The 264046-nt window shown below is 41.8% G+C and overlaps 8 protein-coding genes across 12 annotated transcripts; 2 read left to right on the forward strand and 6 right to left on the reverse strand.

The window, feature by feature from the left end:
- Positions 1-2896: 2896 nt before the first annotated feature.
- LOC137297026 (uncharacterized) lies at positions 2897-8822 on the reverse strand. The gene is made up of 4 exons (XM_067828972.1): positions 8759-8822; positions 8205-8334; positions 7320-7448; positions 2897-6143 (listed from the first exon to the last, which is right to left on the reverse strand). Exons 1-4 carry the CDS (start codon positions 8763-8765, stop codon positions 4334-4336), a joined length of 2076 nt encoding a protein of 691 aa, XP_067685073.1. The 5' UTR covers positions 8766-8822; the 3' UTR covers positions 2897-4333.
- A 42903-nt stretch (positions 8823-51725) lies between these two features.
- On the reverse strand, positions 51726-111471 carry LOC137296049 (F-box DNA helicase 1-like). 3 transcript variants are annotated; one of them, XM_067827695.1, is made up of 19 exons: positions 109879-111471; positions 107867-107994; positions 106894-107017; positions 105869-106062; positions 104662-104784; positions 104253-104350; positions 102830-102908; positions 98282-98371; positions 96993-97215; positions 93672-93837; positions 93322-93458; positions 92642-92741; positions 92085-92209; positions 86926-87001; positions 84505-84693; positions 84030-84146; positions 82113-82228; positions 79107-79232; positions 51726-54309 (listed from the first exon to the last, which is right to left on the reverse strand). In XM_067827695.1, the coding sequence occupies exons 1-19, from the start codon at positions 111433-111435 to the stop codon at positions 54082-54084; spliced, it is 3996 nt and encodes a 1331-aa protein (XP_067683796.1). In that variant the 5' UTR covers positions 111436-111471; the 3' UTR covers positions 51726-54081. The 3 variants fall into 3 exon arrangements, with proteins under 3 accessions (XP_067683796.1, XP_067683798.1, XP_067683797.1); XM_067827697.1 differs by lacking the exons at positions 105869-106062; positions 109879-111471 and having other exon boundaries at positions 107867-107955; XM_067827696.1 differs by lacking the exons at positions 105869-106062; positions 106894-107017; positions 107867-107994; positions 109879-111471 and adding an exon at positions 105553-105688.
- Positions 111472-111628: 157 nt separating this feature from the next.
- Positions 111629-119443, forward strand: LOC137295541 (ankyrin repeat domain-containing protein 16-like). Its single transcript, XM_067826926.1, has 7 exons — positions 111629-111967; positions 114421-114543; positions 115302-115399; positions 115507-115658; positions 116218-116379; positions 117339-117417; positions 117824-119443. The coding sequence occupies exons 1-7, from the start codon at positions 111666-111668 to the stop codon at positions 117985-117987; spliced, it is 1080 nt and encodes a 359-aa protein (XP_067683027.1). The 5' UTR covers positions 111629-111665; the 3' UTR covers positions 117988-119443.
- A 1196-nt stretch (positions 119444-120639) lies between these two features.
- On the reverse strand, positions 120640-135123 carry LOC137295540 (suppressor of tumorigenicity 14 protein homolog). Its single transcript, XM_067826925.1, has 16 exons — positions 134676-135123; positions 133454-133625; positions 132774-132940; positions 131755-131867; positions 131368-131470; positions 130473-130670; positions 130164-130364; positions 129150-129320; positions 128206-128287; positions 127774-127945; positions 127099-127208; positions 126062-126249; positions 125045-125178; positions 124394-124535; positions 123528-123643; positions 120640-122060 (listed from the first exon to the last, which is right to left on the reverse strand). Exons 1-16 carry the CDS (start codon positions 134800-134802, stop codon positions 121356-121358), a joined length of 2901 nt encoding a protein of 966 aa, XP_067683026.1. The 5' UTR covers positions 134803-135123; the 3' UTR covers positions 120640-121355.
- A 4838-nt stretch (positions 135124-139961) lies between these two features.
- LOC137296469 (uncharacterized) lies at positions 139962-142666 on the reverse strand. Its single transcript, XM_067828258.1, has 4 exons — positions 142582-142666; positions 141273-141381; positions 140571-140716; positions 139962-140083 (listed from the first exon to the last, which is right to left on the reverse strand). Exons 1-4 carry the CDS (start codon positions 142664-142666, stop codon positions 139962-139964), a joined length of 462 nt encoding a protein of 153 aa, XP_067684359.1.
- Positions 142667-143343: 677 nt separating this feature from the next.
- On the reverse strand, positions 143344-151795 carry LOC137296368 (uncharacterized). Its single transcript, XM_067828152.1, has 10 exons — positions 151503-151795; positions 150875-151105; positions 150098-150319; positions 149419-149574; positions 148586-148726; positions 147431-147649; positions 147090-147317; positions 146105-146251; positions 144414-144555; positions 143344-143972 (listed from the first exon to the last, which is right to left on the reverse strand). Exons 1-10 carry the CDS (start codon positions 151546-151548, stop codon positions 143702-143704), a joined length of 1803 nt encoding a protein of 600 aa, XP_067684253.1. The 5' UTR covers positions 151549-151795; the 3' UTR covers positions 143344-143701.
- Positions 151796-153239: 1444 nt separating this feature from the next.
- Positions 153240-181124, forward strand: LOC137295601 (mannan-binding lectin serine protease 1-like). The gene is made up of 18 exons (XM_067827033.1): positions 153240-153487; positions 159157-159352; positions 160426-160604; positions 161365-161474; positions 161955-162057; positions 162293-162487; positions 162896-163102; positions 164269-164433; positions 165155-165270; positions 169216-169313; positions 170153-170322; positions 172118-172257; positions 172506-173148; positions 173835-174021; positions 175456-175562; positions 175799-175951; positions 178238-178411; positions 179993-181124. Exons 1-18 carry the CDS (start codon positions 153340-153342, stop codon positions 180115-180117), a joined length of 3216 nt encoding a protein of 1071 aa, XP_067683134.1. The 5' UTR covers positions 153240-153339; the 3' UTR covers positions 180118-181124.
- A 1229-nt stretch (positions 181125-182353) lies between these two features.
- LOC137296933 (CD151 antigen-like) lies at positions 182354-250377 on the reverse strand. Of its 3 annotated transcripts, none has more exons than XM_067828842.1 (10): positions 250167-250377; positions 199030-199068; positions 194639-194713; positions 190980-191180; positions 190543-190617; positions 188831-188935; positions 187576-187666; positions 185817-185965; positions 185229-185312; positions 182355-184833 (listed from the first exon to the last, which is right to left on the reverse strand). In XM_067828842.1, exons 1-10 carry the CDS (start codon positions 250218-250220, stop codon positions 184768-184770), a joined length of 939 nt encoding a protein of 312 aa, XP_067684943.1. In that variant the 5' UTR covers positions 250221-250377; the 3' UTR covers positions 182355-184767. The 3 variants fall into 3 exon arrangements, with proteins under 3 accessions (XP_067684945.1, XP_067684943.1, XP_067684944.1); XM_067828843.1 differs by lacking the exon at positions 250167-250377 and adding an exon at positions 246929-247036; XM_067828844.1 differs by lacking the exons at positions 199030-199068; positions 250167-250377 and adding an exon at positions 246929-247186 and having other exon boundaries at positions 182354-184833.
- Positions 250378-264046: the final 13669 nt, after the last annotated feature.

The following is a 264046-nucleotide window of genomic DNA, read 5'->3' on the forward strand; positions in this document are numbered from 1 at the left end:
GGAACACAGACATAAGGCCGTCCTAGCGCTGAGATCGTTCCCTATATTGGAACATAGACTTAAGGCTGTCCTAGCGCTAAGATCGTCCCCTATATTGGAACATAGACATAAGGCCGTCCTAGCGCTAAGATCGTTCCCTATATTGGAACATAGACATAAGGCCGTCCTAGCGCTAAGATCGTTCCCTATATTGGAACATAGACTTAAGACCGTCCTAGCGCTAAGATCGTTCCCTATATTGGAACATAGACATAAGGCCGTCCTAGCGCTAAGATCGTTCCCTATATTGGAACATAGACTTAAGACCGTCCTAGCGCTAAGATCGTCCCCTATATTGGAACATAGACATAAGGCCGTCCTAGCGCTAAGATCGTCCCCTATATTGGAACATAGACATAAGGCCGTCCTAGCGCTAAGATCGTTCCCTATATTGGAACATAGACTTAAGACCGTCCTAGCGCTAAGATCGTCCCCTATATTGGAACATAGACATAAGGCCGTCCTAGCGCTAAGATCGTTCCCTATATTGGAACATAGACTTAAGGCCGTCCTAGCGCTAAGATCTTCCCCTATATTGGAACATAGACACAGGGCCGTCCTAGCGCTAAGATAGAGCCTTACTGGAACATAGACTTAAGGCTGTCCTAGCGCTAAGATCGTCTCCTACATTGGAACATAGATATAAGACCGTCCTAGCGCTAAGATCGTCTCCTATATTGGAACATAGACATAAGGCCGTCCTAGCGCTAAGATCGTTCCCTATATTGGAACATAGACATAAGGCCGTCCTAGCGCTGAGATCGTTCCCTATATTGGAACATAGACTTAAGGCTGTCCTAGCGCTAAGATCGTCCCCTATATTGGAACATAGACATAAGGCCGTCCTAGCGCTAAGATCGTTCCCTATATTGGAACATAGACATAAGGCCGTCCTAGCGCTGAGATCGTTCCCTATATTGGAACATAGACATAAGGCCGTCCTAGCGCTAAGATCGTCTCCTATATTGGAACACAGACATAAGGCCGTCCTAGCGCTGAGATCGTTCCCTATATTGGAACATAGACTTAAGGCTGTCCTAGCGCTAAGATCGTCCCCTATATTGGAACATAGACATAAGGCCGTCCTAGCGCTATGATTGTTCCCTATATTGGAACATAGACATAAGGCCGTCCTAGCGCTAAGATCGTCCCCTATATTGGAACATAGACTTAAGGCTGTCCTAGCGCTAAGATCGTCCCCTATATTGGAACATAGACATAAGGCCGTCCTAGCGCTATGATTGTTCCCTATATTGGAACATAGACTTAAGACCGTCCTAGCGCTAAGATCGTCCCCTATATTGGAACATAGACATAAGGCCGTCCTAGCGCTAAGATCGTTCCCTATATTGGAACATAGACATAAGGCCGTCCTAGCGCTAAGATCGTTCCCTATATTGGAACATAGACTTAAGACCGTCCTAGCGCTAAGATCGTCCCCTATATTGGAACATAGACATAAGGCCGTCCTAGCGCTAAGATCGTCCCCTATATTGGAACATAGACATAAGGCCGTCCTAGCGCTAAGATCGTTCCCTATATTGGAACATAGACTTAAGACCGTCCTAGCGCTAAGATCGTCCCCTATATTGGAACATAGACATAAGGCCGTCCTAGCGCTAAGATCGTTCCCTATATTGGAACATAGACTTAAGGCCGTCCTAGCGCTAAGATCTTCCCCTATATTGGAACATAGACACAGGGCCGTCCTAGCGCTAAGATAGAGCCTTACTGGAACATAGACTTAAGGCTGTCCTAGCGCTAAGATCGTCTCCTACATTGGAACATAGATATAAGACCGTCCTAGCGCTAAGATCGTCTCCTATATTGGAACATAGACATAAGGCCGTCCTAGCGCTAAGATCGTTCCCTATATTGGAACATAGACATAAGGCCGTCCTAGCGCTGAGATCGTTCCCTATATTGGAACATAGACTTAAGGCTGTCCTAGCGCTTAGATCGTCCCCTATATTGGAACATAGACTTAAGACCGTCCTAGCGCTAAGATCGTCCCCTATATTGGAACATAGACATAAGGCCGTCCTAGCGCTAAGATTGTTCCCTATATTGGAACATAGACATAAGGTCGTCCTAGCGCTGAGATCGTCCCCTATATTGGAACATAGACATAAGGCCGTCCTAGCGCTAAGATCGTCCTCTATATTGGAACATAGACATAAGGCCGTCCGAGCGCTAAGATCGTTTTTCGAACAGAACCCTGCACAATAAAGCAGCCTGTTTACTACCCAAGTGGCCCGAAATGGTACATCGATACCATGGTCGTGAAGTCCGGAAATAATTGCCACATTTGGTTTTCTTTGTGTGCACGATGCCGTTTTATTTGGTTACATAGTCTTAAACATGCCCGATGGGTGATTTTGCTGGTTTGTTGTTGAAACGATTTATTCACCACCGACGTAATAAGAACAGTAGGATATAACTACTCTGTTATTGTTACAACTAATGATTTTTGGGGGTTTTTTTTCGTTTTGGTTTTTTGTCTTTTTATTTTTGATAAAGTGTGAAACTAACATACAACAAGGAATTATGAAAAGTAACGACTGTATTCTGAAATTAACTAAAATTAACGTTAAAAACCAATACAGATCACCACAATTTAACCATAATGGAAATATAAAGCAGAGTGGGCGTACAAATACAATGACAGGACAATATAGAAGCAGATGCAGTCGTTACAAGCATGGATGTGAGTGTTAATATTATTCACCAACCAGCTAATTATCTTCAACTAGTGATCTTCAAACCAAAACTTGAGGTGGGAATGATGGATGAAAAGGGATCTTCATACAACACCTGATCTCCGTGTAATGTGATTTGTAACATGATCACTTTGATATTCTAGATCATTTATTATGTAAATAGTTGACACATGTCTCGGATTTGGATTGGTCATTGAACTTCAGGTAAACAACAGCCTTTCTTAGATGACTGGCCAATGTCCAGTTATGTCATTTGTGAGTGGGTTTAGTTCTACGCCGCACCGCAATATTGCGGCTGTATGGAGGCGGTATGTAATAATCAAGTTAGTGATCAACAGCATGAGCATCGATTTCGGGAATCAATGACAGGTGTCAACCAAGTCAGCCAGCATGACCACCCGATTCCGTTAGAGGACGCAAGCATTGGTTACTGAAGACAAATTTTAATCCGTATCTTCACGGGGGCGGCGTCGGTAACCATGAAAACAGAGAGCAGTAACGCTTGAAACTGCTTCAGTTTTCACAACATTTCCACCGCGTCCGTGGTGTAGTGGTTAGAAGGTCCGCCCCGAGAGGGTAAAGGTCATGAGTTCTATCCCCCGCAGTTTCATACCAAAAGACGAGAAATACACTTTTTCGTCCATGCTTGGCGCTCGGCATTAATGACTGGTCGTCGTGGTGTGTACTGTGTCTGAGTGGGGTATTCATGCTTAACTGTGGCATGGTATCTCATTGAGCTAGAACAATAAAACAGCTTAAGTCTGGGCTACTACAAGCAGCCACACATACCCACTCATACAGGTCGTCATATAAGACAATGCCAGATCCGTCAATGTAATTCATAACGAAATGTCCAAAGACTTGGTTCATCCCATTCAGCTCTTTAGCAGTTCAGAGCAATGTTCGTTGAGAGATATCGGTGTATGCTGACAGCGACGTACGACGATGTCGTTTGCCTGTGTCGTCTGCACAACGACGTCTTGCAATAATCCCACAGTCCGTCAGTGATGGAATAACACGTTGACATCGGATATGTAGTTTTCATCTGCTTAGCCAAGCATGCCCAAGTGAGAGGAACCTTGATCATGGTTTCTTCACACAGTCGTTCTGATGAAAATGTCTTTTGTATCACTTGTCGTCCATGTCATCAACGTTAATTGTCTGTCGATAGTGTGACTGTTAACTGTTGATTGCTGACTGCGATCCCGCCTTATTCCTGATGTCTCAGCATATGAACCAATACTTAATACTAACGAAGGGAATCATATTCACGCATAAAGGAAATTAAATAGCGGCCAACAAACCTGTTGCTGATAATTTTGTATCATAGTCAACTTCATACAGCTTTACTCTAGATGACACGCCCGACAACCCTTGTCGGACTAAAAGAGTTGTGTCCAAATGTCGCTGTTTTTTAACGTGTACAGAAAGTTAATACATTCGTTCCATACGTCGTCTTTGTTACTGGAATTTGGGCATGTTGTTGTTTGACAGAAGAAGAATTCTAATGATCCATGACGTAGTGATACCAGCCTCGAACACGGACAATTTACCTTTATGTTTCAAAACTGTTATTACAATCCGATTATGTGTCTCAAATGGGCTTCACTCTCATTAAAATATTTGTTGCAGAAAAAATGACTCGTGAAATGTGATTCAAGCGTTCCTAGTTTAAATGGATGAAGAAAAATATTTGTTTTGTTAAAGAAAAAGATAGAGAATGTTCTTTGGTCAGACATCCACAAACTGCCATCTTCGACCTTCAGGATCTCCTCAGACGGCTGGAGTCCCATGACAATATTAACATGAGCCAACTCGACCATAACTTCGTGCTTCAAGAACACGGAAGCAACATGTAGATACTGCTTTCTGAAAATCATTGGCAGGTAAATGAAGTCACAGCCTTGACGAAATACGTACGTATAGTTTTCTGAGTTTCTTTCAAATGTCTGTAAGTAAGAACGAAAAATGTCGTCTGTAATACCGGAAACGGTCATGTTATTGATTTCATCGAATGTTTCTAAGATGGCAGATTTGCCGTATTCATAGCTCCACCATACCCACTCCGGTTCAATCTCGTCATGCGACAAGTTCAGCTTGTCCATTCCCTTATGAAGCCATATGACATTCCGTGGAAGATCAACAACATTCCATGGGTTCAGTAATGTATCATCACCAATCTGTATGTATCCATTCACATCTAAATTGAGTTGCATCGTCAGCATTAAACATTCATAATAGAAATACCATCCCTTGCTGTAAGCCTCAATAAACGTAAGATGAAGGACATCTGGTACCCGACTCACGTGATATGTAAATGAACCAATCTCAGGACCACAGTATACAATATGTTTGAAATAACCTCTATACATTGATTCAAGAAGAGGTATATTTGTGTAAAAATCCGCCTCGTTGAAAGCTATAATAAGACATATGTCTGTGATTATCGGATCTGCATTTGTAAGAACAACATCGGGGCACTGTTCAGAAAACGATTGGTGTCCTGGTCTTGGCCCAGGGTGTGTTTCCTGTGTCAGAATGGACACTGTGTTAATCCTGTCTACTGGCAGGTTCCTGGTAGGCTCAATGTATCCAACACTCTGCAAGTCATTCAGCCATGCATATACAAGTTTCATATCAGACACGGTCCACAACGTGCCCTGTATCAGTGTTCTGGCAATGTCTCTCACACAGCCGAAGAAAGATATTGTATTATGGCATTTCCACTTCAATAGCGTATCTCGTAAATGCCTTAGATCTTCCGACGAATAATTTCGTGCCTTCCTGTTTTCTTCGTGTTTCCATGGGACTTCTGTGAACAATACATCTGTGTAGTCTCTCGGAATATTTTCTGCGCCCGTAATTTCAGATAAAAGTCTTTGTATTAATACCTTGCCCAAGGCACCATATAGATTGTGGAAAAGTAGTCCCCAGAACATCGTGTATTTGAAGGAAGCAACAGACGAGTAGAGCAAGGTGAACACAGGAGTCTGCCTGCCACCGGTGTCAAGGGAGGATGTCGTTGCGTACACATCGTCATCTCGGACACAAGAGTTCGGGCACAGTAGAGTGTACTTGTAGTACAAGGACCATGGAACGAGGTCTGATCGTCCTTTGGTCCAAGCCTGCTTCATCTCGCTTGTAATTTGTCTATCGAGGAACATCTCCATGACCGTGTAAGTGTTTTGTGTGGTCAGAGTGCGGAGCTGGTTGTGTTCCTTCTGATTGTAGATGTACTTTGTATATATAACATTTGCTCCTTTAGATATTGCATAAAGATAGCCAGTTAGTCTCTTTGAATAGGTGCTGGGTGGTAGGTGACTCGCTATCGCGTAAGTTAATCTGTCTTGATTCGTTACGTCAAGGTAAATGCATCGCGGTGCTCTGAAACCATAATATGTACAGTTAGATTCGCAGACTGGAGGAATTCTAAACGATTTATGTCTCTCAGTCAATATTTCAGCCACATTTTGGCAGTGGACACCGAGGAGCTGGTAACACATAAAGTACGCATGCAGAACATGAACTGGACCTTTACCTGGGTGTGACACGAGGACGTTTGACCAGTCTTTCACAGCAACAATAATACCTTGTTTTCAAACTTTGTGCATGCACTACGGAGAGACAACGCCTCGTCTTCTATAAAGACGTACCTGATATTCATACATTGGAGTAAAGACATGCTTTAAAACATGAGGTTTGGGTGGGAAATAACACACGAGAGCGGGGGAAAACAACACAAATGCTCAAATCCTACAGGCTGTCTCCGACACAAAGCGACACAAAGAAGAGTTTTACATGGAGTATACACCTACAACAAGCAAGAGTTAAACTATTCTTGCTCAAAGGAAATATTGGACTCAAATCTATCACAGCTTCTTTTGGCTCAGAGGTTTTCTTTACAACATGTATGACTGGTTAGATCAAATGTGTCATATATGTTTGAGATGAGGATCCCTGAACTGAAATCAACAGCGTCAGCAAGATCCAGATAAACAAAACGATGCTTTATGTTCCTCAATATGTTTGAAACTAACAGACTGGAAATGAAGTGTAGGTTACTGGTCTTGAAGTGGCGTAAGTGTGTGTGCCTTGAAGAGAGTTCATGTATGTCACGACCTGTCAGTGAAATATAGGAGATAAATGGCACTTCTAAAATCCAACACGGGACAACCTATGCGCTTGTAGCTCTGAAATCAAGATGTATTGAGAAGTCGTCCAAAAGCATCTCTCTCTGATGCTAACGATGGGGTCACATTGTGGTGTGTAGGAAGGGGCCACTGTGTAGTGTGTAGGAAGGGTCACATTGTGGTGTGTAGGCAGGGGTCATATTATGTTGGGAAGGAGGGGTCACATTGTGGTAAACAGGAAGGGTCACATTGTGGTGGGATGGAAAGGGTCACTTTGTAGTGGGTAGGCAGGGGTGACATTGTAGTGAGTACAAAGTTTCTACACCGTTGACGGTACGACGGGGTTACATCGTTATCGGTACAAATGGGTCACACAGTCACGGGCACGAAGGGGCAAAAGGGGTCACATCGTACTTTGACTTTCACTCACCGACACCAAGGTATTTCTCCGGAAAGGTCCCCACTGCCGACAAAGACGATGTTTACACCATGTTGTGTCAATGGCCTGCTTGTGTTTCCTGCACGACCTACCAATACCAACCAGGTATTGGCGAGGTTCCTGTGGAGAGGCGTGGCAACATAGGACTAGACATTCAAACTAAACAAAAAATGAACATGAAAGCATGGTATCTCCAGGACTCGTCAAACATTCCTTTTAAAGAGGAAATAAATAGAATAATTCAGTACTTGAAAATTGTGTGGGGAAACGTTATAAGCCAGATAAAATGCTAGAGGGGTTTGGCTGAAAATGTTGTCAGCCTGGACTGTTTATTTCCTTTTTAACTCGCTTTCGAGTTTACACCTTTCAACCAAAACGTATTTGTCCTAACCACAGAGGTGCTGTATATCAACACATTATATCCTGTAAGAACATATAATGGCATTGTCCCTGTGTGGAAGGGATTATATGATAAATGAGTACGGTTATGATAGTAAAGAGTAATGGATCATGCTTGTCAAATCAGGATCAAACCATCGACCAGTAGATCTTAGCATGTCTAAGGCACTCAGTGAACATCCACATGACCGCTAGAGCCTCCTTGTCATTTAAACCTTTCATAGTGAATATAGTGGGTGTGTAAGATGTTACATATATGTATATGTTACAATATTATTATCACGTCGAGGGGGGAAATAGGCGCCAAGCACCTTCCGTATTGTAGGAAATCGAACACGGATGTTCTAACCACTAGGCTACCCGATCGCCAAAGTGAATACAAAAGATGAATACCAGAGCTTTCAACATATGAGAGAGTCAGTGATAAAGGTCAAAATGACACGAGAAAGATAACTTCGTGATATGTGACTTTGATACCTTTCAAACAGTTGGTCCCAGCCATTATCAGTGATGTCACTTCGCTTTGAGGTGTTCGTTAGATAGTGCAGGACAGCTGTGGACACAACGCTCACAAGTGTCAACGCTAGGAAACGTCGCCTCACCGGGTCTGAAATTCACAGAGAGGGAGTATATGAAAAATATGTCCGTTGTCAGACAGGACAATCGTATAATATATTTTAGGGCACTGACCGTTACACAGGAGGCGTGAAGATGTCCAGAGGCGTGAATATTGCATAACGGGCATAACGTTCAACGTTGCAAGTCATTATGCAGAGTTCGTACTGCAGATTATTTCCATGTCTTTAAGTGGACGAAATTTTACGGCCGATATCGGCGACAACCTTGCCATATCACACATCGAGGCACAAACAGGTTAAACCTAAAATAGTCTGGACTCGACTCCTGTCGTTAAAGGCGGCGAGGATGTAGCTGCAAGGAAGTCTGTTGATGGGATTTCATTATAACACAAAGGAAGAAACTGGACAGCGCTGGTTGAAAGGCTCAGCTAATGTGGCCGTGCATTTACTTACTCGACATGTTGATGAATATCCGTGAGAGCAAAGCACGTGTTATCTTGCATGTCAAGACCCAGAGATAAGTAATACAAAAGACTACACAGTACACAGTTCAGATCGCATTGACATACTGTGCGTTGTGGTGTTGTCATTAGTGCAGTACTGGCAGAGCCAGGTGTATTTATAAGTGCAGCGTTGGCAGAGCCAGGTGTATTAATCAGTGCAGGGTCGGCAGAGGCAGATATCTTAATCAGTGCAGCGTTGGCAGAGCCAGGTGTATTAATCAGTGCGGCGTTGGCAGGACCAGGTGTAATAATCAGTGCAGCGTTTGCAGAGCCAGGTATTGTAATCAGTGCAGTACTGGCAGAGCCAGGTGTATTAATCAGTGCAGTGTTGTTGGTACTAAATGTTGTAATCAGTGAGCCACTGGTAGATGCAGGTGTTGTCATCAGTGCAGTATTGGTAGAATCAGGTGATGTTATCATTGTGGTATTGGTAGAGCCGGGTGTTGTAATCAGTGCGGGGTTGGCAGAGCCAGATGTCGTAATCAGTACAGCACTGATTGAACCAGGTGTTGTAATCAGTGCAGCTTTAGTAGAGCCAGGTGTAATAATCAGTGCAGTATTGGTAGAACCAGAAGTTGTAATCGGCCTAGCATAGATGGGATGAGGGCATAAAATAAAGCAAAACGTTGTTGGGATCATATAATCGGTGTAGCATTCTTGGGGTTGGGTCATATAATCGGTATTGCATTATTGGGATCAGGTCACATAATCGGTGTAGCATTCTTGGGGTTTGGTCATATAATCGGTGTAGCATTGTTGGGATCAGGTCATATAATCGGTGCAGCATTGTTGGGATCGGGTCATATAAACGGTGTAACATTGTTAGGATCAGGGCCCTTATTCTCGAAGCGTTCGTAGCCCTAAGAATTCTTAAACTTTGACCGTAGGCAATGTGTAAAGAATGGGTTTCAGAAGTCCGTAGCGCTACGAACGTTTCGAGAATAGCTAGCCTGGTCACATGATCGGCGTAGCATTGTTAGGATCAGTTCATGTGATCGGTATAGCATAAACTTCTGAAGTGGCATTTTAGAAGTTGGTATGATGAGGATGAGGACTTGTATGGATATCCAACTTCTTTCTTGCAATATATGCGACGTTTCGATGTAGATTCTAACACCGTTATCAAGCATCGCACTTAGTCTCCATTACAGAATCTGTGTACCCGTCACTTTTTTATTCCGTTTACAAGCTAATAAGCGGTTAGTTCTACCGTAGACTCTACACAGAAGTATATTCATGTCGATGGGAGGCACCGAGAGAACCTGTTTTGTCTTGCACTTGCCGCAAAATAAACGTGATTACACTCGACACTTAATTTTGTCCCAGACAGTCGGATTCAGACTGACCTTTACATCAGAAAGTCAAGTGGGGGTTGAATATTATCCAACAACTTGAAACAACAGTTATTTTTGTAGAACCGTACAAGAAACTCCTTTTTAAAATCTCTCTTGCGGTAAAGGAAGCCATGGTTTTTTTTCTGTTGTCAACTAACCTAAAACCGTAGTTATATGTACTATAAATATCTGCCATCATGTTTTCACTAACCAGATTCCTCAACGAGGAATTATTATGTAAAAAAAATCAATTCTTTTCTTATGTCATCATCGGGTTTCCTTCGCCCGGACGCTTGCTTATTAATTATAGTGGATGCATTAAAGGCCAAATATAATGAAACTATGAGGCTGATACAGCGACGAAACCTAAGCAGAGAGTCTCTGTCGCCTACAGATGGAACAAATGCGTCGTCGTGTCCGTCCATTTCTCGTACTCGGTTTACCTCAAACGCCATCATTTCACCTGACAAATATTTCGTATAATATTTTGATACTCAGCTGGCCATCGTAAATTTTGGAAATGTATGGATATATGTTAGACAGGCATGCTTCATATCCGAACAGATATACTTGTGATATAGAAATGTAATGTCAAGTAGTGGGATATGGATTGCTTGTATTCTTAAACTTCTGAATTGATTTTGATATATATTCAGCTATTTATATACATTCATCTTACTCACTTTGGTCAGGTAATCTTTTCTTGAAGTTCGCTGGTTGTTCTCCACATGTCTATTCATACATCCGCTTTAGTTTGCAAAACCGTATTTCTAAATGTTACTTATCAAGGAATAGTAATTCTGGATATACAATTCAAGATTGCTGATACATGTATTTATACCAAGATTTGAAAATTGAACTGCTTGAGGAAATTGTTCTTTGAAACTGAAAGTCACTTGCGGTGGCTTAAAACTCAAACAGCTCGTTAACCACACACTCACGTGAATGACAAATTACCTAACACAACATTAGCACATACTCACTCATTGTGGAAACTGGTTATATCGTTATTGCCTCATAACAAGAGTTGGCTAGACTAATCGATCCCGTTTCTGTATATGTGGTTAGAACCTGCACAGCGAATTTATTGGCACAGTTTGACATATTTCGAATACGCTTTCGATTGAATATGTGAAGATATCTGGTCGAAGGTTTAATTGTCCAGAACAAAAGATATATATTCAGGCTACGGAATCGTACAATTTGGGATCATGTAATTGGTAATAAGACCCACGGGAAACTCACGGAGACGCATTGGCTATCACACTGAGACAAGGGTTCTATGTGTCCAGCTCGCGGAAAACTGCTACTAACATAGAGCTAGGGTTAGTGTCCGTTATTAAGTCCCCTCGTATTGCAGCAAGTACAATGATTAACCCCAGCAACTGTCAATAAAAGAGGTACATGTTCCTTGACGTAGAATAAACAAATTGGACATCAACCCTTAATTAAAGATAACTAATTGTCTTATCTTCTTTCTGCCGTGAGCTTTATTATCAAGAATGGATCTAATCTGACGGAAGCGTTGTGCGGGGGCATAAACTCAAGTATTATAAGGTTGATTATTCGGGATCAGTCACCAATATCCGAACGTCATTTACTCGGTTAGTGTCTATTATATTGGACCCAATCCCGATATGATAAGATTCTGACTGTATAAAATGTCAGTTGTATTTTGTCATTTGTAATCACAAAGCCTTCTAATTAATATTACCCATCACGTTGACCGTAGCTCAAACAACGCGTCAGATCTGATTACATAGATGAGGAAATCATCTTCTTATGCTCCGTATACAATCGCTGGTCCTACAACTGTCGTATTCAAGCAAAAGATCTCGTAACATTGTACCCATACAGTCGGGTAATTAAAGTCACCCAACACGGTAACATTGTACTCATACAACCGGGTAATTAAAGTCACCCAACACGGTAACATTGTACCCATACAGCCAGGTAATTAAAGTCACCCAACACGGTAACATTGTACCCATACAGCCAGGTAATTAAAGTCACCCAACACGGTAACATTGTACCCATACAGCCAGGTAATTAAAGTCACCCAACACGGTAACATTGTACCCATACAGCCAGGTAATTAAAGTCACCCAACACGGTAACATTGTACCCATACAGCCAGGTAATTAAAGTCACCCAACACGGTAACATTGTACCCATACAGCCAGGTAATTAAAGTCACCCAACACGGTAGCAATTTGCTTATATAATGTGTCCAGGTGAGGGAGTACTTCCTCCATCCTCCATTTAAAAAAACAAACAAAAAAAACCCAAAAAAAACCCAAACAAACAAACAAACAAAAAAAAAAAAAAAAAAGAAAAAAAACCCCAAAAAAACACAAACAACTATTTACACTCGAGTTAATGCTTGATTTATAAAGCAAAATCACAACAAAATCACAATGCTTGATTAAACTTTAAGGTAATTATATATAACTTTTAAGCATAACTCTGGTAGATAGTTCCATTTTTCATCCCCAAGTGCTGCCATACTCAAGCCCTTGCTCTAGTATCTGGCACCCCAATAAATTGTTCGTTCTTGGGGTCACCATTTTACAACATTTCTATGTCTTTTACATTCGTAACAACTCGTCTCTTTCCGTGACCTACAAAAAGACTCGTACCCCTTATTGCCAAGAATTGTGGCAAACCAATCAAATCGCGAGTAGTGAAACGCATTTCAAACCATGAAAATGGCGTGACCGTTGAACTGTGAAACTTCGCTAAACTATACCAGGCACAATTTAAACATAAACTTTGAACTTAAGGATGAACAACTTTCAAAACTAAAACATATACATGTATGCAAAAGTAATGGCCCGATTGTTTTGTCCACGGGATGTTGGACATTCTTAGAGCCCTGTTTGGAAATTCAGAGTTATCTTTCCTTGATAATAATACTAGACAATTTTTATCTCCATGCCCGTTTGCGCTTAGACAGGACCCTGTCGTAAACATGGTCACGAGATGGGTACGAGATGCCATCCGACCTGCCGGAATGACACTAGTAGTTACGAATGTTGTCAATTGGTGTTGAGATTTCCGGGTGTTAAGAAATTTTCTGAATGTCAAAATACCGGTTTTCGATCAGCACAATAGTGTCGTTTTCATACCTGAACCTGTAAATACCAGTGAATGGGTAATGTTGCGAAACGTTATTCTTCAAGATTGCAGAGAACCTACAAACATAAGATTCTTGATCAAAACAAACAAGTAAAACATTTTACGACATCTGTCATTCTCGGCCAACATTACCACGACTAGAAACACATATTTGTTCGTTTGGGTGTTGCTGGAGATGTTGCATCATGGGTTTTGTGTGTGTGGAGATCAAACATGGTCATTGACGTGGCGAACCAATACTATTAAGGTTTGTCTATCCGACCTTGGTTTGATTAACAATAGATCTAGAGTCTCTGTTGTCAATGTGCCATACAGTCTTTAAATGGAAGTAAAAACTGGCCTCAACTACACAACACTACTAAACACTGATTGTATAGAGACAAGCCTCTGATCGCTAGGTTCGAAGCAACCGAATCAGAGTTATAGTGGATACACTAAGTTTCTTCACACTTTTATATTCTTCCAAATCAGACACCTCATATTTACTTCAAATGTGAAAAATGACCGAGAATAAGAAAGGCATATAATCATCAGACGCAGACTAGTTTATTGTCCTGGAGCTGTGCAGGTAACACGCCGATTTGCAAACAATACGACGTAAAGGTGCAAACAACTGTCCGAGATTGACTTGTTTCGTGTGTTTCCTGGCTCTGTTAGGAAAACAGTTGACTGCCCTTTCTTTGCACCATTAAAATTCGTAAATCTCGTTCCAGAGCGGTAAAAGTAGAGCTTAAACCTCGCCTGGAATATTTTGCGATAGAAATAAGACAATAAAGAACGGAATAATTTATATTTCTCAAACATTTCTGTCTACACCATTTGGAAAGCTAAGCTTTCCCGGAAAGGTTCTCGGCCAGTTCAGCTATCGCAAAACCTAAATCAAAGTAGAAAAATCTGAAACAACTTCAATCTTTGATTAACCATTAACATTAAATGAAGCCGATTTCTTTTTTAATCTTTGCATGTATTTTCTTTGCCTTACGATGTCTATCTGGTACATTAATCGCTTTTGAAGATGTTCAACACCAAATATCAAGACATACGCAAATGTGAAGTTCAATTTGTAAGTGGTATCTGAGTTTTGCAGATCAAATCAATCAAACACCGCTATGACGAACTTTGATGTTTAGAGGTCCTGACGAAAACAGCTTTGTCCTCATGCATTTCTTCTGAAGTTATCATTGTATCGAGCCTATCTTCCTATATTTCGACAGCTCCAAGACATTGTTTTTTTTATATAAAATGCCAACGCCAGTATATAGTGTGAATTATCTGCTGATACAGATGCTATCGGGGTTAACGACGAAACAGTGAAAGAAATGATATGAATAGATTACTTAAAACAGCGATGCCTGCAGATGCTTGCGAAAACGGAAGACATGTCCTGTTCTGCCGGTAGCAACTGTCACTCACACACTCTGCAATAAAAAGTAAGTGACTGTCCGGTTTTGTACGTCGCACAGCAATACGTCGGCCGTGCTATCATGGCCTGCAAACAACCACGTGTCTAAGCATTCAAGTGTCGCGATAGCGCATTTACTGATTTTAATGAAACCAAAAACGATATGTTGTCTTTGAATTACGTCTCATTCATAGAAATGCAGAGATTCTGGAATGTGTTCATTTGGCAACACGGTAGGGGGCAAGTTTAATGTCTCGGCACTAACATTTCTTTTGTAGTTGACTCAGCGCAATTGGTAGATGCTACATGAGGTTGCGCTGTAACTCGGGGACTTCAGTCAACCTGCAGAAACATCGACCCAGTTAGAATAGATACAACGTGGACACATAAGAAAATGTAATTAAACAGATTCTATTGGACGAAGAAGTATATTGCGTACACTATGTTCCTGTATGCCACAGCATATACAGATGCGTGTATGTTTTAACCGATCATCACTTTCCTCTTATGAACAGTGGATCTCCATTTAAACGCCTCGGTACCCGGATCACTACACTGATATCAATATAGTTGTGGAATGGACACTACATGAAGGAGTTGATGGTTTTGTAGCTTTGATTGTAAGAAGTAGCATAGATAACCTTCCTAAAATGGCATAGCCGTAACCCATAGTAGAATGATTTAGAAAGTACGTAACTTAACACGCATGCTTATACGTATACGCATGGCTCTGGGGTGGCACAGCTGATCCGTCCTGCAGAAGAAGCGTCTCAACCCAGGTCTACACAACTTGATGTCAATAGAAATGTCCAGTGATATTTGGGTCCGACAGAGCTGTCGATTCAAACCTGTTATAGTACTGTCGTATGCATCATGTTATCCTATCCCAGATAGGTTCAATAGCCATACATTACAGCAATCGTTAATGAAAGCGACAAATCCCTTTCCAGTTCCACTGGTAATCTCTGCAACACTTCGATGAGGACATTCTGATTTCATGTTTTCACTTGGTAACAATATTTTCTCGGTAGCCTAGCCTTTCAAATTATCATAATAAGATGTGTCCTTCCTTCGGGTGTGCTGAAATACCAATGATAATGTTTCCTCCCAAACCATCTCCTACATGCATGTATGGGCTGCAGCAGCAACAGCTTGGATTCATGTGTGAACAGCATGGTGTCCCAGTCTGGTTAACAGATGCTGTCTACACAACGGAAGTTTGCTTCCTAAAACCGTTGTGCTAAACCGGTGGATCAGCCACAAACTGGTCTCACCTCAGAAATTTACTCCTTTTCCAGAAGGCAGTTTGGTATCCTTCTTGTCACTGCACCGCCTGTTGTCTTGTTGACGAGACGTCAGACATGGAGGACCACTCCGTAAATGTCACGTGTGTTCCCTGCTGTAGATAACGTCTTTGTCAAAAGGTAATGTGTTTCTGTAAACATTAGAATTTCTTACAACCTCGCTATTGCACTATCGCAGTCTGTAGAACACCAAAAAAACGCAATGGCAATGATTTCCAGCAAGTCGTGTCATATTATCAGCGATATTTACGACCACGCTGTCATTTCATCCTATCTGGTAAATAAGGCACAATTATCTCAATTGCACCAGAGTCAAATCTAACATATGCCAATATATGCCCACCCTCTAAAACTTGTTCTAGATGTTTTAGTCCAAAGCAGTTACGGATTGCTCATATAGTCATACTTCACAAAAAAGAAAACCGTTCACTTTAAAGAAGCAATTAGATATATCGATCAGTTTCAGATTTGTGTATCAACTGTCATTAACTGATAAACCGTACCCCATGTAATTTACGTAGATAATTGGATGTCTTTTCAAGGACAATCTTAAATGATGAAACATCACGATGTGATTTGCTTTTATGATATACTGAAATCTGTTGAGAAGCTCAGAACCCAACCAAACATACGTGCTCGAGTCCGTCATTACGTGACACTAACATGGCAATATTATGAGCGTTTGCGTGCTGTAGGCACACATTATGTCGGGTCTCCTTTCACCGTTTACTGTTGCATGTCATGTTTGTTGTTCATCAGTCCACAGTTCATCTGGAGGAGTTGATTAGTTGAATTTTACAAACTAGATAAATCCAGGTTGAATAAAAGGTTGGGCGGGTTGACGGTTCACCTGTCGCAGTGCACTTGCTTTTGTCACAATATAGCTGAAATATTGCCCACGTACTTGTACTATTTTCCTCATTCACTCCTGCTATAATGTATGAACCTGGCCCAACGTTTTATGATACACTGCAACCTGCTAGTGACACCAAATCGTTACCAAAGTGCACTTGTCGTTCTATTCGCATCATGACGTGGCAGTATTATGAACGCTCCTATGGTGTGAGGACACATTGCCATGTCTCCGTAGCCCTTGTTACTGTCTCATGCTAGTTTTCACGTCCAGTGCCCATGTGCCCACTGTTCAACTGTACCGAATGTGAAGATTAGTTGTCCAGACACGGGATTAATCAACCACACGAATTCAGGTTGGATGAAACGTAGACAGTACACCTGTTGTTCTTGTCACAACAGATAGGAAATATCACCAACGTGGGTGTCAACTTGTACCCACTCACCCACGTAATCATGAATGCAAACAGCCAAATCACAACAACCCCCCTCCTCCCACCCCACTCAACCCCTTCACGCCAAAGAATATGTAGTAAATACAATAAATTCCGATTTATTCTTATTTCCTGAAAATGCGACTGCTTTGCATAGTTATCACAGGTGTCAAACAGAACCAGCAAAAAGTCGAAAATCAAAACCCTCAGCTGTAACAATTTACTGTTTTTCTCGTGGAACACTACTTTTACACACCCGAATAGACACGAAGACCTTCCTGCTTGTTGCTTTAGGCAGGCTGTACTTGTCCCTGAATACTACACTGACGCGCTATCCTAGTGAAAAACATTGTGACTGTTAAAAAGACGGACTTCCTCTCACCACGTAGTTTTCTAGAAATGCATACACGAATCAATAACTGTTCCTTCCTGTTCATAGTGAACTTTTCTAATTCACTGCAGTGTACATTTCACATTAAAGAGCACATTACATACTGCACGATCTTTACGTTCAAGGTAGAACAACATGTTCAGATCACATGAAGTTTATTCAAATCAAAACACCATGATAATTTATCTTTAAACCAGACGAAAACGCTAAGTCGATTGTGCGATTCAGTATTCTCTGTAACTCTGTTTGTGAATCTCTTTACATTAGCTGACACTCAGCAGAAATACACACCGAGGCACCTGCAATGCCTGATGTGTGCTACATAGTGGCCGTAAAACAATATTATCATCAACATACCAGGGATGAAGTCATGCTTCTTAACCAGATTACCTCGTTTTCGTTGTAAACAACAATTAGACGAACATGAAGGACAGCACATTTGATGCCCAAGAACGATGCCTACGTATTGAAGAGTCATCCCTCGGGCTGCGTATGACGTAGATGGCTGCAGTATTTCACATACTGTTTTCACAGCGAATTTCATTTGTTTACATTTTTACCAACTGACTTAACTTGGAAGATCTAAAAAGTCTATGGCCATCAATTTTTTCAGTATTACTTCCATTGATTCAGAAATGAAGCTTACAATTTTGTGGCGTTAAAGCTCGCATATCACAAAGAACTGATTTTTGGTTCAACGTAATTGATTATTTTCAGTGAAGAAGATGAACAGTCTGTAGCCATGCTGTTTCTATCTTGTCATCAGAGTGTCCCTAACCTTTTTTCCTGTTGACAAGCCATTAGCCGTTAGTTCAACGTTTATTACTGCAAACGTGGTAGTGGAAACTTCATGTGTTGTCATGTCCCAAAACCCAGTATAAAACGTACAGAATTTGAGTTTGAACATATTTCAAATTGACGGTAAGAGGCAAATAAAACTTCTTCGGAATTCGCGTCCGAAAGCTGTTTAACTGACACAACATTTTAGTCATTTGCACCATCTGTAATCCAAAATGACAAATACACGTTCAAACCAGGTTTAGTCTCTATCTGCACAATCACACAATTTACTATTTTCTAGCATTGTATTAATTTAACAAACGTATTTACAATGTAGATTCTGAAATAAAAGAGTGACAAACTCCCTTCCTCGTCTAAAGTTTATATATATATTGATCGATGACGTACAGACACTCCCGCTTGTGTAATAAGATCTGACACATTATAAAAGTCAGCCTGAAATGTTAATTAGGGAGCTTTATGGGTACATGTGTTATGCTTGAATACGTGATGGCAGTGTAGAAGAAACTGTTGTTTACTGAGTATAGGCAGTTCACTTTCCTATCTGTGTAATCAGATCTGACACATTGTATGAGCTACGTTCAACGTGATGGTGATATTATTTAGAGGACTATGTGATTACACATAACAATATATGAATGACATTTTATGCAGACAGAATCTTACCATGATGGATCTGGTTCCACTATAACAGTCACTAACCGAGGAAATGACGTTCAGGAACTGATGACTGAACCCGAATAATTAACTTGATAGTATTCTGTTTATGCCCTCGCAACACTTCCGTCAGATTAGATCCATTCGTGGTAATAAAGATCACGGAGGAAAGAAGGAAAAAACTATCAGTATTCTTTAATTAAAGGTTGGTATCCACCTTGTTTTACGACAAGGACCGTGTACCTCTTTTATTGACAGTTGCCTGGTTGATCATGGTACTTGTTCGATTACAGCCATATCTCTTACGCCATCTTGATATTCCCTTGAGCGGCATGTCAGTGCAGATTCTTACACCATTGTCAAGCTTAAAGCAATAAACAAGAAGTTGTGATCCATAAAGGCGTCCTTAACCAACTTATTGAGGGACGATCAAACAGTTGCTCTCTCTCTCTCTCTCTCTCTCTGTGTGTGTGTGTGTGTGTGTGTGTGTGTGTAGGGGGAGGGGGTGTTATGAGGGTGTGACTTCGTGGTATGTGTGGTATGTGTGTGCTACGTTGTGGATTAAAGATTGTTGTCCACGTTGCAGTGTAGATTCTTACTAGTGAGTGAGTTACTCTACTCTAGATCTGATGAGTCAGTGATAACCAGATCAGTGAGTCAGTGAGTGGGTGAAGCGAGTGAACTGAGTGAGTGTGACAGAGTAAGTGTGAGAGAGTGAGAGAGTGTGAGAGAGTGTGAGAGAATGTGAGTGAGGGTGAGAGTGTGAAAGCGTGAGTGAGTGTGAGTGTGAGAGAGCGTGAGTGAGAGTGAGAGAGCGTGAGAGAGTGTGAGAGAGTGTGAGTGAGTGTGAGAGAATGTGAGTGAGTGTGAGAGAGCGTGAGAGAATGTGAGAGAGTGTGAGGGTTTAAACAATTTGCCTATGACACTCAACATTTCTTACGGTCAATTTCCTTAAACAGTTCTACTTTCAACATCTAATTATAAAACCACATATCACGTTCAATGATTTTGCACATCAAAACTTGCTACATCCCGATAAATATACTTCATAATACATTGTGTAACACCTTTTACATCATCGTATACTGCCATGCCTTTCATGCATTGATGTACTTGTATAAATACCTTGAAATCATTGTGTCACTGGATTCGGGGTTTTGAAAAAAAAGAGTCATGGTGACTCACAGTATTTATATTGGGAAGTCATTTTTCATATTTTGGGGTTATTTCAGGTTTAGTATAATAGTTATTTTTTGTTGTTGTTGTTGTTTAAAAAAAAGCAAGAGTTGTGAAAAGACTTTGTTGTTTTGTGCTGCATTGCCATTTAAATGTGACCGGTAGTTTAATAGTATGTTGTCATATTGTATTGTCATAACAAAATCCATCATACTGAACAAATAGCCATGCTTGTATTTTATTCACTGTAGCATACAGTTATTAACATGAATATCTAAAGTAATGAAGACCTCACCAAATCTATCATTGCTGGCGTGACAAATCGATCTTATTGAAATGAATTCTGAGGGTCACTCATAAAACGTGCGTGAAATTTGACTCGTATGACTTCGAGAGTATTTTACGTTTTCAGTCGTTGCGTCGAATACGCCGAAATCACGCGTGATGTTATGTGTATATGTGTGTGTCATCAATATGTGTACTATACAATATAGGACACACTCCATGTCTCACTATATGAGACATTAAGTTCCCACTCAAATATGAACAATGGAATAACTGTTCTGACAGAAACGGGACGCATGTACATATGTGTACATTTCCGTGATTGCCATTGACCAGTTGAGTAACAATCAAAATCTTAAAAACGTTTGTTTGGATGAAATAATGACATTCTCTTTGAGGTCATGTTGAAGAACATGATCTCCTAGGTTGCGACACAGACTCATAGCAAGAGGTTTCATCGCGAATGAGACTAGCAGTTTCATAAAATTTGGCCTTTAATACTTTCACAATGTTTAATAGCATTTGGGTGAAAGGAAAACTATGTTTACATGAGAATAGCAAGGAAGCATGGTTGGAAAAACTACAACACCTTTGTAGGATCAAGATGAAAACACCATGATGATGATGATGATGATGATGTTTTGATGATGATGATGATGATGATGATGATGATGATGATGTTTTTGATGATGATGATGATGATGATGATGATGATGTTTTTGATGATGATGATGATGATGATGATGATGATGATGATGATGTTTTTGATGATGATGATGATGATGATGATGATGATGATGATGTTTTTGATGATGATGATGATGATGATGATGATGATGATGATGATGATGATGATGATGTTTTTGATGATGATGATGATGATGATGATGATGATGATGATGATGATGATGATGATGTTTTTGATGATGATGATGATGATGATGATGATGATGATGATGATGATGATTTTGATGATGATGATGATGATGATGATGTTTTTGATGATGATGATGATGATGATGATGATGATGATGATGATGATGATGATGATGATGATGATGATGTTTTTGATGATGATGATGATGATGATGATGATGATGATGATGATGATGTTTTTGATGATGATGATGATGATGTTTTTGATGATGTTTTTGATGATGATGATGATGATGATGATGATGATGTTTTTGATGATGATGATGATGATGATGATGATGATGTTTTTGATGATGATGATGATGATGATGATGATGATGATGATGATGATGATGATGATGATGATGATGATGATGATGTTTTTGATGATGATGATGATTTGTAAGAAATTGTAAGCAAATAAAATCTGCCGTAAATTTAATGGGAAAACAGTATGTGAAATGCTGAAACCATCTATAGCACATTTAGATTAGGAAATGTAGGCAATACGTAGGTATCTCCATTTATGTTGCCCTTCTTGCTGGTCTGTATGTTTATACACATGGAGCGGCTTTACAGTGAAGGCGAGGTTATCTGGCTAGAAACTATAACCTCAGCTTCAGGTATATCGATTACGTGATGCTAGTTAATTCCACCGTGCAAGAAAAAGTCCCATGCTGTTTTTTCCTACCTGATGCAAACACGTGGAATCACACAGACGGCACCATCCGTTTGTAATGTATACAAGTAAAAAGAATTTACAGTGTTCTGACGTTGCTCAATGCTGAAACAGTCACACTGTGACAACACAAATTTAGGTTACACAATACCAGATATGTTCCCATTGACATCCATAGTAACCTTATATTTGTAAAACATATGTTTGAATGTTTTTTTAATCGTCCAGGCTATTAACAGCCATTCCATATATTCACGGGTACGGTCGGGCCTTTAAACTACAATAGGCAGAATTTCTGGGCAACTTGTTCGGCTAACAAATTGAAGCTAAACACATCAACCCCAGTTTCGCTCCGAGTGTCATTTACTTGAAAATATCTCTGCACTCGTATCTCGTGGTGATAAAATAACGGCACTAAGTACTTGGGCAGTGGTCAGTTTTAATCACTGGCTGGTTGTGCCTATAAAGCATAAACATCTTAGACTAGTTCATCCAATCACAGCTGTCGCATGTCTCTGTCAGTTGTTTACAAAGGAACTCTCTCAGGGAGCATGTGATCTAATTCAGTGTAGTGGAACCTTTAGCATCCGGTACTGGCAATAATAATACATGTACTTAAGACTCTTCTCGGCGGATTAATGACCATCGGCGTTGAATTATTATCATTAAAGGTGGAAGTAACCCGGGTAATGCTGAATATGGTTACCCCTTTGAAAGTAAACATTTTGCAGAATGTAATATGTTTTTTAATGTGCAATTTTACACTGAATCCTCTGGCATGTGTTAAAACAGTTCACTGTGAACAGGAAGGAACAGAATCATTGATTTGTATGCATTTATAGAGATTGAAACCGTGGTGTGAGGAAGTCCATCTTTTTAGCATGGCCAGAAGTTTTTCCAGCACGGTAGAGCGTCACTGTGGCATTCAAGGACAAGTACAGCCGACCTAAAGCAATACGGTTTTCAGGAAGGCCTTTTTTGTCTATTCGGGCATTGTATAAAAGTAGTGTTCCACGGGAGAACCAGTGAAAACAACAATATGGAAACAGTTCAGGGTGTTTACGCTGGATGTTTTCCTTGTTTCATTTGAGATCTGTGATAATTGTGCATTGTGGCTGCACTTGGTGGAAATAAAAATGCATTAATTAGATTTAACATTTTTTTTCTGGTAACGGTTTACCTTGTTTTAATTCCACAGAACCTGACCTGTAACACGTAGTAACGGTTTATATTGTTTTACCACAACAGAACCTGACCTGTAACATGTGGTATCGGTGTACCTTGTTTTACCACCACAGAACCTGATCTGTAACACGTGGTAACAGTTGACATTGCTTTACCCCCACAGAACCTGACCTGTGACACGTGATAACGGTTTACATTGTTTTACCACCACAGAACCGGATCTGTAACACGTGGTGACGGTTGACATTGTTTTACCACAACAGAACCTGACCTGTAACATGTGGTAATGGTTTACCTTGTTTCACCACCACAGAATCTGATCTGTAACACGTGGCAACGGGTTACATTGTTTTACCCCCACAGAACCTGACCTGTGACACGTGGTAACTGTTTACATTGTTTTACCACCACAGAACCGGATCTGTAACACGTGGTGACGGTTGATATTGTTTTACCCCCACAGAACCTGACCTGTAACGTGTTGTAACGGTTTACATTGTTTTACCTCACAGAACCTGACCTGTAACATGTAACGGTTGACATTGTTTTACCCCCACAGAACCTGACCTGTAACATGTGGTAACGGTTTACCTGACCGGTAATACGTGGTAACAGTTTACTTTGTTTTACGCCCATAGAACCTGACCTGTAACCTGTTACCCGAAAACCGTCTCACAGTTTTCACGAGAAACACCAAACTCAAAAATGGGGTCGGTTTCGCTACATTTTGACATCAGTGAATGATATGATTACACGGTGCCATTTAGAAAGTTGTCAAATGCAACATGTCATATTTGGGATTTCACTTTCTCAGTAAAGTACAAATTCTAGTACTTTTTTTGGTTGAGTCCTATCCGGGATTCGAACCCGCACCCTCAGAGTCAGGCCTAAAAAAGTACTAGAATTTGTACTTTACTGAGAAAGTGAAATCCCAAATACGACTTATGTAGCAGTGAATGAGAAAAACATTACAATCCCGTGGGCAGTATATTAATGCAAATATATAGTGAGAACAACAATTACGATGCCAACAGATGCAGTGCGTAAAACTATAACGAAAATAATATTATGATGCTTAATCATTTACGTTTCCCCTTGAAAAGGCGCGACATAGTGTACGTCAGGTACATCGGTTTTATCACTCAATAGGCAAGACTGTGACGTCGATCGTGAGAACTAACGGGTTCTTTAACGTGAATTTACTTACATCGAAGCTCTTCATTCAGTGTTATGCAACGAATTAAACACTTAGTTTATTAGCGAGGTAAAATAAATTAGTCATATAATCCATTTCTTATGTGTTTTGTAAGCCAAAGTAAAAACAATGTAAGAAAAAACAACAGGAACTGGAATCCGATTATGCTCTTACTGCATGATAGCTACTATAGACATATATAATAATGTGTTCTGGATTTGTATCATGTGATAGGTTATGTTTCCATCGATTCACAGCAAGGTCTGCTCAAACGAAGGGAGAAGACACAAGGTATTCTTCAAGGAAGAAAATACACGGTAGACCTTCGTCAGATGTTATTCATTTTCAAAAGTGAATGATGCACCAGGTAGATGTCGTGACACAACTTTTGATATGTCAAAAACACATACGGTTTGAGTTCAGATTGGTTTTTGCTTTTCACGTTCTAAATAAAAGTCAGTCAAAGTCGATACGATTGAGGTTGTTTGGGGATACTTCTACACATATGTAAATTACTTCAGAGACGTATAATTCTGTGAATTAAGAAACCATTAACAGTGTTTACAAATAAGGTATTAACATATTGCTGCTTGCTGTATAGCATGAATCCTTTTGTTAGAATATTCAAAGCACGTGAAACGGCGAGGAATGCACGTGACATGTTATACCAACAACATTGTTGAAATAAATTATTTATTGACAGCATGTCACACTCTCCTTTCAAACTGGATTGAACTGTCAGTGCCATAATTTATCACGGTTTATCATAAATTGTCACAAACTATGTCGTGGCAATTGTTTGTCTTGAGAAATGTTGGAATGTCCCTCAGACAAATTGGATATCAAGTTGAGAGCAATCCTTCTATTATTTCAAGACTCTTTAACAAGAGGTCATTTGTTTAAACCGAAAGAAAATGCACAAGAAATGTGCATGAAAAGAAATCTTTTAAACCATAGTTTCGCAAACTTAACACTTTGCAAGAACAACCAACGAAATTCCACAAGGCAGGATGATCCGATCTGAATGATTCAGATGAATGTATATAAATAACCGATGATTTCCCAAACTGAAAACATGGGTTTAATAATACAGTGTATATATAGACCTGATTTACATACTATACTACATATAGTACCAAGAGTTCCTATGACCAATTGAGTTAATAGCAAAGTCTAAAATGTATTTGTCGGGTGAAATGATGACATGATTCACTGGGTTGCACAGAGGCTTTTTGCAAATGGTTTCGTGGCCGTTTGAGACTACTGGTTTCAGTAGACTATGACTAAGGAAAACTCTGTTTACATGCGATAAGAAAGTAAATATTTGTTTTTAAATAAGAAATCTACTTTGAAGGATACCGTTAAAGGAAACATGATGACAGATATTTATGGTTCATAATCATCTTTTCTATGATTCTGCCAAAATAGCAGATGGTTCCAGTTGTTCCGGTTTCTTGGATTAGATTCACTTACCTGTCTGAAAACGGAATAAACTAGTTAGGGATACTCAAGAACGATAAAGGATAAAATATGGCGACAGTATCAAGTTAAGCTTCTTTATTGACCATATTTACTTACTTTTAATCAAGACATTGTCTCAGTTTTCCATACATACGTGCATTAGTTTAAGTAAGACTGATGGCTTCATTTCTGAATCAACAGGGTTGTTGAAAAACATATTAACAATAGATGATGTTGCATCGAGACAATTTTTCAGAAGATGTAAGCAAGTGAACTATTTTGTAAATCCACTGCGACGCATGCTGATTCCTGTTCCTGTGCTGCGAGCCCTGTCCATTGGTGTACTGTGCATATGGATTTACGGAGGTCAAAATTTGTAAAAAAATGTGCTTATACGAAATCTGTTTTGAAAAGAATATAGGAAGCAATCAATGTAGTATTTGGAAAATATAAATACCTCGAATCAGAGTTCTAACATACGAAGTATAGTGTAACTTCTGCTTCAGGTATATTAATGATCTGATACTATTTACCTCGGGGCTTTCTGTCTGATGCAAAAATAGATAGTCAAGCGACATTCAGATATGCGCATAACAGTAAGAGTAAAAGGAAACTATCCTTAAGGCACTGTGACAAGAACCTTCAACTTCCCGATGGCCAACGGTCTCTTTATGTCAAGCTGTATCTCATCAACTACACACTTTGGTGTCTGAGTGTCACAACATTTGAGGTTTAATGAGAGAAGCTATGACAGGATTTCTCACAGTTTCACAGAACTAGGACTTGTTTGATCTCAGGTACAATATTCAGTGCCTCTTGTTTGATCTCAGGTACATTAGTCAGTGCCTCTTGGAAAACGTCTTATATCATATGGTAATGATGTCAAGGACATTTACAAATTTTGAACAGAAGTAACCAAACTCATGATCGATCTAAGACTTGGATCATATCATCCTGTTGATTTTTTTCAGGTGACCCGTTGACGTGTCTTTGCGTGTACTAATGATTGGTGCTACCGACAGAGCAGGATACCATCACCTTTTTAAGCGCTACTAGTATGATAGTAAGTCATACATGACAGACACGTGAAGCGACAGGTATGACAAGGAGTCAAAGCAGCTTTATTGAAAATAATATTTTCCGGACTTGTGAAACTATTTGAATACCTATTAACAGTATGTGGGATATTTTGGGGGAGATTCTGCACTGATCTGGCATGCGACACAACCCTTTCAACAGAACTCGCTGCGTCTGTATCATGAGTTTAAACCACATGAATCTTACCAGCTCATTGAAGACTTTAGACTTATGAACTGACAATGATTTTGTTTAAGACACTAGCATGTTATACTGAAAGCGCTTTCTGTACTGATAATGTACGTGTTTACAAGCGTTGTATCATGACGTCACTCGATGTTTACAGAACTGAGTATTACCAAATAGCCTGGCCCTAATAATATATGTACCTAACAATACATGTGTTGCGGATATTCGCAATGTGATTTAATGTTAATATATCTTTTGGACACAAGTATTTTAACGTTTTCAGACACGTCGGATATATCTGGAGTAAGTAAGGAAAGTCATTTATTCATTAGTTGAGACATTCATTCATTCGTTCATCCATTCATTCATCTGCTGGTGCTAACAAATTGTTGCAGAAAGAAAACAACAACAATAGCACACTGTACATCATCCATAATGTATTAACACATAGAAAACCGAGTGAAAGGTATACCAACTCAACATTCAACAACAACAACAACTAATACCAGTCTACAGAAGAAAATAATTTATAATAATATTTCCTTGTCGGGGTTCTGAGTATGCTATTCATGAAAGGGATGATACGTGCTGAGTTAAAAGACTGAAATTATATACACATGACAGCTATTACCATAAACGTTTCTAACTGTGATTAATATACATTTCCGCGATTAAACAGATCAGCAGTATACGTTAAGAAACAATATTCTAGAGGCAATAATTGGGTGTGACTAGTAGCCACAACTGCCCGTAGCTTGTGTAGACACTGTGGGTGTAATTACAAAACCCAAGACGTACGCAGCCTCCTGCATGCCAACGGTCTGTATTTTGAGTATTGCTTCCGGAAACCCAAAGCTGCCACCCAAGCAATGGCCGTAAGGAGGACGATGGTCAAATGAGATTCATCCATTAAGAACTACCGGAACTGCAAACATAACGAACAGGACTGTAATTTGTCCTTGAACGAACTCAAACGACTACAGGATATCCAGCTACAACGTACAGCTCACAGATACGACTTATGATAATCTGGCTTGATGTTGCTTTGACACGTTTGGCCAACCAAGAAACAACAGCAGTAAATCTAGGAGACCACTTGATTTTAACTTTCCAAAATTGAGAAATTGAGTATTCAGTATATGGACCACAGTGTTTTAAATTTCAGGAACCACCAACAGTTTTGTTTTACTGTATATCAATACGTCTAAGTTGTTTAAGTACAGGAACATGAGGCAGAAATGGGTAGTTGTTCCCACTGCGTCCGATATGTAGGCATCCTCATATCCTCATCCACGCTGAGTCAAGTATAAAGAATATATGCATGTAATTTTCAATATGAAACACAAGAAATACAAACAGGGTCAGAAGACATTTCGTTGGCTACCAAAGTTGAAGACATTTTTAATTTTTCGAAAGGTAAAAGGCTGACAAGGACGGATCACGCTGGTGTTGACCGGAAATTTGCGGGTCTGGTCGAGGGGTGGCGACTCCTGGACGATCGCTCCGAGGAAGGTCATCTATGGTCGTTGTGGTGTTGCATCGAGCCTGGAGACGGTAAAGTAAGGTCATGTTTAAGGTCATGTAAAGTAATGACATGCAACATATTGGACAGGCACTCCAGCTTCCAATTTCCGAAAGCAAGGTTCCTTTCTGTTTGAGTTAAAAGTACCGTTGTTGAACAAGAAGTGCAGTCTTACACCCACCATTCGTGCATGTTCAATTTCCCGAGAAGTATGTACATGAAACCCGCATGTACATTGGTATGGTGCGTTTTGGTGGCTCGGATCTTCTCAGATCCAGGGTAGAGCGGTGTTGCAGGGTGCCCTTAGGCTACACTTTATGAAAAAATGTAATGGTAGGTGCAACACGGGCCCTCGTGCCCTTACGAGGGTTAGATTGAGTGAGTGAGTTTGGTTTTACCCCGCCTTCAGCTATATTCCAGTAATATCACGGCGGGGAGCACCAATAAAGGGCTTGACACGTTGTACTCATAAAGGGAATCGGTGTGACGCGAACGCTTTAACCACGATGCTAACCCACCGCCACTGGAGGACTAGAGACTAAAACAAGAAAAAACTGTCCAGGGACACGGATGCCCCCGCTGCTGTAGGAAGCGTTCCCTACGCTGAATGTGATATGGTGATTAATTTCTGCTAAATATATATCATGGTTAATTACAAAATAAGTATATCCAAAGGGTCGAATGTAAATACTTATTTGTAAATGTACGTTCATGACGGTTCATGGTACAATAGTAAATAAACCAATATCACTAGGGGGGCAAGTGAAAGCAATAGATTGCTGCAAAAGTTATGTAAGTTCAAACGGCATTAAAATTGGGGGGAAAATTAAAATACAAAATCAGAATAGAGGTGCACACGTTTAGAGTCCCCATAAAGCACATGTGTAATCTAAATGAATTTCATACAGTAGTTTTTGAGAAGTGGCTAACGTACACCCCACCCGCACCCGCACCCCAACCCTGCTGGAACGAACAGCCTGAAACATCTGTAACAGTGACAAAATTAAGAAATTACATAAAATAGATATGAAATGCATACCTTTAGAGTCCCTACGAAAGACACGTAGAAGTTCACTCCATTCAGAATTAACATACCATACCATGATAAGTTATCGCATCAGCCGTCTCATCAAGACAACAACTGGAATAGACGTCACCTTCCGTAGCGACACCAACCTGAAAACGCTACTATCAGCTAATGGACGCGGGCCAGCAACACCTAAATGCAACAAATCAGCAGGATGCATCTACTAGATCCAATGCAGTTGTAAAGAGACATGTATTGGTGAAACTGGTCGACCCCTGGCTGTCAGGTTAAAAGAACACAAAACATCAGTTCAAAATTTGAATCAGAAGTCTGCTGTATGAGAACGCATCATGCACAACCCCAATCACAAGATTGTTTGGGGCAACACCAAGACATTAGTTAGGAACGCCAATGACTTAAAAAAACGGAAGCTCCTAGAAGCCATTGCAATCAAGCGGAACAAGCCTTCAATCAAGAGAGACGGAGGTGTTTACTTACCCAATGCATGGAACCACCTTATCCTCAGTGACTAATCTTTATCCAAACATCTTTACCTGTAACTCGTTAACCTAATCAACACAAGCCTGCACATCAATCAATCGAAGCCTATACATCAATTAATAGAAAGCTGTATATCTTGTTACCCATTGTTATCGACCTACTGTTATGTGTATATATACTACATCCCTTTAGTTTCACCATCACTTCACTTGAAGAAGAGACTAGGAACTGTCTCGAAACGTTGTGACCTTGTATAGTAAAGAAGTTGAACCATAAAGCATTTCTAGTTTCACTCCATTCTGTTGTGGAATTTTTGTGGGAAAATTATTATACAAAAATGTACAGATTCTAGTAACTGCGCGAATGGGCTGCATTTGTTTACATTTGAGATGCAATTCCTTCAAGTTTGCTGTAATTCCTAATTCCTTCAGTTACTTACGGGGGGCTGACTTGGATCTCCTCTGAACACAAGGGCGATCACATTTTCATGTAACCTGCAAGTAACTGTTAAAAGGATAAGGCGAAACATGTATTTATTTGATTAATCCCGCAGTACTAGCCGACATGTAATTAGGATCAGATGACCGTGGTTGTTTGCACATAATATAATTTTGTGTGCAGGGTAAGTAGAGTAGTCTGGTGGTAAATGTGTTAGCTCGTCACTCAGAGGGCCACAGCTAAACTCCACACTAGGACAATACATTGAGTTACTTTCTGCTATATCCAGCCAAGGTTGTGGTGGCCATGACACATTATGGAACCACTCTTGTAGTATTTATATCCGATGTGAATATCAGACACCTAATCGCTGGCACACAAAATGAACTCCCGGTAGCTGAGAAAAGTCGTCTTAACGCTAAGGCAGTCGTAGGTTAATGTTGAGGCATGGCACTTTCCACTACCTTAAAGCTAAGACAGCTTCAAAAATCTAGACCCTGGCGGTTACGTGCCTGACTCTGCGGTTATGGGTTCGAATCCCGGATGGGACTCGCTGGATATAACAGCAAAAGCAAGACATAGCAAAGTTTTAAGATATTAATTGCTTTTCTTTTCTTTTCTTAAGATTGTTAAGTTCAGTACGTCATTACAGGAGAGACTGATGCTATGTACAAAGTGTGTAAGTTTGAGACGTCCCCGCCAGTGTAATAAGATTTGACAGACTTCAGTTCTAACTTCAGACGTGATGGATAATATTAATTAGGAACTTGCACAGTGTTTGAACTTCAATATGTTCAATACGGTGGTTCGGAGAGCCTGTTGCATATTGATGGTAAGAATTAAGCTGCCCTTCTCACTCAAGAGATCTGGCTCGTTGTATAAGATAAGGTCAAATGTGATGGACAATATTAATTAGAAAGCTTTGTGATTACAAATTGCAGAAGACTGCTGATATTCTATCCGGGGAGAACATTATCTCAAGGAATTACATTTGTAGGTTCCACAACATCAAAGTAAATTACATTTCTTGTACTGATGATTGATCCTTAGTAATTCAATGTTTATACAATATGTTAACCAGTGATACATAAAATGCGTGTGTGTGTGTGTGTGTGTGTGTGAGAGAGAGAGAGAGAGAGAGAGGGAGGAGAAAGGGGAGGAGGGAGGGGAGAGAGATTTTGTAAAATTGACTGTTGATGCGCTTATTGCCTTATAGTTTCTTTGCATCTACTGGTGGTGCTGCTTTGCTTATGTCTAAACGCTTCTAGTGCTATTGTCAAGAGGTACAAAGTGACTGTGACCTCTTCGTTGGTGTTGAGATTCACGTTCCTGGATGCAAGGCTTTGTGCCATGTATACCTTCCGGTTGTGACTAGACCTAATCCGTTGTTCTTTACTTGCCTTGGCATTTTCCATATAAATTATATGCTGCCTACTTGGTGAAGTAATTGTCATGGGGGATCTAAACACAAAGGTAAAACGTGCTTATCACAGATTCACAGAAGATATCTGATCAAGGAGAATGAACGGGAGAATTCAAAGGTCAGGCCTTACTTCAGTGAACACTATGGATCTCTGTTCAGGTCCAGTTTGGACCTTCTGCTCTTATCACCACGACCACGAACTATAATATCTTGTTGCCTGAGATGCGCGCATGCGTGCGTTGTGAGTGACCTCGGTAATATGGTACATGGCAGAGTACCAACTTTGTGGGTGCCGCCAGAAACAGTCGTGTTGAATTGCACACAATGAATTACATGAGCGACAAATGGTTTTAGGAAATGGTTTGTTGATACCGATGTGATTAGTGTGTATACATATTCTTCACGGCAAAACCAATACAATGACCATGGTGACCATGTTCTCTCCCGGCACCAAATACCAAATATAACTTTGCCGGTTAACGTCCAGGTTAGGGTTGGTCTGTAGCAACTCATGATTGCATAATACGATACTGAAGGGAACTGGTTTTCAGGGTCGCTATTTTGGCTGCTGAAAGCCCTTGTATCCCAATTCCTTAGACCGATGCTCGTGATATCAGTCACCGGACTGTTAGGCTTGTGATGTTTTCAGGCTACTTTTAATGGATAGTGGTACTAATCATCCTTGGGGCGCACAACAATGATAATCTGTGAACATTGTAAGCACAATTAAAATACTACTTTTATCACATGACCAAAAAAGAGTTATGACTTTTTAGTTTCGCCACATCTTTTCTGGTTCCCTTTTTTGAATTCCTAAGACGACTATTGAGGGGCCTCACAAAGTTTTCTAGCATGTATCTCTTTAAATTACTGATGCGAATTTCAATTCGGTGCTCGTAGATTAAGGAATGCCAGCTTCGAAATACGCCTGTCTGACAATTTATTCTCAGTTCACCACCGTGGTGGGGACTTTTCCAAGTCTCCAACACCTGGTTGTTTGCCTTTATGCGTGGCCATTTCTTGAAAAGGAATGCACGGAGTTTCCTCAAACTCGACACTCGACCATTTCATTGAAAGACACTTAAGCCATACTCTAAGTGGCAATTTCAAGAATCGCAGAGGGACTGGTACCTGTGTGGGCGGTGGGGTAGCAGAGTGGTTAAAGTGTTCGCTCGTCACGCCGAAGGCCCGGGTTCGAATCCCCACATGTGAACAATGTGTGAAGCCCATTTCTGGTGTACCCTGTATTCATTGTTGGAATATTGCTAAAAGCATGTAAAACTTAAGTCACTCACTCATACAACTGCCCCTTAGGACCATGAAGGTTGTTTGGTCAAAAGTGGGTACCTAACCCTGGTCCTGAAGGGGTGGTTATCGGAAACGGGTCCCAAGGTCAAAGAATAAAGTTAGGGTCAAACTGCCCCCAACCTACCACACATCTGACTGATAATATCGAATAGATACGCGTGATTTTGCAATGAACCACAGTGTACAGCCTGGACAATTAGTGTCGTATAAGCTGTGGCCGCTAAACAGCATTGTTGCTAAAGGAAGCATTGTTGCAGTGTTTGGGACCCCATCTTGTTCCTAGCTATAATAAATAATAACTATAGACTGCAACATTGTCTACTGTAGATTTGTGAGTTTAACAACTTCCGGGTGCCACCTTGTAGGCAGGCTCCAATTAACGCTATGCTGCTTTGGACATCAATTTCTGGCTTACTGAATAAAGCGACCTTTCAGTGCAGATTCTCTATCATCTCGCCATTTCCTAGAGTTCCGATCGAACAATTAGGGAACTCATTATTCTAACGTGAATAGTGTAGATTCTAGGGATAACATATATTACATGTGTGTTTCCTTATTTCTTATAAAATTTACTATCAAAAACAACCGTTGAAAAAGTTTTTGTTTCAACAGGTCTCGGTGGGTATACAGTTAAAATACACTGACCAAACATCCATACTGAAAACAACAACCGCAACAGTAGAGTCACCTGTAACAGTAGAGTCACCTGTAACAGTAGCGTCACATGTAACAGTAGCGTCACCTGTAACAGTGGAGTCACCTGTAACGGTAGAGTCACCTGTAACAGTAGCGTCACATGTAACAGTAGAGTCACATGTAACAGTAGAGTCACCTGTAACGGTAGCGTCACATGTAACAGTAGCGTCACCTGTAACGGTAGCGTCACATGTAACAGTAGAGTCACCTGTAACGGTAGCGTCACATGTAACAGTAGCGTCACCTGTAACAGTAGCGTCACATGTAACAGTAGCGTCACATGTAACAGTAGAGTCACATGTAACAGTAGAGTCACCTGCAACGGTAGCGTCACATGTAACAGTAGAGTCACCTGTAACAGTAGCGTCACACGTAACAGTAGCGTCACATGTAACAGTAGCGTCACATGTAACAGTAGAGTCACCTGTAACAGTAGCGTCACATGTAACAGTAGCGTCACATGTAACAGTAGCGTCACATGTAACAGTAGAGTCACCTGTAACGGTAGCGTCACATGTAACAGTAGAGTCACATGCAACAGTGGAGTCACCTGTAACGGTAGCGTCACATGTAACAGTAGCGTCACATGTAACAGTAGCGTCACATGAAACAGTAGCGTCACATGTAACAGTAGCGTCACATGTAACAGTAGAGTCACCTGTAACGGTAGCGTCACATGTAACAGTAGCGTCACATGTAACAGTAACGTCACATGTAACAGTAGCGTCACACGTAACAGTAGAGTCACATGTAACAGTAGCGTCACATGGAACAGTAGCGGCACCTGTAACAGTGGAGTCACCTGTAACGGTAGAGTCACCTGTAACAGTAGCGTCACATGGAACAGTAGAGTCACATGTAACAGTAGAGTCACCTGTAACGGTAGCGTCACATGTAACAGTAGCGTCACCTGTAACAGTGGAGTCACCTGTAACAGTAGAGTCACATGTAACAGTAGCGTCACCTGTAACAGTAGAGTCACCTGTAACGGTAGCGTCACATGTAACAGTAGCGTCACCTGTAACAGTAGCGTCACATGTAACAGTAGCGTCACATGTAACAGTAGAGTCACATGTAACAGTAGAGTCACCTGTAACGGTAGCGTCACATGTAACAGTAGAGTCACCTGTAACAGTAGCGTCACACGTAACAGTAGCGTCACATGTAACAGTAGCGTCACATGTAACAGTAGCGTCACCTGTAACAGTAGCGTCACATGTAACAGTAGCGTCACATGTAACAGTAGAGTCACCTGTAACGGTAGCGTCACATGTAACAGTAGAGTCACATGTAACAGTGGAGTCACCTGTAACGGTAGCGTCACATGTAACAGTAGCGTCACATGTAGCAGTAGAGTCACCTGTAACGGTAGCGTCACATGTAACAGTAGAGTCACCTGTAACAGTAGCGTCACACGTAACAGTAGCGTCACATGTAACAGTAGAGTCACATGTAACAGTAGAGTCACCTGTAACAGTAGCGTCACATGTAACAGTAGCGTCACATGTAACAGTAGCGTCACATGTAACAGTAGAGTCACCTGTAACGGTAGCGTCACATGTAACAGTAGAGTCACATGTAACAGTGGAGTCACCTGTAACGGTAGCGTCACATGTAACAGTAGCGTCACATGTAACAGTAGAGTCACCTGTAACGGTAGCGTCACATGTAACAGTAGCGTCACATGTAACAGTAGAGTCACCTGTAACGGTAGCGTCACATGGAACAGTAGCGTCACATGTAACAGTAACGTCACATGTAACAGTAGCGTCACACGTAACAGTAGAGTCACCTGTAACAGTAGCGTCACATGGAACAGTAGCGGCACCTGTAACAGTGGAGTCACCTGTAACGGTAGAGTCACATGTAACAGTAGCGTCACATGTAACAGTAGAGTCACATGTAACAGTAGAGTCACCTGTAACGGTAGCGTCACATGTATCAGTAGCGTCACCTGTAACAGTGGAGTCACCTGTAACAGTAGAGTCACATGTAACAGTAGCGTCACCTGTAACAGTAGAGTCACATGTAACAGTAGCGTCACATGTAACAGTAGCGTCACCTGTAACAGTGGAGTCACCTGTAACGGTAGAGTCACCTGTAACAGTAGCGTCACATGTAACAGTAGAGTCACATGTAACAGTAGAGTCACATATAACAGTAGAGTCACCTGTAACGGTAGCGTCACATGTAACAGTAGAGTCACCTGTAACAGTAGCGTCACCTGTAACAGTAGCGTCACACGTAACAGTAGCGTCACATGTAACAGTAGAGTCACCTGTAACAGTAGCGTCACATGTAACAGTAGCGTCACCTGTAACAGTGGAGTCACCTGTAACGGTAGAGTCACATGTAACAGTAGACTCACCTGTAACAGTAGCGTCACATGTAACAGTAGCGTCACCTGTAACAGTGGAGTCACCTGTAACGGTAGAGTCACATGTAACAGTAGAGTCACCTGTAACAGTAGAGTCACCTGTAACAGTAGAGTCACATGTAACAGTAGAGTCACCTGTAACAGTAGAGTCAATTGTAACAGTAGTACGAGGTTATAACTGAGATATGCCATGTATCGAAATAGATAGAATAGTCACCCAAGACAAGGCAGATATGACGTTTCTGCGCATGGTTTGCGATTTCACTTCTGAAACTTCGATGCAAAACCAGCGTTACAGACTCGCCTTGTAGGAGGATATTGAGTATATGACAGGGTATTCCTGACATTCGTAATATTCATTGACTGGGATTAACTTAGTAACGCCAGACTTGCCTGTCACCTGTCCCTATTTAATTCCACATGCGAAGTGTGCATTGGACGTTGTAACCCAATACTAGCCCTTAAACCAAACTGGGACTGCTACGTAGTTTGGATGAGTGACTTCACGTGTTCTTAGCGTAATGATATACAGGAAACAACGAAAGGGGATTCGAACTCCGGTCTTCGGCGTGAGGGACGAGCGCATTAACTACTACACTGCCCATTTGACCCGTTCAGAACATTAGTAATTGACTGCACAAATGCTGCCTGGACAATAAGGTTGTTTGTGCTGTGGAATATCAACTATTGTATCTTGTTTCAACACACTGCCTTAGATTACATTCATCTCTCAGTTGTCTCCTTGACTGGAGGTCAATCTGAATCCGTCCGAGACTCAATGACTGTGTAATTTGTGACAAGTGCAAGACAAAACAACACCTACTGCGGCCATCTAACGGTATGATAAACACCGTTTTGAAGAGGCTGTGGCAGAACTAACAGCTTATTAGCCCGAGTGTGAGGGATCCGCAAAGGATGTAATAGTACAGGCATGGCGACAGTGTCAAGTCATTGTTCTCCGCTGTAAATAATTTGGACAAAGACATTCACATATAAATCTCTTTCATTATATACAGACATAGCGTCCAACACAAATGTGTCGTAATCAGCCCTGTAAGTATGCCTGCCTATTTTCGAGGAACATGAAACAGGTGAGACTTTGAAGCACAGGTATCAAATAATCTGGGATCGAAACCGAGCAAAGCGGGTCCGGATACGCGTGGCAGAGAGTAAATTGCCCACCTGATACTTAGATAAATGAAGAACGCCCCACCTCAAATTAACGATGACAAGGATTTTAAAATTTGGCAAATGCTAGAAACTAATGATTTATGTCACAAAGGCATGGCTGTGATAGCTGAATCTGGCCATGCACGTCAGTCACCAGGACTGCAGGACGTGGAAGGTCGAGATTGTTGAATCTATAAACGTACGTACGTTACAAAGACTGCAGTGTGGCCGTGATTGCTGAATCTATAAATCTACGTATGTTACAAAGACTGCAGTATGGCCGTGATTGCTGAATCTATAAATCTACGTATGTTACAAAGACCGCAGTGTGGCCATGATTGCTGAATCTATAAATCTACGTATGTTACAAAGACTGCAGGATGTGGAAGGTCGAGATTGTTGAATCTATAAATCTATGTATGTTACAAAGATTGCAGTGTGGCCGTGATTGCTGAATCTATAAATCTACGTATGTTACAAAGACTGCAGTGTGGCCGTGATTGCTGAATCTATAAATCTAGGTATGTTACAAAAACTGCAGTATGGCCGTGATTGCTGAATCTATAAATCTACGCATGTTACAAAGACTGCAGTATGGCCATGATTGCTGAATCTATAAATCTACGTATGTTACAAAGACTGCAGTATGGCCGTGATTGCTGAATCTATAAATCTACGTATGTTACATAGACTGCAGGATGTGTAAGGTCGAGATTGTTGAATCTATAAATCTACGTATGTTACAAAGACTGCAGTGTGGCCGTGATTGCTGAATCTATAAATCTACGTATGTTACAAAGACCGCAGTGTGGCCATGATTGCTGAATCTATAAATCTACGTATGTTACAAAGACTGCAGGATGTGGAAGGTCGAGATTGTTGAATCTATAAATCTACGTATGTTACAAAGATTGCAGTGTGGCCGTGATTGCTGAATCTATAAATCTACGTATGTTACAAAGACTGCAGTGTGGCCGTGATTGCTGAATCTATAAATCTACGTATGTTACAAAGACTGCAGTATGGCCGTGATTGCTGAATCTATAAATCTACGCATGTTACAAAGACTGCAGTATGGCCATGATTGCTGAATCTATAAATCTACGTATGTTACAAAGACTGCAGTATGGCCGTGATTGCTGAATCTATAAATCTACGTATGTTACAAAGACTGCAGTATGGCCATGATTGCTGAATCTATAAATCTACGTATGTTACAAAGACTGCAGTATGGCCGTGATTGCTGAATCTATAAATCTACGTATGTTACAAAGACTGCAGGATGTGGAAGGTCGAGATTGTTGAATCTATAAATCTACGTATGTTACAAAGACTGCAGTGTGGCCGTGATTGCTGAATCTATAAATCTACGTATGTTACAAAGACTGCAGTGTGGCCGTGATTGCTGAATCTATAAATCTACGTATGTTACAAAGACTGCAGGATGTGGAAGGTCGAGATTGTTGAATCTATAAATCTACGTATGTTACAAAGACTGCAGTATGGCCGTGATTGCTGAATCTATAAATCTATGTATGTTACAAAGACTGCAGTGTGGCCGTGATTGCTGAATCTATAAATCTACGTATGTTACAAAGACTGCAGGATGTGGAAGGTCGAGATTGTTGAATCTATAAATCTACGTATGTTACAAAGACTGCAGTATGGCCGTGATTGCTGAATCTATAAATCTACGTATGTTACAAAGACTGCAGTGTGACCGTGATTGCTGAATCTATAAATCTACGTATGTTACAAAGACTGCAGTGTGGCCGTGATTGCTGAATCTATAAATCTATGTATGTTACAAAGACTGCAGTGTGACCGTGATTGCTGAATCTATAAATCTACGTATGTTACAAAGACTGCAGTGTGGCCGTGATTGCTGAATCTATAAATCTACGTATGTTACAAAGACTGCAGTGTGACCGTGATTGCTGAATCTATAAATCTACGTATGTTACAAAGACTGCAGTGTGGCCGTGATTGCTGAATCTATAAATCTACGTATGTTACAAAGACTGCAGGATGTGGAAGGTCGAGATTGTTGAATCTATAAATCTACGTATGTTACAAAGACTGCAGTATGGCCGTGATTGCTGAATCTATAAATCTACGTATGTTACAAAGACTGCAGGATGTGGAAGGTCGAGATTGTTGAATCTATAAATCTACGTATGTTACAAAGACTGCAGTGTGGCCGTGATTGCTGAATCTATAAATCTACGTATGTTACAAAGACTGCAGTGTGGCCGTGATTGCTGAATCTATAAATCTACGTATGTTACAAAGACTGCAGTATGGCCATGATTGCTGAATCTATAAATCTACGTATGTTACAAAGACTGCAGTATGGCCGTGATTGCTGAATCTATAAATCTACGTATGTTACAAAGACTGCAGGATGTGGAAGGTCGAGATTGTTGAATCTATAAATCTACGTATGTTACAAAGACTGCAGTGTGGCCGTGATTGCTGAATCTATAAATCTACGTATGTTACAAAGACTGCAGTGTGGCCGTGATTGCTGAATCTATAAATCTACGTATGTTACAAAGACTGCAGGATGTGGAAGGTCGAGATTGTTGAATCTATAAATCTACGTATGTTACAAAGACTGCAGTATGGCCGTGATTGCTGAATCTATAAATCTATGTATGTTACAAAGACTGCAGTGTGGCCGTGATTGCTGAATCTATAAATCTACGTATGTTACAAAGACTGCAGGATGTGGAAGGTCGAGATTGTTGAATCTATAAATCTACGTATGTTACATAGACTGCAGGATGTGGAAGGTCGAGATTGTTGAATCTATAAATCTACGTATGTTACAAAGACTGCAGTGTGGCCGTGATTGCTGAATCTATAAATCTACGTATGTTACAAAGACTGCAGTGTGGCCGTGATTGCTGAATCTATAAATCTACGTATGTTACAAAGACCGCAGTGTGGCCGTGATTGCTGAATCTATAAATCTACGTATGTTACAAAGACTGCAGGATGTGGAAGGTCGAGATTGTTGAATCTATAAATCTACGTATGTTACAAAGATTGCAGTGTGGCCGTGATTGCTGAATCTATAAATCTACGTATGTTACAAAGACTGCAGTGTGGCCGTGATTGCTGAATCTATAAATCTACGTATGTTACAAAGACTGCAGTATGGCCGTGATTGCTGAATCTATAAATCTACGCATGTTACAAAGACTGCAGTATGGCCATGATTGCTGAATCTATAAATCTACGTATGTTACAAAGACTGCAGTATGGCCGTGATTGCTGAATCTATAAATCTACGTATGTTACAAAGACTGCAGTATGGCCATGATTGCTGAATCTACAAATCTACGTATGTTACAAAGACTGCAGTATGGCCGTGATTGCTGAATCTATAAATCTACGTATGTTACAAAGACTGCAGGATGTGGAAGGTCGAGATTGTTGAATCTATAAATCTACGTATGTTACAAAGACTGCAGTGTGACCGTGATTGCTGAATCTATAAATCTACGTATGTTACAAAGACTGCAGTGTGGCCGTGATTGCTGAATCTATAAATCTACGTATGTTACAAAGACTGCAGTGTGACCGTGATTGCTGAATCTATAAATCTACGTATGTTACAAAGACTGCAGTGTGGCCGTGATTGCTGAATCTATAAATCTACGTATGTTACAAAGACTGCAGGATGTGGAAGGTCGAGATTGTTGAATCTATAAATCTACGTATGTTACAAAGACTGCAGTGTGACCGTGATTGCTGAATCTATAAATCTATGTATGTTACAAAGACTGCAGTGTGGCCGTGATTGCTGAATCTATAAATCTACGTATGTTACAAAGACTGCAGGATGTGGAAGGTCGAGATTGTTGAATCTATAAATCTACGTATGTTACAAAGACTGCAGTATGGCCGTGATTGCTGAATCTATAAATCTACGTATGTTACAAAGACTGCAGTGTGACCGTGATTGCTGAATCTATAAATCTACGTATGTTACAAAGACTGCAGTGTGGCCGTGATTGCTGAATCTATAAATCTATGTATGTTACAAAGACTGCAGTGTGACCGTGATTGCTGAATCTATAAATCTACGTATGTTACAAAGACTGCAGTGTGGCCGTGATTGCTGAATCTAAAAAATCTACGTATGTTACAAAGACTGCAGTGTGGCCGTGATTGCTGAATCTATAAATCTACGTATGTTACAAAGACTGCAGGATGTGGAAGGTCGAGATTGTTGAATCTATAAATCTACGTATGTTACAAAGACTGCAGTGTGACCGTGATTGCTGAATCTATAAATCTACGTATGTTACAAAGACTGCAGTGTGGCCGTGATTGCTGAATCTATAAATCTACGTATGTTACAAAGACTGCAGTGTGACCGTGATTGCTGAATCTATAAATCTACGTATGTTACAAAGACTGCAGTGTGGCCGTGATTGCTGAATCTATAAATCTACGTATGTTACAAAGACTGCAGGATGTGGAAGGTCGAGATTGTTGAATCTATAAATCTACGTATGTTACAAAGACTGCAGTGTGACCGTGATTGCTGAATCTATAAATCTATGTATGTTACAAAGACTGCAGTGTGGCCGTGATTGCTGAATCTATAAATCTACGTATGTTACAAAGACTGCAGGATGTGGAAGGTCGAGATTGTTGAATCTATAAATCTACGTATGTTACAAAGACTGCAGTATGGCCGTGATTGCTGAATCTATAAATCTACGTATGTTACAAAGACTGCAGTGTGACCGTGATTGCTGAATCTATAAATCTACGTATGTTACAAAGACTGCAGTGTGGCCGTGATTGCTGAATCTATAAATCTATGTATGTTACAAAGACTGCAGTGTGACCGTGATTGCTGAATCTATAAATCTACGTATGTTACAAAGACTGCAGTGTGGCCGTGATTGCTGAATCTAAAAAATCTACGTATGTTACAAAGACTGCAGTGTGGCCGTGATTGCTGAATCTATAAATCTACGTATGTTACAAAGACTGCAGGATGTGGAAGGTCGAGATTGTTGAATCTATAAATCTACGTATGTTACAAAGACTGCAGTGTGGCCGTGATTGCTGAATCTATAAATCTACGTATGTTACAAAGACTGCAGTGTGGCCGTGATTGCTGAATCTATAAATCTACGTATGTTACAAAGACCGCAGTGTGGCCGTGATTGCTGAATCTATAAATCTACGTATGTTACAAAGACTGCAGGATGTGGAAGGTCGAGATTGTTGAATCTATAAATCTACGTATGTTACAAAGACTGCAGTATGGCCGTGATTGCTGAATCTATAAATCTACGTATGTTACAAAGACTGCAGGATGTGGAAGGTCGAGATTGTTGAATCTATAAATCTACGTATGTTACAAAGACTGCAGTGTGGCCGTGATTGCTGAATCTATAAATCTACGTATGTTACAAAGACTGCAGTGTGGCCGTGATTGCTGAATCTATAAATCTACGTATGTTACAAAGACTGCAGGATGTGGAAGGTCGAGATTGTTGAATCTATAAATCTACGTATGTTACAAAGACTGCAGTATGGCCGTGATTGCTGAATCTATAAATCTATGTATGTTACAAAGACTGCAGTGTGGCCGTGATTGCTGAATCTATAAATCTACGTATGTTACAAAGACTGCAGGATGTGGAAGGTCGAGATTGTTGAATCTATAAATCTACGTATGTTACATAGACTGCAGGATGTGGAAGGTCGAGATTGTTGAATCTATAAATCTACGTATGTTACAAAGACTGCAGTGTGGCCGTGATTGCTGAATCTATAAATCTACGTATGTTACAAAGACTGCAGTGTGGCCGTGATTGCTGAATCTATAAATCTACGTATGTTACAAAGACCGCAGTGTGGCCGTGATTGCTGAATCTATAAATCTACGTATGTTACAAAGACTGCAGGATGTGGAAGGTCGAGATTGTTGAATCTATAAATCTACGTATGTTACAAAGATTGCAGTGTGGCCGTGATTGCTGAATCTATAAATCTACGTATGTTACAAAGACTGCAGTGTGGCCGTGATTGCTGAATCTATAAATCTACGTATGTTACAAAGACTGCAGTATGGCCGTGATTGCTGAATCTATAAATCTACGCATGTTACAAAGACTGCAGTATGGCCATGATTGCTGAATCTATAAATCTACGTATGTTACAAAGACTGCAGTATGGCCGTGATTGCTGAATCTATAAATCTACGTATGTTACAAAGACTGCAGTATGGCCATGATTGCTGAATCTACAAATCTACGTATGTTACAAAGACTGCAGTATGGCCGTGATTGCTGAATCTATAAATCTACGTATGTTACAAAGACTGCAGGATGTGGAAGGTCGAGATTGTTGAATCTATAAATCTACGTATGTTACAAAGACTGCAGTGTGACCGTGATTGCTGAATCTATAAATCTACGTATGTTACAAAGACTGCAGTGTGGCCGTGATTGCTGAATCTATAAATCTACGTATGTTACAAAGACTGCAGTGTGACCGTGATTGCTGAATCTATAAATCTACGTATGTTACAAAGACTGCAGTGTGGCCGTGATTGCTGAATCTATAAATCTACGTATGTTACAAAGACTGCAGGATGTGGAAGGTCGAGATTGTTGAATCTATAAATCTACGTATGTTACAAAGACTGCAGTGTGACCGTGATTGCTGAATCTATAAATCTATGTATGTTACAAAGACTGCAGTGTGGCCGTGATTGCTGAATCTATAAATCTACGTATGTTACAAAGACTGCAGGATGTGGAAGGTCGAGATTGTTGAATCTATAAATCTACGTATGTTACAAAGACTGCAGTATGGCCGTGATTGCTGAATCTATAAATCTACGTATGTTACAAAGACTGCAGTGTGACCGTGATTGCTGAATCTATAAATCTACGTATGTTACAAAGACTGCAGTGTGGCCGTGATTGCTGAATCTATAAATCTATGTATGTTACAAAGACTGCAGTGTGACCGTGATTGCTGAATCTATAAATCTACGTATGTTACAAAGACTGCAGTGTGGCCGTGATTGCTGAATCTAAAAAATCTACGTATGTTACAAAGACTGCAGTGTGGCCGTGATTGCTGAATCTATAAATCTACGTATGTTACAAAGACTGCAGGATGTGGAAGGTCGAGATTGTTGAATCTATAAATCTACGTATGTTACAAAGACTGCAGTGTGGCCGTGATTGCTGAATCTATAAATCTACGTATGTTACAAAGACTGCAGTGTGGCCGTGATTGCTGAATCTATAAATCTACGTATGTTACAAAGACCGCAGTGTGGCCGTGATTGCTGAATCTATAAATCTACGTATGTTACAAAGACTGCAGGATGTGGAAGGTCGAGATTGTTGAATCTATAAATCTACGTATGTTACAAAGATTGCAGTGTGGCCGTGATTGCTGAATCTATAAATCTACGTATGTTACAAAGACTGCAGTGTGGCCGTGATTGCTGAATCTATAAATCTACGTATGTTACAAAGACTGCAGTATGGCCGTGATTGCTGAATCTATAAATCTACGCATGTTACAAAGACTGCAGTATGGCCATGATTGCTGAATCTATAAATCTACGTATGTTACAAAGACTGCAGTATGGCCGTGATTGCTGAATCTATAAATCTACGTATGTTACAAAGACTGCAGTATGGCCATGATTGCTGAATCTACAAATCTACGTATGTTACAAAGACTGCAGTATGGCCGTGATTGCTGAATCTATAAATCTACGTATGTTACAAAGACTGCAGGATGTGGAAGGTCGAGATTGTTGAATCTATAAATCTACGTATGTTACAAAGACTGCAGTGTGACCGTGATTGCTGAATCTATAAATCTACGTATGTTACAAAGACTGCAGTGTGGCCGTGATTGCTGAATCTATAAATCTACGTATGTTACAAAGACTGCAGTGTGACCGTGATTGCTGAATCTATAAATCTACGTATGTTACAAAGACTGCAGTGTGGCCGTGATTGCTGAATCTATAAATCTACGTATGTTACAAAGACTGCAGGATGTGGAAGGTCGAGATTGTTGAATCTATAAATCTACGTATGTTACAAAGACTGCAGTATGGCCGTGATTGCTGAATCTATAAATCTATGTATGTTACAAAGACTGCAGTGTGGCCGTGATTGCTGAATCTATAAATCTACGTATGTTACAAAGACTGCAGGATGTGGAAGGTCGAGATTGTTGAATCTATAAATCTACGTATGTTACAAAGACTGCAGTATGGCCGTGATTGCTGAATCTATAAATCTACGTATGTTACAAAGACTGCAGTGTGACCGTGATTGCTGAATCTATAAATCTACGTATGTTACAAAGACTGCAGTGTGGCCGTGATTGCTGAATCTATAAATCTATGTATGTTACAAAGACTGCAGTGTGACCGTGATTGCTGAATCTATAAATCTACGTATGTTACAAAGACTGCAGTGTGGCCGTGATTGCTGAATCTATAAATCTACGTATGTTACAAAGACTGCAGGATGTGGAAGGTCGAGATTGTTGAATCTATAAATCTACGTATGTTACAAAGACTGCAGTATGGCCGTGATTGCTGAATCTATAAATCTACGTATGTTACAAAGACTGCAGTGTGACCGTGATTGCTGAATCTATAAATCTACGTATGTTACAAAGACTGCAGTGTGGCCGTGATTGCTGAATCTATAAATCTATGTATGTTACAAAGACTGCAGTGTGACCGTGATTGCTGAATCTATAAATCTACGTATGTTACAAAGACTGCAGTGTGGCCGTGATTGCTGAATCTAAAAAATCTACGTATGTTACAAAGACTGCAGTGTGGCCGTGATTGCTGAATCTATAAATCTACGTATGTTACAAAGACTGCAGGATGTGGAAGGTCGAGATTGTTGAATCTATAAATCTACGTATGTTACAAAGACTGCAGTGTGGCCGTGATTGCTGAATCTATAAATCTACGTATGTTACAAAGACTGCAGGATGTGGAAGGTCGAGATTGTTGAATCTATAAATCTACGTATGTTACAAAGATTGCAGTGTGGCCGTGATTGCTGAATCTATAAATCTACGTATGTTACAAAGACTGCAGTGTGGCCGTGATTGCTGAATCTATAAATCTACGTATGTTACAAAGACTGCAGGATGTGGAAGGTCGAGATTGTTGAATCTATAAATCTACGTATGTTACAAAGACTGCAGTATGGCCGTGATTGCTGAATCTATAAATCTACGTATGTTACAAAGACTGCAGGATGTGGAAGGTCGAGATTGTTGAATCTATAAATCTACGTATGTTACAAAGACTGCAGTGTGGCCGTGATTGCTGAATCTATAAATCTACGTATGTTACAAAGACTGCAGTGTGGCCGTGATTGCTGAATCTATAAATCTACGTATGTTACAAAGACTGCAGTATGGCCATGATTGCTGAATCTATAAATCTACGTATGTTACAAAGACTGCAGTATGGCCGTGATTGCTGAATCTATAAATCTACGTATGTTACAAAGACTGCAGGATGTGGAAGGTCGAGATTGTTGAATCTATAAATCTACGTATGTTACAAAGACTGCAGTGTGGCCGTGATTGCTGAATCTATAAATCTACGTATGTTACAAAGACTGCAGTGTGGCCGTGATTGCTGAATCTATAAATCTACGTATGTTACAAAGACTGCAGGATGTGGAAGGTCGAGATTGTTGAATCTATAAATCTACGTATGTTACAAAGACTGCAGTATGGCCGTGATTGCTGAATCTATAAATCTATGTATGTTACAAAGACTGCAGTGTGGCCGTGATTGCTGAATCTATAAATCTACGTATGTTACAAAGACTGCAGGATGTGGAAGGTCGAGATTGTTGAATCTATAAATCTACGTATGTTACAAAGACTGCAGTATGGCCGTGATTGCTGAATCTATAAATCTACGTATGTTACAAAGACTGCAGTGTGACCGTGATTGCTGAATCTATAAATCTACGTATGTTACAAAGACTGCAGTGTGGCCGTGATTGCTGAATCTATAAATCTATGTATGTTACAAAGACTGCAGTGTGACCGTGATTGCTGAATCTATAAATCTACGTATGTCACAAAGACTGCAGTGTGGCCGTGATTGCTGAATCTATAAATCTACGTATGTTACAAAGACTGCAGTGTGACCGTGATTGCTGAATCTATAAATCTACGTATGTTACAAAGACTGCAGTGTGGCCGTGATTGCTGAATCTATAAATCTACGTATGTTACAAAGACTGCAGGATGTGGAAGGTCGAGATTGTTGAATCTATAAATCTACGTATGTTACAAAGACTGCAGTATGGCCGTGATTGCTGAATCTATAAATCTATGTATGTTACAAAGACTGCAGTGTGGCCGTGATTGCTGAACCTACAAATCTACGTATGTTGAAAAAAGACTGCAGTGTGGCCGTGATTGCTGAATCTATAAACGTACGTATGTTACAAAGACTGCAGTGTGGCCGTGGTTGCTGAATCTGAAAAAGTGCGTACATTACAAAGACAGCAGTATGCGGGTAGGAGTGACTGCTGAATGTAGTGATGTAAGTATGTCGCAAAGACAGCAGTATGTATGTGATTACTGAATCTTGTGTCACAAAGACTGCAGTATGTGATTACTGGATCTTGTGATGTACGAGGGGATGTCAATAAGTTTTGAGACTTGAGCATTTTTCATACCCAGGTTTCACAGCTTATGGTACGACATTGAACCTGGGGGTGTAACTGATGTGATATATACGTTTTGGTATACTTCTCTCAGCAGTTATTGAACAGCTCATAGTGACAGAAAGAGACCCCCCTCACGGCAGTGAAAATGAATAAAATTGAGTATAGAGCAGTAATTAAGTTTTTAGTTCTTGAAGGAAACTCGGCGAAGAACACTGAAGAAAGGCTTTCAGCAGTTTATGGGAAGTCTTCCCCTTCATCTGCTACCATCAAACGATGGGTCAGTGAATTTAAGCATGGTAGAGACAGTCTTGAAGATGACCCCTGTCCAGGTCGCCAAACAACAAGCACTAGTCAGGAAAGCATTGACTTGTGGTGGAAAATCGTCGAATCACACTCCACGAGTTAGAGATGACCACAGGCATTTCACACGTATCCATTGAGACAATTCTTCATGAACATCCCGTCATGTCTAAGGTGTGCGCAAGATGGGTGCCAAGAATGCTTACAGATGAAATGAAGCAAACAAGGGTCACCATAAGCAACTCAATGCTAACCAGATACAACAAGATTCCAGAAGCTTTTCACTTTAATCTAGTAACCTGTGATGAAACCTGGATCCACCACTATGATCCTGAGAGCAAACAAGAATCCAAGGAATGGAAACATGCCACTTCTCCCAGGACCAAAAAGTTCAAAGCCTCCAGATCAGTGCAGAAGGCAATGGCGACAGTCGTCTGGGATAGCAAAGGCGTCATCCACATAGATTACTTACCAAAAGGAAGAACAAGGAGTGGGGAACATTACGTTAACTTGTTGAGGCAAGTGTGACAGTCAATCTTAAACATCAAGACAATGCTCCAGTACACACCTCTCGCGTTGCAGCCGCTGCTGTCCAGGAATGCGGGTACGAAATCTTGCCGCATCCCCCCTACTCTCCAGACCTGGCACCAAGTGATTACCATCTGTTCCCAAATCTCAAAAACACTTGCGTGGTCGTAGATTTCAGGATGATATTGAGCTTATTGCTGCTACCGAGGCTTGGTTTGAGGACCAAAATGGCGCCTTCTACAGAGAGAGCATCAGCGACTGGCAGAAAAGATGGGACAAGTGTCTTGACTCACAAAGGGACTATGTTGAAAAATAAATGTGGTTCATACCAATATTTTGTGTTTTTCTATGCAAGGCTAAAAACTTATTGACATCCCCTCGTAAGTGTGCCACAAAGACTGCAGTATGTGATTACTGGGGGATGGGGGGAGGGAGTCATTATTGAATCTAGTGATGTACGTATGTAACAGAGACTGCTGTGAGTGGCAGTGATTACTGAATCTAGTGATGTACGTACTTCACAAAGACTGCCGTATGGGGGTGGCAATGAACACAAGTTGTGCCAAGTGATGAAAAGGATACAACCGTTCATTCAATGGTGAAGTCATAAATGGACTCTCAGAACACTATCAACAGAACCATGTCCTTGAGGATAAACCGTACGACGTTACCAGTTCTGTGTTCCTGAATTGCAGTTCTACACATTGCAGTTCTATATATAGAAAGATTGGTCAGAATAGTCAACCAAGATTAAGTGACGACAATACCCTGCTTAGTCTTAGCTAAAGGTTAGATTACTATTGCCGATCACTGCCACTGTATTATGTCGCCTCTTCATATTATTCTGCCATGGTGGTAACATTCTCCTGATTGGTATTAAATTTGTGAACTTCGAATACAGTCGGAAGTTCCATAGCATTTCTTTGTTGCTTGGTGGTTTTACGGTTAACTTTCACATTTTAACACCTCGCCATGACATTGCTGGAATATTGCTAAAAGCGGCGTAACACTCACTCACATAAATATGAATGAACGCGCGGCACTAGTCACTGCTTCGCTGTTACCTTCATTTAATCCTTTCATCAAGGTTCGGCGCTCATAATGTACGTGTCTGTGTTTGTTGCATCTGCAACCTTCATCAGTCATCCAGAACGGACAATTCATTGTTGATATATATGTGTATAAACGCGTGTTCATGCATAATCCACAGATTGTAAATAATGAGGAAATGTTGTCTGATAAAATAAAAAGATGACGAAGGAGCACGTATACTTGTTGGCGTACACTCTGAAACGTCCTGTTTTCATAACTTAAAGTTCACATCTATAAATCTTGCTTTTCTTATGCATTCCACTTCTAAAGGCCCTTCAAAGATTTAGAGGGATTGGGTAGATGCCACTAGAAGGTTTTTGTCCGGAGACATCAGTGGGGAGCTAGTGTTCAGAAGGAGGACGGTCGGTGGAAGTGTTTACTATCAGTATGTCCTTTAAGAATTCTCCGAATTATTCTCCTAGAGACTAATCAACTCTTTTGATTGAATCACTTTCTAAATATCACTTAAATCACCACTAAAATAGTGTCATGTCCTGATAACTGGGAGCACCAATTTAAAGATTTTGCCATCTCATTCATCCTCATGAAAAAATTCAGATCCTCTGTCCAACAGATTTCATATATTTTAGTAGTGATTCATTCAGTATTTTATTTTGGCTGATGTGTACTTACATTTTGAGCTGTGGTGGACACACAGTTAATATCAGGTAGCTAAAGAAACCCTTAAATACTGTGGTCAAATTTGTGCAATTCGAAGTCCACTTCTTTTCTCTACTGTGTTCAATGATAGAAAGGTGGAGGTTAAAGGAGATATTTCCAATCTCTTGTGTCCAGGAGTTCATTTTGTCAGCCCACTGCCAACTTATGTCCTAAATTAATTTCTCTGGCAGTTGGTGGTGGTTGTAAAGTCAAGAACTACCTTTCACATGAAAGACCTAATGAACCTAATCAGTAATCACAGTGACATTTTAGTAGAAAAGCAATCGTTCCTTCTCAGGATCAGTGCAAATAGATCAGTCTGAGTAATGTTATGGTTGACCCTATAACCTGGTGCTAACTCATGGTTGTGTAGACTATTGGTGCATCTAAGTCAGGATCACTATCGTTCTGTGGGAGCAATGGCCATGTTCCAACCTGGACAACTGGCAGTGTGGGTAGAGAACCTGAGTAAGTGAGTGAGTGGGTGGGAGGGGGTGTGAGTTTGTGAAAACGTGAGTTGTTGAGTGAGTGGGTGGGTGGGTGGGTAAGTGAGTTGGTGAGTGAGTGAGGTGTTGAGTGAGTGACTGAATTCTTTAGTTTGATTTCTACAGTAATGAAAAGAACACATAACAAGGACAGAAACAAAGACAACACCATGATATTGTCAACAAATATGTTTACACATAAAAATACTTGTACAATATTTACAGAAGGCCTGCTTACATGAACATGTATACCAACTTAGCCTGAAATATAGTTTTATGTAATATGACTGTCACAAAGGCGTCCATGTCATTGCGAGGATTAAAGATTTTTTTTTTTAAATGTGAAAATTTTGAGATGATCCCCTGACTTTAAACACATCACAGTATATCTCAAAATTTTCAATTTAAAGAATTTAGCACCTGTGGACTGTCATACATATTTTGAGAAGCTCCATACAAAAAATACCTCTAATACATCACATGCAAAACATTCACATCTTGTTGATTAACTCCACATTCCACACACTCTTATCTTCTGGCTATCCCTGCAACACAATTCCCAGTTTACAACTGGCTATCCCTGTAACACAATCCCACCTTATAAAGGCCTATCTATGTAACACAATCCCACCTTATAAAGGCCTATCTATGTAACACAATCCCACCATATAAAGGGCTATCCATGTAACACAATTCTCACCTTATAAAGGGCTATTCCTGTAACACAAAAGGCCTAACCTTTGTTGGGGGAACTTGCACACCAAGTATGGTGTTTTGAGTAATTCAAGTCATTAGTTTGAGAGTTTCTGTAAAAACGTGACTATGAGGAAGGGTTCCTTCTTTAGCAGGACAGATGTAGCTACCTGATCTAACACTCTGCCCCATGGGAGCAAACAGTTTACAGTTTGGAAATATGCCAAGAATATTCTTGTTTGTAGTTGTTTTCAGTACAAGTGAACTAATAATGACTTGATCATGTGACTTTCCATATAAGGATCTATTATGGCAGCTGCAGAGGGTGTTGGAGGTAAAGAAGACCTTACATACAGCAACTTCTAACAATTTCAGAGGAATGAAAGGAAGAATTTACTGCATCAAGTCAGTGGTAATTTCTCCAAATTGTTAAATTGGTGTCAGTTGGAACCTAACAGCTGCATGCTTCTGTACTACTCCGGTCCAGTCAATACCAATCTTGAGCATCCTTACTGAAAACATGAGGGCATGTGTGTGTTCTTAAAGTGTTCTAATCTTCCTAAAAAGATATAAAGTGGCACACATATAATTATCTTGATGAATTGAAAATATTAAAACGCAAGGAATCCTGAATGTAAATATGACAAATGTGGACACAGGGTACATGTCTCCACAAACCTGTCTATCTCATGTTTAGACATAGAGGTCTCGAATATGTCTCCACACAACTGCCAAGTAGCTGTCTTCACACACCTGTCTGTAACATGTCTTTACATAGCTGTCTGAAACATGTCTTCATACAACTGTCTGCAACATGTCTTTACATAGCTGTCTGAAACATGTCATCTCACACCTGTCTGCAACATGTCTTTACAGACCGGTCTGAAACATGTCTTTACATAGCTGTCTGAAACATGTCTTTACATAGCTGTCTATAACATGTCTTCACATACCTGTCTGTAATTTGTCTTCACACACCTGTCTGTAACATGTCTTTACATAGCTGTCTGAAACATGTCTTCACACACCTGTCTGCAACATGTCTTTACAGACCGGTCTGAAACATGTCTTTACATAGCTGTCTGAAACATGTCTTTACATAGCTGTCTATAACATGTCTTCACATACCTGTCTGTAATTTGTCTTCACACACCTGTCTGTAACATGTCTTTACATAGCTGTCTGAAACATGTCTTCACACACCTGTCTGCAACATGTCTTTACATAGCTGTCTGAAACATGTCTTTACATAGCTGTCTGAAACATGTCTTTACATAGCTGTCTATAACATGTCTTCACATACCTGTCTGTAATTTGTCTTCACACACCTGTCTGTAACATGTCTTTACATAGCTGTCTGAAACATGTCTTCACACACCTGTCTGTAACATGTCTTTACATAGCTGTTTGAAACATGTCTTCACACAACTATCTGCAACATGTCTTTACATAGCTGTCTGTAACATGTCTTCACACACCTGTCTGTAACTTGTCTTCACACAACTGTCTGTAACATGTCTTTACATAGATGTCTGAAACATGTCTTTACATAGCTGTCTGAAACATGTCTTCACACCTGTCTGTAACTTGTCTTCACACCTGTCTGTAACATGTCTTTACATAGATGTCTGAGACATGTCTTCACACAACTGTCTGTGACATGTCTTTGCATAGCTGTCTGAAACATGTCTTCACCCAACTGTCTGTAACTTGTCTTCACACCTGTCTGTAACATGTCTTCACAAAGATGTCTATAATACAGCTCCACACAACTGTCCATACACAGCTGTCTGTTGCACAACTTCCCACACCTGTCTGCATCATGTCTTCACAAATCTGTCCCTAAAATGGGTAGGGAAGGTCATCCTCATCACTATCTTCTTCATCACTCTCTCCGCCATTTTGGTAATTGATAATTATTCCGGGATGTACGATATTGTTAACACCATTACCAACCACACTTGTCTGAGGCTTGTGGTTTGGGTCTCCAAGCAGCTCAGCAAACCTGTGAAGATTTTCACTCAGAATCTGCGGCCCATACACACCACCTTTGCGGTTATCTGCCTCACCCTAAATATCACACAAATAGAGTCAGATGTATAGGCCTGTACATAATGGAAAGAAACGAATCAATCATTCAACAGTTGTCCCTAAAAGCAGTGGAACATCCCCTGGAGTACAAGAGCAAATTATCTTTTATCAAATCTGTACTGGTAGAGAATGGGAGCATTTACCTCTGTTTAGTTTTTCATCAGGAACTTACATACCTCAGGTTGAATGATAAGCATGTGAATCATACCAAATGCATCTTGTAGGTGGTACAAGGGGCACTAAATGAAATGTACATATTGTACAATACCTCAGACAGTACGAGCATGAATCCTGAAAATGGTACTCAATAGAAGGCAAGAATATGGACTAATCTGTAGTACTAGTACACTGAAGCTATATCTGGAGCATCAATGTACAATATGTGTGAACTCTGGATGGTATAAAAAACACCCTCTTGACACGACCAAGAACTAATCTACATGACAGTACAGTAACGAGTGGGGGGTTGGGGGTTGTATAAACAGTAATCTACATGACAGTACAGTACGTGGGGTGTATAAGGAGTAATCTACATGACACTACAGTATGGGGGTGTATAAGGAGTAATCTACATGACAGTACAGTACGGGGGGTGTATAAGGAGTAATCTACAGGACAGAACAGTACGGGGGGTGTATAAGGAGTAATCTACAGGACAGTACAGCACGTGGGGTGTATAAGGAGTAATCTACATAACACTACAGTATGGGGGTGTATAAGGAGTAATCTACAGGACAGTACAGTACGTGGGGTGTATAAGGAGTAATCTACATGACACTACAGTATGGGGGTGTACAAGGAGTAATCTACATGACACTACAGTATGGGGGTGTATAAGGAGTAATCTACATGACAGTACAGTACGGGGGGTGTATAAGGAGTAATCCACATAGACAGTACAGAACGGGGGGTGTATAAGGAGTAATCTACAGGACAGTACAGTATGGGGGGTGTATAAGGAGTAAGAAACATGGACAGTACAGTATGGGGGGTGTATAAGGAGTAATCCACATGGACAGTACAGTACGGGGGGCGTATAAGGAGTAATCTACAGGACAGCACAGTACGGGGGGTGTATAAGGAGTAATCCACATGGACAGTACAGTACGGGGGGTGTATAAGGAGTAATCTACATGACAGTACAGAACGGGGGGTGTATAAGGAGTAATCCACATGGACAGTACAGTACGGGGGGTGTATAAGGAGTAATCTACATGACACTACAGTATGGGGGTGTATAAGGAGTAATCCACATGGACAGTACAGTACGGGGGGTGTATAAGGAGTAATCTACAGGATAGTACAGAACGGGGGGTGTATAAGGAGTAATCTACATGACAGTACAGTACGGGGGGTGTATAAGGAGTAATCTACAGGACAGTAAAGTACGGGGGGTGTATAAGGAGTAATCCACATGGACAGTACAGTACTGGGGGTGTATAAGGAGTAATCTACATGACAGTACAGTACGGGGGGTGTATAAGGAGTAATCCACATGGACAGTACAGTATGGGGGTGTATAAGGAGTAATCTACATGACACTACAGTATGGGGGTGTATAAGGAGTAATCTACATGACAGTACAGTACGGGGGGTGTATAAGGAGTAATCCACATGGACAGTACAGTACGGGGGGTGTATAAGGAGTAATCCACATGGACAGTACAGTACGGGGGGTGTATAAGGAGTAATCTACAGGACAGCACATTACGGGGGGTGTATAAGGAGTAATCCACATGGACAGTACAGTACGGGGGGTGTATAAGGAGTAATCTACATGACAGTACAGTACGGGGGGTGTATAAGGAGTAATCTACATGACAGTACAGTACGGGGGGTGTATAAGGAGTAATCTACAGGATAGTACAGAACGGGGGGTGTATAAGGAGTAATCTACAGGACAGTACAGAACGGGGGGTGTATAAGGAGTAATCTACATGACAGTACAGTACGGGGGGTGTATAAGGAGTAATCTACAAGACAGTAAAGTACGGGGGGTGTATAAGGAGTAATCCACATGGACAGTACAGTACAGGGGGTGTATAAGGAGTAATCTACATGACAGTACAGTACGGGGGGTGTATAAGGAGTAATCCACATGGACAGTACAGTATGGGGGTGTATAAGGAGTAATCTACATGACACTACAGTATGGGGGTGTATAAGGAGTAATCTACATGACAGTACAGTACGGGGGGTGTATAAGGAGTAATCCACATGGACAGTACAGTACGGGGGGTGTATAAGGAGTAATCCACATGGACAGTACAGTACGGGGGGTGTATAAGGAGTAATCTACAGGACAGCACACTACGGGGGGTGTATAAGGAGTAATCCACATGGACAGTACAGTACGGGGGGTGTATAAGGAGAAATCTACATGTCAGTACAGTACGGGGGGGTGTATAAGGAGTAATCCACATGGACAGTACAGCACGGGGGGTGTATAAGGAGTAATCTACATGACACTACAGTATGGGGGTGTATAAGGAGTAATCCACATGGACAGTACAGTACGGGGGGTGTATAAGGAGTAATCTACAGGACAGTACAGTACGGGGGGGTGTATAAAGAGTAATCTACATGACAGTACAGTACGGGGGGTCTATAAGGAGTAATCTACAGGACAGTAAAGTACGGGGGGTGTATAAGGAGTAATCCACATGGACAGTACAGTACAGGGGGTGTATAAGGAGTAATCCACATGGACAGTACAGTACGGGGGGTGTATAAGGAGTAATCTACATGACAGCACAGCACGGGGGGTGTATAAGGAGTAATCCACATGGACAGTACAGTACGGGGGGTGTATAAGGAGTAATCTACATGGACAGTAGAGTACGGGGGTGTAAAAGGAGTAATCCACATGGACAGTACAGTACGGGGGGTGTATAAGGAGCAATCTACATGGACAGTAAAGTACAGGGGGTGTATAAGGAGTAATCCACATGGACAGTACAGTACGGGGGTGTATAAGGAGTAATCTACATGGACAGTACAGTACGGGGGGTGTATAAGGACTAATCTACATGACAGTACAGTACGGGGGGTGTATAAGGAGTAATCAACAGGACAGTACAGTATGGGGGGTGTATAAGGAGTAATCCACATGGACAGTACAGTACGGGGGTGTATAAGGAGTAATCCACATGGACAGTACAGTACGGGGGGTGTATAAGGAGTAATCTACATGACACTACAGTATGGGGGTGTATAAGGAGTAATCTATATGACACTACAGTATGGGGGTGTATAAGGAGTAATCCACATGGACAGTACAGTACGGGGGGTGTATAAGGAGTAATCTACAGGACAGTACAGTACGGGGGGTGTATAAGGAGTAATCTACAGGACAGTAAAGTACGGGGGGTGTATAAGGAGTAATCCACATGGACAGTACAGTGAAGGGGGTGTATAAGGAGTAATCCACATGGACAGTACAGTACAGGGGGTGTATAAAGAGTAATCTACATGACAGTACAGTACGGGGGGTGTATAAGGAGTAATCCACATGGACAGTACAGTACGGGGGGTGTATAAGGAGTAATCTACATGGACAGTACAGTACGGGGGGTGTATAAGAAGTAATCTACAGAACAGTACAGTACGGGGGGTGTATAAGGAGTAATCTACAGGACAGTACAGTACGGGGGGTGTATAAGGAGTAATCAACAGGACAGTACAGTATGGGGGGTGTATAAGGAGTAATCTACATGACGCTACAGTATGGGGGTGTATAAGGAGTAATCTACATGGACAGTAGAGTACGGGGGTGTAAAAGGAGTAATCCACATGGACAGTACAGTACGGGGGGTGTATAAGGAGCAATCTACATGGACAGTACAGTACGGGGGGTGTATAAGGAGTAATCTACAGAACAGTACAGTACGGGGGGTGTATAAGGAGTAATCTACAGGACAGTACAGTACGGGGGGTGTATAAGGAGTAATCAACAGGACAGTACAGTATGGGGGGTGTATAAGGAGTAATCTACATGGACAGTACAGTACGGGGGTGTATAAGGAGTAATCCACATGGACAGTACAGTACGGGGGGTGTATAAGGAGTAATCCACATGACACTACAGTATGGGGGTGTATAAGGAGTAATCCACATGGACAGTACAGTACGGGGGGTGTATAAGGAGTAATCTACAGGACAGTACAGTACGGGGGGTGTATAAGGAGTAATCTACAGGACAGTACAGTACGGGGGGTGTATAAGGAGTAATCTACATGACACTACAGTATGGGGGTGTATAAGGAGTAATCCACATGGACAGTACAGTACGGGGGGTGTATAAGGAGTAATCTACAGAACAGTACAGTACGGGGGGTGTATAAGGAGTAATCTACAGGACAGTAAAGTACGGGGGGTGTATAAGGAGTAATCCACATGGACAGTACAGTACGGGGGGTGTATAAGGAGCAATCAACATGGACAGTACAGTACGGGGGTGTATAAGGAGCAATCCACATGGACAGTACAGTATGGGGGGTGTATAAGGAGTAATCCACATGGACAGTACAGTACGGGGGGTGTATAAGGAGTAATCCACATGAACAGTACAGTACGGGGGGTGTATAAGGAGTAATCTACATGACACTACAGTATGGGGGTGTACAAGGAGTAATCCACATGGACAGTACAGTACGGGGGGTGTACAAGGATTAATCTACAGAACAGTACAGTACGGGGGGTGTATAAGGAGTAATCTACAGGACAGTAAAGTACGGGGGGTGTATAAGGAGTAATCCACATGGACAGTACAGTACAGGGGGTGTATAAGCAGTAATCCACATGGACAGTACAGTACGGGTGGTGTATAAGGAGAAATCTACATGACACTACAGTATGGGGGTGTATAAGGAGTAATCCACATGGACAGTACAGTACGGGGGGTGTATAAGGAGTAATCTACAGGACAGTACAGTACAGGGGGTGCATAAGGAGTAATCTACAGGACAGTAAAGTACGGGGGGTGTATAAGGAGTAATCCACATGGACAGTACAGTAGAGGGGGTGTATAAGGAGTAATCCACATGGACAGTACAGTACAGGGGGTGTATAAGGAGTAATCTACATGACAGTACAGTACGGGGGGTGTATAAGGAGTAATCCACATGGACAGTACAGTACGGGGGGTGTATAAGGAGTAATCTACATGGACAGTAGAGTACGGGGGTGTATAAGGAGTAATCCACATGGACAGTACAGTACGGGGGGTGTATAAAGAGCAATCAACATGGACAGTACAGTACGGGGGGTGTATAAGGAGTAATCCACATGGACAGTACAGTACGGGGGGTGTAAAAGGAGCAATCAACATGGACAGTACAGTACGGGGGGTGTATAAGGAGTAATCCACATGGACAGTACAGTACGGGGGGTGTATAAGGAGTAATCTACAGGACAGTACAGTACGGGGGGTGTATAAGGAGTAATCCACATGGACAGTACAGTACGGGGGGTGTATAAGGAGTAATCTACATGACACTACAGTATGGGGGTGTATAAGGAGTAATCCACATGGACAGTACAGTACGGGGGATGTATAAGGAGTAATCTACAGAACAGTACAGTACGGGGGGTGTATAAGGAGTAATCTACAGGACAGTACAGTACGGGGGGTGTATAAGGAGTAAACTACAGGACAGTAAAGTACGGGGGGTGTATAAGGAGTAATCCACATGGACAGTACAGTACAGGGGGTGTATAAGTAGTAATCCACATGGACAGTACAGTACGGGGGGTGTATAAGGAGAAATCTATATGACACTACAGTATGGGGGTGTATAAGGAGTAATCCACATGGACAGTACAGTACGGGGGGTGTATAAGGAGTAATCTACAGGACAGTACAGTACGGGGGGTGTATAAGGAGTAATCTACAGGACAGTAAAGTACGGGGGGTGTATAAGGAGTAATCCACATGGACAGTACAGTGAAGGGGGTGTATAAGGAGTAATCCACATGGACAGTACAGTACAGGGGGTGTATAAAGAGTAATCTACATGACAGTACAGTACGGGGGGTGTATAAGGAGTAATCCACATGGACAGTACAGTACGGGGGGTGTATAAGGAGTAATCTACATGGACAGTAGAGTACGGGGGTGTAAAAGGAGTAATCCACATGGACAGTACAGTACGGGGGGTGTATAAGGAGCAATCAACATGGACAGTACAGTACGGGGGGTGTATAAGGAGTAATCCACATGGACAGTACAGTATGGGGGTGTATAAGGAGTAATCTACATGGACAGTACAGTACAGGGGGTGTTAAAGGACTAATCTACATGAGAGTACAGTACGGGGGGTGTATAAGGAGTAATCCACATGGACAGTACAGTACGGGGGGTGTAAAAGGAGTAATGCACATGGACAGTACAGTACGGGGGGTGTATAAGGAGCAATCTACATGGACAGTACAGTACGGGGGGTGTATAAGGAGTAATCCACATGGACATTACAGTACGGGGGTGTAAATGGAGCAATCTACATGGACAGTACAGTACGGGGGGTGTATAAAGAGTAATCTACATGACAGTAGAGTACAGGGGGTGTACAAGGAGTAATCTACAGGACAGTACAGAATGGGGTGTGTATAAGGCGTAGTCCACATGGACAGAAGAGTACGGGGGGTGTATAAGGAGTAATCCACATGGACAGTACAGTACGGGGGGTGTATAAGGAGTAATCCACATGGACAGTACAGTACGGGGGGTGTATAAGGAGTAATCTACAGGACAGCACAGTACGGGGGGTGTATAAGGAGTAATCCACATGGACAGTACAGTACGGGGGGTGTATAAGGAGAAATCTACATGTCAGGACAGTACGGGGGGTGTATAAGGAGTAATCCACATGGACAGTACAGTACGGGGGGTGTATAAGGAGTAATCTACATGACACTACAGTATGGGGGTGTATAAGGAGTAATGCACATGGACAGTACAGCACGGGGAGTGTAAAAGAGTAATCCACATGGACAGTACAGTATGGGGGGTGTATAAGGAGCAGTCTACATGGACAGTACAGTACGGGGGGTGTATAAGGAGTAATCTACATGGACAGTACAGTACGGGGGTGTAAAAGGAGTAATCCACATGGACAGTACAGTACGGGGGGTGTATAAGGAGAAATCTACATGTCAGTACAGTACGGGGGGGTGTATAAGGAGTAATCCACATGGACAGTACAGCACGGGGGGTGTATAAGGAGTAATCTACATGACACTACAGTATGGGGGTGTATAAGGAGTAATCCACATGGACAGTACAGTACGGGGGGTGTATAAGGAGTAATCTACAGGACAGTACAGTACGGGGGGGTGTATAAAGAGTAATCTACATGACAGTACAGTACGGGGGGTCTATAAGGAGTAATCTACAGGACAGTAAAGTACGGGGGGTGTATAAGGAGTAATCCACATGGACAGTACAGTACAGGGGGTGTATAAGGAGTAATCCACATGGACAGTACAGTACGGGGGGTGTATAAGGAGTAATCTACATGACAGCACAGCACGGGGGGTGTATAAGGAGTAATCCACATGGACAGTACAGTACGGGGGGTGTATAAGGAGTAATCTACATGGACAGTAGAGTACGGGGGTGTAAAAGGAGTAATCCACATGGACAGTACAGTACGGGGGGTGTATAAGGAGCAATCTACATGGACAGTAAAGTACAGGGGGTGTATAAGGAGTAATCCACATGGACAGTACAGTACGGGGGTGTATAAGGAGTAATCTACATGGACAGTACAGTACGGGGGGTGTATAAGGACTAATCTACATGACAGTACAGTACGGGGGGTGTATAAGGAGTAATCAATAGGACAGTACAGTATGGGGGGTGTATAAGGAGTAATCCACATGGACAGTACAGTACGGGGGTGTATAAGGAGTAATCCACATGGACAGTACAGTACGGGGGGTGTATAAGGAGTAATCTACATGACGCTACAGTATGGGGGTGTATAAGGAGTAATCTACATGGACAGTAGAGTACGGGGGTGTAAAAGGAGTAATCCACATGGACAGTACAGTACGGGGGGTGTATAAGGAGCAATCTACATGGACAGTACAGTACGGGGGGTGTATAAGGAGTAATCTACAGAACAGTACAGTACGGGGGGTGTATAAGGAGTAATCTACATGGACAGTACAGTACGGGGGGTGTATAAGGAGTAATCAACAGGACAGTACAGTATGGGGGGTGTATAAGGAGTAATCTACATGGACAGTACAGTACGGGGGTGTATAAGGAGTAATCCACATGGACAGTACAGTACGGGGGGTGTATAAGGAGTAATCCACATGACACTACAGTATGGGGGTGTATAAGGAGTAATCCACATGGACAGTACAGTACGGGGGGTGTATAAGGAGTAATCTACAGGACAGTACAGTACGGGGGGTGTATAAGGAGTAATCTACAGGACAGTACAGTACGGGGGGTGTATAAGGAGTAATCTACATGACACTACAGTATGGGGGTGTATAAGGAGTAATCCACATGGACAGTACAGTACGGGGGGTGTATAAGGAGTAATCTACAGAACAGTACAGTACGGGGGGTGTATAAGGAGTAATCTACAGGACAGTAAAGTACGGGGGGTGTATAAGGAGTAATCCACATGGACAGTACAGTACGGGGGGTGTATAAGGAGCAATCAACATGGACAGTACAGTACGGGGGTGTATAAGGAGCAATCCACATGGACAGTACAGTATGGGGGGTGTATAAGGAGTAATCCACATGGACAGTACAGTACGGGGGGTGTATAAGGAGTAATCCACATGAACAGTACAGTACGGGGGGTGTATAAGGAGTAATCTACATGACACTACAGTATGGGGGTGTACAAGGAGTAATCCACATGGACAGTACAGTACGGGGGGTGTACAAGGATTAATCTACAGAACAGTACAGTACGGGGGGTGTATAAGGAGTAATCTACAGGACAGTAAAGTACGGGGGGTGTATAAGGAGTAATCCACATGGACAGTACAGTACAGGGGGTGTATAAGCAGTAATCCACATGGACAGTACAGTACGGGTGGTGTATAAGGAGAAATGTACATGACACTACAGTATGGGGGTGTATAAGGAGTAATCCACATGGACAGTACAGTACGGGGGGTGTATAAGGAGTAATCCACATGGACAGTACAGTACGGGGGGTGTATAAGGAGTAATCCACATGGACAGTACAGTACAGGGGGTGTATAAGGAGTAATCTACATGACAGTACAGTACGGGGGGTGTATAAGGAGTAATCCACATGGACAGTACAGTACGGGGGGTGTATAAGGAGTAATCTACATGGACAGTAGAGTACGGGGGTGTATAAGGAGTAATCCACATGGACAGTACAGTACGGGGGGTGTAAAAGGAGCAATCAACATGGACAGTACAGTACGGGGGGTGTATAAGGAGTAATCCACATGGACAGTACAGTACGGGGGGTGTATAAGGAGTAATCTACAGGACAGTACAGTACGGGGGGTGTATAAGGAGTAATCCACATGGACAGTACAGTACGGGGGGTGTATAAGGAGTAATCTACATGACACTACAGTATGGGGGTGTATAAGGAGTAATCCACATGGACAGTACAGTACGGGGGATGTATAAGGAGTAATCTACAGAACAGTACAGTACGGGGGGTGTATAAGGAGTAATCTACAGGACAGTACAGTACGGGGGGTGTATAAGGAGTAAACTACAGGACAGTAAAGTACGGGGGGTGTATAAGGAGTAATCCACATGGACAGTACAGTACAGGGGGTGTATAAGTAGTAATCCACATGGACAGTACAGTACGGGGGGTGTATAAGGAGAAATCTATATGACACTACAGTATGGGGGTGTATAAGGAGTAATCCACATGGACAGTACAGTACGGGGGGTGTATAAGGAGTAATCTACAGGACAGTACAGTACGGGGGGTGTATAAGGAGTAATCTACAGGACAGTAAAGTACGGGGGGTGTATAAGGAGTAATCCACATGGACAGTACAGTGAAGGGGGTGTATAAGGAGTAATCCACATGGACAGTACAGTACGGGGGGTGTATAAAGAGTAATCTACATGACAGTACAGTACGGGGGGTGTATAAGGAGTAATCCACATGGACAGTACAGTACGGGGGGTGTATAAGGAGTAATCTACATGGACAGTAGAGTACGGGGGTGTAAAAGGAGTAATCCACATGGACAGTACAGTACGGGGGGTGTATAAGGAGCAATCAACATGGACAGTACAGTACGGGGGGTGTAAAAGGAGTAATCCACATGGACAGTACAGTATGGGGGTGTATAAGGAGTAATCTACATGGACAGTACAGTACAGGGGGTGTTAAAGGACTAATCTACATGAGAGTACAGTACGGGGGGTGTATAAGGAGTAATCCACATGGACAGTACAGTACGGGGGGTGTAAAAGGAGTAATGCACATGGACAGTACAGTACGGGGGGTGTATAAGGAGCAATCTACATGGACAGTACAGTACGGGGGGTGTATAAGGAGTAATCCACATGGACATTACAGTACGGGGGTGTAAATGGAGCAATCTACATGGACAGTACAGTACGGGGGGTGTATAAAGAGTAATCTACATGACAGTAGAGTACAGGGGGTGTACAAGGAGTAATCTACAGGACAGTACAGAATGGGGTGTGTATAAGGCGTAGTCCACATGGACAGAAGAGTACGGGGGGTGTATAAGGAGTAATCCACATGGACAGTACAGTACGGGGGGTGTATAAGGAGTAATCCACATGGACAGTACAGTACGGGGGGTGTATAAGGAGTAATCTACAGGACAGCACAGTACGGGGGGTGTATAAGGAGTAATCCACATGGACAGTACAGTACGGGGGGTGTATAAGGAGAAATCTACATGTCAGGACAGTACGGGGGGTGTATAAGGAGTAATCCACATGGACAGTACAGTACGGGGGGTGTATAAGGAGTAATCTACATGACACTACAGTATGGGGGTGTATAAGGAGTAATGCACATGGACAGTACAGCACGGGGAGTGTAAAAGAGTAATCCACATGGACAGTACAGTATGGGGGGTGTATAAGGAGCAGTCTACATGGACAGTACAGTACGGGGGGTGTATAAGGAGTAATCCACATGGACAGTACAGTACGGGGGTGTATAAGGAGTAATCTACATGGACAGTACAGTACGAGGGGTGTATAAGGACTAATCTACATGACAGTACAGTACGGGGGGTCTATAAGGAGTAATCAACAGGACAGTACAGTATGGGGGGTGTATAAGGAGTAATCCACATGGACAGTACAGTACGGGGGTGTATAAGGAGTAATCCACATGGACAGTACAGTACGGGGGGTGTATAAGGAGTAATCTACATGACACTACAGTATGGGGGTGTATAAGGAGTAATCCACATGGACAGTACAGTACGGGGGGCTGTATAAGGAGTAATCTACAGGACAGTACAGTACGGGGGGTGTGCAAGGAGTAATCTACAGTACAGTAAAGTACGGGGGGTGTATAAGGAGTAATCCACATGGACAGTACAGTACAGGGGGTGTATAAGGAGTAATCCACATGGACAGTACAGTACGGGGGATGTATAAGTAGAAATCTACATGACACTACAGTTTGGGGGTGTATAAGGAGTAATCCACATGGACAGTACAGTACGGGGGTGTATAAGGAGTAATCTACAGGACAGTACACTAAGGGGGGTATATAAGGAGTAATCTACAGGACAGTAAAGTACGGGGGTTGTATAAGGAGTAATCCACATGGACAGTACAGTACAGGGGGTGTATAAGGAGTAATCCACATGGACAGTACAGTACGGGGGGTGTATAAGGAGTAATCTACATGACAGTACAGTACGGGGGGTGTATAAGGAGTAATCCACATGGACAATACAGTACGGGGGGTATAAGGAGTAATCTACATGGACAGTAGATTACGGGGGTGTAAAAGGAGTGTTCCACATGGACAGTACAGTACGGGGGGTGTATAAGGAGCAATCAACATGGACAGTACAGTACGGGGGGTGTATAAGGTGTAATCAACAGGACAGTACAGTATGGGGGGTGTATAAGGAGTAGTCCACATGGACAGTACAGTACGGGGGGTGTATAAGGAGTAATCCACATGGACAGTACAGTACGGGGGGTGTATAAGGAGTAATCTACATGGACAGTACAGTACGGGGGGTGTATAAGGAGTAATCCACATGGACAGTACAGTACGGGGGTGTAAATGGAGTAATCTACATGGACAGTACAGTACGGGGGGTGTATAAAGAGTAATCTACATGACAGTACAGAATGGGGGGTGTATAAGGCGTAGTCCACATGCACAGTAGAGTACGGGGGGTGTATAAGGAGTAATCCACATGGACAGTACAGTACGGGGGGTGTATAAGGAGCAATCTACATGACAGTACAGTACGGGGGGTGTATAAGGAGTAATCCACATGGACAGTACAGTACGGGGGGTGTATAAGGAGTAATCCACATGGACAGTACAGTACGGGGGGTGTATAAGGAGTAATCCACATGGACAGTACAGTATGGGGGGTGTATAAGGAGTAGTGAGTGAGTGAGTGAGTTTAGTTTTACGCCGCACTCAGCAATATTCCAGCTATATGGCGGCGGTCTGTAAATAATCGAGTCTGGACCAGACAATCCAGTGATCAACAACATGAGCATCGATCTGCGCAATTGGGAAGCGATGACACGCGTCAACCAAGTCAGCGAGCGTGACCACCCGATCCCGTCAGTCGCCTCTTACGACAAGCTGAGTCGCCTTTTATGGCAAGCATGGGTTGCTGAAGGCCTATTCTACCCCGGGACCTTCACGGGTCATATAAGGAGTAATCCACATGGACAGTACAGTACGGGGGTGTATAAGGAGTAATCCACATGGACAGTACAGTACGGGGGGTGTATAAGGAGTAATCTACAGGACAGTACAGTACGGGGGGTGTATAAGGAGTAATCCACATGAACAGTACAGTACAGGGGGTGTATAAGGAGTAATCTACATGACACTACAGTATAGGGGTGTATAAGGAGTAATCCACATGGACAGTACAGTACGGGGGGTGTATAAGGAGTAATCTACAGAACAGTACAGTACGGGGGATGTATAAGGAGTAATCTACAGGACAGTAAAGTACGGGGGGTGTATAAGGAGTAATCCACATGGACAGTACAGTACAGGGGGTGTATAAGCAGTAATCCACATGGACAGTACAGTACGGGGGGTGTATAAGGAGAAATCTACATGACACTACAGTATGGGGGTGTACAAGGAGTAATCCACATGGACAGTACAGTACGGGGGGTGTATAAGGAGTAATCTACAGGACAGTACAGTACAGGGGGTGTATAAGGAGTAATCTACAGGACAGTAAAGTACGGGGGGTGTATAAGGAGTAATCCACATGGACAGTACAGTACAGGGGGTGTATAAGGAGTAATCCACATGGACAGTACAGTACAGGGGGTGTGTAAGGAGTAATCTACATGACAGTACAGTACGGGGGGTGTATAAGGAGTAATCCACATGGACAGTACAGTACGGGGGGTGTATAAGGAGTAATCTACATGGACAGTAGAGTACGGGGGTGTAAAAGGAGTAATCCACATGGACAGTACAGTACGGGGGGTGTATAAGGAGCAATCAACATGGACAGTAAAGTACGGGGGGTGTATAAGGAGTAATCCACATGGACAGTACAGTACGGGGGTGTATAAGGAGCAATCAACATGGACAGTACAGTACGGGGGGTGTATAAGGAGTAATCCACATGGACAGTACAGTACGGGGGGTGTATAAGGAGTAATCTACATGACACTACAGTATGGGGGTGTATAAGGAGTAATCCACATGGACAGTACAGTACGGGGGGTGTATAAGGAGTAATCTACAGGACAGTACAGTACGGGGTGTGTATAAGGAGTAATCTACATGACAGTACAGTACGGGGGGTCTATAAGGAGCAATCCACAGGACAGTAAAGTACGGGGGGTGTATAAGGAGTAATCCAAATGGACAGTACAGTACGGGGGGTGTATAAGGAGTAATCTACATGACAGTACAGCACGGGGAGTGTAAAAGAGTAATCCACATGGACAGTACAGTATGGGGGGTGTATAAGGAGCAGTCTACATGGACAGTACAGTACGGGGGGTGTATAAGGAGTAATCCACATGGACAGTACAGTACGGGGGTGTATAAGGAGTAATCTACATGGACAGTACAGTACGAGGGGTGTATAAGGACTAATCTACATGACAGTACAGTACGGGGGGTGTATAAGGAGTAATCCACATGGACAGTACAGTACGGGGGGTGTATAAGGAGTAATCCACATGGACAGTACAGTACGGGGGGTGTATAAGGAGTAATCCACATGGACAGTACAGTACGGGGGGTGTATAAGGAGTAATCTACAGGACAGTACAGTACGGGGGGTGTATAAGGAGTAATCCACATGGACAGTACAGTACGGGGGGTGTATAAGGAGTAATCGACATGACAGTACAGTACGGGGGGTGTATAAGGAGTAATCCACATGGACAGTACAGTACGGGGGGTGTACAAGGAGTAATCTAGAGGATAGTGCATTACGGGGGGTGTATAAGGAGTAATCTACATGAAACTACAGTTTGGGGGAGTATAAGGAGCAATCTACATGACAGTACAGTACGGGGGTGTATAAGGAGTAATCCACATGGACAGTACAGTACGGGGGGTGTATAAGGAGTAATCCACATGGACAGTACAGTACGGGGGGTGTATAAGGAGTAATCCACATGGACAGTACAGTACGGGGGGTGTATAAGGAGTAATCTACATGGACAGTACAGTACGGGGGGTGTATAAGGAGTAATCCACATGGACAGTACAGTACGGGGGTGTAAATGGAGTAATCTACATGGACAGTACAGTACGGGGGGTGTATAAAGAGTAATCTACATGACAGTACAGAATGGGGGGTGTATAAGGCGTAGTCCACATGCACAGTAGAGTACGGGGGGTGTATAAGGAGTAATCCACATGGACAGTACAGTACGGGGGGTGTATAAGGAGCAATCTACATGACAGTACAGTACGGGGGGTGTATAAGGAGTAATCCACATGGACAGTACAGTACGGGGGGTGTATAAGGAGTAATCCACATGGACAGTACAGTACGGGGGGTGTATAAGGAGTAATCCACATGGACAGTACAGTATGGGGGGTGTATAAGGAGTAGTGAGTGAGTGAGTGAGTTTAGTTTTACGCCGCACTCAGCAATATTCCAGCTATATGGCGGCGGTCTGTAAATAATCGAGTCTGGACCAGACAATCCAGTGATCAACAACATGAGCATCGATCTGCGCAATTGGGAAGCGATGACACGCGTCAACCAAGTCAGCGAGCGTGACCACCCGATCCCGTCAGTCGCCTCTTACGACAAGCTGAGTCGCCTTTTATGGCAAGCATGGGTTGCTGAAGGCCTATTCTACCCCGGGACCTTCACGGGTCATATAAGGAGTAATCCACATGGACAGTACAGTACGGGGGGTGTATAAGGAGTAATCCACATGGACAGTACAGTACGGGGGGTGTATAAGGAGTAATCTACAGGACAGTACAGTACGGGGGGTGTATAAGGAGTAATCCACATGAACAGTACAGTACAGGGGGTGTATAAGGAGTAATCTACATGACACTACAGTATAGGGGTGTATAAGGAGTAATCCACATGGACAGTACAGTACGGGGGGTGTATAAGGAGTAATCTACAGAACAGTACAGTACGGGGGATGTATAAGGAGTAATCTACAGGACAGTAAAGTACGGGGGGTGTATAAGGAGTAATCCACATGGACAGTACAGTACAGGGGGTGTATAAGCAGTAATCCACATGGACAGTACAGTACGGGGGGTGTATAAGGAGAAATCTACATGACACTACAGTATGGGGGTGTACAAGGAGTAATCCACATGGACAGTACAGTACGGGGGGTGTATAAGGAGTAATCTACAGGACAGTACAGTACAGGGGGTGTATAAGGAGTAATCTACAGGACAGTAAAGTACGGGGGGTGTATAAGGAGTAATCCACATGGACAGTACAGTACAGGGGGTGTATAAGGAGTAATCCACATGGACAGTACAGTACAGGGGGTGTGTAAGGAGTAATCTACATGACAGTACAGTACGGGGGGTGTATAAGGAGTAATCCACATGGACAGTACAGTACGGGGGGTGTACAAGGAGTAATCTACATGGACAGTAGAGTACGGGGGTGTAAAAGGAGTAATCCACATGGACAGTACAGTACGGGGGGTGTATAAGGAGCAATCAACATGGACAGTAAAGTACGGGGGGTGTATAAGGAGTAATCCACATGGACAGTACAGAACGGGGGGTGTATAAGGAGCAATCAACATGGACAGTACAGTACGGGGGGTGTATAAGGAGTAATCCACATGGACAGTACAGTACGGGGGGTGTATAAGGAGTAATCTACATGACACTACAGTATGGGGGTGTATAAGGAGTAATCCACATGGACAGTACAGTACGGGGGGTGTATAAGGAGTAATCTACAGGACAGTACAGTACGGGGTGTGTATAAGGAGTAATCTACATGACAGTACAGTACGGGGGGTCTATAAGGAGCAATCCACAGGACAGTAAAGTACGGGGGGTGTATAAGGAGTAATCCAAATGGACAGTACAGTACGGGGGGTGTATAAGGAGTAATCTACATGACAGTACAGCACGGGGAGTGTAAAAGAGTAATCCACATGGACAGTACAGTATGGGGGGTGTATAAGGAGCAGTCTACATGGACAGTACAGTACGGGGGGTGTATAAGGAGTAATCCACATGGACAGTACAGTACGGGGGTGTATAAGGAGTAATCTACATGGACAGTACAGTACGAGGGGTGTATAAGGACTAATCTACATGACAGTACAGTACGGGGGGTGTATAAGGAGTAATCCACATGGACAGTACAGTACGGGGGGTGTATAAGGAGTAATCCACATGGACAGTACAGTACGGGGGGTGTATAAGGAGTAATCCACATGGACAGTACAGTACGGGGGGTGTATAAGGAGTAATCTACAGGACAGTACAGTACGGGGGGTGTATAAGGAGTAATCCACATGGACAGTACAGTACGGGGGGTGTATAAGGAGTAATCGACATGACAGTACAGTACGGGGGGTGTATAAGGAGTAATCCACATGGACAGTACAGTACGGGGGGTGTACAAGGAGTAATCTAGAGGATAGTGCATTACGGGGGGTGTATAAGGAGTAATCTACATGAAACTACAGTTTGGGGGAGTATAAGGAGCAATCTACATGACAGTACAGTACGGGGGTGTATAAGGAGTAATCTACATGGACAGTACAGTACGGGGGGTGTATAAGGAGTAATCCACATGGACAGTACAGTACGGGGGGTGTATAAGGAGTAATCCACATGGACAGTACAGTACGGGGGGTGTATAAGGAGTAATCCACATGGACAGTACAGTATGGGGGTGTATAAGGAGTAATCTACATGGACAGTACAGTACGGGGGGTGTATAAGGACTAATCTACATGACAGTACAGTACGGGGGGTGTATAAGGAGTAATCTACAGGATAGTACAGAACGGGGGGTGTATAAGGAGTAATCTACATGACAGTACAGTACGGGGGGTGTATAAGGAGTAATCTACAGGACAGTAAAGTACGGGGGGTGTATAAGGAGTAATCCACATGGACAGTACAGTACTGGGGGTGTATAAGGAGTAATCTACATGACAGTACAGTACAGGGGGTGTATAAGGAGTAATCTACATGACAGTACAGTACGGGGGGTGTATAAGGAGTAATCTACAGGATAGTACAGAACGGGGGGTGTATAAGGAGTAATCTACAGGATAGTACAGAACGGGGGGTGTATAAGGAGTAATCTACATGACAGTACAGTACGGGGGGTGTATAAGGAGCAATCTACAGGACAGTAAAGTACGGGGGGTGTATAAGGAGAAATCCACATGGACAGTACAGTACAGGGGGTGTATAAGGAGTAATCCACATGGACAGTACAGTACGGGGGGTGTATAAGGAGTAATCTACATGACACTACAGTATGGGGGTGTACAAGGAGTAATCTACATGGACAGTAGAGTACGGGGGTGTAAAAGGAGTAATCTACATGACAGTACAGTACGGGGGGTGTATAAGGAGTAATCTAATGGACAGTACAGTACGGGGGGTGTATAAGGAGTAATCCACATGGACAGTACAGTACGGGGGGGTGTATAAGGAGTAATCTACAGGACAGTACAGTACGGGGGGTGTATAAGGAGTAATCTACAGGACACAACAGTATGGGGGTGTATAAGGAGTAATCTACATGACAGTACAGTACGGGGGGTGTATAAGGAGTAATCCACATGGACAGTACAGTACGGGGGGTGTATAAGGAGTAATCTACATGATACTACAGTATGGGGGTGTATAAGGAGTAATCCACATGGACAGTACAGTACGGGGGGTGTATAAGGAGTAATCTACAGGATAGTACAGAACGGGGGGTGTATAAGGAGTAATCTACATGACAGTACAGTACGGGGGGTGTATAAGGAGTAATCTACAGGACAGTAAAGTACGGGGGGTGTATAAGGAGTAATCCACATGGACAGTACAGTACTGGGGGTGTATAAGGAGTAATCTACATGACAGTACAGTACGGGGGGTGTATAAGGAGTAATCTACATGACAGTACAGTACGGGGGGTGTATAAGGAGTAATCTACAGGATAGTACAGAACGGGGGGTGTATAAGGAGTAATCTACAGGATAGTACAGAACGGGGGGTGTATAAGGAGTAATCTACATGACAGTACAGTACGGGGGGTGTATAAGGAGTAATCTACAGGACAGTAAAGTACGGGGGGTGTATAAGAAGTAATCCACATGGACAGTACAGTACAGGTGGTGTATAAGGAGTAATCCACATGGACAGTACAGTACAGGGGGTGTATAAGGAGTAATCTACATGACAGTACAGTACGGGGGGTGTATAAGGAGTAATCTACATGGACAGTAGAGTACGGGGGTGTAAAAGGAGTAATCCACATGGAGAGTACAGTACGGGGGGTGTATAAGGAGCAATCCACATGGACAGTACAGTACGGGGGGTGTATAAGGAGCAATCAACATGGACAGTACAGTACGGGGGGTGTATAAGGAGTAATCCACATGGACAGTACAGTATGGGGGTGTATAAGGAGTAATCTACATGGACAGTACAGTACGGGGGGTGTATAAGGACTAATCTACATGACAGTACAGTACGGGGGGTGTATAAGGAGTAATCTACAGGATAGTACAGAACGGGGGGTGTATAAGGAGTAATCTACATGACAGTACAGTACGGGGGGTGTATAAGGAGTAATCTACAGGACAGTAAAGTACGGGGGGTGTATAAGGAGTAATCCACATGGACAGTACAGTACTGGGGGTGTATAAGGAGTAATCTACATGACAGTACAGTACAGGGGGTGTATAAGGAGTAATCTACATGACAGTACAGTACGGGGGGTGTATAAGGAGTAATCTACAGGATAGTACAGAACGGGGGGTGTATAAGGAGTAATCTACAGGATAGTACAGAACGGGGGGTGTATAAGGAGTAATCTACATGACAGTACAGTACGGGGGGTGTATAAGGAGCAATCTACAGGACAGTAAAGTACGGGGGGTGTATAAGGAGAAATCCACATGGACAGTACAGTACAGGGGGTGTATAAGGAGTAATCTACATGACAGTACAGTACGGGGGGTGTATAAGGAGTAATCCACATGGACAGTACAGTACGGGGGGTGTATAAGGAGTAATCTACATGACACTACAGTATGGGGGTGTACAAGGAGTAATCTACATGGACAGTAGAGTACGGGGGTGTAAAAGGAGTAATCCACATGGACAGTACAGTACGGGGGGTGTATAAGGAGCAATCTACATGGACAGTAAAGTACGGGGGGTGTATAAGGAGAAATCCACATGGACAGTACAGTACGGGGGTGTATAAGGAGTAATCTACATGGACAGTACAGTACGGGGGGTGTATAAGGACTAATCTACATGACAGTACAGTACGGGGGGTGTATAAGGAGTAATCAACAGGACAGTACAGTATGGGGGGTGTATAAGGAGTAATCCACATGGACAGTACAGTACGGGGGTGTATAAGGAGTAATCCACATGGACAGTACAGTACGGGGGGTGTATAAGGAGTAATCTACATGACACTACAGTATGGGGGTGTACAAGGAGTAATCTACATGGACAGAAGAGTACGGGGGTGTAAAAGGAGTAATCCACATGGACAGTAAAGTACGGGGGGTGTATAAGGAGCAATCTACATGGACAGTACAGTACGGGGGGTGTATAAGGAGTAATCTACAGAACAGTACAGTACGGGGGGTGTATAAGGAGTAATCTACAGGACAGTAAAGTACGGGGGGTGTATAAGGAGTAATCCACATGGACAGTACAGTACAGGGGGTGTATAAGCAGTAATCCACATGGACAGTACAGTACGGGGGGTGTATAAGGAGGAATCTACATGACACTACAGTATGGGGGTGTATAAGGAGTAATCCACATGGACAGTACAGTACGGGGGGTGTATAAGGAGCAATCTACAGGACAGTACAGTACGGGGGGTGTATAAGGAGTAATCTACAGGACAGTAAAGTACGGGGGGTGTATAGAAGTAATCCACATGGACAGTACAGTACAGGTGGTGTATAAGGAGTAATCCACATGGACAGTACAGTACAGGGGGTGTATAAGGAGTAATCTACATGACAGTACAGTACGGGGGGTGTATAAGGAGTAATCTACATGGACAGTAGAGTACGGGGGTGTAAAAGGAGTAATCCACATGGAGAGTACAGTACTGGGGGTGTATAAGGAGCAATCCACATGGACAGTACAGTACGGGGGGTGTATAAGGAGCAATCAACATGGACAGTACAGTACGGGGGGTGTATAAGGAGTAATCCACATGGACAGTACAGTATGGGGGTGTATAAGGAGTAATCTACATGGACAGTACAGTACGGGGGGTGTATAAGGACTAATCTACATGACAGTACAGTACGGGGGGTGTATAAGGAGTAATCAACAGGACAGTACAGTATGGGGGGTGTATAAGGAGTAATCCACATGGACAGTACAGTACGGGGGTGTATAAGGAGTAATCCACATGGACAGTACAGTATGGGGGTGTATAAGGAGTAATCTACATGGACAGTACAGTACGGGGGGTGTATAAGGACTAATCTACATGACAGTACAGTACGGGGGGTGTATAAGGAGTAATCTACAGGATAGTACAGAACGGGGGGTGTATAAGGAGTAATCTACATGACAGTACAGTACGGGGGGTGTATAAGGAGTAATCTACAGGACAGTAAAGTACGGGGGGTGTATAAGGAGTAATCCACATGGACAGTACAGTACTGGGGGTGTATAAGGAGTAATCTACCTGACAGTACAGTACGGGGGGTGTATAAGGAGTAATCTACAGGACAGTACAGTACGGGGGGTGTATAAGGAGTAATCTACAGGATAGTACAGAACGGGGGGTGTATAAGGAGTAATCTACAGGATGGTACAGAACGGGGGGTGTATAAGGAGTAATCTACATGACAGTACAGTACGGGGGGTGTATAAGGAGTAATCTACAGGACAGTAAAGTACGGGGGGTGTATAAGGAGAAATCCACATGGACAGTACAGTACAGGGGGTGTATAAGGAGTAATCTACATGACAGTACAGTACGGGGGGTGTATAAGGAGTAATCCACATGGACAGTACAGTACGGGGGGTGTATAAGGAGTAATCTACATGACACTACAGTATGGGGGTGTATAAGGAGTAATCTACATGGACAGTAGAGTACGGGGGTGTAAAAGGAGTAATCCACATGGACAGTACAGTACGGGGGGTGTATAAGGAGCAATCTACATGGACAGTAAAGTACGGGGGGTGTATAAGGAGAAATCCACATGGACAGTACAGTACGGGGGTGTATAAGGAGTAATCTACATGGACAGTACAGTACGGGGGGTGTATAAGGACTAATCTACATGACAGTACAGTACGGGGGGTGTATGAGGAGTAATCAACAGGACAGTACAGTATGGGGGGTGTATAAGGAGTAATCCACATGGACAGTACAGTACGGGGGTGTATAAGGAGTAATCCACATGGACAGTACAGTACGGGGGGTGTATAAGGAGTAATCTACATGACACTACAGTATGGGGGTGTACAAGGAGTAATCTACATGGACAGAAGAGTACGGGGGTGTAAAAGGAGTAATCCACATGGACAGTAAAGTACGGGGGGTGTATAAGGAGCAATCTACATGGACAGTACAGTACGGGGGGTGTATAAGGAGTAATCTACAGAACAGTACAGTACGGGGGGTGTATAAGGAGTAATCTACAGGACAGTAAAGTACGGGGGGTGTATAAGGAGTAATCCACATGGACAGTACAGTACAGGGGGTGTATAAGCAGTAATCCACATGGACAGTACAGTACGGGGGGTGTATAAGGAGAAATCTACATGACACTACAGTATGGGGGTGTATAAGGAGTAATCCACATGGACAGTACAGTACGGGGGGTGTATAAGGAGTAATCTACAGGACAGTACAGTACGGGGGGTGAATAAGGAGTAATCTACAGGACAGTAAAGTACGGGGGGTGTATAAGAAGTAATCCACATGGACAGTACAGTACAGGTGGTGTATAAGGAGTAATCCACATGGACAGTACAGTACAGGGGGTGTATAAGGAGTAATCTACATGACAGTACAGTACGGGGGGTGTATAAGGAGTAATCTACATGGACAGTAGAGTACGGGGGTGTAAAAGGAGTAATCCACATGGAGAGTACAGTACGGGGGGTGTATAAGGAGCAATCCACATGGACAGTACAGTACGGGGGGTGTATAAGGAGCAATCAACATGGACAGTACAGTACGGGGGGTGTATAAGGAGTAATCCACATGGACAGTACAGTATGGGGGTGTATAAGGAGTAATCTACATGGACAGTACAGTACGGGGGGTGTATAAGGACTAATCTACATGACAGTACAGTACGGGGGGTGTATAAGGAGTAATCTACATGACACTACAGTATGGGGGTGTATAAGGAGTAATCCACATGGACAGTACAGTACGGGGGGTGTAAAAGGAGTAATCCACATGGACAGTACAGTACGGGGGGTGTATAAGGAGTAATCGACATGACAGTACAGTACGGGGGGTGTATAAGGAGTAATCCACATGGACAGTACAGTACGGGGGGTGTATAAGGAGTAATCTACAGGACAGTACAGTACAGGGGGTGTATAAGGAGTAATCTACATGACACTACAGTATGGGGGAGTATAAGGAGTAATCTACATGACAGTACAGTACGGGGGTGTATAAGGAGTAATCCACATGGACAGTACAGTACGGGGGGTGTATAAGGAGTAATCCACATGGACAGTACAGTACGGGGGGTGTATAAGGAGTAATCCACATGGACAGTACAGTACGGGGGGTGTATAAGGAGTAATCCACATGGACAGTATAGTGCGGGGGGTGTATAAGGAGTAATCTACATGACAGTACAGTACGGGGGGTGTATAAGGAGTAATCTACATGACAGTACAGTACGGGGGGTGTATAAGGAGTAATCTACAGGACAGTACAGTACGGGGGGTGTATAAGGAGTAATCCACATGGACAGTACAGTACGGGGGGGTGTATAAGGAGTAATCTACAGGACAGTACAGTATGGGGGGTGTATAAGGAGTAATCTACAGGACACTACAGTATGGGGGTGTATAAGGAGTAATCTACAGGACAGTACAGTACGGGGGGTGTATAAGGAGTAATCCACATGGACAGTACAGTACGTGGGGTGTATAAGGAGTAATCTACATGATACTACAGTATGGGGGTGTATAAGGAGTAATCTACAGGACAGAACAGTACGGGGGGTGTATAAGGAGTAATCCACATGGACAGTACAGTACGGGGGGTGTATAAGGAGTAATTTACAGGACAGTACAGTACGGGGGGTGTATAAGGAATAATCTACATGACACTACAGTATGGGGGTGTATAAGGAGTAATCTAGAGGACAGTACAGTACGGGGGGTGTATAAGGAGTAATCCACATGGACAGTAGAGTACGGAGGGTGTATAAGGAGTAATCTACATGGCAGTACAGTACGGGGGGTGTATAAGGAGTAATGTACATGATAGTACAGTATGGGGGGTGTATAAGGAGTAATCTACATGACAGTACAGTATGGGGGGTGTATAAGGAGTAATCTACATGACAGTACAGTACGGAGGGTGTATAAGGAGTAATCTACAGGACAGTATGTGAGAAATACGGGGTTTTATCAGACCCTCGTAAGGTCCTTACTCGGGACTGATAAAACCCTGTATTTCCCACGACACGATGTGATAACTTATAATCTACATGACAATACAGTACGGTGTGTATACATAAGGACTAATCTACACAACCAGTACAATATATTGTTTAAATGGACTAATCTACATGACGGTCCAGTACGAGGTGTAAAAGGACTAACGTACATAATAAATGAGAATCCACAACATCAGAAGAAACCACAATAGTATCAGTGGTGGAAGGAGATTCAACTTACCACAGTTATGTCTTGGCGTCTGAGTGTCAGAGCCTGTGGTTTGAACACTGCATCAGTCTCGCAACACTTGAAAGAAACTCCGATGTTCTGTAGGTGATCGCTGCTCACTGGGTATTCAAACTTTTCCTGTTGATGTGAGAGAAACACTGGGTTATGTAATACAGGTTGCGTAATACATCCATACAAGTCTATAAGTAATAGGCCTAAAATATATGACAAATGTCTTATAATGTCTACTTGGTTCAAAGTTCATCAATATTTGTTGATATGACACATCAGGCCAGGCAAATTCACTAATGGTATCTTTGACTTGTTTTATACTGCCTATTTTGGCTGATTACTTATACCACTGAAAACTGAAAATTTGTTAATCCATAGACATTGGTCAAGATCAGCTGAAATCTACCAATATTCTCATCCTCTAGCCAAATGTGGGCAGGTTAGAACAATGTGCTCTGTAACTAACCGAGTAAAGGGAAACAAACATTAAAATTAACCAAGTTGTTTGTAGCAGGGCACCTCACATCTGTTGTTTTGAGTCTATGTCCACAGGGCCATGACCAATAAGTCAACAAAGGGGGATTAAGGTACAGTCTCTAGCAAAGAAGCTCTGCAGTCTTTGTTATGCGACCTCTGTATCAGGCAATGCTAGAATGCTATCGTGAATGGTAACTGGCTGCGCAGTATTTTTTGCAATATTCACAGTATGTGATAATATTATGTCTAGACTTAACTCTGACTTTGGAACCGTTCGACACTAAATTCTGACCACTATTAGTATTAGTGTATCAAAAGTTGACCATTTGTGATTCAGATGACTTTTTTATGTCGCAACAATAAGATGTGGTTAAATCTCATCAGTTTATTTGTTTTTTGTTTAAAATTAATAATTACATGAATACAATTTATTTACTGAACTGATTTTCCCAACTGGCCTTAGTTCTCTTCTACTGATAGTGAGAAGTGTTCACAGTGACAATAATTAGAACAAACCAGTCCCATCTACAGCAGAGTGACCTGGTAATCCCTTATCCAAATACTCAGATGTGAGGAAAATGAGGTTCAACTAAAAAGACGTTGAATGGGACTAACAACAATCATAACCAAAACAGAAGAATCAACAGCAGCAACCCTGGGAGCAGCACCTTGGTGTGAATATACTAATGAGTCTATTTCATCAAATAACTGCAAACATGTTAGGTGTGAACTGTAGGTATATAGTCCTAGTACTCCCACTATACAGCAACCCTGGGAGCAGCACCTTGGTGTGAATATACTAATGAGTCTATTTCATCAAATAACTGCAAACATGTTAGGTGTGAACTGTAGGTATATAGTCCTAGTACTCCCACTATACAGCAACCCTGGGAGCAGCACCTTGGTGTGAATATACTAATGAGTCTATTTCATCAAATAACTGCAAACATGTTAGGTGTGAACTGTAGGTATATAGTCCTAGTACTCCCACTATACAGCAACCCTGGGAGCAGCACCTTGGTGTGAATATACTAATGAGTCTATTTCATCAAATAACTGCAAACATGTTAGGTGTGAACTGTAGGTATATAGTCCTAGTACTCCCACTATACAGCAACCCTGGGAGCAGCACCTTGGTGTGAATATACTAATGAGTCTATTTCATCAAATAACTGCAAACATGTTAGGTGTGAACTGTAGGTATATAGTCCTAGTACTCCCACTATACAGCAACCCTGGGAGCAGCACCTTGGTGTGAATATACTAATGAGTCTATTTCATCAAATAACTGCAAACATGTTAGGTGTGAACTGTAGGTATATAGTCCTAGTACTCCCACTATACAGCAACCCTGGGAGCAGCACCTTGGTGTGAATATACTAATGAGTCTATTTCATCAAATAACTGCAAACATGTTAGGTGTGAACTGTAGGTATATAGTCCTAGTACTCCCACTATACAGCAACCCTGGGAGCAGCACCTTGGTGTGAATATACTAATGAGTCTATTTCATCAAATAACTGCAAACATGTTAGGTGTGAACTGTAGGTATATAGTCCTAGTACTCCCACTATACAGCAACCCTGGGAGCAGCACCTTGGTGTGAATATACTAATGAGTCTATTTCATCAAATAACTGCAAACATGTTAGGTGTGAACTGTAGGTATATAGTCCTAGTACTCCCACTATACAGCAACCCTGGGAGCAGCACCTTGGTGTGAATATACTAATGAGTCTATTTCATCAAATAACTGCAAACATGTTAGGTGTGAACTGTAGGTATATAGTCCTAGTACTCCCACTATACAGCAACCCTGGGAGCAGCACCTTGGTGTGAATATACTAATGAGTCTATTTCATCAAATAACTGCAAACATGTTAGGTGTGAACTGTAGGTATATAGTCCTAGTACTCCCACTATACAGCAACCCTGGGAGCAGCACCTTGGTGTGAATATACTAATGAGTCTATTTCATCAAATAACTGCAAACATGTTAGGTGTGAACTGTAGGTATATAGTCCTAGTACTCCTACTATACAGCAACCCTGGGAGCAGCACCTTGGTGTGAATATACTAATGAGTCTATTTCATCAAATAACTGCAAACATGTTAGGTGTGAACTGTAGGTATATAGTCCTAGTACTCCTACTATACAGCAACCCTGGGAGCAGCACCTTGGTGTGAATATACTAATGAGTCTATTTCATCAAATAACTGCAAACATGTTAGGTGTGAACTGTAGGTATATAGTCCTAGTACTCCTACTATACAGCAACCCCTCATATACATTCACAATAATGCTCATATAAACAATCACCGACGTAATGTCAATGCCAAACACTAAAATGCATCACCAATATACCTTCACAATGTGGACAGAAATTCTACTTGTATAATGTACAGCTGAAAGTGAGTGAGTGAGTGAGCTCCAGCAACCCTGGAGAAGATGTAAATGAAATAACCAGGGAAGTCAATAGGTCAGAACTCAACCTTGTGCCCAGGGCCTGTGGTGGCATTGTAACCATACCCCATTATTCTGGAGGACTTTCACCAGCATTGGGGACATCACAAGTGCATTCTTGGCACGGGTGACAGCCACATAAAGCAGATTGGCTTCATCTGCAGGTATACATGCTGGGTTCCCTGTCAAAAAGATAACATGGTGTAATCAGGAAACAGCTGGATAACAGACACTGGATTATGTACCTGCCTTAACTTACCTCAACAGCTGTCTGCAAACAACTAAAAACTGACGACAAAAAGTTACCATAATTTGATGACCATAATGCGCTTCATTTATATCAATATAATAATATATACTAGATTTCTTAAGTCAGTTGACAGAAATAATGAAGCATCACAGGACAAGGATGAGAAGAATGTTAAAGGATCTCCAAATAGCTAGAGGTCATTATGACCTGCAAAGGTGGGCATCCAGAATGATCTGCATATTATCGACCAGTAGAACCTCTATGTGATCAACCAGTATGAACTGCATGTGATCAATCAGTATGATCTGCATGTGACCAACCAGTAGGATCTGCATGTGACCAATCAGCCAGTATGACCTGCATGTGACCAACCAGTATGATCTGAATGTAATCAAACAGTAGGATCTGCATGTGATCAACCGGTTTAACCTACATATGTTCAACCAGTATGATCTACATGTGATCAACCAGTATGACCTCCATGTGATCAACCAGTATGACCTTCATGTGATCAATCAGTATGGTGTGCTTGAGTGAGTCTAGTTTTACACTGCAATCAGCGATATTCCAGCTATATGGCAGTGGTAGGTCCCATACTTGTGTCTGGACCAGATAATCCACTGAGCAACAGCATGAGCACAGATCTGCACAACTGGGAACCAATGATGAGTCATTCAAGTCAGTGAGTCTGACCACCCGATCCCATTACTCACCTCTTACGACAAGTATAGCCGCCTTTTATGGCAAGCATGGGTTGCTGAAGGCCTTTTCTACCTTGGATCTTCATGGGTCTCAATCAGTATGATCTGCATGGGATCAACCAGTATGACCTGCATGGGATCAACCAGTATGACCTGCATGGGATCAACCAATGGCATCTAAATGTGACCAACCAGTAGGATATGCATGTGATCAACCAGAATGGTCTGCATGTGATCAAACAGTAAGATGTACATGTGATCAAACAATGTGATCTGCATGTGATCAAACAGTAGGATGTATATGTGACCAATCAGTGTGATCTGAATATGATCGACCACTATGACCTGTCTGACCAACCAATATAAACCCAAGTGTGCTTCTCACTATATATTCATCTCTTGTATTCCCAGAATAACCGCATTTGAGGTTTTTGTTTTGTAAGTAAAACATCTTTCCAGGTTTTACTTTTCTTTAGTAAGACCTCTTCCCAGGTTATCTTTTCCTAACTCTAAATGAACATGAACATTCAAATGATAGATGAGCATTTGAAATCAACTGAAAAATATCGTTCGAAATTACGTTCAAAGTGCAAATGTTTTTCCAAGCCAGATTGGAACAGCAACTCTCAGATTTGTAGGCAGACGTTCTACCACACGGACACCAGGCTTACCATGGAAACATGGTTGAATTATCTATTTATATTTACTGTAATTAAATAGATTTTACATACTTTCAGTTATTGTTATGTAGCCTCATTAAATGATCATCTACATTGTAATTATCCATCACTGACAGTATATATGTTAGAGTAACACTTCTCGTGGCTTTTGGTAGACAATGTAAAACCATCAGGGTCAGGAAATTCCTTGAGGGTCCGCTCCTCTGGATTTCCATCTGCCCTCCGGTTTTACATTGTCTACCAAAACCTCAGAAGTGTGTTTTCTCCTATATGTATAATCTGAACAAGATCCAGAGAGATGTTAGCTATATTTAGAAGGTCCTCCGCTTGAGGATAGATAAAAGGGACTCACTGAGACTTCGGAGGTCCATGCGTGCACCTTGACTTGAGGCAGTGATAAAGTCATCTGTCACCTGGACAGTTGAGAATTCCAGTCCCTTAGCCTTGTGTGCAGTACTGAAGATGATATCTGGAAACATGATATGTTTTAAAATGGAAAGAGTCAACAAATTTCAATGTGAACACTGTCATTCACCTCACAGATTATATTGAACTGTTCCAATACTTAAATGCTTAATTTAACACCATGCTCTTACTGCCATTTCAATTTATTTCAAAAATTAACACAGAAAAAAGATCAGAAGTATAACCTCTAAAAGCAGTACACAAAATACAAAGTTGCATGGCAACCAAGTTAATGAGAGTATGCTGTATGTTTCCTAAGACAGCAAACATTACTTTGTCAGCATGATATAATCAAAACATAGCACATAAATAATGATGATCTCACTGCTGATGGTGCAGCAGTGACTCTGTGTTTGATGTACCTGCTTGTCTGAGGTCGCTGACACACTTGGCTGAAATCTTACTGAGACACATGGGGATGTTGTGGTGAAATGTCCTCACTATACGGATCTTCCCCATCAGCTCCACGTCAGAAACTTTTGTGGCATATTTCTCTAGCTCTGCTAAGCCAGGAAACTTGCTAATAAACACATTCTGTATTGTTCGATTTTCTGTAAAAAAAACAACAAATTAGGACCATTGACTCAACATGCAAAAATGCAACTTTCTCAAATAAGGAGACTTTCTTTGAATCTGTTTAATGTCCCAGTGATATTGTCACATAAACAAGTGCTGAATTTGTTGAATTCGGATTGGTCAAAAGCCAAAGTACACAAAACTATGTAGGTGTCTGTCACATGACACTCTACACAAGTTGTACAAATGACCCTGAGCTTTGAAGAAACTTGGCTGCCAAAAAGCTGATTGTTTTGAAATTCTGGAGTTGTAGCGCACACCAATGCGTATAAACTGAGCAATGAAATTGTTGCCATAATGTATTATTTGTTTGTGCCAACAGAAACATTAAAAAGATAAACTGTTTCTGTATTCCACCTGTTGGTTCAGAGTTGCCTCCCTCTATGAATGTTAAGAACCATGGCAAAATGTATTGTGCCTCATTCTGCCAAAAAGACTGAATATTGTTTTTTAAAGGTAAAATAAAGGTAATAAATTTGTCCAACTAATAATGTCTTCATCATCCTCTGTATCTTAAAGTTCCAACTTGTGAAGATCCAGGGTAGAATAGGTCTTCAGCAACTCGCCACAAAAAAGTGACTATGCTTGTTGCAAGAGGAGACTAATGGGATCTGATGGTCATGAACGCTGACTTGGCTGACAAATGTTATTGGTTCCCTATTGTGGAGATTGATGCCACTTGCTGTTGATCAGTGGATTCTGTGGTCCAGACTCAATTATTTACAGACTGCCGCCATATAGCTAAACTTTTTCATAGTGCTAAAATATTCCCTCTCAAAATATCTCCTCTTGATATTTATTACCACTTTCTGGACCAATCATTTGACCACTGAACAGGGGACATGTTATCGCAGACAGAACATGTGTTACATCTGACCACTTTCTAAATGGCATTGTGTATTCATAGCTTACAGCCCTTGACGCTGTGCCAATTTACCAGTTGTCTGATTTCCACTCTTGTGGAAGGCACAGAGGCTGAATGGGTCAGACTGCAGACATCTGACCACTTTCGAAATGGCATAGTGTTTTCACAATCAATCGTCAGGATAAGGAAAGCAGAAAATGGGTAAGGGATAACTTGTCACCACAGTTTCCATGTACCTAAAATACCATTTGCATACAAAAGATCTTGGAGGGCTTTCTTCTGAATGTCTCTGAGATTTTCACGTTCACTTTCTATCAAATTGCACAATATCATGTGTGATCAGTTTTCAGATTGCAAAACCACATGAATAGATCAAGGGTTTAGTTTAGGTTTATCCACATGCAAGCTCTAGAGATATAATGGATGTCTCCTTTTCTACAAAAACAAGCCTCAGCAGAAAGTAAACACTTATAATAATAAACAATAACATTCATAATGTGCTACATCCTTTTCACAGTTATATTCTGATGGTGCTACACTATCATCATGATCAGAGTAGACAGAGAATTATATTCTCAGCAGTGTGTCACCAACAGTAATATGTCCTGGTGAAATCAGACAGAAATCAACTCTATTTGATCTCTGCTGGGTGGCAGGTGCTGGGCTAGAGGGTACAAATGTTAATACTTTTGGTGTTGTTTCTCTATGCGCAATGGACCTCCATTTATTATTATAATTATTGTACTATATTTGTATAGCACCGATACCCAGCTCAGTTGTTCAAAAGCACTTTGTTTTTCCCATACATCACTGGATGGGAATCTCAAACAGCACACAGTATTATCAATCTCAACTCCGTGGGAATCATACAACTCCTTAAGTCTTGCACATGCTTCAGACCAAGCATCACTTTTCTGCGATAACGTAATACATCGACCACATAAACTCTGAAAACACTATGTTTTGAAGCAATTCTTTCCACTACAAAATATCGTACTCCTTAAGGATTATTTTCCATTTTTTATGTCAATTTTTTTTCAAGTGCTCAGAATGTTAAAGAAATATAGATGCACACCAGCAGCATGAAGCTGCAACTGAAGTGAAAACATCTTCACCAGGGCTCTGGAAATGTTGTGTTTAGGCAGCAGTAAGCATTAACTGACAAGTGAAGTGAACTTGTGTAATTACAGCGAGAATGTCTTTCTGGAAGGAAACCACAGAATCGAGTTGGTTGGCCTATTCTGTTGATTTTGTAAAAGCTGCACAATGGCTGGTTGATCTAGTGCCTATTTCAATAGCATGAATGTTTCATAATCTGTTTTTGTCTAGTTTAGGGGACTACCTTTCTTCCTGTCTTCTGGTGACAACATCAACACGTAGATATCCATGATCATTGGGAACCCGAAGTTGTCAGTGCCCTGAAGAACATAAAGCTGACATTACTTGAGTCGAAGACAGAACAATTACCACTCATTGAGCTTGATCAGATGGGTTATTTGGCCGAATATGCCAAGCAGAGCCAAGAGTAATGTTGGCACTTTAGAGAAGATTAGTCTGGATCCAATCATGATTTTAGTAATCAGTAGTCAATGATAACAGCCGTATCATGCTCACCAGAAGGCACTGATGACCAAGCATCATCATTATCACCATCATTGTTGGAGCTGATGGTAGAACAAGAAGATACCATGACATCCCAGAGATCAATATTCAACCACAACTGTCAGTTAAATTCCCAAATTGCACTGGCCTTCATCTTCCCTTCATGTAATATAGTTCTCACTAACATATTGGTAGAGAACTGTACCTCATATTAAATATTTGTGATTAAAGAAAGGTAACTTATCGCTCATATGTAGACCATTGCTTAGAAATCAGTGCCAAGATTTCAAATACCAATTTACAACAACTTTAGAAAAAGCCTCAAATAAATCCTTGAAGAAATACATCACCATCACTGCATGTTGTCTGTGACATGCTATAATAATTTATCAAAAGGTGGATAATGTAATTTTCTGAATAAAATTGATATTTAATACTTATCCTGACTCATGCTAATTGCTTATCTCCTCTTCCCTGGCAAAGGTAGTCGAACACCTGAGATCCCTTCAAGTTCCCTTCTAAAAAGAAGCGGACGTAAAATACACTCACCCATGTGTAGCCTCCTATCGCCTGCAAATATAGGAATTCAGCATGCCTGTGCTGGCCGGCTGGGAGGGCTTTTGTCATGAGTCAGGATAAGTATAAAATATCAATTTTATTCAGAAAATTAAATATATTTCCTTATCCTGACTCATGCTTATTGCTTACAGAATCCGACGGAAACAGCGGTGGGTCAGGCCACGCTGGATTCTGCTGGCTGTGAAATTACGTTCAATACTTTTTCCCTCCAAAACGGTAACATGTAATGGCAATAATATGGTCTTGCTCTTCTAATATTCACAGTAGATCCCGGGGGATCACATCCAGTTGAACTTATCTTCAGCGGAAAGTTTTGCTGACTAGAATGTGTGACATCGAAAGTAACTAGCATCCTGCTAGTTTCTGATGCAACTAATTGTCGAGATATTGTAATCAAGATTAGCTGCGACCCTTCTTCATGTCCAAGTATCTTCCTTACAAGTACAGGGTCCTAATCACTCATGCTAGTCTGTTTAAGATGTGTGCATGGACTTTCCACCATTATACTCTGCAGAGTGTCTGGCTTCCACAAGTCATGGGATAAAACAGGTGAGCAAACTCAGCACCTTCGTAGAACAGTTAGTTGCTGAGCAACGACAAGAGGCCTAAAGTGATGAATGCCAGAGATGTCCTCCGTGGCTATGTCTCGTAGGTAGTGGTTGGCAAACACCATGTTTGACTTCCAATTCCAAAAGCAGCCCTCCATTATAGTTGACAGTGAGCAATTCCCATGTAGTGGTAGTTTAGAGGCCAAGGCTCTGACTTCATGTGGGTTGGAGGCTCGCAGAGGATTAAAGATAGTGCCGGTATTTGGAATTGTCTTTCCGGCTGACCTGACAGTTGATTTCTCGCAAGAAAATCCCATTGCAGAACCAGATGAGCTGTCTGATGATGAGTTGCATCAAACTCATGCAGTTGAAGTCTAGAGCATGAAGTTCTGACATTCGTGCAGCTGTAGCCAAGGCAAGTAAAAACAGTGTCTTCTGAGCTAGCAGTTCAAATGAGGTCCGATCAAGCGGCTCGTACTTGTGAGATGTTGGAGTACGATGTTTAGATCCCACGCTGGAGCTCTAAATCTACGTTGTTGATCTTCCACTTTGAAGGAGCATAACAAGGCAAGTAGCTCGGGTACTTTAGTCAGCTTCGTCCCCATTTCCATGGTGATGACTGAGCTGAGAGCTGCCAAGTATGTAGATAATGTACAGCCTATCAGACCTCTGGAATATCATAGGTGACCTAGATATTCTGCTATCTGCGGACATGTTGTCTTCATCGCTGTGAAGCCTTTCTTCTTGGTGTATGTCTCAAACCGCTTCCACTTGTCATCATAAAGGGTGCCAGTGAATTTCCGTAAGGCTATGGTAACTGCTTTCGCTGCGTTCGTTGAGTATCCTCTGTATTTTAAACAGATTTTTTATACGTTCCACACGTTAAGTAAGCCAGTAAGGCGTGACCAAAGTCAGTTGTAGCCACCTGGTCTGTTTTATTCTTTCGATGTCTTTTGGTAGCAGCGCTGGAGTTTGAAAACACGAATGTGTGGTGATCTGAATGTCTGGCTGATTAGTTGAAACGCCTCTCGATGCAGGATCCACTCTGTTGGTGAAGGACAAAGAGGACGAGATAAGGCGTCTGCCATGATGTTGCAGACTCTTGGTATGAGACATGCTTTTATTTGGAGAATCAGATTGTCGACCATGTTGAAGAGATGAAACGTCAGGTGTAGTAGAGATGGCAATCTTCCTTCTTTCAGATTCCTGCGCTGTTCAAATGGGCACCTCATTCTTTGAGAGATGTGTCTACAAAGAGATGGTTGTTGAATGCCGACTGTAACTTAGATGTTTCTGCAGAGCGGGTATAATCTCAGATGTCCAGCATCGTAAACCGGTCAAGACTTGAAACCGTGACTCAGGAATCGCTGTCATAGACGTAGCTGTAGGCGTCTTTGTCTGGTCATGTACTGAGCTGACGTGAGCAGACCGAGTAGACATTGTCACTGTCATAGTGTTAACGGAGAGAGAAGAAGTTTCTGACGTTGGTTTGACCTTTGACCCACTGAAACTCTGGGATAGCGATATATTTCAACGTACAAGATGAATCCAATCCCAAGGAATTCAGATTCACAAGTCATCCGAGCTGAGTTAGTAGCCTGATAGTGAAGACTGAGTTGACTTCTCTCACGATGAGCTTGTATGCCGTGAAGATATGTCATTCTTCGTCTTCAGATCCTCAACCCTGCTCATTAGGAGCGAGTTGACAAGCGGAAGAAGTCTATTTATAGATGGTTGCCTGTCCAATCATTCATTGCTGCAGATCTCCTGATAGGCAACGCTGGATCTGCTGTTAGAAGACCTCTATGCCGTCTGGAGAATTAAATGACGCTGTAGACTGCTAATCTAGTGTGTAATTGACATCTTTCCATTGTTGCAAGTCTGAAAGCTTCAAGGAAACAACTTCCAGACACTGGGACAATAACATCACATTCTGTGCAGGGTGTTGTCTCTCGGGGACCAATCAGATTGAAGACATGACGTCAGCAGCAGGGCATTGTCTCTCGGGGACCAATCAGATTGAAGACGTGATGTCACCAGGAGGGTGTTGTTTCTCTGGGACCAATCAGGTTGTAGACATCACTGGTGTTGCAGTCAACTGATCATCGTGACATCTTGTTCAAACAGTGATACCCTTTCTAGCACTCAGGCTTGTCCGTAACCATGCTGTTTGGCGATGAGTGTCTAGATGAGTAAAGCACGTGAAGAAACTTCCACCACTTGAAACTGATGTAGACAGGCTCTCTTCAAGGTAGATGTGTCAGAATTCTTTCCCCTAAAATAATACCATCATCTCTTATGATCGAAGGTGTAGTTTGCAGTTGTATCTTGTAGTGGTCTCGAAGAATCTTCATCATGTATTCGTCGTTGAGAATGGGAATGGCTGAAGGTAGAAGACTTCAGTTGTTCAGACCCTAATCTTCAATGTTTGACCTCCTCTCTCTGCACTCTCTGGACTGGGAAGAGTGACGAAGAACTTCTGCGCTGACAAGTAAACCCGCGAGTACACACATGCGAGTGGGAATCCTCACTGGTGCGAGTGCACTCAAGCAAGCGTGACTCCTCACTACTGTGAATGCACTCACTCGACCTAGGTGGATGTCTCTGTCCAGACTGGATCTGGGGAGACTGATGAAGATCCTCTTCATTGACAAGTAGACCTGTGAGTGCACTCACCCATGTGGGTGCACTCACTCAAAGTAAGTGGATGATAAGGACTGAGCATGTGCGTGCATACGCCTCCTTTTCATCCTCTAGAGAGAGTGCAGATCTAATTGAGTGCTCAGTCGTTGTTGAAGATTGTAGTCTTTGTTGTTCTTCAACATGACCTCCAAGCTCATGTAGGTGTCTGTGTCAAATGGCTGCGTTGAGTGCAGTCACGGTTGACTCGTAGAGATGTCTGTTGTGATGACCAAGGCTGATTGCTGACTATGTCTACGTTGTCTGACGATCCTGATGGGGGCCGATCTAGGAGCAACTGTCTACGCAGTTGAAGCATGTAGATATGATCTAGGCTTCTTAGGCTCCGACGGCCCCGTTCCCAATGAAGTACTCTTCTGGGGACACGCCTGACTCGTAACTGGAATGAAACTCAGCAGTAAATCAAAAACGGTTACCGAAGCTAAATCATCCGATTAGACATGACTAATGAAAGTCGACGTTGCCTGTCCCCCGCATGCCTGTGAAAAGAACGAATTTATACAATAACTTCTGAAACAGATACATTTCTGCAAAATTCACAGCAAATAGTGGAAGAACATAAGGGCTTACATGCCGGCGAAACTAAAAGTGTGTCAACCGCTGACAGGCGTAATTTACACTGTGAACATGATTTCCTTCAACCGAGACTAAGTCTTGGTTGATGAAATACGTGCTATATCAACACACAATAATCGCGAATAAACAAAATGTGATATATATACATAACCAAATACCGCATATGACATAAATATAGTTAAAGGACCGAAATACTTGAAAAACTTATCGCCGTGGTGGAGACTCCAGGTAACTCCCGCCGCCCTCATCGGGTGATAAGGAGAGAGTGACAAGCATGGCTGGTCCCATGACCTTGGCGCGGGAAAAGAGAGGCTACACATGGGTGAGTGTATTTTACGTCAGCTTCTGTTTAGAAGGGAACTTCAAGGGATTTCAGGTGTTCCACTACCTTCGCCAGGGAAGAGGAGATAAACGATTAGCATGAGTTAGGATAAGGTAAAATTTGACATATCCTAAATGAGAGTGGGATGTAAATCTGTACCAGAAATCTGCTCACCCCGACAAATGCCACCTTGTACTGATTTTGTGAGTAGCAGCACTTGGTTACAGCTTCACTGAATACGGTGAAGTTGAGTCGGGAGATGATCGCTATCTGTCCCACCTTCTCCCCATGGATGTGACCTTTGAAACAAGATTAGTTTACCTTGGTTACAGCTGTCTCTAAATTGGCATGGTTGGGTAAAATATACTACAATAATAATGCATATTCTTGGAATATTCTCGAGTCCTGAAAGGATGTACACTGGCAAAAACAGTACAGGAATTAGAGCATTCAATCTATCATATAAGTAGCCCGCCAGCTCTTAACTTTGAAATGCATGTGATAGAGGCCAAGCCGCTCATACATATGTACCATGGAAGTCAGATATCCACTTAGAACTAACTGCCCTTGGAACCCATTGCAATCTTCAGTCTGACTGTAACTATTACATTGAAACATTCTGTAATGTATCCTGTTATAGCTTACTGATACTTTCTGTATGTAATAACTGAAAGGTTGTCTTTCATTTCGGTCTTGTGATGAACTTGTGACAATGTACAGCATAAATGTACCTGGCTTGCCGTGGCCCACAATGGTCTTCTGTCTCACACCCTTGAACACCTCCAGACAGCTAGCAGCAACCTGGGCTATCTCAGGACCAAATCTGAAAGACTAAAAACCGTAATTCACTTAGTGCACTAAACATTAGTTTAAAAAGGTGGAATGTGTCTGATGCTGTTATTAGCAGATTTACCTGAGGAAGGTGGAATGTGTGTGATGCAGCTATCAGCTAATTTACCTGAGTAACGTGGAATGTGTGTGATGCAGTTATCAGCTGATTTAAATGGGTAAGGTGGAATGTGTGTGATGCAGTTATCAGCTGATTTACCTGAGCAAGGTGGAATGTGTGTGATGCACCTGTCAGCTGATTTACTGGAATAAGGTGGAATGTGTGTGATGCAGTTATCAGCTGATTTACCTGAGCATGGTGGAATGTGTGTGATGCAGTTATCAGCTGACTTACCTGAGGAAGGTGGAATGTGTGTGATGCAGCTATCAGCTGATTTACCGGAATAAGCTGGAATGTGTGTGATAACAGTTATCAGCTGATTTACCGGAATAAGCTGGAATGTGTGTGATAACAGTTATCAGCTGATTTACCGGAATAAGCTGGAATGTGTGTGATGCAGCTATCAGCTGATTTACCGGAATAAGCTGGAATGTGTGTGATAACAGATATCAGATGATTTACCTGGGTAAGGTAGAATGTGTGTGATGCAGTGATCTGTTGCATAGCATTGACTGCCCCACGGAAGGAGTATATTTGTTGATGCGGGTCTCCCACCAGAATCTTTGCCTGGTCTTGATTCATCATGATACTAATAACAGCTGTAATCATGACAAAGAGGAGAAATACATTATTCAAATCTAAACATTACATTGATAACACTGAAAAACATTCTACACAAGGGTTTCAGTTACTGTGTCTCTCAAAAAATTACATCTAAATAAGTCAATTAATCTTAAGGCAACTGTATTTCTGTTATGACATCCAAACATAAATAACTGTTGATAACAAAACTGTCAGGGAAAATGTTAAACCTGGTGTCAAATCCTGAGCCTCGTCAATGAGGATCATGTCATACTCAGGGAGTTTGGGTCGATACAGCTGATACAACTTGAGATATCCGTCATGTGTCATCCCCACCCGAGTGTTGTCAAAGTCCTTCATTCTCTTCCACAGATACTCAGCATCTTCCACATATCTCTGTAAACATCAACACTTTCATGATAAACCATGACAGACCATCTCCCACATACCTCTGTAAACATCACAACTTTCATGATAAACCACTACAGACCATCTCCCACATACCTCTGTAAACATCACCACTTTCATAAAAAAACAGGACAGACCATCCTCCATAAATGTCTGATAAATATTCACCATATCCAAGATGACATCTCCAGCTTGGCTCGAAAATTTGCTGCTCGCGGTTTGCTGTCTCCTCATTTTCACAGTAGCCAATCAGCTAAGCCACCAAAACAACCAAGCTTGCCAGTGTCAACAAAGATTGCAGTCGCAGCTGCAAAAGGTTGTTTGTATCCTCAAAACAGTTTCGGCACATAAGTGTTTTCAGGCTGCATGCGACACGGAGATTACATCCTCTACAAACTCGTGTTTGATGGTGTAAACCTACATGTGCTATTTGTCATCATTCTCTTCGTGGTCAGTTAATAAATTCATAACAGGCATAATTAGTGCTAACACTACTCAGGTTACTCAACAAAGGTTCCCATTTGGCATTTCTCCTGTCTGGAGTAAATACTCAACATTATAAATTAAGGTCTGTAGTAGAAAATGTATTGTATGTTATGTAATATGTGCATGCAAGTGACGCAAGAGGGTTTATCAGCTGAGTTACAAAAACAAACATTGATCAAAGGATTAACCGATAACACACTGATTGATTAATTACTTTTATCTTCTACAGCTGATTTGTCAAAAGGCAGTGTTTATGTGTGTAGATTTACGAATCTATACTGACTACACCTTGTCGTAAAGTGCCTATGAAAAAACAACATCTTCCCTTGAAAGAATTAACCACCACTGTGTTAATTGATTGATGGCTCATTATTGGTTAACTAAATTACTTAGAATGGCAGACATCGTACAATTAGTTGCCAGGTGTGCTATCTTGAGTGACCAATGAGAGGTTTATCAGGTTTTCACCAGTGTGAAGGACGTGAAACGATGTGTTACTTTTTTGCAAATTAGACTGTCATAAGAAACATGACACAGAGCAGGATTATTTACCAGCTTGGAATATCATTCTTTTATGTGGATATTGATGGATACATTCCTGAACAAGGTAGTAGCCTGACACTGTTGCTATAAAATTAGTCTGTTTTACAGTCATTATTTGCATTTTGTTTTAATTTATTTGTTGTAGCATTCAGCAGAATCTATATGACAGAAAACACACACTAGATCGTGTGTGTGAAATGGGATCCACACTGGCAGTCTACACAATGTTTAAATATTACAGTCATGTTTGAAATTTACTGTAAGTATAAGCAGACCATGTGTTCTCTTATTAATTTTCAAAATCAGACAAATATGACAATAAACTAATTAGGGTTATGAGACAAAATATAGAGACGTACATTGGCTTCGTTATTTTTCCATCCTAATAGTTTTTTACCATTTCTACCACTGACAGATGATTAACCTTCAAAGTGTTTCATTTGTTTTCATAATACATTTGTAATGAAGTAAAAATGACTTCACCTTAGTTGATCTGTCTATAATTAAACTATCAATTGCGCATACGGACTGCGCAGCAGAGGTCACAAACCAGTCACGAATTCTGGGATATTATCCGGGCACTCACAGGACAAAAACAATAACAAAAGTTCAAACCAGTCCACAGAAATTGCTCCGCATCAGTGCCCCTTTAAACCGTGTCAACTAGCCATGAGAATAAGCGAAGTCTGTGATACCCATGCTACTACCAAAAGTACATGCTTTTTCAAATAACACTCTGTCATCGAAGGGCAAATTGGCACGCCTCAAAAATAACTCAGTGTCATCTTGCTAATTACAGGTAGTTAATCTTCTCAAGACTTCAAAGACTGTTGTCTTCTTTCATGTTAGGAGACACAAGGCCAACTGGTATTTGTGAGTGTAAAAATACTGTCATGTGCTTAGCCATGTGGATATAAGAGACAAAAATACATATAATTTAGCGTTTTGTATGGGAAATTGACTGTCCGGTTACGGAAACCAGATTTCTGAATAAATGAGTAATTTTACAACTATGTTGGGAATAGATTTTTAGGAATTTTCATTTGAAAAGTGAGTTTTCTGGATATCTGAGATTCAGATAAACGGGGCATGACTGTACGTCTGCATCATTTGTGTTGCCAAGCTTAACTGGTTAGATAATTTAAGAAGCAAAGGTGAGTTCTCATTGGTACACACAACTTCCTAGAGTAAGACACCTGATTACATAAAACGTCAGCCGAGTGAGGCAATGAAATCATCTGGCTGAGCTTTAGATGCATCCATTGTAGAGATTCATTGAAATGTATGCCCTGGAGATATCGAGGACAGAAACAGACAGAAGTGACATATTCAAAATGAGCTACAATACACGTGAAAGAATAAGGAAACACTAAATCAAACATTAAATTGAACAATTAATCAATCAATCTAAGTACAGTGGAAGCTGTCTAATCTGGCATTCATTGGGACTGAGGAAATAGTCTGCTTTAGGCAATGTGCCAGATTGCAGAACTGGTGATAAATGTACAAGCCACCAAAGGGACTTGGATTTTATGCCAGTGTTGACAACTTGCTGGATTAGACAAATGCCAGTTTAGACAGCTTTCACTGTAATATAAACCAATATAAGGTGACATCATGTTGTGGGCATTCTGAGGTTGTCAGGTGGTTAAAGTGTTTGCTCAGCACTCAGAAGATCCAGGTTTGATTCCCGACATGGGTACAATGTGTGAAGCCCATTTCTGGTGTCCCCTGCCCTCATGTTGCTGGAATATTGCTAACAGCGGCAAAAAAAGCCGCTCACTCAGGATGCACTCCAGTACAGTTTGCTGATCTGTTGCTTGTAATGCTAACATGCTTGTAATATGGTTTCAGTCTTCTAAAAACTATAGACTTTTCTACATGTATGTAATATGCATCCCTTCTCTACCTTCATTTGCAGTACACTACTAAAAAAGAACTGACAATTCATTGCTATTACAGAAAAGGCTGGTTGTAGTTGGAGGTTGGTTAGGGGCACCTATTAGATCTGAGCTCCTAAAGAAAATAGAGAGTAGAATCTCTTGTAGAACTCAAAAGTGAGAACACTTATCCAGTGTTTAGGGTAACTATGGTACCCACATAATCTCACTCACCATCTTGGTAGCATGGTCTATAGACACTACCCCGCCACTGTCATCAGTCCTCGAGTCAGGAACATGAGCGCTGGTGATGTTGTCATTGTCAGAGCTACAGAAGTTGTTAATTGTCTCCATAACAAACTTTGCTCTAACAAACAGGTTGTCTCCCTTTCTGGAGGGAAGGATCTGGGATATGTCGTACACCTTCAGATTTCTCAGCTTCTTCCGTGCAGCATATCTGTCAATAATGCATAGAAAAAAGGTCACTCTCTTCAAAGAAGACTTTAATCAAAGAACTGTCAAACACTTCAAAGAATGACATGATAAAAGAAATGTCCCAAATTTCAAAGAATGTTTTCATACATCTCACATAATGTCCTTCTGAACTTAACAAATTATACAGAAAGTATATCAAAGAACATGACAGATTGGCTCTTTCGTTATCATCTTGTGATCTCATGTCAGCTCTGGTCTGCTGCTCATGCAATCAGAGCAGGGAAGCAGTCTCATTTGTTTATTATGTTGACAGTTACATAGACAGTTTCTTTCATACACATGCATAAAATGAGTGACTGATTGATTAATGTGATTAATTTGTCTGACTAAACATCCACTTGAAAGTTTGAGATCGATTGGATCATTGGATGAAGAGTTATTTAACCGGGTCCACATGCACTTCATGCCAAACTATAGGATTTGCATATACTGATTTAGTGACACACATTAGACTCATGGGTCAGCACTTATACTGGTTTCGTAACACACATTAGGGTCTTGGGTCAGCACTTATACTGATTTCGTAACACACATTAGGCTCTGAGGCAACACTTATACTGATTTAGTGACACACATTAGGCTCTTGGGTCAGCACTTATACTGGTTTCGTAACACACATTAGGCTCTGAGGCAACACTTATACTGATTTAGTGACACACATTAGGCTCTTGGGTCAGCACTTATACTGGTTTTGTGACACACATTAGGCTCTTGGGTCAGCACTTATACTGGTTTTGTGACACACATTAGGGTCTTGGGTCAGCACTTATACTGATTTCGTAACACACATTAGGCTCTGAGTCAACACTTATACTGATTTCGTAACACACATTAGGCTCTGAGTCAACACTTATACTGATTTCGTGACACACATTAGGTTCTGAGTCAACACTTATACTGATTTCGTGACACACATTAGGCTCTGAGTCAACACTTATACTGCTTCAAGGTCTGCACCTGCTTTAAGTTGTTTATGAGTTTATGAGTTGAAGTATGGCCACTCTCAGCTTCAACAGCAAGAGTCCTACCTGCGTCCAACAGAGGCAAAGGCCAAGGCATGACCTGTTTTACAGGTGACATTGTGAGGGAACGTCTTCTGTGCATGTTCCCGAACTGACCTGAAACATCATTACTTGGAATACATAGCCATACACAGCCATGGAATAAGGCACATAAGCAGCGTTATCAGAAAACACAGCATTCAACACATCAATATTATACACTTCAGACTTTCTTGGTGTATGCTCCTCAGGCAGAGGAATTCACTTACCATAACATCATTTTTCCAAGGAATGGCTATTACTGACAATATGTAACTTTCTGAATAAAACTGATATTTTAAACTTATCCTGACTCATGCTCATTCTGATTATCTCCACTTAAAATCCCTTGAAGTTCCCTTCTAACTGAAGTGGACGTACAATACACTCACCCATCAGGACCCCACTTCCTGCCATTGTGGTCGCATGACCAGCCATGCTTGCCACTCTCTCCGAATCTCATAAGCCCAACATGAGGATTACTGGGAATTCAGTGTGCCTGAGACAGGCAGTTGGGAGGGCTTGATGCCATGCATCATAAGTATAAAATATCAATTTTGTTCAGAAAATTACATGTTTTTCCTTATCCTGACTCATGCTTATTATGCTTACAGAATCTGACAGACCACGGTGGGTCAGGCCTCACTGGATTCTGTTGACTGCCATATATGTACTTCCAATACTTTCCCCCTTTCAGGAAATACAACGGTGATAGTTTGGTATTGTTCTTCCAGTATTCATCTGTGTGATGTTGGGGATCACATCCAGTAGAACTTATCTTCTCTTGAAGCATTGGTTGACTGGAATGTGATTATATACAGATCAGCTAGTGTCCTGCTAGTGTCTAATGTAAGAATATGTCAAGATTTCCAAACAAGGCCAGTCGTGACCCTTCTTCATGTACAAGTATCTTCATTATGAGTACAGGGTCATAATCATTCATGCTCAAGACGTGTGCATGGACTCTCAACCATCATACTCCACAGAGTGTCAAAACTCAGTGCCTTTGTGGAACTGTTGGAACTGAATGCCAGCAATGTCCCGTAAAATACTGAATTCCATTTCCAAGTCCAGAGCACGTATTTCTGACATCTGTGACACTGTAGCTAGGGCGAATGGAAATTGCGTTTTCTGTGTCAATAATTCAAGCAATGTCCAGTCCAATGGCTCGACATCACTAGTTGAGGTAATGTAGTATGACATATAAGTCCAAAGCTGGAGCCTTAAATCTGCGGTGTTGATCTGCCAGCTTGAACGAGCATAGTAAGGCAAGTAGTTCAGGTACTTCAGTCAGCTTGATCCCTGTTTTCATGGTGATCACAGAGCTGAGTGCTGCCAAATATGTCAAGAGTGTAGAACCTTTCAATCCTCTAGTATGAGTAGTCCGCTATTTGAGGATTTATGGCCATCATTGCAGCAAAGTCTTTCTTTTTGGCATATGTTTCAAATCGCATCCATTTATCATCATATAACATGTGGGTAGAGCTACGTAGAGCTAGGGTGACTGCCTTCACCACTCCAGTAGAATATCCTCAATATGTCAAGCAGGCTTTGATATGATCCATACGTGAAGTTGGAGGTGTAGGATTGCCATGTGTTGGCTTCGTATGCAGATGGCCCAGTAGGTTCTCCAACTCTGGTAGTTGCAGTGTTGGTTGTCCTAGTTCCTCGATGACTACTGGGAGACCAATCTCTCGAAGGTCAGTAATGCATGACCAAAGTCAGTTTTATCAGCATCATCTGTTTTATCTTCCCAATGACTTTCGGTAGTAATGGAAGGGGAAACACATAAGCTTTCAGTCCGTCCCACAAGATGCGGAGAGCATCTGTTGCCTATGCTAAGAGAGAGAGGTAATGGAGAGAGTAGAGTTTGTTCTATGATAGCCTGAATTTTGACCCACCGATCCTCTGGGACGATGATGTGGTAACACAGAGTGATGAATAGAATCCTGAGGAATTGAGAATCTTGGCGAGGCTCTAATTCCGATTTCAGTCGATTCACAAGCCATTTGAGTTGAGTTAGCAGCTTAACTGTAGTCTGAGTAGACTTCTCTCCTGATGGGCTTGAATGCTCTCGCTCAGGTAAAAAGCACTGCAAAGTCCCTGCCGATATGGATAGGTGAGTATTGGCTTGGTGACCCGAGTAAATAGCCATGGGGCTGACGGAAGAACCATCCATTGGTAGTGCTGACAGTTGAATAGGAGGTGCAGATATTTCCAGGAATCCAGATGTACCAGAATGTGCAGGTAGGCATCTATGAATACTGGCTAGATAATCCACTGGACGGATGACATGCCGCAGTTGTGGTGGATGGATCATTCTTAACAGTTCTGGCTACGGTAGATAATCCTTGTTGAACTCCTTCATGTTGTATGTAAGTCAAAACTTTTCTGTAGAGTTTTTCTCAGGTACCAGAAATATTGGAGAGTAGAATCCTGGTGTTAGTCAATTCAGGTGTAGTTTTTCCACTGCACCATTCTCTAGAACTCTAGAAGAGATAACATGTCACCAGCTGGTTTGTCTCATTGATCCCTGGAGTACGTGAAGAGTGTGGGTCTCTTGTGAGTGGTGGTATTGCCTGTAGTGGGATCTTGTAGTCGTGTTGTAGGATGCTCATGATGTAATCATCGATCAGATGTCCTTAATTCCTTCAGTAGCATTGTATGCGTCCACCCACATGTGAAGGTTGTATGGGAACAGACGGGGTTGGAAGGCTCCAGTCATTCCGAACCTCATCTTCAGTGATTTCCTCCTTTAGCGCTCCCGGCAGGGTGTTCTGTCCCATGAGCGCACTTGTTTCCTCCAGTTTAGCAACAAAAAGAGCCATCGTGAGCATTGTACTTCTTGTCTGTCGCTCTCTGAACCCCAGAGTACTTTGACTTGTTGAAGTAACACTGAGAAGTCTGCTTGAGGACAGTAGTCAAAGTGTCAATGGACTTTATCATCATTACTTCAATGGAGTCCTAAGTAATGGATTTGGTGACGGATGCTGACCAGGGAGCTCTATACAACGGTTTAGTAAAGCCGTCACCCAAAGATCCATCTGCCTCCTTCCGCAAAGGCGTGATCCATAATGTAAGAAAGTCTAAGAAAGGGGCTTCTTTTGGTGATGGAGATTGGCAGTGTCCATCTCCGTCCTTCCATGAGTGTCTGCATAAGTGAGACACAATGTCCATATAGCAAGTGTCATTGTGGTCCTCATGTCTGTAAGCATACCTGGAATGACAACCTTTCCGTGAGTGCTTCCACACTTTGCTACATGAGTTCGTATCCGATGAAGATGACAAACAATGATGGCGTCTCAAACAAGCGGGGTATGCAGACAGGGAATACTTGCACCTGCAACGTGATCTGTGAGAGAGTACTCAGTGAGTTGATGGAAGGAACATCATCCATACAGCAATGTGAGGATACAGCCGATGGCAATGATTTCCATGAACAGGAGATGCATATAATTGTTTTCTTCATCATCCGACGGACCTACTGCAGGCTTTGAAGGTCGTTGGCTCCCTCCCTCTGCAAGTAGTCTGCGTTCTGTTATTTATGTTTTTGACACTTAGACAGATTCTTTCATACAAATGCATAAAATCAGTGATTTACAACGTGATTAGGTTGTCTGACAAAAACATCCACTTGCAAAAATTTGAGATCGACTGGATCATTGGATAAAGAGTCATTTACACAAAAACAGGTCGACATGCATTTCATGCCAAACCATAAGTCCAAGTTGAAAAAATCATGTAAAAAAACCCAAAAGGATAATAATTAGAATCCAAAAATCAAATAAAACATATATTACATTATAGGACCGAAATTAAAACAAAACAAAAATTATCGCCGTTTTGGAACCCAACTTCCTCGTCAGACGATGACTAAGAGAGTGAAAAGCAGGGTTGGTCATGTGACCATAGTGGTGGGAAGGGGAGGCTCCCAAGAGGTGCGAGTATTGCATGTTCACTTCAATTAGAAGGGAACTTCAAGGGATTTCAATGTTCCACTATCTTCGCATACCGGGAGGAGATAAGCATAATAAGCATGAGTAGGAAAAGGAAAAATAATTATCATCACATGTTATTAAGCTGCATTAATTAATGCACATATCATAAAGGTTTTTATTTTGCTTTCGTTTTTTGTTTGGTGTTAAATGATGTACTGAGCAGTATTCTGTCTATATGTCAGTGGTCTGTAAATGGCATATCAGCAAGTCTGGACCAGACAATCCTGGGATCAACAGAATGAGCATCAATCTATGTGGCTGGGATACAATAATGTGTCAACCTGACCATCCAATCCCAAAACCTCTTGCAACATGTTTGGGTTGCTGAAGGCCAATTCTAAACTTTTCCCGCCAAAATGTTTCTACTGTTCATGGGAAGTACAACACAGATTGTTACCACTATACTTTAAGTTAAGTAAGACAGAAGCACGTGAGTCAGAATAAAGACTAATATGACAAAGTTAGTGGGTATCATTTTTAATAAAGCAGTAAATCTCGCTCTGCTGTACAGGGTGTTTGATTGAACGTATATACTGACTTGTTGTAGACAACCAGAAGGAATTTCTTGTCAGGTCTCAGCTGGGTGAATCGAACAAGAGTTGTTGTCTTGCCAGTACCTTCAATAAAAATATCTCCACAGTGAGTAAGTGATACAGTAATACGTAATGAGGGTGTATGTACAGTTGAACCCCGTTTACTCCGACCCCACATATCCAGAAACCCCACCTTCCAGACGATTTTTATGTGAAACGAAACTTACATTCATTAATTGTATTCCCTTAACCGGACCCTGACCTTCCAGACCCGAATGGCGAATTTTCAAATCTTTCCCATACTTTTCCATTGAAAAATTATCCAGTTATCCGGACGGAGAGATCTGTGCAACGTGCATGTGTATCACGTCAATACCATTTACTGCATGACTATGTGATTTCATTCTTAATCTATCGGAAGGCATTTGGTGTGAATTGATTAATTAGGCATCAAAACACAAGTGACGCATGTCACCATGGTTACTCATTAGGATTTGGCGCGTGTGAGAACATCTCATCAGTTATGAAAACATATGTTACGTTGGATTAAGGTAAACTACACTGTGATTTGTACTCTATATAACACTTATAAACCGACCCTGCCATCTGTCGTGATGCAAGTTAAAAATAGCCTCCCACATGATCTAAGTCATGTGATTCCCATCTGGAAGTTTACTTTCTGTAGATGGCATAAGTTCGACACGATGTCATATGTTTTTAGGGCATTTAAAATTAAAAAAAGAATATGCAACTGGCAAAATGGAAACTTCTTGTCATCGATTTACCTTTTTCTTCTAACTTACTTCTAAACTCCACATGCTACATGATTACGTCCGAGACAACCGGACAAATGGTAACCTGCGTTCCGCCTTCCATGAACATGTATTATCGGTGCACTTATATGTTATGATGATTCACTGATACGTACATGAAAATGTGTTTGCTTTCGCTTAATTTTCACGTTTTGCATGTTTGATCCAGACGATTTTTGAGTCAAACCAAAACGTCTGGATAAACAGGGTTCAACTGTAATTATATTTCTTAGAAGCATCCAAAGAGGTAAACAGCGAAACCTTGTTGACTCTTGGCAAGGAAACGTGTCACACATGAACTGAAGCAATTACCAGTAGAAACGTCAGTGACAAGGCAGGTCTGAAACTAGTAATGTTAGTCCATCTTAACAAAGACTGTATTGTTTTGACAAAACCAATGCTCCTTGAAGTCTGTCAGCCTTCCCATCCAAACTGTAACAGATGGACTCTTGGCTGTCTGCATAGAAGAGACAACCTAACAAACATAAAAGTCAAACATACAACCTGCAAATTGGCATTAATCATCTCCATTTGTTTACATGATGGACTGTTGACACTGTATGTATTGCTTCCCTAGGATAGATCCAGGTTTTCTGTAATGTATGAGAGCACACACCTGCAAAGGCTACAATCTTGACACAGTCGCCATTTTGAGGGGAATGCTTGACAATTCTCAGTTGTTCATGAGTCAGACGCACTTGTGTGTCCCCTCGGCTGGAAAGTTATTGTAGCGACAGTTACACCCATGCAGATACAGGTATATATTCACATGTACACAACTCAGATAACGTCACAAGAAGTAATAAATGGACTGGAGAGTCAATCCCATTTACTTAGGTGATTCAGTAAGTTTATCATGTTGATCATGTTAACATTATTGCTTACAATCTCAACCACCATCATATGTGATGTAACAATACAAAGCATCTTGTGATGATAAACCCAGATTATTTTCCCTTGTACTGGTCAATACTTACTACTGTTAGTCCGCTTTAACTAGAGGTAAACATATAAAGAATGCACACCTATACTTAACGATGGTCTGCTGACCGCTGTTGGCTGATGTCATGGACTCTTGAAGCATGCCATGGCTTGTCACTGAGGCATTCTCGTACAGATACAGGGCATAGAACACTCGATAGTGCATACTGAAAGAGAGCAAGTACCTTCACAACTAAAGAAGAAAAAAAGTCAGTGTTAATATTGGCACTAGTTTGAAAGACAATTCAGAACTATTACTAATACCATAAATTGGTTTAACATATGTTGGTAAAAAATCTTCTTATGACCCATTCCACACATCAACGTTGACTTACTCACCCACTCCACACATCACAACCAGCCTTAACTCACCAACTCCACACATCAGCCCCTTGATTAACTCACCCACTCCACACATCTCAGCCCCTGCCTTGACTGACTCAACCCACTCCACACTTCAGGATCAGCCTTAACTCACCTACTCCACACATCTGCCCCAGCCTTGACTTACTAATCCACTCCACACATCTGAACCAGCCTTGACTTACTAATCCACTCCACACATCAGCCACACCCTTGACTTACTCACCCACTCCACACATCAGAACTAGCCTTAACTCACACACTCCACACGTCAGCCCAAGCCTTGAGCCAGAAGGTATAGAGGAAGGTTGCAATACAGTATAGACACTCGAGGACCTCCATCACAACCAGCCTTAACTCACTCACTCCCCACGTTAGCCCAAGCCTTCACTGACTCACCCACTCCACACATCATCCCCTGCCTTAATTCACCCACTCCACACATCAGCCCCTGCCTTGACTGACTCACCCACTCCACACATCAGCCCCAGCCTTAACTCACCCACTCCACACATCAGGCCCAGGCTTCACTGACTCACCCATTGCACACATGAGCCCTAGCCTTAACTCACCCACTCCACACATCAGCCCCAGCCTTGAGCCAGAAGGTATAGAGGAAGGTTGCAATACAGTATAGACACTCGAGGAACTCCATCACAACCAGCCTTAACTCACTCACTCCCCACGTCAGCCCAAGCCTTCACTGACTCACCCACTCCACACATCATCCCCTGCCTTAATTCACCCACTCCACACATCAGCCCCTGACTTGACTGACTCACCCACTCCACACATCAGCCCCACCTTAACTCACCCACTCCACACATCAGAACCAGCCTTGACATACTCATCCGCTCCACACATCAGCCCCAGCCTTGACTTACTCACCCACTCCACACATCAGCCCCAGCCTTGAGCCGGAAGGTATAGAGGAAGGTTGCAATACAGTATAGACACTCGAGGACCTCCATGGACGTACACTGAGAGAGGCTGACTGTCAGTACTTCTATGATAGCCTGTATATCAGCTAGACTGTCTGAGATAACAACCAACGCAGTAACCACACACCAAGGGTTGGCTTCCTGTAACATACAGACAGACATATCACATACATGGGGCAAAAAACAGTGATAATGAAAAATGCAAGTTCTAGAAAGGCATTTCGAAGTTGGATAAACATGAATGCATAACTCATTTTCTTTTTATTCTTCATCATGTTTATTATAATGTTTTATTCTTTATCATCACTGTCCCACCTTGTGATGTATAAACATATTCTTCAACATATATTCTCTGTGCACTGACTCAACATTCATTCAAAAATTAGCTCTGAAATGTTGTGATAAACAACAAAATGAAGTTGCTATCCATGAAACGTGTCATGTATTCATCATGAACAATGCTGAATCAGGAACAGTACTGAATCATGTACAGTGTAAGTTGTTAATTGGTCATGAAGGGACTATGGGTTGAAGTTCCCCCAATGTCTGTTTATGTTCCCTGAGGCCAAAGGGTGAGTGAACAACGCATTTGTTTTATCGAACACTTCAACATTAATTTTAAAATGGTTTGAGGCATGGGTACAAAACTTTTTTTCAGCTGACGCTAGATTTTGAAGAGGACAAGAAAAATAGAGTTAGAGTTATCTCCCTTCCATTGATTTGCATTTCCAAAACGTAATTTCCACACATCATACATCATTCAATGTTATTTGAGAAAGAGAATTACTACCACAAAATACAAAATGAGTTCAGTATTCCATGCAGGGTACACAGAAATGTTACTTGCTTGTAAGAAATGGAGTACATTGAAAATAACAGGAGTGCTCCAGTTAGAAAACATCATTTGTATGTGAGGCACGACAAGGGGATAATATTGCAGGATGATATATTACACAAGAAGAAGATAGTTACCTCACGTTCCATACATTCAGGAAGTCTTTCCATGATGAGTGCAGTGGCCCAACCATATTTGGGATGTGCCTTGAGGCACTTAGTCATGTTGTTGGCTGTCACAGGCTTGAAGTCCTTCATGTGCCTGAAGAACCAGCATCACATATTTGATGAGCGTATTGAAACCAAACCTAACCTAACCTAAGACCATGGATTGAATGTACTGAGTCAAGCACCACTTACATAACACAATTTACATATGATACTGGCAATAATGCCTTTGTTTCAGCCAATCTAGTACTGTTCATAACTGTATTGTCAGTGATATTTACAGACATCATTGATTACATGCATTATTGATAGTGATGTCTCCCTAATGTTGAAGATTCTGACACACAGATATCTGGGACAGTGTCTGCAATACTTCAGTTTGCCAGTTGGCCATCAGAGCCTGCTGCTGCCTGCAGGCATTAAAATCTACGGGACCATTTAGTCAAACCAATAACAACAAACTTGACTATACTGTACACAGTTTCACACTATTTCTACAAAATCAAATAGCAAATCTAATGGCGCAGAGAGGCATTTGTATAAATTTACTAAAGACGGTTAAAGACATTCCTACGAGCAAAGCTCTTAAACACCTGAAGTGGAAAAGATGGATCATGGATCAGAAAGAAAAAGAAAACATGAGAAAGATTCCAGTTATAAATAAAGACAGATAATTTACTGAATCCCACAAGGGCCTGCACATATTTGAAACTGATTGCCTGATAGAGTAACAACCAACACTGGGCCTCCGGACAGAAACAGAACAGAGACAGAAACTTGCTTTCTTTCCTCTTCATACCATTAATTACATACAGGGAATACATGAATGAAATCCTTTAAAGACTGAAACTGAACTTTGGAATCCTCCATACTACTATAGTCTTGAATCATAAGAAATTAAGATCACAATAGCTCAGACACATCCTATCTTATCAATACCAACCGTATCAATCCTTTAAGATACATTGAAGGCAGAGACATTCCAGCATCGGCCATTATCCCTTTTATTTCAGTCAGAATATTTCCACAGCCCTTCTTCAACATGTGGTATTTCTTCTTCCATGGCACAAACTACAAGTATACATGAGTGAGTGAGTGAGCTTAGTTTTGTGCCACTTTTGGAAATATTCCAGCAATATCATGTCTCATGACATGATCATGATGATGAACGGATGCTTGAACCATTAGGCTACCCCGCCGCCTCAACAAGAATATGTGTAAGAGTTGATGAACATATTGTTTATTTAGAAATTATTCCTAATACATAACATTTACCATCCATACACACACATGTATGACAACTTCTACATATTCTATGCAAGCATATGAACATTATCGTGATGATCAGCCATAGTGATACATTTTTTTCAAATTGTCTTGATTGGTCAAGCAGGTTCAAAGTCAGACATTAAATAAAGAGGAAAGATTTAGTATGATATAGATAAAAAAAATGACAGGTTCCTCAGCCTTATATTCTAATGCATGCTATTGCTAAAGGTTTGTAAATAATACTTAGTATGTTAATCATCATGATTACGTGTTCTTACTCTGAACTACTAGCTAGGTGACCGTTACTGAATGTGATAAAGGCAGTTTCATGTGTTCCTTTGCTGCATAACATGTTCAAACATGATATTTCAGTAATATTACTAATAATTATAATCAGTAAAAATTATCTTGTTTAACTGATGAAAATGTTATAAAACACAGAAAAGATGAGACTGTTTATGAAATTGGTTGACTTTACTGATTCTAACTAACAGGTTCAATGCAAAGAATTTGAACAGGGTGCCATCGTATAAAGCAACCTTGGCATTAGGATTGCTGCAACCATCATCATACATTCTAAGATGCTTCGGTGAAAGATCAAAGGTGCCTATAATACTTTATCAGATGATAATGTGCTCCTTTTGCATTACGTCACAATGTGTTGACGTCACTGCACCATTCCAGTCTGTTGCCTCATAATCGAACTTTTTTGAACTGCGTCACAATGTAACCAACATCAAGATGGATGTCAGTTGCCATCACCTCGTACAGCCTCCCACAGTAAACTGCTTCGTTGCATCCCGTTTCTTGGTTTGCAGTTACATCACATAGCTAATGTCACTGGTGGAAACACTATGTTTGTGTTTTCTGAAGGATTAAATGTCTCATAGTTCGACTCAAAATTTTACAGAGACACTGTAATGTTTGCAATGTTTACATTCCCACAATGCAATCATGGAATGTCGTATGACTAGTCAGCTTCAGATGAATGTACTGATCTATACTTTTGTTGGTAGCAGAAATGAGACGGTCATATTGCCTTGAATGGTTTAAGAGAATCACAGATGTAATTAAAATGATCTAGAGAAGATATTTAACCCAAACATAAACTGTCACAAAACTGTTCATCACTTGTTTTTCTAGTAACGTTTGTCTTAATGTAGGGGGCTGACACGTCAAAAGAACAGCGCGTCAGTTAGCCCTGTGCGAGGATTCTTAATTTAGGTCACAGACGCTGTCGTTTGTTTTCCCCCATAGATTAATCGAAATAAGGCTTAGAAATTATTAAATACGGCATCTTAGAAAAGAAATACAGTTCGTAAGCATCCTTGTGCTTTAACTATAATAGTTCAGGGCGAAAGTGTGCTTTATTACACTATACATGGTGGCAGAGCGAACTGTATTTCTTAATTAATGACTGGTGATCATACATTAACATAATTTTCAACAGTCTCAGCAGTAAGATTGTTAGTACAACAGCACCCAGGTCTTTTTCCAACAAATTACCATGACTACCATAACTTGTTCCATGTTTATTTGTTCATTATGAAGTTGTTTCTGGAAAAATATAAAATAATATATTAATCTTATCCTAACTACTAGTACATACGACATACAGGGCAGGATTGTTTATACCAAGTAAGTGCAGCAAGGAACATCATGTTTGGTTAGCACCAAGTCACATACCTTTCTATCAGAAATAATGTCATTCCACTGTCGGCACACCCTGTTGCTGTTCAGGCACAAATCAAGAATTGGAAGTTGGCAGAATATGTGCTCTATCAAATGAATGGGCAGAAATTCAAAATAGTTAGTTATGTTTTGTAAATTTACATCTGTAAATGCTGATCCAGAACCCACTCCAAGTAGCCCATATGTTTGCTTGTATATTGTCTCTGTTGTTTGCCTACTGGCTTTGCTACTATCAGTTGAAAATGATGTGTTTAGTTTAGCATTTGTCAAACAATCTGATACTGTGGACTGAGAAGTATGAGTCGTATCCATTCTTCTTTTCTTTGGTAATGACTTTCCTGCAGCCAGAGCTTTCTGACCATCGAAAAGTTTTTTCACAAAAGCATTCTCCTGAAACTTATGTTTTGTTGAGTGTCCATGTGTGTCTGTCTGTGAGGACTGTGGACTGCAGCTGTCATCACTGATGTAAATGGCACCTGACATCTGTTTGATTGGAGAATACATCTTTGATGGGCTTCCGTAAGTTATTGGAACAAAGTCTTCATTCTCTTCCTTAATATTGTTAGACGTCTCCATGTTAATCTTTACGGGTGATGTTGAGTGAACTTTTGTCTTGGTGAAGAAACTTGAAATATTCTTCTGATTTGGTCCTGCACTGTCCTTTGCACGTTGCAATTTACTGTTTCTCCTTTTGAATATACTGTTCACCGCACCTTTTGATGACTGAAAGCCCCCAGTCTCCAACTGAGATGCTGTTAATCCAAGTAAACTAGATGCTGCTGTAAAGTTGCTGCTAGGTTGACTTGACGGGAATAAGCCTTGGTGTGTTTTCTGGATTCCTATTGCTTCATTTTTGACTGGCTGACTGGATATTAAACTGGAAGCCTTTGCAAACCCTGTCTGCTGATGGGTGGGTCCTGAAGATGATATGACAGAATTTTCCCCAGAATGTTCAAAGGTACTAGTGACAAACTGGCCTTTCTTCACCAGAGAGTTTACTGATGATTCATTAACATTTTCATTTGGAAAACTGCAACCCCCTTCTGCTACTCGTTTGACGTCATGTTTGATATGTCTTATGTCATTTGAGCGACAGACATTTCTTGATTTCTTCCTAACTCTGGGTTGTAGGCCTCGGTTTGGATCCTTACTACTTTTGGGAATTTCGAATGGTTTAGACAGGGCTTTTGACGATTGTGTAAGTGAAAGACAGTCTGCACTAGACAGGTGGATTTTTCTTTTTCGCGTACTTGCATAAGAGAGGGACCCTACTCTGGTGCTAGGAATATTTTCATCTGTCGCCAGAGCTTCAAAAGATTGATGAGATCCGGAAAGACAGTCCACTGGTTGTCTACTTTCTGTTTCATCTGGCCTTGGGCCTGCACTTTGTTCACTAAAAGTCCAGGTACTGTCCCCTGTCTCCGAGTACGTTTGCCTGAGCCTGTTTTCTTGTGCTTCGGTGTCGGTGACTGATCTTGACTCCTCAATGTTTTCGATGTTATCACCACTGGACTCATTCATACGTTTGCCCTTATTTCTTTTCCGTGCCATTTTCAGCCATCTTTCCTTAGTTGTAACTCCTACACCATCTACAAACACAAACATTCATATTACTTGTGATATTTCTACATATATCCTTAGCAAACAATTTTTAAGATAATTCATAACAACTGCAACATTTTCAAGCGTCACACTTCCTGAGAAACCCTGTCAGTGGCTTCAAAAGAGATTTTTGCATGATATATGCGATAAATAAACCAAGAGAAGATAACTCTAAACAAATGTCTCACATCTACAAAGCTGCACAAACTAACGATGAAAACTTTTTCAGGCTCCGTGATGATGCGGACACTTATTTGGCGTACAAACATGAAAAATCTGGAGATTCCGTTCTGCACATTGCTTCAAGATATGGTCACTTGAATCTGGTTCGTTTACTTCTGGAGAAAGGTGGCAACCCTGAAATTGTTAATTTGGACGGCAAAAGACCACTCCACGAAGCCGCCCAAGCTGGACAAATTGATGTTGTCAGATATTTATTAGATTATGGCGCCACTGTTGATTGTCTTAAAAGAGCTGATTGGTAAGCAGATACCTGAGTAGTGGCTCTTTTCTATCTTTTTCATGGGGCATTTTGAACGATGCCGGCTATAAATTTCACTCATCTGTGTCCTTAGTTCGTACATCAGTTCCAACATCAGATGTTCTGAAGTTGCTAATTAAATATGAGAACTGTCATATTTCCGAGAAATTTCACTGAAACGTAATGACATGTTTTATTTATGAGAAGGAAAATCCATGAAAGATTGTGTTCTAAATAAAACATCTTTTCCTGAACATTATATATATTTTGTCCAAACATATTTTTTTCCAAGTTGAAGAAGTCCATCAGGGACATATACCGATATATGGTCACTGGGTCCATTAAATGTTCATCTCTATGATCAGATATAACTATCTTTTGTGGAAATTGAAAGGTTGTGAAATAATTAGAAACAAGTCCTACTATAGTTTGATTGGCCTGTAACAAAATAGGCAGAACTGCCTATAATATCCCATTTGGCTTATTATAGTCAGATTGGTAGGTTTCCCCAACCTGTACATACAGTGTTCCACACCAGTGTATGCCTTGGCAGGAACAGGACGTTTAGCTGGCTGAACTACTGGGTCCTAGTATGAATTGTCAGGACAGAGTTACGCCTGTTTCCACCATTATACTTCATTCCTGCCAAATAATATATCACAGGAATATATACTCTTAAAAATGTAGGGGAACTTTAATTTTTTTATTAACAATTGAAAATATTTAGGAGTGAGTGAGTGAGTTTAGTTTTACGCCGCACTCAGCAATATTACAGCTATATGGCGGCGGTCTGTAAATAATCGAGTCTGGATCAGACAATCCAGTGATCAACAACATGAGCATCGATCTGCGCAATTGGGAACCGATAACATGCGTCAACCAAGTCAGCGAGCCTGACCACCCGATCCCGTTAGTCGCCTCTTACAACAAGCTGAGTCGCCTTTTATGGCAAGCATGGGTTGCTGAAGGCCTATTCTACCCCGGAACCTTGACGGGTCATTTAGGAGATTTATCGGAGTCAATCAATGTTGATATGATGATATTACATTTTTTTGACAGTGCATCACCATTTGCACTTCCATGCAAATACAGGAATGTAGTCGCTTTTGAAAGATGATTGGTGGATGGCATATAATTTACATGTACATGTATATGATTTTCATTTTAAAACAAACAACTAGAAACAAACACTAACAAATGTGTGATGCAAGGTGTGTGTCAAAATTAATATTCTAAGTGTTTTCTCAACCTTCTTGGAAAAAACGTCAAAATCAAGAAAGGGACACAATGCACGTGTATGGGGCTACTGCGTTGTGCACGTGCATATCATGTGTTGTGTTTAGGGGTGGTAATAGAGGGAAATGGTGGTGTGTTCATAAGATGTCTGTCCTTGAAACCTTTGTTAACATTTACACTTCCTAATCAAATTGAAAGTTCAGGTCCCCCTACTTTTTTTTGAAGAGTATATATTTCTCATCTCATAAGGATTAGTTTTAACAGAGCACCTTCAGAATACAGCACCACAACTTCTTGTGAGGAGGAGAACCCAACCCAACCCAATCCAAATCACCTACAATTACATAAAAGAGTATTATGACATATTTTTAAAGTTTCTGGTGCTGTAGGTCAAAATGTTTCCTCCTCGTTTTAATTGAGGGGAGATACAGGCAGAAGTCTTACCATGATCCAATACATAACTGTCCAACAGGTTGTCAAATTTTTTATTGTTAAGTGCTGGTATAACTGTGGAATCTGGTCTGAGAAGCCATGTTTACTTAAGGCTGAGTTTGAGCCGTTCATGCATTTCAGACCATATCCAGCTTAAAACATTTTCCAAAAATATCCGTTGCTCTACATGGATGAGAATTTTATGTGGATTGGATCGCACTGGGGTCATTATTGTCAGTCTTCTAAAACTGCTTCCCTCAACTGCGTCCACCTGTATTTTCACTCATACCTGTTCTCATCCTTGAATCAACCATACTCACATGCACAGATGATCCTTTAGGGTCACTTTTCAGTTATTATTCAGTCAGAAGGAGTTACAACATCTTGTTTCTATGCTGGTATGTGCATTCAGTGTAACAGATTCACCTACAATCTATACACTGTAGGGTCTCTACCCTAAAAAGACACTATATTCCATACAACTACCAACAATCATTTTAGATGGTGACATAAACATGGTAACATGACAATCTGTAGTAGGACAATCTAACATTTTTAGTATGGGCATGAGTTCAAAATTATTGGAGGGCATCTGATCTACTTGTCACTACGTGGTGATTAATGACATGACTACATCAACTTGTCGAAAACAGTAACACCGTATTTCATGACATGTATGCTCACTTCAGTCTGCATTCTTCATGTTAGTGTGTTTCTTGGACTCAGAACCTAACTGTAATATTGGTTTTTCATGCGTGCTGAAATGTATTTCTTTGCCATGGAAGGACACCAATGATGCTAGCATGCACAAAGACGAACCCTGAAGTTATCCGAGCATTGTTAGAGAAGGGAGCTGATCCTGCACTGAGGAACAAGGATGGATGGAACTGTTTTCACATTGCAGCAAGGTACCATGAGTACAGGGTTTTCAGTAACCATTTTCTGTCACCAGTACCATGATTAATTGGAATATGTGATTTCATTTGAAAATGCATAAAATCTGTACTACCATAGTTTCGACTGAAGACAAAACATGAAACATCAAATATCCTAGTTGGAACAGCCTATTGTTTAAATTGCTCTGTTGTCTTGTGAGCGTTTTCTTGTTTGTAAGTCATTTATACCCAGTGCTGAGAATGTTGTGTGTCATTAAAAGGGATTGTTTGAGATTGAATTGTGTGTCATGTGTTGTAGTCTTCAGGGAAGGGAGTGTGGAGATGGTATGTCATGTGTTGTATTCACCTGGGAAGAGAGCGTGGAGATAATGTATCATGTCTTGTATTCCTCTTGGAAAGGAGTGTGGGAGGGAAGGGAATGTGGAGATGGTATAATCTTGTGTTGTACTCTCCAGGGAAGTGAATGCGGAGATGGTATAATCTTGTGTTGTACTCTCCAGGGAAGGGAGTGTGGAGATTGTATAATCTTATGTTGTATTCTCCAGGGAAGGGAATGCGGAGATGGTATAATCTTGTGTTGTACTCTCCAGTGAAGGGAGTGTGGAGATGGTATAATCTTGTGTTGTACTCTCCAGGGAAGGGAATGTTGAGATGGTATAATCTTGTGTTGTACTCTCCAGGGAAGGCAATGTGGAGATGGTATAATCTTGTGTTGTACTCTCCAGGGAAGGGAATGTGGAGATGGTATAATCTTGTGTTGTACTCTCCAGGGAAGGGAGTGTGGACATCCTTCAACTATTGCTTGATCATGATGCTCAGCTGTGGAACACTGTGAGCAAAAACGGAAGAACGCCTCTCCACACAGCAGGTATACATACAATGCAGTGCTGATAAGTGAGATTATTATTTAAAGACTTTGACTTGTTTCACAGTGTTTCAGTCTTCCTCTGATTTCTGTGACTTTGTGGGTTCCAGCACTCAATGGCTGTACCGATGTTGTACGGTTCCTCGTTGAGTCATGTGACTACCCATGTGACATGGTTGACAGCTGTGGTACAACACCTTTGATGGATGCACTGAGAGCAGGATATGTTGACTCAGCACAAGTTCTGCTCACCTTACACAAGGTAAGGCAAAGTAAGGTTGATACAGGTCATAGAGAGTGATAATTGTTAACTAAATACCGATCGTTTATCAGTAAATATCTGAGATGTAACTTTGACCAAAACTCAAAAGAAATGTCTGAAAGAAATGGATATATTTCATATCACTGTGAGAGGCGACATATTTTTGCATAAGTATCAACAAAACTGCATCCTGAACATAATTTTGACGTAGACTGTAAATAAAATCATAACCTTGTATATTGTGTGCGAAAAGTTAACATAAACCTTTTTCTATCACAAAAAAAATGTATGATGTTACTAAAAACTCAAATTTCATATAAATAATCATACATGATGTTTTCATCAATGATATTCCAATTATCACTTATATTAGCCAGCCATACAGCTAAGTAAATCAGGTAGTGTGTTAAACTTGTGGCTGAGAGAATACAGAAATTGTGATCTGTATGTACTTTGAGAGTTGATGTTATTGTTATTGTTCAATCTGTGCAATGACATTCTTTTGTGTGTGATGGTGTTTCGGTGTATCAAGTTGTATGTGAAGCAGTTGCTTCTGCAGGCTGATGTAGAGAAAGAGGACAAGCTGGGCCGTCAACCTGTACACCTGATGTCTGAGGCAGGGCAGCTGGAGGCCCTTGACTTTCTTCTGGACACCTTCCACATGTCTGTAGACACCAGGACATCCACAACTCAGTGTACTCCCCTCCATGTGGCAGCCAAGGTGAGTTGTGATCACTTCCACCTACCATTGATACACAGACATTTTTGAAGTGGATGATTCTCGTGGATAGTTTTGCAAGGTCTATTGCTATGTTTGTGTTAGTCAACAGAGATTTTGGTTAGTGTAAGGCAAGATACATTTCTTGTGATGTAGCTCATATGATCCCATGCTATCTATATGTCCTTGTAGCTCATTCTTGTTTTCCTGGACACTACGTCCAGTGAAGATCAGTGGTAGAATAGGTCTTCAGCAACACAGGCTTGCCACATAAGGCTACTCTGCTTGTTGTAAGAGATGACCAACGGAATCTGGTGGTCAGGCTCACTGATTTGGTTGACACATGTCATCGGTTCCCAGTTGTGCAGATCGATACTCATGCTGATGATCTCTGGATTGTCTGGTCCAAACTTGATTGTTGACAGACCGCCGCCATATAGCTGGAATATTGCCAAGTGTGGCATAAAACTAAACTCACTCACTCACAACCGGGAAACTACAATGTATAACCTGGCTGATTCTGAGCCACTGGATTAGCCATCAATTATCCACTGACCAATCAAGCATGATTGTTTGATATGATACGTAGGTTGTTTCTGCCTTCTTTTGTGTTTATAATTACCTACCTGTGTCTCATCTCAAGAACTAGACGGTCTGTTGTTATGATTTACAGTGGAAGCTGTCTAATCCGGCACTCATTGGGACTGAGGAAATAATCCGTTTTAGGTAATGTGCCAGATTGCAGAGCTGATGATAAATGTACAAACCATGGAAGGTGTTGACAACTTGCTGGATTAGACAGATGTCGGTTTTGACAGCTTCCACTGTAGTTTTGATTGTAAACTATTCCTGTCCAAAACAATGTGTATGGCTTTGGTTTCTGAAAAAAATTTGTAAAACTTTGAATAAAAGTTGCCAACTTTGTCCATACCAACATTGTGCCTTAATTCCTTTGTTTGTAGGAGGGTCAGGATGCTATCATGAGATGCTTGTTGAGACGTGGTGCTAATGTCCGTCTGCTAGATACATTGCAGAGATCTGGTGAGAGACATTCTGCTTATTGCAAGATGTGTGACTTGCATTTGCACCTCTTGCTTCAATTTCTGATGTCACTGTCCCTTGGACCCCATGCTTGAATTTCTAATGTCACTGTCCCTTAGACCTCATGCTTGAATCTCTGATGTCACTTGCCCTTGGACCTCATGCTTGAATCTCTGATGTCACTGTCCCTTGGACCTCATGCTTGAATCTCTGATGTCACTGTCCCTTGGACCTCATGCTTGAATCTCTGATGTCACTGCCCCTTTGATGTCATGCTTGAATACAGGACACATAATATCATATCCTCTTAGTGATACTCCTTCAGCTTATATTAGATTCAGAGCATATATCTCAACCCTTCATGTTTGTAAGTACAGCATTAAATGCATTTACTCCTTGTCAACAGCTCTACACATTGCCAGTGGTGGGCAGCATGCAGAGTGTGTGGAGCTTCTGCTGCAACATGGCGCTGGTGACAGCCAGGACAAGCAGGGACAGACAGCCAGGCAAATGGCCAAGAAAGATGGTGTGAAACAAGTATTCAAGAAATATCTGGATCAGATCACTTGAAATATCTGCAAAATGTTTTAATATTTTGGGGTTGTTTTCACAATATTATTTACTCTGTGGGTACCAGGTCCATACACTGTGGACATTGCCAGGAATCAAAGCAGTCTTGTTACAAGTGGGCCTGTAATATTAATGGTAAGTCATGGGAGAACAGCCCTTAGCAGTTCCATGATTTTAATGATGCTGAACTGACCAGATAACAACAATCATCTTGTATCTTGTTTGGGTATATTGAAGCTAACATCTGATCTCCTGGTTGACAACAGATGTTGTGTATGATGGACTTTGCTGATGATCTGATGAACAGTCATGGTGTCATAAGCTGTGGACTGTTTATAGGTGGCTGTGATATACCTGCAGGGTTCCTCACGGTGGATTTCCATAACACTCGTTTACATGTTTGCATGATTCAGCCATGTTATTCGTTTTTGCACCTCTGGACAGATTATTCTATCATGCCACATTGACAAGGGCAGTGGGGTAGCCTGTTTGTTAAGTTGTTCACTCATCACCCTGAAGACCTGGGTTCGATTTCCCACATGGGCACAATGTGAGAAGCCCATTTCTGGTGTCCCCGAATGATTTCATTGGTTCATGATGCATTAACAAGTTTCAGTGTCATCCTTGCAGGAGGGTGACAACTGGAAAAATATTACCTGCTGCCATGGTAACCACCAAACTCTCTGCCAAGAAGCTCTATTTTTAACAATTGTATGACACCATAACAGGATGCAGTAGCTGGAGTTAAAAAATGTTCAATTAGCTGTATATTAGTTCACTATGTACATAGTTCATTTTACAGACTTAAACTGCTTTATTTGAACTATTTTATGTGTTGAATCACTTGCACACTGAAACTAAACATAACTAACTATTTTCATAGCAGTTTTAATCTTGTCAAAATATGTTTCACTGATTTTAAAAATCCAGGCGATTTCTGGCATATAATGGGTAGCGATCTTCGAAATAAAATAAATGACATTTTGTACATTTGACATGACGGTAAGATATATATGTTGAATGCGTCTTGGGAGGGCAATACGGTTTGAAGTACGCCTTTGTGTAGCAGGGTAGGAAGAGACTGTGTTACACTTGAGAGAAGCATACAACTCATTATGTCAACTGCAGGAAAGTCATAGACAGACCCAGAATGCATGTAGTAAAACCCTCTGGACTTTCCAGTGTATGCAATGAACAAAATTTGTTTATGATTACCTGTATGTTGAATCCAATAAAAAAGTGTTTAAATAATATTTCTGCAAGCATGTATACAAGGCATAGCCAGCGGTTTTCATGGAGTGCAGACTCTGTTTTCACATTTCAAAAGTAATACCATTTTGACATTAACTGAAGTGCCAGTTCAATTCTAAAGTCACATAATGTGAAAATTCAACTGTTTGCGAGGCATTCTAGAAAAAGGAAACGCCCCAATTTTACAATAAACAAGTTGATCATCCATACAGACTTGTTATTCTTGTTGTGAAAGTTCAGACTGAAACAGAAAATATTCAAAGGAGGCATTCTGAGCAAGAAGAAACAAGTACCGGTATTTCACAATTCCATGTCAAAATGTTCGATGATGTATCGCATCCGATGTCTTTTTTCTGAAATACGGAGCCTTTCGTTCACCAAAGATTACTTCTACTTCAATGACAAAACGTTGTGGAAATTGTACTTTGATGGAGGTGTTACTATATGGCCTGTCATTACATAATGTAGTCAGTGAAAACAGTAATGAAAGCATTTTCTGATGAAACAGCATAATGACCAAACGAAACGGAAAAGGCAGACATGGCAAAAGGTTCTGAATGATATTCGTGGAAATGAAAATGCACGTGCCTTTTGTGACAACCCTACCAATGAAAGCGAGTCCAAAACCGGCCTGAAATCATTTTTGTTTTGACACAGTTACCATGCCACGACTTAACAGAGATCGGAGGAACCAAGTTGTTAGACGATTGCAAGTAGTCCAGACTGCATGGAGGGTAACCAATCATTTTAATGTTCATGTTAGGATAGTCTACAGACAGCAGGAGGGGTATCAAGTCACAGACAGCACACAGACTGCTCACGCAATGTTCGACCTTCAGTGACATCACAACGTCAAGGCCCACACAATGTGCGCAATTATCTGCAGGATCTTTTCCCCAGGGTGACGAAAAAAAAACACGCAAGAAAATAGGGACTCACAACAGACACATCAGTGCTGATGTAGGGCGTCGACGTTTGCGTGGAAGAAACCTCTTCTGGCACAGACCTTATCCTGGTTCTGTCCTCACCGCTCATCACCGCCGAAAACAGACTGCAATGGGCGGCTCTGCATCGAAATTGGTGTTACCGACAATGGGGAGCTGTTTTATGGGGAACTGTTTTCCCAGTGAAAGAGACTCGTGAGCTGGTCCAAGCATCTTGGTGTGGAGTCCAATCGGCTTTGACCATTTAGGTGACACTCTGGTGTTCCAGAATCGTGGTCCAGGATGATGAATGACGCGACAACAGCTCGTTATGCTGACCGAGTCAAAAGGTTCCCAGTGCTGGCTGTACGAGACGATCTACCTTCAGTGACTTCTTGTGTGTGCTGGATTGTGTGGTCCAGACTCGGTAATATATGGTTTGCCGCCCGTTACCTGGACTACATTTGACAACACGGGGGAGTCATATAGCGTTTACTTGCCATGGTAGTACATATACAAAATATAAAGGCCAAATCTGCCATATCAGGAAACCACTATCACATCGATAAATTGTACCGAGTGAAATACTGTACACAACCTCAGATAAGATTTGATAACCATGGAACATATTTACAACTGTCAGACCAGATTCAGACGTACATCATTACTACGGCTATTGATGAACCTGAAACATTGTCTCGAAATACGTCACGCAGGCATAATACTGAGCACAGAATGCTTGTGCTGTCTATTTGACCTAAAGTTCCAATTTTCAAAAGTATGGACCTTCACAAATGTCTTTCTGACACTTTACAAACACAGTTTTATTTCTTTAAACACTGAATACCTGACCTGTATACGAGAGGTTACCAGCTAGCCATTTCCACTGTTACAACTCTTACAATCTTAATTTCGGGCCATAGAATCATTATTGCTCGATACCATGAAACACACAAGAACCCGGATGTTGTGTTTGTTTATCTGGTTTAGAATGTAGCCGCCATCTTGTGAACACTGGGTTTCGTAGCCGCTTGGTCTTGTACAAGTCATTCACAAGTCATTAGGGAGCCCCCCAGGTCGACGACAGAGGTACTGACACAATTGAAAGTAAAATGCTCCCCTAGGGCTGTTTTCATTGTAAGCAGAGACCATACAATAGATCTATTATATGGCCTCTGTTGTTAGCCTCCCACATCAGTTGTCCATGTCGTTGTCTTCTACCTCCTTCTCGATTGAGTTCTCTAGAATCCAGTCATAATACTTGGACACATGTGTATAGTAGCCATATTGGTTTTCCTGGTCGCACCCGACTCCCCATGAAACGATTCCCACCTGAATCCACCGACCGCCGTATTCCATGACATAGGGACCGCCACTGTCGCCATGACAGGCATCACCGCGCATGCGCCGAGAGTACCCAGCACAAATCATTCCAGGGGTGAAAGATGTGTTAACACTTCTGGCGCTTCTTTCACAAACGGGTCGGTTGACATATGGAATGGTAACCTCGCGTAGGAATGTTGGAGACATGCCGTATTCATACAAACTACCGCAACCTGTAATCATCCCGACTCTTCCGCCGCGAAGTAGTTCGTTCACAAGAAGTTCCCTCTCCAGACATATTGGCATTACGAGGTCACTGAACTCTACTGGCTGATCAAGCTGGAACAGCGCAACATCGTTATCAAAGTTATGTCCCTTGAACTCAGGATGAAGAATGTATTGTTTAAGGCGACGCCGTATGCCCTGTTTGCCGTCGCAGCGCACGGTGCCGACGTAAATGTCCACGTCTACTCGAGAGAATGGAGTACCGTAGGATTTCTCGAACTGTTCGACACAGTGGGCTGCGGTCAAGAACCACTGGGTGTTGATCAGTGAACCGCCACAGAATGCAGCAGTCTGAAATAACAACAGGTTGCGTTTAGATGAAATAGATGAAACAGTTCGATGATATTTGTGTGTATTAAAAATATTATTGTAACCGATTGCTCTTCAAAGAGTAGAGACAATATGATAGAATATGTCATCTCTGGAACTAGTAATTTTTAAGAAATCTGAATACTGACTGTTTAAACTAATTGAAATTTCTTCTTTGAGAGGAATTCTAAAGTTGTAAAGATGAAGAAAAACTAAATGTATTGAAAGTCAACTTTTTTGTTGCAGTGAGTATGGCGTTTCAGTGTAGGTACTAACAGTAACACCGATTACATGTTTGATATACCTATACAAAGAAACGCACCTGTTGCAAATAAAGAAGTTGACTATCCATAGTACTAGGCTTTCCTAAACTGCAATACCTTCTGCTGATTTCAGCCCATTACAAGTCGTGTAAATGTCGCTTCGCAAGAAATGTTTTTTTTTGCGTTTGCTTAGCAAACCTAAATCAGTTAGTGAGTTCCTTAAATGCTTAGAGCCAGAGTGTCAGTTTGTATCAGTACACGTCCGACATTGCCATTGATTTAATCTGGATATGGCTCCCCCGCATCGGGGTGAGTGCTATGTGATATGATTCCATGTACTGTCATATATCTACAAACACTGTTACCACTATCGGCCCCTACATGTGTGGAACCAATACTCAGTCCAGTCACAATTAACTTTCTGGGTGCCATGATATAAAGATACTCCAGATATTACAGCTACCTATTCTTTCAGTCCTTCTGAACATTTATCACATCAAGTAGATCTTCTAACCACGAATCTCGTTGGGTTAGCCACATTGAATCAACATAAAACAACTGTGGCCTCTCATATGTGTTACTAATGCCAAGCCTATATGACAGACATTGGTTGGTTAGTTTGATCGACACAATTCTCCCATTGTTTTCAGTCAGGTAATAGTTGTTACTAACAGTTCGAAAGGATTTTGTTTTAAATATTACAAGAAATTACCTAAATTTGAAACTTACCTTTATCTACCAAGATGTATCTCTTATCCCTTACTTAAATTAAGAACTACAAATCATAAACTACCAACAGAAAGAGGTCGCTGGACCAATATACCAATAGAAACAGCCATAGCCACCAATTTCATTACATGTTTCGCTGTACATCACCAAGAATTCCAGTATCCAGTCTTTCAAATTACTCTTTTTATCCAGTAAAATGAAGGAACTGAAATCCCTCGCTAAATTTATCAATATTATTATGTCACGAGTGTCATAGCCTTTCACTGTCATGTTGGTGTACCCAGTACATGTACTGCCGTCTTGCACATCATACTGTATTGTTATACCCTGTAATTCACTCTTATACCACGGTTGCTGGTCCTATGGAGAATAAATGAATCAGAATCAGGAACATGCATCTGAAAACCTATTTTTCCGGAAAGATAAATCGGTTGTGATTGTAAATGGTATGGCTTACATGTCTCTTGTCTCTGATGATGACGTGCCATGGGGATTCCCCTTCCAGGACTTCCTTACCACTGGCAATGCGGCCCGCCCGACCTACTTCCTTCACCATCTTAGGCCGCCCACACGCTGCAACACAAACATTCGAATTAGTAATCGTGGAACTTGACTGATCCTTGGTAGCCACTCTGAAGATGCTTTAGTCGCAGTGTCAGTACAGGAGGGTAAGTGAGTGAGTGAGTTTAGTTTAACGTTGCTTTTTAGCAATATGCCAGCTATATAACGGCGGGGGACATCAGAAAATAGGCTTCACACATAGTACCCATGTGGGGATTCGAACCCGGGTCTTCGACGTGATGGGCGAACGCTCTAACCGCCCCAGTACAGGAGGGAGCTCGATGGAACAGTACATATATATATACCAGACTGAAAACATTCATCTTACATCATCTTACATCAGTTTTCAACAGAATTTAGACACGTTCAAAGCAACCTTAGCATTAGGTCGAGTGTAACGCCTATCAAAGAAGTATTACAGATGCTGCTCTAAGACCGTTTTGGGTACGGAGATGGGGTGTTTATGACAACAAGCCGATTGTACGAAGCATCTTGACCGCAAGAGGCCGTGGGGTAATCTAGTGGTTGAAGCGTTCGCTCGTCTCTGCAAAGTTCGGGTTCGATTCCTCACATGGTTGTACCCACACGTGATATTGCTAGATTGTTCCTGCAAGCGGCGTAAAACCACACTCACTCACCCACTCACTACTCATACGCTTGTGGTTATAAGGAAACAACTGCTTATTGTTTCCACATGGGACGTAGGCAATGGAGTTTTGGTTTGATATCTGTAATCAAAACACTATGTTGATATCAACAAACCTTTCTTGTGGCCAATACCATCTATTGTCAAAATGGCGGATACCCTGGCGGAACAGCCGTTTGAGTCGCGTGCAGCGCACGTGTATTCGCCAGCATCCGTTTCCACAATGTGGTCGAGTACCAGGTAGTTGTTCACCAGAATCTGACAAGGAAGACGTACAGATGAGTTGGTTTGTTGGTTACCGCTTTTAGTTTAGATGAAAACACCTGGAATATGACATTCGTAAGCCTATGTATGATAAACTATAGAGTTTCGCTAGGTCATAACGTTACGAACGCTTTGCTCATCGGGACATGCAAAACCGAGGTGAGGCACTGTACCACGGGACGGACGATAACTGCGTATGTTACTTTATAAACTTGATGGGTGACTATACACGAAGATCAAGTGTTGATGGTTCGTGAGAATGTAATATCAGGTTCGTGACCTCGGAATCTGCAGATCAGTTCAACCATCCAGAAAGTGCCCCGTGTAACACTGTCGCAATCGAATCAAGTCCCCTGCTGACTTCCTTATTCTAATCATGTCCCCTGTGACACCGTCACGTTTCCATTATTCCCTATTTGACGCTGCCCCATCCCATTCATGCCCTGTTCGATTGTGACAAAGACTACCGTTCTCACCAAAACTCACCACACATGTATACATACCTTCTTCCTTCGGTCAAACTTGATGATTTCCCCATTCTTCCTCCACATGGTGTGTTCCGCATCGGGCACAAAGCATTGGAGTATAGCACTGCCACCTTCCTCAACGGTCATGTTCTGGGGCGCCTTCTCTACACCTAATAGCGACACAGATAATTATGTTCACAGATTGTGTCAAACAACATCTGCAGGCATAGCAGAACAAACCAATATCACGCACACGTGTCTTTGCTTAAAACGATAAAAAAGCAAAACAGTAGTCTGTCGTACAGACCCTGAAGTATATATATCCAAGAAAGCCCACGCAAGTCTAGAAAATGTGGCAAGTCTAGATTTCCATAGCTTCTGAAAATGATGAAAGTTTCAGGGTTCCATTTCATTATATTATTTTTTTTCGCAATGAACGTTTTTTTCAGTAAAATATGTTCATTTCAGAGACTAGCTGTTAGTCTAGCAAAACAGGTTTTCATGTGTGCGCCATCTGGTTATCCCAATCCCAACAGCTATCGTTTCTTTTCTTTCGTACGAAAGTAAAAAGATATGAAGATCGTAAATACATACTTGGTGCTGGTCGCCTATCGAATCCATAGAAGTGAATGTCAGTCCTACCTGCACATTGGCAGAATTTCTAAGCAGGGGACGCGTATTGAACGACGAAGGCACGAGTGGATGAGTGAGTGAGTTAAGTTTTACTCCGCACACAGCAATATTCCAGCTATATACCGGCGGTCTGTAAATAATCGAGTCTGGCCCAGATAATCCAGTGATCAACAGTATAACCATCAATCTGTGCAACTTGGAACCGATGACATATGTCAACCAGGTCAGCGAGTCTCACAATCCGGTCCCGCTAGTCGCCTGTTAAAACAAGCATGGGTTACTGAAGACCAATATTCTAACCTGGACCATCACGGGCTATGGAGGGATGAGGACATGCTGTGACAGCAGCTACTGAATCCTACCACTCTCACATATGAAGACACTGTAATCCAAATACCAAACATTAAAACGGTTTCTTACGCAATTTGCATGGCTCTGTAAGGGTGACCCAGGAGGACATCTCAAACAGGTTGCCACCTGACAAAGCAACACACGTGTACTTCCCGTCCTGGTCGTCACTGACTTCCGGCACGTGCAGAACACCGCCCGGATGGACTTCGATCCCCTCAGTGTGGTCGTCTTCACTGAGAATCCGGTCCCGATGCAGCCTGAGTTGGAATATGGATTCTTGTGATCAATATTCGATAAATGGAAGAAGGTTTCCGGACTGCACTTGGGTTGAGACAGAAGAAGCCACAAGATTGATAACTACCAGTGGTGAAAAACAGTACATTGACTACTACCTCAGACTGGTACAAGATATCGATCATTTCTGAAGAAAGTCATCTCATCTATCCTAGCCCTGCCACATACGACATGCAATAGAGTACTGGGCCCCTTTCCTTAAGGCGATTGTAGCCCTTAGATGATCGTGACTCCCATACTTTCGACTGCTTTAAAAACGACTTTAAAAAAACTTACGGTTGTTTTGAGGAAGGCATTTTCTTCCTTTTACTTGTCATATCTTCCTACGAACCTCTGTTCTAATACGGCCATATTTCGCGGTTCTCATAAAATCCCCTAGCGGCAAAAATGGCTTCAGATTTATCTCCCTTTTTTCAGTCCAATCAGAACACGTGCTACATCGGTCTAGATTCAACTTGACAAATGCAAGCAATGTGGAGAAACAAATATGGCGTGTCTGAGTTCTGTCTAGAAGAAACATCTGAGTATCGCGCTCGGGAATAGGTTCTAGTTTTCACGATGCATCCGGAAATTACCGAGATCTTGCGAACGATCACTTTTGAAACAAGGTAGCTGATTGCACTACTAAATCTGATTGCCTACAGTCACGAGTCTTGAACACTCGCACCATGAACTGGTCGTATTAGAACAGTCGCTACGTAGGAAGATATGACAAGTAACCTGTGTGGGAAGAGAATGTGAGGAAAAGGGCCCTGGCGCATATTTATATCCAACAGTTATGACATGTCTTGACACTGTCATGTAGAACTGACCACATAATGCCAACATTTGGCTCCTCCACAGCACACTCCATGAGAACGCTACTACCTCGCGCTATGGTGATGTTGTGAGGCACCTTCGTGAACGTCACTCTGTCCGATTCCTACAACAACACCAACAGAACATTCCACACTTACTCTGCGACATGCTCCTCCCCTCAAAACCTAGATACATCATAGCTGCACAGATCATGCGTAATAGATCTGACAGACGTGATTTTATTGTGTTAGACATGGATTCTGTAGAATTTGGCTCACGTCCCATAGTGGATGGACAACAAGCTGATACACAACACTTCAAAGACGAAGTTTTGCTTGAAGACCACAAGGACGCTGGTCGAGGGGGTTCACTTACCGCCGGACACAGGCAGCCATGGGGCAGTCTGTGTGGTCAATCGTAGTGTGACCAGGATGGATGAGAGAAAACGCAACGGTATGTTGATGTCGTTAGCGGACTGGGTTCACGTTTGGGTTTCACGAGACCGCGACGTGACAGACGTTTTTTAAAGTAACATATTCAACCTCCAGTTGGATGACTGTCATGATTATTCTCCATTGTTTTAACCATCGTTTATATTTCTAAGCAGGAAAAACGTTTGATTTGATCTCAAGAAACGTTACAAAATGTGAAATCCTGTCAAAGGTCAACTGAAGCATGGGGATCCCTACCAACATGAGCTGCGTGGTACAGAGGCTTCCGGTGTACCGCGGCAAACAGTGGCATTTTGGACCGTTGCCCTGAATGTAGCATGTGCCTCCGTTGTGACATGTGTAGTCCTCGCATGTGACGACATCTTCATACTCACATTCTTCACCCGTGATACCGCGAGGACAGTCACACCTCGAAAAACACGCATACGAGATACAAATACATAAACAGAATAGGTCAAGCTTTATTCAGTTGTCTGTTGAAGCGTGAATGAACAAGCTTTGCCTTTATCTTGCGAGTTGGTTGAGGTGCCGTGACGTGCTGGTGTTCACTATATTCCACGTTGTAGAATTATTATCACTAATGTAGTCATTGATATAAAGTTTGCGTTTGTTAAATATCAAAAACAACCTGTGTGCTTTAGATATCACAAAATCGAATATCACAGCTACCTCCATGTGTTCCCGGACCAGTCGTTAGCCTCTTCTTTAACACAGGTTCCCCCGTTATTACACTGCAGTGGACAGGGTGACTCTGCAGAAGAATACAACAAAATGCGTTATGGGCAGATTCCAGCAAAATCGGTTAATTATTTCAGGCCGAGCGTCAACAATTAAAAATGACAGCATCGTTTTAATAGCATAAAATCCCCATTTTAAGCTCTTTTCACATTCACAAGACTTCTATGCTAAACGCAGAGTCAATATCTTTGATCACCAGCAAATTCTGAGTTTACTTCTAAGCAGTACTCAGCAATATGATAGCTATATTACGACGGTCTGTAAATAATCGAGACAAACCAGACAGTCCAGTGATCAACTTGCATGAGCATCGATCTACGCTGTTGGGAACCTGACCACACGATCCCGTTTCGACAAGCACCGGTTACTGAAGATCAATTCTAACATGGATCTTCATGGGTGCCATCAAATACTGATGACACCAGGTGTCCGCAAAACTGTAAACGTATCCTGTCTCCCCGGTGGCATTGACACAGAATATTCTAACCTACCTTCAAAATATAATCATGAGTTTACATTTCGTATCTTCTCCGGAATTGTGATGCTCGAGATCTACTTCCTGTTCCTTCCCACGATACCTATTCCGTGCTGAAGCTGTTTGTATTTAACGATACATGGATCGAGAAAGTATTGTTTCATAATATATTCATATCTAATGCACCCATGTGTGGACACAGAACAAGTATATATGGATGACTACTTCTTTAATACTAGAGCAGGACTTTTCGATACAGGTTCTTGTATCGTTTTCAAGAATAACTCATACAAGAATCTGTATTGAAAGAAGTTGTCATCCATATATACTTGTTCTATCTGACTTCTAACTTTTAAACATGCCACTGAAACAAGTCATGTGTGGAGACATTGCTGTTTACCTTTCTGTAGCGGGGACACGAAGTAGCGTGCGGCGTAGCCACCGGCGTTGACGGAAGTGTCAGAGGTGAAGGTCACCGTCACTGCTGTCGTGTCGAATGTGAATACGCGCTGTTTGGCACTGTCCCCACATATCACGTGACTGATAGTATCATTCGCTTCTCCAAGTGGGGCTTGAATAAACACACACAGAGTTAATTTTGTCAGGGCTACGATGCAAATTCTCCTAACTCGGACTGAGTTCGTAAGTTATACATTTCATACATTTTGACAGTCTTCCTGTGGCGGTTCATATATTGAGTTGTCTTATCGATGAACGTATTAATGATATGCATGGAAGGTGTTCAAAGATGTCGTAAAGCCAATATCCCAAGAATTGCTAAGAATGTAGAGTAGTAGAAACCTATAAAGTTGGGCCAAAGTATAAATCTGAAACAAATCAGTAATTCGGCATATCGATGCTGATCCCTTCGATCTTGAACTCGGGCTAGCGAACTTTGTTTACTTTATTTAATGGTGGAAAAGTTTTATCTGTTCTTTGCATTTGTTTTGAGGGTTTGGGAGTGAAATATTTTTCTATCATTCAATAGGTAAATAAATACAAAGAAAGAAACAAAACAAATCAAAACTGTGAATGGTAACATGGTACAGCTAAGCATGTATAAAGAAGGCGTTAATTGGAGATGTTTGTCAGTCTACAGTATGCGCATACAGTTAAACACTTAAATCTACAAGTAACATAACTCGAAATTGAAAACTCTTAATGTGATTTTATCATTCTTATCGACCCGTTGTACTAATGACAAATTAGGACGATTTAGCTCGTGAAATATTTATCTTAATGCTGAAATATGGACAAGTCACCAATTTTCTGACCATCTAACTCCCAAAAGGATAGTCTCGCTGTCGTCATGGTATTGGTTCCCTGTGACTGTGACAATTAGAACGTTGTGTCATTGTACATATGGATCATATATCATTAGATTATGATAGCCATGGCCAGTGAAGGATCCTACCTGGTGACAAAATCACTCTGTCATATGTGCAGTTCTCACTGTCCTCCAAGTCAAACGTGACGAATTCTATAACAATGGTGCTTGGACTGGACGCCCGGATGTAGGTCACGCACTTGGTGTTGTGGGGGTAAGCATCCGGGTACCTTGGGCTGGTGAAATTACCTTCTCCGCCATTTAAAGTGTCTGTACACGGTTCCATCGCTGCAAAATTGACACAGAATGTTTCCTGGTAATAAGTGTAGGTATAGAAGTGTTTTCAAGTTTCGTTGGATCTATTTTACTCATTAACAAAACGGCTGAATCACACACTTTTTGTAGTCTTTTCTGTGACTGTCGTAGTTGTTGTTGGAGCAGTGGTTGTAGCCAGTAGTATGATGTGGTAGCTGACGTTGAAGCCACGTGTCTCTATGGCCGAGTCCGACGTAAACACGAGGTGAAGATGATGTCCAGACGAGGTCCAGTTGCCATGGGAGGTCGTGCCACACAACAAAGCCAGTCTCGCAGAGTCTGAATAATTGATATGGCGTGATGTTTACGAGTTTAACTATAACTGATCATCTAGGAGCGAGCGAGTATGTACTGTGAGCACAATGGATACCACAATGCCATTTAGAAAATGGCCTAATGCAACATATAATATATGGGATAACATTTACTCAGCAAAGTGCTGATTGTAGTGATTTTAATAGTTTTGGGGATTCCAGCGCCCTCTCTATAAGTCAGGTTCCACATATCACCAATCTCGAAATGTCGCTATGTATAACGTGAGCCTGAGGGAGTCGTGCCAATTTACACTTGTCAGAGGGGTACACAGAGTACGGGATCTAGAGTTTCCATTTTTGTTGATGTCGCCCTGGGTGAGTGGGTTAGATAGCTGCATTTATGTCCTGGTGTTTGGATCCTGACTCTAAGAGGGTGCATTTGAATCCCGGATAAGACCCCACTTAACAAAAGTACAAGAATCTGATTTTTACTGATAAAGTGTTATCCCCAAAATAACATGTTTCGCAGGAAGAACGGTTACAAAATTACAGGTTTTGTGTTTCATCACCGTTTCTTTAAACCTCGATAACATAGACAAAAGCATGCACGATCGACCACCTTGTAATAACATAAGTTCCCTAAGGAATAACGTTAAATAAAAGCCGCCATGACGTAGCTGGTATTTTCCTGATAAAATAATGCTCACACAATTCCAACAAACCTGTATTTGATCCGTCGTATATGGCAACGTTGTCAAAGTCACAGGGCGACGTCTCGACTTCAAAATACATAAGCCGAAGTTCGACAACACTGTGTGAAGGGCCCTGTTTAAACAGCATAGATACCAGCGGAATGACTATTTGATTTATATACAGTTCTCGGGTTATCGAGATATTTCAGTGATTGATTGGTTGGATATTTAATAAATTCATATCCTAGTTACTTTGCATGTTTATTCTTTAGCGTCACAGTCAGCGATATTCTACTTATATCATTGCGGTCAGAGATTCGAGTCAGGTCCAGATGAACTAGTGACTGATAAAATGAGCAACATTCAGAAACCAGTTGGATTGGTAGTTATGATAACTATTTCTGAATTCTGACAAACCTGTATAGTGTAGTGGCACAAAACTCTCGAGGGATAGGACAGTGGGTAGCCAGGGGAGGTGATGAACCCACTTTCTCCCGTCAGCGTCGTGTTGCAGTAGTCCTCAGCAACATCTACAAGATTAGCCCATATTTTTCACTTATCTCCTACACAGTGTTGTAATGTATGTTTGCATGCAGTGTTGTGTCCTTCAGGCATGGTGTTACTATATAGGTAATTTAACATGGCAATTATAGTGTTGTTGGGCTGTCTCGGGCATGGCGTTACTTCATCTGTAATATAGCATGGCCACTACAGCGGTGTTGTGTTGTCTCGGGCATGTCGTTACTTTATCTGTAATTTAACATGACAACTATAGTGGCGTTGTGCCCCTTTGGTCATGGTGTTACTTTATCTGTAATTTAACATGGTAACTACAGTGGTGTTGTGTTGTCTCGGGCATGGCGTTACTTTATCTGTAATTTAACATGACAACTATAGTGGCGTTGTGCCCCTTTGGTCATGGTGTTACTTTATCTGTAATTTAACATGGTAACTACAGTGGTGTTGTGTTGTCTCGGGCATGGCGTTACTTTATCTGTAATACAACATGACAACTATAGCGGCGTTGTGTTGTCTTGGACATGGCGTTACTCTATCTGTAATTTAACATGGCAACGATTTTGGTATTGTGTTGTTGGGCACGTATCGGTACAGTTGAGATTAATTAGATACTAGATATTTTTGTTCAGTTAACGTTCAGAATGTAGTAATTGTATTATAGTTTAGGAAAATCACCAGAAACAGTGTGTGTCTGACAGTGTAGAGTAATGTAGTGTATGCGTGACTAAGAGTGTAGGGTAATGTGTGTGTGTGTGTGTGTGTGTGTGTCTGTCTGTCTGTCTGTCAGTCTGTGTCTGTGTATGTGGTGGGGTGCGATACTCTGTAGTATAGGGTAGATATAGATATAGGGTAGAGTAGTGTTAAGGCGTCGATTGGAGTGTAGTTGAGAGTAAATCAGCGTATAATGGCGTTTATACCTGATCGGACAGGATGGAAGATGAGTCTAAAGCCAATCCCATCGCCTGCTGCGTCTGTCTGGAATCGGAGTGTTATGACGTCAGAAGAGGACACGAAGGAGATGTGTTCGTTCCCACAATACCTTGCTCGTCCATACTCTTTATCCTTTACTTCAAGGAAATCCCATCTGTTGAAATAAATAAGTTAACCTATTTGTTTGGAAAATATTTTTTCAGCCTGTTACATGTTCCTGTGAAGCAGTATTAATGTTGGAACACCCTAAATATGATGTCTCTAAAGTCAAATTGTTACCAGGGACAGTCACGTCTGTATCTCAGTGTGGAGTAAATTGGGATGTAAGTCGCCTTTAGCCATATTCCATCAATGTCACGATGGAGGAAACCAGAAATCGGCTTCACACATTGTGCGCATGTCAGAAAGCGGCCTCACAACCTCACCACCCATCTCAATATGAAAGTTAAGTGAAAAATGTACGTTCGTACGACCATTTTCCTCAAAGCATCAACATTCTAAAAATCGGAAAATAGTTATTAAAAACAAGCAAAACAAACACATCAAATGGTCTGGAAAGAGTAATTCAAAGTAAATTAGTTTCATTTTGGAGGCACGTCACCATATAGTGTGTGTATAATTGAACCAATCATATCAAAGATTTCCAATTGATTTCGTTACTACCTACAAGCACTGTGATTGGTCCTCAAGGTCAAAGTACTGTGACGTCATGTTGATACGCCACCCCGGGGCTGTTTTGACTACCCAGATGCAGTCGAGGTCCGCTGGGTAGTACTCTGGAAAGCCGGGTGACTCCACAACTTCTCTACCCACCATCACTTCACCTCCACACGCGAACACTGGGTGGTAAGATATAAAACACATGTTTTTAAGCAAGGTGCTTCATCACTTCACCCCCACGCGTGGACACTGAGCGGTGAGATATAAAACACATGTTTTTATACAAGGTGCTTCATCACTTCACCCCCAAACGTGACCACTGAGTGGTGAAATAGAAACACATGTTTTTATGCAAGATGCTTCATCACTCCATCCACACACGCGAATACTGCGTGGTGACAACACGTGCTCTAAAGCAAGATGCTTGTGAAAATTCTGTTCAGGCAGCAGGTATTTCCTCACCTAAATGATTCCGGCAATGGCTGTAGAAGGACGTCTGGTATAAGCACGATGGTTGCAAATTAAGATACATGTACAATACTATTTTGTTGCACTACATGCATTCATACATGCATTGATACCTGCATTTGTGCGTGCGCTCGCACACAAGCACGCACGAACACATAGACACACTCATCCATACATACATATACAGGTATCCATTCACAGTTGTGTGGACTGTAACACAAAGTCAAAGTACTTTGTCCAAGTTTACTGCGCGTTGCAGCCAGGTGTTTGCACATATTCATGTTGCCACCATCTGGTCAACTACGGAGTATGCACATGAAGAAATAAACACAAACTTGAATTTGTTTCTGATGAGCACACAAACAATAATATTTGTTCAAATTACTTATTATGAGTTTGTATTATCAGTGTCTCCAAATTAAAAACAAATGGAAAAAGCTGTAAGTGCTGGGTGTAAGAGGCTTCTGAGCATCAAATCAGAATACTTAGTGCTTTTATTTGTATCATAAAGCCGGTCGAGGAGACCGAGTGTGTAACTTCACACACCACTGGGACACCATTCGGCCTTAGTATCACCACAAGCTGATGTGTCCGGTCGTACATACAAGGACATCCTGAGGTACAATGTGTGTCGCACAGAAATATACATTCTACTCATACACGCTTGTCCACAACTTATGTTGGAGTGTACCAGCGTTTGTTTATCGAAAATAGAAGTATGTAACACTTCAGTTCATCACAAACATATCCTTCACACTTACTTTCACTCGTCATCCCAGACGACTCTCCAGTTTCAAACCACGCCCATGTTGAGTTGATCCACAGCGCAAGTGTAAACACTTTTAGCACTGTATGTAGAAACTGCATTTGAATATTTGAAGAATACATTGGTTTTCAAGGGAGATATTTTTCTGAGACTCTGCATCAGCCAAGGGAGAATGAGGGTCCGTCTGTCGTGGCAAACATGTACTGGCGTTTCTAAAGACATGGCTACCAGTGCTCTTTTGTTGCAAGAACCTCGTCTTCCGTCGTTCTTGGTGTGGTCACGTGTCAACACTTAACAAGCGCTACTGACACCATCAACGTCTGGAAGGTCAGCAAGGTCAAAATAAAAACTTAAAGTGTTATGAATATAGTGGTTTTGCTCCGCATAGGACCCCCTGATGGAGCCCCATGTACGTCTGCGCTGGACAAGGACTATAGTATCACTTCCGACACCGAACACCCTACTCGTGTCGTCTGCTTATCTTTCCTGCTAATGAGTCCTGTACCATGAAGCGCATGAACAATGACCTATTTAGAATAACATCGAACTACGGCAACCAGGAACGAGGTAGTGACCTTGATCTGGAGGGCACCAGGCCAGTCGCTACAGCTATATCTTATATACATCTAACTCATTTGAGGGACTTGATTAAGTTGAAAATTGTAGACTTTGACCAATCCGGTTTCCAATGCCTAGGAGAATTTAGATTTTGACATAAACAATCGGACTAAATCGTCCCTGCCCAAATGAAGTGTGGTATCATACACGATTGACCTCCTGGACCTGACAGGTCGTCTTGAGCTTGAGATGTCATGTTTCCTGAATCATTTTAAATGGCTTTCAGACTTAAAATCACCATTGCATCGTGCAGACAGATAAACAAGTACGGGCCTGTGTCCCAAGGTGAACCTCAGTTTTTGAGGGCCATCTGTTATTTATTTAGTTTTAATCCCCTTCATTCGATAACGGATTATATCCTGAAATAGGTGTCTGGGATTTAATTTGTTTTTCTGCCTAAAATGCTAACATATGAGAATTTATACCAGCATTGCCAAGGGATCACATCACTTTTATATACCATTGCCCTGTTACCAAGTGACGTCAAATGACAAAGGTACATCAGATGTGCACATTTATTCCCCAGACTAACCCAGGAAAACACTGAGGTAAATAGACAGTAAACACGGTCATATTGATGTGTTAAATTTAACACTGTGTGTGTGATGTCGCTGCTGCAGGGTTCGACGTGAGCATTTGTTACTACTAGACCAGTAAACCCGTGGGTCTTATGGTCTAATAGACCTGACCTAATGTCAACTACACCATGCTATTGGAGGAAACGAGGTTATTTTGGTCATCAACAGGGTCATAGTGCATTCTCGGAGAACAAAAGATATTACTATGTGATATTTTGTCTTGTTTTGTTCAGTGTAAGCAGTGTAGGCCTTTGGATTTTTCTGAATAGCGTATATCATTAACGTAGCTCTTACAATCATTACATGATTAAATAAGTTTAATAACAGTCACTGTAATACGTGTTGTAATAGACGACTGTGTGCAAGGTTTTTAACATACGAAAATAAACAAATACGGTGATTTGAAACAACTTTATCAAATATCTGCACGATCAGTAATGCAAGCTAGACTAGACCGAATAAACTGTTTGAGAGGCATTCTAGAAGTTGCTGAGATAAAGATGACAAGAATTTTTATGGATGATCAACTTCTTATTGCAGGGTAGCGACGTTTCGGTATAGATTCTTATACCGTTTTCAAGCGTGTGGGGAATGGCAGGGGGAGTACAATATATATACAGCAGAGATGAGCATGTGATGACAATACAACAATAACAGGATTAACAATAACTATTTGAGGTAACAATACATTAGAGAAGTGTTGAGGTAAGCTGATTAAGGACTGAAGCCAGCGGGTGAGTTGACAGAAGCCAGAGTGAGATGAGTGGATTAATTGGTGGAAGCCAGGGTGAGTTGAGTGGATAAATGGAGACTGGGGGCCAGAGTGGGTTGATTAATTAGTGTTAATGATGCAGTTGAATGCCGGAGAGACAAAGACGCCTTGATCCCTGTTGATTGTTGGGTTGTGTCTGCGGATTTGTACTGCTTCAGCAAGTTTGCGTTGTTTGAAGTCATGTTTGTTGCTAGCAAGTGTTGTGACAGTGTCCCAGTTGATGTTGTGGTCAGGAAATTTGGTGATGTGTTCCGAAATGGCTGATTTTGTGTCACCTTTGTTTGTGGAGGTTTTGTGTTCTTTGATGCGTATGTTGAGTGGTCTGGATGTTTCCCCAATGTAGTTGCTGCCGCAGCTGCAGCTGATGTTGTAGATGACGCCTTTAGGGTGTTGTTGTTGTGTACTGTGTTTCCTACCGTTGGCCTTAATGATTGTTTTGAGGGGTGTTCCTGTTGTAAAGTAGGTGTCAATGCCTGCTTGTTGCTTGAGTAGGCGACTGATGTGGTGTGATGTTTTGCCGGTGTATGGTAGTGAGATGCGTATGGGAGCGGGATCAGGCTTGGTAGTAGTGGGTTTGGGAGGTGGGTTGACAGTGGAGTTAATGACACGGTTAACAAGTTGGGGAGGGTAGTTGTTTAGTTGAGTGAAGACATGCTTGAGATGGTTTAGTTCGGGTTGAGGAGAGACAGAGGATAGGTTTAGGGCACGGCGGGTGAGGGTAGAGATGATGCCCGTTTTAGTTCGGAGTGAGTGGTTTGAGTCAAAGTGGAGGTATTGGTCAGTGTGAGTGGGTTTACGATAGACAGAGGTTTGGATGGTGTTGTCAGTAGTGCGGGTGACGAGAACGTCAAGGAAGGGGAGTTGTGAGTTGCTTTCAGTCTCAAACGTGAACTGAATGCGGGGGTGTTGCTGGTTAAGGTGCTGAAGGAGAGCGGAGGGGTCGTTAGCTTGGGGCAGAATGACAAAGGTGTCGTCAACCTTCCTGAACCAGCAGGTTGGTTTAATTAGTGAGGAACTGAGGGCTTGGTGCTCAAAGGAGGTCATGTAGATTTCAGAGACTAAACAATGTCGTTCTGACCACTATGGCTTGACCGGATCAGCTATTGACTAAACAATGTCGTTCTGACCACTATGGCTTGAATACACAATGCTATTGAGGTGAAACTTAACATAGGCTATATTTGGAATTATACTCTCTCAGTAAAGCACAGGTTCTAGCACTCTTTGGGGTGAGTCAGATCGCTAAGTTTGTGTAACGACAATTTAATTACTGCATGTCATTGTGTTACAGCTTCGTATCATCAGACATAATTTTCAATAACGAAAAGTGCTTTATGCCTTTGAAACAACTTATAATTTTCAATAACTTGACTGTCAGGTCTATACAGATAAAAAAGAATACATATCGATAGGCAGCCTTTGTAAATCCAGAATATCGTCTACAAAGGCGTTAAGCCATAACAGAAACATCATCACGCCAAAGAAAGAAGTCGTACTGACGACATGGCTAATTATTATGTTCCTACTGTCCACGATACAAACCGATACACACAGGTTTGTTCTATATACAAATGTAGTCTAGACTACCACATTATAAGCCCAATCAATGAATTTCCATTTCATGGCCGGGATCACACAAAGTATTGTATAGCTATCTCGAAGGGGAACGATAAAGGCACTCGCCCTGACATTTGTTGATCTACCGACAGATATGTGTAGATGCTGTGTGAAGTCTACGGAAGGGTTATTCCGCCGAATGAACGCGTACTGTGAAAACGGAAGTAGTAGCTGACTTGTAGCGATGACAAATGCTCTCGGCGCCTGTTTACAACGTCTAGTATTCTCTGTAAACACTCTCGTCTCTTTGTGTTTACAATATACGTGCTATTCAGTGATACATATTTCATGATCCCACACCCTTGGGTACCTAATAACCTTAACTTTAGAATGGTGGATGTTTATTATTCTGTTTGTCGTAACCTATTTCTCTGACTACTGAGACGTGTACGATGAGGCACTTCTAGAATGTTCATGTAATTTGTAATTATCAATCTGTGTGCCCCGTATTTGTTTTAACCGATGACATGAGTCAAAAACAGGGTTTGGGTGCTGCGGCACAAACATGGTACAAATAATAGGTTAACTGTATTCAAAGTGTATGGAATCCGGGTTAGAACTGTTTTTATCGTATGAGGCGACTAACGGGATCGGGTGGTCAGTCTCGCTGACTTGGTTGACACATGTCATCGGTTCTCAAATCGATGCTCATGTTGTTGATCACTGGATTGTCTGGTCCACACTCGATTATTTACAGACAGCCGCCATATAGTTGGAGTATTGCCGAGTGCGGCGTAAAACTAAACTCACTCATTCACTCACTCCATGTCCTAAACACCGAACATCTCCTATATACACTGCCCAGTTTAATCTCCCGGCAGTACAACTGTATATTGACATGATGTCTGGGTCAATGTCCGTGACTGAAAGTGTGGTGGAAGTAAATTAATCTCTCATATAGATGACACACAGTCTACAAGTGTGTTATTTTGTTGCTGCAAAATGACAGGAATATATGGACTCTGCAGTCTAAGTAAACATAGCTTCAGTACTTATCGTTACACTCAACAACTGAGACTAACAAAACCTTATGGGAGGGGCGTCAGGTAACCTTTGAGATTGACCAATCAGAACACAGCGTACCAAATCGCGAAAGTGGACATTCGCACATATCATGTGGACTTTTTATCTCGAAAAGGTTCGTTCCCGAACAATTCCGAATATTTTGACCTGAATATTTTGTAAGTCCCTCTGATCCCAAAGTAGTCACCGTTGTCTGATTGGTTAAATCTATTTAACCGTCTCGCTATTGATTGAACGGTCATAGGTCGCCCAAAGTTACCTGACGCGACCTTCAACTAAGTTTTGTTAGACCCAGTGGTGGAGTTTAACGAATAACACTGAGACTAAGTTTACTTAGACTGATGGACTCCAGCACGTGATACGCTACTGTCGTAAAGGGAAAACACATACATTTCCTCATCCCTGAATGACTGTGAAGGGCAGTCTTAGAGGTCAGCATCCAATTGAGAGAAGAATCCCATCCGGGTAACAGAATCCGGGTGTGCAGAATATTGCATGTCAACATCTTCCTTTTGTTTCTTTCGGGGCAGTAATGAAAACAAACATGTTAGTAGACTCAGTTTGTGGCGGTTTTATTTCTGTGTCAGTAGTTTAGAAAAAATCTTGTGGTGGGGACTCAACCTCAGATCTTTCCGGTGACGAGAAATCACACCACCAAACACGCAGTTTTTCCCTAGGAAAAGATACTGAATGTGCCTTCTCTGATCATCGCTCCTGAATTCTGTCGAGGAGGTTTGTCACTGTGAAACGATCCCCCGTCAAACGGATTGGTTTTGTCAATGTTGCGGAGTTCACCTGCAACGACGGCATTACAAGAGACAGTTACAAAACCACTGTGATATACATATGAACAGAACTTGTCAACTTGACACTAACAGCTTGGTATTGGTAATCACGGACGTGTTAGGACTGAATCCTTTCACACGCTTTGTAGCTCTGATGCCACTGGTTTTTTGAGCGTTGGAAGTAACATTACTCATACCAAAAGTCTATATTTAGAACTACAAGTTCAGAACATATGCATATCGTCTTCCTTTGTGTTTATCTTCCTGTTATTTCTACATCTCCAACAAAATTCGACATCCCAAATATGAACAGGTTGTATATGCTACTGGTACTGTTATGTAAAAAGGGTTATTCCTTCATTCTTTCATGGTTTTCAAAACAGCTACATATTTTAGGATAAGATCAACACATATTCCAATTTTTCTTCTTTGAGAGTAATGACCTCGGTACAGTTCACTGGTACAGTTCTTGAACACGTCTAGGATAAACATCGTACCTTGTGCAGGGGAAACTGTGAGGGGTTGCTTGTCTCTCCACCAACGAGAACATTGAAGTCTGCCTTTGTAACATGCCACGACAATGACAGCGACGACAACGACCCCAACAGCTGCAGCCAGCACACTCAGAACAACTACAGCTACACTGGTAAACAGAGAAAAAGGAACATTATTTTCTCTAACACAATTAGGTCGACTTTCTCTATCTCGACACTCCAATATTATTAGTTTAAACCTGACACGCGGCCTCTACTTCGTGTCACCTGTTCATATTTAAACCCTTACGAATATTGAACTTGTTAAGTTCACAAACAGTTTCACATTAATTCAACATTAAGTGATTTGCGTTTATTCCGACTTGCGCACTAAAATACAGACATCACACTCTAATAATGAATTAAACGCATTCGGCGATTGACGGGCACTGAACACGTTCAACAATTGGTAACACAGACAGTTGGAGTGTCCTTCTCCTCCTCCACTGTGTGTGTTTCTATGACGACACAGTCAACTGTGGGACACAGCCTCTGTGCAATTAATACAACGTAGTCAACTTGAGGGTTTCTATGACGACACAGTCAACTGGAGATCACAACCTTTGTGCTGCTGGTACAACGTAGTCAAGTTAAGAAAGCCGTCCAAGGGTTAACATGACAACACAGTCAGCTGGTCACACACACATGCATGACAGCATTACGTACCTGCTCTGTCCGTCTGTGTAGGTGCAGCATGTATTGTCACAGCAGTCGGACTCGCAGTAGACCACACTGACGCTGTCGGCGTTGTTGAAGGTGCATGGCTCACTAGCCTCTGTTGGCAGTGAGGACGCAAGACACAGTGGTCAGTAAAAAAACCCGCAACTCTGACTTTTTGTCAAGTTTTTAATTAGAAGACGAGAAATGAAATTATCTCATGCAAGTATCCTTTCATGTTTATGTATTTCATTCATCGAAAATTCCGTTTCTTGTTATGTTCAGCAAAGATAAATTACACGGTCTGGGATGATATTATGAGTTTCGCGGCTCTTCTACAGTTATTCGTTTTTATCACAGCTTGTTAACTGATATTTGTAAAGCAAAATTCAACGTATCCTGTTATGTATTGTTTAGGAATGATATTGGGTACCGACAAATACCGTAACTCAGTCTGGGCAAATCGAACCCGCCATTGTAGGTTTGTGGTGTCCCTACAGATGATATTCGAGGGAATTCTTACCCATCAAATACATCACACAACACCCATGACGAGTCACGTAATACCCTCCGACCCCGGTACTGGCTACCCTCAGCACCTACATCTACAACTAGTACATACCTACACTTGGGAGTAAAGTCCAAATGTGGGAGGTGAGTACATAAAACAGTAGCTGCAGCATCTCGAAGGTTCATGCGTATGTTTACAGATTTTCGTTTTCACATCAGGTCACAGTTATGTTCCACAGAGCAAGTCTCCATAGTAAATACCATTCGTGCTAGAACACTGATAAGTCATTGAATCTGTGGACCTGTTTACAAGCTTGCTATACCTAATCGCCTATATATAGACTTTATGTTTGTCCTGACACGGAATATATACCCAGCATGAATAGAAACAAGTTCTTCTACACGCTCTCTCAGTGCGTGATAAACTTCCAACGACAAAGACACATTTACTACCTACATAGTACATTGGAACAAATGTACAAGAGACTTGAGTTTCTCCATGAATATATTATTTATGGAACCGCATCGCAGTGTCCATCACTTTGAGATGTTGTTATAGGAATGAGTCCCACTGAGGTAATGTTGTCACATGCCACACTAATGAATTATTTTCATAATCTTTGGGTGGGGGGTGGTGGTGTCTGGATAAAACCGAAACTTCAGCAGGATGAAATCATATAAGGACGCTAAAATACTTCCACCGCTTGCTGCAGTTAAACGTATCTGTCGGATCGGTATTCCAGAATTTGGTCAATATATATCGCAACTTGTTTAACAACATCTTGTTCATCTATGTAGATTGTCACACCTGTATCAAGGTAGTCTGGACTGCGTACTTTGTGTACCCCTCTGATAAGTGTAAATTGGCGGTTTACCAGTTGTCCTACTTCCATTTTGTGGACGTCACGTTTGCTAGGCGGCTGACTTTGTGTGCTGGTGATTAGGTGCCTGACTCTGAGGGTGCGCGTTCGAATCCCGAATGGGACTCAACCAAAGGAGTACTAGAATTTGTACTTTACTAAGAAAGCGATAGCCCAGATATGACGTATGTTGCATTTGACCACTTTCTAAATGGTATTGTGTATTCAGAGTGACTGTCAGATCAAATTAAAAAACAAATAGAAACATTTTCGAACATTTTTCGTGACCTTTCACCTCATGAGGTAAACAATTGCAGACGCTTTGTTTCACTCTGTTTGAATCTTGTGGATGGTTTGGACCTAGTTATGATAACTATCCAAATTCGTAGGCAACTAACTCATGGGTTTGATACCAATGCGACTGACAGGTGGTCAACATACATCATAAATTAACATGATTGCACCGATAATTTGCATGGGGCATGATTTAGCTGAGTGGTTAAAGCGTTGGTTCGTCAAGCCGAAAACCCGGATTCGACTCCCCACCTGAGTACAGTGTGTGAAGCCCACTTCTGGTGCCCCTCTCAGTGATATTGTTGGAATATGCTGGGTTGCTAAAAGCAGCGTAAAACCATATTCACTCACTCATGATTTGCATGTGCTTATGACACAGGGGGCATCATTTAACACACAGAAAAAAAACATACTGCTAAGCTGTCACGTCATGTTGACTTCTTTATTTAAAACACAGAGAATATTAGAATAATCTATAATCAAGATTCTACTTAATAAAGGCATATTTAATTAAGAAACACAATCAGAAACAACCAGTAAATGAACATATAGAGAGGACATCACCCAAACACAACGATCTGAGAAAATTCTGAATAGTTACTTTATTAGCAACGTCGTGCTTGCCGACAAAAACACACTGGTGAGAGTTTGAATGTAGGCACAATCCACAGATTTTGCTCATAGATTTAGTTTTAAAGAATATTTACATCTTGGTGATATAACTCAACATATATACAAACCATCAGCGAAGTTGTACAACAGATTCATAACACCCTATGCGTTCTCATATACTTTCGTTTCGAGAACGTCGTAGTTTTGGTTGTCTAACTTGGTTCCATCTAGTCCTGCATAGTCATTTCCACAGACCTTGTCGGTGTCTGGCTGGGCCGAGCCGGCGTTGATGTTTGATGCAGCAGTGATGACGTTGTAATAGACATCCGTGTCCAAGCTGTCATATTTCTTCATTTCATGTTGGTCTCTCGGCTGAAGATCGGAGGCACCCTTGACCTGTTTTTCGTAGATAAACTTCTTCAACATTGGCAACCTGTGAACAATAAACTTACACGTGAGTTCTCGCAGGAACATGGTCAAGGTGCTGACATTGGGTGTCGCCATGGCCTGCACACGATTTTCTTTGTTTTCTGGTGAGTACAAAACCAAATCGCTTGTGCGGCGCTAGAACACACAATATCATCTCATTTTACCGGGTATCCATTCATTGCTGGATTGTCAGAGGCCTGCTGAAACAAAGCCAGGCGCCAGCAACCAGACGTGGCCACCACTCTACTCACCAACAGGGTTCGACGAATATGCTCAGGATCATGTGACAACTAATTCATATGTCTAAAGTAAGTACAAATCTCACCCAATATTTGGTTTACAGTCCACCGTCCCTGTCTCAGTAGACACACGTACATTGCCCCAGTTACAGCTAGTGTTACTAACACGGACATCCTAATGTTACATGACTCGCACAAGTACTCACCTCCCTTGTCTCAGTAGACACACGTACATTGCCCCAGTTGCAGCTAGTGTTACTAACACTCCGGCCACAGCACCCATGAGAGCATATATTCCCGGAGACAGCGCGTGGTCTGCCTGCGTGTCATCCTCAGGTGATTCATTCTCTGGAAAAATTATGTAACAATGTAAGATGTCACATATTGTTGATTTTGTTGTTCTTTCCTGTGTAATTTCCAGTGACCACGTCCTCCGCAATTGCTTCTACTGCAATCAGTTTAGCTTATTAACACTTCAAACTTGGAAAAGAATCAGTGCACGTGGTATTCTTCTGCTTTAGTGATATGGTATTGGCGGACCCGGGTGTTGGGGTAGAGTGCTTGTGGTTCAGAGTTGGACCGCCATTCCCGCGCCCCTCCCCTCCCTTATGAAACCACATTGTAGTTAATGTTTGGCATTGGCTGAGCCAAGGGGGGTTCAGGGGTTCTAATCCCTCCTCCTTGAGAATTCCTCGTTATACCTATGCACGGTGTGGAGGTTTACACCCCTTGGGTGCCCTAAGATCACAGGTAATAATTCGGCGTAATAATAATTTTCGCTTTGTCTGCAACGCTGATGGCCTTGACTTGTCAGACCTGCATCAATTCTGTTACCCAATTATGGCCATACAAATCAACCCCCCTCACGAACTTCCTAATCATGATGAAAATTACTTGTAGTGCAGTCTGTTCCTGTCCACCCTTCCCGACATCCACCAGGCACAAGTGGATAAGGATGGTGTGCAATGTCTTGAGGTGCAGCCTCCGACACAGCCATGGCCGTAAGTTCGGGAGTCGCACACTGAATCACACATCTTGTTAGTGAACACATATAGTGGTTGCTTTGAGCTATTGATAGGGACTGACCATACCCGCAGCTAATCGTCAGTGCAAACAAACTCTGCTACCTTACCTCACACATAAATGTTGTTTTCTAATTGGCTATACGTTGCTCTATTATGTTCAATGAACATTTTGATGTTCCCCGCTGCCAATGGCAACTAATTCGGTACTTCGTGATAGTACTTCTTCATCTCGAATATCATTGAATCATGCATGATGCACGGAAAAGGTCGATGTTTGCGGATACAATTCAATGGAAAGGAGATAACTCTGTTTTCCTTCTGTCGTCTGCAAAATCTACTGATGGCTACGAAAAGATTTGCCTCGTATTCCAATATATAGATTTTGAGAAAACGTTCCTATGTATTCCCTGTGAATATTAAGAAGGGGAATTACATCGCGGCGACTTTAGTAAGGCAATATCCGTGGACAAAAATACCAGCAAGAGGCAAGATTCGAATCGTTTGATTCACACAGGTTGGCTGAAGTGTAAGATCCGATACCCATGCTTCAAACAGTTCAAAATTGACACTGATGTATTCGGTGAGATACATACGTTGTTCACTGGCGCCGCTGGGTCCGTAGTGCATTTGAAAACTGCATCTTATTTGCAGCTAATTTTACCTTCATGGTTCCATGACAGACACGACTGCTTATCGAACTGCACGTTTACTCTAACAAGCAAACTAGAGAGTGAACGTATGAACAACCCCTTCCCCGCAAAACACCAGCCAGGTATATTTTAAGTCGGTTGACTCGAGGCTGACCCCAGGACCAGGAGGTCATTGATGATCTGGCTCCATTCACTTCCCGTATACAGACATGTGTACATTACCCTTGGAACAGTCTGGCCCAGTCCAGCCATCCTTGCAGCCACCCTGGCAAGTTCCACTCACTCGTTCACAACTTGATGAGGATGTCTTACAATGCCTGTCGCTGCAATCTCTGGCACAATTGGGTCCATACTTCCCAGATGTGCACACTGCAAAAAATACAAGGAAACGCAAAATCTCCATTTTATCAAATCCAGTTATTCCGATGTATACTCAATCATACTCACGCCAACTTGTAACAGCAAGAAACACCATTAATATGAATATACACTGAACCGCAAAAGAAACGCCACACAGATAGTGGTTTCTGAAAGTACACACTTTATTTCACTCCAGTTAACAATCCAAACGAAGGATTGAGTTTAAACATCTGATAAAACACCTGATAAAACACACTTTTGTATTTGTTTCGAAAGGTGACGTTTCGTGTGCGGGACTGTACTCAGTGAGTGACTTTATTTGTACGCCGCACTCAGCTATATGGCGGTAGTCTGTAAAGAATCGAGTGTGGACCAGACAATTCAGTGATCAACAGAATGGGTTACTGAAGACCAATTCTAGCTCGGACTTTCATCGGTAGTCAAGATATTAACATTTGTTGTCAATGAAATACTTTTTCATGCCATTTATTAACTATTTCGCCCATTTCTGGTTCTGCCAAGCACATGGCGGTCGAAGAGGTTTACATTCACTGAAGATTTTGACACGTTTGATGAGACAAGGCTATGGCTATAGCTTGTGTCGTTTGTTGATATAAAATACTGGGCAAAATAAGTTAGGGATACTTATATTTATTTATATGATTGATACTTTATCTGCAAGTCAATGAGTAAATAAATCATTGTTCATAATTCCAAAATTTACATATATCCTTAACTGTTTTTGTCCAGTATATATACTTCTTTAGGTACATAGTAGAAGTATCTGAAGGTATAGGTATCTCTGTATATATCTCATACTTGAATGATACATACGGACAACACTTACCTAAGATTTTCACTTCGGCAAAATCTAAAACGGCACCCCATTCATCGTTTCCAGTTTGAGTGTAGACCGTCAAGTAGCGCCATGTATCTGGGCAGGTCACGCCCAGTGCACTTGGGATGTCCTTACCGTCAGGACGCCCTTTGACCGCATGGCACAGCATCCCCTGTGTGGGTTCTGTTGAAGGTTCCGATCCAGTGAACAGTTCCAGCCCATTTCGTCTTGCTGTGTCTGCAGAGTTTGGGATAGTGAAAATGTCACATGGAATCAGCAGCACTTATCAAGTTATACCACGATGACAAATTGAATACTGCAAACTGAGTTCAAATCAAAGGCACACTTACAGTCTGTCCTGAAGTTAATAACAACCAATGCGGACTCTACTTGAGTCTGGAGATCCACCTGCCACCAAGCCGATGTCTCATTTAGCTGGGTGTGCATCATGGTGCCTGCCCTATATACTCCTGTAGTGTCACCATCAACACCAAGTCGTCCCGTCGAGGTTCTAATGAAGAGTGAGCTCATCTTGGTGGGTTTGTTGAGAGCCATGTTCAGCCAGAAATCTGAGGAGACAAGTCTTAGATCACTGTTTCCTCAAGAACAATCAACATACATTAATGTTGCATCATGAACAATCAACATACACCTCTTTTGTTGCATCATGAACAATCAACATGCACCACTTACATTAATGTTGCATCATGAACAATCAACATACACCTCTTACATTAATGTTGCATCATGAACAATCAACATGCACCTCTTACATTAATGTTGCATCATGAACAATCAACATGCACCTCTTACATTAATGTTGCATCAAGAACAATCAACATACACCTCTTACATTAATGTTGCATCATGAACAATCAACATGCACCTCTTACATTAATGTTGCATCATGAACAATCAACATACACCTCTTACATTAATGTTGCATCAAGAACAATCAACATACCTATGTACAGCATTAAGAACAATTAACATAAGCCTCTTTCATAACTGTTTCAAGAACAATCAACATACCATTACCTAAATACACCTCTTAAATCCCTGTTTCATCAGGAACAATCAGCATATCTAAGTACACCTAATGTTTCACTGTTTCATTAAGAACAATCTACATGTACCTCTTACATGGCCATTTCATGAAGAACTATCAATATATTTATATGCACCTGTTACACCACTGTGTCATCAAGAACAGCCTATACACATATGACACCAGTATCACAGCTGGATCATCCGTCACTGTACTGTGTCTTGTGTTACTGAGAGTACAGACAGGAGCCAGTATTGAGTTTCCTTGTGGACACCTGTCCAGTTGCCATCCAGTTTAACAGCTGTTACTGCAGGTACCATGTGTTACAGAGAGTACAGACAAGAGCCAGTATTGACTTACCTTGTGTACAGTGGTCCAGTTCCCATCTTGCTTGACATCAGTTACTGCAGATGCCATGTGTTACTGGGAGTACAGACAGGAGCTAGTATTGACTTACCTTGAGTACAGTTGTCCAGTTGCCATCCTGGTTGACATCCGTTACTGCAGGCGCCGTTTGGTGGACAGATGGAAACCCCTTTGCAATACCGGTCAGCACATCGCAGAGAACAATTCTGCCCGAACATGTCACTTGTACATTCTGAAACCAGTCCAGAAAATTGACATGCGTCACTGGGGAAAACGGATTTTGTACATATGACAAATACCTGGAGACTTGTTGTTGCCAGCTGTAAACATGGTATGATAATGTATATTATTTTGCATACAAACTAACAAGCATGTCTTTGCTCTATCACACTAATCAGAGTTATGTACATAATTACCTTGATTAAACCCTGTCAACCTGTCCTGCTGGTACTCTTGAGATTTGTCAGGTGGACCTGATCTGCTCTGTCTCAACTGTTACGAAGTGAAGCCCCGTCTAACACAAACCGAACATAATACACACCAACCAGAGTCTACTAATTCTTGGAACACAGTGAATGGGCTTATGTATTCCATATATATATAGAGAGAGATTATTACACGAGGAAGTCTGCAATAATTTCTTTATTATCCATTTTGTTCATGTACGTTTGTGCAGTAAAACACGATAAGCAAGTGTGACGGCCCTGTTCACTGACGTCAGCTTAATCGTTATATTTTTCACCACATCTGTAAATAAATGGTTGTATGTAAGCACTGGCCAGACAAAAATAGTGATTGATAACGTGAGCATCACCTCACAAAGAAAGGGTAAGGCGACTCGATCTGAACAAAGTCATCGACCCTGACCAACCAAGTCGCTAAGAAAAACCAACGTTTTCTGTACATAACGTATTTACACTGTACCTTGTAAACAGTCCTGGCCCATCCAGCCCTCCTGGCACCCCCCAGCACACTGGCCTGTGAGAGGGTGACACTGGACCGAAGACGTCACACAGTGTCGAGATTTGCACGAGTTGTTGCAGTCGATGCCATATGTTCCGTTATTGCATTCATGATCCACTGGACAAACAAACAAACAGAAACAAGCTCGGATATTATACATGGCAACAGTTCAAGTTGGGCTGAAATTGGCTAAGTGAGTCAAAAATGATGATAAAGAAAATGCTTATCTATGATAACACTTTCGCAGTAAAGTATAGATTCTTGTAAATGTTCGGGTAGAGTTCCATTTGGGAAAGGTACCGAACCCCCAGCGTACAAAGTCAGCCAACCAGCGCAGATTTCATAAAAAAAGACAACCGGTAGTGTAAATGACGTTATCTGTGTTCTCCTTGGCCATCATTCGAGGACAGCGAGGAGCGGTGGGGTAGCCTAGTGGATAAAGCGTTCGTTCGTCACGTGAAGACCCGGGTTCCATTCCCAACATGGGTATAAAGTGTGAAGTCCTTTTCTGTTCCCCTCTGTGATATTGAAGGAATATAGCTGAAAGCGTACAGTACAGTGACTCACCCACAGACAAAGTTTCAAACACGTAAAAGGGATGTACTTACATTGTGGTTGTGTGTAAGAATGCAGTACTTACGCCATACTTCAACTTCAGCGAAGTCCAAAATAGCTCCGTGAGCGTCATTGCTAGTGTTTGTGTACACCGTCAGGTAGCGCCACTTTCCTGGACATGTGGTATTCAGAACATCCGGGATGTTTGCTCCCTCGTCTCGAACTGTGTGACACAAGGATCCTTCCCAGGGAGTATATGATGGCACCGAAGCTGTGAAGACTTGTACACCATTGCGACGAAGCGTAACTGAGTAACAAGGGGAAATATTAAATGGGTGAGTGAGTGAGTTTAGTTAGTGAGTTTACGCCGCACTCAGCAATATTCCAGCTACCTGTCTGTCTGTAAATAATCGAGTCTGGACCAGACAATCTAATGATCAACGACATGAGCATCGATCTACGTAATTGGTAACCGATGACATGTGACAAATTAGTCAGCGAATCTGACCACTTAGTCGTCTCTCAGGATAAGCATGAGTTACTGAAGGTCAATGGTAACCCGTATGTTCTGGGGTAGAATTGGTAATAAATTACTTCTCTACTAGTATTTTCAGTTTGAAACGTAACTCATTATTTCTATGAAGTGGGGTAATTTATATGCACACGAGGACGGTTGTGTAGCCTAGTGGTTAAATTGTTCGCTCGTCGCGTCGAAGACCCAGGTTCAGTTCACAACATGGGTACAATATGCTGAGTCCATTTGTCTTGTACCCCGCAATGATATTAGTGGAATATTGATAAAAGCGGCATGAAACAGGTCTACTCATTCACTCCCACACTGAAGACATTTAACCATACTTACAGTCTGTTCTGAAGTAAATCACAACAAGCGGGGACTCTATCTGTGTCTGGAGATCAACCCGCCACCATGCAGAGGCTTCGTTGTTTTTTGTGTGCATCAAGGAACCTTTGCCATATACGGAGTTAGTGTTCCCATCAACTGCGTTAGTTGCTGGGGTTTCGTTGGAAAACACAGAGCTCATCGTTGCCGGTTTCTTCCACGCAATATTCACTAACAGAGCGTTTGATGAATCTCCAAAACACAAACAGATACATAAGTGTTAAATACCTATTAGAAAGGTATAGCGTCAGGTAGACAGTCACCCCGTACAGATACACTATAACAACAGATAAAATGAAACTAGTATAGATATTCAAATGATTTGCATCGTAACGTCAACCAAATAGATAGACATTTGCTTGTTGGAATACAATGACATAAGTCAACCAAGTCAGTGGCCCTGACCACCCGATCCCCTTAGTCGCCCCTTAGTACGACAAGCATGGGATGCTGGAGACCAGGTCAAACCCGGATCTTCAAACCCGAGACTTCCTCACAGAGCGGCGCTGTGCAGAATATTTATTCATTGATATTATGCGATTGAAACTTGGCAATGTGGCATAAAGCTCTTCTTATTCATGGGACTTACCTGATGTTAGATGAACAAAGACACCAACGATCAGCACAAAGTACATCTCCGTCCTCACCCTTGACTGTACAGATTAAAACAAGGATGTATAAAGAGAACAATATATTTCATATACTATTTCTTGCTACACGGTCATTACTCAACTTGAGAAACAACTGTCCTCAAACCATCTGAATGTCCATTTCATATATGTGTTCCTGAAGAATATCCATAAATTTTTACGAAATGATCAACCCGCCACATAACAACTAACACGGCAAACACACAACGGATACTGTTTGTCATCGTAATAGGAAGGAAAAACACCACACAACCCATTGATCCACAGCATTAGGAAAATGCTGACTAACAAAGGGTGTACGGACTTGATCAAATCATTAAATGTTGTTTCAAAACTGTTATCGTGTTGTTTATTTGTCAGTAGTAAATGTTTATTATGCAGGCTTAATATATCCTGGACGGTAAATAAATTTATCGTTACAGTCTGTTCGAGTTAGAAACTGTTGACTCACACGGGCTGTGGGGCAGTTGATAGACACCAAATTTTCATTGAGATTTGGGTTTAGCGTCTCTTTTTTATAAAGGGTGTAGTTCCTTAACCGTTTTGGATGGAGTCCGGAAAATGCCCAAATATACGAAAGCTGTATATGATACACATGGGTACTGCGTATATTCATGTGGCAATTTAGTACAGTGATAAAATTTGCAATTCATCTGACTCAAACGGACTGTAAATATGACGTGGAGCTTTATGACAGTATGGTCATAGCAGTTCTCTACGAATGCGAGATATTATGTTTACGTGTTCTGAAGCACACTTCATCGTTTATAAAAAGCACTCCATGATATATGAGGAATTTGGAAGACTCTGACTACGCAGTGTTATTTAGAAGGTGGTCCAATGTAACACATTCTACATTTGCGATTACACAGACTTCCACTAACTGGACTTGTGGTTCCTGTGGAAGTTGCGGTGGCTGAACGGGTTAGGCGGTTGACTCTGTGTGCTGGCATTGACTCCTGACTGTGAGGGTGTAGGCTCGAATCCCGGATGGGACTCAACCCAAAAAAGCATAAGGATATGTACCTTAATTAGTGCAATCCAAAATATATAACGCAGGTTTCTTTGTATAATGATTTTGGACCCTCCGGGCTCATAATACACAGATTTCTAGATATGCACGAGTTAAGAGCAAAGGCGAACATCACGTGCAGTACCTGTATCGTTAATTAAACAATTAATTTCGGTAGAATTTTCTTACAGCACGATAAGTTGGAAAACTGATTTTGTTGTTGGTTGTCAAGTTCGGGGCCTCCGAAATTGTATGGTATTTTAATAAGGCGAACGTTATTCTCTGGGCAATTGTGGCATGTCATCATCTTCACTACCTCCAATGAGCGATTACACGTTTGATCATTTCGAGCAGGTCAGATTATCTACCGCTAGTATCCTCCTCTGTTGCAGAATTACACATGCTCGGCAAGTTAGACTTACGCAAAGAGAACAAGAAGAACAGAGAACGGAGTAAGTGTAGTTTTACTCCACTTTCAGCTATATTCCAGCACCAGAAATGGACTCCACACCCTGGATTCTTGTGGGGATCAGCGGCGTGACCAACGAACGCTTTAAGCCCGAGGCTACCCAATCGCCCGTGTGAGTGAAATGACGAGGAGAGATGGGAAGAATCACTGGACTGCGTTACTGAAGTGTAATGGTGCTTCCTGTCTGAAGTCGCCATAGCGAGTGTGCGGATGTTGTACCGGAAAGTGTCACATTCCCATACTGGCCGTCGTCGCCATCTAAATCCTCCCTCAGAGTTAGGAGGCGGACGATTTGATGACAGCCATGAGTTCGTCGTGGCTGTGGCTGTGGCTGTTAGTCGGAGTCATCGTCGTCGTTGTGTCGGCCCTGTCGGAGGAACCTCAACACCTACGTGTCTGGCGGAAACTGCTTCATCGTCAACGTAGAGCTGTGTTTAAAACATGTATGTATCATTCTGCCATATCTAATGTAGGTTGTATTCCTACGTACACGTGTATGCAACATACGCATTCCAAGAATGTACCACAGCAAAACTGTCCATGATAATTAGCTGTCCATGGGCCTTTACACGCACCATACACTATTACATGTCTGTACCATGCACTGTTGTATGTGTGTACCATACACTGTTATATGTGTGTATCATGCATTGATATATGTGTCTACCATACACTATTATACGTGTGTACCATGTACTATTGTATATGTGTACCATACACCATTATATGCATGTACCGTACATTGTTATACGTGTGTACCATGCATTATCACATGTGTGTACCATAGACTATTACATGTGTGTAGCATACTGTGTTACATGTATGTAACATACACTGGTATATGTGTGTAGCATACGCTATTACATGTGAGTACCATACACTATTATATGCTCATAGAAAAAGTATCTGACCACATCATACTCTTCATATTATCAATATGTTACCATTGACTATAGTAGAGGCCCTTACAAGTCAAAGATGTTTATTGTATTTCAGGCCTCCGACCCATATACATTGGAGTCTCATGCTTTATACAATCACATACAGCTTGAATACACAGATGATGTTGACAGAATATCCCGCTTAGACACTGCATTGTGAATGTATTGTGATGTTTTAAGATGACAAAGTTATCATAAGTAGACAGGATTTGTCTAAATGCTACAGTCGGTGGCTTGGAAGGTAACATTCGGGAATATACTCTTTACGTAAATCTATGTAAAATGGACAGAAAAAGATAAAATGGAATTCGTTTTCAATAGATACTCTATATAAAGGCCAAATTCTTTTATATCTGTTCATGGGCACTCATCTTCCTATATTAATAATTAAGTTTGATAGTCCTAATCTAAATCGTATTAATGCAAGCTTCAGCTTTTTGGATGTTAAATGTGATAGGTACTTTTAGGGTTGGAGTAGGGTTTAAGACATTCTATAGGAATCATAGCGTGAGTTACTATCTACAACCGAATGCCAGTCTTGATTAAACACTATAAGAGCTGTTACCAAATACAATCATATTGGCAACGGACTGATTTAGCCACACACGATCATAACCATGAGAAAAAAAAGAGATTTCTGATATGAGATCCCCATGTTACCTTACCCAACTCATCCAGATAAACAAGAATGTTGTAAGCCTTCTTAGGTAGCCTATTTTCATGCATACATATAATGTTCAGACAGTATTTCATGCATCTGATGCAGGCATTGATATACAAAGGATATCTCCCACATTCGCCACATACCATATGTATTTTTTGGGATACTTTCAATACGCTGGAATCCCCATATGTCAGATCCGTAGAGTAAGATAGGCTGTATTTGTGCATCAAATAGCTTATAAAATATTTTGGGTGTCAATGCGCCAAAGTTATGCATACTTGACAACAAACTAGTAAATGATAACTTTGCCCTCAAGGCTAGTTCAGCACCCGATTTTCTTTTTCAAAATAATGGTTGTATTAAACACAAAACCAATATATGTGCACTGATTTCTTACAGTTACAAGTTGATTATCAAAATTTTTCTCTTGCCTCAACTGGATCACCTTTTATGAAAATGGCTATATGTGTCTTTTCAAGGTTCACGTAGGTTCCATTTTTTTGTGTAACGTTCTAAAATATTTAATGGCGTCTGAAGCCCAACAACTGATTCTGATAGAAGAATACCTGTTACATCATCGGCAAATAATAGTATTAAGATTTCTATTTGATTTGGAAACATTTTCCTTTTGCCATAAATTCATTGATAAAAATGGAAAGTGGATGGGGCTGAGAACACAACCTTGTCTCAGGCCGCTCGGAAAGTAAAAAAAGTCAGTTAAATCATTACTGCAGCGTACACATGCTTTCATATTACTAGTATTATACATTGCTTTCAGATCTAAGTATGTCTTCCCTTTAAGCCCAGAAAAACGTAAACAGTACCGTAGTTTTGAAAGATCAACAGAATAGAAAGCTTTGAGAATTCGATAAAGGCAACATAGAACTTCTGTTTACGGCGAGATAAGTATTTTTCTACTAGGACAAGTAGTGTAAATATGTGATCTGATGTTGAGTATTTTTTCCCAAAACCTTCTCGCGATTCAGGGATAACACCTTTCATATTTGCCCATTTTAATAGACGATTATTTAGAACAGTATTAAATATTTTGCCAAGAGTATACGTACTCATGATGGAAATACCTCTGTAATTATCAGGGTTGGTACACTCCCCCTTGCTATGTGGGATGATATAGGGATGATAACTGACATTGCCCAGCTATCTGGAAATATACCAGCCTTGAACAACTTATATTAAAGCAATTATTTAAAAAATGACATAACGGTAGATTGTGAACACTTCAACATTTCTACAAATACTTTGTCCAAACCAGCAGATTTTCCATGTTTTAGGTGCGTCAACGCTGCACAAATTTCTTGATCTGTAATGGGTGAATCTAATACAAATGCTTCTGGGTCTGAATCATTTTTAAATGTTATAACTATTGTATCCTCTTGCATGTCAGTGCTTGTGCAAAAATTATTAAAAACAGAATCATTTCTAAAAGCCCATTTAAAATGAACAAGACATGATGTTTCTGTATTGCATTGCCAGTGATTAGTCTTTTCTTGAATCTTCGTATTTGTTTCCAAAACGCTATTAGTGAGCCACTTGATTTGCAAAGTCTTTCTAAATTACGTTTACCATCATCATTGATGTGATGAAGGGAAACGTGCATGTGCATTTTATATGAGCGTTGCATAACGTATGAGTGTTGCATGTTGTATAAGTGTTGCATGTTGTATGAGTGTGGCATGTGGTATGAGTGTTGCATGTTGTATGAGTGTTGCATGTTGTATGAGTGTTGCATGTGGTATGAGTGTTGCATGTTGTATGAGTGTTGCATGTTGTATGAGTGTTGCATGTTGTATGAGTGTTGCATGTTGTATGAGTGTTGCATGTTGTATGAGTGTTGCATGTTGTACAAGTGTTGCATGTTGTATGAGTGTTGCATCTTGTACGAGTGTGGCATGTTGTATGAGTGTGGCATGTGGTATGAGTGTGGCATGTTGTATGAGTGTTCACATACTGTCCATGAAATCGAACACAACGTACGCACTCATTTGGAATCCGAAGGGAGTACGAAAACTTGTGCCAGGGTGAGAAAAATCTTGGAGATAATGGTCTTAGAGCTGGTGGCCTAACACCAGTCTGTTGCGTGAAGGTGTGGCATAGAGTAATAATTCCGTGCGCCTTCTACACGAGTGATTAAAATATGTCCCGGACAGAAACAAATAACACTGAAACTATTCAGCGCTACTTTGCATGAACTATGCCAAATTTCCATCAGAGATGTTCGACCGCTGCAACTATTGAAACTCTAGGGCTGTGGACTACTACTATCGACAATGTGAAGCTGATGTTCCTTGGGGGGTTATACCGAAGCAACCACATATATACTTTTAAATAGATATTCTAGTTTTCTGTATTTGTGTTCTCAACATATAACAACCAGTTACAAATGCGACTCTGAAACAGACAATCTTCTCAATGCAGCAAAGAAATACAAACTATGGTCTACAACTGATCACTTTATGAAATCTAAGCAGTTTCCATCCATGGAGGCATGGAACAAAACTACACAGAATCAAGACAACAGAGCATGAAACTGCTTATTGGCACACGTGCCTACAAGATCACCCTGAACGGAACAGAGTCTATAGAATCCACTGTAGACTTGTTCCACTTAGACGTATGAATATTTGCAGTCTGTACAATATCCCAAGTAGAGATATGCATTTGTAAAACTAGGAATGCTACCAATAACACCTGGACAGTGTTTAATATGTAATGCAATGTGCAATGATATAATAAAACACCAACTAATATATTGTACAGCTTTAACTCATGAAACAAGCATTCGTTATGAGCATCTCTTTGACACAGTAAGTCAGGAACAGTACATATGTATCGAAGATTGTGCAGATAACGAAGTCAAAATTGTGACATTTCTACGTGGTATAACCTCTATTCTAGAGAATATGAAGCAGGGTCCAGATTTTCGAAGCTGTCTTAGCGCTAAGATAGTCATAAGTCAATGTTGATGTAGGCACGTACGACTATCTTAGCTCTAAGATATGTGAGTGTGATTACACACATGGGATGCTAATCATATTTCACACTGAAATCGATAAGGTTCTTCACGCATGTTAAATCAATCCAATATTCCCTAAACCCTTTAGTGTCCAAAATATGTCACAATAATATTACCGTTGGAATCACAAAATAGCTGTTCGGTGATTAAAACATGCTCATCTATGAAGGTCAAATCTCAACCAATATATTTAAAGATATCATATGAAATCTTCCACAAAAGGAATACACTCATGAATACTTAGGACTCCGGGGTCAAGCACTCGTGTCGTTTGCAGTTGTTATATTTTGTAGTAACTATTTCATACATTTGGTATCAGTAAGTCACAGATGCATTGTATGCATCATACACTGTAATCTGTATGTGTTATTCACCGTACTCTGTATGTCCATACTCTGTAATCTGTATCTATAATACGCTGTAATTTGTATCATACACTGTAATCTGCACGTACCATACATTTTAATATGCATGATGACACGCTGTAATCTGTATGTATCCAACTCTGTAATCTATTTGCATAATACACTGTAATCTGTATGCCCAATACACTTCATTGTGTATGTTCCATACACTATAAGTTATGTGTGCCATGTGCTGCAATCTGTATGTCCTCTGCACTGCAATGAGTATACCCATACACTGTAATGTGTATGCCCTATGCACTGTAATCCGTATGCATCATACACTGTAATCTGTGTATCCATGCACTGTAATCTGTATGCATCATGCACTGTAATCTGTATGCTCCATTCAGTGTAATCGGTATGGCCCATATACTATAATGTGTATGCATCATGCAGCGTCAGCTGTATCTATCATACAATCAGCATGTATCATATGCTCTAATCTGTATTACATGCTTGAATCTGTAAGTCCCATACCCTGTAATCTATATGTATCATACACTGTAAGCTGTATGCATCATAAATTGAAATCTGTTTCATATACTGCAATCTATATGTTCCAAACACTTATTGTGTATGTCCCATGCACTGTAATCTGGATATCCAGTACACAGTAAGTTGTATGTCCCAAACACTGTAATCTAAATGTCCCATACGCTGTAATCTGTATGTATCATATTCTGCAATCTGTATGTCTTGTAACTATAGTCTGTATGTTCCATACACTCTATTCTGTATCATACTCTGTAAACTGTATGTCTATACACGTTTCCTGCATGTATTACATACTGTAATCGGTATGTCCATTCACTGTATTCTGTATGTCCCATATACTGTGATCTGTATGTCTAACACAGTGCAATATATGTGTCCCTTACACTGAGGTCTGTATGCCCCTTTCATTGTACTCTGTACGCCCTATACACCGTAATCTGTATGTCCCTTCTACTGTAATCTGTATGTCTCATACAGTGCCATGTGTATGTCTTATACACTTTAATTTGTATGTCCAAAACTCTGTGTTTTGCATGAACTGACATGACTAGGAACTGACAATGTGTTTTAGCCCGTGACAGACGTAAGTGCCACAGTAGGAACGACATCTCCCTGGACATATCCTCCTCCATTGTGGAGGGCTATAACCGTACTGTTGAGCAATATCACGACGACTCTGAGTGTCAGTGGCGAATCAAGGTAAAGAAACAAGAGATAATCCTCCTCGCCTCTCTTGACTTCCTGCTAGAGAACAGTCCTAACTGCAGGTAGGATGATCCTTTACAAAATAAAGCTGTCATCATTATCGCAATGTTGTCATATCTTGTATGACAAGGTCCTGGTTGTCTACAATTTAACATTCATTTTCCGGTTTATATATCTTACACTCAGATTGTAAAATCACTCATTTCTTAAAGTGAGTGAATATTTCACCACATTCCACCAGCCACTAAGTACATTTAACCGACTGTTCACTAATAACAGAGAATTACCTCGTTGCTCAAAACTGTTAACAGATTGTTAAGGTGACGTTAAATTAACAGAGTTATATTGAACAACCATTCCCTGATAGATAGGAGGCAATCCAGTTGTCAGTATATCCAGCGATACCAAAATCTGACTGGAGAAATCAGAGAAGGAGTGTTATGTGGTTCACAGTATGAAATGCTGCTGTCAAATTAAAAGGAACTAGAACACCCAGTTCGCATGGTCCACCGTTTGCTGAAGGTCGCTGACAACTCTAAACAAAACAGTTTCCATGCCGTTGCCTACACGATATGTCGACTGAAACTTACCCCCAAGATGACTGGTGTTCGTGTGGTGTGCTATGCGGCATGTAACAGATTTCTCCAACAGCTAAGATATATAGGGCAGGTTAGAAACAGGCCTGTACTTCGAGAGTTGGGTTTTGTCAACATTAGGCTTCCTTGGCAAAGGTTTCACAAATGCCTTATAAAATTGTGGATATATTCTTACTACCACGTTTTGACTGATTCTTCCTGTCACTGAAGGTAGCAAGATATCAACATGTTCCCAAAGCAGTTCGGTGGGAATGGGATCTTCCTCGCAACATGTTGGTTTAGCGCAGCCAATAGGTTTCATAACTTCTTCTTCTTCAAGTAGGCGTACCCATGGAAACCATTTGTGCTTTTTCATGATGGTCTTGCATATAAACCAACATTTTTGCTTGTTATGGCACAATCAAATGAAGACGTTTGGACTCCATGTTAAACGCTTTGTAGATAATGCCCATGCATACGCAAATGCACTGTTGACATTTTTAAGCTTTGGCCGTTCCACATAAGTATTCAAATATCATACTGTTTTTGATTTGTTTCAGTTTTGACTATGTCCAAATTTTTGACGGGGGACTTAAGCCGGAGGATTCTATTGGTAAATTTTGTGGTCGTCGTGATGTGCGCCTCATCACCCATTCAAACTTACTGTACATCAATTTTCGATCAGATGAAAGTGTAACTGCGCCCGGCTTCCGGTTTGAAATACGCAAACTTGAAAAAGGTGAGTGAATGAGTTCTGTACGTCAGCTTATTAAACCCATTCAACCGAGTATGGTACTAACAAATCAATGGTCAAAGTTTTAGTAACATACATAGATCCAAACATAGCTTCTCTAACGCTTATTGTCATATCTCGTGAAAGGAAAAGTGATCCGGCATTTCTATAAAGGTCAGTGACGTTCATGCATCGGTCACCTTTCCCGTGTATCCGACATATCACCGTCGGAAGGCACTAGGCGCAGAATCAAACCATATGATAAGAGTGAGTGAGTTTAGTTTTTTCACGGCACACAGCAATACTCCAGCTATATGACGGCCGTCTGTAATTAATCGAGTCTGGCCTAAACAGCCCAGTGACCATCAGCCTGAGCATAGATTTATACAACTGGGAACTGATGTTAACCAAGTCAGCGTGCGTGGCCACCCGTTAGTCGCCCCTTACGACAAGCATGGGTTGCTGAAGACCGATATTCAAATCCGGACCTTCACGGATCCTATATGATAAGAAAGACAGCAACCATTTTAGTATAACAGCATTTGCAAACACTTCAGGAAAACATTTGGAGTTGATTTCTGGATAATGTGACTTTTTCTTGAAACGAGATATTTTATTGTGGAAAATACGTCGATAAACTTATGCATTTCATTGTAAGGGGCAAACGCTTGAAACATTCAAACTGAGAACCAGCTGACATGTTATGATGTGAATGCAGTTTGTTTAAAACATTTATGAACTTCATCTACCGTCACGTCACATTCAGCATCTAGCACCACGTGCAACAGAACCGTGACGGAGGCACCAGGAATCATCCGCTCCGTCAACTATCCCCAGCGCTACCCCAACAACACCATTTGCTTGTATGAAATCAAAGTGAGTTGGTCACAGTTCGCCCTAAGAAATACACATGTGAAACACATTTGGTTGTTGGCTTGTTGGCGTTAAAGCCACACTATTTCAGCTATGTGGCCGCGGTCTGTAAATAATCGAGCCTGAACCAGACAATCTACTGACCAGAACATGAGCATCAATCTAAGCAATCGGGATAATCCTCCTGTCATGTATCAACCAAGTCCGCGAGCCTGACCAGCCGATCTCGTTAGTCACCTCTTGCGACAAACGTCAGTTGCTTCAGATCAATTCTAACATGATCTTCACGGGTATTTGCTTGTCAACAAGATATATTCTTGTATGAGTATTGCGCCAAGGGCTATGTCAGGCTGGGCAGTACATAGTTAATTATTTTGTCCCCGGTAATCATGACATGACGTGTCGGAAATGATTCAGTCATTGTAATTTTTTTATCTAAATATTGTTCCTTGTGTTTGGGTTAAAAGATAATGTTCTTGGCAGGCACCCCCAAACAAGAGAGTGAAGCTGGATTTTGATGACTTCAGTTTGGAGAAAGAACCCTGCGAGTTTGATTACTTAACTGTCTACGACGGTCAAAGCTCAGGTGAGACACACGCTATGTCTTGAAAGTGTGACAGAGGTTATCGTTCTGGTGAAAGAAGGATAGAGTCCTGTTGAACATGCAACATAAAGCGCAGAAGAGGTAAACAAAGGGTCACGACTAGGTGAAAACAGGAGTCGCCTACACATTTCATTGATTGTTATATGAGAAATCAAGAACGCCATAAAATAACTTATTTTCCTTAGTGCAACACAGGCATCTAACATTACATTTTCAGCATCTGAGGTGCTGGGTAGCTACTGTGGGGAACACGCACCAAGCTACATCGTCTCCTCCACCAACGTCCTGCTGCTTTACTTCCATTCTGACGACTACGTCAACGAGAGGGGTTTCAGCTTGAACTACACTTTTGTTGATGACAATGCCCAATTCAAGCCGGCTAAAAACAAGTCCGTTCCACCTTATGACGAAGGTAAGGTTTACTGCGGGCGTCTGTCAGGTCGCTGTGGAACATATTATTTGTCTGACGACGCAAGAAATAAACCAGCGCTGAATTGCAAACCCCTTGCTGCTTCCTATATATTCTCACTGGATTTGACCTCAGTGAAATATTCAAGAAGCTTCGATTTTCTATTCCAGAATTTCCTTATTGAATCAGCTGAATTGATCAATCACAGTCCTGTATGTTTATCAGAGTATGTTATGCAAAAAGACTACATTGACTGTTGATTAGAAGCGTGTCCTACGTGTTCTCTGTTTGTTTATGAAAACGAACAAGCAATCAATGGTGATGGCCATTGATTGACGTACAATTGACTGCAAACCAATTTCCCTGTTGCATACAAATTCATACAATTATAAGGGGCTTCATCTGTTCCAGACTGTTCATCTAATATAACAGAGGTGGGACACAAGTTGAGCAGTCCGGTATTCAATGAAGACTTTTATCGCCAACGGAAAAGGTGCCGGACCTCCATTCGTGCACCCGCAAATCATAGGGTCATCCTAAATATTGAGACGTTCGACCTTGAGGAAAGCTTTGACTGCATATATGATTATGTGAACATCACCTACCAAAGCCAAAAAGGTCCGATGTTGATAGGCATCGTAAATGTACATACACTGTATTAAACTAGTAAATCACCTCTAATGAGCACATCTATTGGCAAACAAGGATGAGTTGAGCACCGACATGACAACTGACCCGTATTAACATGTATGAGCGCCGCTCACTGGCGCTTGCCTTTGCCATCGGGGCCCAGGTTGTCTGTGATGAAGTGCAGTGCGATGTGTGAAACATGTGGCTGTCTCAGAAAACTCCTACGCACTGAATCAATTTCATCGGCATGTATTGCACGTGCACTAGACTACATCTACTTTAACTCTCTCCAAATTGCTCATTGCCGTGCACCAAATACATCTCGAAAACTCGTTCTCTACGTCGGTCGAACTTACCCTTGTTTGCCAGGATATGGTGCCACGTTTATTTAATAAGTTCGATCTTCAGTAACCAGTTCTTTTCGCAAGAAGGCAACTAACAGGTTCGAGTGGTCAGACTTGGTTCACATCGTTTACCAAATGGGTCGATGGTCATAGTGTTGATTGCCCCACAAACAAACATACTTAAAGAGAAGTTGTGATTAATACTGGCATATGTCGTGTGTATATGGACGTCATCATAAATAGCGCACCGCCCACTTTTTCACGAAGTTAAATAGTACCTTCAACCCCATAAAAATGGTGCTTTAAAAGCGAATTAAACTGTTTATGTGGCCTCGTGGGAGAGTTCAGTCAGAAAATTGACACGATATCAAATATGAACACCAACTGGGCACTTAATTGTAACAAAGACTAAAATCACCGTAAATTAAGGTGAAGTAAGTATAGCTGCCGGGGCCATTACTGCATACACGTAACACAGCTGGCTAACGTAGTATCGGGTGTAACCGCCTCGCGCTTGGATAACGTTTTCTACACATTTTTAAAACATTGTTTGGGCGTGTAGATAAAAGCTCATACTGGAACATAATTTCGAGAATTATTTCATCGTACAAATTTGATACTGTACATAACTTTTCACCGAACACAATCTGTCTGCTTAAAGCATCCCTAAACAGAACACGATATGGTGAAACGCGTGATTCTATATAAGTAGGTTTTCCACTGGTTCCTGTTTATACTTGAAGCCACGTTTCACCGATCAGTTCACATGGATGACAATTCTTCCTCCCTCACTCCTGCATACTGTGACAGGTGAAGAGACGACAGTACGGATGTGTGGTTACCAACGACGGAACTCCCTCTGCTTTGAGTCTGGGAACAACCACTTGATCTTAGATTTCTCCTCCGACCGGATGTACGAGAGGAGCGGGTACAGGGCCACCTACCGGTTTGTTCCAGATAACGAAACGGGTGTCAGTGAGTAGAATCTACTGATAGCGACTGGTTCATTCAAAGCAGCGCATGTATCTTGCCCCCATCGCCACAATATTGGACTGTAAGATAAACTATATCATGAGTGGTGCGGCCAAAACGTTTACGGCAATTGGCAGCATATGTTATAGATTTGTTTATGTCATGCTGTGAGCGTATGTGTGCAAGTTTGACTGGGTATGTATCTGTATGTGTCCGTGTATCTCTGTATCTGTCTCGTAAATACCCGTGTCATTCCGGCACGCCGGATGGCGTCTGGTACCCCTCTGGTGACCATCTTTACGACTGTGTCCTGTGTAAGCGCAAACCGGCTTGGAGATGAAAATAATCTAGTGCTGTTATCAAGGAAAGATAACTCTGAATATCCTACATCCCGTGGGACAACAACAGTACGATCATTCCCTTTGCACCATCAGTGTTGAAAATTGTTCATCCTTTAGCTCAAAGTTTATGTTTAAATTGCGCTTTGTATAGTTAAAGCGAGGTTTCAAAGTTCAACGGTATCGCCATTTTCCGCGTTGTACTACGCGTATTGTTTTGCAACGATTCTTGGCAATGAAGGCGTATGAGGGGGGTACGAGTCTTCTTGTAGGTCACGGAAAGAGACGAGTAGTTACGTATGGCTCTGTCTGACCTCCACCTTTTATTGTTGATACCTCAGAACATGTAAGTGAAATCAATTAGACCTAAGACAACAATGTTCCAGTCTGCAACACGCCTTCCTGTGACAGCCGCTGCAATGGCTACTGCTACAGTAAAGGCAAGGGGGACTTCCTCTGCGCATGCCCGGGAGGGAAAGTACCTGACGATTGTTCTTTAAACGTGAGTACTGACAAACTTACTCTCATCCACTCGTCCATTCTAATCGAACAAGCAGGCTTTATGTTCCAGGATGAAAGTCTTATGAAAGCATTTTAGAAACAGTTTGGGTACAGTAAGACTTTCCCATAGTGCTTGTTTACCATAACGCGGAGAAAATATCACTGTAGAGTTGTCCATTCGGACTGATCGACTACACGAGCACTGTTCTTTAGTGAAGCATGAGTCTTTTTTGTGAGTTAGTTCGATATTATGCATATTTTAGTGATATTCTAGCATTACCACAAAGCGTCAAGCTGAAATCCGTCCATATTGTACCAATTCTGCCCTTATGGGTGTCCGCGCCTGATGACGCCCATTTGTCAGAAGAGAACCAGTTGTCAAACTTTCATTTTCGTGGAATTGGTGGTGGCTGAGTGGGTTAGATCTCAGACTTTGTGTGATGACAATTCGGTATACGAGTTTGAGAGCTTTGGCTCGAATCTCAGACAATATTCAACCTAACAAATGAAACAGAAGATGTACTCGAATGTGTGATCAAAAATATAACATATACTCTACGTATGATCATATTTGAAATGATGGCATTGTGTATTCATCGTGTCAAGAATAAATGACCAGAGGTCATCATAGGTATAGGAATGTGTAATGTTAACCTTCTTCTTTAGGCAGAAGGTGAACTGATTTTCATGTAGTGTTGCTACTTGTGTTCACACAAGTTAAGTCACACAGACAGTCTTTATGTCAAGCAATCTTAATCTTAGCGCTCATATTAATTTTCACATTCCAGCAAATAAGGTTACAGACAGGGGTGTATTCACAACCGCAGGATACAAATGAGTAGCAAATGAGTCATAGTTCCGAGTTAAAACAATCAATGACAGTGTTCACATACAAATGGTTGTTTACACAGTAGGCCTTACGAAAACGGTTCACTTGAGATTGGCTAACAAAAGTCTCTGTCAAAGTGTATGGGTATTATTACAAGGTTATGGCACGTGTATTCAAAGCGAATGACACAGACATCATGGAATTTAGAAATAGTAACAATAAATAAATGATAACGAAATTTACAGCACGAGCGTACACCCGCAAAGTGTCCTATAAGAATGATCAAACCGGAGTATAATGTTTTTGAAAGACAAATCAAGTAACTTCAAGCGACATGAAGTATTCAACCCATTTGTTACACGCGGGTGGAAACTCGTCACAAGCAATAACGTTATCGTTCTTGAACTTGGGTTCTTGAAATTAAGACTTTGAATACATCTTCTTAAATGTGATAATGTCTTGGTTTGAAAAAATGCATTAATGTCAATTACTTCTGAGACTGCTTTCTTCATATTTCGTAAGAATACAGGTTTTCATTATCTTTTCTGGCTTTCCATTCCGTAAAATCTCGAGCAAGGTTTTGTTTAGGACCGTGATAAATGTTCGAGGGGGATTGGGAAAAATGGAGAAAATATGTGGTATATGTGGCACACTACAGCAACCCGCATAGGTATACCTCATACTACGTCACGGAGGCGCGCCCCTTTGATTGGTTGAAATTTCGTTAGCTTGAGAGAAGTGTGCACTGTTGTCAAAAAAGGTCGAGTTAAGGTAATTAAATGTCGAAATGAGTAGTTCTAATGACGAGGGTTTCATTTACAAAGAGGCCATTAATTGATTTATGTTTTGTACCCCCCTAGAGTATATGTGATCTTTAAGATCAACCTGTTATTCCAGTTCTTCATTGAGCCGCTCATAAGTTTAGGAATGGTAACCGAGTTCCGAAACTTTCTTTTTTCAATGTCACTGGAAGTCTACAAATGTTCATAAAAAGATTTCATCCCCATTGTTTCTAATAAGCGAGGCAATCAATCTAGTGGTGTAGTCTTGATTCTCAAGGCGATAAAAATACTTAGTAGGTTTTTCACGTTCTTCAAACAACTGGGTCTTAGTTCCAAAATCAGACTCGTTGAACTGGTCATCCTTAATAGTTTCCAATTTGAGTTTACCAGCTGACAGATTTTAAAAGCTGTTCATCAGTCTGAAAATTACTTCGTATTTCATCCTCTTTTCCTTAATACTGGTTTAAATCAGTAGACTGATTAATTCTCAGTGATGTATTAAAGTTCCAGTAGCCTTTTCCACCAGTCTTGCAGAATTAGCAAGAAAGCGTTAGTGTAAAAGCTGAATGGTCAGATTTGTATCCATGGGGAATGTCAGAGGACACAGCAAAATTTGCAATATCTCCAGAAACCAGGAAATAATCAATTCTTACTTGTCCAGGAATTCCCTTCCACCAAGAAAAAATCTTGGAACTAGATTCTAACTCTACTTCAATGTCAATATCCCGAAGACAGATTACCGAACAATTTTCTTTCCCGCCAGATGTTCACAGCTTCTTTCCGTTCAGGCTAGGCCCCTACAGTTAACAAAGGCAATTTTGATATTACTTCACATTAAAATCATGTATTTGGTACACTGTTAAATGGATTGAGATAACCTGATATTGTGGAATTTGCAATATTAGAAACAAACAAGAAAGTAAACAAATGTATAACAGCAAAAATTGCACCGGATCGGTGTACAAACCCTCTGAGGATGTATAATACTGGGCGAAAATATGACATACACAATAGACCTAGTAGGAAGATCAAACAAATGCAAGAATATGGTGTATGTGTGGTATTGAGGTGAAATACAGATCAACCTATAGTCACAATAACCCAAAAAGACTGTCACCAGAGACTGTTGATAAACAAGTGTACACAACCCAAATACAAAGCGTGACATATTCTGTCATGTGCACCTAGAAAGCTGGTACACGTCACGTACAGGAATTATTTTATCAGTGTATACGAGTTGCTATAAGAAAGCATACACGACATTGCTAGAAACTAGCACCTACGCGGTTGACCTTCATATAGGATCAACAAAAAGGCATTGAAGCCATATCGTTTAACGGGTTCAGTTACACACAAGTTTATTTGCAAAAAAACACGTAGTCAGCATATCCCGTACAAAATGAGGCGCACACAACCCAAAAACCTAAAAGGTGGGCTAACTTACGTACATTGGTAAAGAGTTTCACTGTGGCATGATTCATATTCGCTATCGAAAATGCTTATTCCAAATCGCACCTACACAACTGACCTAGTTGTACGATCGAAGCCACACAACATTACGCTTCATGCCTGGTAATGGAATGAGAGCTCGTATCATTTTCTTTTGATTGGTGTTTAACGCCACACGCAGCAATATCATTTCGGCTGCATAAACATACTAGAACAGTACTCATCGGTGGATACAGGAATTTTGAAAGGAAGGGGTTCAGGTGGTTCGAACCTCCTGAACCCAGCCTATGGATCCGCCAGTAGTACTGTACAGTATAGTGATGGTAACATCCAGGACCACCTGCTGGGATACTATGACACATCATTAACTCACCGAGCCTGACCAGACCAGCTCGGGGCGGTGGTGTACCCTTGTGGTCAAAGCATTCGATCGTCACGCCGAAGACCCGAGTTCGATTCCCCACATTGGTACAATGTGTGACGTCCATTTCTGGTGACCCGTGGTGATATTACTGGAATATTGTTTAAACGACGCCTCATTCACTCACTACCAGCAGCACCAAGCGTTGAGGGAGTGTCGTCACCTATTATTATTAATATTAACAGTGCAGAGTTACCTCCCTTGGAATGTACCTTATACAATAAACTGCCAAGAAGTGATATACCTGGAAGCGGTGTTGTAAACACCCTCTAGGACGGTGGAGTAGCCTACTGGTTAAAGCGTTCACTTGTCACGCCGAAGACCCGGGTTCGATTCCCCATATGGGTTATATGAGTGAAACCCAGCCATTCCTGGTGTCCCCGTGATATTGCTGGACCATTGCTAAAAGGGGCGTACAATCATACTTACACTCTCGATCACGTACATACTCTTCCGCTATTTCAGGTGACTTGGACGGAAACAGAGAAGAACAAGACGACGTATGAACGATCAAAGGTTTCGCTAGACTGCTCCGTGAACCACCCGTACGCCGTCACCGTGTGGTGAGTACACACGACCTGTCTGTACTACTGTCGTACTGATTATTCCTTTATCTTAAATGACATGACATGAGACGCTGGGGCAGCATCCGCTGTACAGCCTTCCTCCTCTACGACGGCTGCCTAAAAAGATCAATAACAGGAAATACCATCCATAGAAATATCTTTCAATGATTATCGTTATGAAAATAGTGTCATCGACAATATCGGAAACAAACGTTTGTGACAGAATAAACTTTTTTAGTTAGTCAATAAATACAGAAAGTTAATATATTCAAAGGCTACATCTTGATTGTGTTTAGAATTGTGTTTTGTTAGTAATCCGTGCATAAACATTTCACCACTCACGGTTTGTGACCCGCAAAGGTCCGGGGTAGAATAGGTCTTCAGCAGCCCATGCTTGCCATAAAAGGTGACTATGCTTGTCATAAGAGGCGACTAACGGGATCGGGTGGTCAGGGTGGTTGACTTGGTTGACACATGTCATCGGTTCTCAAATCGATGCTTATGCTGTTGATCACTAGATTGTCTGGTCCAGACTCGAGTAATTACAGACTGCCACCATATAGCTGGAATATTGTTGAAAGGAGCGTAAAACTAAACTCACTCACGAGTGACTTGACATTTATTCATTTATTCATTTCTTTAAGACTTTCTCCGCCCTCTGTTTATTCAGAGTCTGTAAGTCGGCATAACCATCTGGCTTGTAATATGTAAAATGAGATTTTTGCGTTGACAATGTGAAGTGTCGGTGTTTAGGGAATACTTCTTACGCAGTTGAAGATGAGAGAAGCGCAACTGATGATTTTAATAAGCAAAATGTTCCACTTTAACCGTCCCAGGGAGTTCAACGACACCCTGCTGCCTGACGATACGATGCCACATGTCAAGGTGAATGACTTCACCATTACCCTGGATGGGGTACGGCGGAATGACACTGGCAGATATACATGTACAGTACTTGCCGGGGAATGGTTCAGATCACGAACTATATGGCTTACCGTCAAACCGGGTAAGCTGTAATTACCTCTCCTGTGTGTTTCTTTTGTTTTTTGTAAAGTGATTTCTGTATTCCAAGATTTTGAAAATAATTCGATAATGGCACACAATGAAATATGCATGGGTTAGATACTTTGATATTTGTCTTGTCATTGAAAGAACTATCCACTGACTCTTTGCAATCAATCGTATATTCATTGATGGAGATTTATTTAATTTATGTTGCTACCAGTGAGTGAGGGAGTGAGTTTAGTTTTACGCCACACTCAGCAATATTCCAGCTATATGGCGGCGGTCTGTAAATAATCGAGTCTGGACTAGACAATCCAGTGATCAACAACATGAGCATCGATCTGCGCAATTGGGAACCGATGACATGTGTCAACCAAGTCAGCGAGCCTGACCACTCGATCCCGTTAGTCGCCTCTTACGACAAGCATAGTCACCTTTTATGGCAAGCATGGGTTGCTGAAGACCTATTCTACCCCGGGACCCTCACGGGTCATGTTGCTACCAAGTTAATCAAAGATCAGACAAAAATATTTTTACATGACATAGATGAATGTTTAAGTGCAGCTTTGGGCACCGTGGTTGAGTTGTTTGGATTTATGATTCATTTATTAATGCTAAAATGTTGATAATACAAATAAGTTGTGACATAAAAAGATTATAATATGCAAAACATGAGTTAAAATAGCTGTGCCCAACAACATGCTTAGTAATTTGCTTTTTTTAAATCAACTCACAAACAATTTTTGAGATTTAGGGCAAATTAGGAATTGAGGTATTGTGTCTATTTTATTTTCCAAACGGGACTGGTTGGCAAAACTAATCTGTCTAATTGTATTGTTTGGATTTTGAAGTTGTTCAGTTTCTACAAATATGGTGAGTGAGTTTAATTTCACGCCGCACTCAGCAATATTAAATATATATGGCGGCGGTCGGTAAATAATCGTGTCTGGATCGATCTACGCAAATGGGAACCGATGACATGAGCCACCCGATCCCGGTAGTCGCCAGTTACGACATGAGCCACCCGATCCCGGTAGTCGCCAGTTACGACATGAGCCACCCGACCCCGGTAGTCGCCAGTTACGACATGCATGGGTTACTGAAGACCAGTATTCTATTCGTTGTGTAACATGAAGGGTCACATATAACTGTAGGTCCCAACAAGCATAGCAGATATAGTAACAGATATGTCAGTGGGCTGTACCTGTTTGCCTGATATAGATAGGTATGTACACCTACATTCTATTTAGCCAACTATCCAAAATACAAATATGTGTACTACACTGACATAAACAGTAAAACCTGTTTCTCGGGTAAACGTTTATAGGGTTATCCACTGACATAAATTGAAAATCGCAGAAACAAAAATTAAAAAGACAACCTTTTGCCCGTTGGGGCCTTGTCTCGCGTGGAAACAGTTTTATAGAGAAATGTAGGTGTATATACTCTACCCAAGTACCTTTTATTGGTACTAGGGTAGGGTCCATACACCATATGTCTTTCTTAAAATGTTTCTAAGTGAGACACGCCCCCGTGCTTTTGCCATCAGTTGCACCACCTGATACGTTAAAGAAGTAGAGCAATGTTAGCTTTTATACCTGTCGACCAGCCCCCTTTTCCAAATACTGGATGAGACACTTTGGTTTTACGTCGAGTTTTAGCAATATTCGAGCACCTGAAATAGCTTTCACTCATTGCACCCATGGGGGGATCGAACACCTTCGGCGTGACGAGCGAACGCTGTAAATACCGCCCATCTGCTGGACAAAATAATAAGTGTTCGTTCTCCCACACAGATGACAGACAGTGTGGAGTTTCATCAAGCAAGATAATCGACCCGAATATCAACGCTGCTGGGAAGAAGGTTGCCGGGGAAAATTCAACAAATGCCCCTGATTTCATCCCTTGGCAGGTCGTCCTTTGGAATGTATCTAAGGCAAGGAATAATAGTGAACACTGAGCAATACTGGTCCATTTACGATAGTAACGTTCTAGAATTACGTCGCCTGTCACGTACACCGAGTGCTTATGACATGTTGAAAATTGTTTTGATTGCATGAGATATTCGCATACTCGATATGCTATTCACTGACTGGGAATACATAAGGCCATCGACTACAAGTGACAAAATACATTCTCACACAAACGACTCTTTAGTTAACACTAACCTCTGACATGTTCCAGGAGTCTGTCCACTGTGGGGGTGTGTTGATAACAGACCGACACGTCCTCACAGCGGCACACTGTGTGTATGGAGGATATAATCTAACGACTATCAGAGTGTCGATGGGAACGAGATCTTGTAAAGGTAAGGGAGGTGAGAGGAGAGGTATTGTTCGCTTTGTGACGCACCCAAGATTTGATAAAACGACTCTGAAGTACGACTTTGCAATTCTGGAACTGGAACGACCGGTCCAAAACCTGTCCAAGTCTATCTACCCGATTTGTCTACCTACCTCGAAAGTCTGGTCGAGCATCACAACTGGCCAAAAGGCTATTGTTTCCGGTTGTGGCAAAGATTCCCATGGCCGTCTGCCTGACTGGCTGCGCATGGCAGACATTCCTCTTGTAGCGCGACCGAAGTGTAAGGACGAGCAGAGGAAGAACAGAAGAACCTTTTCAGACGACATGTTCTGTGCAGGCTACAACAGCGACAACATCGGGGACGCATGTGAAGGGGATAGCGGCGGACCACTGGCTGTGAAAGTGGACAATCACTGGTCTCTTATTGGACTGGTGTCTTTCGGTCAAGACTGTGCCAAGAATGGCAGTTACGGTTTCTACGCCAATGTGTCTCACGCTCTACCCTGGATACAGACCTTTGCAGGTATGATTTAGTCAACCCTCGACGTCAGTGAAAATAGTGTATATGTTGCATGCTTCCAGGTTGTGGTATTCAATATTGCCATGTGGTACGAGAGGTCTCAGTTCATGCGGGATAAGTAGGTTCGGTTTTCCAACTCGCGAGCAAATGGTCTTGTTCTTTGGCTCCACTAATCATGACATATGCAATAATCTTGCAAACTCTGTATTTTCTGCCGCTAAGAAACATGATTCCTTTATCAAAGGGATATCTTGGAAATAATGTTTTAGTTACATGAACGTCCTTAATGTACGTGTATTCATATACAACGCTCATGTCACACTTGCCCTTCATCATGCTTTGTACTTGTATAATTCACCGCTGATCCCTTTCAGTGGAATAAAACAGTTATACTGTTAGGTGCCATTGATGCTGTGGGTGGAACAGTGCTCCAAGCGGCCATATGCAGCGGCCTCTAAATAAGTCTTCATAAATAAAAGGTTCCAGCTTCCGACCAGGTCACGGGTTCTAAAACAATTTTGTTTTATATAATGTTCTACATGCCTGGGTAGTGTTATGCCTTTTTGATGGAGTCAAAACTACAAACATGCCGAAAATATCCTGCCACGGCATATCACTTGCGAAAATGTGTTTCTCACACAATTATTATCACTATTCGTATTGTTACTATGGTTATCATTGTTATTTAGGATCATGTGGTAAAACCCGGTTTATCGAAGAGAACTACAGCGCTGGGAGGATTATCAACGGATACCAAGCCCTTCCAAAGCAGTTCCCATGGAGTGTAGCAGTGGTCGATAAGAATACCAACGTGTTCTGTAGTGCCACCATCATCAGTGATTCGTGGCTCTTGACAGCTCGACACTGTTTCGATCGGTAATATCTCATCCAGATGCCTACCTTTCGCCCTACATCAACACGCAGCAACGTTAAACCTTGAATTGATCTTACCCTTTAGCATTAACGTTTAAGTGGATCGACTTGGACATGTACTTTGGGACCGTAACGTGGGACACTAACGCCCATTGCGCCCTTAACCGCTATACAAGTCGCTTACCTTGGCCAGACGAATCCATATCCCAGTTGGTATAACCAGTCTCCTGCTTCTGAATTTCAAGTCGTAATTTTTAGCTTTTCTCCCAAATTCACCTCATACGAGTTAATATTCCTGGATGAAATACCGTCTAAAGCGGCCCAAAACTCACCCACTCGTTATTTTATGACCTCGTTCACACGCAACGTCACCATTTCAAATGTTGGTTAGACTTCAGTAATGTTTTGGTGACATGTGAGAGTAACTGATCTGGTGATTCGGGATAAGCATCCGGCTTAAAGGACATCGATAATAACATACTTTGATAACAATACTAAACAACTAAACGTAATCTAAAAGTTAAGTAAGTAACATACCATACTATTTTAGTTTTAACGGCACATAAATCTTTTGCCCACCTCTAATATTGCTAATATTCCCCTATTATCACTATACGAATAGTAATGTTCTATTGCTAACATAGATATTTATTGTGCTGGTTCTATACCAACAATACTACTAACTACTAATATCCTAACTCACACATTGATATCAGCAAATCGAAATTGCACATACATGTAAAAGAAATGAAACAAACAAGAGGAAACCGCCACTCCACTGTCTTCCAGATGTACAAGGGCACCGTGAAGATTGATCTGAGTTAGAATTGCTCTTCATTAACTAGTGCGTGTCGTAAGAGGCGACTAACAGAATCGGGTGGTAAGACACCGCATGGGTTCGAATCTCTGTTTGGACACTAATTTTCAAAAATAGTAAGCTAGACTTTTGCAATCGTTTAATGTTTTTAGATGTTATAATTTACAAATATGCTAAATTTGAACGGAATCGGTGAAGAAATGGATTTTTTTAGGAAATTCTACCGATACACTCATCACATAAAATAAACAAGGGGTGGCACTCGCGATCCTATCAGCCTGATCGAAAACCGCACAGCCCGACTATTTTAACGTGAGGTTCAGTCAAACCTTACGTTTTTCACCCCACAAATGTTATGACCCTTGCAATTGCACTACCCTCATTCTTTGAATAAACGTCCGGCACCGACAGTGTTCCTTCCTTTTTCCTAATTCCTGGTAGTATCAACAACCCCTCAGAGTGCAAAAGCCAAATTTAACACTACGATATTACATCTATGTCAGGAACCATTTACCACATTACCTAATTAACATAACCAAACTCATCTGAGGTCTTGACCAGCGCAATGTCTGTGACTGTTAAAGATGTTGTTTGCCATTCTTGTGATTTTGTATCTACAGCTTTAGTCGCCGACAAAAACTAGGTCTGAGCTTACAGTCTGGGAGTTTAAAGGTGAAGTCAGACGACTCCGACAAGATAGTCCGTAGCATCAAAAAAGATATACCACGTAAGTTGGGCGATGTAAAATCTTTGCTTTTGAAAAAGTAAAACAGAAAAAAAACTAGTACTATTTTTTCTTTTGGCGATGAAATATACTTTGCTTAGAGCTATACATTAAGGGTTGAAACATTCTCACCCCCTCACTATAACGAACACGTCACCATCCTTAACTGTAACGAAATTATCAGGGATTGGTTTTGGTTGGACGAACAGGTGCTACAACATCGACATTTCGTTTTGCAGTTAGTAGTGCAGATCTAACCTTGGTTAAGGTGGACCCGATACCCTTTAACGATGCTGTCCAAGCCGCGTGTTTGCCTGCTGAGGCTGATACCATTGAACAAGGGACACAGGGCGTGATATCGGGATGGGGGAGGACATCACTTGATAGTGAAGGTAAGATACTTAACTTTCTAATTACTAGTTTGTCTAAAACTTGAAAGAAGATATGGACCTTCTCGACATCTTGTTGTCCATTTCTAGACGAATCGTCGACGTCCTCGAAAACCAGTACGACCACTCTCATTTCCAACACATTCATGTGGAAGCCTCTCTTTTCATTGGACCAGTGACCAGAAGATGTAAGACTGCCCAGAACGGCGCCCCATCTCGGAAAGGGACACATGTGTCTGAACTGAGAGATATGGGTTGAAGGCCTTGACAGTGAACCCCCTCGAGAGTGCACGGCTTTGGTCCACCACTGAAGATGTGCAAAGAGCCAGTGTGGAACCTCTTTTAGAGTCTGAGTTCTTGGGAAAGAACCTGATGGGTTGGACGTATTCTTAGCAGTCCTCACCGATCCACGTATACTGTAGCTTCCATATGACCAAGTAGAGCCAGATCAAAGTTGGGACCCTCACCGCATAGAAGAATGACGCTCACACTGTTGATGCAGTCAGGGTAGTGAAACTAACACCTGCCCTATACTGAATCTTGCCCTTATAAAATGCAGGTCCTGAGACGGAACTAGGTCTAATTTATTTAGGTTCACGATCCAACCCAGTTGAAAAAGACTGCGAACCACTGACTTGGTTGTCGACGTGCTTGACGCCCATCTCAGAGCTCGAATCAACCAGTTATCCTGAAGGTGGCAAAACCGACCTTGTGACCTGGTGATTTGTGCAGGCACCATCATCAGTTTGGCAAACCACAGGCAAATTGTAGCGCAAATGGGTTGCGTAACATAGAGAAAATTACCAGTCTTCATACATGCGAGCGAAGCGAGCAAGGTTGGCAACGCACTTCCCTCGCTTCGGTTCAAAAACTATTTTTCATTCCAAAGTTAAATATCGCCACCATCAAAGGTACACTCCCATTTCCTCACTGGGGTTGTGCTCCCAGACTTCCAACCCCATAGTTAATAATTACTCACGTGAAATATGTTTTAATCAACATTTTAAGTGCAACTCTTGGTACATCAGACCCTTCTTTACCTCCATTACAACTGCCTTCTTGTTAAAGCAATCTCCCGGACGTATTGAGGAGATCACTGAATGCGGTATCACAATTTTTCTTTGTAACCAGAAAGTAAGTGGAGCAAACTTACTCGTTTTCCTATCCTACTGTTACTGATCCCTGTGATCTCGACCCGGATGAAGTCTACCTTATTAGTTGATTTTGCGCTAGAGGGTGACGAATGCCTAAGAATTGTGGAGGATCTTCCACTGTGACATGTGGTCTTCCCTGACAGTGGGCGTGTAGGACCTAGGGATTTAAAGACAGAGACTTTTGCCAAGTCTGACGAGAAGTGGGCGAGTTGGTCGTTGGCAGGGATTTCTGGGAGAAAACAGGCTGGAGAGTCTAGAGTTATCTGGAGGAGCGTCCACTCCAGTCTGCTTGGGTTTTGGCTGCAAAGATTGAGGGAGAATTTGACCATATCTCCCTCACTTTCGGGCCTTTTCCATAGTCTTTCCTTTGTTCTCAACCTGCTTTTCTTTCATGAGAAGTTCTTCTTTTGCGGGAGAGATCATAGAAGACTTCCCTGTTCCAATCCGCGACTTGGAAGAGGAGGGCACGGGAGGACTGTTGTCGGGACTAGGGGTACGTCAGAGGTTTTGTAATGTCTTGCTGTCGCCGCTGCCTCTCATACAGTCTGCTCCAAACGTGAGAACTAGGTTAAACCAAGCTCATACAGGAGGGCACGCGGGGTAACCACGCACTGGGGCAGAAAACTAGTGCAGCTCAGCAACAACCGCAGGCCCATGACAGCAACCATTAAGCCGGCAAAGATTCGCGGCTGCATATAGATATTTCTCGACCAAAGGAAATGTCACCTGTTGGAATGTTGAAGTCATACCTACTGTCAGAGACGCTTGTGGGAATCATTTTGTTAAATTCATATGTGCATATGTGTAGACATGAAATATACGGAGTCTAACATTTGTCTCCGTTATTGATTGGGTGGTTATATCAATCGAAGTGATATTTGACCAATGATAGTCACACCGTTGGGCAGTGGGGTAGCCTAGTGGTTAAATGGTTCGCTCGTTGTGTCGAAACCCCGGCTTTAGTTCCCCACATGGGTACACTATGCAAAGCCCATTTCTGGTGTCCCCCGTCGTGATGTTGCTGAAATATTGCTGAAAGCGACGTAAAACTGAACTCACGTAAAACAAAGATAGACGTAAACATGCTGCCCACGGTGTCTTTGTTACGACAATGATTTTTCATTGAACATTTCAGCTGTCACGTCCAACAACCTGTTGTACATAATGGTGTCTTCTCTCAACACCACCCACTGCCAAAATGAGTTTCGCGATGCATTTGAGGAAAGCAGTGTGTGTTTTATAGCGAAGAACACTACCTCCGAGGCAGCCAGAGGAGACAGCGGTAGTGGCCTCATCGTCAAACACAGAGGTAGCACTCCTGTAAATTACAATCTACGACTGACCGTCCTCAGTTGCACAACTGAGTGCCGCATTATATTTGCACTGTCACATATCTAAATATGTTCTGTGTTATTTATTGTTCACGTTCCTTTGGTAGGCTTGAATCTAACACTTGTGACGTTTTCTGCAGATTTGACTATGGACAGTATATGTTTGAAGAAACTAAATTTTAACAAAGCAAAACAGCTGTCACGACATCCAAGTATGTTTTAACTCTTTACGTCTGTATATATCAGGCTTAATCAAACGAGCTAAAGATAAGGATTATAGTACTAGGTGAGAATATATTGATACACCCAATGTATTAATTTAGCCATATTCATTTACACGGACACAGATTACCTTGGGCATAGAAGACAAATGAGATGAGGTGTCATCATGCGTTTACGATGAGGATGAGGAAGTCCAGAATTTACAAAACATCTTTAACACATGATCATCACCTTTAAATGCCCTTCTAAGAACTCACGTTAGGAATAACGTCGTTTTGCAACACGCTTGAGGAAGGGCTATAAGGTCGCCCTAAACATATATAATTGGCACAGCACATTTTTGCATGATACTAAGCAACTTCGGAAGCGCCACTCCAAATCTAACGTAAACGCAAGAGAATAACCAGTCTTGATTATCTGCTGAAACACTTTCCTCTGCGCACGCTAAAATACAAAACACAGAAGATACATTAGCAAATCTCGACAGAGCGTCTGATCAGTGGGAATTACCGGGAAAGATGGTAGAGCAAATCTCAACAAGCGTCTGATCAGTGGGAATTACCGGGAAAGATGGTAGAGGTAACCTCTAACCACAACAAAATCTTAGTCTTTTTAGTATTGAAAACATTTTAACCCTGCCAATAAGACATGTTCCCGAGGAAATGCTAGAGTGCCAAGTCATCGAGTGGAAACACACTATTCTGTTATTCACCTGTTTCGACAAGTATGGGTAGGTTGTCATGACTGACTCGGGCGAGTCGTAATTGACCACAGTGTGAACCTGGATAGTGAGTCAGGCTCTCTGACTTGGTTGGCACCTGTCTTGGTTTCCCAAGCGTGTAAGTCCATGCTCATTCTGGATTCTGTGTCCAGATTATTTACAGACCGCGACCACACAGCTGAGATACTGCTGACTGCGGCGTTACAACAAATGAACGAAACTACTGACGAAAATACTCTTACCTTTAAAACACAGTTACAGATTAATGTATTATTGACACGTAGCGACAGCAATACTTGATCACGCGTGTGTGGCCTTGCTGTATTGTCAAACAAATTCAGAATATGTACAACATTATGTTTGGTAGTAATCGCTAGAAGGAAGCGCGGATGAAGTGCTTTCCTCTTCAAAAGAGCTGTTGTCTACCCTAGAGTCAGTAGTATACGTCAAGGAGTTATGGTTCTTGAAGTTTTACAATGTAGCTGTGAAAACCTGTATTGTATAGACGTACTGACGAATGTACACAGCGTGTTTAATACATTTGGGACACTGAGACTTTCTTTTATAGCTTTTGTTTTTGTCGGAACTCTTGGGGTATATTGCACATATTTTTCAGATACCAACACTTTGATGGCAGTGTACAGAGGAGGATTTCCCGGTCACAAGAAACCTAGCATGTATACGAAAGTCAAACCCTTCGTTCCTTGGATCAAGGAGAAAATGGGATGGAAGTCGGTGTGAAGGATACTAATTGCGTTATACGTTTGTATATGACGATGTCCGTTGGATAAACTTCCAGCAATACTATATCGTGTATGTCAGGACAGGAATTTGGAGTACCTGTCGCTTCACAAGTTATCACCTGAATCACGGCCAATGCCACAGGCAAAGTTGAATTGGGGTCTAAATTACACCATAGTCTAGATTAAACCACAGCCTAGACAGGATCATATCTATGTTGAATCACAGTCTGTGCTGAATCATGGTCTCAACTGACTCAAGATCTAGGTTATATCATGTCTCACCGATTCAAGGGAATTACTTGAACAGTCCAGTTTCCAACCTTGACGAACTAGGCTGAAATGACTGTGGCATCTTTTGGTTGGTTTAACGAGTTCAGTCATAAATCAAGAAGCAAAATCATGGTGGATGCCTTGTAGATATTGACTGACAGCAGGATGGGCAATGTCCTGTCAACTGGGGGTCGACATCCATAATACAGTAAAAGTTTTATGAACGCTATACCAGTCTAGTTCGTAAAGACTGGAAACTAGGCTTCTGTTGGCCTGTTATCCTTCCATCCTTATATATGCATAAGTGTCTATATAGAACCACGATCTATGCTGATTCACGGTTTAAGTAGATTCGCGTTTTGTGTCGAATTATTATCCGTGCTGATACACTGTTTATGTGGAATCACGGTCTATGCAATGTATGTATTGATTCATTAGTTTCATGTTTTCACGATCATTAATTGAATTACTTTGCTGCATTACGGTGTGAAATGATTCACGACTGTGATAATTATGGCAGGTATCGATTCACGACCTATGTGTACCTTTGTTGAATGACAGGCAATGTTGAATCTGTCTCCTTGTTTAATCACTTTCGATGATATTTCTTAGACTACTTGATATTTTCATTTCCGCTGCAACGGTGCTTTGCTAGTAACCGCATGTTAAGGCTTAAAATGCTTTCATGTTAATTTCATGTATATTTGGAAATAAATACGGAATTATATCACTAAATACCATGCTTCTTACATTTTAAATCTTTAATCAGGTTAAGGAAGATGTAGAAAATCTAGCCTGTCCACAGGACTGATCGGTCATATTTTACCAGTCCTGCCAAAACAAAACCTGTCCTCAAAATATGTATACGAGGGTTGGCTGAAAAGTTCTAAGCCTCACTGTGAAAAAAAGTTACAAAGTCCACTCAGGCTGAGAACTTTTCAGCCAACCCTCGTAGATAAAACACCATTTCAAGCATTGAAACTGGCTTGTTTTATTTTAAGCTATCATTTAACGTGCACACACAGAGCTTGGACTGTAAAATCACTCCTAGTGGAATCATCTGGTTATAACTAGTCTTCAAACAAGTCATCAACATCTCCATCAAGATTTGGAATCTGAATCCTTACCAGTTGTGTCAGTAGTTTGCTAAAGCTGACCCGACATGAGTACGGACTAGATTTTTTAAGCCGTCCACAAAATTCACCCGTCTCGGACGGTGGGACAGGTTATCTTGCCTACATTGCTTTAATGTTATTGGGCTGACATCAACATTTGCTATGAATAACAGGTTGGATTAAAAGACCTTTTCGGAAGATGAACAACAGATCAACATTCGTCAGTGACTTCAGTCTCCATCCTCCAATATCATTAGCGATGTGACGGCAGTCTCATGCACAATGTCAACATCCGACACCATCATCAGCGACACGAAGACATTGTCATACACATTATGAATCACCAAGGTGGACGTATTTGCAAAAAATGCAACTGTGAAATCTCAACCATTCTTCAAACTTCAGTAAATGAGTAAAGTCTATGCTACATTTTGTAATATCACATCAGAACACGTTATATTTGGGATCACACTTTCTCAGTATAGTACAGAACCTAGTACCGTTAGGGGCATAATAGTCGCTAGCTCACGCACTCTATCCTGTTTATGAATCGAACAGGGGCAGTGGGTGTGATGGTCGAAGGTTTTAACCACGAGACTCCCTGACCGCCCTCTTTACCTTTAAACACATTGTCAGTATGATTTAATATATAGATATATATGCACAATACACATATACTAGCTTACGTCAAGCATTTGAATGACCAATAGGACCTATAAGTCATCGTGAAGTATGAAATGTACTACTCGAAAGAACTTAACACTTCATTCTGTAGTTAATCTGTCATTAACATATTGTGGTTCGCAATGTAGTATGGAGTCTTTTTCAAATAATAACATAAAATATATGATAAAAAGCAATGAATTTATTTCCCAAACAAACATACATATCTGAGATCTGTTCGGAGAGTTCCGACCCATTTCATAGAGCTAACTACTTGTTGGTAATTCGAATGACTTCTTGCAAGAGCTAAACATCATTCTTTGTACAGCTATACATAATGGCATTTCTACTGTGACTAAACAGTTACACGTTTGTGCCAATAATGGCACTACTTTGACAATGTGTGCAAATGTCTTGGCACTGTTTACGCAGAACTTTGGTCAACACTGTTTTTTAACCTTGGTCGGCAGCTTTGTAACCTCTGCATTGTATAACAAATGTCTACAGTGGTGATGTTTGTCTACAATGTCCTTAAATGGTGGGTGACCTCATCCATGACTGCCCTCACCATGGTTGTCCGAGCAAAGGGACCATGCATATGAAGCGCCCATATAATCACAATAACTACACGTCCACACAAGCCACTACAACTGCGTGAAATGACATTGTAATGTACTTTATTGGAACAAGTCGAGATATGCCACCCATTGGATGAAATCGTGAACATTAACCAACATTAAAGAGCACATAACATACATGTAAGGAAATGTCACCAGTTTTTCTTCCCTTTATGAGAAGATGTAACTACGGCATTGCCATCAGAAATCACCGCTGCGGGTGTAAGTAAATTAACCCGGTCCCTCTAAAAGCATGCCTCTAGGATCTCGGTAATGACGTACCGGTATATAAGACATCTTAATTTTGTCTTCTTAAGTAACAAGCTGTCTTAATGATGAAATCTTAAGACCACTTCATTTGTGTCATTCTATGTGTGAAAACCAAGAACCATGCCGTATGAGTGCGATGTATCAAAGAAACAGACTGTCTCAGCGAGGGCGTCTCCAGAAAGAGACCGTCTCGATATTGACGTCGCAGTATCAAGGTTATGACGTTTCAAGAAATCTGCCGTGGCAGTAGGGACGTCTCAGCGCTTGACCTATCGCATTCTATGCCAAACATGAGCAATGGAGAAATATTCACAGAGATACAAACGATATAAATAATATTTACATTGATAAGAATTTTGTCTATATTAGGACGGCATTGCTTATTTACATTATGTACATAACTGTCACAAAGAGGCAAAACATAATAAAGATATCGCTGTAACATCGCGTGATATCACTTCAACCGTTCGTGTTGATATCATTTCTACTCACGATATAACGACAACATAACAGTACGTAATATCACCAGGACTGTATGTGATATCAGTACTTGTGTACTTGCGTAATGAATCTTTAACTGAAGCCTTCATTTTTCATTCATGGCTTTTTGAGAACACGATCATTTGCCAAAAGCAAATGCGTCAGACGTTTCCAAATACTGCCGGTGCCAAGCTGTTCATGTCTTGTCGCGGCTGCTGACAGTGGCTGGTGATGCGGCATCGTCTTCCACGTGACGACGACTTCACGGTGGCGGGCAATCTGTCATGTTGGAGTTTCATCAGCGTCAGAGCCAGCAACCACAGCACTACAGGATGTACTGACTCTGGTCGTTGTAATGTTTAATGTTCTTTCTTTGCTTCGTAGTCTAACAATAAGATGGTTTGGTCCGTATCCTGGTATTTAGCTACACGTTCTGCATCCCATCTCAGGATTAAATAATACAGATGCTGGTAAAATAACTCTGACCATAAAACATGATTCCACTTTTTTAGCAGTAAATGTCCCCGAATAGTTGTCAGCGTGAAACGTAACATTTCACATGCAATACCGACTATACATGACAGTCAGTCTCCTAGCAACACCTCAAATAAATAATGTTTTGTTTCTCTGTAGTGATATGTGCAAAGACCATACCTTAAGTGATTGACTTGACTTGAGCCTCTCAGACACCCCTTCCCCGCTCCCCTTGCCACGCAACCTCCATAAACCCCGGCTGCGTGTGAATCTTAAACCACAAGACGTGCTTAAGCGTCGAACGCTACATAAACTGTCATACATTGTCAGAATATCACAATACTAAATACTGGTATTCAAGAGACTAATAATACAAGGACATTTTCAAATTTTATAATGTACATATATTTTACTACAGGAAAGAAACATATCACATAATACATATTGCGTTTGTCAACTCCAAATATTTCATATTCTTTATCAGTCTTTTATCAATTTCTTTGAATACTGTTTTCCTTAATGTTGCTTTCGATGAATCTAAATATAATATATCGTCAACTGTCACGGTCCCCCACCCCCTTGATGTGGAGAGGTGATATTCTTCAATATCATCTGCTTGTCTGACGACATTGTAATGAAACAAATGGATGATTCTCAAGTTCGCTGACGTCGGTACTGATGACACATTCGTTACCATGACAACTGACAATGCGTGCAAGGTGCGGGGTCCGTGTGAATCAAAGTAATGGTTGTCTAATGTCAGTCAAAATAATAGTCATCCTTTATCCGGCGGCACAGACACAGTGCAAACGTCATCCCCAGGACCTGCAAGATCAACCATGAGGATTGTCATGCGGAAAATGTATTTGTTTTACTACTATTACTACTACTGCTACTACCACCACCACCACCACCACCAGTACTACTACTACTACCACTGCTACTACCACCACCACCACCACCACCACCACCACCACCACTACTACTACTACTACTACCACCACCACCACCACCACTACTACTACTACTACTACTACCACCACCACCACCACCACTACTACTACTACTACCACCACTACTGCTGCTACTACTACTACTGCTGCTGCTACTACTACTACTGCTGCTGCTACTACTACTACTACCACTACTTGGTCACGTTTACAGCTCAACCTCCACACTGACTATAGCAAAAGTGCAAGACACTGACATTGCTCCCTTACCATCAACGCAGCAACACCTACGCCGACCCCACCAAGTATCCGAGCGTTACTTGCGAGGAAAGCGAAAAACTTGGTGTAGCAACCCTGAAACACAATTCGCAAAAGAATGACATCGGTCAAAATATAATGACCAACTGGGCACAAAATTCAACAGTACATGTTTTGAGTTGTCAAAGAAATGTAGTATCGTGACGTGGTCCAGTGTTGACGATGTGCAGTGGGTGGATTAACTGTTTAGGCGTCACGCTGAAGACCCGGGTTCGATGACCCACATGGGTACAGTGTATGAATGTGGGAATATTGTTGTAAAATTGCTAAAAAACGGCTGACACCAATACTAACGCATAGTCTGTCTCACAGTACCTAGACCATGTCATTTTCCGTAAAGCCTTGCCCTCCCTACAATGCTATAATGCTATAACCCAAAATGAAAATTTCCACAGGGTCGGAATCTCTCGGGTTCTTTTACAATTTAAATCGATTTATTTGTTTCAAACATACGTATTTATAGTCAGAGACTAAGCGTTGGTCTATCATACGCTTGGCGTTAACGAATTAAGTCACTATCCAGTTTCGTCTTTGTCATACCTCTGTAAACATCTGGTCGTTAAAGGTACTTTCCACCACGGGGGGACCGACCGCTGGTGACAACTTGGGGTAGTCCAGCCCTGTACATTTTGTCAGGTTCTCCGACATGTGTGTCTTGCAGCAACTGTCAGGGATGTATCGTCTGATTCCTGTGACAAACAGCAAACATGAAACAGAGAGGACAAGTCTCACGTACATCTGTCTTTCAGCAACTGACAGGGATGTATCGTCTGATTCCTGTGACAAACAGCAAACATGAAACAGAGAGGACAAGTCTCACGTACATCTGTCTTTCAGCAGCTGACAGGGATGTATCGTCTGATTCCTGTGACAAACAGCAAACATGAAACAGAGAGGACAAGTCTCACGTACATCTGTCTTTCAACAACTGACAGGGCTTTACCGTCTGATACTTGTGCCCCCTAACAAACATATAACTGAGGACATGGCCGGGGATGTATCTTCTGATACCTGTAACAGACACGCAGCGGACATACGCCATACATCTGTAGTTTCAGTTTTCCGATCAGCAATCGGAATGTGATATCTGACATAAGCAACAGACATTCACCAGAAGACAGAGACCTGTGTTCGCCTATCGGACATATGTTAACATTAGTTGTCAACGTGCACCTCCTGTCTGTAGCATTTATTTATCACATACAACGGCGAAGAAAGGAACAATTTTGACAAAATATCTACCCACTGACCGGTGTATAATCTGACCACAAGCCGCCTCTTTCCCCGCCAATGTCTCCAGTTATCAGTCCAGCTAATGCCCTCCTACACCCCACACCGTGTCTACCGATTGTATATTCCAGATGCACCCTATATCATAAGTAATACACGCGTCAGGTTGATTATTTCCCGGCGTTGCCAGGCTACCTTTCACATTTTCTCTTAACAATAATACATTTTCGGCCAAACGAGACCCTAAATTAGATCCCCAGCTCGCGCGTGCACAGCTATCTTGACCGTGTCACTCAAGGGTGAACGACAAGATATCCCACTTAGCTTCGCCCAAGGTCTGGTGTGATTTGTGGAGGAGAAACGGTAAATGTCAGGATTGATAACACAAGAAGTCGGGGACATGGCCGATAGGGAGAGGCGAATGTTCATCTGTAGTAGATATCAGCTAGAATTATTGAAACCACTGCCATTATACGGTAAACGTGCAAAACCCATTCTATGTACTTGAGTGCAAACTCCCAGGCTATGTACTTGTGCTCGAACCTGGAACAGCCGCACCCATGGCTGAAGAAAAGCTCGTTATCAGGTTATGCAGGCCAAACAAAGAGGACATGGACTGTCAGTTTCAACCTCTTCTTCAAATCCTGTTTTAGATTATGCCTGTAGATATTTACTTGAAAAACAGAGATAGGTATGGCTCATCATGTATCTAACACGGTCACGAACCACACACTTATATGCACACACACGAGATATTTCGGACCTTGTCCCATAAACACACAGGTAAGACACATTATACTGAGGACCTAGTGAGTGTCATAAACACACAGGTAAGACACATTATACTGAGGACCTAGTGAGTGTCATAAATACACAGGTAAGACACATTATACTCACGACCTATTGCGACTCATAAACACACAGGTAAGACACCTTACACTCACGACCTAGTGAGTCAGACACAGGTCAGATAGATTTAAATGATGAACTGGTCCGTGTCATATTACTCACGGCTACACTCCCATCTGTATATTTTTGCTGCCACTATGTACATATCTGACGTAGTTACCTGTCTGATTCTTGTACCAGAGCGTGTTTTCCTTGTAGTAGGCCCAGGATGTCGTTGAGTTGATGCCACCATCCACTCCACAGCAGCCGAACTGAGAGAAAATTATAAAGGTTTTACACATCAGTATTCTATTATTTACATATGCACGACCAAGCGGCTAGCTGCCCATACCTAAAGATGATTTTAATATTTACGTCCCTTTGCGGTTTCAGGATCCGCTGGAATATAGCTCTACGTGTATCACGTGTGCACATGGCAAACGTCTTTGACGTCTGTCGACATCTGTTAATATTTGTGATTTTCATACGGTTCAGTTTTCTTTTTAACCAAACTAAATCCCAATCCATTCATTTTAAAAATTTATTCACACGCTAAAAGTCTCGTAAAGACGAGTTTATGGCTGTCGTAGACTTCTCGTGTTTACCTATTTCATTCCAAACCTACAGATAAGATGAAAGTCAGAACACGTATCCACAGTGAAGTCTGCCTATATAATCTGTTCCTGGGTTACAGTGGGCCAGTCGTAGCTACTGCCAGAGAACCCGTCCTTCAGACAGTCTTATCATATCATGGAAATAATCATTCTTCTGTTCCTTGCTGAGAGGAACAATGAATGCTAATGTGAATAGAGCAGATGACTCAGCATTATTTACATACGCGCGCTGCAAGGTTTTCCAATATCATTTTATGCAAGGCCTCTTTTGTTCTAATGAACGAGATTTTCCAAGAACAAAACCCACACCTTCAAAACGCAAACAGGACTTTCTGAGATATTCATGCTGGAATCTGACTTTGAATAAACCTTTGGAATAGCTTGCTTTTGCTACCTGCATTCTATCACGTGGACTGGGATAAACGTTCTAAGGTTGGTATGGCCCGACTTGAAATATGCCAGACTGTGTCTTTAAAATCAGGTTACGTAGCAAGCATAACGTATGAACAGGATGTGTACTGTGAACTTGATAATATGGCCGTTCGATACACTGAAAATATCGATTAATCGCCGACCTCACCCTCCCACCCCAATCCTCACTTCCACTTTGCCCGAGCGCCTGTGATATTCAACAGAATGTCGAGTCAATGGGGAGTCCTTCAAAATTTGCTGTGTAATTTGGGGATAAATAGTTTTATGTGTGTTAGCGGCACTGTGCCCTAACGACGTCCCGTCCTCTCGTGTTGCCTTGACATATGAATAAATAAGTTTCAAGTACGACCGTCTTCCACATGTCCAGGCACCAGGTCTTCAAAAACTCACAATTTTTTGCATAAAATCCCATGCATTTGTAACTGGATCTTTTCCTGCCATTCCGTAACTTGAGTTCAGCGACCGATACAGCTCGTTTATCGTATGCTCACCAATCTGGAAAGAGTAATTGTACAAATAACAAAAACAATAGTTAAATGGAAATAAAACACCTAAAATGGAAAGAATTCCGTTAACTTTGATTGTTCTCCCCTTATTCCTAATAACCCATGGCTACGTAATTCTGTGTAAAACGAAGCTGGTACGGCAGAGAGACAGAACGGCCGTCTCTATGCTTCTTGATGACGATACGTCGCATGGCGGAACAGCACGTTCGTATGATGGAACGTTCCTCTCTGTGTTATAGTGGATACGCACAAATCCTGGAATGCTCTGACCAGCGGACAATAATCGGCCGTGGATGGGTCAGTTTCATTTGTTTCGTCGTGCGTTGTCGCTGTGACGCGTGGACGTCCTGTATGTGGGCCATCCACGTCTTCAGTGTTATGATGACATCTCAACAGTGCTGGAATGGTGTTTCGGTGATATTCCGGAGATATTAACTGGGTGTCCGTAGCGCGAGAGTTATTGTTCAAGCATGGCTTATGTTATGCTTGGTTGGGCCAAGACAAAGGTAATAAAGAAATGTTCATGTGTATAGTCAAGCAAAGATATAAAGATAATAATTATCAAGAGTGGTCAGCTTCTATGACTGCTTCCAATTATTTGCAGACTTAATCAACCTATAAACTTGATGTAATGCCGGAAACGTACCTACGGGTGTTACCTTCTGTTCATTTGCTGTAGAGCACTGGGGAAATTTCGAGGTGGTATTGTTGGGGCAGATATCGCATTTGCTATGTGTCAACATCGTCTCAATAAGCTAGAAATTGAATATCGTGTATGATTAGAAGGTCCACTGCATGGCGGTGTACGGAAAAATATCTACCATGTTATTGTTACGCCATACCTAATCCTCATAAGTTTAAAACTCTTTTGAATTCAAAATCTACTGATTCATTAGTTTGTTAAGCGGTGTATTCCCCAAAAGTAATGCAGTAACGTAGAGTTCATGCCCCGAACTATATGCTTTTATGAATGTCGATGTACTATTGGCCACATGGCCACATCCATCCAATAAAATCTTCTGTCTGTCTGAAAAGCACCATGTGACATTGAGACATTCGTCGTGGCATGATGTGAGATTCTTTTAGAAGAAGATCAGACCTAAAGTTTCAGTTCCCGTATCTCTTTCTGACATCCATGTACTCCACCCAGTTCATCGAGTTGCGCATGCACAAACGTCACGCGTGTAGTTCGTTACACAACGTTGCGTTTATATAAAATATTTGTGGATATCTTGATTTCCCGTGTAAAAGTCTCGTTTAGTGGCTGCAGTATTTTGAAGCTGTAATTAAACATATGACACACTTCACGGAGGGGTATAATTTCTTTTAACGTGTATTTTAGCATATCAAACGACTGGTTTAATCTAACTTGCTAAATTTGATGTTAACTACTTAGATATCACTTGCAAGGCTAGTTCACCAAGTAAAACGACAAAAAGTTATACAAGCCAGGCCTGTAGTGTCTAGTTTTGACCAACCAATATGCTATTTAATAAATACCGTTTTGGAAATATGTATCAATTCGTATCAAAGACAGTGTATTTGCTTGCTGGTGGGAAAACCAGGGCATGAATTGTTTACATAATGATGTCTTACCTGGCCTCTGTATGCATAGACGAGGACTCCGCCCACCACTAGCCCGAAGAACATAACGAGCAACAAGGCGAAGAACTGCAACAATAAACACCAGTAATTAGATAGGGTATCGTGGGGTGGGTGTACATGAACGTAACTCATGATCACCGTGGATTACTCTAGAAGTTTGTACTAGGTTATTTACACGTTTCCAAGGACATTGAGAAAGCCACATGTGTACGTAACGATATTCACACGTGTCAACTGTAAATTGAAACGTATATGCATGTCTACATAAGGTTATTTCCACGTGTCAACCAGAGGTGTATGCATGGCTACATAAGGCTACTTGCACGTGTAAGCTCGAGGTGTATGTATGTCTATTTGCAAGTGTGTAATGATTAACGTTAGGGGAGAAGACCCGGAAGTGGTCAACTGGGTTAGATAATCAGTATTACCGTAACCAGCATGCATCGGACTTCCTTGATGGCGCCGCAACATCCGAGGAATGAGAGTACTATGACCACGCCCCCAGTGACCATAAGCGCCAATGACAGTATGGAGTAGAGGTTGCTGCCCAAGATGGCCGACACCTTTGTGATCCCGGTCTGGCTAGTTCGGGTATAGATACCAAGTCCTAGCAACCCACATCCTGCGACCTGGAACAACAAACATGGAATTATCTCCCCTTTCTTCCAAACAAGCATAAATGGTGTAAAAATGAGAGAAAGTACATCGTGTATTACATTGTCAGATAATTAACATTTTTTCATTGTAAATGGAGAATCATGATTTTAAACACACTGATTGGACACAGACACATTTAACTGAGCATTATGTCATAATGACAAAAGCACATGTCCCTAAAATGCCTCGAACACGCTTCTGTTAACGTTCGGTGCGGAAATATGTACTGTCAAGAAGAGACAGATGGATGGACTTTGAAACGAAAGACATCGAACAGCTAAATAGGTCAAACCGATTCTTGACGTGTGGATCATTTTTCGGATAACATGAACATATGAGTAAAAAATTGTTGTTCCTTGAAGACCCGGGCCAGTCAGTGAGATGAGAGAATATTAAATCCAAACAAATATATCTAAAATTGTTTTTGTTCGCCAGTATCTTCTTGAGATCCACTTGAATGAGTCCATATCGCCTGTATTGTTGGAAGCCACGGGTACAAGCAGTGCCATCTACACCAGCACAATATGATCGTCGAAAATGAGGATGTTATAGACATTGATCGTGACTCGCTACGCCATACTGATGAAGGGTTCGCTTGCCCCCTGTGTCCTGAATTCAGTTAGATTAACGGTGTAGCGATCTCAGAAAAATAGCTATACATTGATCGTAACTTTGTCGATTTCCGGACCACGATAATGAAACACTTAATCGCGAGTTGAGAGCTTCGCGGACCTTCAACGGGACTTGTTATCTCGGAGATAAAGCGGGGAATTGTTTCAGATGTTAGCCTTAGAAACAGGCTCTAGACTCACTGAAGGATGAGACTTTCAAATAAAATCCGAGCTTTGATGTGACTCTTCCTTCAAGCAAAAGGATGGCACCCCATTATATTGTTTGCGTTGTAAAACATCCTGAACGAAGAGTCGGAACTCTTCATGACATCAGCATCTGTTTACAATGAAATCACTGCGCCTTTGACTTATCACTCTTAATAAGTCGAAACACGATTGGGAATGTCAAACGCTGAACTTTGAAATTTGACGGCTGTTACAAAAGAGAAACCAGAACGCCATACAGTGGGGACTGTAAAACAACAAAAGAGTAGAGGTTGTTCATGGAGCACCTGATGCCTGTATTTCCTGTTTTGAGTTGTGTATAGTGTTTGACATTTGATTTCCGTTCTTGCTAACTTCCCTGGACCCAGCGTCAACCCTCTGAAAACACATTCGTTTAGATTTTCCACAATTTCGTACCACACCAGTAAGAGCTAGCGATAAACTATAAATATTAAATGAGTTGGTTAGACTTATCTGATTACCTGTTTGGCTAAAATGGTTCTAGTCACAACAGAAACGTCGATCAGATATTAAACTGACCGACACCTAAAAAGTATGTCTCGGAACAGGATATGTTGCTGTAGAATACTTCAAAGTAAGCAAACGGGGTCTGGCGGTCTCCGTGTGGTATTTGTTTAACGCAGTGCACCAAGACAATCACACGAGGTTCCGATGTCAGTACAGCCACAGAATCACACAAATATCGATACAGCGGCCGATGGAGGATGTAACGAGAACACGTCGCCCATAACAATCATCTAATGCCCAAGTACATCCCTGGAATGACCTGATTACTGACTTTACGTTGGTGATGGAGACGTTGTCACAGACGCCGCCCTACTTTGAGAAATCAACCGTTGGAACTGACACGTTCCGGAGATAATTGGAGGTCCTGGTGTTAGTGTAGAACATAGATGATGGTTGGGTCATCAGCCGCACTCCATGTCAATAGTAATTAGTCCACTTACTCCCAAGTGGCATATCCCGTTTGGGTGAGTGACTGACGTGACACAAGCAGGGGATGACGTTAGAAAACCAAAACATCTGTAGAATCTGAATTGTTAACCTGACAACTCGATCCCGTCGACTGAAGGCCTATGCTACCCAGGACCTTCACAGGTCCCTCGACGATGGAAAAGCATTCAGATGCATCGGAACTAACTGAGTAACAGAGGTGATGAACTCTGAGATGCTAAGTTGTTCACTGTTAACGAGGGGAACCTATAGTGAAGGTGTTTATCTTACCAAACACCTAAATGTTAACGTTGAAATGTTTGAAGTACGAGTACAACACGTTTTTTTGTGGCCATCGCTAGATTTTGCAGATGAGAATAACGGATTTAGAGTTGTCTCACTTCCATAGAGTTACATTCGCAAAACATCAGTAATTTCCTTACTTCTTACGTGATTCAATGTTATTTGTGATAAAGAATTACTACCACGAAGTACTGAATGAGTTACCCCAGGGTGCAATGTTACTCGCTTGTAAGAGAGGTACATTGAAAATAATATAAGGACGCGCAGACAATCAGGAAGCGACATTTGCGCGTGTGGTAAGATAAAATTGTATGTCCACTGGCCAGTCCGACATTTACCGTCCTCCGTGACAAAAACGCATAATTATGATATGAATATAAGCGGTCAAAATCATTGGAGTTGCGATACTTTCTTTCATGTGTACAGATGAGAAAAACGACTGTGGGTGATTCGAACTGGCAGAATTGGAAGAACTGAAGAATGAACTCTGCGAATGTGTCATTTTGAGTCGCCTACCGCAGTGATATTCACAGTGAACATCATTCTGATCTTCGAGTGAAGGAATGAGTGAAGGAATGAGTGTAGGAATGAGTGTAGGAATGAGTGTGGGAATGAGTGAAGGAATGAGTGAAGGAATGAGTGTAGGAATGAGTGAAGGAATGAGTGAAGGAATGAGTGTAGGAATGAGTGTAGGAATGAGTGTAGGAATGAGTGTAGGAATGAGTGAAGGAATGAGTGTAGGAATAAGTGTAGGAATGAGTGTAGGAATAAGTGTGGGAATAAGTGTAGGAATGAGTGTAGGAATGAGTGTGGGAATGAGTGTAGGAATGAGTGAAGGAATGAGTGTAGGAATAAGTGTGGGAATGAGTGTAGGAATGAGTGTAGGAATGAGTGTGGGAATGAGTGAAGGAATTAGTGTAGGAATGAGTGAAGGAATGAGTGAAGGAATGAGTGAAGGAATGAGTGTGGGAATGAGTGTAGGAATGAGTGAAGGAATGAGTGTAGAAATGAGTGTAGGAATGAGAGAAGGAATGAGTGTAGGAATAATTGTAGGAATGAGTGAAGGAATGAGTGTAGGAATGAGTGAAGGAATGAGTGAAGGAATGAGTGTGTTGAACAGTGTTCCAGCCACGGCGTGGGTGTCAGTTTGATATATATGGAAAGCTCGGGACGTTTACGTTGGGCGTTTCGTGAACCCACACACATGCTATGGTGATGACAACATAATCGGAGAGAAAAACGGGATTCGAACTCACGACCTATGTTTCTGGCGTTTCTGCGACGATTTGGACGATTCGGCTGCCTTACAGTCAACACAACAATAAACAATATCTTACCAGGATGATGGCGTTGAACAGAAACATTGAGTACTTGAGGAAGTTACCGCATCCGTTGAGGCCCATCTTGGAAGACTGAAACAAAAAGGTATACTAACGACTGAGTAAGGTTTTACGCCTCCTTTAGCGATATTCCAGCAATATTACACCGGCTGACACCATAAATAAGCTTCCGATTTTGGGAAATCGAACCCGATGTACTTAAGACACGAAATGCTTCATCGTGTTGTCCCCACTCCGATATCCCACAAGTTTCAACAAAACGTTCTTCATCCTAAGAAAGTTTGGCAGGAAAAGTAGTTCTTATCACTAAAAAAACAAACTGGAAGTAAAATTGTCCCAAGTACATAGTTTTGAAAACAGGATACAAATAGCACACAAGGGATAATCAAGGAATATGGGCGAAAGAACAATTCAGACATTCGTTCAGGACATGAATTATTCCGCCAAATTCAAGAATAACATCAGCATACGAGATCAGCTGGCATGTTACATGATCAAAGGATCCTTCGTGTCACGTGAGAGCTGTGAAAGCGACGTGGGGAAAAATCCATGGTGACATGAAGTATGTGAATACCTCGAGTGATTTCAGGAAACTTGACAGAATAAAGAAATATACTTTTAAATTAAGATCAAATAATACTCCGTGCAAAGCGAAATCATAGAATGGCTCGTGTGTACACTTGAATACTCGCTAGACATGTGACACACTAGATATCTACTCCATGGTAAAGTAATGAAACCTAAGTGTATTGAATACCTTAAGATTGGAGAATAATACATTCTCTTTGTTATGTAACAATTCCTCAATTCCCCATGTATAGTAAGAAAATCTAAATTATTGTGTAAAACGTGAAAAATGAAAAGGGGTTGTGAAAGAATTCTAAACATAACCAAGGCGTGTCAGAGTGACATAAAAGTCGGAAAGAAGTTGAGAGTCAGTGTATTCAAGAATAGTTGAGATCCTGTAGGATGGAAACTGTAAGACTGAGGAAGGTTGTTCCACCAGGAACAAACAAAATATCTCAAAAATGGCAAAGGAAAATGTTAGTTTCAGGAATTTTCCAAAAGCAGAAATGCCCAAACATTTCTCATTGGTCTTCATTACTTCACAGCAGAGAAAATGAGATGTGATCATATAAAATCTCATTTTCAACCCTACGCTTATTCCACTATGAACAAACGATTCATTCTTAAATACCGATACCCTCTTCGTGGAATGACCTCACTTTAGCAACAATTCGGAAAATTGACAGTTTAACATGCGACGTGTTTTCTGAGACACAACTCTCATTTTTGGCAGTGACAAGTTGACCCTGTGAACTTTCGATCGCTGATTGGCTGTCAACAACTACCGCTCTTCTAGTGTGTTTATCAGAGGTCAAGACGATCTGAGAGTTGACTCAAACATGAGCAATGTTAGATGTCAATCCACAGGCAAAGAAACAAGACACGCTAGAAACATGCACCTAAAATACCGACTGAAATTGACAAAACTGTATCATAAAGACCCTATCAGGTGCAGGTCATCATCTCAGGATCAGGCAGTGGACCAGGTCCTGACTTCTCAAAGCGGTCTCGGAGCTCCAATTGTAGTGGGGATACATTAGGGAGTGAGAATTACGAAAACTGAATATTTTGCGAGTTTTATGTCTTTTGTTTGTACATTGAACGTGGTCATTTATTCTCAGGAGGGATGGTGGCTGTTTAAAGATCTGCCGTCTCAATGACAGTTTGGAACGGTAGTGACGACAACTTTAGCAGTACGACCGCTTCGAGGAGTGTGGCCCTGTGTATGACTGATTGCATGTCCATTTTGTTGTTCTTGTATAAACTGTGGCGGGATGTGGAGTAGCCTAGTGGTATCCAATGTTGTTAGGGCGGTCGCTTGTCACAGTATGTTTTAGGTGAAGCATCCTCGACGGAAAAATGCTAAAAGTCGAACTCACTCACTCTGTGAATTTGCACCGCATTTATGGCCGAATTCACATCCGACGAAAACGTCAGATTGATACATCTGATAGGTTTCAAGTCTATATATTTATGCGAGTGCTGAAATATTCGGATTTTATCACCTGTATCAATGTGTCACGTGGATTTTATATCTGAAGTCGCTTTATGCTGTATCATTCGTCCGACATCGTAACTGGAACTCCAGATCTAACGCGTGTTTCTCTAAAACGCATTCTTAAAATCTAATGCCACAATATTGGCTGGATGTTGCTACTAGCCCACTGTACTGTCTCCCTCTTAATGTGCAAGTTATCATACATACCAGATTGATGCATTCACTGTAGGTAAAATATGTGAAGCCCATGTCTGGTGTCCCCCTCTGTAATATTGCTGGGATAATGCTAAAAGCGATGTAAGACTCACTCACTCACTCACTCACTCACTCAATGTAGGTTAAATGCTGCAGGTAGAATCTACATCTAAAGTTCCCTTTCAGGGAAAGCAACACGGTGTATTCTGTTTGCTTTCAACTAGGTTAATGGACATGAAACTAGACTACTCTTGAACTGTTTGGAATGGAAGTGTCTAACTCAGCTGTTCGGGTTTTTTTTTCTTTTTAAACGAGTATTCATATTTACATAGGAAGACTCACCACATACGCGTTTAAGTATTGCTCAACTGCCAGCATGAGAACTAGTGTTGTGTATACTTAAAACTGTTTAGGAGCACCCTCAAGTTTCCTCAATACAGTGAACAGTTTCATAGACAGTTTAGTGCAGAGGAAAGGTGTTATTGCGCGTCTGAAAATATTGCCTCACCTGTTGCTGGAAGCTTCCCATTAATATAGCTCTGCGAGAAATGGGACGAGAAATTAATTATCAGAAACACGTAGAGTACGTATTGACGGGAAATTTCGTATAAGTCAAAAGTCTACTTGGCAAGGGATATTAAAAGTTAAGAAAGGTCTTTAAATGGATTAACATTCAGTTTCAGAAAAATAAAATTTGATAGCTTGACTACATTTAAATAGAACAGCAGCACTGTTTATGTGGAAACCTACATCTGTCTACAGTAGAGAATCTAAGTGCCTTCTTGTAGATGGAATTGAAGATTCATAACGAACATTTATGAAAACGTCTGAGTTATACATTCACATTCAAAACGCAACTGGATAAAGGAAAGCAGTTGAATACAAAGAACCAAGACGGAACACAATCACAACGCTATCATTTTTAAAGCATACGAGTAAGCCTTTTCAAATTCGAACTTTGATGCCAAGATGAAGTACCTTACACATACTGGTCTAGGATAACTTCGTGATACTCAGTGATGTTAATGACCATTTTGTTGTTATTGCAATAATTGAGAGAAAATCAACCCGAGTTTTTAGAAACCATTCTAAAACAGTTACGTCGGCATATCTATAAACGCATTTTTAAAATGAAATGACATCCTGCATGAGTGAGTTAACACTGTTTCAGCACCAATTAATACAGCGATAGGCAAAGGGGAATGCCATACAGGCTTCACACATTGTACACATGTGAAAACAGATCGGACCTTCCTTGTGACGAGTGAACGCGTTAACCACTTGGATATTCCACCGCCCTAATAAAGACACAAAACGTGTTGGACACTGCAAAATATCTGACTTTGCTAACATGACAGCAATGTGTTGCTGTTGAAGATGTTGGTGAACATGTGTGTGCGAATAACACGGGATGAAGTGAATGAACGTGTTTCTGTGAAAAGATCTATATACTTTTTCTGCCTCAAACGACTCGTCAAATTCAAACGACGCCTGAAACAAATATCGTTGACAGAATTAATAACAGTATGTTAATTACACATCTTGAGCATACATACCATAAATACTTAAGACAGGTATTACACCTTAGAATATAAAATGTTACGTAATTTGGAAAATGGATAGCATGTTTTCTTTCAGACCAACAATAATACGTTATCCAAGATGACAATAGGTGAATCATATGCTATTTATTCAATATTCAAAATTCAAAATTATTTCTTACATGAATACACAGTTATATGAATTTTAAACATGCGTTGTATTAAATACCACATCTTTACTGCACAACCTATAAATACTACAGTGTATTTTACGTGCTGATACAAACAAATGAAGACGAAACAAGCTTTGGATAGCGTAAAGCAGGTGCCCATCTAGAAATAGGTGAAATATGAACCGAATGTTTGTAATGCAAACAGAGTTTCCGGCAAGTACATACGAGAAATGTAAAGAAACACTGACTATATGCACACCAACGGATATCACCAGAACGACAGATACGTGTACATATGAACATTGCATGCTTTAATCAACTTAAAGTCAACAAAAATATCAGCAATAATTTCTTTCGAAATTGTGACCGATAAAAATGAGGTGTGTGAAACAGGATGGTTTGAAAGTTGTTTACTTTATGCGGGCTATACGTTCCATCACAGTCATATGGCACCTGCAACGAAAACAGTCAATATTGTATCACTAAATATGCTAAGGCGTCCACCAACAGTGGCTTGACCTGAAATGAGGCTGGTGGTTCTCTCGGCTGAAATGATGACAACTCGTGTTCATAAGAGATTCTAATGTCGTTATCAAGCAAGCTAAAATTCCCATCAAAGAAGTAATATCGTTATCAGACTGAAATCAAAAACATAACACAGAGAGGTATTGCCTCGTTTGCCCGTCTGATCATTGTAGTGGGTGAATGACTTTGGTAAATATAATATTCTTAAACCGAAATCATCTTCCGGGACTTATCACCGCACAATGCAGTTGTCCATCTCTATTCCTCTGTCAAACGCAAGGTACACTAACACCGTCATGTAGAGTTTATCAAGTACACGTTCGTCTGAGCTTGTCAAATATCTTCAATCAGGTTGCCTTGCGGCTTCAGAGGCGGGCGGCTGTAGTCGACTACAGCGGTAACAATCACGGCGTGATCAGCAGAACAAACTGGAATAAGACCGAGCACACATACGCTTCGACGTCTACATTAGACGAGGGACTGGCGTGTGACTCCAGTAATAGCAGCTTGGCTGCGTATAGTGGACAGGAAAGAAGCAGGTGCTACAACAGTTTACATAGGCCCACAGGTGCTTTATCACACCTTCACCGACACAAATCCCAGGCGAAGCAATCAGCCAAAAGCGGCTTCTATTCCTTCTGACGACTATACTGTTTTTAGGCATTGTTGAATACAGAAGATGCTTTCGTATCTCACCCATGTTCACCCTTTTATGCTGTGCCGATTGTGGCTACAAGTACAGTTCCACAGACATTGAACACATAGCATACAACACGTGGAAAGTAAAGAAACAATTCTCATAGTTGTACACACGTGGACAAAAGAAAATATAACATTAAGAAAAGCTTACAGAAGGAGCCAGATGATCACTGGAAATCTACATGGTACCTTCACTTTAAATACATTACACCATTAAATCCACTGATTCTGCCAAACATGCACTTCTGTTTATACGTTTGGTTATAGAAAAGGATATAACAGTCGCTGAGCATTCATCGGTGTTGAAAGTAGTCCATTTTACAAATTCATTTTCGTGAAAATGATGCTTGTTCGGCTATGTCTTATGTTCGTCGCATGAGCAGACATTATAGTCAACTCTTTGAAAAGAGACAAATAGGCTTAGAATTAGATTCATTTGTATAATAACATGTTCAGAGATCTATTACCTTGATATCAGCTGACGGACCTTTGGACAATAACGCTCCCGTTTACCTTGATGAATACTCTCACGTGAACAGAGGTGTTTATTTTTCTTAAAACCGGAAGTTCTTGTTGAGGTTCATTAGGAAAGGTCGGTCGACCAGAGACCAAAAGAAAAGGAAGATTTTCGTTTCATATATCGTTTCACATTTAATCGCAGTCTACGATGTCGACATGTCGCTACCCGTGTAGTCCGTGCTGTTGGCGAACATTTCCACACTAAAGTGTCACCGACATCTCGGATACTCAAACGTGGCCCTGCTTCCGAGAGCGTCATCAAAGGTCCCTATTTTAGGAAAGGTATACACACGTTTTGCACGGAGATTTACCTGGCCAAACATATTGAGAGGTTGAGACTGAAACGTTACATAGTTCAGCTGGATGAGTGGCGGGATCAATAAGCACAGTGTTTAACACCGGTGTTTCACAGCTCGGGAAACCCAACATTCAGATTGATCGGACTGAGTCTGTCTGTCTGGGACAGCATCCGGTCATTGGTGAAAAAACAGACCTTTGAACACATCAAGACTGTGCGAGTGTAACTGACAGATCTAACACAGTCTGTGTCTTCGTTGATTGGATTAAACAAAGTCGGGGAAATTGTTTAATCATTTTTTGACAGTATTGGCCACTGGTATAATCATACAAAATGCGGGTCAATGTCTACATATTCAGTACATCGTCACCGTTAGAGGAGCACGCCTTTTGTGTCAGTATTCAATAGAGTACACTGCTCTGTACTCTACTGGTGGTAGTATTCAACACAGGACAGTGCTCTGTACACTAGTGGTGGTAGTATATAGCACAAGACAATGCTCTGTAGACTAGTGGCGGCAGCATTCAACACGGGACAGTGCTCTGTAGACTAATGGTGCTAGTACTCAACACGGTACAATGCGCTTTACACTACGGGTGGCTGAATTCAACACAGAACAGTGCTCTATACACTACTGATATCACGCAAACACGCACGCACGCACGCACGCAAGCAAGCAAGCAAGCAAGCAAAAATCAAAAACAACAAAAATCAAAAAAAAAAAACGGTCGGTGTTCTATACTCTCCTGGTGGCAATACTTAAGAAAGTATGGGTAGACAGTATGCATTGTGGATGTCATTATTCAAAATAGGCCTGTACTACTTTTCAGACAAGACAATATGCATCGACTTTCCTCTTCAGCGGCCATCCAGTATCTTTGGATGGTCTGTGTATGTTAAATGTTTCAGTTTTAGAAACCATTTACCCGAACTAGAATTGCCATTCGAGGATTTCTTGCACACAAGAAATCTTGTTTTAAATGCTCATCCGCAACAAAGATTTAAAGTACCCTTTGAGGTCTGGCGCTTGTGGTACGCATTCCTTAATGCGTGGGATACTTACATTGACTTTCGCTCCCCACCTGTAACAGCGCAAACTGTGACAGTGCTACACTGGACACTGCCAGTGACATATTGGACATTGGATGATGCTATTCCACGTGGATTATTCCCTGCTACAATATAAAACACTGACCGCAGCTCGTGACTTCATTCAACATACTTACTGTGACATACTTACTGTTACTGTTTGTAACAAAAATGTTATGTGTCACCGCCTGGGACGGTACTGATCGTAGAATATAACAGTTATTTCATTCAATGTAAAACCATCACACACAATCATTGCAACACAAGCAACAAAAGCGAGATCTCAAACATCACTTTAACTTCTGCAAATTACATTGCTGATGCCCAAACGTGTTGTATCTATCAGGTTTTGTACGTTCTAAGAACCTCCACCTTTCAAGGAACGCCTTGGGCTCTGGTGGCGCCGGGTATACCAGTGTAATTTCACGTAATGAAACTGGAATATGAAGGTTTGTCCTCAACGGGGTTTTTAATGTAGTAAAGTTGATGAATCTGTTCAGATGCCGAGAGATCAGAGGCATCCCTCACGCAACTTCAAACGGTCAAAAATTGTTCACTGTTAACTGTGCACGTTTGCAAAACATATGAAGTACTGAATTTTCACATAATGTATGTTTCCTAAAGGGTATTTCTAGTCGGTGTATGGCCCGTCTAAACCATATCTAATGTTAACAGAAAAACACAACATGGCGCAGTGTCAGTCTGTACACTATTGTAAACTTTGTAAAGTTCTACCTGTACTCAGTGCCTGCATTGTAGAACATATAGTCTCTGTGAAGTGTCTGTCTGTACACAGTACCTGCAATGTAGAATATATAGCCTTTGTGAAATTTCTGTCTGTACACAGTGCCTGCATTGTAGAATATACTAGAATAGTCTTTGTGAAGTGTCTATCTGTACACAGTGCCTCCATTGTAGAACAGACAGCCTTTGTAGAGTGTCTGTCTGTATACAGTGTCTGTATTGTGGAACAGATAACCTGTGTGAAGTGTCTGTCTGTATACAGTGCCTGTATTGTGGAACAGACAGCCTTTGTGAAGTGTCTGTCTGTATACAGTGCCTGTATTGTGGGACAGATAACCTTTGTGAAGTGTCTGTCTGTATACAGTGCCTGTATTGTGGAACAGACAGACTTTGTGAGGTGTCTGTCTGTATACAGTGCCTGTATTGTGGAACATATAGCCTTTGTGAAGTGTCCCTCTGTATACAGTGCCTGTATTGTGGAACATATAGCCTTTGTGAAGTGTCTGTCTGTATACAGTGCCTGTATTGTGGAACAGACGGTCTTTGTGGAGTGTCTGTCTGTATACGGTGCCTGTATTGTGGAACATATAGCCTTTGTAAAGTGTCTGTCTGTATACGGTGCCTGTATTGTGGAACATATAGCCTTTGTGAAGTGTCTGTCTGTATACAGTGCCTGTATTGTGGAACATATAGCCTTTGTGTAGTGTCTGTCTGTATACAGTGCCTGTATTGTGGAACAGACAGCCTTTGTGAAGTGTCTGTCTGTATACAGTGCCTGTATTGTGGAACAGATAGCCTTTGTGAAGCGTCTGTCTGTATACAGTGCCTGTATTGTGGAACATATAGCCTTTGTGAAGTGTCTGTCTGTATACAGTGCCTGTATTGTGGAACAGACGGCCTTTGTGAAGTGTCTGTCTGTATACAGTGCCTGTACTGTTATACAGATAGCCTTTGTGAAGCGTCTGTCTGTATACAGTGCCTGTATTGTGGAACAGACAGCCTTTGTGAAGTGTCTGTCTGTATACAGTGCCTGTATTGTGGAACATATAGCCTTTGTGAAGTGTCTGTCTGTATACAGTGCCTGTATTGTGGAACATATAGCCTTTGTGTAGTGTCTGTCTGTATACAGTGCCTGTATTGTGGAACAGACAGCCTTTGTGAAGTGTCTGTCTGTATACAGTGCCTGTATTGTGGAACAGATAGCCTTTGTGAAGCGTCTGTCTGTATACAGTGCCTGTATTGTGGAACATATAGCCTTTGTGAAGTGTCTGTCTGTATACAGTGCCTGTATTGTGGAACAGACGGCCTTTGTGAAGTGTCTGTCTGTATACAGTGCCTGTACTGTTATACAGATAGCCTTTGTGAAGCGTCTGTCTGTATACAGTGCCTGTATTGTGGAACAGACAGCCTTTGTGAAGTGTCTGTCTGTATACAGTGCCTGTATTGTGGAACAGACAGCCTTTGTGAAGTGTCTGTCTGTATACAGTGCCTGTATTGTGGAACAGACAGCCTTTGTGAAGTGTCTGTCTGTATACAGTGCCTGTATTGTGGAACAGACAGCCTTTGTGAAGTGTCTGTCTGTATACAGTGCCTGTATTGTGGAACAGACAGCCTTTGTGAAGTGTCTGTCTGTATACAGTGCCTGTATTGTGGAACAGACAGCCTTTGTGAAGTGTCTGTCTGTATACAGTGCCTGTATTGTGGAACAGACAGCCTTTGTGAAGTGTCTGTCTGTATACAGTGCCTGTATTGTGGAACAGATAACCTGTGTGAAGTGTCTGTCTGTATACAGTGCCTGTATTGTGGAACAGACAGCCTTTGCGAAGTGTCTGTCTGTATACAGTGCCTGTATTGTGGAACAGACAGCCTTTGTGAAGTGTCTGTCTGTATACAGTGCCTGTATTGTGGAACAGACAGCCTTTGTGAAGTGTCTGTATACAGTGCCTGTATTGTGGAACAGACAGCCTTTGTGAAGTGTCTGTCTGTATACAGTGCCTGTATTGTGGAACAGACAGCCTTTGTGAAGTGTCTGTCTGTATACAGTGCCTGTATTGTGGAACAGATAGCCTTTGTGAAGTGTCTGTCTGTATACAGTGCCTGTATTGTGGAACAGATAGCCTTTGTGAAGTGTCTGTCTGTATACAGTGCCTGTATTGTGGAACAGACAGCCTTTGTGAAGTGTCTGTCTGTATACAGTGCCTGTATTGTGGAACAGACAGCCTTTGTGAAGTGTCTGTCTGTATACAGTGCCTGTATTGTGGAACAGACAGCCTTTGTGAAGTGTCTGTCTGTATACAGTGCCTGTATTGTGGAACAGATAGCCTTTGTGAAGTGTCTGTCTGTATACAGTGTCTGTATTGTGGAACAGACAGCCTTTGTGAAATGTCTGTCTGTATACAGTGCCTGTATTGTGGAACAGATAGCCTTTGTGAAGCGTCTGTCTGTATACAGTGCCTGTATTGTGGAACATATAGCCTTTGTGAAGCGTCTGTCTGTATACAGTGCCTGTATTGTGGAACATATAGCCTTTGTGAAGTGTCTGTCTGTATACAGTGCCTGTATTGTGGAACAGACAGCCTTTGTGAAGTGTCTGTCTGTATACAGTGCCTGTATTGTGGAACAGACAGCCTTTGTGAAGTGTCTGTCTGTATACAGTGCCTGTATTGTGGAACAGACGGCCTTTGTGAAGTGTCTGTCTGTATACAGTGCCTGTATTGTGGAACATATAGCCTTTGTGAAGTGTCTGTCTGTATACAGTGCCTGTATTGTGGAACAGACAGCCTTTGTGAAGTGTCTGTCTGTATACAGTGCCTGTATTGTGGAACAGACGGCCTTTGTGAAGTGTCTGTCTGTATACAGTGCCTGTATTGTGGAACAGACGGCCTTTGTGAAGTGTCTGTCTGTATACAGTGCCTGTATTGTGGAACAGACGGCCTTTGTGAAGTGTCTGTCTGTATACAGTGCCTGTATTGTGGAACAGATGGCCTTTGTGAAGCGTCTGTCTGTATACAGTGCCTGTATTGTGGAACAGACGGCCTTTGTGAAGTGTCTGTCTGTATACAGTGCCTGTATTGTGGAACAGACAGCCTTTGTGAAGTGTCTGTCTGTATACAGTGCCTGTATTGTGGAACAGACAGCCTTTGTGAAGTGTCTGTCTGTATACAGTGCCTGTATTGTGGAACAGATAGCCTTTGTGAAGTGTCTGTCTGTATACAGTGCCTGTATTGTGGAACAGACAGCCTTTGTGAAGTGTCTGTCTGTATACAGTGCCTGTATTGTGGAACAGATAGCCTTTGTGAAGTGTCTGTCTGTATACAGTGCCTGTATTGTGGAACAGATAGCCTTTGTGAAGTGTCTGTCTGTATACAGTGCCTGTATTGTGGAACAGACAGCCTTTGTGAAGCGTCTGTCTGTATACAGTGCCTGTATTGTGGAACAGACAGCCTTTGTGAAGTGTCTGTCTGTATACAGTGCCTGTATTGTGGAACAGACAGCCTTTGTGAAGTGTCTGTCTGTATACAGTGCCTGTATTGTGGAACATATAGCCTTTGTGAAGTGTCTGTCTGTATACAGTGCCTGTATTGTGGAACAGATAGCCTTTGTGAAGTGTCTGTCTGTATACAGTGCCTGTATTGTGGAACAGACAGCCTTTGTGAAGCGTCTGTCTGTATACAGTGCCTGTATTGTGGAACAGACAGCCTTTGTGAAGTGTCTGTCTGTATACAGTGCCTGTATTGTGGAACAGACAGCCTTTGTGAAGTGTCTGTCTGTATACAGTGCCTGTATTGTGGAACATATAGCCTTTGTGAAGTGTCTGTCTGTATACAGTGCCTGTATTGTTATACAGATAGCCTTTGTGAAGCGTCTGTCTGTATACAGTGCCTGTATTGTGGAACAGACAGCCTTTGTGAAGCGTCTGTCTGTATACAGTGCCTGTATTGTGGAACAGACAGCCTTTGTGAAGTGTCTGTCTGTATACAGTGCCTGTATTGTGGAACAGACAGCCTTTGTGAAGTGTCTGTCTGTATACAGTGCCTGTATTGTGGAACATATAGCCTTTGTGAAGTGTCTGTCTGTATACAGTGCCTGTATTGTGGAACAGACAGCCTTTGTGAAGTGTCTGTCTGTATACAGTGCCTGTATTGTGGAACAGACAGCCTTTGTGAAGTGTCTTGGTATACGTTGAGACATGATCATGATATATGTGCGATGTCTTAACACAATGGATTCATTGTAGGGAATGTTGTCTGTGTATGGAGGCGATCGAGGCAGAAAACATTAATAGATCAATTTCAATTGTGGACCTGGTCATAGACTGGCCTCTTTACACCATACAATCACAGGAAGAAGACATTTGAGGACACAAAACTAAATACGTCGACCTAAACGATTTAAAATAAACTAGGGGGCAGGGGGTGAGGAGCTAAAACCTTAACGTAATTAACACATAGTGCAAATGTTTGAAAACTACAGCGCAAGCATAAACATTGTGAATGTGAACCAAAGACATTTTTACCATTTGTCAATTTGGGATTATCCTATCTATTTTCGCTCATGCCATTCTTTGCGTCGACCGAGAACCGAGAGTCCTTAGTGTACACATTGATATAGCAGCCGAGGCAAATAGACATATCTGGGAGGACAAGCTCTTTCCCGAGTACATGAGGCCGGAGCTACACATGGTGCCAAAATATGATCGCGCGGAAGTCACTACACGACGGACGTCTTTCAAAGGTTGGGATGGTGTGTTCAGAATGAATAATTGAACATTACAGTTAACCTTAATAACAAACCAGCAACGGTGTGCCATTTGCTGAGTGCACAGCACAGTGCTTGCTTTACACCAGTACATAGTGCGGAGGCTGTCTGTTTCAGTTAAACAACCCCTGTTCAATATGATAAAGGTCCTCAGTACCTCACCTAGGTGTTGTCGGAATGGGTTCGTGGGTACGGTTTTGCGGGGTGTTTTAGTATTTTATATCTACTTCACGGCATGGAGCATTCGTTAGCTCACACATTGTGCATTTCATACGGATATCCGTTACATCACAACACGTCGTCCCGGTTTAAAAATATCATGTCTCCAGGTTTGGAAGCGGACCCTAAGTGCTCGTGGGATTCTCACCAAAGCGGTAAAGTGCTGAGACTGGCATCATTTCGGGTTTTCCACCCTCACCAAGCGGAGAAACATGATGGATTCAAACCCATTCTCTCATTCTTCTAAGAAGGTATTGCCATATAATGGGATAGTCACAATGGGTTTCTGGTGCCGTTCGTATATGAGAGTTTCATTATACGAAGAGAATCCTTTACGGCCTGAATCAAAACTAACGATGTCTCATATTGGCTGTCATCAGTCGCAGAATAGTGACAGATGCATGTAGAGCTTAAGCATTAATTCTCGATCCCTGCACACTATCACGTCGACCCATAGATGGCATGTCATAGTACAAGATCGTAGATGGCATGTCATAGTACAAGATCGCAGATGGCATGTCATGGTATAAGATCGTAGATGGCATGTCATAGTACAGGATCGTAGATGGCATGTCATAGTACAAGATCGTAGATGGCATGTCATAGTACAAGATCGTAGATGGCATGTCATAGTATAAGATTCGCGTACAGGGTGCCATGGCACTATCGCTTCGCGCGTTTCCTGTTTGAGAATATGATCATCAGTCACTGTGACCACCAGTCTCTCCGACGGTATTATGTAGAAAACACGTTACAATACACATATTACATGGCGATAATAGTAAAGACATTCACCACTGAATATGTAAACCCTCCAGAATAATGCAAAACGGGCACATTTATGAAAACGTTGTAGATATTTTCATAGAATGTTCAGATGTTCAAATTAATAACTTTTCTACATCAATACTTCCACAGTTTCACCGCCTACATTCGATCTAAATGGAAGTCAACAAAGGAACCACCATAAAGTTCAGTAGCTTCGATTCATGTTATTCCGCATTGCCTGAGTAAACATATTCTGTCCGCCGGTCATATTTACTCGGGGATCTGTGTCCACGACACCGGTCTTGGTCTTCGTATTGTAATGGTGACCGCAGTTGCGATGGACAACAAGGCCCTCATCATGCACGACTGGCGCCCCGAGGCCCTGCAACGTGGGGTCTACAACACGTCGCTGGTAAATACTACACAGCTTTGCTAATCACTATCGCAAACGGAAGAGTCAAATCGTGGCTGAGTGATGTACTATGTTCACGCCAACACACGCTAGGTCTAACCCACTCAACAGTACATCATAGGCGTGGAGGAATTTGTGACTTTTTATTTAGCGGAAGCACTTAAACTCTAAATAACTGATTGCAAACAGTCTGTATGTGTGCTGGTGTATCTTTTCTTGCGATGTTTTGTGTTAAGGTGAAGGGTTTCAAAAAGGAAACAGTTTGTGTAAAAAGAAACAAATACATCATGCTTTCCACCTGTGAATTGTTTTAGCAGGAACAACTGGTTTAACCGTTTCCATCGGAAACACTGCAGTACTGCTGTCTGCACCATTTCTAATTTCTTAACCTATCCATGTACATATCAAAGTGTTTCACCGTCTCTCATTTAGTTAAGTCAGCCTACGTGCGGCGGTGAGATAGCCTCGTGTTTAAAGAGTGCTGGAATAATGCTAATACAATGAAAAATGAACAAACATACTCACTGCCACCATCTTATTCAGCAAAATTTTCATAAGGGTTTCAGTCTTTCATTATCTCTCATTCAGTAAAATATTGGTATGGATTTCAGTCGGATACCATTTCTCATTGAGGAAAATATTCATTTCGTTTTCAGTCTTCCACTGTTTCTCGTTTAGTTAAGTATTCATGATGTATCAAAGTCTTCCACCATCTCTCGTACGCGATGTACGCGTACGGGTGTGAGTGTCTTTCCAGCAGATGGGTTTAATTTATTCACATATTTGCATCACGTTTTGAATATAGTCCGGCGTGGTGATGTATTTATCCTGATGTCAACTTCCATAACAGACATACAGTTGTTTATAACTGTCAATTCTCCTTGTATGGTGTTTCGTGGCTGACAAGACCTATTACTTTCACCACTCATGTCTTCAATTAAGACCATTCGAGATATTTCACAAATCTCCATGCCATCGTATGACCCATGTTTCACTGCACACACGATGCACATAATCTGTCTTTTTCAACCAACTACTTATGAATCGATAACCTACAGTTATATGTAATCTCAACTTGTATATACATTAAGGCTATAGTGTACCCTTTAGGTTTGTTAATTATATTAATGAAGCCGATTTTTCTTGAAGTTGCACCGCCTGGTTTCACGGATTTTACTGCGAAATTATGTTTCTGGCAACAATGCAAAGTAAGAGAAAATGTAATCTTATCCTTGCAGGTATAATTGCTAATCGTAACCAGTGACCTTCCTGGCTGAGGCATTTCCCCCAGAAATACAACAGACACATGTAATTATGATTCTCTGCTGAGAACACAAACCTAGGTAAAGAACCTACAGCGTTGAATAATCAGTGAGCTACCTAAAATGTATTTTGGGAGCAAGGATGCATGTAGTAATTATTTGGTGCAAATTATTGTTACGTTCTTCCTTTCCCGACAGAACTAACGAGAAGCATATGTAGCCAAATGAACACTGGCCAGCTACATCAGGCCCATCACTGAAAGGAGAAAAACGAGCGCGGTATATAGGGGTGTTTAGTTTAGTAAATTACTCACTTTATTTATTCATTGAGTATTATCAAAGTGGAGGTTCCATAAGAAAGTACATATTTACTGTATGAGCTGAATGTTTTGGGTACATTCTGAAATGAGTGCCACTATTTTTAAGGTGAAGCCGTGTAAGTCTCTCAGAACACCATTACCCCCTGAACTGAATCAACGTTAGAGCAGGGAGGCATTCAACGTCCGTCTGTAGTGGTTCAGAATCCACATATGACCCACTGAATCTCATAAGACGTTAGTTCTGCATTAGTCTGTCGGAGGCACAGCACGGGTAAACTATATTGTGAGGTAAAACTAAAATATGCTTTTACCAACACGTCATGCAAAATTATTAATTACCACAATATGAAATATAAATTTAAATGGAAGATGTTATGCAATCGGGTAAAACTACAAAGCCATCTTCCCAGTGAGTGATCAGAGCTCCATCAATAGTGCTATGCCTATTTGACTGAAGCGGACGCTGCAACTACCCCATTATTTGTGGAACATCCTGTGTAAATACACAATATTTGTAAGGCAGACCACGTTTAGCGTATTTATACGTATGATGACACTGAGTTGGTATTGTTTTAACTTTTAACAATATTCCAGCAATATCACGACGGGGGACTCCAGAAATGGGTTTCACATTGTATGTTTAGACAGCACATCGGGCACCATTTTGAATGAACACTATTTTGTAAACTTAGAGGTTCAAAATGCGATGTGATTCTGAACAAAGGCGTATGATCACACTTGCGTGTGTACACTGGTTTAAATAGCGGAATATATGCTCCAGGCTCTGTGAAGCAGAGAACAACATGCCATGAGGTTGCTTTTTCAAATTAGCCCGGCTAAATCCGCTGAACCGGTCTAGAAATGTTTTTACCGTTTCGAGTGATTCCAGATGTTCGTACTTCACTCGTGCAGCATTCAGCCGACACAAAGAGTGACATTATTTCCTAGGTGAAACTGTCACTAATTCACTAATATGGCAGGTGTGTATAACTCCCAGAAGCACAATCATATATCTGTCAATCGAAGACTCTTATATGTATAAGTGTCACTAGAGAAACAATATTTGTAACTGTTACCGGAGAAACGATAATTGTATGAATGACCAAATATGTACACTAAATTTTATTAGCTAAATCACAACGCCTCTCTTCCACCGTTAATCAGTTTCCACTGGGAAGTTCTATCCCGCACATTGTGAACCCTTGAACTCTATGCATGAATGATGTTACAGTGACCTGTAAATTCAGTCGAGATCTGAAAGCATTTGGGGAGACGTGGTACAAATCGCCGATAAACACACGTCCATTTGTGGAGAGCGAGCTCATGGAGCTGGTTTTGGGCGGAACTCCAGTGTTAATTATACTAATGTTTACATGCATCATCTTCCATTCTTAAGGCGTTCGGGATACTTCATTATCATAAAACAAAAATAGCAATTAGTCTTATTTTTGCGATCTCACTGCTGCCCCATGTGATGCAGTGATGGTGTCATGTTAAAGTCTTGCAACTAAAACTTTCGCTCGTAACGCCGAAGACCCGAGTTCGTTTGTATGCAATGCCTAAAGTACATTTTTGGTGTTCCCACAAAAACTGCTCCAATGTGGCTGAGAGTGCTGTGAAACTATAATCACTTACACACTCATCACACAAAGATGGGAGTCGAACTTGACTTTGACGATATCATGGCCACCTCACCACCACTGTAAGACATACATATATAGCAGCCTCATCTAGGCCACCTAACCACCACTGTAAGACATACATACATAGCAGCCTCATCTAGGCCACTTCACCACCACTGTAAGACATACATATATAGCAGCCTCATCTAGGCCACCTAGCCACCACTGTAAGACATACATATATAGCAGCCTCATCTAGGCCACCTCACCACCACTGTAAGACATACATACATAGCAGCCTCATCTAGGCCACTTCACCACCACTGTAAGACATACATACATAGCAGCCTCATCTAGGCCACTTCACCACCACTGTAAGACATACATATATAGCAGCCTCATCTTGGCCACCCCCACCTTAACAATGGTTGTTAACGGTACATTCCCGTTACCACCAAACACTTTTCATCACAAAACACAGATGAAGAAGAAGACTACTTGTGCGATATTGCCTTATCTTCATAAAACGAAAGTAGATATTGTCCTTACTTTTGCGATATCATGTCCGAGAACTGTCTTATTATTCCAAGCAATCATGTTGTCCTGGTGAGCGTATCCTCCAACTACACACCTACATCTTCAACTACACCTACATCAACACCTACATCACTGTCGAGGAAAACTACAGAGGAAGCTGATACAGGAACTCTATCCAGAAGTACTTGATCACCACACCAGCTGTGGCCAGGACATCCCTGTTGGGATTAAAACTCTTACAGGTCAGTAGGGATTAAAACTCAGGTCAGTAGCTGCACATCACACCTGGAAGACCTTCTGTGCCGGCCTTGTGGCAGCGAGGGGTACAATTGGTAGTTGAAAGAAAATGTCATTGAATTGCGCTTCAGTAGTTACAGATACTCGACTTTGTTGTTTCATCTCTTTGACGTTAGATGAAAGGAGCTTTTGTCACTTTATTCCAAGCTTACACATGTTTAAACACGTCATCAGAAACAGTCTACCGATAGAGTTTTAGCCCGTAATTAACATTTCAAAAAGGCCGATTTCTAAAGTGACTAAATTCTCACATAGAAGGGGAATCTGGTTGTCACAATCGGTTTGTTGAATGAGACTGTCGTTGAAAGAAGTGGAGTCTTACAATGATCCTTTTTAAACAACCGATACATTCTCCCACTTTTCTCTCTGATTAAGTAATAGCGACGTGTATCTAACAAGCAAATAGTGCCGCCTATTGAAAGACGACATTACCTGCTATATGAAGTGCTGAGTTATATACATCCTCTTGCCAGACTGTATATGCTGACATTCCTAATCATAAATACTCCCCAAGAGTGCGATATCCATTTGGTATATATAATGCTGAGGTGTTGATCTACACGAGTAGGAACTTATGTATTGTCAGTACAACTTGCTAACATTGCATGGAGCATTAAAACAGTACTTGAGTATACTTGACCTGTAAACTACTTTTTCGATAAGAGATTGAATGCAATATTTTTCCACTCTAAAGTAATGAACTACAGAGGATCTGTCATTCTACTAGAAATGGCATCTGTCGCTCACGTTCAGTCAGTTTAAACACACAGAAACAGTCCCGACTCATTCACAAAATTTAAGTCATTGAAACCTGTCACCTATAATCAGAATAATATTCGCCTTATTTACTGCACAAAATATATGAGACAATACTTTGTTTTACCAACAGGACACAGGTTAAATCACTTTAAAGAGGATTGACTCACGATTTGTCGGAGAAAACGCCTTGCAAGTACTTCCCCGCGGCGTTTCGAGTCACCTGCAGCAGTTACCTGGTCGCCGAGTGTTGAGCTGCCCGGTGACCGGGATATCGACTCACTTGTGGACCGACGGAACAACACACAACACAGGTTGCCGCACACTGATCTCACGAAAACAATAGCTGTAAATATTTGAGCTTGCAAGGGACTAGCCCAATCGAAGCAATGTCCCTTTGGTGTACAAGAAAATGATGACAAGGTATAATTCGTCTGAAATTAGGCATGCAAGGTGGCAAAAATATGGAGTCAAGCTGTATTTATAGACCGGATATGACAACGTGACTTTAAACATACATCGTTATGAAAACTACCGAGCAGCAAATTGACCCTGTTGTCTTACGTCAAGCACCTGAAGAAAGCCATTTTGTTGAGGAAAATTTGCACTGGACACGGAGACTGCAGATTGAAAATATGCAGTACTAAGCACGATATTGACATTCTGGAACTCCATATGGATTGCCTTTGAGAAATATTCATTTGTAGCTAGATATTGGTTCAGTTGTGTATGTACTTATATGGCACATGTACTTTTTGTAAGTTCATATTTTTTCAGCCTTTCAGCTTACCGCACGTGACGCCCTAGATGATACAAGTAACAGTAGGGTTAACCCGGTAGAACAGCAGTTGCTGTGGTGTAGAACAGCAACGAAACTTAAACGCGACACATGCTCCAGCACTGGATTAGCTAGTGTTAAAATACAATTTAGCATCTCACAGCCTCATTAAGGTAGTCTCTGAAACACGGACAATCTCACAAAGAATGGCTTTAGGTGACTTTCAACAGGGGCCATATAACGGTTTGCATATCGCAGTCACACGTCTGACAAGACATTTCACCTGAAATGTATATATACCTGAGTCGCCAACAGCACACGGATCACTGTATCAATATGACTTATCAGTTTCCCGATCCCTGGCTGTGTAAATATGGCCTTTCATTCGATGGTCTACAAAGTGTCGGAAGATGGCGGTTGCAGTCTAGACTAAGTACAACTGCAGCTGTGTTGACTGCAGTAACTGCAGCCGACGTAACACCACAGCAACTGCAGTCGACGTAACACCACAGCAACTGCAGCCGTCGTAACAGCACAGCAACTGCAGCCGTCGTAACAGCACAGCAACTGCAGCCGTCGTAACAGCACAGCAACTGCAACCGACGAAACACCACAGCAACTGCAGTCGACGTAATACCACAGCAACTGCAGTCGGCGTAACACCACAGCAACTGCAGTCGACGTAATACCACAGCAACTGCAACCGACGAAGCACCACAGCAACTGCAGTCGACGTAATACCACAGCAATTGCAACCGACGTAACACCACAGCAACTGCAGTCGACGTAACATCACAGCAACTGCAACCGACGTAATACCACAGCAACTGCAGTCGACGTAACACCACAGCAACTACAACCGACGTAATACCACAGCAACTGCAGTCGACGTAACACCACAGCAACTACAGTCGACGTAACACCACAGCAACTGCAGTCGACGTAATACCACAGCAACTGCAGCCGACGTAACATCACAGCAACTGTAGTTGACGTAACACCACAGAAGTAAAGCACACTCACTACAGCCGACTACATCTCAAACATAGGATGGATAGGTAGGGATTCTTTCGTTTTTGTTTCAAGGATGTGTATCCTGTAAACCTGAATGCTTGTGAAACTGAATATACCCCGTGTCACCCTAAAATCATGCAATGTATAGATTTATGTACCCTGTTTCTTCTTGGAAGACACACATTCACAATATAAGAGTGATATGAATAATTGTGTCTTTATTTGAACTGTCACAAACACAAAAGAATTTGGATTTGGATTTTTTACCATTGCTGGTGTCAAGTCCCTCTGCCTTCATTTGTGTCCATCAGTATAACTCTTAAAGGTTCAGCATGTTCACTCACAGATGACAAGGGCGTTTATATGAGATTTACTGCAGTGCGGAAACAGACGGTTAAGAACACGGTGTAGTGGTTGAGGCTTTATGCCGCTTTAAGCAATATTCCAGAATTATCATGGCGGGGGACAGCAGGAGCGGGCTTGACATATGGCACTCATGTGGGGAATCGAACCTGGCGTGACAAGCGAAAGCTTTAACCACCACTGAACCCCAACGACCAGAACACGTCGGAGAAAAGTCAGATGTATTTAAGGTATCAACCAACATTATGCATGGCTGAATCAGAGACATTCTGCATATTTCTTAAACACGAAGCCTCTTATTTACTCCTTATTGAATAATCTGCAGAAGGAGTAATAATTCACTAAGAAACTTCGTATGTAAGCAATAACAAAGTTACAGAAATGTCCCTGACTCATCATCATTACTTCTGAATGCCTTTCAAAGAAAGTTACAGAGTAGGTCTAGGTCGGCTCCCCATCCACAGGTCTAAGTCCAATGTTCCAGTCCTTTTGTTGTCAAGTATAATCCTGTTTGGAGGTAACATTTTCTTGGGAGGTAACTTTTTCGCTGTCATGTCAGTTATTTCGAAAACGACACGAAAACAATTGGAAACAGTACGATTTGGACTATAGTGTCTCAACGCCAAAACTAGGAACGGTGAACCGCGGGCAGTGAATCCATATGATTATTCGTATCCCTGCATTCATCGGTCAATCTTCGTCCACCCTGGTGCTGATGTAATACCTCCTATGTCGGTATAAAACAGCCCATTCTCCCAAACATCATCATTGAAATACCTCAATAGTATACACCAGTTATCCTGGTATAATGACTACTGGCTATATAAACTATATATGTTATGATAACCTCTGATCATATCGATCTGCAACCATGTCAATCGAGAATAACGGTGAGCTTTACATCATACTCTGTCATACAGCCCCTGAAACAAACATAGCCAAGAAATCCCCGAAAGGCTAGATTATGTGGCGAAAAAGAAGAAAGGTCTAGAGCTCCATTTCATTCTACATATCTTTATTTAATCTTGAACTGTTGTTTTCAGCAAAATATATTGATTTGAGAGATATGTTGTTAGTCTACTTGCATCAACACAGTCATCCTGACGCCCTAAACTAAGCATTCTAGTTTAAACACACGATATCACAGTTAAAGTCTTGATTATCTTTCCACTGCCTTATCAGGCCTGACCAAGTCATTATACTCTAAAACCAAGCAACAGCACATGTGATGCAGCTTCACATCTCCACAACTGCCTTAAAGACTAAGCTGTGTTCCATCACGCCAACGGTGGTTCTACTATACTCGCCAGGACAATGCAGCGCCACCGTCAGGTACTCCAGAAATGCTGTATCTGTTTTACGTTAGAACAGGTTAATATGTGGCGAAGAGTTCACAGTGTAATCCACTGCAGGGTAACCATCGGATAAAAGGTATAAAAACTGACTGAATTTCACGAATGTTCACCGTGGGCTCATCTAGATAGCTTCACACACAGGAGGACATTGCTGGGAGCCTCGGCTTGTAGGCAGTGGTATGAGACTGCGTTATTTGGTGGTCTTTGTTTGTCTTGATTGTGTGTAAACAACTCACCCTTGCACACACATCGGAAAAACACGTGATTAAGCGAAATCAGCACAGTGGTTGTATATTGATATCCACATACAGTGAGGATGTTAGAACACTGAGCAATGTGTAACATGCCGGGTCAGTGGTGCTCTGTCCTGCCATCGCATCACCGCAGTGACATCACTGCGCGTTGTCATCCGATCCGACCTATCCAGCTGTCGGATTGGCTTGCTATGCAAATGTTTCGTGCTATTGCTGATAAAGCATAAATACTTTATGACTATATGGAAAGTCTATGATGTTACTATTTCCACACATATATTTTTGGAAAAGGGGCCTTTTCAATTAGTATCCAATGTGTGTTTGTACCTTATGGTCTGATCAAGTGCAGCTGTGTAGGGCAAAAGGTGAGAACGTTAGATTTTTCATCTCATCACTTTGCAATTAATTAGCGTAATTGTTTGATCGGCATGCTAGAATTTAGTGAGTTGAAAATGAAACGGTGTAAAAATCTATATCGAAAAGTCGCTCTATGCAATAAACAAGTCTTAGACGTTATCATCCATAAAGTTTTATGTTTCACTTTTTAACAGTTCATTAGCGTGTTGCTAACGTCAGCATATATTGTCGGATAAAAAAAGAATTATCATTCCTTGTGCTTTCTATCGTATTGAGTCTGGTTCAAGTATTATTCATGCCGTGAATTCCATTCATTCATTCATTCATTCATTCCTTGCTAATTACAATCATATATCCAAACTGCTACGGCACTGTTTTCAATTTACTTTGATCCAAACTCAACACATGTTTCAAATTAAAAACATAAACTTTAGACAAACATGTGATTATTTTCTAGTAACGGTGTTTCAGGTTAGAAAACAGCCTCCATGATGACACAATAGTTTCTCCTAATCGATGTCGTACTGGAACCAAATCAACCGAAATAGCACCTAACTGTAAATGAAGAAAATGAACGACGCTACTTGAAGATAACTAGGGTTCCATTTCCGTAATGCCCATCAACTCGTCCACTGTTTACCATCAGATAACGACAGATCGAGATGCCATGTTATGTGCTGCATGCACATGGTGTTGACGTGGTCGTGATGGCGCGATGCCGAGGAAACACTTGCTGGCATTAACCTGGGCGTTATGGTAACCTAGTGGTATGCAGGTGGGGGGTGAATGAATCTCCAAGTGTTAACCTGGCGGTTTTGAAGTGGTTGGGAGGCATGACAAGGCGCTGAGTGAACACCTCATGGTGGTCAGCCAGTCGTCATGCCGTGACGCGATGAATACTTCTGGTTGTCACCTAGTCCTCATGCCGTGGCGCTAAGTGAACACTTCTTGGTGGTGATCTAGTTGTCATGACGCGGTACTGAGTTTACACCTCTGGTTGTAACCTAGTCATCATGGTAACCTAGGCGTCGTGACGTGACCTCGAAGTGAACACTTCATGATGGTAACATACCCGTGGTGACGTGGTGTTAAATGAACACCTCTTGGTGATATCCTAGTTGTCATGACGTGACGCGAAGTGAACACATCATGGTGGTAACCTAGGCGTCATGACGTGACACGACGTGTTCACCTCTGGTTGTGGCCTAGTGGTTATGACATGGTGCTGAGTGAACGTTTCGTATGGATTGAGGTTAGGCCGGAAGTCAGTGCTTGACGTTCAAGTCTGAGTTCTTGACTTGGCAGCGACAGCGCTAATGAAGTGCAACTTACTGTTGAGAATGCTTTCGCGTCATTACCTCATGCGATAATGTTTTGTAATTTAGATAAACTTTAAAGATGATCGTTTTCACGCACTCTTTTGTTCATATACACCGACGATATTCGGACAGGGTGGTCAAACACTTGCAATCAAACACTCTTATGATATACTGAGACGGTCGACAGATATGTCCAGTCAAACATTCCAACGATATTTTGATAGTGTAGACAAACGCTTGCTACCAAACACTCCGATCATACACCGAGGAGGTAGAGAAACACTTACATTCAGACGCTCCTACGATATATTGAGAAGGTAGAGAAGCACGTCATGTCAGAATCGCCTGGGATATACCTCAAGTTCACAAGCGTGTATTTTGAAAGTAAAGCGTCTAACTGAGCCATGTTGACTGAAGTATGATCATACTTTACATCCCCTGACTGTAGAAGGATCATACTTTATATCCTCTGACTGTAGAAGGATCAGACTTTATATCCCCTAATACCTCCTTCTGTTTCATGCAAGGCAAACGAGGTTCGTGTTTACAGTTGTACGTGTTTGTACGCAGCTTGTGCCGGTATTTCGTTCCAGCCAAATTGAGTTGAGTATCGCAGGTGTAATGAAAAAGACGTTGAGGTTCTGCACGGCAAATTTAAAGTTTGGATTGAAATAGCCCAGACTTTGTGACTGAGGACATGGACTGTGCTCCCTGTATCAGGACAACGTAACCCCACTCAAACAATCGATAGCATCAACATTGGCAAATATCGTCGACCTCCTTCTGTATGCTGAAACCGACCGTTCCACCTCCTCACATTTCTTTGCTTATCTGAATAATCTAGATTTGGGGGGACACTGGGGTACTACAAAACCACTTTAATCTCATAATTGGATCCATGATTTCGATTTGTCCCGAAGCAAGAAATCCACTGAAGGCAACCATACAGACGGCAAGTATCTTCTGTTTGGAGCACGCGCTGCACCCACTCACATCCCCTGTTGCACCTGTGACGGGGGAATCACCGAGAGTTAAATTCTACAGGTAAACACGCTAAGGTAAAGTCTTCTCTTTTTTCTCTTTTAGGAGGTTTAGGGGATCAGTCTTGTTTATGGCAAGGTTGGTGTATGAATATTTGCAAAATCAACAAGCGATATATTTCTTAGCACAAGAGTTAATCCATGTCGGACAGGCTAAACAGTTCATATTCGGCGTCTTCGACAACATGGCATGTTTGGAAAACATGGATCTGTGTTCGATATCCACAAGCGATGGGAATATGGTTCCAGTTTACACTCGATTGGTCAAACTACGGGATCGTTACAGTGGGTAATGCCTACATTATGAGAATGATATACACACACAAAATGAAAGGTTCTGCCAGGTACAGGGGTTTCCTTATACGATGAAGTGATGCCTGTGTGACTATATAATAATATTTAGCACTGCTATCGTGACAGCTTGAATTCACCATAAGCGGTGGAGACTGAACCGCAATGCTGGCCTTGGAAAGCGGTGCACGTCAATGCATCTCACTTCAATGCTAGGGGCGTTGAGCTTCTCGGAACAAAGTGTCAAATTTGACGACTGGAAATTATTGCCATTTCAAGCAGCCATAAAACTTGTATCGACCCAAGTCACAAAAACTGTCAGAAATGCCAAATTGAACATTTCCCTGATCCTTTTGATCTGACGTTACACCTGACAACACAAATGGCGGTTATGCAAAGAGGGGCGTTTGGCATGAGGGAAACTTGGCTTGCAACCGTCGCATTCTTCCTATTTGTGACATACATCCCTGACCGCTAGAATACCAGGATATGACAAATACATACAACTCATCCAGCTAAGGAACCATTTTGATAAAGTGAAGTTACTCTAAGGAGTGTTGGCTGAAGAATCTCCATTGGGAGGCAAATGTTTATAGTGGGGAAGTACTCCGTCTAAGTTTTTTAAAAAAATGCTACCAGTTACCGTCTACGAATCCTTGATTCAAGCATTGATACTGGAGACCTATGACAGTGCAATTCTAAGAGGAGATACGAAAAAAATAAAACAGAAAATGGTATTTGGATATCATGTCGAAGTTGTAAAATAAAATTCGGAAACAATCTAGTCGTAGGTAAGCTTGCAGGTGAGCTACAGTGCAGTGTTAGAGGTGTTGTAACGTAGTGTCAATCTCCCTGAGTAGTATTACAATACATAGTTCGTGGCCTCATAGTAACTGTTTTGTGACCTGTGAGGTGTGTGAAGAATATCATCGAATTAGACCTAGCTGCTTGCTGATGTGTGTATCTGTTAAAAATGGAGAAAAAAGGAACGGGTTTAATGATTTTGTAACTCTATAAATAGAAAGAACAAACTGCTTTCCTGAATCACAAAACATCTACGACACAGCATACTTTAAGGAACGACTTCTACAGTGTGCTATTCTTTCACGCGAATGCTGAGGTTTGAGTCGCGATCGGTCGCACTGATCAAAAGTCAAAATACACAGGGAAGAGTGGACGGACCTACTGGGCCACACCAAGCATTTCACCAAGCACTGTGACTTACGTCCCTTTGCCTTTAACTCTCCTGACCTAGCACCACTTCACTTGCATAACCGCAAATCACAGCTGCGTATTAGAGATTAAGCAACAGCGGAAAAGTCATCACCCCTCGTGCAAACAGGATGAAGCGAGGGAGAGTGAGTTTTGTTTGACGCCGCTTTTAGCAATATCCCAGCAATGTCAGGGCGGGGGCCGCCAAAAAACACATTCTAACCCGTGGGGAATCGAACCCGGATCTTCAACGTGACAGGCAAACGCTTTAACCACTAGGTTATGCGGCTGCCCCATGAACAATATGAAGCCCTCTACTAGACAGGAAAACAAAGTAGGATCATCGCTGGACCAGCTGTACTGAAGTCAAAGGGTCTTTCGAATTACCCCGAACATGCGCTGATGTTTATGGCTATTGCTGGATGGTTAAAATGACCCTGTCTTATCTGAAAATGTGTCATGCCCCGAATTGGATCCTTCGACATTTCTGCTGAATCCTTTACCCAGATACGTGTTGGATTGTCAGATTTATTTGGCATATGAAGGGAGACTCTCTTATTCAGCCACAATCTCCCGTCTGTCGATCCACTGGAGATAATTGGGGAGGGATAGTATTCACCCTTGACCTGACATGACGTATGTCTATCTGTCTGATACAGAACACACAAGGTAAGCGGGTTTCAGACACCAGACTTCGCAGACAGCTGCATGGCTAATATCCCTGTCTAAATAGAGCCAATCCAACAAGTCGCGGAAATTAACAGTGCGTACACCCCTGCACTCGCTCAAGGAGAAACCAGCTAGTTATTCACTTATCTTGAGACAATAGACGTAAGTAATTTATTTACTGGAGTATTATTGCCTATTTCAAGTGATCAATGCCCCTGATAAAGATCATGATCTTGTGCAAATAAACTGCCACTTCCGATTAGTCACGACAATGCCTTTCAGACACGGGGGAAATTGGCGAGCGTGTTTTCTGAGCAATGAGTGCTCCCTCGGCTACCTGCCGAACTTACGAACCTACTGGTCTGCCGAACTGTGCTCAATACTTGCCCTCATCCACCATGGGTCTTCGCCTGGATATTTCTACCAAATAAAGCTATTTCGCTTTTAGTGTTTCATTACAGGAAGCCGTATTTAAACATGGTGCATTTTGTTTCCGGTGTCGATGTCATTACATTCAGATAAAATATTTTTGCTTGGAGAGACACCGTTATTGCCTTATTAATGTGGTCGTGTGTAGACATCACGGTCGGTGGCAGTTTGCATGTTGTGTTTCAGGCAAGCCAACCACATATAGTTGGTAACAGCCATGCTTCCTCAGCACAGTGCAAATAGACGCCACTGTACGCCCCGAAAAAAACGCTATCCACATACACCCTTAATTAGAAAATCATAGCTGTATAGTGACGGTACATAACCCATGAAGGAAATGGGAATAACTGGACAAAGACGGCATTTATATTTGGATACACATTTATACCACATGCAATCATATTATACACACTTGTAACGCTGCTTGGACACGGTAAACCAGTACACAATTTAATGACAAACTTGTTTTGACTTGACAAAAAGCTGGACCATGACAGCGGACCTGTACCAATACGGAACAGAACGCTGCAGTGAAGAGAAACAAGTTTGACCACGCAAAGACCAATGGCCATATTACCTTTAACAGAAACGAATCTAAACATAATGATTTAATGAAGCTTAGATCGTCTACACAATGCGCTTATTTCAAGAAACAGAAGTACATATTACAAAAAAATACGTTGTGGTGAAAAAGTGAGTGAGTGCGTATCGCTATGCCGCTTCCAAAGTATATTTGACATAATACCGGGACGGTTGAATTACTATCAGTTGCATGTACAGGTAAAGAATCAAGTCCCATGCAGAGGGGTGAAGGGAGAGCAGCCAGAAAACCAACGACCCGAACTGCCGAATTCTAAACTGATGATTGTCAAGTCTAAATATAACTGTAAATATTGAAACATCGTTAAAGTAAGATTCTGGGAAAGATATACACAGGCTGTTGTGAAGCGATAACTCGAGGAGGCTATCAATCCCGGTGATACAGCCAGGAAGGAGGGATGTAGTGGTATCAACAATTGCTGGAGCGCGACGAATTACGTGTGTGACGTCAGCATAGTTGCCGCAGCAACAATGAATTTGGCAGATATTGTGAAATCTAAGTCATTTTGATTTTACGAAAGAAATTTTGTACAAACATGAATTTGATAAATTCACAGTCATTCAATTGACTGTATGTTTTTGCCTACAACAGGGTGTTTTCAGACATGAATCCTAATGCAAGGTTCACACTGTCGTGAGATTCGTATTCAGGTCTGGATACGAGTCGTTACGTTCTGATACAATTTGATTACACGATGCCATTTAGAAAGTGGTCAAATGCAACATATGTCATATTTGGGATTTCACTTTCTTAGTAAAGTACAAATTCTAGTACTTTTTTTCGGTTGAGTCCCATCCTGGATTCGAACCCGCACCCTCAGAGTCAGGCACCTAATCGCCAGCACACAAAGTCAGCCGCCTAGCCCGCTCAGCCACCGCGACTTCCACAAAAATGAAAGTCGGACAACTGGTAGTCTAGACTGCGTACTTTGTGTACCCCTCTGATGAGTGTAAATTGGCACGGCTCCCACGGCCGAAAGCTATGATTACACGATGCCATTTAGAAAGTGGTCAAATGCAACATATGTCATATTTGGGATTTCACTTTCTTAGTAAAGTACAAATTCTAATACTTTTTTTCGGTTGAGTCCCATCCGGGATTCGAACCCGCACCCTCAGAGTCAGGCACCTACCGAAAAAAAATTGTACTTTACTAAGAAAGTGAAATCCCAATTATGACATATGCTGATACAATTTGTTGCGCTTGGAAGCGATATTGTCACGATTTAATCTCCAGTTCAGGTACGATCACATATAAACTCATGGGCAAAAGAAACTTATCACTTTAAAATTTCCATTTACGCTTCTAAACAAAACTGAACTAGGTAAAACATACTGAGAAAACATTCGCTAAAACACATTTTTAAGCTGAGTAGCAAGCAAAAAACCCGAGATATTGTGATTTTCGTGAAAGCACGAAAAACAGTGAAAAAGGTTTTTTGAGTGTAACCAAAAGTTCTCGTGCACATTGGTTGCATAAATACAGCTGTTCGACAGTGCAATCATGCATTATCAAAAAGCATATCAAAGTTATGCCACGACTGTCATCGGAGCAACGCAATAGGGCCATCGGTATGGCCCATATGGGGGCGTCACAACGTCAGATTGCCAGAACATTCCACTGCAGCCAGGCAACAATCAGCAACCTCCTGAGACGTTTTCAGCAGACAGGTCAGACCACTGACCGTCCAAGATCAGGTAGACCAAGGGTTACGACGCCCGCCGAAGACCGCCATATCCGTAGTAGACGAACCGTACTAAGACGTCTCCGTGCTGCTGGTATCAGAGCTCGCCGTCCATTCCGTGGAATGCCCTTGACCCGCCAACATTGTCAACGTCGGCTGCAGTGGGCACGAACAGTACGTCGGTGGCAGCGACGTGACTGGCAGAGAGTGCTCTTCACTGATGAAAGTCGTTTCAACTTGTACAGAAATGATGGCCGAGCCCGTGTATACCGACGTAGAGGTGAGCGATTGGCGAGGAACTGCATTCAAGAGGTGCACCCATTTGGAGGAGGTGGTATCATGGTGTGGGGTGGGATTTGTGCTGATCAGAGGACACAGCTTGTCATCCTGCATGGAAATCTGACAGCCCAAAGGTATAGGGACGAAGTCTTGAGGCCAGTTGTTTTGCCCTTTGTGCGTCAACAGCCAAGAGGTGTTCTTTTGCAACAGGACAATGCACGTCCGCATACTGCCAGAATCGTTGAAGATTACCTCAACAACGCCAACATCAACGTTTTGCCCTGGCCAGCACGTTCCCCAGACATGAATCCCATTGAACACCTCTGGGATCATCTCGACAGACAGCTAAGACAACGACAGCAACCACCAGCAAATCGCCAACAATTGGAGCAAGTTCTCTTGGAACTGTGGCAGAGGATTCCTCCTGACGTCATCAGGCGTTTGACGACATCAATGCGGAGACGTGTACTAGCGTGCATTGATTCAAGGGGTGGACACACTAGGTACTGAGTGCTCAGACACTTCCAAGATTCAGTTTTCCACACACTCTGTGAATGCAATCCTCTGTGTAAACTTTCACGTCCACCCCATGTGTCATCTACCTCACTTCCTGCATGCATGAACATTGACAGGGCATCAACAAATACAGTTTTTGCTGTGTAAATGGCTTATCTTTCTTATATAAACATTCTTTCTGACATTTTTTTGTTTTTGTCGTTTTTAACACAAATAATGTCGGGTGATAAGTTTCTTTTGCCCATGAGTTTAGTATTCCCAGAAATTATTGAGAATCATGTTGCGTCATGTAACTCATTACGTTTATTAACTTCTGGCGTTTTACTTACATAAACATGTTAAAACATCATCCTTTTACAGTCTCAGTCTTGTTTTAGTACTTTGTTAGACCTCCACGCTCAGCAATGCATGCCTGAATACGCCTAGGCACACTACCCATCAAAGTTTGTAGGTAATCGTGTGACAGGGTATCCCAATATTGGACCACCTCGGCCTTCATATCTTCAATATTTCTCAGTCCCTTTTGGTTTATTCTGTCCTTCATGACTCCCCACACATTCTCAATTGGGTTTAGGTCTGGGCTGTAACTGGGCCAGTCTAAAACTTGAACATTTTCGCCCGACAACCACTGTTTTGTGTAGCAGTGTGTTTTGGGTCATTATCATGCTGGAAAGTCCAATCATCTTCATACAATGTTTGTGCTGTCGGAAGAAGGTGACCATTTAGAATGTCAACGTACCTTTCTTTTGTCAAGTTTCCCGTGAAAACACACAATGGCGTCACTCCGCGAGCCGATATGCCACCCCACATGTGAAACTTCGGGCTATGTTTTGGTCGCTGGTAGATAGGTTTGACAGTATCTTTGGTCCACATTTTCACACAATTAGGGAAAAGCCAAACAGAACTTTCATCCGAAAAGAAAACATTATCCCAATCTTGATTTTCATGAGCCCGACACCAGTTTAAACGTTTTTCCTTTTGTGCATCTTTCATCAACGGCGAGGGAATTCCACGTTTTTTCACCCAATTAAGTCTCTGTAATTCCTGCCTAACTGTTTCATTGCATACCTGAGGACTTCCTCTGCTAATCATTTCATTTCTGATGTTCTCAACACTTTTCAATTTACCCCTACTCACAATCTGCCCAAGTCTTCGGCGATCCACAACACTGAATTTCCTAGGCCGACCTGCCCCTGCTTTGTGTTCTTTCCCGGTTCCTGTTTGAATATTCTTCAAAGTTCTGTGTACTGTAGACAGAGGAATACCATGTCTACAAGCTAACACTTTAGCATCAGCCTCACCCCTTTCAAAATCACCTAGAATGAGCTTTCTTTTCTCTCTTGCTGTAAATTCTGCCATGTCAACACAGGAAGCCGTCTGCTCAAACAAGGGAGATAACTCTTGACGTAATGAGCTGCCTTCTAAGCCTTCAAGAGTTGTCTCCCTTATTTAGTACGCTTAGTGCATAGTGAAAGCCCTTTTTCCAATCTTAGCATCATTAGAAAAAAACAAAGATTTTCTCAATAATTTCTGGGAACACTGTACGTTGTGATGGGATTGTCCCTATCTGATCTGACACGATCATCGCGATTGGGGTTCCTGATCTGGGACGATGTGGTACGTCCAGGTACATTCATTTTTATGTTGCGATAGGATACGATTGTGTTTGGGATGTCTTTCACGATCACGATTTGAGGTGATCACGGTTTGAGCTACGATTGGACCCCGACGGATATGTATAGAGTCCGACTGACCATGGACTTAATTGTTTCTTGAACTTCTACAGAGTGACCACACCCACTATAGTGTTTGTCTTCTCCACGGCTGATTCCGATCACCACGATCTGGAGGCACTTTAGATGCGATGTGATGCGATTTGTTAAGATTCAGTACGATCTGATGCGACTATTACGATTGACATTTAATCATGTTGATCGCAGAAAATGCTTTAACCGTCCAAAATGTTTATACGATCAACATGATTTCCACGCCTGACTGACCTAAAGATGTGATAAGATCTGACAGGATCACCACGATTAGTCCACGATTAAGACCACGATTTCAATCATGGCGTGAATCTTGATAGTGTGAACATAGCATAAGTATCATCAGACATCGGCATCGTATCATCCTCTTTGACGTAAACGTTACGGCTGTTACTGTGGTTAGTGCCAATGTCAGCATGCTTTCAAAATCAACGTCGCTGCCCACACGATCATGAACGTTGTTCTTTTAGTCGTTATCGCCACCCTTGCCTTGAACTCTTCCAGTCATTGTCTGTGAACACGATCATCGTAATCACTGTCATCCATATTATCCATTTATCCTATTCGTCGTCACTGTATTCCTACGTAGGATCATCCCACCAATCTGTGCCAACTCATGACTAATACATATGGTCACTCTTCCTGAAATTAATACCGTCAGTTGTTTTAAAGCATATTCTACATTACTACCTAGACTATCATTTAGAAATTGAATCTAAACTGAAACAAAGGCAGGCCGATTGTAGGTAAGACACACCATGTTTTAACGTTGAACTTGGCGTTGTATTCATTCTACCACGACCAGAGAGAAGCTATGAAATGATGTTCTCGTGGATGCACGTTCATGTGTAGGCAGATTCCAATTGTCTTATGAGACGAAAACGGTAACATATACTGACGAACTTTAAAAATATCAAAGTTCAAGACTACTTAGCTAAATATGGTTACTAAAGACAAGTGTTCTAAACGAACGGATGAAATAACCCTTCACAAATATACAGGAAGCCACGGTTATAACTCACAGGCACAACTATTCTGTTTATCCGTAGTTCGTTTTAGGCGTTTTGATAAAACCGTACAGGAAGTGGCAGGAGCCAGACAAACAGTGCCTTGTACCCACTGTTCATAATTCATAGCAACCTGGTGAATTTCATACCAACCTGTTGCATATTTGTACTGCTTTGGATAAACCTCGCAATACTTTATTGAAAAAGTAACATGACCTTCTTTATAGGGTCACAGTTTAAAGAAACGGAAACAAAAAGAGCCCACTGAAATAGCAATGTTTTAATAATAAGTTAAAAACGTTTTGCAATGATTTTGAAGTTGTCCAAGATGGCTTGAAATAACTCCCCAATGAGAGTTTCACATCTTCGGACCTCTGTATTCTTCCACGAGACTGACCATAACCATTTTCCGTCAATCTTCCATGGCTAGTAAAATAGTTATTCACGGGGTAATTGCTGTTAACAAATTGCATGAACCTCAGAGAACAACCCCCTGATCAGTAATTATGTTGACTGTGATGTGATAATTTACTGGTAGTGACATACAATCGGATCCAGAAATATGGCTGAAAATGGCCTTTGTCAGCCGTTGTTGGTGATTTATAGCCTGTTATTATTTTGCACTGTCTATAGTTATTTAATTTCACGATAGCGGACTAACCTAGCATATACCATATCTGGGATTACACTTACTTAGTAAAGTACAGATTCTAGTACTTTTGTTTTTGACTGAGTCTCATCCGGGATTCGAACCCACACCCTCAGAGTCAGCAGCACACAAAGACAGCCGCCTAGCCCGCTCGGCCACCGCGATTTCCACAACAATGGAAGTCTGATAACTGGTAACTAAACTGGTCTAAACTGCGTACTTTGTGTATCCCTCTGATATGTGTAATGACAGTGTACTAGTTTTTAATTCATATAGCTGTGATGCTCTAGTACTTTTACTGTCCTTCGATGACGGGTTTTCTAAGTGTATCTGATATAAACTAGGTTGTTCTCGTCATGATATGGCTGAAATATTGCCGATGTGTCTCACTCACTCACTCACTCACTTGTTCAGACGTAGAAAGTCTAAGATGGTTTTGACGATGGTTGAATTAACTCACTTCTGATTGTTCAGCGCCGCACTCAGCAATCACTGTGGTCTGAAAATATTTCAGTATGGAGCAAACAATCCAGTGATTGACATCATGATCATCTATCTGCGCAAATACGATTCAGTGACATGCATCAACCAAGTCAGATAATCTGACCATCCGATCCCATTATTCACCCTTTACGACAAACATGAGTCACTGAAGACCAATTCTAGCCCGGATCTTAACAGGGCCTTGTTTGAGTTCTGAAAGAGATCTCCGTCTTTCCTTACAAGCTGTTGTTCTCATATCAAACATGTACAGTTGTAATGGGTTGTCGGTAGCCATCGATGAATAGGGCGGATATCGATAGACAGATAGATGTTGACAAGGCTTTCGTCTGAAATGGCATTTGAGGTATGCACATATATATATTCTCATCATATTAGGCCTAACCTGAATCAAGAATTCATCAGTGGTAAGGCCGAATACCGTTTTTCGGATTTCGCATAAATTTGCTTTGGACGAAATACTGTGGCTCAGCGTTGAAATCGTCTGTGGACACATGTGGCGGAGTTATCTGACCATCAGCTAGAAGCCCGACAGTGATAGCAACAACAGGGGTTCACCTTCTCCCCCAAACGCCATAATTCACACCACGGTAGTGTCTGAAACCTATCAGCTCGTACAGGGAAACAAGGACTGAGAGGCTTCCACAGTCCGGCAGCTGATCCTCATTGACGGTCTTCAAGAATCAGTTCTACTGTACATCTGTCAACAAACCCTTCTACTAACAGGTTGCCAGGCGGCGCTAAATCAACGTTTATTGTGCATCAATGACGGCAGGGCAATGCTGGGAGTTTTGTGAATCTGTTTCATAGCAGTTTTATTTTCTACTGTGAGGAGTATTCAAATGGCTGTATTAAAGGATGAGCGGCCTGGAAGGCGATCTACAGTAACTCAACATTTACATCTTCACCGGCACTTCATCTCACTTCATTTGGAGTCTGCTCCCTTCATACAAATTATGCACCAAGGCTACATGCAGATATCCATTTACAGCATTCATTTTAAAGGCTCCCTATATCTGACCACACAACATAAAAACTATCCCAAAAAAGAAACGCATTGGAGATTTGTATGTATGTATGTATGTATGTATGTATGTATGTATGCATGCATGCATGCATGTATGTATGTATGTATGTATGTATGTATGTATGTATGTATGTATGTATGTATGACGACGGCCTGTCAAATAAGTCAAAATCAACCTATGACTGACAGCACCAACACCAAAGCAACGATAACAATCCCTGTATCTCACATGTAACCCGTGGGGCATCTCGAAAAGTCAGATCTGTTGATATCAGTGTTTCATTACACACCACCCACAGACATTCTATTAACGCATACCCGACGTTATTTTCATAAGCGAAAATAAAATATGTGTTAGCAATAACTCGTCCACAATTTATATCAATGAAAATAGTGAAGCATTACTGCCGTACAGTTCTAGGTCAACCTGCCGACAAGTTGTGCAGCCCCTGTAAGGTTGACCTTTAGTCTAATTGTCTGAGGCTTAACACTGACCAAGAACAGTTACTGTATTGACCACTCCGTCCGAGTTCCCCTCGGACTGGCAGCCTGTCTGCCACATTTGGTATCACGACCACAAGCTACGTCCACATGACTACTACTGCACCCCGTTATAACGCCGTCAATAAGCATATTCATAGCTAATATTTATTGTACATTTTCCAAAGTTGAGACACATGTACAACTTCAAAAAGTATGAATCACATGTGTCCGCTTCGTCTTGGTAGGGTCATCTCACGTCGAGTGATCCGCGCGAGGCCCTACGTATGATCGTACGTATGATCGTACGTATGATACGTACGACAGTCAGATTTTGTTTTATTAAGAAATAATTACAGACCCGTGCCAGTTATATTCGGACTCTAACATAATTCCCATAGACTTACGGGTTAATTTTCTGTAGCATAAATACTTTTCATGAATTTAATTTACGTAAGATCCAAGTCAAATTGTGCACATTTGCGGGAATCAACTAACCTACAATCACATAGTTTCTGTATAATTTTCCGTTGCTTATTTATCGTGTGCCAACAAGTTGATCGACATGTGCACGGTCCCGAGAAGTCCTTTAACATGGCAGCGCACAGGACTGTGCATTGTAGACTCATACTTAAGTGATAAATGTAATGTCATTAGTTATATAGTGGTCGGAAAACTGAGTTGAAATTATGTGTGCAGAGCAAAGATGATTCCACATTTGCCTGTCAAATCTTACAAAGATCCTTCCTAAAGTCATTCTATGAAAATTATTTATGCTACACTGAAATAACATGTACAGTCTATGGAAATTACGCCAAGTGTCCGAATATAACTGGCACGCGTCTGTAGGTGTGACCTAAAGAATGATTTAGCAATGTCTCGTTGTGTTGAATAAATCTGGGCAAGGTGAGGCTCGGAGCAAAAGTACAGTCACTAAATATTTGCAAGAAGGAATAATAATTTTGTTACGCCAGGTTGAACGTAAGAATGCATATCCATTTTCTTGAGCTGCTTACTTCAGGCAGTATGGCCGCTGCGAGGAGCACATTTGGTCTCGAATGACAGAAATGTGACATATTTGAAACAATGAAGGGGAAAAAGTAAACACACCATTCAGTAAACGTAGGAAATACTGGATTTACCAAATTTATACATGCCAATGATGAAGCAAAGGAGGAAACAGGTGGTAAAAAGAAATGAAGGAAAAATGTAACAATTTATTCCATTCCATTGGTAGTGTGTCTTCTATATGAATACATATTACTTTTCTCCTATGCTTTGGCACTGGCTAGTGGTATGCTCGGAAAATGGAATATGCGCGACAGTTTTAAACGATAGGAAAAGGATTCTACTATATGAATGCCCATGTTATGCCATGTTTACGATCGTCAAGATATGGCTGAGATATTGCCGATGTGCCGACGTTAAATATGAACTCACTCACTATGTTTACCACACGAGTACCTAAATGTTGGTATTTCCCGAGTAAGAGCGAGGGATATACCGATATTTAGGCACGAGTGTCGTAAACATAGTATGTTATGGACACACATATAATTTTCAGTTCCTTACCGAAGTCGTCAATCTGAGGAAAATAAACCCTAATGTACTTTCACACATGGGCTGACTATCCGCCGTCACCGCATGTAGAACGCAAAGTCACAGAAGAAGCGCGACGTCATGCATTGTTCATGACGTCAAGTCACCATGACAAACTGATATGGGGCATGGAAAAAATAATATAAATCCCGATATGTTCGCCCTCGTAGGTAATAAATAAAGGATATTGTGTTACTGAACATACCAGCTTTGCCAGACCACGAGATGAAATATACATGTTGTTTGACAACATTAACAAAATATTCTATTTGTTATATTTTCATCATTGTTTGTAAATGATCGAGACATCGTGTAAGTCTGCAAAAGTGATATCCTATTCAGTGAAATAACATGTTATTCTACTCAGTGAAAATATCATTTTTATTTTCATCAATATTTACATTATTTCACTCTGAAGAATATAATGAATTAGGTTATGCATCACATAAATGCCATCGTCTGTATCACAAAACGTCAGTTACAATATTCATCTATTTTGGCAGAAAGCCAGAAGAACACATCAGTTGTGCTAACTCCTGGCGATATATAACAGTAGTAGAGGGCCCCCTATACTACTTATATCATTAATCTATCTGCCTTGAACCAAGGCGGATACATAATAGCTTTAACAGGCATATGCTATTTGTTCGTTTACGGGACATTGATTTGCCCGAAAACTATGCGTTACTTAGAAAATAAAATCGAATTAAGAGGGTTATGCCGCTACGTAATGATCATTACAGGGAGTAATGGTTCTGGAAAGTAGCATATTTTCCAATTGTGTGGAAATACCGGGAGCTGCTTGGACAGTCTCTGGACGTAATGGTCATTCATCAAATCATGTGTAAGTACAAGGGAAGTAGCGGTTCACAGAATGACTAAGTCAGGGGTGTCCTTTAAGTCTGGTTTGTATGAAGGGGAAAATAAGCGTTCACCGCGAAAGCAGTTTGTTATCTACTTCTCTCTCCTAAGTGTAGACGTGCGGAATTACAAGTAGCAAAGATGTGCAATGTCCATTACTGCCGAAAACTGTTCAGTTTAATCACATAACGATGCGTGCCCCTGACGACAAGGGTTTAATTTAAATATCGCGTCGTATTTCGTTGCTCAGACCACTCTAGTTTTTTTATGCACAATCGTGTACGAAACCTTCAATTACCAACACACCGGAAATTTGCGGAAGGATCTCGCTCCGCTTCCATCGATCACGAGATTTGCTTTCGTTTCACAAGAGCACAGGTTTACAATTGGTGCCAATAATCCACAGGCCTGGTAAATTAAATCATCTTGAGGAATTTATCGTAGCGTATTCGTTACTTAGATAGAGAATCCCGCCCAATAAACCTCGATAACAAGAGTCGAAATGGGCCACTTAGAGGCTCCATAAGGCCCTGTTTGGGGGAACTGGTGTCGGCGCAACTTGGATTTTATGAAACGACAGAATTGCTAACTGAAAGGATCTTGGAATCAAATTTGTGGAATCAGCACCTCTGTGTTTGGACAGGTTTTCAGTCTGCATCGCGGCCGTGTTGGTTGTGCACCAAACATATGGACACAGACAGTTGTAGATGAGTTGTGTAAATACCACAGGATGGGTCTTGGAGACTCTGGTTCCCCTGTGATGCTAAACGCCTATCAATGGTTCCCATCAGAGATTTAAATACCCGCTATATTTCATAGAAACCGATTCAGAAGACCTAATGGATGTCCCTATATGTTTTGAGATCAGAATTATTCAACTGAACTGCAAGGGTAAATACTGAATTGTGTTCTTCAGATTGAATTAAAATTGTAAATATTTGAACATAACTGGCATAGTAATATCTGATGATTGTATTCAATGCTTTCATCTACCTCGTTCCACCTAGGAGACGCCGAGACACAGATTCCTTAACTATCCCCTCCACCAACAACTACTGCCAGTAGCACATGTGTCTGTATCCTTCATGAAGACCAGGGTGTCTTGGCACTGTCTTATGGCTTCACCCAGATACTAATTTACAACCAAAATACGGTAAAATTCCGATCAGAGGCCAAATGCCATCTAGAACAGCATTCATCAAAACATGACACGTCGAACTGCCGGCGGTGCTTACGTTGTTCAAAGAGATATAGTTTGGTGGAACAGCAGGTTGATTTATCTTTATTTCCGACTATAATCGCAACCGTCTGACGCAGACAGCAAGCCTTACATACACCCTAATCTCGATTTTCGTGGCCCATGTGTGGAGCCATACCGCGTCTGATGCGTGGAACCAATGCCGCGTTTCAAGCATGGAGCCAATACCGTATCTCATGTGTGGAGTCAATAGCGTATCTCATGTGTGGCGCCAATACAGCGTCTCATGCATGAAGCCAGTATCAAACTCAGCAAATAACATTTGTCTTTTACGAATACAGCCATCGTCATCAACGAACGACAAGAGACTATTATTTCTTAAGCGAATATCGACCAAGACATCTCATGAATTCAGGCATCAACACGGACCGAGTATCGCGGGCGGGTGTCATTTTAACGTCTTTCTGGCAGTCATGTTCCAAAGGTGGCACCGAAAGGCTCTCGCTCATGCAGCGTTCAACTGGCGATCACGTCGCCAAGAAGGCTTTGCTTCCTTTGGTACGCTTACATACTTCCAACGACTGGCGATATTATGTAACAGCGAGAAACCATTTCCATAATCACCCTTCATCTACAAAATACAGAGAAATTTCATGATCAAGAATGGAGTTACTTTGTATGGGATATTGGCACATTATGCCATAAAGTGGTAGTAGTGTGTTTCTTGTTTAATGCCACACTAAATATCCCAGAATCCCTTGATCTCAATCCAGTGATTGCTATTACGAGCATCACAAGGTGACACACAGTAGCGAGTCTGAACACCTCTCCCGTTAGCATAGGTTGGTGAGGACAATGTGTTTACGGGATACACTTGGGTGGTATTTGTTAGACTGAGCCTAAATGTGTTGCATAACAAACATATTTCATAAAGGCACTGGAATGTCGATACATCAAAATAGTCTGACTGGATATTCCGTCTATCAATCACTTGATTGTCTGGATTGTTTACAGGCCACACATGGCAGGAGCACTGCTGTGTGGCGTCAGGCAATCGTTGCCTTATTTGGCGAAAGGCGGGCGCTAACGGGAGGACAACACCTGGTGCTATCACTCATATTCATTCATCCATTCATATAATTTTCACTTTTGGCCTGTGCATGAAATGGAATTGTTTCTGAGGATAGTTGACATTGTGATTTTCTTTTGCATTGATTTTGCATATTAAATCATCTCACCGAAACCCCCTTAATCCAGACAGAAAGGTTCCCAGAACAATTATGCAGTCAACCAAGTTTGCATAAATGAATCGCAAGGAGAACAGAAAAGCTCCTTTACGTTTTATATACACGCTCCAAACAAAGGTGTTTCGGATGAATGGGGTCCTTGTACGTGTATTAGAGGAGGACTGAAACTACGTGTGTTAGAAGTTATTTTATCAGATATGACTTATGCCATCAACGTTTAGTTGCGAAGCAAATGAATCGATATCAGAACGCAGAGAAACACCACCTCGGTGAATTCAATATTTCACGGCGACGTTCAACAAATCATTGAAAGCGTATGACCGTCATTGTAGACGTTAATATAGGCTATAAAAACAAGCCCACAGATGCCAGCAATTTTATTTAACAACTTCCACTTGCTCATAAAAATTCTATAAAGAGATGTTTGCAAAGCTGCGATAAGTGAGATAGGCTTCGTACCCCTGTACATTTCTTTACTGGCGTTGTGTGCGAAGCCAGGTAATGTCTTAAACAGGTTACCAGGTCAACGGAGCTATTTCTGTACCTGATGTCACCCAAGCTCCCGATAGGCCAGTCTCCGTCAAACGAAGCCAACGGTTCGAGTACGCCACTCGGCCTGAATTATCAGTTTGACAAGCAGCCTCTAACATCGCCAGCAAATAAAATGTCCATTTTTTTCACCGCAATGCCATGACCCACTGGTATTATTCCATGACGTCACAATCAGTCCTTGACGTCACTTCCCATCACAATTGCCCAGAGTTTAGAATCCACTGCTGCTTTATCGTTTGTCCCCTCTCATTACAGCAGCTATTGATTTTAATAACACGTTGTGTGAGAAACAATTTTCACTGATACCCTGGGACGTGTTTGACAGTGTTGATGTACAGATGACACAACGCAGCCTGTGCGGTCAGGGCCAATTTAGGCCAGACTAAAACCTGTGAAGTTTATATTAATTTCTTGTTAATTATTGGTACTGATACAAATGATGAGGTTGCAGATCGTCAGTTAACTAACCAGCGAGTGTGCACACGTGCTCCTATAGACTTAGATTCAGGCATGAAACTGTGTAATCCGACATTCTACTGACTGAATAAGCAAGTGTCATATGTACGAACGTTTGCCCCATACTTTGCCCCCAAGAAAATCAGAAGAAAGGCTATTTTAATTTTCTTAATTTCTACATTCTACATTGTTACACACTTTCTATTCAAACAAATGCAGACAGCATACTGACAAATTACACATTGCTGTGCCAAGATACAGGGAGCGTCGGTACACCGAGGTTGACACGCCATGGTAAGTATCAATACATTAAGGCTAAACACGACACGGAGTATCGGTACACAAAGGTTAAACATGACACAGGGAACGTCGGTACAACGAGGGTGACACGTCATAGTTAGTATCAATACACCAAGGTTGAATACGAAACAGGGAGTGTCGGTACACCAAGGTTGAATACAACACAAGGAGCGTCGGTACAGCAAGATTGAATACGACACAGAGAGAGTCGGTACACCAAGGTTGAACACGACACAAGCAGAGTCGGTACACCGAGGTTGACATGCCATAGTTAGTATCAATACATTAAGGCTAAACACGACACGGGGAGTATCGGTACACCAAGGTTGAATACGAAACAGGGAGTGTCGGTACACCAAGGTTAAACACGATACAGGGAGAGTCGGTACACCAAGGTTGAATACGACACAGGGAGGGTCGATATACAAAGGTTGAATACGACCCAAAGAGCGTCGGTACACAAAGGTTAAACACGACACAAGGAGCGTCGGTACACCGAGGTTGACACGCCATAGTTAGTATCAGTACATTAAGGCTATACACGACAAGGGGAGTGTCGGTACACCAAGGTTAAATACGAAACAGGGAGTGTCGGTACACCAAGGTTGAATACGAAACAGGGAGTGTCGGTACACCAAGGTTGAATACGACACAGGGAGGATCGATATACAAAGGTTGAATACGACCCAAAGAGGGTCGGTACACAAGGGTGAACACGACGCAGGCTGTGTCGGTGCATTAAACGTGAACACGACACTTGAAGTTTCCAACTATCTGTCGAAAAACGTACGCCAACTACACCAGGACCTTTTGTCTCCGATTATCACCCATGCTCTTTGACTTCACCCGAACTGACATACTCTCTATGGCCTTAACTCAACCCTGACACTTGGCGATCTATTCATTACACGACCCCACAGAGCCCTTGTTGTTAGCTTACAAATTAGTTCAATCCTCGCGGCGAAGACAAACTATACTACTAGTTCAATGCAGTAGTAAACGACGTTGATAAATTCACTCACATTGTACAAGTAGGAAACAAACATCAAAGTGGAGGAAGGTATCGCTGAAGTATGAAGAGGAACAGAGTTATCATTACAAAGAAACATATATTTATTAGAAAAGTCCCTGTTATCGGAGTGCATCAGACATTTCTTGAAGTTGAACTTTTGTCTCAGCCCTGGCTGCAACAGTTACACTAATCGTATAAGTATGTTAAAATCATATGGTTTGACACAAGGCACAGCACGCCTTAAAACATGGGCGGTTTATATACCTGAGTCTGTACACCAGATAATTGCCTTCAGTAAGAACATGAAAGGCCTAGCCATAGATTTGCGTCACGTTAGGCCCACATACACTTGCTTATTCTCATCATTCTCCGTTCTCAATTATGTATCATTGGAAAATTCCGTACAGTTATCGCAGTAGCGACTCGCCTGTTTCATAATTCATGTGTTGGGCAAGCTCCCAGACTCACCCACAACTCTTGTTCGCGCAAAGATATGAAGAACAGCTTTACAGGAAGCAGATACATTGCGGATAAATAATCCTTAGCTAGGGCCGGTAATGACCATCATGTAGCCCTCATTTAGATTATCAATCATATTTGAGGCAATACAAAGATGAGGTTTAGATTTACAAACTAATCATTATGTCTGCGTTTCAAGTTCCCGTATAACTGGAAATCAGAGGCTACAAAAGTGAATCAGTTCATGACAGGTGTTTCCTTTTCTATTTGATCAAAATCATCACAGGATTAATCACCGTTATTTCCTCGCCAGAAAGTAGAGAGTGACATAATTAAGGACAAAAAGGGCACAATATTATTGGTTTGGCACAGCGTCAGTCCGATTTGAATCTGGCTGCCACTACGGTAGTTTGGTTCCACGGTCCCAGCACTGTAGCTGCAGTCGTGGCATTCAATTGACTATATGTTTGGGGCAGTGTCGATCACAACTGTCATTATAAAGGGCAGGGTGAATGCTCCTTAACATAGTGCAGGCAGTGTCGGTACAGCAAGGCTGAACACAGTGCAAACAATGTCAGTATACCAAGATTGAAAACAATAGAGACAGTATCAGTACACCAAGGCTGAACACAGTGCATTGACGGAACACTGTGCAGGCAGTGTCAGTACACCAAAGCTGAATACTGTGCAGACAGTGTCAGTATGCAAAGACTGAACGCAGTGCAACCAGTGTCAGTACTCCAAAGCTGAACACCTTAAGCACAGTGTCAGCACAAGTGGGCTATGCACTGTGCAGGCAGAGCCGGTACGCCAAGACTGAACACAATGGTGACAATGCCAGTACACCAAGACTGTACACTGTGCAGTGTCAGTACGCATACTGCATGGCTGAATATAGACAGTGTCAGTACACCAGTAAGTCCGTGATAATGGGAGTTAGAACTGTGTTCTTCAGTAACACATGCTTGTCGTAAGAGGTTCACATGCATGTCGTAAGAGGTTACAAACAGGTTTGGATAATCAGGCTCGCTGACTTGGTTGACATCGTATCCAATTTCGTAGATTGATGCTCATGCAATTGATCATTGGGTTGTCTGGTCCAGACATGATTGTGACGTGAAACAGCAAACAAAACTAACGGTAAACACAATACAGACGTATCAAGCCCGAATCCATGGCAGACGTGTCTGTACATCAAGGCTAGACATGATATACATGTATGAAGTCTTGGTACAAATGCTAGCAATCAACGATGATGATATTACGATATAATGACATAATAGCTTAAAGCCTGTTGGTGCGGTCAACTTCTATAAATATACATTCATATGTCGATATGCATCAGTGATCAGACACTGTGACGTCACTGCTGTTTGTGGGAGTAATTTGCTGTTACATTCTTTCCTAAACAGATGCTGGGCTTTGGAGGCAATCGAAGCAACATGTTGTAATCCGACACCCATCCACCCCACGTGATCGTTTCAACGTACACCGACCCCAACTTGGAAGGAATGAATCAAGTCGCGATTAATCAAGTGATCAAAGCAGTTATAAAGGACGTCCTACTGGGAAGGAGATTGACAAAAACACAGAATAAAACGAGCACTGTATTAGTATTTTTAAGGATGTTTATAGGCTTTAACTGCTTGTCCCATCAGCAATGTCTAGCAGAGATAATAGTCACGGTCACCGGAGAGAAGTAGATGCACGATCAGTTCTCGCACCTGCTGCGGAATTTGAGCAATGTTTGAGAGAGTACTTTACTGCATGTATGTTTTGTATGTAATATACCAAGTGAATGTAATATAACCCATCAGTCAGTTCTATTCCACTTATATTACTGCCGCATGTGGACACTCGAGTCTTGGCGTGGCCTCGTAGGTAAGGCGTTCGCTCGTTAAGCCGAAACCCGGTTCGATTCCCCTCATGGATACCATGTGTGAAGCCCATTGCTGATGTTCCCCGCCTAGATATTCCTGGACTATTGCTAAAAGCGGCATAAGACAATACTCACTCACTCGAGTCCTGACCAAATATGTGGTTGATAATATGAGCAATGTTCCAGGGCGTAAAATAGTTACCCACATTAAAAGGCAATTTCGCATGAAGGGAACTATGAGAACGCGTTACAAGTCAACAAGAATCCTTTAAACCCTGATCAATTGTCTTCGTGCTGTCGACTATTATGATATATGGTGTAGCTTAACGGCTACAGCGTTCGCTTTTCGCGCTGCAATACGAAATGAAGTTTATGACGTTTCTTAGGATAATGGCTTATTCTCATCATACAAACAACTAGTTGTGCCCACCTCATACCGGACAGAGGAGATCGTGCTTAACAACGTTTGATACATCGCACTTTATCTAAGACACACCCTTGATGCATTGCAAGACTTCGTGACTACCTTCCAAATTATCGCAACCTGTTCTTTCACAGTTAGCTGCACAGCGCGGTTTGCTGGGTCATTCATCAACCACGTAGGAATATCTTTATCACACTGTCGGTACATTTTTATCTCTCTGGTAAATGAATAAAGATAGTTGCTGGAAGAATAAAGTTCACAGTCGGCCATTACCATAGCCTCGGACACTTAAAAACAAACAACGAGCTATTCGCTAGGGTGGACTCATATCTTGGCGTCAGGGCATGTGCAGATGAAACATTTGGGAACAGGAACAAGCACTGTAGTAAAAAGTGTGTGTGTGCGTGCTGGATATGCATGCGTGCGTGCATGCATATCTGTGGCTCATTAGTGACTATAAACTTTAAATATGCAGTGGGCCGAAATTGTTTATTATGGCCTGTGTTCCAACAATCGTTATGTTAAAGCTACAGACACAGACAAATGGTTCTTTACCGGCACCTTTCATTTGTACAATCAGTTGCAGCTCTTTGACAGGCCTGACTGACGCAGTGAGTTCCAGTTCTCTGAGTGGTAATATGACATGAAAAGACTTACAAATATACCCTTGCCTTTTAACGGCATTCCTTGTTACAAAAGTCCACAAAATGACACATGTTGGTTACCGTATATTCTGCTTGTTCTAAGAATAGGTAAAATATTCGTAAATTGTTTGCTTAAATCAGTATCAGAAAAAACGTGTACTAAGAGTCCTCAAACGTTTTACACAGATGGTTCCGATAACAGCACAAGGTGTGAGACAGCATGTGGTTCATTGAAGCAGTGTTGAACTCCCAGTCCTTACAATACCAAACAATCCTGTAACAGCATCACAGGGGATATGCAGGAAATAATAGCGACCCGGGGCTCCTTACATTTCTCCTTACAGAGGTAATCATGTAAAGATACAGTGGATTAATGGATGCAAAAGGAGACGAAGGAATCGGAATGAGGACCGCGCTGTGAGGAGCTGAGCAATGAAAGCAGCAATGTTAGAAACAAGACCAGAGTCTCCACAACTGAAGTTCAAAAAGAAACACGCGCTATTGGGGAGTTCCCGTAAACCATCCACACCTGTGCCTAGATTTTCGAAGCTCTCTTACCGCTAAGACAGTCGTAAGTTGATGTTAATGTATGGCATTTAAGACTATCTTAGCGCATATGGAGCTTCGAGGATGTAGGCCCAACGTACTAGCAATGCTCACGCATATATCCCCATGAGCAGTTTAAACACCAATACCTACACGGACACCAGTCAACACTGCTTATGTGGCTGCAGAATGTGTAACACTGTATGTAATACAGTTTAGTTGGGACAGGTTGTAGGGCTACGAACTCATGACTGAGTGAGTGAGTGAGTATAGTCTTAAGTCAACATCCTAGCAAGGTCACGGCAGAGAATACCAGAAATGGGCTTCACACATATATGGTGTTTTCGGCGTGACGAGCAAACGTTTAGCCACCGGGCTACTCCACCGCCCCTGTAGAACCCAGCAAGTATAACTTCATCACAATAATAAAGTGCATACTCGTCAGCATAAAGTATAATTTCCTGATTCCAAGCAAACTACAACGTGAAGTCTAAAAAAAGAATCACTCAAAAGTTTTTCATTTCGTTTGTACTTGGATCTATTCAGTTCTGCTTTGAAATCACAAAATAGACACACGCTCACTGTTCCTGTCCATCTTCCCCCCTGTACTACCCCCAACAAACTCCTCTTATCCGTTTGATCGGGTGAAAGATAAAAGATGTTGCGAATTTCATAGGCTACTGAAGAGATTTCTGTGCCCTATTTCATCAGTGCTCCTCAGACGGCCGCGACGAGGTGCCTGCTCCGCTAGACTTGGTCAAATGCCAACTTCGTCATTTGTAAATTGACAGGCTTAAAATCCCCTGTCTGTGTTTGTGACTTGACATGATTATTTGTTTGTTTATCTTGGGCATGAACTAATGAGGCAGGTAAGAGGTGTAGCGTTAAAGACTCCCTACCATTCCACAAGTCAATATATCAGCCACAGTCGGCTTATACTTGTATATTTCTGTTTACCAAACACTGTGAACCTATCTTCAACATACAAACACTCTAGCTAATACATGACATGTATTTCACTTTAAGACCTTAATGTGTTAACCAGCACACGTAATGCGCTCTGTGAAAGCGCTAGGGGAAACATGGAGGTTAAAGTGTCGGCCACTCGGGACGAAATCTCCCTGCTTGATAAACCACAACGGGGCATTTTGTCAGCTTGACTCTTGGAGTGCCCCGCTATGATATTACCAAAATATTGTTAATGGTGGCAACAACCCATCCTCACTTACTATTAGTTCTATAGCAGTGTTAGATAAACACTACGCGGGAGTGTGAAATCCCCACTACCATCTCGGGAACCACTGAAGATTATAAAGCAAGTGTAAATAACTATGACTTGTCTGTTTGAGCGGGGTATATTCTTAGCAAATGAAAAGATGATATAAATATCACTTAGCAATATTCTGCTGAAACCTTGACCAATAATTAAAGCTGGAGTCAATCAAAGCTGTCTCGGCTTATGCATGGTGGCAACGTGTCCCTTTGAACCAATAAATCTAATTATTGAACTGGTTATCGATCTTGTGCCCTATACGTCTTGCTGAAGGTCTTGGTATTAATCACGTAGAGCTAGATCATCAGGACCAAATCGGGTCGTTTATGAGGTATAGTAATTACATTTCAATACAAACTTGTTTATTTTCCAATAAAACTAGCTTATTTGATTGCAGTGTGCAGTAAGAAAGGATATTATTTGATAGTTTCCTTACAAAATATCCGATCAAAGAGATGCATGGGTATTTTTTGTAAGAATGCTATTGCAAATTAGGCTTGCGTTTGGCAACATTTCAAACACAATCATGGGTATTTCGGCCACTAACTAAAGAGTTTGCTCCTCGAGGCCGTCACTAAATAAATGATTGGTGTCAACCGAGATATTTACCCTACAGCCCTGCATGATACATAGAACCATTGATACAAATTAGCATATATGTCTATCTGGATGTCTTCATTTTTCTAAAAATGTGTTTTCAAGTGCTATGTTTGTAGAACAGGTTAAAGAGAGAATGATATTACAACAGGGTACTTGCAAAATACGAGGGCGCATTTCTCTCAGTCTTTCAAACAGTTCAGTTGTTTACTACTCATCAATGTGTTGATAAAAGTTTAATTAATCGGAATCAAATGTACACACTTGCTGATACAGGATACAAACTAAACAAAGGGTTTGCCTACGTAGGTAATGTAAGTATAGTATTGGACACTAAATTTAGCATTACGCTTTCGTTAACATTGTCAGTTCCCCAGATGCCTAGCTAATAAAGCCTCTTCCTGAGCAGCGAAAGGTCGTGGTTCGATACCCAGTTGTGTTATGCAAAACACATGACCATGCAGTTGGTATTGTGAGTGCGCCTGTCGAAGTTACTGGGTGCAGTGGTTTAGCCAAGTCAAACTACTGGAAGACGCTCATTTCGCTCTCTCTTTAACACCATCCTTAGTAACGACTACCACAGCAACACCTACACCCACGCACCTCAGGTCGCTGTATAAGCGAAATAGTAAGTGAGTATGATTTTAGGCCACTTTGAGTAATATTCCATCAATGTCACAACAGAAATGAGCTTCACATATTGTATTAGTTCTGTATGTTCGGAATCGAACCCGGCGAACGCTTTAACCACTAGGCTATAACAGTTCATAACTGAAATAATCCTTAACGCAACGTTATGGCTGATGAAGGTTTTATCACTGGTAGTGTGGTAGTTACATGGTATATTCTTGATATATCCACAGGCTTCATGCTGTGAAAATGTGTGTATTTTAAACAGAAATCTCGAATACGTATGACAGGCGAGACAATCGAACGCTTTACCCACTAATCTTACCGGGAGGTCATCATAACGCATAGACCGCAAGAAAAATTCGCAGAGGCGGAAATGAGTTTGCTGGCACCATCATAAAAATGTCACTTTTCTGCATTTCAGTACAAGGTTGATACGTTTTTTGTTAAGAGAGATTTGTTGTTGCATAAGTGGACATGAGTGGTGCCCATTGTCAGGACCAAGTTGTATCCCCGAAACCAAACACAAGCTTATTTCATTAACCTTGGTCAGTATATACCAGCTGCGTACACCTCTGCCATGCGGGCATCTCCATACGCATTGTGCAATGTAGTATATGAATACATGTATAATATGTGTGCACTAATATATGCTGCATTCAAACAGGACACCAGTTTGCGGCGGAAGGAGTGAGTGAGTGGGTGAGGTTTTACGCAGCTTTTAACAACTTTCCGGCAATATCGAGGCGTAGATACCAGAAATGACCTTCACACACTATACCAATATGGGGAATCCAACCTGGGTTATCGGCGAGACGAGCGAACCACCATACTACCCTAACGTCCCGTGCTGTGGAGTGATGCGTGAAACAATGCTGGTCGCGAGATACCGAAATACCAAGGGAGACCTATCACAGAGAACCTGGATTCATGTCCACGTTTAATGGAAGCTTGCGTGTCCGTATGGGACACAACCCTGCACAACGAATAGCCGATAGGACCGTCGGTACCCCATGCTACTTCCGACTTGATACGACTTTTAAAATCAGCGTTGAACGCACATCACACGCCCATATCGCACATCAAACTGTAAGGAAGCTGCCAATGCTAGCTCTATTTTGCGTTGTAACTGAAAGATTCCGTGATGCCAACAGTGACCCAGTGACCGCGAGATGATGTAAAGCCAAAGAACCTGTCGGGCTGATAATTACAGCTGTTGAGGCAAAACCCTCTTACAATGATGTGAAATATGTAGCTAATGAGAAGCTTTGAGGCCTTTGAACTTTGCTCCCAAATAAAACCCTGTATGAGACAGATTGTGAGAATAAAAGGTTGCAACATTTCAATACCAAGGTGGTATTGTACCTACAGGGAACGGTAATTAATCATGGGTGATCATTACTAGTAAACACACCGCTGGAAGCTTCAATAACCAGAAAGGTGAAGTCAATTAAAACATTGTTAGGTATTAATAGTCGAGCTCTTAGCAGCAGGAAAAACAGTTAGTTCACCCAGGTGGAACGCCCAGCTTACTGAATGAATGCACGGGGTGGAGGAGTGTGTAAGGCGCGTCTACATTTACCCATATTGAACCAGTGCCTGATACTTCAGCCCTGTATGATAGCTGGAATATTTCTGGATTAACTAAAGTGTATGTCAAGTGCAAATATGCCGAGGGGCTAGAAGGTGGTGGAATTCATGGAACTCACAGAGGAAGAAATTATTGGTTTGCCTTTAAACAAGCGAAGCATGACGCTAACGCTCATCGCCGGACAACACTTCCTGTTCCCGCAGTTTGACTATAAAGATAAGGTGTGGCGGATTTAGGTTCATTGCAGATATCTTAGTTCAATACGCTTTATATCAAACATATATATGTTTAGGAACGGTTTATCTATTGATAAATGAAGAATAAGATGCATGAGGAGGTTTGTGAGTTCTAACCGCTGTCCATCCAAACAGTCACGCCTACATCATCCTTCACGCATTGAATCACATGGCTGCGTGGAAAAACGCAACATTTTATTCACAAATATTAGTGTATTAGACAGACAAACAGCCCCTCGGTACTCAAGACTGTAAACGTATACACACGCTTCAAGCCTACAGCACCCGGATAAAATCCACTTTACTGGACAGCTGCCATGGTTACGAATTCTTTTGTTAACTTCCGAAATTACAGAAGAGAATAAACTGCAGTAAAACTGGAAGCCTACTCACGTCTCGGTCTTGTTCCTGCTGCATTGAAGATAGTCCCGTGTAACCCACTGGTAATCCTTACTCAAAAACACTGGCCTGCTTTTCAAATCAACAGCAGCTCTGCTAAAAAGCTACAGTCTTTTTTCACGATGTTTGAACTCTATACGTTATTTTGAAACATGGCCTGGCAGTTCCCGGCTGTCTGGGCTTACTCGCAGAGAGAATTCCCCCCTACCAACAAAACGGACGATATATATCAAAGATTCCCTTCGTCATTCCGTTTCCAAGGCAACCATGGAGAAGCGAATGAAGGTTTCCAATTTAAGCGCTATCAACTTAAGGGTTTCCCAGGCGAACCATGTGTTGATATGGTGGGAAGCGTCCTCGGTGGAAGCTTGCTCTAAGTGATCAGAATACAACTCAGATTAAATCCGGGACGATCGAACATAGGGTCTTAACCAGGATGCTTGAAAAGGGATGAAGGTGGTGTATATTGCTACTTTACATGGACAGGGAGAATTCCCTGCCACTTAAGTCGGAATAAGGAGAGTTTATTGTTAATGGCATTGACACGGCTTTGTGTGATGTTCATTGAGGAGAATGTTATGGATGTTCTAATGTTAGTGGGCATATGGGTGCTTCTAAGTCCCACTGGTTCAGGGATAGAACGTTGTCACGTTAAACCACAACCGTGGAACAACGTCCGCTATATAAGCATGATTGTCTGCTCTATAACGCCATATCCAGAAGCTACTGTCTACGGAGTAGTATATCGCGGACAAAACAATACTCCTGGAGACCAAAACCATAGAGTCTCGTCCCGAGGGGCTTCAAGGTTATTACGGACAGATGATGTTTTCAGTTCATTCAGGAACTTTAAGATCTGGGACCATCAGTTGTAAAAGGACGGGCATTACATGGCCAATCGCTGTGATTTTGCGGGGAAGGTGATATGGTAATGCTGTATACGTGTTATGCACAGCTGTGCTGCTGTGGGAACGGTTAACATTGCATAGGCCACGTAATGCCTGTAATGGTACCAGTATCGCATGTGTTGATGTCAATATGATTGCCAGACGTAAACCAACACAAACACCTAGTGTCGTCTCCCAGAATATTGAATAACAACAGCATTTCTTAGCAATCAAGGGAGAAAGTATCGATTCAGCGAGTGACAATATATCCAACCCATTTCTCCATACCGTTCTCCAAATGCCAACTGTTTATAAGTCACAACAGCCTCACGACACGTAGCATTGATCGTCATGCAGTATTCAGTAGGACAAAGATGGCTTTTACATCTAGTTTAATCTAATGCTAATCACAAGTCCGTGTTTCAGTGCAAGCCTGTGTCTTGAATCAATGTTATACTTCTCCGGCGGTGCGGCAGTGTTGAGGCAGGCTTCGGGTGTTCTCGTTACTCAGATGGTTATGCCCGACAGTTAAAGGAAAGACCCCGATGAGAATCCATGCACGCCATCTCTACACGGGTTTATTAACTTCCTATGTCAGCTACCGAATACACGATCTGTTTACTAGCTCACGAACACGGGTTGGTACTTACATATCAAGTTCTTCTGGATAATGGTTTAAGTGTGCTATCGTTTGTCGATCATCATCTTTGCATGTAAATAAAGCCTCTATCTTAAGCTTGTATCAGCATCAGATGTTAGCACGTCAGCAAGATTATCTAGAGATTTCTAAGGGTTACGCGTCTAGAGCGTGTGGGACGAAAAAGGCTGAGTTATCGTGGAAAACAATGACTGTACTGACAGGATCAGAGATATCTTTTCTTTCACTAAACAAAATGAGAACATTTACCGTACTATGATGGGTTTTGAAACATCCTAGGTTATATGTAAGTGATTAGACAATGATGAAATACACACATTTAGGCTGCACTGTGAGACTATGAAGACGCTGTCAGGCGATGCGCACGGATGTAACACAAGCACTGTCAGGAGATATAGATAAATGTATGAAATGTACTGTCCGGCGATACAGAGAGATAAAAGATAAGCATTGTCTGGCGATAAAGAGGGATATAAGATTAGCACTGTCACGCGATATAGAAGGATATACGGTAAGCACTGTCAGGAGATATAGAGGGATATAAGATAAGCACTGTCAGGCGATATAGAAGGATATACGGTAAACACTGTCAGGAGATACAGAGGGATATAAGATGATCACTGTCAGGCGATATAGAAGGATATACGGCAATCACTGTCAGGAAATATAGAGGGATATAAGATTAGCACTGTCACGCGATATAGAAGGATATACGGCAATCACTGTCAGGAAATATAGAGGGATATAAGATAATCACTGTCGGGAGATGCTGCGGAATAGAAACCACACATTGTCAGGGGATATAGAAGAATAGAAGACATGCATTGTCAGGTACAATACAATAACATAAACTGTCACACGATATAGAGAGACAAGCACTGTCAGGCGATATAGAGGAATGTATGACAAGCATTGTATTGTAATATATAGGAATATAAATTGTCAGGCGATGGGGTGAGATATAAATCTCAGGCTGTCATGTAACGTACATTAATATAACTTCCCAAGCCACACAGAGAATTATGCCCCACCATGACAGGTATAGGTCCGGGAATCACTCTCAAAAATGAGAAAGATCTGCACGGTCACGAGATACAATCAGGCGATACAGGGGGATATAAGACTTGCACTGTCAGAAGACATAGAGGAATATAAGACCAGTACTGTCGTGACGTATAGAGGAAAATAAGCTCTCATGGTCATGGGGTAAAGAGGAATATACGACCAAACATGTCAGACATACTGAAGGAAGAACCAGTTTTGTTACGTGTAATAAACAAAACATCTAAATTATTTCCGTGTAACTACATTGCCTTATAAGCTCACCCGACGACAGACTTGTTCCGGGTGGGCATACTGCACCTAGACGGTGGAGAGGGTACAATTTTCCAAATTAAGCGCTCGTTTAAAATATTTAAACAATCCGCCCTGTCTCCCCTGGCTTTGGAGTCCGGCGTTTCTTCAGCATAGAAAATACGTAGACAGTGACAGTTCTGCTCATTATTCTCTAAACGCCTAGTCCTCCTTACCCCCCTTAAGCCCTTAGTAAAGTATAGTCGCACATGTCGCGTGAAGTGAGCGCTACACCTGCCGCCACTTACGAGCAATACCAACAATGGAACGTTATAAGCCAGCACTGTAGCTAGCTGGGGAACAGAGACGTCAACGGAAAACACCCAGAACTTACCATCCTGTCCTCTGCATTCGGAACATCGGTATCACTGTCCCAGGTCGACTCCATCTTGACGCACAAACTGCGCGCACGGAGAACAACAGTGTAAATCACAACGACGTCCGAAGCAACATAGCTTCATCGGAAATCAATGTATTGATAAAAGACCCGATCACTTAGGACTCTCCGATGTTATCCAGGATTGATCCGGGGTTATGTTTTGCGTCGGGAGTCATTGTACTGAAAACGTCCCAAGCCACATTATTGGCTTTGGCGTCAGACATATAGGACATCTGATAGCTTGCTCTTTAAACAGCAGTTGTGGCTATTTGGATGAGATTACTGTAGGAAAAACTCTACAAGAAAACGGGGTTGAAAGAATGCATAAATAAATGTCTTGGTAGCATTATGGTAAAGCACCTGAGATGATAATGGATCATTGTTAATCAAGCTCCGACCTAAAGGGTTTGCAGACGGAGTTAGCCTGGTTTAATAGCTTGGTAATGCTACGAATCATTTCTACATCTGTTTAGTGGGCACTGGAGTCTATGTAACCTATGATATTGCCTTATTGATCTGAGAAACGTTTGCTACAATTCGGACACGCTCTGTCTTTAACCGAGATAACATCTGGTCCTATTTAGTACAATAAATAGACCATGACGTCTTGTTATGGTGCAAACAAACCAACAGGGTGTGCATAATGTATGAAATGAACCAATATTTTAGAAAGTTTTTTGCAGCTATCACCTGTGTTTATATGAATGGGATTCGAACCATGCCGATTTAAGCACAGGCCTGTTTGAGATTTTTCACAACGCTGTGAGTGAGTGAGCTGAGTTTTACGCCTCACCATGCAATATTCCATCCATATGGCGGTGGTGTGTAAACAATCGAGTCTGGACCAGAAAATCCAGTGATCAACAGAATGAGTGTCGATCTACGCAACCGGGATACGATGACATGTGTGAAGCACGGCAGACAGCCTGACCACACGATCCCGTTAGTCGGCTGTACGACAAGTATGGGTTACTGTAGATCGGTTCTAACCAAGATCTATACGGGTGTATAATTTGTGAGACTGGTCTGAGCTAAAGACACCAGAAATGGGTTCACTCACCCACCGCGGTATTGCTGGAAGATTGTTGAAAGCTGCACAAAACCATACTCACTCACTACGTATTACTTTATAGCTCATCTCAGTCTCACAAATTGTCACCTTGCCTGTTGAATACGGTTTGTAACCAGTTGTTTGATTACGCCGGGAGCTGCAGTTTTAAACAACATTCAAGACATCACCGATAGACGTGAATTATCATCAGCACACAATCTAACCAGTTCTGATAGAGGTATGTAGGCATGGAGACACAATTTGTCGAATTCTGACAGAGGCATTTTAGCATGAAAACAAAATGATCTGGATTACGTAAAGGCACGCAACGCGGGCCTGTGAGACCCACGATCGATAACATGAAAGTAACTGGAATTTTCTTGAACTGAGATCGAACAAAGTTCTTATCTAACTACAACTTTAATAAGGTTTCATCGTACACGAAAACCCCGAAAGCAATGACAAAATACTTTAATGAGTGACTGACACTACTGTTTAAGTTAGTGCAGATGGACGGTAATATCTGAAGGCTGAGGTTCCTTGATGAATTTAATTACAGTTTGTAATTGATCAAACTGTAAAGGTATATCCTTGGAAACAACCAAACGTGTTCAGACAAACCACACCAAAAGAGTGTCCATTACAAGAAGCTAGATGATGACTTGACTCCGATAGGTCAGGTCATTTTCATCACATTACTGAGTTCGGCAAAGCAGCCTAATAAATATTGCCAGGGGAATCTAGTTACCTAAGGCACTGGACTATGGATAGCAGTGTCCCTTAGGGCAGATATCGCTTGCTTGCCCGTCTGGATTCTGTATTTTGGTTTTTCAACATTAGACCAAAACACATGCGTTACACCAGAACAGGAAACTGCATGCTGTATACGAACGAGGCTTTTCTCAGTTTGTACATTTAGTGTTGTAGGTGAACATCCGTCAGAAGTTGCCCTTTTTGTCTACTGTCCGTCAGAAGTTGCTCTTTCAGTCTACTGTCCGTCAGAAGTTGCTCTTTCAATCTACTGTCCGTCAAAAGTTGCCCTTTCAGTCTACTGTCCGTCAGAAGTTCCCCTTTCAGTCTACTGTCCGTCAGAAGTTACCCTTGCAATCTACTGTCCGTCGGAAGTTGCTCTTTCAGTCTACTGTCTGTCAGAAGTTGCTCTTTCAGTCTACTGTCCGTCAGAAGTTGCTCTTTCAGTCTACTGTCCGTCAGAAGTTACCCTTGCAGTCTACTGTCCGTCAGAAAATGTTCTTTCAGTCTACTGTCCGTCAGAAAATGTTCTTTCAGTCTACTGTCCGTCAGAAAATGCTCTTTCAGTCTACTGTCCGTCAGGAAATGCTCTTTCAGTCTACTGTCCGTCAGAAAATGCTCTTTCAGTCTGGTAAGCTAGCCCATGCCAACTGAAACTATAGAATTCCTGAGAAACACACTGACATTGATTACCACACGAAAGGAAACTGCACGAATACTAGTATTATCGTTATATACCTATTTTCGGTTATGGAGCGGGCATTAAACAGTCATAGCATACCAACAAATCAAATACGAAGGGAGAGGTATACCAGGGACTTCAACTTAAATTCAGTTTGAATCCAGATGCTGCCTCTGCCGTATTCCACGCGACTGGGTGATATAGATGCGCATGTACTGAGTGGATGGTAACTGGATGGTATATGGGTAGGCGATACCGTGGTGGGGGTACTGCAGCGGATGGTAACTAGATGGTATATGGGTAGGCGATACCGTGGTAGGGGTACTGCAGCGGATGGTAACTGGATGGTATATGGGTAGGCGATACCGTGGTAGGGGTACTGCAGCGGATGGTAACTGAATGGTATATGGGTAGGCGATACCGTGGTGGGGGTACTGCAGCGGATGGCACAAGAGTGGGTGGTACCTGGGATGGTGAATGTGCCACTGTTGTAAACCGAAATAAGCTAACGTGTAAGGTCGTGAATAGATAAAGAACAGCTCAGTCAGGACCAACACTATACATATGTTGTTTAAGCGTCTTCGCATTGCACAACTTCTCGGATTGTAGCATTCAAGTCACAGGGACATCTGAGGCACAACAAAATGTAAATAAATAAATGTCCGACGCGGAGTAATTTTGCAAAGATGATGATAATACGAGTGTACTCATTACTGTATGAACTTATGACTAAAAATTCGTCCGGGTTTGGTGAGGAATTGGTCTATTGTCTTCATTATATATAACCTTTCCCAACAGTACTTAAATCCGAACACGTGTTTCGATGCTTTTAGGAATTGGGATTGCCATTAGGCAGTCGCATGTCTGTCTTTGCATATTCCACATCCTACACATTATTGCCTAATACCCCATGGTGGGTTGGTCAAGTTGAACTTTTAATCATTATGCTGGCAAAATGATTTCTGTGAATTTTCAAACAATCTTAAGTCTCTCGGTAACGTCTGCACAAACCATGGTTCACGTTAATCTGCATTGCCAGAATATGCCAGATTTTCCAATCATACTAAGCTCAGAATTCGCAAGAAAAAATGTAAGTGCCTATCTCTTGTCCCTCTGGGTTTAAAATACAACCATTGTATACGAAATTCACACCTTTATGTATACTTAGAAGCAAGAACTAGAGTTAACGTATCGAGCTTTCCATGGATGAAGTGATTACGGACCAATTCCGTTTCTTGGATTTAATTTGCAACAGCATTTCTAGGAGATTTCTAAGAGGCATGTTAATCTTCCATTTCGTAATGGTAATTGAGAGCATCTGCAGACTATTTGAAAACCAGTCGACTAGAGCGTTGTAGATCTCGTCCTGCACTTAGTCAGGGTACTTCCTGTGCCTTGGTGTTAAGATCACTGTGAATGTTTCTCGTGAGAGTTGTTCAACACTGATTTTACCCATCACGCGAATGTTACTTTGCGGAAAATCGTATACCGATTTTCAGCATGGTGGGGGGCATTCCAAAACACTTTGCCAACCTATTCTTTTAATACTACAAATTTACAGTTATTGAAAAGTCCGAAAGTGTTCGTGTGGGAATGTAGAACCAAATACCGCTGTGTTCATAGGTATGTGTATAAAATATCCTCTTATAATGGCATACCTAGTAAAGATACTGTTAAAAAAAGTAGGGGATCTTCATTTTTTTCGTTACGATTAAAAATATTTAGGAGATTTATCGGAATCAATCAATGTTGATATGATATTATATATTGAATGTTTTGAGAAGGCATCACCATTTGCACTTCCTTACAGCCATAGTTATTTCCAATGTGGTCACTTTTGAAAGATGATTGATGTATGGCATGTGATTTGCATACATACGATTTTCATTTTAAAACGAACTAGAAACAAACACTGACAAATGTGGGATGCAAGATGAGTGTAAAAAATAATGTTCTAAGTGATTTCTCGACCTTCTTGAAAAAAAAAACAATCAAGAATGAGACTTTATGCATATATATGGGGCTACTGCGTTGTGCACGTGCACATCATTCGTTGTGTTTAGGGGCGGTAATAGAGGGAAATGGCGGTGTGTTCATAAGATATCTGTCTTTGAAACGTTTGTTAACGTTTACACTTCCTATCCAAACTGAAAGTTCAATATCCCCTACTTTTCTGTTAAGAGTATAGTATTGCAGGACTTGGTCTCTGGGACGCTGTCACACATGAACAGGTATTACCATTTACCTCAACGATAATTCCTTGACGTTGTCAAATGAATGACAAACCATTACGAAATGCGCCTTCATATTCAAGTTCACGTGTTGATCAATATTTTTACACACAGCCAGTTTGCTGGTACCAGTGCACTATCCTACAACTCTCCTACATAGTATGAGGACCAGGGTAACAGGCGTGATTGGCAGCAGATGTAAACTCATAAGAACACACTTCTTTCAGTCAAATCTTTTATGTGTCTTAAAGCAAACTGTTTGCAGAATACCGAGCAAATATGATTTTGGGGAAGAAGCTGAGAAATAGTTATTTTTTCTTTTTTAAAAAAAATCAACAATCAGTTACTCCTGATATACTCGGGGTTACCACCGATGGGACGATCATGTTAGCTTCGCGGCCTTAAAAGGTAGCCATGTTGGTTTACAGGTCCATGGTAACTATACAGTTATGAAAGTTGAATACCCTGTGGTCGTGGTATGTTAAAGTAACGGTAATTATTACATCTCTCGTGACAAGCGAGTTTGTTCACTTTCATACACCCTATAGCAATATTCCAGGAATTGCAAGGCGGTGAAACCAAAACGGGGCAACACGCATTGTACCTACATGGGAATCGAACCCGTGTCTTCGGTGAGACGAGCGAATGCTTTCACCACTGTGCTACCTACCCTACCGACCCTTTGCGAGAAGTATTATACCGTGCAAAGAGATATAATCTTAATATTCTCCAAACTTATACTACTTGAGTAACAAAGGTTCATTATATATTATATATTATTACGTCAGGCCAGGAAGCTACTGGTTTCATAGTACAGTCGTTCCCGACACACGTTCGTTCACGCGGACCTTATTGTACAAAATGTGCATGTTAATATTTGGTCGTACAATGCACGAGCACCTGCTCGTATCAAACAGTCATCATCCTGAGCCATCATCCTACAGCGAATTTACAATAATTCCATTCACTATTCACCATTTACGACACTCACAGTACATTGTAAATTGTGGTTTGCGCACGAAATGTATTGATAAAGTGAAGGAAAGAAGTGATTCGCTTTGTATTAACAGCTTATAAAATAGTGTCGACAGCGAATGAAGATAACCTTTCCTAGTTTACTTGTCTTTTAAGATAATTTTAGATGTTTCATACATATTCATTTCGAATGAAAGGACCCAGATTGGTAAACAAGCAAAACCTTATACGAATACCGTTCCTGGATACAACAGAATGGAGAGTGACTCTACCATGATGAATGCACAATGTAAGTAATATATAAATGTTGCAAAAACGTGAAATAATGCCAATCATAGGTCAACAGTATGTGTCACATAAACAAATTATTTTGGATCAAATATGCCTGTTAAATCAACAATTGCACTAATGTTAAATGCTCTCTGATTACTGGTGAGGAACAGTTTTGGTGTCATAAACAAAACTGATTTTAGGTCAAACCCTCTAATAAAACATATATGGTTTGAAGTGTTGTTTTAAAGAGTACTTGACACGTTTTCAGTCGTTCATAATTTATTGAGAAGGGAACAAAGAATGGCATTTTGAGAAATCTGTTCGGCGACCTGGACTTAAATAATGGTGCTACCAGGGTTGACAGATTGTCTCGTCTAAACAGACTTAAAGTATCGAATTGATGATGGGTTATCGAGGGTCCACGCGTCTTCACTTCAATCACTCTACAAAAGTTGTAGAAATCAATCTACAAAAACTAGTGATGATAAGACAATATGTTCCACAAAGCATGTCAAAATCTGTTGTGTACTTTGTGAACATATGCTCCCAACGACCACAGCGGCCTATCAACGGTAACTGGGGTATCATTGGGTGTGGACAGCACCCGCTACTCGGAACATTTTGGCCAGCAAAATACACCCCCTACATCTACTGACCACATTCTTCACAAGGAAGTCCAACATAACATGGCTTTCTGGGAATGGATCTCCACGTGACCTCGGACAGTCGTAGCATGTAACCCGTGTCCAGGCACCGTGGTCGTCTAGATATAACTAACACAATGGCAAAATGACGCTTAAATCAGTGGGTTGCCATGACCATCTTGGAATAAAATCGTAGTGCCGAGTTAAGAGTACAGAGCGGATAAATTGCACAGAGACTTCTAAAGCTGTGTCGCCCTACTAATATGGTGTCCAATGTAGACCAAATAAGGGAGGTTTCACCTGATTAGCCCTATGTTTGAGTTACGTCTATACATAAGCGTCCTGATAAGTATCAGCATACATATACATCTTGAAAATCGTGTGATGGTGTCGGAATTTGGTGATTTTACAAGCGCTTGTCGTGCATTATCGACGTCTTTAGATTTACCCAAGGTATGACTTAAATCATACATTGATAGATATATCCTAGCGTTTCATCTTCAATATCGGTACAAGAATTTATCAGTGCAATGTCAAAACTAAGAATATTTAGTTGATGTGTCATCGATGGAGCCTTAGGAGAGCACTTTCAGGGATGTAAACAAATGTCGCACTGATTTCGCTGTAGTCAACTATGTTTTGCCAAACACCTACAAACAATTAGTTAGAAAGAAAACGTCATGTGTCAAACCGCTTTTAAACTGCAGAAGAGTACGTATTCTGGCTATGATTAGATCTATATCACTCAACGCAGATTTCTTTCATGTGGGATCGTAGGGTTAAAAGACCTCCATTCCTATTTCTAGCACAGACAAAGACGGTCGAAGTTCTAATAAATACATTAACAAATAGATAAATCTCTGCGCATATGACATATGCACTTAGTTTCCCAGACATCCAATAACTCCTCAGTCGATGTACACATTTGAAACCGTATTCAGTACGTTCAGTTCCAACAGGTCATCGATTTAGTGCGTATGTAAACGTGTTAAAAAGCTAAACGACAATGGTGCCTCCATAAACATATGTACAGTTTTCCCTTGACCATACCCGAATGGTTCCACATTGGTATCAAGGAAACTGTTTCCTGATGTGTTCCTGTATTTAGCTCTTCAATATTCAGTGTCCCTTTGTTAATCAAAGCGGAACAAGAAAACGCCTTTATAATGAAAAGCTTTATATTTTTTCAAACTGGAAAACAACCTTCCACTGTAGTCGTTACAAGCTGAATGGCCAACATTTAGTTCTGTTCTAAATGAAATTCTCACCTCCTGTTTGCCGAATTAATTTGATAAGTACCGGCACCGTTAAATATTTGTCACGCCTGCTTCGATCCATGGCGTCTGGAACTAACGCGCATCAAAACCTCTTGCTACGTAAGTGGACCCTAATTGGTCCACTAATGTGAGACAAATGTGTCGGGCTCCGTCCATACAATGTGTGACACCTTTCCTTCGTGCCCTTCGACGTGACATTTCTGGAACAACATTAAAGAGTGTCGATAAACTATTTCACTCACTCACTTTAAGCTGTTTTGTTCCAGTGTCATTTTCAGACAAGGCAACGACGATGAATTAGCTGGAGTTGTCTTGGAAGTTGCATTAGAACTCAACTTTGTGACTGGCATGTTGATCTGGATGCACCATCAATTTTGGGTTAGAAATCCAAAAGCTTCTTCTAATTGAATTAATTCAATGTTTCAATTTGCCAGAGCCTGATACCTTAAAATGATTAACAAAAATCGTATTTGTTTCATACTCGTAAAAATTACTTTCCACAACTTTGACTTTGTGTTAACATTGTGAATTGGGCTACATTTTGGAATCGAAGCACTGGAAATTTTCACTATAAATTGTATATTTATACACTTAGCCTATCTCACGTTATGCATCTCTCTTCCTCTCCTCGACCCAGTGTGGAAACATGCTGTCAGCTTAGTTGAATCAAATCTTCTTGGCCTCTGATCACCCGACCTCTGCCCCTGCAATAGACGCCTGTCAATCATCCTGTAGGCGCTGCCGATCACGTGACGTCCTCTACTTGTCATTCTCTTCTTGGAGCTCCAAGTAATCTGTGATGCAAAGAAGGGTTGGCATCCATCGCGTGAGATGGGATAAGTATAGGAATATACAATTTATAGTTAAAATTTCCAAATTATGCTTTCTCACGTTATGCATTATCCCACAGTTGGCTGGAGGGCCGCAGATTACCCTCTGACACACTGCACAGGCGGGGATGCATTCCACAAGGAGGCCAAGAGTAGCACCAACTCCCGACATGCTCATCCGTACTTGTGACGGGTTGCTTCGGAAAACCATTGGCTTACACGGCACAAAAACTCTAGGGAGTGGGCGCTCCCGAGTAAATGTGGGTTCAGCCGCAACTTTTGCTAAGCAAAAGGACGCAGTTTGGCAAGGAATTAACGCCGCCGCCCCAAGATTTACCGGGAGACCCCAGTGATCTAGCACGTCCCTGCTTCAAAACTACCCCCAACAGACACACGCTGGACGCCGGTGAAAAAAGGAGTAGCCCTGATGCTCAACTAGTTTAACGTTCGGTACTGATCTCCCTACTTACCAAGGTGAGAAAGGACGGAGAAGCGAACGTTTTGAAAACCGTTAGATAATCGGAATTCAACGCTTCACTGACGTGACTGCTCAGAGAGAAGAGGTCAATACGCGGAGTGTCGATCATCTCTGCACGTGCACAAGACTGCCCATACAGTCTATCCAGCTATGGGTACGCCCTAGTTCCCTAGGTGAGAGCGATCTCGGCCATTTGAGCAAAGTACATAAGATATGGATAACATCGATATCGTTATTATGTACATAGTAAGACCGAGAATGCGGAGATGCTTATCTGCGTGGACGGGTCGACGACAGCTGCTGCACCAGGTCCAATGGACCGAATTGATGAAGGCCTTCGACGCCCGTGACTGATACATCCCGTAGGTATGAGCGGCAAACACATTATCTGACTTCCAAAAGCAACCTTCCATAATGCCTTGCAGTGAACAGTGCCTATGGAGTGCAATGGTGGAAGCGAGCGCACGTCTCATGAGGTTTTGCGGACGAAGGTGGTGGCAACTTCGCAAAGGCGTACACTCGCAGAATCGTGGATCTCAACCAGAAAGCCAAGGTTGTACGCGCTACTTCTGCTTTGGAAGCCGTCGAAAGGAGGATGAAGAGCCTCTTGCGTAGTCTACGGCGGTCCTTAGAGGCAGGCGGCTAAATATATCCTCAATGCCCAAACTGGGCACAAGGATAAATATTCACCGTCTTCTGGACCCAGGATTGATGACAGCGTAGGAATACTGAAGGTACGATCCCGCTATCCCAGTAACTGGTTCTTGGCTAGGAAATCCCACCTTAAGCCTAGGAACACTCTAGTATGTCGAGACCTTTCAAAGCACACCCGTGAAACATCCAACGCATGTAATTCAGATATACGTGCAGCTGTAGGCAAGGCGAAACGGAAGAAGGTCTTGAAAGTGACATGCTCAAAATCTTTCCCAGTCAATGGTTCATATTCATTGTATGTAAGATGAGCCAAGACAATAGACAAATTCCAAGCCGGGGCTCGAAACTTCCGTAATTGATCCACCAATTTATACGATCTCAACAGAGACTGGAGCTAAGGGACAGAAGACAACTTTACGTCTGACGCCGCTGCAATAACTGTGTTAAGTGCGGCTAAGTAGGTAGATAACGTAGCACCCTTCAACTTCCTTGTAGACCGTAGGTGTTGAGGATACTCTGCAACCACCTGTGGCGATGCTGTCATGGGAGACATAATGCCCTCCCCTCTGCAATATGACTCGAAATTCTTCCACTTGTCATCATAAATCGACCTCGTGGATGTACGATGTGCTGCAGTGATAGCAGTAGCGACACATTTAGAATAACCCTTGGCCGTTAGTGACCGATGCAAATGCGGCAAACGTGCAGATGGAGACCAGTGTAGTTCATATGGGTGCGGATGCACCAGTAGATCTGACCGAATGGGAAGTGGCACTGGATCTAGTTCGGCTAGCTCTCGAAGATCTACGAACCAACTCCTTGTGTCATCTGCCGAGTCGAACGTAACTTGAGAAGTACACGTGGAAGAAGGGCCACTGGCAGAAACACGTAAGCGTTGAGACCGTCCCACGGAATTGCGAGGGTGTCTAGTCCCCAGGTTAACGGATCCGGAATCGGAGACATAACAAGCGGTAGTTCATGGTTGAATCTGGTGGCGAACAGGTCTATAGTCGGCTCCGTGAGCGGGAGGCAAACAGCCCAGAACACCACTGCATGCAGCTTCCATTCCGTTGAGGACGGCTGCTTTGGACGTGATGACATTCTTACCCCTGGAATGTGATTGGCTCGAACCGCTATGCTTAATGAGTCCACCAGGTTGAAAAACTGTTGAGTCCACCTCAGAAGTTGGGTCAACCCCGTCGATCCCATCCGATTGATGTACCAAATGATCGCTGCATTGTCCGACCTTATCATAAGAGGCAAACCTCTTAGTTGCTCTCGCCAAAATTACTGCCCTGAGTTCAAAGTGATCTGCGGGAGACCACTGCCCTGCCACTTGCTGTTCGAGAAGGTGAGCTCCCCATCCATGTAGTGACGCATCCACAGACAGGTGGTGAAACGGCACCAACGGCCTCATGACTTGTGTAAATAGCCACGGGGCAGAAGAAATTCCAAACGGGAGAACAAGCTATTGGTAGTGAATGCCCTGGAACACGAATCACAGAAACATCCAATGTGTCGGGCAACACTACAGACACCAATCGAAAACACCGCATCGAACCCATACTGCTGTCAAGGGAGCGGTGCTTCAGAATACAGTCCCACGTTGGAGCGATATGGTTCAGGAAGCACTGAACCGAGGCTGCCATGTTGTAGTGGAAGCGCCGCTTTAGAGTGAATCGCCAAATCGACCATAAGTGGTTGAGTGAGTGCCGCATCCAAACGAAGTGAATCAAAGCGTACTGCGGTATCATCACAAAAGACAATGAAGGTTGTGGTGGTGATAAAACCACCATACGTTGTGGCGACGACGATTTGCCCACTTCCCGCGAGGCCTCCGAATTACTAAGACAAAACAATCGTCTCAAATTCTCACTCAGGTATGAGTCTGAGGCCTCATTCAAAACAACTTCATCTGCTGATTTCGAAGATGACTGTCTAGCAACTAATTTAAATTTGTGTCATTCTTTCCTCCGCTTTCAGGGCCGTCTATTAGCTACCTGCCAATATAGAGAAAACTCCTCGTCGTCTAACCCTCTGCAATATGTACATCTGTTAGACCTATCACAAATGATTAGTTGTGATGGTCTGCCGCTGAGACGTTTCTATTACACTGACCGCAAAACCAGACTTCATGATAAAAGTAGACAATGTATCATCCGAAGACGTACTACGCTGCACTTGTAGTTTGTCAGCGATCCACTCAAGCAGTGCGGACGTATCAACCGTATCAAACTTCCATCAGAACTCAAAGAACCATCTGAAGATCTCGGAGATGGTGTAGTCTGTGACGTGGTTACAGGCAACGAGACGGGAGTCACCGGATCCGGACGCCGAAGTGCTGCAGCAACTCGCAATACAGATCATCGAAGTCCATGGGCTGTGACGTAACTGCTTCCAATCACGGAGCCCAAATGCCTCTCAAACAGTTCACTCTGAGGAATCGAAGCAGTGATTCCACTCGGCATACCCGTAAACAAAGTACTACTTGTTATCGGTGAATCGAAACACGCCGATGCACGGGAACGAATCGGTTGGGGAATCACTGGAGTACGGTCGACGCAAGAAAGTGCTGAACCATGCTGGTGAATAAACGATGCCCCAGAATAGGTTGTCGAGGTAAGGTAAACGCTGTCGCATTGCGAATGACCGCATTGAAGGTTGAGCAAACGCCACATAATGTTGTTGAAACGTTTCCACGTGAATCGAACCACTACCAAGCATGGGGTGGGATAACACTCTCAAACGATTCTCTTTGTCAGACTCACTCAAACGTTCTGGGATGTCTCGATCTCGTGTAGACGATCGAAGCACATTACACGCGGTAAAAGAATGCCGATCCATCTGCAGAATCGACGAGCGATCCGAAATCGTAACGACCGACATCAGGCGAGAAAGAACTATCATACGTGGTGGTGATGAAACTACACTAGCGTCCAATAAACTCCCCGAAGTAGACAGACGAAATAGCTGCCTGAGATCCTCACTAAGATAAGGATCCAATGCCTCCTGTAAAAAGTTATCATCAGCCGACCTAGATGCAGAACGTCGTGTCACCAACTAAGGGCGGTGTTGTTGTTTTTTCTTCTTCTTCTTAGGCGCTGAAGAACCTAGATGACCTCTCACACAAGCCAATATAGTGACTTAAGAATTGTGCGGATCTGTCGACGAAAAGTATTCTTCTCTTTAGAAATACCCATCGTCAATCACTAAAACATGCTATCAATTCTCTCGCAAAACAACACGTCCAGTCTGTGGTGGGAAGAGAAAAAGAATGACAAGTAGAGGACGTCATGTGATCGGCTGCGCGTACAGGATGATTGACAGGCGTCTGTTGCAGCGGCAGAGGTCAAAGAGAGGAAGAGAGATGCATAACGTGAGATAGGATAAGTTTCAAAATAAAACATATATATGCTCTGAGTCGACCTACCAAAATATTGTATCCAATGTATGTGCAGTATTACTTGAACAATAGTCATGCCGTGTTGATACATACCCCTCACCTATACGCCGGGAAAATAAATGGACGAAAGAACAACCTTTCATTCTGTCGTCGGGTGTAAATGTCCGTATGCACTGAGTATAATTGTATTCCTTCATCTCATACATATCACTAACTCCGCATGGAAACCGCCTCAGACCTGGCTTTCCACTTCGACCACGTTTGTACAGGATTTTTTAGCGCTTTGCAAAGAAGGTTCTCCGGTTAGAATGTTTCTTGAACCTTTTTTTTGTTGCAAAACAAGGTGAATATACTTGTACACTTGTTCGGGATCCTTTTCAAGTTCAGTCATAATAATCACTATTGATGGTTGTACAACAGCTACGTGAAACCTCTGACCCATGCAGTTGGCAGAATCTGTCTCTTAGGTTAGCAGGTTCACTTATCAGTGATATAGTTTTTAGTGACTTTATTAATATTTCAGCAATATCACAACAGTAGCACCAGAAATGGATCTAGTGTACCAAATTGGTGAATCAAAACCAAAT

This window comes from Haliotis asinina, chromosome 9, assembly GCF_037392515.1.
Source record: "Haliotis asinina isolate JCU_RB_2024 chromosome 9, JCU_Hal_asi_v2, whole genome shotgun sequence".
NCBI lineage: Eukaryota > Metazoa > Mollusca > Gastropoda > Lepetellida > Haliotidae > Haliotis > Haliotis asinina.

Excerpts from the sequence above, each read along its gene's own strand:
- LOC137296049 (XM_067827695.1), bottom strand. The coding sequence starts at position 111,435 with ATGGCACGGAAAAGAAATAAGGGCAAACGTATGAATGAGTCCAGTGGT. Across the intron at positions 98,372-102,829 it reads CTTCTGGTTGTCTACAACAA|GTCAGTTCGGGAACATGCAC; the intron begins GTCAGTATATAC and ends ATGATGTTTCAG. Across the intron at positions 54,310-79,106 it reads GACGCCAAGACATAACTGTG|GGTGAGGCAGATAACCGCAA; the intron begins GTAAGTTGAATC and ends TGTGATATTTAG.
- LOC137297026 (XM_067828972.1), bottom strand. Across the intron at positions 7,449-8,204 it reads TGGGACCAACTGTTTGAAAG|GAACCTCGCCAATACCTGGT; the intron begins GTATCAAAGTCA and ends GCCTCTCCACAG. Across the intron at positions 6,144-7,319 it reads GGAGAAATACCTTGGTGTCG|AGCACCGCGATGCATTTACC; the intron begins GTGAGTGAAAGT and ends TTATGGTTTCAG.
- LOC137295541 (XM_067826926.1), top strand. The coding sequence starts at position 111,666 with ATGTCTCACATCTACAAAGCTGCACAAACTAACGATGAAAACTTTTTC. Across the intron at positions 115,659-116,217 it reads TTCTGCTCACCTTACACAAG|GCTGATGTAGAGAAAGAGGA; the intron begins GTAAGGCAAAGT and ends TTGCTTCTGCAG. Across the intron at positions 116,380-117,338 it reads CCCTCCATGTGGCAGCCAAG|GAGGGTCAGGATGCTATCAT; the intron begins GTGAGTTGTGAT and ends CTTTGTTTGTAG.
- LOC137296933 (XM_067828842.1), bottom strand. The coding sequence starts at position 250,220 with ATGGAGTCGACCTGGGACAGTGATACCGATGTTCCGAATGCAGAGGAC. Across the intron at positions 199,069-250,166 it reads CGAATGCAGAGGACAGGATG|GTGCCATATGACTGTGATGG; the intron begins GTAAGTTCTGGG and ends TTTTCGTTGCAG. Across the intron at positions 187,667-188,830 it reads GGGATTTTATGCAAAAAATT|TTCGGCTGCTGTGGAGTGGA; the intron begins GTGAGTTTTTGA and ends ATTTTCTCTCAG.
- LOC137296469 (XM_067828258.1), bottom strand. The coding sequence starts at position 142,666 with ATGGAAGTAGGACAACTGGTAAACCGCCAATTTACACTTATCAGAGGG. Across the intron at positions 141,382-142,581 it reads TCCAGACTACCTTGATACAG|AGGCTAGTGAGCCATGCACC; the intron begins GTGTGACAATCT and ends CACTGCCAACAG. Across the intron at positions 140,084-140,570 it reads CACAGTTTCCCCTGCACAAG|GTGAACTCCGCAACATTGAC; the intron begins GTACGATGTTTA and ends CCGTCGTTGCAG.
- LOC137295601 (XM_067827033.1), top strand. The coding sequence starts at position 153,340 with ATGACAGCCATGAGTTCGTCGTGGCTGTGGCTGTGGCTGTTAGTCGGA. Across the intron at positions 164,434-165,154 it reads AGATAACGAAACGGGTGTCA|TCTGCAACACGCCTTCCTGT; the intron begins GTGAGTAGAATC and ends ACAATGTTCCAG. Across the intron at positions 175,952-178,237 it reads GACATCACTTGATAGTGAAG|CTGTCACGTCCAACAACCTG; the intron begins GTAAGATACTTA and ends TGAACATTTCAG.
- LOC137296368 (XM_067828152.1), bottom strand. The coding sequence starts at position 151,548 with ATGTACTTTGTGCTGATCGTTGGTGTCTTTGTTCATCTAACATCAG. Across the intron at positions 147,650-148,585 it reads ACTGGACAACTGTACTCAAG|ATTTCTGGCTGAACATGGCT; the intron begins GTAAGTCAATAC and ends TTGTCTCCTCAG. Across the intron at positions 143,973-144,413 it reads TGTCTACTGAGACAAGGGAG|GTTGCCAATGTTGAAGAAGT; the intron begins GTGAGTACTTGT and ends TATTGTTCACAG.
- LOC137295540 (XM_067826925.1), bottom strand. The coding sequence starts at position 134,802 with ATGTATTCTTCAAATATTCAAATGCAGTTTCTACATACAGTGCTAAAA. Across the intron at positions 126,250-127,098 it reads CCAAATGTTGGCATTATGTG|GCTGCATCGGGACCGGATTC; the intron begins GTCAGTTCTACA and ends ATTCCAACTCAG. Across the intron at positions 123,644-124,393 it reads TGGTATTGGCCACAAGAAAG|CGTGTGGGCGGCCTAAGATG; the intron begins GTTTGTTGATAT and ends TTTGTGTTGCAG.